This window comes from Syzygium oleosum, unplaced genomic scaffold (genome assembly GCF_021117445.2).
Source record: "Syzygium oleosum isolate NSW1041296 unplaced genomic scaffold, Sole_v2.1 Sole_v2.08, whole genome shotgun sequence".
NCBI lineage: Eukaryota > Viridiplantae > Streptophyta > Magnoliopsida > Myrtales > Myrtaceae > Syzygium > Syzygium oleosum.
The window spans coordinates 5463101-5738266 of record NW_026607492.1 but is presented as its reverse complement, the minus strand read 5'-3'; the positions used below and the strand labels follow the sequence as shown (position 1 = coordinate 5738266).

The window sequence follows — 275166 nt, the reverse complement described above, 5'->3', positions numbered from 1 at the left end:
GCTAATTATTTGGAGACACATAGATCTATGCTATTGGGCATGGCCTCAAGATAATGCGTAAACATAGTGATTCGACCCCAACTTTTGAACAAGAAGCGTGAAGACTTACCTCTTGAACAATATATTGTAATTAAGTACATCGACACTAATTAATTACACTAATTCGCGCATCCTAAAACTTGGATTCTACTTGAAAAAGGAAACTTCATTCAGGCGATTGAACTTTCCAGTTTCGGTGAAATTACTGCGCATATACCTACGTTTGAATGCAATATAAACCATTTCAAAGTTAACAAAATGATCATTGCAAGAAGGTTTGCGTAGAGATTTCTTGTGAAGACACCAGCCCGCTTCATCAATGATAATTCCACGTATTACCCTCACTATGCACGCGAGGGAGGAGTCCTGTGAGGTGAAAATCTCTCCTCGTAGAATTTCACTCCCACATAGTTGTAGAATAATACTTATAAGTTCCATTTATTTCGCAGAAAATAAACGATTTGAAAAATATTTTTCTTAAAAAAATCGCTTATATTACTTATAAAATTAAATAGAAGAAAACATTTTTATCGTCCACGGAAATATCTAGACCTAAATTGTTGTCAATAATGAAAAACATTTTCTATCGACTAATTATTTCGAGTATACAAACGATCATTTTTAGGAAAGTATTTTTCAAATCATCCATTTTCCGCGAAATGAACAGTGCATTTACATAACAAAACCTTTTGTCTGAGTAGTCTACTAAATCAGGTTACCAAGTACAAACTCAAGACACAAATAAACCATAGTACCAACACATTACGGAAGATCAGCTCGCTCTATATCTTCGAGATTCGAGGGAACAAGCTTCGAAGACATCTTAACTTAAGATTCAAACTGATCAACCTATCTCATGTGCTTATATAGCTCCTTACCTCTGACTCTACTACTTTCGAAACCCCGTTCCAAGGTTTGAAAGAAAGGGTTACATAATAACGGCCCTAAACATTTTGTCCATTCATCTACGAGTCCTCAAATGTTTCCAATTCCAATCAATCGAGTCCTAAACCGGCCTCTGCCCATCAGATTTCAAGGGCCACGTGACAATAGGACTCGACCGACGAAAATCCACGATACGTAGGACTTCATTCACTAAAAATAACAATATTAAGAACTCGACTGTCGACAATCATCCCTGATAGAGAACTAAGAAACTGCTCACGTAAAAACGGGCCAGAGGAAAGTTAGGTCATTTGACGGCCCAAGCCCGGAACATGTGGACCAGTAGTACGACGAGCCCATTGTACGAACTACGAAGCATGCAAGCACGTACAGTTCAGGATCAGCCTTTTCCTTGGTCCCCAAATTAAGGTCATTAATTCGACCAAAAAAAAAATTAAGGTCATTAATGAAACACTGTCGTGCTCGCCTTCTCATTCAATATTTTGTTTGCTCATCGTGGGCCAAAAACTATAGTACCAGTCCCATGAGGGAGATTTCACGAAGTATAATTATAAATCACGGGACCATCTACCGATGGTGGTCGGTCAGATCAATCGGTACGCCCCGACGGGAACGTCGAAGAGGCCAACCTCAACTCGATTAGGACGTCCCCGTTAACACGGGTATCACGTTGGATGTACCAACGGATGGTGATCGGTATTTCGTTTTCTTACCCCAAGGTCAGGCTTTGGTACTTTGGATAACTTGCTCGAGTTGGCTTGTGATAATTTGCTCGAGTTGGCTTGTGAGAAAATCGTGCTTCTCTTGCTCGATACAGGGGATGTCGATTGACAGTCCACTTTCAGTCACCACGCCACGGTTTACGCTATGCAGGAACGTCTCATTCAGGAGATTTTCGCATGCGGAGAACAGGAATAGGGCAGATAGGTCGGTCGGTCTAGTCGTGCTCGAGCACGAGGAAGAAACAATGCCTTTGCCGAGAGCAACTTGGGTTTAGACTTGCGTGTGCTCAGCTCGTATCGAGTTAGATAGACCAATATAAACACGTCTCTAGAAAATAATGGATCTTTCGTACAAGTAGTCTCTGCATAACTGAACGGACCTACTAAAAATGAAGAATATACATATACAGACATCACAAGAATGATTTATCAATTTATCTGATCACAATAAAAAAAAGAAACCATGAAGCAGCAGATGAATAGGGAGAGCGACTCAGGTGGGTTGGGTCTAAATAAACAGTGAACCCATATGACACTCATCCTTTATTTGGTTTTGTCATTCTAAACTTACTTATAACTAATTCACTGAATACAACCAATTTATATAATGACACTGCCCATAAGTATGTAACGAAAGTGATGAAAAGACCCTTTTTTTGATAAGCTATCTCTCTTGCCCAGTTGCAGCAGAGGGTGCGCAGCTGCTGTCTGAGTGATATGTCGTGGTGTGTGCGTCCTCCCTACGAAAGCAAACATAAAACCCTTGAATGGAATTTTCCTGAAACATTTCCCTTTTCCGTTTTCTCTTTTTCATTGGTGTGGCAATAGTAGTCTGAGGTAATGCGTCCAAGACAGGCTTGTCCTGTTTTAGGGTTTCCCCTGAAGATGCCTCGTTTGACGTTTCTAGGAAGAAGAATCGGCGTTTAGCTGAGAGGACAAGGAAGTGACGACAATGGTAAGTTCTGAATTTGCGCACAGAGAGAGAGAGAGAGAGAGAGAGAGAGAGAGAGAGAGAGAGAGAGAGAGAGAGAGAGAGAGAGAGAGAGAGAGAAGTTTTGCATTGTTTCAGACTACTGACGTTCCGGAGTGTTTTCCGCCTTCTGAAAACAGAGGTGCTATTCTCCCGAATCATTGTGTCACGCCCTAGCATCGGGCCAGAAGAGATAACGTCACTGCGAGTAACTTGACAGACAGAGAATGAACTTTCGTTGGTCCAGAGCGTCGCGAGAGAAGGAACGCTTAAGCGAGATTAGGACAAACGAGAAGTTAAATCTTTGCTGCGTTTTCGCGCTCAGTAACCTTCGTCTCCTACCTTTCATGAAAAAGCTTACGCAGTACAGTTTGCGTCCATGAAACTTTGCTGTGTTATTTCATGGAAGATCCAGAAGGATGTCGACGGTTAGTTCAAATGGCGAGCTGTTTTACACGTGGTCGAACCCCGCTTCGATCATTACGTAAAGTTTGTTCAACCCCTTCTGAGAATATTTAATGAATTTTTCGCCTTCTTATCATTGTTGGGAAATTTCCCTGGTACCTTTCGCAACACGCCAATGCACGAACTATACACATATGTACTTAATGGATCATATAGTCAGTTTGACATGATCAATCGAAACAATTATCTTCGTGTCCCACCCCCCCCCATAGGAACATTACCCACATGCGAAAGTGAATTCCTAATTGTTTGCAGGCAGAAATCATGTGATGATTAACGATTTGTCGCCATCGTATCGCCCTATTTTAGATAGGATGTATTCTTCTCCACCACTTGTCGAAAAAAACTCCATCAGATTAGCCATCTGATTGATCCGGAACATATGTATGCACATCATTGGACATTTGTTGTTAATCAACTTTAGATGTGGGTGCTTCCATATCTATAACCCGCCAATCAAGATTGGTTGGACGAAACTTCTTTCAACCAAGGATGGACGGAAACACGGTGATTCCATATTTGCAAAAATTGTCAAAAAATTCCTAAACCCATTGTACAATGGCCAGTTCAGTCCTATACCTTTTAACGGTTTACTAATTTAGTTCTAAACCTTTCAATTATGCCAATTTAGTCCTAAATTTTTTAATGATTTGCCAATTCAGTCCTAACCTTTTGATAGTTTGCCAATGTTGTCTTGAAAGCATTCTGGAATGTTAATCTTAAGGGCACGAATTTTGTTGACAAGCGCTTGCTATTCATGGACTTGCTCCAACAAGGGTTTTGTATCAACAAAATCTAAGATCATAATATTTTGCAATAAAATATTTATGGGTACCTTACTCCTCTTCCTTGTACTTGAATTCAAGTGCATTCCCGATGTCTCTGGGAAATTTCATCTCAGTGAATAAATTATATAAATGATCAGACAGTGTGTTCATGATATGCCCACGACAAAGCAATTCATCATCTTCACATTTTTTCTTCTTCTTGTTGACCTTTTCAATGGCTTGTCCACTTGGTTGCCCTCCTTCAATGGTTAGCTTTGGATCCTCTATAGGCATCAAATTGGGATCCTGAATGTAAGAAATCTTTAAGGCACTTAGAAGAAACTTCATCTTGTCTCTCCAACGAGCAAAATTGTTGCCATCAAAACAGTCCAGTTTCACCATGTCTTGATTCATGACTTCGATTGACTCTGACTCCATTGTTGTAGATATAATTCCTTAAAATTGTTGGGAAAAAATCAATCGAGAAAAATGGAATAGGATTTTGAGGTGTGAATACACTATCTTTAAGAAATCGTTTGCCCTCACAAAGTTACTAATAGTTACTGGCAAAGATCCTTTAAAATATAACAAAGTCTCAAAATGAGAATACCAAATAGCAATTGTAAATGTTTCTCCAAGAATTCTCAAAAGGAAACAATTGGAAAATAAAGGTTGTATTTTTTTATTTTAAGAAACGTTGAATATATAATAGCGAAACCCTTTTGTGAACAAACATACTTTTTCAAAAGACAACTATTCATGCTTTTTTTAACTGTAAATTTCACGACAAAAAAAACTGTAAATTCGAAATTAAAAATAAAAAAATAACCACAAAATAACCTCCACTCATATCTTTTTGAAGTGGGACAAGTCACTTCTTAGATTATTTTACAAACAAACTATCAGCGGTATGGTGTATATCCAACCATGAGAGAGCTAATGCTTGGCCATCCCCATCACCATAACTTTCCTTGGGTCCGGCATTTCATGATACGTGCGCGGAAGTCGTTTCGTGTCGGCTGTATATTGACAAAACCATGAGTTATCTAGCTAGCATGGTGAATAGTGAATTATGATGTGCATACGACAATCTATTAATGTAGTAAAAGACGAACGTCCAATTGCATGCATGTTTCACAACACGGGATTTGCTCCGACAGGGGAGGATGAAAATGATGTTAACATGGTTTAAAATAGCAGATTGCATTACACATGTATTTCCTCTATCCAATGTCCATGAGTTGTTGAGTTGGATTTTTCATTTGTTTAGACAATATGGATTGTTGGAACTCTTGATTTGACAAACGAATCCTCGCCCATGCACGCAAGCTGCCCTGTCCATGATGCGCCGGGTAAGACACCATGCCTAGGGTGTCCGGTGACATGACCCCTTAAGTTACTCTTAGTAAGATGCGTCGTGATTCGTACATATTGTTGTCTAAACAACACATCTAGAGAATTTCTCGGGTTGGATGCGTTTTTTCAACACTTGCCTTTAGGGCTTCACCGATGGATGAATATGTGATTTAGTTTGATAGGAGTTTAATAAGTTTCAGAACATGGGAGACTTATCGTCAAGTGGGAGGCTCTATTTGTAACCCTCAAATGGCTACATGCACAGCGTATTTAAACAGTAAGGAATTATTGACTGGTGTAACCTTCGCTTAAAAGACAGGTTTAATTTATGAATGGAGGAATATTTGCACATCTCTCTCTCCCCCACATCGCTCCTTCTGTTCTGAGACACACGTCCAGAAGCTCGAAAGAAGAAAAGTGGCTACACAGCATTATTCATTCATGGAAAAGTTTAGACAGATGGTGCTTGTTCTTCACCTACACGGGTCTTTTGGCCCCATAAGTTTCTTGTGAATAATGATATAGGTTAGTTCATACAAGACGATGAGTACAAACTTCTGCGATTGAAGTGATGCTAACTAAAGCATCTTTTCTTTTGAAGTCGCTAGTGCGAATCGGCCGGACATTTGCATTGTACTCCTCTCTGTCTGCTCTTGGCTTTCTCATGTTGAGTGAAAAGGAGGAAAGGAAAAAGTATGATATAGCTACGAATGACGACATGCTCTAGGTTTTTACTTGTAACATCCAGAAAGAGAACTCAAGAACGAAGAAAACAAGATGTGCAGAGAGAGAGAGAGAGAGAGAGAGAGAGAGAGAGAGAGAGAGAGAGAGAGAGAGAGAGAGAGATGATTGAAGAATAACGAGCACCATTAACTTCAGATAAGGCCATTTAGCTTAAAGGTGAATTCATTATTGGTGTCATGGACTTAGGAACAGGAGAGAGTGACTGAAACATCCTGATCCTCCTCTCTTTTTTGTTGCCTTTGTCTTCTGGGAGCTAAGTGATTTCATATCAGCCTTTTGGGAAAATCTAAGTGGGGCCAAATATATCCCGAACGGACTTTGGTACGTTCTTTATTGTTCTGGATACGTCAGGCTTTGGTTTACTTGTCTATATGAGGCTTGGAAGCATGCATGAAACTTCAGAAGAACACACTGAATCTCTCTCTAACGTCCATGGCGAGCAGACAAAAGTGAGCTGATAATTTTACATCACTTTCCTGCAAGATTCAATATGTAGTGCATATTTATATACCGATGAGACCGTTGCTTTCAAACGTTTCCTCCTCGTGAAAAGAATCTCGAAACAGAGGTTCGGCCATGGAGCTTCTGTAGAGACAAAGTCGCCGAACATCACAAACACGCCCCACCATATCTTCACGTGGGCTGGTTTGTGCATGTCTTTTTGAGTGTTATGCCGCAACGCACGGGGACAAAAATCAGGAGCAAAGAGCTTGAAAAGGGTTGTGTAAATTAGATGGAGTTTGGACATCAAGAGTCTTCTTCTGTCCTCTTCTCCTTAAATGGCATTGATTAGGGTTTAATGTTTCGAAATGGCATTGAGAAAGGTTTAAGTTCCCCTTCCAATCATTGGGTTCTTCTTTTATATATTTACTGGGTTCACAACATAGTAGGAGAAGTATTTTGGACCAGCACTATCAATCTTACATGTGTCATGAGTGTGTATTTCATTGCACTACATTATATTAACAAGCGTTACAGATTAAGGGCAATTTCTCTATCGAAGTGTGCAAATTGAGCTACATATCAAAATCGAGGACCATCATCATTTCTCTTTTGGTCGGCCTCGGCAATAGGGCATAGAAACTTAAATTAGAAAGTCTAGAGTTAGGGGTTAATAATAAGAGAATGCTCGCCCATAAAAACGCGAAATGAAGTTGAACATGATGTCAACCAAGATTTTTCTATACATAGCTTCTCCTTAATTCACGCTAATAATTATAGCTCACCAATATATTTAGGATCATTACTCGATTAGGGTCAGTGTGAACTTGCGTTCTGGTCAAGAAAGGAGATAAGGCACTAAAACCAAATTTGACCTATTGCCAGTGCAAAACGCCACTGCACATCAATTGAAGCAAACTCATCATCAAATCTCAATCAGCTTTTCCCCAAGAATCACTCGCGAATCGTGGCCATCAAAGGCACTTTTCTCTGCCCACGAGTTCCAACTTTGCCGTACTTGTTCCCTACACAATTTGATTACACGTTCATCAAGGGTTTGCGTGAGAATATCAGCTGAATTTGCGCCCCCGCTTTTTCATGTCACCCTCGAATGATGGAGCCAAAAGGCAACCAGACAATCCCCTGATTCAATTGGTATCTTCCGATTGTCGCTCTGGCTTATTTATTCGGGACTCAGAGAGAACATCTCGTGAAGTTAAGGAATCTTGGGTACTTAGGGTATGCACTTATGCGTTCTTATACTTACTCTAGTTGAGCGGGACATGGCAAAATATGATAAGTGAGATAATAATTTATAACATCTCAAAAACACACGTGAAGCGTATATTGGATGAACAATCAAGAAGCACGCCATTTTGTCTTGTGAAATTCAATATCGGTTTTTTTTATTCAATGTTATATCATCGTCGCATAGTCGAAAAATAAAGTAAACTGATGCGATTGAAAATGGAATTGCTCGGAGCACATGAAATCATCTATTTCGCTTATATCATTTTCACTTGAAAGAATTAGGTTAATGATTGATTGAATTTTCCTTATCAACTGCTTCTTTAGAGATTCTTCGAGACCCGATAGTTGGAGAACTACCGTTAGTCAAATCATCAAAAGTAAGCATGAATGTTTAATTATTCTGTGATAGATAGATACACTAATTATGAGCTTAGATGAGGATTTAGCTTACTTAGACCAACCAAACTGCTCGTAGAAAGGGAGTTCTACATTGATTAGAAAGAACCGTTTTCCGTGTTATAATCACATATAACTGTGCATATCTCCTCCTCGATTAAGCTAAATCGATTTCAAGATGCGATTTACACGCTTATCCCGATAAGACTTGAGGGTATCCCCACAATAATCATTTCTAAAACTCTTGTGTGAAAAACAAGTCATGTCCCACCATTTGATTGTTTAGGTACGACGACATTCAAGGCCCTGCATAAATCCTTCATTAGAATAATATAATCTTCATGACCACGTTGGCCACTTATGTAGAAAGGTGGACCCATGTTTCACGATGAGGATTCTGAGAATTCATTAATGCTTCATCTTTTCTGGTCGACCCAAGAAGAATAGAAGCCCGGCACCAGAACTGCTTCTTCCCCCACCACTGCGGATCAGGTTTGATTTTCCGTGGATAATGAAATGAATCTTGAAGGAGGAAAACACTTTGTATAAGGAAAAGAAAGTGAGGGTCGAGCTGCCTAATTAGGGCAATATTCGAGCTAATTCGGTGTAAACCAACTTGCCTAGTCGAATTTGACGAGACATAAAGGCAAAAGAGATCCTTGGATTATTATAAACTTGTTCGATTGAATTGTTTGATTTTTTTTATGTGCAACTGGGTACGTAAATTATGTACTTTTTGGTTCATGTCCGTCTCTCTGTCGGATAAATAAAATGAAGAGTTGACGTGGAATATCACATCCGCGCCACATCGACGCTGATTAGACTGGCCAGGGTTTTCGGGTCAATTTTTCTTTTGCCATGATACTGGACATGGATTGAAGAGGAAGAGAATTCAAAAAATTGAAAATAAAACAAAAAATCCTAAGTGAGAGAGGGAGAGACATCTGGACATCTTCCCATCGACGGGAGAAGAGGGCCGGGGTGGGCAGCCGCCACCGCGTCGCTGGCATCGTGCAAGTACGGCGAGGTTCCAACATCCCTCACTGGGCCTGGCAAAGGCGGCATGACCGCAGCCGCCGCCGCTAATCCCAGTGTCGAAGTTTCCAATCGCAGGATTAATGACGAGCTTAATGCAAAAAAGCAAAAGGATGGGAAAGGAAACAACAGCCGACGATGCCCCTAGAGAAAAGAATAGCGCGTTCTTGGATTCCAACAAAACAAATTGAACCCATCATCGAGTAGCTCCATATCTATTGACATGCATTTGAAGACGCTAAAAGGCATGCTGATATGCAAACAGTGAGATACAGAGAGACGATTTGGCCTGGGGCGACCTGACACTAGATGCATCGATGGTGGCAATCGTCGCGCAGCCGTATCCCACGTGCCCCCGGCAGTCAATCCAATGCCAAACTTTTTGTAGATCACAGGGACGACATCAGCCTAAGTGCAGTCCATCCAATTCCCAAATGTCCAACCCCGGGTGCCCAACCACACACTCCAGTAAAACAGACAATGGCGAAGATGCAACTATACATGGAAGGTTGAACTAAAATGTGTACTAAAGATCGATCTTATTGAGAAATTTCTTGGCAACCAGCGAAATGGGGTTGCACGAATGTTCACGGATGAACCCAAACTCTTTTATTAAGGGTCTCTTTTTTTGTTTTTTCTCTTCATTTTACTTTTAGGTTAAAAGTTACACCTCATATATCGGCTATTGAGAGGCGGCAGCTGTGATTGGTTGAGAAGAAAATAGAGAGAAACGAAAAAGAGAGGCCGTCAAGGCCAAAGGAAGAAAAAAACATGTGTGGGTAGTGATTGTTTATTCGTGAGTATTCTCAATTTTGTTGTACCCTAATCTTGAGAGAATATTATCATTATATTTCTACTTTCTTCGAAATCTAATGGGTTCGCAAAAGGTGCCTTTGCGCGAAGACATAGCCCAAGTTTGAGTGAATTTCGATAACAAATTTTCTAGTGTGTTCTTTCGATTATGTAATTTTATTATTACATTCTACCCGAGTGGATTGTTTGCTTGTGTTATTTTTTTGGAATCGGTGTGCAATTCCTATCAATTGGTATCAGAGCCTAGGTTGGCTAATCGAGAACATCGAGGGTTTTGCAGTGACATTCGATTGAAAGAAAACGACATGGCAGAAGATAAAATTAGGATTGATAAGTTCGATGGGCAGGACTTCGGATAGTGAAAACTCCAAATCTCTATGCACCACTTGAAGGTTGGAAACCCGAAATTACGGAAGTGGATCTGACAACAAAATCGAAATGGAAAATTCTTGATCGAAAAGCATGAAGTGCGATTCTTCTAGGGCTAACGGAAAAGATAGGGTATCACATCCCAAAAAGCAAGGACCGCAAAAAAGCCATGGATATTGTAACGACTATATATATATATAAAAGAAGCCATCCACATCAAATCAGATATTTTTGCTGAAGAAGCTTGTTAATATGAAGTTATTTGACAGAGGTTTGTGATAGAGCATATTAAAAATTTTACGCAAATCGCAGGTTAGTTGGAATCCACGGGCATAAATCTAGGTATGATGCTCTAAGCTTTACTATTTTTATGTTCCCTTCCGGAAAGCTACAACACTGCAGTGCAGAGAATTTCGAGCACAATGAAGGATGATTTGACTCTTGATGATGATGTGAGCAACATCATGGATGAAGAGATGCGAAGAAAAGTCTCAAGTGGAGATAATTTTTGGCATCTATGTCCTTGACGCCACTAGCATTGGAGAACCATTGGAGAAGTAAATGTAGAGGAAAATTCAGCGGGCATGGCAAGTGACAATCGAAGGGAAAGAGAGAGGCTACAAAGATAAGTGCTAGTTTTGTCACTAGACCGGACACCATAGGTTTCAATGTGAAGCCTACAAAAAGAAGCATCAGGATGAAAATTAATGAGCTAATGTAATTAGCAATGAACTTTTGCTAGAGAATTTGTGTTTGTCTGCAGAGTTTAACTTGACGACAGACAAGTGGTTTATTGACTTCGGTATTTCTTTCGATTACATCTCGCAAAGAGATATATTTGCTAATTGTGAACATCTTAGGTGGAGAATATCTAGTTTTGCGTGAAATCAGGCATGTTCCAGAGTTGAAAAAAATTGATCTCAACTAGTAAACTTGACCAAGAAGGTACGGTAACAACCTTTGAATGCAAAGAATGGAAGATAACCTCAGGGATAAGAATAGTAGAAAAGGGAAGCTAATGGGTATGCTTTACCTTTTCTAGGGAGACAATATCAATGATACGGTTTCAACTACAATGGCTGCAGATGGTTCATCTACTCTTTGGCATTATCATTTGGGACATCTCTTTGAAAAGGGTGTAGAGTAATTACACTCAAGAAAGTTGGTTTCAAGTTAGTAGAAAGTTGAGTTGGATTTCTGAGAAAATTGCATTTATGGAAAACAAAAAGGCGGTTAGTTTTCAATTGAATGAGCAACAGAATAAATGTCAAAAATTAGAGTTGGTTCGTATTGATGTGTTGGGACCGGCTTAAAAACTCTCTTATGGTGGTAAGACATATTTTATCACTTTCATTGATGATGCAATAAGGAAGACTTGACTCTATGCTCTCAGAGAAAATTCAAAAGTATTTGGAATGTTCAAGATGTGGAAGATCATGGTAAAAAAAGAGATAGGTTATCAAATTAAAACTCTGAAGTCTGATAATGGTGGTGAACACACGAGTAAAGATTTTGCAAAATACTTGAGCTGGGAAGGCATAAAGGAGTTGAAAACTATTCCTAGAACTTCTAAAGAGAACGGTGAAGCTAAGAGGATGAACATGATCATTTTGGAGCACGCGAGATGTATGAGGCTACATGCGGATCTCCCACTACACTTATGGGCTGCTACAGTTGATGTAACTATTTATCTAATCAGCATGAGTCTATTTAGTGCACTGGATGGAGGAATACTGCAAGGGCAGTGATTAGGTAAAAAGGTTAATTATTCATTTTTAAAAGTTTTTAGTTGTATTGCATATGTTTTGATTGACAGAAAGGATAGGAAGAAGATTGATGCTAAGTCTCAAAAGTGCATCTTTATCAAATATGGTGGCGATGAGTATAGCTATAGGTTTTGGGATTGTGAGATAACAAAGTCATTCGCAGTCGGAATGTGGTGTTTTATGAAGAAAAGATGTACAAGGATCGTCCAATAGGAAATCAGAAAGCAGTAGAACTAAAATATGTTGAGCTGAACACAATATCCATGAAGATGGTTCCAACAAATTAGAGTGGACCTAAAGGGGAGGTTTGAGATTAACCCATTATTAATGAGTAGGCAGTTCAAGAGGAACGTAGTGATCCGGAACAAACTAACGACCCTGAAGTACCTATCTTGAGGAAGTATACACGTGTGAGAAAGCCAAAGGTAATTTTGATCCATCAGCAAATACTATTCTAAGCCATGTCTTATGTATAGATTTGGGAGAGCTAGAGACTTATGATGAGGCAAAGAAAGACACATCTCACATGCAGTGGGATCATGCTATGAAAGACAAGATGGGCTCGTTATTTCAAAACAAAACTTGAGAGTTGACCGAGTTGCCCACTGGTAAAAAGGCTTTGTTAAACAAGTGAATGCACAAGATAAAAAATGAAGTAGATAGTAGTATTGGATACAAGGCAAGACTTGTGGTCAAGAATTTTTTTTTTCAAAAAGAAGGAATCGACTACTACGAGATTTTTTTTACCAGTAGTGAAAATGACATCAATCAGAGTTCTGTTAAGTATAGTTGCAGTGGAGGATCTTCATCTCGAGCTATTGGATGAAAAAAAGGTATTTTTGCATGGTGAACTATATGAAGATTTATACATGGCGCAACCTAAATGTTTTGAGATGAAAGGAAAGGAGCATATGGTATGTCGCTTAAAAAAAAGCTCGTATGACTTGAAGCAAGCTCCGCGACAATGGTACTTAAAGTTTGATGGTTTTATGGAAGAAATAAAAAAGGATTTGCACACTATAAGGCTGATCATTGTTTTTTTTATTTTTGCAAGTATGATGATGGTGATGTCATGTATCTCTCTTTATATGTGAATGACAAACTATTGGCTAGCCCTAATATGAAGAGAATCGCAGAAATGAAGAAGATGTTAGCATCACAATTTACTATGAAAGACTTGGGAGAGGCTAAGAAGATCTTAGGCATGAAAATCATTAGGGACAAGAAAAATAAGAATTACGACTATCACAAGAAAATTGTGTGAATAAGGTGTTAAAGAGATTCAACATGGATAAGGCAAAACCAGTGACTTTTCTAGCAAGTCACTTCAAGTACTCAAGCTTTAAAAGATGAGATGGCGGCAGTCCCATATGCATCAGCAGTGGGAAGTTTGATGCATGCCATGGTAAGCACAAGATCAAACATTGCACAAGCAGTGGGAGTTGTGGGTCGATATTTGCAGAATTCAAGCGAAGAGCATTGGAATGCAGTAAAATGGATATCGAGATATCTAGCAGATACATCAAATTACTCTCTTTCTTATGGAGGTACATTTTTAGAGTTGTAGGGTTATGTCGATGTAGATCACTTGGGTGATTAAGAAACTGGTAAAATTACCATTGGACATGTCTTTACAGTAGCAGATACAGTAGTGAGTTGGCATCTCAACTATAAAAAGTAGTGGCTCTATCAACGACAGAAGCGGAAGCCAAGAAAATCATGTGGTTATAAGATTACATAGAGAAGCTACATCGAAAGCAACCAGTGAGTACGCTATGGAGTGATAGTCAAAGTGCAGTGCACTTAGCAAAGATTACAGCTTGTCACTTAAGAACTAGACATAACAACAGGCATTATTATTTCATCAGGTTAACATTGAAAGATATTGAGTTAAAGCTAAAGAAGATTAATGGCTCGAAGAATCCAACTGGCATGTTTCCCAAGGTAGTAAACAGAGAGAAGCATATTTTTTGTACTACTACCATTGGTATTACTCTGTGTTAATTAATGAGGAGTATTACAGAATCACAAATTCTAATTATTAGCCTTTGAACTAGATGAATGCAAAGTTGATTGGTGTATCGGATGTATTTGTCGTGAAACGGGACATTGTTGTCGGGTGAAGCCAAACTTTTTTATTGAAGGCTTTTTTGTTTTTTCTCTTCATTTTGCTGTTAGGTTAAAAACTACACTTTATATATTAGTTATTGAGAGACCGCAGCTGTGAACCACTAAGAAGAAAATAGAGAGAAAAGAAAAAGAGAGACCGTGACGGCCAAAAAGAAGGAAACGACGAGTTTCTTTCACCAATGGGTACCAACAGAAATCTACAATTCCCTGCGATTTGGGTTAAACCGGGTGGCTCCAAATCTAGGAGAGATCCGAGAAGAAGAAGAAGAAGACGAACCAGGTCATTACCTGGAAAAACAAGAATCCGAAACCCGTCCTTTTCACCCGATTCCTTCATTCTCTTGAATATATTTTCTTTTAATAATGGCAATTTATTCTTGGGGAATAAATAAATCATATAAAAAAACTAGCAACGCAATTCTATGATTTCAGCCAATATATATATATATATGTGTGTGTGTGTGTGTGTGTTATTGATTTTTTTCAACCCATCATTATATCTTCATTTAAAATAACACAATCCCAATTTGACTTTCACCCTATTTACCCACTGAAATAAATAAAAAATGAAAACCTTATTACGTACGATAATCATCATTTGATTAGGTTCGTTAAACCTCATTCACTCTATAATCACCACTTGACTAGTGACCTAATTTACTATCACATCATATAGTTAAAAAAAAAGAGATATAATTAACACATCTCTCGCGATCTCTCACGCCACCTGTCTTCGTAAACAATAACTCGTTGCGGAGCTAGCAAGCTAGGGATTCGCTCGTGACGGTCCTACTCGAGGTGATGTGCGATGATCTCGAAGATCGAAACCGATACTATTATTTAACATGCCGGAAAAGTCCACCCATGTACTCGCCCTAGAGCCTTCGGACCCTTCGGCCGGGGCCGTCACGCCACGTGTTTTTGTAATCGGCCTTGGAAAATTAAAAAATAAAAAAACGAAAGTCTAACACCTGGAGTTATCTTGAAATATAATTAATCTTTTGTGGAAAATTAACATTTGATCCTCTCACAAAAAATATACGTGGGGACAAGTAAGCTCATCGGTTAAAATTTTAAAAATAATCATAAAAAAATTGAGTTTCGAGTCGATTGACCTCATCAAACTCGGGAATTCATCGTGGGTGGCGACGAGGATTCGCCAGCTCCTTCACATATTATTTAATATAAATTTTCTGAAATTCATTAAAAAATATTAATATTGTGAATAATGTAATGAGGAGTAGCTGCCCATGTTGCAAGTTTAGATGGAGACCGTGTAGATTGGATGCGTGCGACCAAGCCCATTTTTTAATATATATATATATATATATATGAAATATATATTTATATTTTAATGTTCCGTACTGTCTCTTTTTTATATTTTAAAATTTTTTTGTGCTAATGTTGCCAGCTTGCGTTTTTAATCCCCATCAACTCCAAAAGCAAGATGCATTTACACTTACTTATACACACATAAAGAGATTAGCAATTTTTTTTTGGTTACAGCTAGCCATTATACATTGTATGGGGACTTCGTCGTCACGTCGCGAACAACGGCGGTGTTTCAAAAGAAGAGCCAAGTCGAGATGCCCAGTGTGGGAATGTGTTGATTTAGTTTGATATTTCGAGCCCAATTTTATAATCTCTTTCAATAGCTAGTTTGCGGAGAGATTAATCAAAAGTGACCACGAATGAGTTGGAAACAAGATACTAATAGTAATAGATCAGCTGCTTGGTCAAAAATATTTCCATTCATTACCAAAATGCATGAAAGTATTCATAGGAAACCTTAAAATGATACATCGTGTGTACAATATCATTTAATAGTTGGAACTATACTCCATGTATGTCATATATGGATCTTAGAAATGCTTAGATCAACACCTATAATCATGTTTCACCAAAAAATGTTGACGATGAAATACCTTTTTGAATATGGATGGATTGATACTATATCGACAAAGGCTGTGTAGGGTTCTTTATTGATTTTGGACAACAAAGTAAGTTGAGAGAATTAAAGAGTGCAATAATAGGAAAAATCGTTAATAATTATGCAAAATGCAGGAAAGTAAAGATAAAAGATAAATTTGTAGAAGAATGTTGAATTATGTGATTGATCGGGGATCTTTTACAAAGAATACAATGTGAATCCACTATCGACGATTATGAGCAACAGTTTTTGAATTTAAATAAATAACTTCCTAACAGCGGCTACAAGGAGTTACTTCACGACAAGAAGTTATTCAATAACATTTATCTACGAGAAGTTATAAAAATCTTAAATTAACAGCAATGGACATAACTACCTAGCAGTTTATTTTTATGTTGATTTCTCTATATCGATAATTTTGTCGATCAACTTCTCAAGTCTTGATGAAGGCTCTTGTCGATAAATTTCACGATGTATGTTGTTGATGACTTCACTAACGAGTTGCCAATTCTTCAAGTTATTGATTGTTCGGACCAAATTATCTTTATCGACTGAACTTTTCACTTGTCGATAATAACAAAAAAATTTGTCATTTTTGGACGTCAAAAAGCCAGCATAAAATTTTGTGAGATTCACACATCAGGAGTTTAGTTTGGTTCGGAGCACTTACAAGACTGTGAATGGTGGAGTTTAATTTGGGGGAAAAATTTCTATCCCATTTGGTCAAACGATTTTTCCTTGGGTTGAAAAAATGGATTTTTTTATTAAAAAAACCTAAAAAGTCGACGAGTGTTGAAAAATTATTGGTTTTGAAAATTATTAGACTTGCTCAAAAGAGGATTGTTAGTCCAATACTATGTGCTAATTTAACCGGAGAAAAGTTAGTGAGTCAAGCTAATTTAGGATTGTAATCTCTTTAAAGAGTTAAGTAAATACAAGGAGTCATTAATCAAGACAAATAAAAATTCACAACTTAAAGAAAAGTTGGTCGACTTGAAAAAAGAAATGTATTGATAACCATTATTAAGTAACTCAAACTGAGAGTTGGTAATTAAAATCTAGTTAATAATTCGATTTGATAGAAATTGGTAAGCCGCTCTAATTTAACTTAGTAATCTCACATAAGAATCAGCAATTTGAAGGTCAGTTACCGTGCAGATAACATTAGGTAATTTTAGATAAAAATTGATAATCTGCAAGCTATATAAAAAAATATGACTTCAAAAAAATGTTGGTGATTTACCCATAAATTTTCCGAAAAATAATCATTGATCATGTTTTTTTTTTACCAACGGGATTTTTATACTTACTGATTGTTTCGTGCGAATTGGATTCGGCAATTAAATATTTTTCACTGAAAGTCGTTTGTCAGTTTTTATTAGAGGAGATAGGTTTTGTAAAGACTCTGAACAAGAATATCACAGGAAGAGAATAAAATAAGCAACTTTACTTCAAACAGAAGTGTCTGTACACAAACTATACCGGAATTTAATTGTTGACAAAGCTTGGGAATACAGCACAATGATGGCCAAGGGTCACGGCCCTCACTCACAGTTAGGCAAGGGCTAGCCGTGTGTGAGGGAAACAAGCCCTCACCCAGCTATGAACGAGGGCCGCAACCATCGCCCTGTTCACCCACCATTGGGCAAGGGCTACAATCCTTGCTCAATTTTGAATGAGGGTCACAACCCTTGCCCGGCACTGGGCAAGGGTTGCGACCCTCGCTAGCCGTATGCCAAGGCAGCGAGCCCTCGCTCAATGGCTGGTGAAGGTTGTCGAGCCTCGGCCACTGGCCGACAGCCCTTGCAAGCATTTAACAATAAAAAGAAAATTTAAAAAATTTTAAAAAATTTTAAAAAATTTTAAAAATTGTCTACCGGCTATGCCACGTAGGACGAATGGCATTCACATCAGCAATGTCCAAGTGACCGGATGAACTCAATTAACAAAACTTGAAAAGGTTTAGGACTCAATTGGCACAATTAAAATTTTATGACTAAATTGGCAAAAGCGTAGCAAATTTATGATTTTTTGGACAATTTCTCCAAATATTAGTATTTATAGTGTTGACAACATAACTGCCTATAAACAATTCTTCATCAATTTTAGCCATGCCTTCACATCTCTGGAGCTTTTAGTTCCATATCTTCACGTCACCACAACTTCTCATATTCAGATGAATTACTTCCTCATCGTATTTGCAATTACAAGAAGTTACGATAACACTTATCCGCAAGAAGCTCAAACATTCGAAATTTCGATCCTGAACAGTTACACGTCCATGTTGATGTCGATGACTTCGACCTAGATAACTGACGTTTGCTGTCGATAACTTCCTTGATTGTCCATACTCTTCACGTTGTCGACATTTATTTAAAAGAACTTAAATATCCGAAAATATTGCTACTAATCAAATTGTCCAATGTTGTATTTTATGGATGACTTCTATTTTTTACCAAACTCCGCTCTCATCGATCAAGTCCATTACTTGTCCATAATGACCAAAATTGGTCATTTTTGGGGGCAAACACCATACTAATTGAAACTTACCGGCACAAAAAAAAAATCCAATTTATAGGCACGGGCCATTGGAGTTCCGCCATTTGTTCTCTGCCTTAAAATCAAAATGTATAAAAGCCCGTTCTTGCGAATCGCGTGTAACCCTCGCCTTCTCCGTTCAAAAGAAAGGCTCGAACCCGATCGATGAATGACCGAGGAACCGGTTTGACTTCGCCGATTTGTTTGGCGGATCGCGAGCCCCCCCGTTCACACCACGAACGCGCGTGCGGCGATCGGCTGTCATTCCATCGAATTGCGTGTGGAAAGAGGAGGTAAAAGAACCGGGACGGTTACGCAGACGTGCTTTGTCCGTCGCTTCGTTTTATTCATCGGATTTTGTAATAACCGCGTCACGCGGTGCAGGTTCGAGGACATCTGAGTGGCTAATTGCATAGCGTTCGCACAACATGCGATGTCATAATCACATGATACATACATATATATATATATACATACATATATATATATATATACATACATATATATCTTCTTCTTTTTTTTCAGTGCAAGGACGTAGCGCAGAGGTTGAGCAGATGTGCCACTGCTAAAACGACCCAAGAATTGTTAGACCAAAAAAAAAAACGACCAAAGAATTGAATTTTTTAAGGCCTAATTCTAAAAAAAAAAAAGCACAAACTTTATCTTGATTAATAACTTTGACTTGAACTTTTTCTATCTCATTAAAAATCACCAACTTTCATTTAAATCTCAAATCCGGTCCAAACAATTTAAAAATTTTATATAACGGGGGTCAGATTTGGGATTCGAGTAAAATGTAGGCGCTTTTTATTGAGACAAAAAATATTCGAATCAGAATTGTTACTCAAGGTAAAGTTGATGTTTTTATTTTGGAGTTAGCCCATTTTTTTAAAGACCCAAGTGAGGAAATTCTTATGAAATATTTAGTGACTCTTTCTTCTCGGTGCATGTTGAACCAAACCCCATTTCACCAGTAGGCCCTTCTTCTCATTACTCTTGTGTGGCTACAAATGCTTTTCTCCCTAAAGAAAAAGCAAATTAGGGTTTGTGTGACGAAAAAAGATGGGCGATGTAAATGCATCTTGATCATTCATATTGCGTGTTTCGGGACTTGACATTAGCTTAAGAAGAGGAGACGTTTGTGTCGGCTAAAGCCGTTAAGTCTTTTTCTAATAGAGATACTAAAATTGAGTCGACTTTGAAGAGTTTAGGCACTTGATTGAAAGAAAAAAAAGTTTAGATTATTGAAAAATGGGCGAAATCCACATCCTCATTTTCTTCTTTTTTTATTGGGTTAATACCACGAAAAAACCCAAATTGATATACCCATGACAGATTTACCCCACACTAATTTTTCGACCACGGAAAATCCCAAAATTGGTACACCTGTGACAATTTTACCCTCTGTTAGTTTCTGTTAAATTTTACCGTCAATTTTTTTGAGTTAAATGACACATAACAGCTAACGGGTATACTGGTTTGGGGTTTTACCCTCCGCCTGTCACTGGTGTACCATTTTGTGATTTTTCGTGATATTAATTTGATTTAACGGGAGATAAATTTGTCACGAATGTACCAGTTTGTGATTTTTTGTGGTAAAAAAATTAGTTTAGGGTAAATCTGTCACAGGTGTACCAGTTTTGGGTTTTTAATAGTCAAAAAATTAGTTTTCGGTAAATTTGTCACAAGTATACCGTTTGGAATTTTTCGTGGTATTAACCATATATTTATTTGGCCTCTACTTCCTCACCAATGATTGTTTTCTTTTGAAAAAGAAAAAGAAGAAAAAAAGGTTTAAAAAATATATATTCAATTTTCTCGGAGTATATATATTATATACACGTATATGTATATATTTATGAACTAGTGGTACAAATAGGTCATATCGCATTGTCATAATTATTTTGAAATCGATTGATAGACTATGATATGCGATTTTTTTATGAAACGAAAGGCGAAAAGGTATCAAGAAGAAGCAGAATGCGACCCGTGCGGAAAAAATATCTATTTCCAATAATCGGCCCGAAATAAAAATAGATATTTTCAATCTAGAGAGAGATCGGCCGAGAAGATGAACCGGGTTATTACCGGGAAAATAAGGATCCGAAAACCCGGTCCTTTTCACTCGTTTCCATCTTCTCTAGAATGTTCTTTCTTTTAATAATTGGCAATTTATTCTCAAGAAGCAAAATAAATCATAAAAAATTAAGTAGCAACGCAATCCTATGATTTCAGCCCGAAGCAAAAGTATACTCATCTATTTTTATTTTCATTTTTTAATAATTTAAAGTGACACCATTCCTATTTGACTTTCATTTCCACCAACTCAGCAAAATAAATAAAATAAAGTCCTATAACGTTAGACAGCCGTACAATGCTCCGTCCATATACTCTTCGATTTCGAATCTAAGCATGCCTCGCCATACGAGGCCGTCAGCATCGCCTGGCCGAAATTAATTAAGCTTAAGAAATTATCAAATTGATAAAGCCAGAGAAAAAAATATGCTAAGGAAGGTCAACTTATCTGCAAAAACAATGCGCGCCGATCACTAGACGTAATGTTAGGATATTCGAAGGCGATGGCCATATCATAGGCTATGCACTTGTAATTCCGTGTATTCAAACGAAACAATTACGATGTCTCTTGTGTGCGCAAGTAAGTTTGGAATTCGCTAGAATTGGTCTTGTTTCTTGTGACGTGTCATGATTTCGAAGACTAAATGGGTACTACCTAGTCGATGCCTCCCCGACGTTTTGATCGTGGACATCACGCCACGTGTCTTCATGATCGGTCCGTCGAGAATTAAAACGAGAGTCGACACCCGGAACATATATTAAGGTGTGATTAAATTAATGTCTGTGAAATTAAACATTTGTGATCCGTATACTAAATGTTTGTGATGACAGATAAGACCATTGGTTAGCTGATTTTTTTAAAAAAAAGAAAAGAAATTTGAAAAGAAGAAGAAGAGAGTTTTGAGTCGAATTGACCCCATCAAAACTCGGATATGCATCGTGGATGGCGACGAGGGTTTGCCAGCTGCTTCACATATTATTATTTATTTTAAATTTTGTGAATTTCATAAAAAAAAATTAATTTTATGAATAATGTAACAAGGAGTAACCACCTTTAGGGATGAGCATGGTTCCAAGTTCTACCTAGAACTTAAGAACTTGACTGGTGAGAACCTGTAGATTCTAGGTTCCAAGGTATGCGGGATAGGTTCTAAGTTTCAAAAATTGGGGAACATGTTTCGACGGGTAGGTTCCAGGTTCCACCTACACGGAACCTGGAACCTAAACAAGTTTTTTTTATGCGTTTTCTTGGTATATGTTTTTACGTGATCTTGCAATGTTTCATGGCTTTAGATGATGAATGTATAACCACTAGTCTAAGCTTTTATTTTATAATTTGTTAATGTTTCATATTCTTCGTGTGTCTAAATATAAATTGTGGTCAGTGGATCATAGCAGCAAGTTGTGGTAATTAAAGGTGATGATTCACTGCAATTTTTCAATTAATGATACAGATGGAATCTGGGTAAACCCTAAAATCGACTTGGAACTTGTGATAGGATAAATTTCATATTCCAAAAAATAAAGAACCTATTCTTATGAGTAAGTTCCAGGTGAAACATGTATGGAATATGGAACCGCTCGCCCCTAGCCATTATGTTGCAACTTTAGAAGGAGACCGTATGTATTGTATGTATGCGAGAAGCCCTTTTTTTTTATACATAAATAAATAGGTAAATATATTTTTTATATTTTTATGGCTAAAATTGCCAGCTTTCGTTTGTAATAATCCCCATAAACTCCAAAAACAACACGGCATTTACAATTATTTGTTCACTAATTAAGAAATCAGCATTTTATTTTTTTGGTCAGAGCTGTCCATTACACATTGTATGGGGTCTTCGTCGCCACGCGGCAAAGGACGGCGTTTCTCCAAACGGAAAACGGAGCCGAGATGCACCGTGGGGGAATTGCATTAATTTAGGATCCGAATGTTTTGCAAAAAACATTTTTCGGAAAAAAATTTTCCACATTTTTTGACATTTGGGCCGCTTAGGAAATTGATTCAACAGAAAATATTTTCCTACCGAATCTTAAATTCAGAAAAATGATTTTATTTTTCAAAATATGGCTAGGTGTTGGCACAGGAATCCCAACACTCGTTCTCGAGCCCAGGTCCATCTAGGTTGCGCTTGTGTCCCAGAAACGGAAATCTGGGCTTGAGACCAGGTGCCCATGCAGGGTTTCCTGGGTACCCATGTGCAAACCACTAATGCCCTAATAGTGTATGTCAATTTAGAAAAATAAAATGAAATTTTCCTTCAAATGATGGAAGAAGTTTTCTTGTTCATTTTGAAGTCTTAGCCAAACACCGCAAAATATTGTTATTTTCTTGGAAAATAACTTTTTAGAAAATGTTTTCCAGAAATGTCACATTATGCGAAACAAACGGAGCCTTGGTTTCACAAAAAATGAATGATTCGAAAATCATTTTACTAAAAATAATTGCTTGTATTACTTGAAATTATTAGTCAATATAAAATGTCTTCATTATCGATAATAATTTATATTTGAACTATTTTGTAGATGATGAAAATATTTATCATTTTTTCATTTTTACAAACGATACAAGCGATTATTTTAAAGAAAATATTTTCCAAATTATTTTTTTTCCGCGAAACAAGAAAAGCCTTACTTTGATACGATGAACCCAATTTCACGCTCTCTTTCGAAATCCAGTTAATTAAGAGATTTAATAAAAAGCATAAGCAAATCAGTTACAGTTCTCTTTTTAATTCTTATCAACACCGATTGAAATTTACAAGCAAGGAATAAAATCCGCCTTGTTCGAGCACATATAGGGGTCATCAGTTCCTTGGCGGTTCGGTTCCCGCCCTGGAACTAGAGGTGTCAAAATGGGTCTTAAATCCATATATGACCCATTTAAAAATAAATGGGTCATATATGGGTCACTTTAATTTTAAAGAGTCAACCTTAAATGGGTTTTAAATTTTAAAGCTTAAAGATAAATGGGTCTAAATGGGTTGAGTTTGGAACCCATGTCTAACCCATCTACTAGATCCATCCACACACTTTCTCCCTCTTTACAAAAATGTTTAAAAAAAATTGAAATTTAATTATTTTTTTCTCTTTTTCTTTTATTTTTAATTTTTTCTTTTCTCTTCTTTCTTTTTCTTTTTTTTTTTTATTTCGGCCGGTGGTTGGCCACGACGATTGGCCACCGGGGCGGGACGACCTCGCCGGAGGCCGGCGAAGCTCGAGCTCGCCGGCCTCGGGCGAGGCTCGAGCCTCGCCGATCTGGCGAGCCTCGAGCTCGCCCGATTCCGGTGACCTCGAGGCTCGCCCGATCCCGGCAAGGCTCCAGCCTCGCCGATCTGGCGCCCGAGGCTGGCGAGCTCGAGCTTCGCCGGCCTCGGGCGAGGCTCCACCTCGCCAGATCTGGCAAGGTCGAGCTCGCCTGAGGCCGGCGAGCTCGAGTCTCGCCAGATCGGCGAGGCTGGAGCCTCGCCTGAGGCCGGCGAGGCCTCGGCCTCGCCAGATCGGCGAGAACGAGCTTCGCCGGCCTCCGGCGAGCTCGTCCTCGCCTGTGGTCGGTCGCCGGCCACGGCGGCCGGCGATCGGCCAAAAATAAAGGAAAAATAAAAAAATAAAAATAAAAAGAAAAAATAATTAAAAATTCGATTTGAAAAATAAAAAAATATTAATTTTTTTATTTTCTTGGATAATGACTTTATGGAAAATATTTTTTAGAAATGTCGCATTTTTCGTAAAACAAACAGAACCTCAATTTTAAAAAAAATTATAAAATTTTTTCACTAGCTTTGTATTGCATAAAATGTTTTCGCAGTATAATTTTTAAAAAAAAATCATAAGAAACAAGTATTCCTAGATTAGGTTAAATATAAAAATGTTTTAGCAATATGGGTCGGGTATGGGTTGGGTATGGGTCGGGTCGGGTATGGGTCGAGATATTTACACTATGAATAAATGGGTCATAAACGGGTTAATGAGTTAATTTGGGTCGGACAATTTATGACCCGACCCAAACCCGACCCGACCCACCCGTTTAACAGGTCTACCTGGAACTGAGAATCGGACTAGAGGAATCGATTCTTTGTTTTGGAATCGGGAACCGGACCAGTGCCCCTTGGAACCGGATCGACTGGGTGGGCAATTCTACGCTTGGAATCGGACCGAAATTCAATGGTTTCAATTTTATGGAATCGAAAATTGGACCGGTGCTAGCCGCCCAGAACCGGCTGGTGCGATTCGGTCCGAATAGTTCCTTTTGCTCACTCCTAAGCACTAATCGATAGAGTTTGGCCACGTGAAATAGAAAGCGCATGTCCCGATGCGTGTGTCGCGATCAAATACACGTCATAGAAAGATTTTGCTTCGCCACATAATCTTTTTAGATCGATTGTTGGTATCTCAAAAAACTCGAACCAAACCAAGGTCGACCTGTTTTCCTTCTTGCAAATCGCACGTATAGCTCGTGCGTCTTCTTTGTTCATTTCTCATGGATTTTGCTCAATTTGGTACGTTCCCACGAAAGACGAATTGGAAACGAGAAGTCGGGCTCGAACTCGATCGAGAAGAATGACTGGGATAAACCAGTTGACTCTACCAAATTTCCGTTGAAAGCGCAAACACACGCGTGGGAATTGGCTGTCATCGAATCGAATTGGATGCGAAAAGAGGGGAAAAAGACAAGAACGGCGACAGTTACATAGAAATGTTTTTGTTCATCACTACTTTCTCGTACATAAGAAATTTTGTGATGGTTGCTGTCATGCGGTTCAATTCAGGACCATTTGATTGGTGCTTCGTCGGAAAGGGCACGACGAAATACCTTTCGAAATATGAACGGATCAATATGAATCGATAAGAGTTGCGAATGGTCCTTCATGGAAATGAATGACAAGAAATCTAAAGGTTCGGAAAATGACCATGTAAATTGCAAAAAAGGTAAAGATAAAAGATATATTTGCAAAAAAAATTGTTGAATTCTGTGATTGATTAGATAGTTTACAAAGATTACACTTGAGGTATTTATAATCCTCTACCAATGGATACATATGATGATGACAAACAACGGTCATTGAATTTGAAAAAAAGAGAGAGTAGCTTCCAAATTTAATCGGTGATTACAAGAAATTACGCGATCTCTTATTATCCAACAACATTTATTCACGAGAAATTATAAAAAAAATCATAAATTAGTGGCAATAGACATAACCACCCAGCAGCAATATTTTAATGTTGATTACTCGCTGTCGATGACTTTGCCGATCAACCTCAAATCTTGATTAAGGTTTTCGTCGATAATTTTCACGATGTTGTCGATGACTTACTTTGGCGAGTTATCGATTCCCTTCATGTAGTCTATTGTTCTATTCATTGTAAACTAAACTCTGCTTTCATTGACTAAGTCTAATGCTTATCGATGATAAGAATAAATTGATCATTTTTGGATGTCAACATAGCCATTTGTAAACAAATTGAATGATTCATTGATCATTTGATTATTTTAAATAAGATAATCATGAGCCATTATATGCTCCCTTGTTGTAAACAAATTTAATTTTTCCCTATCGAATTGCTTCCTTAATTGTTTTCTTAAAAATAATACAAAATTGTGCTATGGCTCATGAATGGAGTCACTTGCGATATTCTTATTTACTAAATCTTCTTTACTTGGAATTACATGGCCTTCGGTTAATTTATTAAGTCATTTTTTAAGAGTAAATCGAAGATTTTGTCCAACTAACGACCAAGTAAAGTCGAGTATCTTTAACACTAGCCATTGTTTTCTTTTATTTTGGTGTCAATAATGGGTCAATTGTAACGCGTTCATGTGCACCATATGATATCATAACGAAACAATATACTCTTTTTTTTTTTTGGGATAAGGACACAAATGGTTCCTGAACTTTGACTTAATATGCAATATGATTCATAAACTTTTAATTTATTCAACGTGGCCCTTGAACTTTACCCCAATGTGCAATGTGGTCTCTGAACTTTTAATTTATTCAATACGGTTCCTGGACTTTTAGTAAATGTTCCATTTAGTCCCCGAATTATATGAAAATATTCAATATTATCTTTCCATTAATTCAAGTTAAGAGAAAACATTGAATATTTTCATGTGGTCTACAAACTAAATTGAACATGTACCAAAAGTTTAGGGACCACATTGAATAAATTAAAAGTTCAAGGACCATATTACATATTGGGATAAAATTCAGAGATCACATTATACATTTGGCCAAAGTTCAGAGACCATTTATGTCACTTTTTCCGTTTTGTTCCTGCGAAGACGTAGCCCAAAGATTAAGCAGAAATGTCAATGTTCAACGACCAAAATATGAATTCTAAGAGACCCAAGTGAAGAAATTCTCATGTGAAGGATTTACCAACTTTATTCTGGGTGCTTGTTGGGTACGACGCATAGGGAACATGACCACGATTTCACTGGTGGACCCCTCTCATTACTCTAGTGGGGGGGCAACAAACGCTCCTCTTCCTCGCTTAAAAAGGCAAATTAGGGTTTGCGTGACGAAGAAGATGGCCGATACAGATGCATCCTGACCGTTCGTTCATTCACGTGTTTCGGGACTTGTCATTTGCTTAAGAAGATACGAAAAGTACAGAACGTTCACAATTACCGCAAGCTAACGGTAGACTAAAATTGAGTCGAAGTTGAAGAGCTTAGGTACTTGATTAAGCAAAAAATAATAGACACCTGAAGAACAGGCGAAACTCCCGTTACTTGCAGTGTTGGCACCCAATATATTATAAGTGGCTAAGACACGTTTTAGAAGTTAACCTATTGGATGCGGGTGACAATGATTATTTTGGCACTATCTTCACATAATGAAATCAAGAAAATGACATATTAATGCAATTTGTTTGTCATGCTTGTGGTTCGAATTTTACGGGACATCCTAAAGGTTATAAATTACACGATAATGTCTTTTATTTGAGAAGAAAGGATTCTGTTAACGAGTGTCGTATGGAAACTTGTTAAGCAATTGAATATAATATGTTTCGCAGTTTTTCCGGTGTGGTGCTTTACTCATCCTACGTGTAACTATATCTTCAAAAATCAAAGCGTTCGTCATTATTCCTAACCAATGGTGAACGTGTGCCGAGATTATAGCTTTTATTCGTCTGTCTGGTAGAATGTCTTGTTAGGGTTCACCGATAAGTAATTGCCAAGACAATGATTTTGCTAGTCTCGACTATGAATTGAAGATTTTGTATCGACTTTTGCGTGAATTGAGTAAGCTTTCTTTCCTGTCGAGTTGATGTCACGACATTCTTTCTCTATTAAGAATATGCTTTTACCACCATCATTGAGGGAAAAAAAAATCCTAATAATGCTATAATTTCCTTACAGTGCTCGCTTTGATGTCATAACTTTTCAATCGATCATTCAAGTGTCATAATTTATATAAAAAAAAATCTTCGGTATAGCAACATCTCCTATGACGAATCCTTAGTGGATTTAGTTTTTACAATATCATATCCAACCTGGCTTTCTTTAAAAAGAATCGAGTCCAAAGTGGAAGAACGACCAAACGACGTTACAAACCAGCCTAAAAGGCGACACATCGAAGATGAATTAATTGAGGTTCGGTAGGTAAATTACTCTCTTTCTCTCTCTCTCTACAAACAAAGATTGACGACAAGAAACAGACCACAACTTGGAGGGAAAAAATTAAGGCTCGGAGGACGAGCGAGGAATCTTGCAACTTTTAAGTGAGCGGCTCCTTCTGTTTCTACTCACCATTACAAATTTAGTCCGAAGCCATCGATTTGGGGCAAGGAAGGGTTCAATACCCCTTTGAATGACGTCACTTCCCCGGCAAGACACATCGAACTAATTTTTTATCAAATTGGGCGCCACAAAGAAGTTTCCGGTAAGGAAAAATCGCCGACATAGCTCGAGTGGAGTTCATCAAAAGTCACGGCACTCAGAAAAGTCATGGCCCTAAATTGAGCGCCGTATGAAAAACACGTCGTCAGCGACTCGCTTTCGCAAACGGCTCCAAGCCCCACTCGTTGCGGCGCTTCTGTCCTCCGGAGCTCCCGTCGCGAATTCAAGGTCCGACCCGCCTCCGAAGTTAAAAAAAAAAAAAGAAGAAGCAAAAACAAAAACGAAGTAAGATGGTCCCCGGTTACAACTTACAACTTACAAGGGACTCAACGAGCAATGTGATAGGATGACTTTAGGGGGGGTGGGCCCGGGGTGGGGTCAAAGACGTGGCGCTTGTCCCATCTGTGTTTCATCCGAATCACCACGAAAACAATCGTTTCAAGAACCACCAGAAACGGAGGAGGAGGGAGGAGGGAGGAGGGAGGAGGGAGGGACGGAGAGACTATAAGGAAAGAAAGCAATAGGGTCGAGAGAGAAGCGCGTTTTTTGACCTTGTAATTTCCGTCCGGTCCCGGTCCCAGTCCACCCACGAACGGCGCCTCTTCTTCTTCTTCTTCCTCCTCCTCCTCCTCCTCCTTCATCTTCTTCCGCCATTACCGTTCTCTGCGATCTGTGAAAAACGAGGGAGAGAAAGATTAAAGAAAACAACCCCCCCCCCCCCCCCCCCACCCCCAGTTCATCTCTGCGCACGCTTCCCCACATGCATCGCTCTCTCATTTAACTCTGTCACATCCAGCTCATCCCCCCCTTGCTTCCCCTGTCTCTCTCTCCTCCCGTCGTTCAAGCCCTGACTGCCTCTGCCTCTGCCTCTCTCTCTCTCTCTCTCTCTCTCTCTCTCTAGCTTTCTCTCTCTACTGCAATCTCGGTTCTTGATTCCGTTTCGCGGTTCGGTTCGGTCGAGAGCGAGGACCCTTTTGCCGGGGCAGCCGGATTTTCGGCACCCGATACAGAGGGGTGAGTAGTCCGCCAGCCGATCGGGGATGGCGGACTTGGTGAAGCAGATCCTGGCGAAGCCGATCCAGCTGGCGGACCAGGTGGCGAAGGCGGCGGACGAGGCCAGCTCCTGCAAGCAGGACTGCGCGGAGCTCAAGTCCAAGACGGAGCGCCTCGCCGCCCTCCTCCGCCAGGCCGCGCGGTCCGGGTCCGACCTGTACGAGCGTCCCACCCGGCGCATCGTGGAGGACACCGAGCAGGCCCTCGGCAAGGCCCTCGCCCTCGTCCTCAAGTGCCGCGGCAACGGCCTCGTGAAGCGCGTGTTCACCCTCATCCCCGCCGCCGCCTTCCGCAAGGCCTCCTCCCTCCTCGAGAACTCCATCGGCGACGTGTCCTGGCTCCTCCGCGTCTCCGCCCCCGCCGACGACCGCGCCGATGACGCCTACCTCGGTCTGCCCCCCATCGCCGCCAACGAGCCCATCCTCTGCCTCATCTGGGAGCAGATCGCCATCCTCCACAACGGCGGCTCCCCCGACGACCGCTCCGACGCCGCCGCCTCCCTCGTCTCCCTCGCCCGGGACAACGACCGCTACGGCAAGCTCATCATCGAAGAGGGCGGCGTCGGCCCCCTCCTGCGGCTCCTCAAGGAGGGCAAGCCCGAGGGCCAGGAGAACGCCGCCCGCGCCATCGGCCTCCTCGGCCGCGACCCCGAGAGCGTCGAGCAGATGATCCTCGCCGGCGTCTGTCAGGTGTTCGCCAAAATCCTCAAGGAGGGGCCCATGAAGGTCCAGGCTGTCACCGCCTGGGCCGTCTCCGAGCTCGCCGCCCACTACCCCAAGTGCCAGGACCTCTTCGCCCAGCACAACATCATTCGCCTCCTCGTCAGCCACCTCGCCTTCGAGACCGTCCAGGAGCACAGCAAGTACGCCATCGCCACACTCAAGGCCAATTCCCTCCATGCCGTCGTCCTCGCCAGCAGCAACACCAACCCAGCGGCGGCGGTGGCGGCTGTGGGCCCGAACAGGGCGGCCGCATCGGCCATGGGCTTGGATGAGGACAACGAGGGCGCTAGCCTGATCGCCCATCCGCTTGGCAACAACCGAGCGAACAAGTTGCTCAATGTGGTCGCTCACACGATGGCCATGGATGCCGCCTCAAAGCAGGCAGAGAAGCCGGCCGAGGCCAATCACATCGCCAATGGCAAGCAGAGTTACCAGGCGCTCCCGCCACTGCAGCACCGGCACCACCAGCACAGCCACTCGGTGTCCGGGGCCAACTTGAAGGGCAGGGAATCCGAGGACCCGGCCACCAAGACCCAGATGAAGGCCATGTCCGCACGGGCCCTCTGGCAGCTCGCCAGGGGGAACTCCCCGATCTGCCGCAGCATCACCGAGTCGAGGGCGCTCCTCTGCTTCGCGGTGCTCCTCGAGAAAGGTCCCGAGGACGTCCAGTTCAACTCCGCTATGGCCCTGATGGAGATCGCTGCCATGGCCGAGCGGGACACGGACTTGCGGCGATCGGCGTTCAAGCCTAATTCGCCCGCCTGCAAGGCCGTGGTTGACCAGCTCCTCAAGGTCATCGAGAAAGCCGACTCAGAGCTCCTTATCCCCTGCATCAAGGCTATCGGGAACCTGGCCCGGACCTTCCGGGCCACGGAGACCCGGATGATCGCCCCACTGGTGCGCCTGCTCGATGAGCGGGAGGCCGAGGTGTCCCAAGAGGCCTGCATCGCCCTCGCCAAGTTCGCGGGCACGGAGAACTACCTCCACCTCGACCACTCCAAGGCCATCATAGGCTCGGGCGGGGCGAAGCACTTGATCCAGCTGGTCTACTTCGGCGAGCAGGCGGTGCAGCTCGATGCACTCGTCCTCCTCTGCTACACCGCGAAGCACGTCCCGGACAGCGAGGAGCTGGCGCAGGCCGAGGTGCTCACCGTGCTCGAGTGGGCGTCCAAGCAGTCCCACATGAATCAGGATGAGAAAATTGAGGCATTGTTGCAGGATGCCAAGAGCAGGTTGGAGCTTTACCAGTCTAGAGGGTCAAGGTTAGTATACCATTGAATTGACCCAATAAATGTGTAGATGTTTGATCATTGTCCAATAGAACCCAGAAAATAAAAATAAAAAAGTTTTGTGAACCTTATTTTCTTTTTCCTTATATCTGTTCTTTTCGGTTGTACATAAAGAGTGATTTTTCTGTAATTGATTAGAAGAATCTCTTAAGCCATTCGCAGCATTTGCCTGCAACTGGTAATTAGGCAGGAGTCCTCTCTTGTGCTCTTATTCTTTAGTTGACATTCTTCTCTGTTGCCAACGTTGTCGAGTCACTTGCGGAGAAACATAGATTTTGGTCGGTTCTCTTTAATGGGTGCATGCTCATAATCAAGCCCAGGAACTATTTTCTCTTCGGACCATGCTCTTTTCTTCACGGTCTCTGTTGCTATTACCTGAAAAAAGCTGAAGAAAGTCCAGTCTGTCTCCTTTGAGTTTGACCGCATTCAAAAGGGTCACCACAAAAAAAAAAAAAAAAAAAACAAGAGAGAAAAGGGAAAACGGCGAGCTTGTATGGTTCGATTTCACAGCATGGTCTTTAGCAATTTCTAAAGCAAGTACACTTGGGGAAAGCAATGATCATCAGACGTTTTGGTGGAACAATCTTTGCTAAGCGATGATTTCAGTGGGGATACAGGCCGGGTCGAGCTCCCGTGGCCGTATCATAGTTAGAGAGATCTCGGAGATGCGGGATTGGAGCTTGACCCGAGATCGACTACCGTGTTTCAACCACGTATCCCGCGCGATTCGATTCGAGATAGTTAAAATATAGCTATGTGGAAATCAAACTCCCAGACAAGTAAAAAACAAAAACACGCCGACCACTTTTGTGGCATTCCAGCTAATCTCCTGATTGATGGGTTGCTCAGCCATCTTTCCATTAGACAGCTGGTCATACAATAATGCGGACCATGTGCTGTCGGAGAAAGCACACATGTTCAGATCAGAACAATGCCGATAAAGAAGTCCCATTCACTGCGGATCCTTTTGACTCTGTTTCGTCTCGGAAAATGAGGCGAGGAGTCTCTTTGATTAATCCTTTGATCCGAACTTTCCGAAAGGTCGACCGAGAGAGATGATGGGATTTGAATCTTCGGTCTTGTCGTCGGACGGGAGTTCAACGATTTCGAAAGGATCTTTCAAGCGGTCCATCCGACCACGATTCCCATTTGTTGTTTCGCGCTCCTAGGCTTGGAATTTTGGACTTCAACGATGTGTACTGTTATCGGTCGACTACGCAAAAGATCACGCATCTCGTCAAAAAACGTGCTAAAAAACTATGGTACGAAGGAAGTCGGCATTTGGGTTTGTCCCATTTCGGAGATAATCGAACTCGAAAAGCTCAAACTCTTGCAAGAAGTAGTTCAAACTCTGATGATGCTCGCGGACCGCCGACCGGGGATGTCTTGCACGAAATAATAAAAAAATCAACTCTTCAGAAGCACCGCGTTACCTACTACTTGGCTTATGTTTCTTGATCAATCATATTGATCGTTAAGAAATCGGAGTACCCAATTGAGCAAACTTACTTTTAGTTCTGGTTTCACGTTCTCTAAATTCCGCACGTTATATGATCACGTTCAAATAAATTAAAGTAGATAAGCCATCAGTCAGTCGCTTGTCTAAATACATGCTAAAAAACTATGGTACGAAGAAAATCAGAATTTAGGTTTGTCCCATTTCGGAAAAAATCGAACTCAAAATGCTCGAACTCTTGCATGAAGTAGTTTAAACTCCGACGATGCTCGTGGGTCATTGACGCGGGGATGTCTTGCACGAAATGATTGAAAATTAACTCTTCAGAAGCATCGCGCTACCTACTACTTGGCTTATGTTTCTTGATCAATCATATTGATTTTTACAAAATTCGAGTACCCAATCGAGCAAACTTACTTTTTAGTTTTGGTTTCGAGTTCTCTAAATTCCGCACGCTAATATAATCACGTCAAAATCAATTGAAGTAGATAAAACCTTTCGATGCGACTTCACCAATTTATGCCGTCTTTTACTAGGTCAAAATAGGCGTTCGACGGACTATGCACCATTGACTTCGTCTAGGTCCTATTGGCTCGTTGTAATGTTTGATGCAAGCAAGTGAATTGACGGCGAGAATGCAATTCGACATGCGATTCCATCGTCATATTCGCACGTGGGAGAGGACCCATTCCACGATATAGGAGCTTTTAAAGAACGACCTACTTACAAAGTCAAAATTTAAAAAAAAATAAATACCAACCGATATAAAATAAAATAAAAAAAAACATATGTACAAAGACAAGTAGTTCGGCCGATGATTCCATTTCACACCGCGAAATAATATTTATTGCGAATTGTTGACATCAAAAGGACACTTGCAATAGCACATGCACAATCAAAGTTGTCTCCCCAGTTATGCTCTTCTTTTCTCTCCTTTTTTTATATCCAAGGGCCTAGAAATGTGATTATTTTCGCATGCGGGCTTGCGATTGGAGTTATTTGCAGTCATGCCCTCGAACCGGGAAGGAAGAAGTTTCATCTTTGGAAGCCGATCGAGTAGGCTGGACTTGAGGTGATGGGGTTGGGTGGGCTATGGAAGGGCTCATCAAGTGGACGACGGGCGAACCCATAAGCCCATTCTTTTCCCCGTAAAAGAAAGCGAAGGGAGCAAGTGCGGGGAACGGCACGGCCGTTTCTTCCTACTCGAATGACACGATTTCGTGCATAACAGAAGTGAAAAATGTTCTTGAGACATATCCAAAAATCTTAATAAGACGTTAAGCTAATCGCAATGGACCAGAGTTGTGAAGTCTGTTAAAAAGTATAAACACGTCTCATTAGCTAAATTAGAAAGCTCAAAGATCAAACTGTACATCTCCCGTGGTCTATGAACTTTGGCCTAGTGTGCAATGTGGTCCATGAACTTTGTCAAAATATACAATGTGATCCTTGAAATTTTAATTTGTGATCGAGGACAATATTGAACATTTTTGTATAGTTCGGGGACTGCATTAAACATGTACCAAAAGTTCATGGACCACATTGAATAAATTAAAAGTTTAGGGACTGCATTGCACATTGAGCCAAGATTCATGGACCAATTGTGTCATTTTCCCGCAAACATATGTGCAACTATCTCAAAACTATACGAAAAATCAACTCTCGAAATGTGTCCCATCAATACTGCTCTCGTCCTACTCATAAATTGAATGGTACGGTATGAGCAAAACCACTACTCAGTGAGTTGTACAAATCTATTCTAAGTAGAAGATCATCCAAATGCACACTCATAAATAGTACCGGAAACATATTCATCTAAATACAATATATAATATATGTACAAGATCAAAGATGAGTTACATCACTTCAAGATAACTTTATACATATTGAAGATACTGATTCAAGCAACAATATCAAAACAAACATGAATGATTCATCCATCGATCAATCTAGTACTCAATGCCATATCATGGCTACGCTTAGTACACCGGGATAAGGCCTACCGAGTTTTTTCTCTAAGTGTAAGTCTACACTTATATTAGCCGTTGGCCCGATCAAAACATGGCATCTCGAGAATGGCAGGCATACTCAAAACTCCTTAATGAATTTAGATCTCAGCAGCCAGGGCACAAATACAACAATACCTCCGTCCACAGCAACAACCTTTTCAGAAACCATATTCACGTCTAAAACATATATATAATCTTCCTTAGAGATCCTTCCTCCAATAAAAAAGTAACCCATAAAACGTTTCACAAACAGCTAAAGCAATACAGAATTCTTTTAAAAAACAAGAACATAACTCATTTCACAAGAAGCCGCAAAATGTCATTTTAAGTAACTAAAATGGTAGTAGGTGCCTTGTCCAACTTCAACAAATAATATACTTGAAAACATCACTTTCGCTTTTCAATAAACATCACGTGGCTTCTTTCATGACTTGAAACATATCCTAAATCATATGATTTTCGAGACACGACTTTCCAAATCATAAAAAAGATAAGCACCGAGCTACACCAAAACAGATTAATGACAGTTATCTCGAACGATGAATTTTGGATCAGATTAGTTAAGTAAGAAATGAATATCAAAATCAGGTAGATAAATACCTTAACTAAGACCCAACTAAACTAAGTTATTCTATAGCATAACAATGCTCATGAGCCTGCGAAAACTCACTAGAATAGAGGAATGCTTGTTGTCCACCGAATAGTGACAACTTGTATGCCAATTTTTTTTTTTTTACTCTGATGCTTGCCAAATTTAAAACGGTTTATTTAAACTGTATCGATGTCGTTTCAAGTGGGTCCACAGCTATTGGAAAGCTATTTCAATACACTTAAAAGACGAAATTGCTTCTAACCCAAAAGATGGTCAAAGATAGGTGAAAGCCAGCGCTAGAAACTAGAAACAGAGGGTCGATTATGGTCCAATAGTGCGCAACAAACTTCCTAATTCGCCATCAATCAAACCGTAACCAAAACGTCCATAACATACCTCGATTCCATGACATCCCAATGTTTCCTATTCAATTGATTTTGAGACTCTTCCCTCTCTTCTTTTTCTTTTCCTCTTCTTTATATTTAGCAACAGCTGCAAAAACATTGATAAATGGGATAAGGCTGCAGTTTCCTCGGCTTAAGTGAAATATTGAGCATTTTTTTTTTTAAAAAAGGGGCCCATTTATTACATATAGAACACCGGTGACATATAACACGAGAAAGAGAATGGATCTTTTTTTTTTTTTTTGTCATAAAAAGATAATGAATTGAATATAACAAATTTTCTTTATTTGAGTAATAACAAGATCCAGATATAAAAAGGCTAAGAGCGCGCACGACAACTATTTTATTTCTGTCAAGAACTAGTTTTCTGTTCCCAGGAACAGGTTTGGAATAGAAATTCGTTTGGTAACGCAATTCCATTTTTCTATTTCTAAAATAAATTTTTATTCCAGAACTAGTTTTAGACCAAAAATCAGAACAAAAAAAAATAGGTTTTTTGTTTTTGGACGAGAAATGAAAATCATTTCTAATCTAAAATAACCTGTCTTCTCTCTTCAAAACACATTTCTTCCTAAATTTGGCCCCGGTCTGACTTGATCAGACAGGTTCGAACCAGTTCGGTCCAGTTCATTCCCGGTGGGAAAATAAAAAAAATTCTAAAAAAAATTAAAAAAAGCATAAAAAATTAAAAAAATCAGAAAATTCATAAAAAAAATAGAAAATCTGGAAAATTCCTAAAAATATCAAAAAAATTTCAGAAAATCCATAAAAATTGAAAAATTCCAGAAAAATTCATGAATTTTCCAGAAAATAAAAAAAGTCAGATTTCCGGAAAATAGGAAATTTGGTGAATTTTTTCAAAAAAAATCAAAAAATCAAAAATTGCAAAACTTCACAGAATGGCTTAGAATACCTGTGGCTACCCACTTTGAGTGAAATTTAAATTTTTTGAGGTGCCCAAATGATATTTTTGAAGACTCCTTAGTTTAGGGATTTAAAAGGGGTTTTAACCCCTAAAAAACCCTAAAAGAGGTTCAACCCCCAAAAGGGGTCTTTACCCCTAAAAAATCCTAAAACCCTAAAAAATAACACAATCCTTTGAATGAATAAGTCTTTAAGGCTTTACTAGGGTTTGAGTGTTTTGTTTGATTTTCATTTTAGAGACCATTTCTAAAAAAATGGATTTCTGTTTCAAGAAATAGAAATTTGTGTTGTTATCAAATGGGTTTATGTTCCAGGAAATAAAAATTTTATGCTGTTATCAAATAGGTTTCTATTCCAGAAATAAAAATTTTTGGTTATTATCAAGCGGGTTTCTTTTCTCAGAAACTCATCTTGGGAATAGAAATCAGGAATTATTTTTGGAACAGAATGGTTATCCTTCGTGCTCTACATTTACCCATTCTCCAACATAATCTTGCCAAAATAAGTGGATATACTCAACGAAGCGTTTGCTCATGATATTTCATGTAATGTACTCTAAGGTGAGTTTTCTTTCTTCATGATACGTGATATTGAAAACTTTGGATCGGCTTATGCCTGTCTTGTCCATAGCATAGTTTTCTCGACCACTTTCTCCTTTTCTTTTTCTTCTTCTCCTTATGTACACAATACCATGGGCTTCACGCCGATTTCATTAGAGAGAGAGAAAAAAAAAAGAGAGTCTGTTAACTAGGAACTAATTGTGGTGATTCCACAAATAATTGCAAACTTGCAAAGAAAAACTTCACTTAAGTCGTCTTTAACCTGGAGGAGAAGTGGACCGTAGGACTGGACTAAGGTTAAAGCTTCCTATTTTACAGCAAACATACAAAGAGACAAATGAATAAATAAACAAACAAATAAAAGACTAAAGCCTTTGCTATGCACATGAAAAGTGAATAGAAGTTGGTAAACACTTGTTTGAGGTTTCGTTCTATAAAGCAACTAAAAAAAAATTAAACAGAGAAGGGATGAGCTCAGGGACAAATCCGGAGACTAGCAACCTCAGTCGAGGTCGTGAGGCGACATTGAGGTCGCATGATTTCAGGCAAGGCTCAATTGAAGTCGCACGACCTTGGGCTGCCCAAGCAAGGCAACACCGAGACTGCATGATCTCGGGCGATGGCCACTAGTGTCAAAATTCGATGCAATGCCGGTTAGAACTGAGCTTGCGCCACTATCGTGCGACGTCAACTAGATTTGCACTGTATAGAGGGTGAGGGTAAAATTGAAATTCAGATAGCTTAGTGCAGGCAAAGTTGGAAGGAAAAAAATGTCATTAAGGCCTTAATAGTATTTAAAAAATGTTGTAATGCAAATGCTGGGTGGGAGTTTCATTGGGCTAAACAACTTTGAAAATTCTCTTTGGCCTAAGGGTCTTACTAAATGCTAAATCAAATATCTCAATTTTGACACAATAACTCTTAGAAGCTAAAAACCCTTTGAGAATACTGAACCAAACGCACTATTTAACCTCCCAACCCGGCAAAATTACCCCAAACTTCTTGCCCTCTTTTTTATTTTTCTTTTCTAGGGGTAATCCTAAAAAGCGTTGCGGGACGTTCACTCTCTTCATGAATCAAAAAATCAAAGCATGAGTGGGGATGGAGGAAAAAGTAGCAGTGGCCACCAAAGATGTCAAGTACAGTAGAGGGGGAGAGCCATACACTCAATTCAACACCACCATAGACTTATCCACACCTCCGCCACAGCATTGGCCTCAAATTCTCGTTCACCCAATCCATAATCCACTCTGCCCCTAAAAACTTTTCCTTTTGGGATCCTATTCTCTCACATTCTTCACCTCTCACTCCCTGACCAGCATCCCCATAAATTAATCTCTCATATCTGGGTAGATTTTTCTCCCCACCTCTGTATCTTCTTCTTGCTGTTGTTCTTGATCAGCTCTGCAACAATGGCTGCTGCAGTAACTGCTTCAGTCTCTCTCCCTTCCTCCTCCAAGTCCACTTCTCTCCCTGCCAGCAGAACCTCCATCATCTCCACTGAAAGGATCAACTTCAAGAAGGTGATCTCTACGTGAATTCTCTCATCTTGACAAGATCGACTACGTTTTTTCTTTTAACAAAGAATTGAAATCTCCACCTTTTTTTTGCTTCTTTGTAGGTCCCTGTGCATTACAGAGATGTGTGTGGTGGTGGAAGGATGGTCTCTGCCATTAGAGCACAGGTCACTACAGAGGCTCCAGCTAAGGTTGTGAAGGAGTCCAAGAAGATGGAGGAGGGTGTGATCGTGAACAAATTCAAGCCCAAGAACCCTTACACTGGAAGGTGCCTCCTCAACACCAAGATCACTGGTGATGATGCTCCTGGAGAGACCTGGCACATGGTCTTCAGCACTGAGGGTATGTATGTGCATTGACATGAGATAATCAGATCACGCATAAGTGGATTTGTCTCTTTTATTGGGCACATAGACACGCACCATGTTGAGTGATTTAACGAAGACCCATTTGGTGCTTCTGGGTTGAGAGTGCTACTTTGATGGATTTTTTTTGGTGAGTTAGTTTAATTTTCTGAGATTGGTGAAATGGGTGTCACTTAGGTGAGGTGCCATACAGAGAAGGGCAATCAATTGGGGTCATTGCTGATGGTATTGACAAGAATGGGAAGCCGCACAAGCTGAGACTCTACTCAATTGCCAGCAGTGCCCTCGGTGACTTTGGAGACTCCAAGACTGTATGTTTCTACCAGTGAATTATCATCTAGTAGTAGTTTGGATCATTTTTAGCGTGTCATATTCGTAGTTATTGGTCATTAATCTAACTACTCCATCTGGAAACCGATATAAGGTTCGATAACTAAGAAGAAGTGGTTTTTGCTAATAGGTTTCTCTCTGCGTGAAACGGCTTGTTTACACCAACGAAAATGGAGAACTCGTGAAAGGAGTCTGCTCAAATTTCTTGTGTAAGGACTGCACATATTAATGGTCCAAACTCATTCATTTTTCTTGCATTGACTGGATTCAAAGCCCTCGAATTGTTCCTGATTCAGGCGACTTGAAACCCGGGGCAGAAGTGAAGATTACAGGACCAGTTGGAAAAGAAATGCTCTTGCCAAAGGATCCTAATGCCACCGTCATTATGGTTTATTCCTCTCCTTATACTGATCTTGTATGTTCATGTGACATAGTGACTTCATTAACTTGTTTGCCTGATTTCTTTGCCGCAGCTTGCCACCGGTACTGGAATCGCTCCATTTAGGGCTTTCTTGTGGAAAATGTTCTTCGAGAAGCACGACGACTACAAGGTTACATACAAACTAGAATGCTCTGTACATTCCCATCCAATCTGATTTGGACATTATTTTAGCTTTAGTACAATATTTGGCAAAGCTTTAAATGTTAAAAGATTAACATGGGGCCCTTTTGGTTAGCAGAGTAAATCTTTGCTCGTGAATTTTACTGATTTCACCTTTTGGCGCTATACATGAGAGCTAAACAGAATACGTCTGGTAGATAAAATTTTTGCACGTTGTACTCCTCCAATCGGTGCAATGTCTAAAACATGATGCTTCTTTTACATTTCTATATAGATTATCCCGTGAACTGCCTTGTCCTTCAGTATCTTTGTTTAGATTTTGTGGTTGCTGAAATGGCCTATAAGCATCTGGTTTCTATTTGTTTTACAACCATGAAGAGAACCTCAAGAAGATATTCAGCCTGTGTCCAATCCTTTGCCTCGATAATTGTTTGACAAACGGTTTGAACTTGATATTTAGTTCAACGGCTTGGCCTGGCTATTCTTGGGTGTACCCACAAGCAGCTCGCTGCTCTACAAGGAGGTGAGACCTGCTCATTCCAAGCACCATAGCTGTTCTAATTTCTATAGGAACCCGTTTCAGACTCGCTAAATTGCAACTTTTGTAACTGTGTTTTACGGCTCAGGAATTCGAGAAAATGAAGGAGAAGCGACCAGACAACTTCAGGGTCGATTTCGCCGTGAGCCGAGAGCAGACAAATGAGAAGGGCGAGAAAATGTACATCCAGACCCGGATGGCGCAATACGCCGAAGAACTGTGGGAGATGCTCAAGAAGGACAACACATTCGTCTACATGTGCGGTCTCAAGGGAATGGAGAAGGGGATCGACGACATCATGGTCTCATTGGCCGCTAAAGATGGTGAACATACGCAACTCGTTTTAAGAACTCATGGATGTTGACAGTTTGACAAAATCCCTAAACTTTTTCCACTCTTCATCGTTCTAACTGTCTTTTCCTCGTGTTTTCCAGGCATTGACTGGCTGGAGTACAAGAGGCAGTTGAAGAAGTCTGAGCAATGGAACGTGGAAGTCTATTAGATCCTTGTGGTCGAATATCGATCTCTCTCCTTTTTTTCTCACTTCGAAAGTCCTTGTGTAGATAGGCAAAGTTTACTGTAATATTCTATTTTTTTCGCATATTTCTACTTCAATACAAGCAGAATATGTTTGCCTTGGCCTCTACAAAGGATTATACTTTTGAGATCCCATGCATCATAACTTCATTTATAATGATACCAATTTCGACAACCTTGCATGGCTTCTCTCTCTCTCGCAGATGGAAAAACACGCATTGAATGATGGAGTTCTCATCAATGAAATGCAAGCTCACTACTGAGTCTAGGCCCATCATTAGATTCTTCCAACATGCAACGAATCAAGCGCCGTCATCGGAGAATCCGGTCTGCCGACGTGCCAAGAAAGGTATCAACGAAGAATGGATAATGAGCCAGGGCCATCCGAACTTCAGATCGTTGAAGAGCCAGCTGGATTGCTCCTCGGTTCCATGCTCGAGCACAAAGCGATCGACTGGGGCTTTGATGGAGTGGAAACGCGACACCAAACCAAGTGCGAGGAAATATAAATCGACTTGTGATTGAGATTACACGGAACCAAAGTACATTGGGACGAAAATTCATGGCAGGAACTGAAAATTTACACGGTGCAACTTCTTCCTGATCGTGTAACTTGTCCTGCTTGTTGCCATGATGCGCTTGCTTCATGTCCCATGTGTTAGTGGTCTGCCCTAGGAATCAATCAAGGTTGATACTCTAATATTAGTTGTGGATTTGGTTGTGTCGGAAAATCGACCTTCACTATACTTAGGTAGTCATAATGTCTTGCTAAAGACCGTTTATGACTTGTGGGCCAAAAAGGGTTTTGAGCACATTGCTAATGTTTAGTGAACCTACAGGGTCGCACACAAAAGCGAACTAAGTTAATATTTTCTGTGCGACGGGATCTACTTAAAATAAAAAGTAGATTTTAATTTATTCTCCTATTCAACTTATCTACGCGGTCGTGCGCGTTATGAGATAACGATTAAATGTACGATTGAAGATGGACGGTTTGGCGGGCCCAAATCGCCTGACCCACTTCTTTTAATTCCGCTGGATAATGAGGCTGTATAAATAGATAGAGAATCGTTCTCTGTCTAAGGTTTTTCGATAGAGTATCGAAAATCAAAAGGCGTTGAAGAAAAGGAACTTCAAGATCTTTAGCTAGCACTTGGATCGTTAGAGACTTCTGATCGCGTGTGTGGATACCGGTAGAGGCGCAACACTTGGAGCGCTAATCCAGACACAATCAATTGTCAATTTACGTTCGATTTGCAAAAGGTACGTATCGAACTTCTGTCTCGATTTCAATATACACATGGATCCTGTCTAGGGTTCTAGGGTTTCGATTTACAAATATATTCCGCTGCGTTTTAAGAACTGTGGAACCCTATGTCGAACCCTACACCATGATCTCTCCATTTTCACTGGAGTGTGCATGCTTGACGTCAACCTCAACTTCTTTGCACTCGAAATTGAATGGCCTTCGATAACAAATTGAAATCACATGCTTTGGCTCTTCAACATCCTCTTTCTTCTTCAGATTGCATGCAACATTATTTTACTTTTGAGTAACATTTGCTCATAAACCTATGTACATTTAAGTCAAAATTGAGTTTTATCTCACTTTTAGGACCCTTCCATATTTACCCTTAACTACAATTTTTCTCTTACTCACACAATAAGTGGCAAAAAAAAGCAAATTTCCCGCTATTGTAGTGCACATATTCTCTAACCTACTCGCCCTACACCTTCGACCATTACTTATAACCCTCTTCTTCAAACCCTCACGTCAACTTCACTTTTTCTCTCACCCTCTTATTATTTTTGAACAATAGAATTGAATAGATTATCAGAATTATCCAATTGCAAGTGAAACTTATGTTAAGCACACAACAAAATAGACACCAAAAGTTTACATGAAACTCTGAAGGAAAATATGAGGGCAAAAGTGAATATGAAAATTGCCTGTTGGAAATCTTCAATGTGGGTTTAAATTGAAGAGAAACGTAGAACAGTAGTTTTCTAAGTATTTTTCTTTGAGAAATTGAGTAGGTGAACTTTTCTCAAATTACATGTTAGTGAGCGCAAAACGTAAGATATGTTAATATTTTAGGAAAACTTTAGTGGGTTCAAACATGGATATATCTCTGCACACGTCACTCATCCGGTACTGTTTATGCAAAATCGTCTCTTTCACCGAGAGGGATTGATTTGTGAGAAAAATATATGAATGAAGGAACCTAGAGGGGCAAAAGGCAAGCATCGTATACGTATGCATTTGGACTTGGTCGGCAGAATTATTGCACTCCAAAGGTCTAAAAGGGTGCTTATAAAAATTAATGTGCAATTGACTATCTTAGGGAACCAAACTCTTAGCTAGGTTGAAGTCTGATTTCATCGGAACAAAATCACCTGATAAATTAAGAAGTCACACGAGAAATCAATTGATTTAACCCGTGAATGAAGGGCGTGACAGTTTCTACTCGCCGCAAGAATTCCTAATAAACATTTGTGCATATGTAGCTCCTGACATCGCACCAAAGTATTTGTCATTCGTACCTCATGTTTGAATGATGAGGGCCACAAAAGAACAAATCATTCTCTAATTAAATGAGACACTCATTACTTGTACACGTCTCTAAGCAACCAAGCAAAAATATTAGTTTAAATATAAAAATGTGGGTCATCAAGAAGAATGGCTTTTGATTATGTCTGAAAATCAAAGATGGCCAAAACTAAAATGTCTCTTCAGCTGATCAAAGATTGGCTTCCCCACCAGAGCATGCAATTTTCATTTTTGGCTCCTTAATATTTTTTATATTATGTTTTGCCAATCAGTAGTTACCCAAGTTGCTTTCTTGTGTGAGTGGAAAATACCTATGCAAAACAACTCAGCTGGTGAACAAACTAAAAAGTCCGCAAGTTCAATGCATTTGATGATTGAAGAGAATAAGTTAACATCGAAAAGACATCAGGGCCGCCGGAGAGTTACTTCCCTTTTTTTTCTTGATTATTTTACTTAGGAAGAGGGTAAATTTGCGAGCCGTCGTTGACTTTCTGACCGTCCTTGCACACCTACCGTTAGGATGAGACGCATGATCTAACCGGACACCAGCAGGCTCAAGGTTCGGAGACATTTTCTTGCTTACGTGGATTTGGAGTAAACTAATTCCGTAAGAAATGACAAATAAGAGCGTCAAGTGAGACCGGATGGATTCCGATCCAATTTTTTCTATGTTTTGTGAAGAATCTTGAGGAGATAAGCGACCGCGGAACGATCGGAACCGCTTTTCCCACCTAAAATTTGATTAGAAGCGTTCGGTAGTGTTAGATGCTGTTAGAGAAATGCTTTCGGTTGACGGGATGTACGAAAGGGGGGGACAAGGAAAGAATTGGCGGATAGACAGCATCCATCTGAGCCAATAATGATTTGGGATTGTTGAGGTCGGCTTAACATTCCTACCTATTATTGCTTGTCATGTTCTGCGACGCCTGGCTCTGAAGTTGAGAATTTGTCGTGCGGAAGTGCAAAAGTCAACAGTGATGATGCCCTAAAGAATTGGCCTGCTAAGAGGGCCCGAACTTTATTGTCTGGGGCAATAATTATTCGCATTTTCAAACGAGCCATGCGTCCTCTGTCCTCCTCATCTCTTTGTCTCCTCTTAAACGAGAGAATACCCTCTGTTCGCTTTATATTCAGAAGATTCCAAAGTCCGAATGAGATCTTGAATGAAAACTTTTAACGTCGTGCTTAGGACGATGGTCAAGAAAATGTAAGAGCTCTTAGGTTTTGAGATAAATTTGATATATGTCCTTCTAACACCATTAAGAAACGAGAATATCCGTTAGAACAAGACTGGGGCGCCATAAGAGGGCTTTTGTCAATATTATAATATTTAAATATTAAATCACATTTTCACCTAACAACTTAACTTTAAAATAATTGATAGTGGTCCTACAAAATCTCACTATCGAACGAATGAAACCTACCTCTGGCAATTTATCAAGTTGCTTCCTTAACTCGCTAAACTTGGAGGGGCTATCGAATAAGGCGTTCAAGTTGGTGGTCTCGCTCTTGGGACAAGCTCCATCTCATGATCCACCGATTGACGAGGTGGGAATTCCTCAAAAGTTTTTCTTGCATCGCAGATTCATACTCGAGTAACACATTCCTAATATCTTTTGGAATTGTCTTAGCCATATCCTCATTCACAGGGGGAAAATTATCCAAAAAGTCCTAAACCTATTCTACGGCGGTCAATTCAATTCTAAACTTTTCAATTCTATCAATTTAGTCATAAACCTTTTAATCATTTGCCAATTTAGTCATAAACTTTTCAATTGTGCCAATTTAGTCCTAAACATTTTGAGGATTGCCAATTTAGTCCTAAATTTTTCTATGATTTACCAATTTAGTCATTTCGTTCAATTTTGACCGGAAATCGCTGATGATTTAATCAACTTTGACCGTTTTACATGACATGACTAGCGTTGACGTGAATAATATTTTACATTTTTTTATTAATTTTTTGAATTTTTTCTTTTCTTTTTTTCATTCTTTTCTTCTTTCCTACTTCCTCCGGCTAGCGAGGTCAACCCTCGCCTAACAATAGCGAGGTCTAGCCTCGCCTGAGGTTGAGCCTCATCGGGGACGAGCAAGGCTAGCCCTCATCCGGCTGGCAAGGTCGACCTCTCCAATGGTCAGCGAGGCTTGACCCTGGCTAGATTCATCGAGGGTGAGCCTCACTGGCCATCCCCAAGGCCCATCAACTAGCTAGAGGAAGAAGAAAAGAAAAAAAAAGAAAGAAAATAAAAATAAAAAATCGTAAGAAAATTTCCATATTAGCATCGGCCGTTCTATGGTCGTGCCATGTAGGACGATTAGCACCACGTCAGCGATTTCTATTCAAAATTGGTCAGAACAACTAAATTGGTAAATTATCAAAAAGTTTTGGGCTAGATTAACAAATTATCAAAAAGTTTATGACTAAATTGGCATAGTTGAAAGGTTTAGGACTAAATTGACAAATCGTCAAAATGTTCAAGATTAGACTGGCACAATCGAAAATTTTAGGACTAAATTCACCGTCTTACAATAAACTTAAGATTCTTTGGACAATTTTTCCGATTGGGAAAACAAGGTGCATGGATTCTTGGCGCTTCATCCAAGCTCGAGTTGAAGTCCCGACATCATCGCGGGGTTGCTATTCTTGCTGGGGTCACCTGTCATCTCTTGGCCCCCGGCCCTTGGGTGAGCAAAATGCATGGTCGATCCCCCCATGAAAGCAAAGAGTCCACCAATAGTATCGCCAACACACGGCGCTTGTCTCGGGAACTGGACTCCATGAATGATCGAGAAGTCATGCAAAGGCATAGGCGTGAAAGTGGGCATCCCCTATCCACCGTCTTGGCATATACTATTTTGTTGCTTGGCTTCAAGTACACCCATAAAGTTATATATTGCACTTGAATCAACGACAGTCTGTGTGAACGCCATCGTCCAATATGGCATGGCTGACGCTAATGTAAATAATTTTTTACGGATTGTTTTTAATTTAACCGATATTTTTGGAACGGCTAAGGTCGTACCAAACCCGTCCCATTAACTTTCTATTACTTCCCAAACCCTTCCAAATTCGTTACATGTTTCGATATAATATTCCAAAGCAACCGAGTTCCCATCAAGTACAGCAAGTATTGAATCAAAGCTCATGCATTGTGAATCTCCGATTAGAAGACTAAAAGGTCCAAAGTACAAGATGGAAAGAGTTTAAGATCAATCAAAATGTTAGAAGTATACGAGGCAAACCCTCTGTTCTGACGCACTTGCATGGCTTAACTCCATTCCCTTTCTTCTTCCATCTTCCATCTGATCACAGAAGACAACAACAGTAACCCCAGAAGCTGAACGACGAAACAATTGACAAAATCAAGCAACAAAATCTCATGAACTCATCCCACAATGACTTGGCCATTCTTGATTGTTGCTCTGCCCACTTGAAGCTGTCAACATCCCCAGTTATCACGACCAACTTTCTGGTATTCCTCAAGTAAAACCCACCCATCGATGAAAAGGAAACTAGCGATTCAGCGGAAACTTTTGACCTTTTGGAAACATTGCCTAATTCTCTCGATTCTCCATCATTTCATTTGCCATTCGGGGAGCAACCACAGATGTGATGAGATTTTTTTTTCTTGTAAATTAGTTTACTGCATGAGTGAGTAGACGATCTACTCATACCACCAGTTGCTGCTACCCTAGTTTTGCCCTCGGCGGCAATTTTTCTACGTGAAAACAAAAGAGCTGACTGGACTACTGTGGCTGAGCCCTGCGCGTGCGGTTGCCAACAAAAGGTTGCTTGGGCCCAATTGTGGCCCACTTTGAGCCAGCATCGTACGTATCGCTCGACTGACTGCAACTCCACCTCCAACTCCATGCACGCAAACACGAAACTCCCCCCTCTATAAGTTCACCTGCTCTCCGATGAAGCCGCTTCTAAATCTCTCCTAATCCCAACAGATTTCACCTTTCACGGGAGAGAGAGAGAGAGAGAGAGAGAAGGAGACATTATCCTCGTACAAAAGAAATTTTGTGATTGGTCACTCTCTCCTTTGCTCTTAGGTTAAGCCAATGTCAATGTCTGAAATTGGAGGTGTTGCTTCCCTCCTCTTGCTCTTCTTCCATGTCGTCGTGTTTTCAGGTGAGGCGTTATCTAACTTAAGATTGTTCTGTTCAATGTTCACCTTCCTTCACAGTGCTAACCGTGCTCCATTCTAAGGTTTCTTTTGATTGAATTTCTCCGAAATTTGCAGGTGTGGAGTCAGCAACATTCACGATCCTCAACAAATGCACCTACACCGTCTGGCCCGGCATCCTCTCCGGCGCTGGTACCCCGCAGCTCTCCACCACCGGATTCACCCTCCAGCCCGGCCAATCCAACGCCATCTCCGTGCCCGCGTCCTGGTCCGGCCGCCTGTGGGGCCGCACCCTCTGCGCCCAGAACGCCACTGAAGGCCGATTCGTCTGTGTCACGGGGGACTGCGGCTCCCCAACAGTCGAGTGCTCGGGGTCGGGCGCGGTGCCCCCCGCCACGCTGGCCGAGTTCACCCTCAACGGAGCGGGTGGGCTCGACTTCTACGACGTCAGCCTAGTCGACGGCTACAACCTCCCCATGTCAGTGGTGCCGCAGGGTGGGAAGGGCGGGAACTGCACGTCCACGGGCTGCGCCGCCGACCTGAACACCGGGTGCCCCAAGGAGCTCCAGGTGGACTCTGACGGCGGCGGGAGCGTGGCTTGTAAGAGCGCGTGCAACGCGTTTGGGGACCCGAAGTACTGCTGCAGCGGGGCCTACTCGACACCGGCCACATGTAAGCCGAGCGCGTACTCGGAGTTCTTCAAGACGGCGTGCCCGAGAGCCTATAGCTATGCGTACGACGACGGGACGAGCACATTCACTTGTGCATCCGCCGATTACGCCATCACTTTCTGTCCTTCGCCATCGACTAGGTGAATTCTTCTTCACCATCCATTATACTGCCAATTCACATACTTGCCATTTGAATTCATCGTACGATTAAAAATTTCTGTCTTTACGTAACTGTCATGAATTTCAGTGGAACCTTTTTGAAAAAGTGTAATTTCTATGCTGACTATCACTCATGGAACGATTGTTGGTGGTTGGCCCCAGCAGTGTGAAGACGGCAGGCGATCAGTACGCAGAGGCGGCGCCGGCATCCGACTCGTTGGCCCCCGCGGTGTGGAGCGCATTGCAGGCCTCTGCATCCGCCCGCACGGGATCGACGCCCCCACCCTTCGTCGCCCTGGTCGCTGTGGCGGCAGTTTGGCAGTTGTTGCAACTACTGTCTCCCTGATCACTGCTCGCGACGGCGACGTTCGGCCGGACGTTTACTCCCAAACCTTTTCTATTTCCCGGTGGGCCCTTGCGCTCGGAAGGCCCACAACAATTTTGGTAGACAACAATTTCAGAAGACAACATCCGCAACGTCGTCGAAAATGTCATTTTTCTTCTTGATTTTCAATCTTATTTGATTCCGGCAACGTAAATGGCCGGTGATATTTGGTTTTATGTGATTTCTTTTTATTAGGAGTTGGTAAAATATTTGTAATTTTCTTAGTGGGGGGGTGTGGATTTTGTATGGGGTTCTGTTTTTTGGGTGGAAGATGTGATGGGAATGGCTTCATATGCACGTAAATTGTACGTCATTGGTCACGCTTTCTCTTCATAAGAAAGAAGACGCCATGACTCATGCTGTGATCCATTCTAATTCTTGGCCTTTAATTTATTAGTGTTGGTTTAGAAGAGTAGACCTAGCAACAACAATCATTAGGTCAAATTGTAATATATATTGGTTGCTTATTTTCTGATGTTATCAGAATTGAGTAGCGTTCTCATTACTATTATTATATATTTGCATTACTCCAATGTGAGTATTAGGGTTAGGCACATGGACACAACGAAATAGAGAGGTAAAGCCGAGAAAGAGAAATCGAGACCAAGGTTTTATCCTGGTTCACAAGGGCTACATCCGGTAGAGGATTCCATTATAATCAGCACCTTTCACCTCTATGTTACAAGAGGAAGATATAATGTGTGTCTGTGTACATATATATATAGGCGGTACAGTAGTTATTTATCCACCCAAGCTCAAACTACCGATAAAATACGGACCTAAACTATAAAAGCCCTCCAGCGGTTAGGGGGAATTCAAAGTTCCCTCGGTGGTGGCGGCACTAACAGTGGGTAGAATTGCTGTCGCCGGTTGTGTTTAGTGGAAAGAGAAGGGAGGAGAAGAACAAGAGATGAAAAATAGAAAAGAAAAGGGTAAAATAAATAAAAAGAAAAAATAAATAGATCTCAGCATTTCAAGAGCACTAACATAAATGTTGACAATCATGGGGAGCAAGTAAAATTATGATCCCCCAAATTATTGACTCTAATTTCAAATGAGGAAGTCAAATGTAAAAGCTTGAGTCATTAGGTGAAGAGAGCTTAATGTAAGATAGGGCTATTATGAATCTCGTATGGCATTGGACTCTCAATTCATGTGGACTTTTTCTACAAAAATAACTTTTATATGTATCATATAACTTGAGCTATCCTATCATTATAATGTCATTATCGGGGTCCTTTTCTGTTGAAACTCATTTTCAGCTTGGTGGTTCATGCGAAGCTTCACCTCCTCCTTCCTTGTGATCTGAAAAATGGATAAAAGGGGGTGGCGTGTGGATAACTGGACACGATATTGTCTTAACCGCAATTTATACGTTAGAATCTGTCCTCAAATAAATAATTTAACTGAAAGAGGATCAAGACATCCGATTAGTTTTTACTATCACGTTGAATTTGAACGACTCACCCTAAGTCGAAAAGTGGAGACTTGATTTCAAAGAGGAAATTACCAAAAAAAAAAAGTCCTAAACTCCTATTGCACTTATACCAATTCAATCCTAAACTTTTCTATTTGGTCAATTTATTCCTAAACATTTTGACAATTTGTCAATTGAGTCATTCCGATCAATTTTGATCGGAAATCGTTAACTTGGATGCCAGTCATTCTACGTGGCATGGCCGGCACTGACGTTGACAATTTTTATAACTTTTTTTAAAATTTTTTTTTGAAAGTTCGTGGCCGGAAAGGTCGCGATGGCCCTCGCCAGATCTAGGCAAGCGCCACCTCGCCCGAGGCTGGCGAGGCTGCAATGGCCTCGCCCGAGGCTTTCATAGTCTCACCGGTGGTAGGTAAGGCCTTTGTGGCCTGGCACAATGAAAAAAAAAAAGGAAGTAAAAACAAAAAATTGTAACAGCTTGAGTCCGGCCACGTCAGCGATTTTTGGCCAATATTGATCGGAATTACTTAATTAACAAATTGTCAAAAAGTTTATAATTAAATTGGTCAAATTGAAAGGTTTAGGACTAAATTGGCATAAGTGCAATAAATTTAGGACATTTTTTTGTAATTTTTTCTATTTCAAATTACTTAGACCGCCACTAATCATATAACGAAGAGACTTCTTCTTTCAACACTCTTCACGATAAGAACCCGTTGACGCTGTTTGATACCTCAGACGTTGTCATCATGACGATGTCTCTCATTATTTGTCCCGTGGAGAAGAAAGACTCCATCTTCCAGTCGCAATCCATGATGCTCCAAGTGGTTTCTTAGCTTCTTTCAAATTATACAGCTTTATGTCTCTGGGTCTTGGCCAAGAAACATCCTCATTCCTTCCTTTTCGTGTCGAAATGGGGATATACCCAGATTTCGAAAGGGCATATAATGGTTAAAAATGCGATCGTGATGTGCAAGGATCCCTGCTTATGGGAAACCAATTGCCAGGAAAGTACATAAGTCTTTTCTGGAGGGATCCACAGTATATTATATGTTAAGGTATTAAAAATAGTAACTGTTGAAATCAGCACTGCATCATAGATTGCATAAATGACAAAGAAGAAAGAGATGTGTACACTTCAAGCTGGAGTGGGACATGGGAGCCTCATCCTGAGATAGCACGCATAGCCAAAGCGAGATAGCGAAAAGAAAGCTCAATGCAAACCCCATTAGTATCTAGTTACGTGGTTCATATCTTGTGTCCTATTTTATATTGCCTTACCATTTTCTATCGTGACTTGGAATATCACAAGCTCATCAAGTTATTATTCAAGCTTAATTGGTTCTCGAACTTGCCTCCAACCATGTCCATTTCGCACAGTGTGCGATGGGTAGTGGGTGATTTACAAGTTGGTTCTCTGGCAAGGAAGCATTCCTCACTAGGTGGTATGCATATCGAGAACGATATAAGTTCTTCAAGTAACGCCGAGAGCAATCTAGCACATAATTACAAACATGTTGATGTTCATATGGAAGTCCCGAGAAAAAGTGAGAGCGCATGAAGATGCCACACAAATTCATGTTTTGAGCAACTCTTTAAAATTAAGTATTCAAGATAATTCGATTAGAGATACCTTTACTTTCTTTGTCAAATCCATTTCCATCAATGATGATGTTCGAGATACGAAAATCGATTTATGAAGCGATTTCGCATATTCATATGGGATGTTTTGATATTTGCCTACATGCTACATAATCAACATTTGTAAATTAGTCTATATATTCCGACATTGGTCCATGGAAGACGTTACATTGCATGACATTATAAGGGAAATGGGATAATGTGAAGCAGAAAAGAATCGTTGTTCTTCACGTTGGCAGAAATTCAACGATGGTCGAACCCGGATTGAGAAAAATTTGAGATGGGCCGCTACGATATAAGCCCATTGGGCCATTTTGGGGGAGAGGGTGTTTTAGCAGTTGACCAAACCTATTACCATGTTTGATAACCTCAATTAAGTGCTGATATTTAAAAAAATTTAGCGCTGACTGAGATAGGTTCGCTTGATAACTCTTAGCATCGACTTAAAAGGATTCAAATAAGTAAAAAAGTGATTTAATATGGCAAGTTAGGAAATGTTAGGAAAAAGAAGTGCCATAACTTTTTGACGGCGCTCATTTTAATACCAAAAGTTTTCATGCTATCACTTGAGCGTCACATTGACGTAAAAACAATCGCTTAAGTGACTCCGGCGACAAATTCTTGCAATTCGTACCACGTGGCCTTTTTACTAGAATTTTTATTAATACGTGGCTTTTCTTATAATAAAGAAGTCCAAAGTGAAAAATTCTTCGTCTAACTTGGCAACGCGAGCAAATCTCTCTCTCTCTCTCTAAATTCTCTTTCATAGAGCAATTTCTAGGGTTCTTCATGGTAGTTATCATCTTCAATACACAAACAAGCTTGCTGTGTATACAATCAACCGGAATTTCTCAGCTCAACCATGCCATCCATTGAAGTAAAACCGAAGCTCCACATCCCAAGCTAATCGAATCACAATCCTCCGCTTTAAATGTCTTCCGACACCCGCGAGTGGCTCGATTCCGATCTTGCGCTCTCCGTTTCAACGGTTCCGCCATTGTGCTGGTCGTAATTCTTAGCTGGTTTTCCTCTTCCGTCGCTTTCGCGGAGACGGATCCCTATAACCGACGTTGACGAGTTTCTCTTCCACCAGGACTACTCACCGGAAGCACCACCTCCTTCGCCACCGCGTCCGCCGTTCATTTCATGCACCAATTCTTTAATTCAGGGCAAAAAGATCTGTAAACAACATTAGTTAGAGATTTAATTGCTAACTTCATCTTGCTGGCGAGCCACGTCGGATTTTCCAGGAACCCAAATCACCAATGGTACTGAGGTGGTCGTTTCTTTCAAAAGTGTCACTCAACTAACCACTTGAAAAGTTTTGACACTAAAATGAGCTCTATACAAAAGTTTTGAAACTTTTAATATCATTTTCCCAAAATGTTACAATTTGTTACGTATTGACCCATCCTCAAGGTCCATTTTTAATCAATCATTTACATGACGTTGTGAATGACACAATTGGGATTTGTTCTATGCCTTAACATTCGCACCGTGAATGACTCGAAGGAAATCCACAAATGGGAGAGAGGGATATTAAAAATCAAACTCACCATCTCTTCCAAGGCCATCTCTTCTAAAAGCTTAACTTACGAGAAGATGGGGCAGGATTCATTTTGTATCTATAGAGTGCATGAACTAAAGAATATACTCGGGTTCTTCTAATATTTTTTTGCATTGAAATCGCAATAACTGTAATGGAGCTAACTAGACATCACGAAATTACAGGACTAGCTAGTCTTTCAATAATCAAGAAAATTGCGTTTACAAAGGTGAACAAATCACCAGACAGAGGCACTTCAGAGAAACGATCTTCGATTGGACTTTGCCAAAGAGGCATTTTGTACTTTTGTTCATTTCCACATCATCAAGACGTTTTGGGCCATCAACTTTTGCAATTTCTTCCCCGTGTTGCCCAACATGCTTTGTCATCCTCCAACCTCACAAGTCACATTTTGTCTGGTCTAATATGTCAGACGCTTAATTCAATTTTCAATGTGGATAACCATAGTTATCCAAGCTCTCTGCCTAAAATTCGGTTGAGGAAGCAAGAACTGCTTGTGCAAACAAAAGGGGATTAGGCAAAATGCTTTCTCATAACTATCAACATCAACCAATAGTGGTTGACGTTAGTGCTTTATTGGATGAAGAGAGAATGCTGGGGATTTATAATAAGAAAAGGAAACAAGAAAAAAAGGTTTGATTCTCATTGAAAAGGAAAAAAGCAAGGGCAAAAAAGGAAAAAATTATCCATTGATACTTTACACCTCATAAATAGAATCGATGGAGGGCCCCATGATAGGGAAAATTCCAAATCAGTACCCAAAGTGGGGCCATTTTCTCAAAAAATGGTTCAAAGTGGACATAGTGTTAAATAAGGGCCTGAAATGCTTAATCAGTCTCAAATAAGAACCCGAAGTACTCAATTAATCTCAAGTAATGGCCTTGGTTCGCCGGCCGGTCAAATACTCACCGGCCAACGAGCACGTCACTGTTCCAATCACCAGAATAAGGGCAATTTTGTCTTTTACTTTTTAAATTTTTTTGTTTCTTTTTTCCTTTTAATGTTTTTTTATTTCCCTTTTCCTTTTTTTTTTCCTCTTTTCCCTCCGCCGGCAATAGCCGGGGCTGGCGGAGGTTGCCAGCTCAGGCGGAGGCCGCCCTCGCTGGGAGTGGGCGAGGGCCGCCCTCGCTTGGGCTAAGCGGGCGAGGGCGGCCCTCGCCCGCCCCTAGCAAGGGCGGCCCTTGCCGGCCGCTGACGCCGGCGAGGGCGGCCTTGGGTTTCCCTCGCCGACGTCCGAGCGAGGGTCGCCCTCGCCCGGGCCGGGTGGGTGAGGGAAACCCGGGCCGCCCTCGCCCGACGCCGGCAGGGCGGCCTCCGCCGGCCCCGGCTATGGCCGGCAGAGGGAAAAGAGGAAAAAAAAAAAGAAAAGGGAAAGAAAAAAACAATAAAACGAAAAAAGAAACAAAAAAAAATTAAAAAGTAAAAGACGAAATTGCCCTTATTCCGGCGATCGGAACAGTGACGTGCTCGCCGGCTGGTAGGCATTTGATCGGCCAGCGAACCCATGCCCTTATTTGAGACTGATTGGGCACTTCAGGCCCTTATTTGACACTACGTCCACTTTAGACCCTTTTTTGAGAAAATGACCCCACTTTGGGTACTGATTTGGAATTTTCCCCCCATGATATGCCCATGATGGAAAGGAAGTGTTATTTTTCTTCAAATTCTGAAATTAAGGAGAAATTTGATTGGGAATAATGAAATCTTATCTCTCTCTATATGGTATTCTTATCTTCTCTACATCTAGGTATTATTTTAATTTTGGCTTATTAGCAATAGTGGATTTTTTCGAGAAAATGTAAACACATATCACCACGTAATAAATCTAGTGCATTATGAGCATCACTAGCAAAATTCAAGTAGAAAATTAAGATATTTTTACCTGCAGTTAATATTTGTAAGGAAAATCTCTCATGTGATGATTGTTGAAAGATCCTCTATGTTGTTTTAACGATGACAAAATCAATCAATTGTTACTAATATGTGTATTGGTTGAGTAGTGCCAAGCCGAAATGCACATATTGTCATAAACAGCACTAGAAGATTCTGATATGATGAATGCTCTACCACTGTCAAGAGTGCTCTACCAATATCGAAGGATCGTTGCCGATATCTAAGGTGAACAAGATATTATGCGTTGAAAATGTCTATAAGCTGGAATGATCTTCAAATAAGATGAACATTCGGAAGGACCTTGATCGAGGATGAACAAGCCGAGAAGAATGGGGATGATTGTGATGGCTTGGAGATACAAAGATCGGAGTGAACAATTAGATGGACTTGGTGATGGTGAACAAGCCTAGAATGAGGATGTCCAATAAAGCTTGGAAAGACCATATAGATGAACAGCTTGATAGGATCAAAATTGCCAATATGCTTGGAAGGTTCAAAAGAAAGATTAGCATCGTTATAGGGAGTAACATATTGTTGACACGGAAGAAGCTGCCAATATCAGAGAGGTGGAAAACTATGACAATACCGGTAGTCCTTGTGAGTTCAGTGAAGATGAGGAACCAACATGTGTGTTCAGAGTCAACATGGTGTCATTGGAGATCTTTGGAAGCTGACTCAGTCAAATCAATGAATATGAGAAATCAGCATGGATGCTAATGTCCTTGGAAATCTTTGGAAATTGATATGGTTAATCGGCGAAGATGAGAAATCAACGTGGGTGCTAATGCCCTTGGAAGTCTTTGTATGATGAAGAAACTAAAAGGATCATTGGATGATTAATCACAAGTCATTCCACATGGTTTGTCAGTGGACAGTGTCAACAGACTAGTAATAATCTGCACATCATGATTATGGGTAATAAATCGTGTTGATATTTAGTCATGGACGGTGTTAGTCACTTGACCAACTGATTAGAACATTGACAAAAAAAAATAACAGTTACAAAGACTTGGAATACACAAAAAGATCACCAGAGTTGATCAAGAGCAGTTTTGGCAATAATGAGCAGGGATAGACTCTGACACTAATACTATTTTGGAAAACTGCTATTGTCAGAGAGACGTTACCGATGTCAGAGAGCCATTCCAACGATTTCTAGCAATGACCTGCTGCTGGCAATGGTAGAACTGACGGCTACTTGAGGATTTCAATGGGAAATAGTCATATGAGAATGGATGGCTATATATTGAGTCTAAGAGAAGAAATTCGGTTTGGTGGAAATGAACAAAATGAGTTGTGTGCTTTACATCTTCTTCTTGGCTCTGTTTTTGTTTATATTTGCTATGTATTCCTCATGTCTGTGGGTGGTGCTAATATTTGTAAACAACGATGAGAGCAAGTGTACAAGAGCTATAGTAGTACGTGAGTCTGATAGTGTGATCTATTTGAAAGTCAATACTAGCTAATTGTAACTTGTCTTGAAAATTGCTAATGAATTTCGACCTTGTTGTGATTGTTAGTGTTGAGAGTGAATGTAGGCTTGGGGATAAAGACAAACCACTATATATTTTCTTGCAATATCTTCTACCTCTTTACTATTGGCTTCATCTATAACAGCAGTACGCACATATGATTTCTACAATTTGTTTCCGTTGATATTTAGGATTGAACATGTTATATTCCGCAAATATTTTTCATAGTTCTCAAATAATCTATTTACCCCTCCCCCCTCCACAACAATGTAATGAAACCCTAACTCCAAATGGAAAAAAAATGAATAATATGGTCAATTTATGGTTATTGAAAAGCGAGAGAAAAGTATGTTGACATATATTTATGTGTAAAGGTGATGATGCATCATTATTCGGTCGGTTAGTTGAGGATTGGACCTATGCTTAAAAATGTTATCATGGCTATGATTCCTTGGCCATTTAGAATGTTCTTGATGACAAAGCATCATAGCACTATTATGTTAACTTTAAGCCCTACCAAACCAATTTTTGGCACCTAGCACACATTATCCTCTTTCATTACGAACTTTTTTTTTGCATAAGTCTCTCAATAGAAGCTTAGAAAGCCATTATTCATTAGTTCTCATGTTGTCATTACCATTTTCCAAATATGCGTGAAGCTTCTTTGGACAAACAAGCACGTAAATTTTGAAACTTTATTCTGTCTACCACGGGTCGAAAGTACCACTCATACCACTAGCATTTCGATGAATATTTGTGTAGTTAAGATGAGCGCATGCCTATTGACATCTCAAAATGATCGTGTTCTTTTCTCAATGATTGATAAAATGAAAACTTGTGAAGTCGACACAACATGTGAGATAGGTTATTAATGAAGATGTGGTATTACTAAACCTAACTTTGTTAACATGATATCATCCAATCAATGAAGTGTCCTTTTTTTTTAATATGTGCACATTTATTACAATTCAATGTGTAATGTTTCGACCAAAAAAAATTGTGCAATGAAAAATGAAAGTGATTGGAGAGAGTAATGTCTAATCTGCAATGAGAGAGAGAGAGAGAGAGATGCCCCCACTGCGAAGCAAGATAATGAGAAAAATAGGAGTAGAGAGTCAAAAAGGCTACCAATGAACAACCTTGAATGGCAGTTTTGTGGACTTCATGTGACAAATCCTTTGCCTGAAAGCTTTTGCTTTTTCAACACGTATAGAGACATTTCCCTGTTGTCCTAGTGCAATTTAGACATCACCCATGTGGGAATCTTGGAACCTTTCCATAATTTTCCACAGAAAAGAAAAAGAAAAGTTTAACATAGGTTTTCGTATATCCTATATTTCTTTTTTCCCGTAAAAGGAAAAATAACACAAACAGTCCCCGAACTTTGACTCAATGTGCAATTTGATCCTTGAACTTTTAATTTATTCAATGTAATCCTTGAACTTTAATCCAATGTTCAATGTGATCCCTAAACTTTCAATTTATTCAATGTGGTCCTTAAACTTTTGATACATGTTCAATTTAGCCCCTGAACTTTATAAAAATGTTCAATATAGTCCTTCTATTAATTCAAGTTCAAGGACTATATTGTACATTTTCATATAGTTCAGGGATTAAATTGAACATGTACCAAAAGTTTAGGGATCACATTGAACAAATTAAAAGTTCAGGGACTACATTAAACATTAAGCTAAAGTTTAGGGACTACATTGAATAAATTAAAAGTTCAGGGATCAAATTACACATTGAGCCAAAATTCGGGGAATGTTTGTGTAATTATCCCAAGAAAAAAAGGTACACGTAGTTTTGACAGGCTTGGGTCACGCACCATAAACCAAAAAGATGTGCTGAACTAGATAATCGAGTTGCTTCGCAAGAAGTCTGGCTATCTTTATTCTTCTTCTTTTTTTCACTATCTTTATTCATTGCTATAGTTTATTGGCATTTTTAACTTAGGACAGCAAAGAGAAAATCACTTTGTTTTGTATACAACGTGATTCTTGCATCTCAAAATCCATGGAGAATGTACAAAAAGATCTTATCATTCATGTATCTTCGAGGTAACGAATTGTACTGGAAAATCGAACCCAATGAAAGTTACCGGTACGTAATAGATTTGAAGGTGTTTTATTTTTATTTTTTTCTATTTTGGGCCAAGAAAATTAGTTGAAGGTACTTGCAAGAGGGGCATTGACAACTTCTTTCTCTATAATTGCATACCATCATTACATATAACAAAAATACCTTCTTTTGGAAGCCTATGTAGATTACATGTCGGGTCATAATTTTTCACCTATGTGTTTTATTTTTCAAAAAAAAAGAAGAAGGAAAAGACTATAGGGAACATTGCTTCATACTTTATATGATTAATGTTGACCTCGGTCAACCATGGTCCCTAATGAAACTTTTCAAAGAAGCACAACCGTCCCTGTTCTAAAGATAGCAAACCATCTTGTGCCGCGTCACCGGCACACCTGGACTTCCTCGCCGTCCAAAAAGCATGGAAAGTTGTGTTCTGCAAGGTCACCCTACTATACCACCAAAATGACATTGCCATGAGCAACTCGAACCTGCACCTATAGGATCAAAAGAAAGACCCATGCGAACTTCCGTCTATTTAATCACGACTGTTAGAAAGGCCTCGCATAAGGGCTGAGAGAAGACGGGAAGGAAGATCACTAATACTGATCAGCACTGTGGATAGATCCCCAGCCCTAAAAGAGAGGCTTGCCGATTACAATAGCATGTAAGCAGTATGGCCGGCTAACTTAAGACCCAAGCTGAGTAGGAAAGAAAGCTCTTAAACTATTGCTCTCAAGATAAGATAGAAGGTACGGTTGATATATATATTTGACGATACCATTCGTTTACTTTTTCCACAAATACAAATCGCATAGAATGGTGTTCAAGTGCTCACTGATGGCATTACATTCCCTTTGTTCTGCTTTCCTCGTTAAATAGGGGGAAATTGCGTAACTAAAGATAGAGAAAGAGAAAGTGGCAGACAGTTTGTTGGTACCAAATTATATTTTATCTTTATATGTTCACACTCAAATACTAACATGTAAGCTTACAATTATTGACCATATTTTTCATACATATGAATAGAGCGTATAGAATGAATAGTGGGGTTCACGTGGATTTCTTTTTTAACAATTTCTTTTTGAGTAACAACAAGCTAGCACTGGGTGTGGGGTAGCTGATCAATTGAGAATCTTGGCATTGATTGGTATATTTTCACCCTTTATTAACTTTGTGAACTTTTGTTTCCCTATAAAGAGGGTCGAAATGCGGACGGTTTGGATTCCCTCCGCAACTTCCTCACTTAGCCCACCTTCCAAATTTGCATGCACTCTTCTTCTCCCTCCTCCTCCCAACACTTTGCCTCTCGTTCAACCTGGCCAGCCTCTCCTGCAATAAAATCCCTCTAAGTTGCTCCCATTATATAGAGAAATTGCTGATTTTTCTCATCATCATCATCGACATCTACACTTTGGTCCATTCTAGGAATATTCGAATTTGCAGTGGAACTGTATTTTTCAGTAATTGTTTCTACATATTGAACACTCTCATTGCTTTAAGTATGGCTGTCGTCCCTTCCTGCTGCTTCCACTTGCTTGCTCTGTTCTTGGGCCTCTCTCTTGTCTCCACTTTTAGAGGTAAATACATGCATCCCATATTTTCGTGGTATGGAAAATGTATAAGTTAGGCATGTTTATTACTTGCACAAATTCGTTGTGAAAAACATGAGATTCTAGAATATTTTGAAGAACCATCTCCAATGTGTACATTCTCATGTAAATGTGATCTAATTGATCTTCTGGCAATGCCGCTATGTTTCTCAGGTGCATCATGTGCTACCTTCACCTTTGTGAACAAATGCAACTTCCCGGTGTGGCCCGGGATCCTATCTGGCGCGGGCAGCCCCCCGCTGGAAACCACGGGCTTCGAGCTCGCCAAGGGCGGGTCCCGCTCCCTACAGGCGCCGAGCGGATGGTCGGGGCGGTTCTGGGGCAGGAGCGGGTGCTCCTTCGACAGCTCGGGCCGGGGCTCGTGCGCCACGGCCGACTGTGGCTCGGGCGAAGTCGAGTGCAATGGAGGCAATGCGGCCCCTCCAGCCACCCTGGCGGAGTTCACTCTAGGAGGGTCAGGGTCTCAAGATTTCTATGACGTTAGTCTTGTGGATGGTTACAATTTGCCCATGGTCATTGATGGCACTGGTGGTTCTGGTAATGCAAAAAATCAAATGCCCCTAAATCTCTATTTTTCTTAGAGTTAAGGGCGCACTATTCTTATCTCGCTATACACAGCTAAGTTTTTATGTCCACTTTACAGATTACAAGTTCTAATTCAGCCAAGTTTATTATTTTTGCCAGGTAAATGTGCGTCCACAGGGTGCATGACGGACCTCAACCGCCAGTGCCCAGCAGAGCTCAGGGCCGCCGCCGGCGCGGCATGCAAGAGCGCCTGTGAGGCCTTCGGGAGCCCTGAGTACTGTTGCAGCGGCACGTACGGCTCGCCTTCAGCTTGCAAGCCAACTCTCTACTCCCAAATCTTCAAGACGGCTTGTCCCAAATCATATAGCTATGCCTATGACGATGCCACCAGTACTTTCACCTGTTCTGGCGCGGACTATACCATCACATTTTGCCCTAATTCACCAAGGTATATCATTGTCTCTCATCAATTCTTTGGCTCTTTAGATGACTTTATTGTTTGATCAATATAGTTATTCACCAAGTGTAATCTTCTCAGTTCTGATTATAATACAGGGGCATGATATAGATACTTTCAAAACAAAAATTACAGATTTGGATAGGCGGTTGTATCTTTTCTGACATCATGACTGAACTTTAGATGTTCTTTTTCAGTGTCATATGACATGTACAAAACAAAAGACAGCAAATTCGCTTTGTCACCAGCTCAGCAATTGGAGAACGATTTGCTTCCATAATAATCAATATCTTTGAAAAAAATGTACACCTTGGCACCAACACGGAATTGATAATTACTTAACGGAATATTTCGTGGGCTCGAGATTATTCCCACGAGATGGCATCAGTGGTCATGAATAAACTTGTGAGGTCATCATGTATTCTGAATTGGAAATATGTGATTGTAACACACTCCAAGGTTCTCTTGATATCAACTGAAAAGTTACTGTAGGCTTGTGAATGCTATATTCTGGAGAAGTCATTGCAATGGACAGTTGATTCAAAAACTGTGTTTCTTCTGCAGCATCAAATCTGCAACAGACTCCTCTCCCAAAAGCGTACAAGCTGCAGATAACTCAGCAACAGCCGGGTCCGGATCAGGGTCGGATTCAACCCAAGACACAGCATTTGCCAATTCATGGCTAGCCAATTTGGCCACAGGCGATTCGCCACGTGGTCCTCCTTCCTCAATTATTGGGTTCACACTGACCGTAGCAGCCATCTCTCTCTCCCTCTTGCAATTTTTGTAGTCAGACAGGAGTACATAGAAGAGACCAAAATGAGCTGGCTAATCACCTTTTGATGAAGAGAAAGTAGCTGAATCCAGATTGTAAACTACCCACTTCCTAATTATGCACAACCGATGATTATAGCTTTACATTTCATCATGTCTTAAACTATGTAAAGCATTTTGTTTGGATGTAAGAACGAAAAGGAGTATGCTCTTAAAAGAATTTTATATACAGTTTGTTGTACCATCTGCCGAACAATTAATTTTCACTGACTAGTGATCCATGTGTGAATATATTCTCGTGAAGGCTACAGTTCAAATCGAAATCTACTCTTCAAATTAAAGGTGTATACTTGTCATGCATCTGTAAAGCCGATGAGAATCGATCTCTTTCCCGAACCGTGTATCACATTAAAGTCTATTCGATGAGTTACACAGTAAGGGCCAAAGCCAAGCCGATAGGCAACTCAAAGATGCATTTGATTTCATAAATTTCTCATTCCCACCACAGAGTTTACCAGACATGCTTTCTAGTTTCTATTAACATTAAACACTTAACGGTACGTCTAATAGAGGAGCAAGTAGTATATTCCCACCACAACGACAGAATCACATTCTCTCATCCATTTCCTGAAAGTGATCTACATTGACATCTTTTCGGTAAAAGAACGTCGTTAGGCTAGAAAAGGAGAAGCTTATTACAATGCTCATAATAATAATAAAAGATCTTTCTTCCAATCTCATGAAGCTTTGGGATACTTAGGAAATACTATGTAAAAGATAACTAGCGATGCTATGATTTAATCAGCCAAGCACATTTAAGGAGCTGCAGAGAAGCGGTAACAACTAAACAATAGATTATTCACAAGACCAATACTCAGGAATCTCTCGACAGATCACTCAATGAACAGTAGTTTCTCTGACTTGGTAAAGGCAGGAGGATGAGAGGACTAGGAAAAGGGCTCCAGAGGTTCATGGCATAATTCTGACAAGTAATGGATAGCAATGATCTTTCTCATAGCCAGGCCAGGAGTCATCACCATTGACAAAGCCTTGATGACGTTTCCAAATTTCTGAGTCGTAGTTCTCTGTAACGCTGAAGAGTAGGCCTTCTTTAGCTATCACATCCAGAAACTTGTCCAGCGAGTCTCCTCTTTTTGGACTGAGAAGTATAGACTCTGATGGCCCAGGTCGCTTCAACAGGGATTTGATCATCCGAGCAAGGTCAGAGTGGAATTCCTTGAAAAAGGTGCTGAATCAATGTGATGCGCCACGTCAACGATTTTAAAAGGAGATAACCTTGGCAGAAACTGAAAAGAGCAAGCTTCTATGCATTATGCACAAGAAACAATATGTGTAGTTCATTTAGGAATTTGCTCACAAATCCAGACATTGCCAGGTCATCAAGCATTGAACAATATTGAAAACGTAAGCAAGTATATCAACTCTGATATAGGAGAAGGTTGCACAAAATGTCAGGATGTGGAGTAACTCAACCAGGATTCAGACAAACAACGATATCTATCCCCAATATGAAGAAATACAATCACATTTATACAAAGAACTATACTTTTTGTGACATTGGAGTAATGGAAGCATTTAACAAATACAAAGTTAGTATTTTGGGCCATTCATCAGAATTAGAAACTATTGATATATTCATAACCAACCAAATATATCATGAAAGACGATAGGAGGTACCAGTCGCTAGCAACAATGATGTCATAACTGTTGGTGATTTCAGAAACTTCCGTCTGATTCCAGTGCAACATCATAGGCATTACTTTTGTTCCACCGAACATTTTCAAGTTGGCATCAATGTTGCATTTGATATCTGGATGATAAGGGCCAACACCAACAGTGAAAAAACAGAATGTAGAGATAATAAAAGTCACTAATTGAACTCAGGGAACAAAAAAGATGACAATGATGAATCATAGTAGAGGAGTGAGACTTTCGGTCTTGTTTGAATCAACCATTTTAGTGGCAACCACACTTTCAACCAATCAAGTAATTGTCATTAGTACAACTTCTCTCATGCAATATAGAGCATCATAATATTAAATACATGTCCTTCTTCCTTCTACCCTCAGTTAGAAGTTCATCAGCCCTTGCTATTACTGGTACTGATAAAATGAACAAACTTAGGTTAATGCATCATTTCTGTACTACTTCCATTCTAAATTGACTTTCATTAATTGATAGAACACGTTAGTATTGTAAGCACTACTGAGATAAAAATGAAGCAAGCAGGTATAGGTGCCCGTCAAGTGCCCCCAATTAGTTCTTGTACAGTGAAGTACCAGATTCATTGTTCTGTTCTCAATAGACTGAAAAAATTCAGAATACTAATTACATTACTGTTACATCTTAGAGAATCATCAGCCAAGAAGGATACAATCAACTACTTGAGGGTTTCCATCAGATATTACCACTTCTGATGCTTCAGTGGCTGCTGCAATGACTAACCCAGCAAAGCCATAGCCTGAACCGAGCTCAATAACTTTTTTACACCTAGAGAATTTCATAGGAAGACACTTCAAAATCAGTTTTCAGATAAATTCACAAGAAGAAAGCAGTTTCAGTAAAGTGGTTTGCTAGCACGGAGGATTACCAACCGGAACATGTCTGCATGTGACAGACAAAAATATGCGAGTACTTCTTCTGATGGCCAAGGACCTAACATCAATGAGGACATGGAAAATATCATCAGTATAGCTATAAAATTAGACTCAAAATGCTCAAAAATCAAGATTTTGAGGGGGTCTATCACTCCCCAACGCAACTCCAGAGTGGCAGTGCATAAGTTTATGTCAGAGGAACGGAGGAAGTATTCAATAAAAAAATAGAAAAAAAACAACGGGTTTGTGAAGTTTTGAAAATCCATTACTCTTCTCAATTTTATTTAGTTGCTTCGTTGAAACTAACACTCTTACAACTTCGAGCAAAAATGAAGGCGAAAATGGTAGCATAAATGAAATCTGACTTGTAAAGCCTTCTATGGAAGACTCATCATCTTCTTGTTCCTCCTCATTAACAACAAGAAACCTTACTTTGGTGCGCAAACCTCAGGCATAATAAATATCCCATTGACCTCACGGAACATGAACTCAAGCTTAGGTGGGTAGCTTATTGCACTTGACGTTATGGGGAATTGTATCTATGCCACGCACCTAAAACATATAAACAAGTCCATTCCTTAAACCACTAAAGCAAATCCTATGGGCTGGAAATTACAATATCAAGCGACTGACATTATGTCTAATAAATTCATACTTTGTATTGAGCCAGATATATGCACCATGTCCCTCAGACTATGGACCAAGATCTAGGTGCTTCCTAGGCCACATACCTTAAATGGACCGATCACTCAAATTGCCGCACAAAGCTTTTGATGCAGTCAACACAACATTAATACAGTATAGTCCAAAACATTTTCCCTCAGGGAAGCATTCAAATATAACGGATCGCAAACCATTGATTTTTTACCCAGTCTATGATAAGTCATCAATGCATCAAAATTATTGGGAACAAAACTAAGCAGTAGAAAAAAGAGCTGCTCAAGAACTTTAATAAACATTCTAAAGCTAATGGAGTAGAAAGAACTCACAAACAAGTCCAGTGTTGTCAACATTATACATATTGCAGATCTCAAAATCATGAAGATCAGCTTGATTCTCCAGTCTCTGACTGCATGAAAAACAGAATCCAGAAACATCAGTTTGCAAAATACTCCTGATCCTAACCGACAAAGAGATAGCTCCACGGAACTCAATCTTGAGAAGGTTTCACTCCCTAACTAAACCCCACAAGCACCTTATTTCAATTAATGAGTCGAAGTCGTCACTTCCCAAACACCGCATCTGGAGAAGAACCCAAATAGGCACACATAGTTCGATGAAAAGGTCTTTCTGAAATTTTAGTACTGGGCATGGTCGTTTACATTCATCTGCTAAGTACTAATATTAATGCCGCTACTATGAGATCGTTTCAAAATCAAGAGAACTATTCAGAATAGATTAGTTAAGTGCACTGAAGTTGCTAGGCAAATTTCATCAGACAGACAAGTGGCCTTGTGTTGTAATTGGCGCCTTATTGAAGTGTAATTCTTGAAGTCTGTGGGAGGATTGCTCCTATGCTTTTGCGCCGTTAAAATATCTTTACTTGATCGGAAAAAAAGAATCTTCAAGAAACCCAGATGAATACGAAGAGCTCTCAGCTCTCAATCAGGGGTGAAACAAACTGAAATCGAGAAGGGAAGAATCCAATTCTCAACGTCAACCACATGGAGACAGCCTCAAGCAACCAGACTTTTGAACACCTCATCAATCATAAAGAAAGAACGGATCTTCGGGGGCTAAAAAACAAAAAACAAAAGACGAGGAATTCAGAGAACTCACGTGAGCAACAGTCTGGGACAATTATCGACGGGCAATGTGTAGCGAACAACGGCACGCCTCGCTTCCGCTGTCGAGGGAGAAGAAGCCGAATCGCCTTGCTGGGTCGCCGCTTCAAAGGGTATCAAGTTGAAGCCGCGACTGTTCTTCCTCCTCGAAACGTGATCTACGTCGGCTCGAGACTGCTCATCTGAAAGAAAGCAAGAAAGGAAACAAGAGAAAAGAAACAGCAAAAGGGAATCGGTCAGTCGTTGAGCGCGGATCGTTCGCGAAATTCGGGGCGGTGAACGGACGATACCATCTTGGGAGAGACGGTGGGGGAGGAGAGCTCGTCGCAGGATGCTCCATCTCAGAGAAGAAGGAGAAGCTTTTGTAGTTTTCTCCATGGGGGACAGCAGAACCGAACCAGCCCTCCTCCTTCACCTTGTCTCTTGCTTCTTGCCCGGCTTATCTGATGGAATTATTTTTTTTTTTCCCCGTATAAAATGGGATTTATGGAATTATTATCATCAAAATTAAACGTTTGCACCCGCTAAGGCCGGAAATGAAAATCATTCTGTTTCTCTATTTCTAAAACAGAAGTAGGTTTGCAACATAAATCCGTTTGGTAATGCAATTTCATTTTCTATTTCTGGAACAAAAATTTATTCCAAAAAGAGGTTTGGAATAGAAATGAAAAGTTAAAATTTTCTACTACTTTCTATTGCTTGATAAAAAATGAGAAGTTAAAATTCTTCTTATCGCTCGCCCTCACTACTAGCCAGTTGCCCACTCGCCGCCTATCGCCGCCCACTTGTCGATTACCGCCTCCCGCCATTCGCCGTCTTCCGTCGCCCTTCTCCCGCTGCCGCCCACCTCCCACCAACGGCTACCATCTCCTGCCTTCCGCCACTGCCTGCCTCCCACCAATGGCTACCGTCTCCCGCCTCTCGCCGCCGCCCTCCTCCCATCGCCGTCCACCTCTGGCTGCCGCCCGCCTCTCACCGCCGTCCACCGGCCATCATCTCCCGCTGCTGGTCGCCCTCCTCCCACAGCCACTTGCTTCCCACCATTGCTCGTCGTCCAACGGCCACCGTCTCCCGCCTCCGGCCGCCGCCTACCTCCCATTGCCGGCCACCGTGGGCCATCGCCTGCCGTCCACCGGCCACCATCCTGCCTCCAACCGCCCTCCTCTCGCCACTACCCGCCTCCCCCCATCGGCAGCCCTCCTCCCATCGCCGGCCGCCTCCGGCCACCGTCCTCCGCACTGGCTACGTTGTTGTCCGCCGCCGCCACCTCCCCCCACCGTCCGCCTCCCACCATCCACTCACCCGCCATCCGAGAGGGACAAATTTTGTGCCGTTATCAAATAAATTTTTGTTTCGGAAACATAAATTTTGTGTCGTTATCAAACGTGTTTTTTTGTTTAGAAATTCGTTCAGGAATAGAAATTGATTTCTGAAACAGAATAATTGTCATTCGCTGCCTAAGAAATTGCTTTTGCTCTCTTTGACAATACAGATTTTCATCTTTATGTCCTAAGATTCTAAATTCTACAAGACGTCATATCCGATTGATTTGATAATTTCCGATGGAAATTTGAGAAATTTCAATGAAAACGAGAGAAGGAATATTTAAATTTAAAATTTTCTTCACTGATTTCCATTCCTCCCCATTTCGTTCGTTTACCCAAAGTGATCAGATCAGCTCCAAAACATGAATACACAATGTTGATTCGAAGGTCCAAGATTGACACGTCCATCACTAAAGTCCCACTAAGGTGCTGACACTCGAGAACTCTCTCCTCGTGAAGTATGTCGCAGTGAGGCAATGCAATACAAGTGCGCCTATTACCGAAGTCTCGCCAAGATGCTAGCAACCAGAAAGTCCCTCCATTCAAGATATAGCGCAGCCAAATAACGCAGTATAAACTGTTCAGTTATCGAAGTCTCACCAAGATGCTAGCAACCAGGAAGTCTCTCCACACGAGATACACAGCACTTAGACAAAAAAGTACAAGACGTTCAAAGATTTACTCACGTCATGAATCAAATTCGTGACCTCATATAAAAAAAACATGATCCCTTTATCGCCAAGCCAACCATCTTAATAATATCTCAGATATTAACCGAGCTTAAGTATATTCCTAAATCGGATTCTGAATAATCGAATGCCTCAAGCCAATCACCTCATGTTGGCCTTACCCCAACTTCAGCTCTTCCACCCCAGAAAAGCACATAGTCAATCTCACCTGGCGAAGTTAAAATGAAACCACCCTATGGGAAGTCATGCAACTGACTATTTAAGTTCAAACTTCTAAGATTGTTTTATCAAGCATCAAGCGTAGAAAAAATAACACCAATTTGCATCATCCCTTTACAAGAAAGACAAAATTTCTGTGTTCTCAGCTCATGGAAACTTCAAATTACTAAGTATAATAATCTGCTAATCTATCACCACTGCAGTGTTGAGCACGAGTCTGATTCCCTCTCTAGTCACAAGCCAATTTTTGTAAACTTCGCCACGAAAAGTCCACTAGTTTGAGAAGTTGAAGGATTGAAGCGCAAAGTCTTGGGTATCCTCCCACTCTTGCAGGGCCAACTTGCTGCAGCATCAATCTCCTGCAGCACTGCCAATGGAAGAAGAGATGAACCGCTGAAAGAATAAAGGTTTTCCTACCACTATAATGTCATTACTTGAAAGTACTTATCACAAAAAGAGCACATGTCATCAATAGCCATCGATTTTTCCCCCATATACTTTTGACTTTGTTGCAGAAGGGACTTACCAGCAGACGTGTTTTCCTCGAGGAATTGGTCTACCACATCTTCATTTTGAGCAACTGTCAAACTGAGAGCAATAACAAAAACAATTAAGCGATGGACCAAGGCTTTGTTTTCACCATAGGTAAAAGAATTGCATATGTGAAAAACCTGCAAGTGCTGTAGACGAGTGTCCCACCAACTTTCAGCAACCTGAAGCCATTGATTAAGAGCTTTAACTGCAAAAGAAGGATTGTGTGCCGATGACAGATCACAACACTTTATAATTGCTTGCAAAATACCAACAAAGCCCAGCTGGCCCAGAATTCCGCAATTGGAACTTACAAATGTCCATAAAGACGAACAAAACAACAGCAAGCAACAAAGCACCAGCTAGATTTTTCAAGAAGTTACTCCTTCACTCTATCGTATCCTCAGACATACCATCAGAAGAAAATTCCAAAGATATTAGTGCTGTTTTGTATCCCATAACCAATATATGTAATCCTTCTAATCTTTCCAAAGAGAAAAACAATTTAAAGGAGTGAAAAGAGAGAAAAGAAGGAGACACCCAGCCTTGTACCAAACCTAGCAAGAGAGCTTTATCAAATTACCTGGAGCAATGTCAGGTTATCTGTTCTCTCTGCATCTAGTACACGCTGTTGAAGAGTTTCCCATCCCCACTGCTCAAACTTCTGAATATGCCTTACTGAACCATCATGAGTGCATTCTGCATCAACAAGAACCTAAAACCAAGTTGAACCAATTGGTTGCATTAACTAACATTTCACAATAGAGCTCCCGCAAAGATAAGGAAAGGAAGATGGAATTAGCTGGTTCGAAGAGGAAAAAAAAGATGTAGATATGCATTTAACCTTGTCATAGCCGCAGTGCAGAAGCTCATTGTCGGACACAGTCCGATACAAGTCATCTTTGGTGAGGCCAACAACTCCAGAATGCTTCCCGTAGAATATAATCTCAGGATATTGATATCCTAGGCGAGACTTGGAAGTAGCACTTTGTCGGGCTCTTGCTGCTCTCTTCCTCTCTTTCCATGGCCTCCTAGAAGTCCATTCTTGGAATGTTTGGGCCTTTTCATTTGTTGTGGATTCACCTGCATAACACTAGACAGGATAGAACATCAAATACTTATTATGACACAGTATGTACTACATGTTCAGGATGTCTTTCTGTTGGATTACATGAGTTGTAGGAATGAACCCTAGCAGGAATCACAGAAAACGCCGTTCCGTCGGCAACAAACAATCGGCATCGATTGCCTATCGCATACTTCTGCACCATCGTTCTGCAAGCTGCCAAACGGTGTTCAGAAACATCAACACCAGTGACGGACCCCGAATCACCAAGAGCATCCAGCATCATGCAAAGTTTAGCACCTGAAAATACAAGCCGAGTCGTCGATCAAAATCAAATGAGATGATGCCGCCCAACTCAAATCAGCTTATTCGACGGAACCATAGTCGAAACCCAAAGCACGAGGACGAGCCAGGGGAAGTTTCATGAGCAAGCAAGCTGCTCATACGCGGCCACTCAAAATTAATAATTTTAAAACCACAAGAAGGCATTTTCACTAGCTTCTCGTTCGAATAAGTCGAGCGACCATATTCATCGAGCATACAAATCGATCGAGAAGAACGGAAGAGAGAAATGCTCACCGGGAGCAGCGCAAAGATCGAGCACGTGATCTCCCTCGGCGATGCCCATAGCCGAAACAGCAGCTCCGGAGGCAGCATCAATCCCATAAAGCTACATTACCAGATTACACCCAAACCCATCAATCTCTAGAACCCAATCCTCCCATAAGATTATCACCAAGACCATAGATTGAACCTGCCAGTTTCTTACCTTGCCTTCACGGTACGCTTTCGTACCAGCGATCTGAACCCGCGGCGGCAGCGAATAAAAACCGGGCAACCAATCGACCCCCTCCGCCTCGCACGCGAGCTCGCCTTCGAGCTCCCGCAGGCACGATTCGCCGCCGGGTTTCACCCTAAACTCCCGAAAATTCGAACAACGCTCATAGCAACGCGAATCGCCCCCAAAATGGGAACAGCTGCTTCGAAGCAACAACAACAAGCGACGGATTCACTCACCTTACGTAACGAGGGACGGAGTCGCCGACGGCGTAGATCGACGGGTCGAGGCCGTTCTCGCCGAGGAAGTCGAGGAACTCCGGCGGCAAGGGCGGAGCTTCGTCCATCGGAATCGCGGAGGCGGCTGGAACCAGCTGCTGCGAGCGGTACGACGCCGCCATCGAAGAGCGATTGGAAAGCTTTGTATCGTGAATGGATCGGGTCGGTCCGGATCTAGCCCGGCCCGCAGGCTGGGATGGGCTAGGATGCATCATACTAAGTATTAACGGCCTAATTCCCTAAAAAAACCCCAATTTTACGTCTAATTTCAATTTACCCCGAATTTTTCTTTTATCTAAAAAAACCCCAAAATTTAGTCTACTCCCAAATTTGCTCTGAACTTTTTTTTCCTCAGAAAAACCCTCAAACTTTAAGTCTAGTCTCAAATCTGGCTCGAATTTTGTTTTGTCTAAAACAATTCACCAAGTTTCAATTCATTCTCAAATCTTCTATCATGGTCCAGTCCCAACTTGACATGATATTTCCACATCGATAACAAATCAACATCAGCAAGATAACATGTAAAATTATCTTCAAAATGAAATGGTTTTAGGATATGAAAATTAGGGAGAACTAACTGCAATTTTTTGGGCATGGGGCTAATGAGGGTGTATTTTGGACAAAACTAAAATTTGGTGATTTTTCTCTTAAACAAAAAAAAGTTCGAAAAAGATTTAGGACTGAACCTAAAGTTTGGGCTTTTTTTTAAATAAGGAAAAGTTCGGGGCAAATTTGAATTGAATCTAAAGTTTGTGGTTTAAAAAGTTCGAGGCAGAATTAGCCGTAAAGTTGGGGGTTAGGCCTTGTACTAACACAGCTTGTCAACAAACTCTCCTATTCTCTTGCGCTCTAAGTTTTATCTCATCAACCTTAACACTGACCCGTTCCCTGCATTCCATACCTACAGAAACACCCCATGAATGCAAGACTTGTTTGATCATCTCATGTTTGAGATCTCATTCTGTAATATTCAAACATAACCCACCAAAGTAATGCCACCATTCTTGATCTGCCATGCTGCAATGATGATCTGTCTTCGCACAAAGATTCAGTTTCGACTTGTTACTATCGGTCCATGTTCTTGAACTTCTAGTCTTTCCTGAGGCGAATCTGTGTATTTGGATAGAGCTTGAATATCATTATGGAGATAGAGGGAGGTGCACCGCTCGCCGAAACACCGACCTATGCGCTCGCAATTGTGATAATCATCTTGGTCGCGCTGGGCGCCTTCTTCCAAAGTACCTTGGAATGGTCTGCAAAGGTTAGCAATCATCACCATCTGCTTCTTCTGTCTTCTTTGCTTTTTTTCTTACTTCTGATCATTTTTCTTGTACATCCAAGGAAAGAAGTGTCTGTGTCCTGATTTTTCCCTTAATTTGATGTCAATATCTATTTGCTTGTACTCAGTGGTTGGAAAAGAACAAGAGGAAAGGTCTTGTTGCTGCTGTGGGGAAGATCAAGGATGGTAGAGCCCACCAAAACACTCACAAATTCCCTCATTTCTTTGCTTTTCCTTTTCATTTTTGGTGGAATGTGTGTTCCTAAAGTGGTTCTTGCGATTCCCCGTCCCCACCCCCCCCCCTCCTGGGGAAGACAGAGCTTATGCTTTTCGGGCTTCTCTCTCTGCTGATGGGTCATTGGATCGCATACTTCGCAAAGATTTGCATCAAATCTTCAACCTCGAGCAGCCGATTCTATCCTTGTATGAGAGAAGATGTAATCAAGGTGGTGGAGAATGTCGTCTTCCCAAGTTCAAAGAAGTTAAATGAATCAGGTTATAGCATCGAAGTGATCATAGGGAGGCAGAAGCATTGTCCTAAGGTCACTCACGTTGCTACATCCATTGGGTTATATTATTTATAATCTGTGCATAACTATGCTGTTTTGTTCAACATGTTTTTTGCTCTCTGTATTTCCGATTCTGGAAAGCCATGGTACAGCTGCCGATGCACTGCTCAAATCGAAATTGCATTTTGAATGTCAGTCCTAAATACCATCTTATTTTGCGTTCTCGAGCCTTTGCGAGCTGCAGGCATCTTGAGTCTAAATATCATAGAAGTCTTTATAACTTTAGAGGTGGTGATAGAGTTTCCCTTGTGTGATGACTTATTATCTACCTGCTCTTCCTGTCTATGTCTGGGAGACCTTCTCAGAAAAAAATATAAATTCTTCTTCAGGGGCACGAGCCTTTCGTTTCATATGAAAGTCTCGAGCAGCTTCACCGCCTACTGTTTGCCCTTGTCATTATTCATGTATCTTACAGCTTCGCAGCCATTTCCCTGGCCATTACTAAGGTAATCAATGTTGTCAAGAGGATAGCTTCTTGTCGAATCCCGTAGTTTTTCTTTGTTCTTTATCTAAGAGTTCTTCATTTCTATCTCTTTTTTCCTTTTTGGCCAAATCAATCTTCGCTGAAAAGATATATAGTTGGCGAACATGGGAAAACCACGCTAAGAGAATGACCATAAAGGAAGGTAATGGTGCTCCAATTTTCCCTCAGAAGCAATTAATCTTGTGATATAATGTTTCAGGAAATGGTTACATGCTGAGGCGTTTTCTTCATGTATCGTCCAGGTTTTCCAAGCATATTCCACCACACCTTGCATCCATTGAGCAAGGACAGAGTTCTCGTTTGGCTGGTATCGAGACAAATAGCCAATCTTTCACACATACAGCAGCACATATGGCATGTGAATGTGCATAGCATAAGTTTTATTTTTCTTTTGGGTTTGAAATTTCTCACTTTAGTTATTAAAGGCATGTCTTGTTCTTATGCTAGTGTAACAAAACTCCAAACAACTTTCATCTGCGATGACTTTGCTCCAAATAGTTTACTTTGACTTGTTGACATTTACCTCTAGATATTTCAATTGGCAGTCATACTTTGTTCGCAGCTTTGCTTCGGCCGCCAATTCTGGAGTTCTATTAACCAAGTGGACTACATGGCTATGCGGTTGGGCTTCATTACCGTAAGTGCATTTATCAGTGGAGGTGAAGTTCTACTAATTTGACTAAACAGAGTGGTTGAGTACTATCTTGTAGCTCTTGTATGGATTGACTCTTAACCAAAGTTCATCTCTTGCTCTTCCTGGTCTCAGTTATTTATGATGGTTTGTCTGAATTTGTTTTGCACAAGTTTGGCTATCGTTTGGGTAAAGCAAAAGAATGCATTTTACCGTAGATCATGATAACCTTGAGGCTATGCAATTGGACATCTGCTGTTTTTTTTTTTTTTTTTTTTTTGAAGAAGAAGAAGAAGAAACTTTCTTTTAATTGGAGTTGTTGCGTGAAATACGTTCTCATTACTGAAAATATGAAAGCTAAAGGAATTGTATAGAATTCATTTGCCATACTGAAGACTTAAGAGAGGCTTTAAAGTGTCAATTAGATACTTGCATTTTGACACTTACTTTTCTTGAATTGTAGACTCATAAGCTTCCTCTATCTTACGATTTCCATAACTATATGGTCCGGACCATGGACGAGGAATTCAGCGATATTGTTGGCATTAGGTAACCTATTTCTCTCGGCTTGAGGTTTGTACTGACTTACTGCTATAACTTCAGTCAGTGTGAAACTCTTACTTGATTTATCAATTTGACCATAGGGATACACTGCTAGATTCTTTAGTCTGCGGAAGGCTACAAAACACACTCTTCATATGCCCACAATGCTCAATTTTGTTCTCTGATCATCAAGCTTAAGCTTAAGGATGTGGTGTGTGAACGAAAATTAGTTTCTATTTGCCTTGATTGCATTGAACTTTAAACTATTTGGACAAGTAAATTGCAGTTCTTCAGATGCTATTCGAACATCAGACCAAGAGATACCCAGGGTAAAATATTCAAGTCATCAAATTTTGCTCAGCAAAGTTGTTACCTACATCAGATCTCTATAGCTGCAGCACTTTGCTATACTCGAAAATAACTCTAGACAAAATCTACATGTCTCAAATGAAACTAGATAGAAGTCAATCAATTGTATATAAGGAGTTTAACCAAATAGCAGAAAACACTGTGGAACTGGAGAGGGAAAAAAAACACGGTAAATTGGAACTAGTTCTCAGACATGTAATAATACACTTCTAGAGAAGCTCATGCGAAAGAGTGCAACGAAACACAGATACATGGCATGGAGGGTACTTGTGCTTAACTCTTTGAAGATGAATGTCATGGCCTAGTTTATTTAGGGGTCAATGCACTCCACACTCGTTTCTCTCTTCAATGCAGCTTTACATTTTGCAGATTTCTTCTTCTCTCAGGAGTCACTGCAGCGAGTCTAATTGCCTGAACTAATTGGAGCCATCTTTTGGATTTTTAATGCAGCGTGCCCTTTTGGATATACGCGATATGCTGCATACTCTTAAATTTTCATGGTAATTCTCTCCTGATCAGCTCACATATCTTTAAAGGCTTTAAAACGTTCGGAGCAATACAACAAATTCAGTCTGACTTTTCAGACTTCAACTTTGCTTTTTCTTTTATTCACTAAAAGCTTTCTGTACCAACAAGTATGAAGTATCTATACAAGGAAGACATTTGTTTCTCCGTAAATAAGTTTTTGCTGAAGAGAATTTGGCAGCCTTTTCAATTTTTGCCTTTTTCGATGTTTCGCAGGAATAACCTAATTTTATGCAGTCCATTACTCTTGATAAAAGGATATCTATGATCTATAGCAGACCCAATTAATGAGATAAGGCACAGTTCAGTGTTGTTCTTGCTTGTTGAGCTTGAATCAGACGTGTCATTTTTCTCTTGATGTACTTTTTCAGGAACCAACGTCTACTTCTGGTTTTCCTTCCTTCCAGCAGTTGTAATGTCCCAAACCTATCGCGATCTCTGCTTTAAATATACTGATCAACTGCATGGAACTTGTTCATTTCGCTAACTCTTTTTCTTTCGTTTCTGGGACACGACAGCTGATCCTTCTAGTTGGCACCAAGCTACACCGTGTGGTGGCGAAGTTGGCGGTCGAGATCAGGGACTATTGCCCAGCCACAGGACATCATTACCTTAATCTGAGGGACGAGTTCTTTTGGTTCGGCAAACCAAAGCTTCTCTTGTGGTTGGTGCAGTTCATAACCTTTCAGGTGAATATTATCCAGAGAACTTGTCTGTTACCCCGAAACTAAAGACTACTCCTAAATGGAAGCTCAAATCCCACTTTTCTCTTTAACTGACAGAATGCGTTTGAGATGGCAACTTTCATTTGGTCCCTGGTAAGAACTCGGCAAACTTTCAAGACTCCTATTTGTGAAAGAATCGCTGCTTGTACTATTATCGATCAGACTGGGCACATCTTTTCCACATCTCTAGAAGTCAGTTTCTTGCTTATCAGCGGTACAGAAATATACTCGGTTCTGTACTAGCTTTTGGACTGAGCTGTCTCGCCCTCAATTTCAAGTTGGGATCAGAGCAGTATAGAGTTTGATTCCTCACTACAGTCAGAGCACTGCGTCATGTGAAGACGTGCCGCCGCCTTGGTAGATGCACACCCAGATACAGCTCTTGCAAAATTAGTAGTTAGTGAAAAGCACATACGAGAAGCTATAATCACTATGGGGATCCCAGTAGTCCATCTTTCAAACTAGCAAAAAAACCAAGAGCAATTCATCTTTCTAGAGAACATATTGGCTTTATATGTTCCTTTACTATGTTTCAGTGGGAAATTCAGGGTGCTTCTTGTTTCATGGACAACCACAGATTCCTGGTGATCCGGTTAATATTCGGGTATTATTCATCACTTATACTTCAATTTTTCTCGCTGCTCATCTTCAGAAATCACACATGATAGCATGATCTCATCACATACTTTCGTTCTTTGAAACTTATTACAGGGTTGTTTCCCAATTCTGGTGCAGCTCCATTACTTTCCCTCTTTACGTTTTGGTCACACAGGTTTGCTCTCTCTCTCTCTCTCTCTCTTTCAATAGCCAATGTCATCATTGGTATCAAGGAAAACACAAGAAACTACTTCCACGACGATTGCATAGACTAAGCCAGACATGGTTCCCACGAAAATCACCAGATGAACAAAGGCAGACAGACAAACCTCGCATGATCACTGCATAATCATCAGATTGACCCACGTCATGACCCCATTAAGATCACTGCAATTCCAAAATGAAATTAGCAGTTTTCGCAACATGCTTTACCACTTGCCAAATCTAGACTATCCGGCTTGAATTGAAGGCAGAACTGAGCTCCATTTTAGGAAGTGCAACGCAAAAAGCTTAAGCTACTAGGTGGAGGAAGATGGTGCCTATATAAAAGCATATAAACCCATTGTCAAGTAACAGTGGGATATTCCACCACCTAAGAATTCTGCAATTCTATGTTGCTGCAGATGGGCTCGAGTTACAAGCAGGCCCTGATCTCCGAGAACACGAGGAGATCGCTCAGCATGTGGAAGCAGCGGGCCAGCTCCAGGACGAGCTGCACATCGTCCAGCCAGTCGCTCCTCGGCGAGACCTCGGCCACGTCGACGGACTGCTTGCTGGGCGAGCGGGCCAGGACCTCCAGCTTCTCGAGGAGAAGGACGGAAGGAGGCCGCTCTCCGGGGACCAACCTCCCGCGCCATGAGGCCGCTCTATCCGCCCGGGGCAGTCACAAGACCCTGGAAGAGCTCATCGTTTCGGAAGATCCGTACCATTGCATTCCAAGTTCGGACGACTGCAGCGGCGACGAGCGGGACGGCGAACGACGACCCTGAAAGCTTCATTCCGGTTGTAGTCGATCTCAGAAGTTCTTGCTCCTCTATCCCTGTCGCCATTAGAGAGAATCAAACGAGTTTTACGGCCCTTTAATGATTGATGAGTGCCAGCGGGTCAAGTCCAAACCTTTTGTAACCATGCAAAGTCATAGATACTCATCATAAATTACTCTTCACACATTGACTGCAGTTTTGTCTGGATGAAAGTAAAATCCTTAACAAATCCCGAAAGTCAACCAATTTTTGTCTGGATGACTGCGGTCGGGAGTCTCAAAAACTGTCGCGAAATTGAAAAGTCGCCACTCGGTCAATCCAAAAAAAAATTAAAAAAAAAAAAAAGATGTGCCCCACCCACGCACACACAGACAAAGGGAAAAAAGAAAAGCAAAGGGTCTATTGAGAAAACACTGGCTGTTGCGCCACGTGGGCCGTACCGTATCCACTAATCTCCCGCCACGTCTCCAGTTGGGGGGGGCCCACTCGCGCAGATTCTCGAAAATCACCCTCTCTTTCCTATTAATTAATTAATTAACCACATTGATTAGTCATCAAAGATTCACCGGTAAAAGCGCGGGAAGCTCCCGAGACCGGACGGTCGATTTTTAGCCGCCGCCGCCCCCACCCCCCGTCTCCCTCTCTCTCTCTCTCTCTCTCTCTCTCTCTCCTCGTACGCGGTCTGTCCACGTTCTTCGACGCTGTCTCGCCACCTCCATCTCCATCTTCATCTTCATCTTCATCTTCTTCACCGTCTCTCTCTCTCTCTCTCGTCCCGTTTCCGTCCAACCCGTCACGCCGCCGCCGCCGCCGCCGCCGAGCAAGCCAGCCGCCAAGCGCCGCCATGTCCTCGCACCCCTCCTCGCTCTACCCAGAAGTCCCCCGATCCAACCCCGAGTCCTCTTCCCCCTTCCTCTCCAACCCTAACCCCGACCCCCATCATCATCCACCCTCCTCCTCCTCCAACCTCTACCCTTCCCTCGACATGAAGGACCTCGTCGAGAACCTTTTCCCCGACCCCTACGCCCACGACCCCTCCTCCCGCCGCCCCCCCGGAGGCGACGCCGCCGCCGCCGCCGGGGACGGCGGCCCGCGGTCCGCGCCCGCGCCTCCCGACTCCGCCGAGGAGGTCCTCATCCGGGTCCCCGGCGCGATCCTCCACCTCATCGACAGGGAGTACAGCGTGGAGCTCGGGTGCGGGGACTTCTCCGTGATCGCCCTCCGCCAGGGCGAGAACGCCGTCGCGGTGCTCGCCCGCGTCGCCGACGAGCCGCAGTGGCCCCTGACCAAGGACGAGGCCACTGTGAAGGTCGACGACTCGCATTATTTCTTCTCGCTCGGCGTGGTGGACAAGGCGAAATCCGGGTCCGACTCGAGCGATGAGGAGGGTAAGAAGGGAAGCGGGGCGTCGGATGATCCGTTGAATTACGGCTTGACCTTCGCGTCGAAGGGGCAGGAGGGGCTGTTGAGGGAGTTGGACGCGATTCTGGAGAAGTACAGTGCGTTCTCCATACAGAAAGTATCTCAAAAGTCGCAAAAAGGAGAGGCTTTGGATGTTACTGTGGCGAAGGAGACCTCGCCGGCCGAATTGGAATCGGGCGGGAAGAAGAAGGATATCATGGAGGAGAGGTGTAGGGCATATTGGACGACATTGGCACCGAATGTTGAGGATTACAGTGGGACCGCGGCAAAGTTAATTGCAGCAGGGTCAGGACAGCTAATCAAGGGTATCTTGTGGTGCGGAGATGTGACCGTGGATAGATTGCATTGGGGGAATGAGGTTATGAAGAAGAGGATGACTCCTGGAGAGAAGGCCAAGATCGATAAGAAAACACTGAAGAGATTAAAAAGGTATGAAATTGCATTAGCGTTTGAGCATTCATACTTGTGTTTTTGGCTGCATTCTAGATTTGTACATCAAAAACTCATAGTCTATTGCTTTTCTTGGTAGATTGTAAGTTGGGACCGCTTCAATACATACACGTTAGTTACTAATGCAGCCATTTTGATTTTCATATGAAACAAGTGCATGGAATAGTACTTGCCTTGATGAATACCAAATGATTATTTGTAGTAACGTGGCCTCATTTTGCTATCAGGGCAAAGAAGATGACAAGGATGACCGAGAAAGTAGCAACAGGTGTTCTATCTGGGGTTGTTAGAGTCTCCGGATTCTTCACAAGTTCAGTTGCAAATTCTACGGTGGGCAAGAAATTTTTTGGTCTACTGCCAGGGGAAATGGTCCTGGCTTCACTTGACGGATTTAGTAAGTGAATGTGTTCATACTGCTAATTTATTTAAGCAGATGCTCTGCTAGCATCTATTCCTGTCTGTTTGTTCTTTCAGTTTTCATTACTTTTTTTAGCCCTTCTTTTCTATCTTTCACTATTAACTCTGACTACTAATCGCCTAATCAGTCTCATTGAGGATCCTCCTATAAGGGTTGAATCCATTTGCTCACGCTACAAAATGCTTCAAGCCTTCAACAGCATTATATTCTTACATAAATACTGCCGACTTTCTTTGTTATTAATCTTGAATATTAACATTTTCGATTTTGCTTCGATGCAGACAAGGTGTGTGATGCGGTTGAAGTGGCTGGAAGGAATGTCATGGCTACATCCTCTACTGTGACAACTGGACTTGTATCCCATAGGTAAACTGTAGTTAAATAATTTCTTTTGAAGAATGGTTAGTTTGAATATCAAGGGATAGGATCCATAAGCACACAGGTCAGCTATTGTAAGCCACTAGTCAAGAGACGGGTCGTGGAATGCAATGTAGGTTGTGATGACTTTGCAGTTTACTATTGTTTTTTAACCTCTTTATGGACGGTATACGTCATGGTCCATATATCGGAAATTTGGAACCCACTATTTTCAACCTCCATTTACCCATCATCAAAATTTCAATGATGTAAAATCCCGTGACGGTGGCATATATTGTAAAGTAGGGGGGATAAGCAGTTTCTTGTTACCATGTTTCTTTCGCGGGGTGAAAATAATGTCTGGTACCATGTTTTTTTGGGGGTAAGTGCATCTTATCAATATAAACAACAACACTAGGAAGATTAACCTTGCTACAAGCCCAATCATTCTGTAATCACGTTGCTTTGTTTTAGTAAACTTTGTATGTTAATTTTGCAAGTTGTCTACATTGCAGGTATGGAGAAGAAGCTGGCAAGGCAACACATGAAGGGCTTCATGCGGCAGGGCATGCCATGGGGACAGCATGGGCTGTTTTTAAGATCAGAAAGGCATTTAACCCTAAGAGTGTTCTTAAACCTTCTACTATTGCCAAGTCTGCTGCTAAAGCTGCTGCTGCTGAGGCAAAAGCTAAAAGCAAGAAATCTAAGTAAATCCTTTGTGGGGAGTTTGAATTGTTGATAGCTTAGATGCACCTTCGTAGGGTTTCCGTCGCCTTCTTCTTCGCTGAAAACAAAATTAAGATTGAAGCAAATTGTCATGTACCCTGTTTTTGTTAGTAGGTGACGCGCGATTGGTTTTGTGGCTACCTTTTTTTTTTCCCCTTACCAATTCTCTTGGTTGTAAGTTGATATAAGAACCGTAGAGAAATTCCTAGATGTGATGGATTTTGGGGATAATATCAGAAATTTCTTGATGTTGGTTGAATTCTGTTGTATTTGGGATCTTGGCATTAATTTATCTTCATGAAATAACTTTCAGGCATTTGATGGTTTTGACGTGTCTTGAACACGGACACGGTCTAGAGAATGGATTTAGATAAAGTGCTTTCGTAGTGCCCTATGGTCTAACTATAATGTTCAAAAAGAAATAGAGCGCTATAAGTTAAAGCATATTCCTCCAGCTGAGTTTTAAGCAAGGAAACTTGTTTTGAACTCTTTGATGGGTGAAAAGCTTCTGAAGCTTTATGACTTTGCAGGGTTTTGAATCTGTATACCTGTAGGTTGGTCGAGGAAGAGGCTTTTGCAATTTTTGTGCTCGATTTTATTTTCTCAGTCCATGTGCCCCAGTTCACAGGCATCTTAACTTTCACGGTCTGAAGATGAGCAAACATCTGCTGGGAATTGTCTCTATTTTATAGATGCCGCATCTGTTTTTATCATGAACAACACATTAGCTGGAGAGATACACCGCATATATCAGGGAATCAAGGTCGCTTGTGCAAAAGCACGTTGCTAATGTTGTCATCTCTGTACATTATTTATCAATGCATGGGACGATGTGGACTCTGGACAATTGACTGGTTGATTTTGCTTGTGTTGTATTGGAGATGCTTTAGAAACAGGTGACTGATTAGAGCGCCGTTATCAATGTGAGCAAAGATTGCAGAGCTGGTTTTATCTAAAACCAGATAAGAGAGTCGAGAGTTTCATTCTTGATTAGTTCCATAGTAATTTGCGGAGCCCCGTGGTTTTGTTGCAGTATGTAGAAGTCTTTGGTTTGCTCTGCCGTGACTGAACTGACACGGGGAGAAACAAAAATGACAGTGGGGAACATGATCCACCCACATTGCATGGAACATTATCATCGTTTTCTGCTAGTGTTCCTAGCTATAGGCATAAAGGAGGAAGATTCAAGAACTGATGTTTCCATTGTGCATCCCATCACTGGTCAATAGACATCACTCTCTCAGCCACCAATCTTCACTTCTAGGAATGGTTTTGCCCCTTCTTGAGCTTGACTTCCATCGCCATCGAGGCCACCCACTTGGTTGACAATGGCTAATGTGTCTTCTACTCATAGAGTTCCTTTTAACAGTGGATTTAATTTCTGGCTCCACTTGACTCTCGCGCCATGAATGGAGCTTCCACTCTCACTCACAAACACAAGCCATCTGCCCCACCAATGGGAAGCCGTGTCCAATCGCGGGAAGGATTTGCATATGGAAGGGGGACTTAAGTGGGAGTGGAGCGTCATGTAAATGCCTCTATTCTGAGAAATGGCCAACGCGTTGCTCCACTTTTGAGGTGGTGGTGTGGGTCTGTGTGCACAAAGTCAAGGCGTGCGATGTGGAATCTAGTGGCTCACCTTATTTCTCTCTAAAAAATGTAAGAAATATAGGATTCGACTCTATCGAGTACGTTTCAATTCTCTGAGCATTGCATGAATCGAACCGAACCGAAAGGAGAGCCAACTCGAATGGATAATGATATGAGCTTGAATCGATTCCAGGCATTTTTGGAAAATTTAAGAACATGGCGATAGTTACATTGTCCCCGGAGAGTCGCAGTCTATTATTCGACATGCCCGTAAATTGATCTCCAACAACCAACATCGTACTGTACGGAGAATTCTGTGATGTGGGTCTGTCTTGTTCCTTTAATTTGCTCCACTAGCTCTCGTTCTCCATGGCCCAAAATTTCTTTCTTGCTTTTGTTTTTGGGAGTCTTTGCCATAGCGAATCAAATCTTGCTTTTGAGTTGATTTTGTTCAACACAGCATCTCCAGTCGATTTGATTTGTTCTGATCCCGACAAGGAAGAGCTGATCTTGGAAGATATGTTGGAGGGAGTCTTGATCTTGAATTTGGTAGATTTGACTCGGAGCGAACTGTTTGGAGGTTCTTGTGATCTTTATCATATCAAGACAAAGTCTAGTTGCGAGCATGAAACGGAAAGCACCATGTGGAGGAATATCTCTCTTTTACATAATCTCGGGATAAGTCATTACAAAGAGATCCAGAAGCTCTGATTCTGAGTCCAATGTACATTGAATGTATGTACCCCTTGATAAGATAGCTGCTGTTCTTGTACCCTTCAAAATTCCCCAAGCTTTTGCCTTCAGATTAACACAAGAGTTGTGCCAGCCGCTCTACACGATGCACATGGAGATTCATCGACTCAAAAAATCGAATACCTAGCTTTACAATATCAAATTTCCTATCGCTAGCAACATGTTCTTTTTCTCATTACGTACTAGGTTGAAATGCTTATCGTTATGGAGACATATGCAATCTCTCCATCTTGCTTACGATCATTAGTAGCCACTGTCTTAAGAAGTGTTAAGACTCATGTTTCATGTAGTCTCTCGGTATTCATCCATAAGGAAGTTATTCTTCGGGAAAATCTTATTTACCCACCCACCGGCTGGATACTAATTACAGTTCGCCACATCACTTTTTGTAAACAAATCATACGGCAAATTCCTCTTTATATACCAAACCAGAAGTATACATTACACGTAAATGGATGCTCTTCCTTAATGGTTTTCCTCCTTTCACATGAGCCAATGAAAGAGAGCACTATGGTCGCTGCAGCTCATGTAGCTTCAAAGGCAAACTGGGACAAACTAAAGTCCCAAGTGTCTTTCTGACAGTATAGTGATGATTGTTGATTCAATCCATGAGCTAGATCACAAATTAGGTCTTGGTTCTGTGGTTTGTGATGTGGAGTCACAAAACTTGCATCCTAGAGGGTAAAATGTGCCAAGTCGAGGCATATTAAAGAATACACAAGGCCATAGTCTTTCTGTGAGACCTTTAATCAATATTATCAAGCCGCCCTGTGCATTAGTCTTCAGACATTTGGATTGCCATGAGCCTAACCACCCACTCATCCAATCTTTATAAGCCTTCTTTTCATTACTTTTACTATCATTTCTGGGTTTTTGTCCTGAACTTAGATGCTTCTTTGCAGTGATTAAATGTAATTTATTCAAAAGATTTTTCTTGATATTAACTTTCAATCGTTTTCGCCTTTTACTTTCTAGTACAACGACCAACCCAAGTTGCATCATGCGCACATGATAAATTAATCCTTTATGAATTCACCATCTTTCTGCGTGCAATTGATCTTAAAGTTGGTGTTTTTCTCAATTAATACGAGTGATTAGCAAGTTGGCAAGATTTCATGTGGCTGAGGACAATTGAAGCTGTTTATTAACACTCCATGTGGGCCATATCTATGGATAAAAGTAACAGTTGTGTCCTTGTAGTAAAGTCTTTCCAGTGACATTGAATTGTGGCAAAATTAAAAAAGAAGCATTGATTTTTTTGACTTGTCAATTCCCATCTATTGCCAAAGTATGATACCTGAGACACGTAATAATCAAGCATGCACTTGGAACTCTTCATCTGATGGAGAATGCCTTTGACTGCTTCTTTTGGACTGCAATGAGTCTTGAGTTTGCAGTGGAAAAAGGTTTTCATAAATGTGGAAAAACTGGTTGAACTTCTGCAAAAGAATGGTCCAGTTAGATCTCTATCATTGCTCGATGGGATTACGTTGACATCCCACATTCCATGCACAAGGTCCGGCTTACACATAATGAGGCATGATGATACGTATTTTCGATATCTACTGTACGCACGTCTTTTGCTAGTTTAAACTTTTTTGGGGAAACAGCCGTTCAACGGTCAAGTCAACAACGTAAAAATGCAGATTTGGTTTCTTTAACAGAAAAAGAAAAGGTTGCTCAAAATTGGATTTGAATGTGACTTCTACTAGTTCAGGTTGCTTGAAGGGGCCTGCAAGTGCAAGTTCAAGTCAAACCAGATACAATTGGGTCCATTGGTTCTCATTTAGATTCTAAATCATGATAAGTTCCAACTTTCCATTAGTTTTTTTTTTTATTGTTCAGTCTTTGATTTTCTTTATTTATCATTTCTTTCCCTCTTTAACCACAGGAAGATATAAATTTCAGACCAAGATTCTCCCTCAGTCTTGTCCATTGATTTTCAAAAGGAGAAGGACTTTTGACTTTTGACTCCATGAATTGATTCCAGTTCTCAGGAAACAAAAATTCTGATTAACACCCTCTGTTTTTGGGTGTAATTTTGATACTCTCTGATAACTGGACAAAGTGAAAACTGTTGGGGCAAAGCAAGATGGTTCTGCCCAAGACATGGTAGATAACAAACATTCTTTGCTATACATTTGTTTTTGAAGTTCATTGACATTTTTTATTAATTTCGGCAGCTTTTAAGAAGCAGCATAGCGATAAATTCGACATGCCCAGAAAGCGTTCTCATCCGAACATTCTGATGCCAAATTTCAAACCCAGAATGAAGAGAAATCTAGACACAACCACTTTCTCTCAGTTGAGTTTGAGTATTCCCATGAACATGGTAAAATCTTTTTAAGCTGTTGGAGCTAAAAGAAACTTGGTACAAGAAGCTTGGCACTATTGTGGTCACCAAGAGGAAGCTCGTTACCGTGCCTTTTTTGTGTCATGGTCATAAACAATGTTACTGATGAAACTTCTGCTACACTGAACCTCCAATTCAACTCCAGCGGTCGAATTTGCAGTATGAGAAAAGACGCGCACCGAAAGAAATTTGCACTAAAGGGGGTTTGTGGGTGGAAGAGGAATATAATATCACACCCCTCCTTCCACGTTTAGAAAAATTGCACCATCTAGATGTTCCCTGCCTTCAAAAAGTGGGAAATGACACAAGAAGCAGTATTCTCACAACACTATACAACTCTCTCTCTCTCTCTCTCTCTCTCTCTCTCTCTCTCTCTCTCTCACACACACACACACACACACACACACACACACACACACCCACACTCACGCACGCATGCACGCGTACACAGAGAGCAAAAGGCTTTCTCTTTCTCTGGATATGCATACTTAATAAGACTCAGGAGTGAGTGAGTCGTCATGGCAGAGAGTTTTGGTCTTGCAACAACAACGACAATATGCTCTGATAGCTCAACCCCACCTGTCACGCCGATGGGGACGCCTTTAAGGAAGGTGTTCGAGAGGATTTCAGGCCTCGCCTATCCTTGGAAGAGGGGGATGGCACTGCAGGGCCGCCGTCGGGTTTTTCATAGAGATGTTCAGCAAGATGAGTTTCAGTATGCGAACGCTCGTTGCTTGTCATCGTACTACAGCGTCTTCGTGGCTCGCTTGGCCATCATGGTCAGTCAAATTTTTAACTACATGGTCTGTTCAATGGTGTGATGAATTAGTGATCATGTGCTTTGGACAACAAAGTGATGGATGTTCGGTGAAATGAGCGACTGTGTAGTATGATATTAGTCATTGTCCGAGTGATATGTGTTGCCATCATAGTGAGTCATAGTAAGTAAAAGTAGAATTTATAATGAGCATGGTCATTCGGTTGGTAAAATCAACGAGGACTGCAATTTGCTGATGTCAAATTGCATGCTCCTTGTATTGTATCAACTAGTTGATCATGCGAATTAATTTCGGCCATATACATTGGAAAATGATGACTGCATTAAGATCTTTGACCATTTGATGTGAATGAACAGCAAATACAATCGACGTAGTTTTATTATTTACTGAGATCTCCAAGTGCTACACTTTTCGCGAGCTTGATGTTAAGGATTCAAAGGTGAAATTTTAGTTGACAATAGTAATTCCTCTGTTCTCAGTACATTTCCTAGATTCTAGAGGTGCTACTGATAGGTATTGTTTCTTTTGTCTTGATCAGCAGCGACTTTTAGTCCTATCAGACAGTCTCGCGTTTCGCTTTAAATGCGAACAGAAAGAAAATACATGTGCTCAGCTATCAATTATAGTGGATTGTCACGTTTTCGCAGGTTATGCTGGCCATTTTAATTGGGTTGCTCACAATACTAACATGGCACATCACCAGAACCTATACGACAAAGTCTCTGAACAGCTTAGCATATGGACTCCGTCATGAGCTCTTGCAGCGTCCCCTGTTACGGATGTGGAACATCCTTAATTCCACCGTTGAAATAACAACCGCTCAGGTTAAGCTCTCGGAATATGTGATCCGGCGGTACAATAAACCTGCCACTCAGGCCGAACAAATCCAGGTTTGTCTTCGACGACCTTTGGTTGTTATTAGCAACCGTCCAACAAACTTGAGGTTTTCTTAGTGGTATGATACCTTTGTCAATAACTAGTCCATTCTTTGGCAGCTGTATGAGGCAATGAGAGATGTCACGTGGGCACTGTTTGTGAGTCGTAGAGCACTCAACGCGATAACAATCAATTACCGAAACGGCTTTGTCCAGGCTTTCCATAGAGATCACAGGAGCAACAACACATTCTACATATACTCCGACCTGATGAACTATTCAATCAGCACCAGTGGGTCTTCCAGTCTCAATACGCTTTCGTCACTACAGGGATGGAACGACCAAACGATCCACGGCAACATGTCGGCGACTTGGTACCGTGTACCTCTCGACCCCGTCACAGGCGACAAGATAGGCAAAGCAAGGACAATACTGCCCGATGATCTCATCAACATTGCTGGGCTTTCTCAAGTCCCTGATGGGGTAGCATCTTGGCACGTGGCTGTGAGCAAATACTCGGACTCCCCACTACTTTCGGCGGCATTGCCCGTGTGGGATCCTTCCCATGAGAGCATAGTGGCGGTCGTGGGCGTGACCACAGCGCTTTATAGCGTTGGCCAGCTAATGAAGGAGCTTGTTGAGTTTCATAGTGGGCACATTTATTTGACATCTCAAGAAGGTTGGTTGCTTGCAACTTCTAGCAACACTCCTGTCTTGATCAATTCGACGAAAGGGCCGAAGCTTATGATGGCCATCCATTCTCAAGATCAAGTCATACAGTTGGGAGCCGAGTGGCTGCAGAGGACCTACGGAAACAATTTTCCTGCAGGTCATGAAGTTCATGTAGAGAATGCCAAACTCGATCGCCAGCACTATTACATTGATTCCTTCTTTCTGAATTTGGAAAGACTCCCTATGGTAAGCTTAAACATAAATGTACGTGCACAATACACTGTACACTTGACACGTATAAGATCAGTGGAGACCAAATTGCAGGGAATTTCTGAAAATTGTGCTTTCCTTTCCACACAAAATTTTTCCAAATGCACACCCATCAGTTTGAACATTTCACTAGAGAATGAACTGAGCAACAATTCTTGCAGGTGGGAGTGATCATCATACCAAGAAAATATATACTGGGGAAGGTGGATGAGAGAGCCTTCAAAACATTGGTCATACTCATATCTGCTTCACTATGTACCTTGGTGATCGGATGCCTCTGCATTTTTATACTGACAAATGGAGTATCAAAGGAAATGAAACTGAGAGCAGAACTGATAAGCCACCTTGATGCAAGGAGGCGAGCCGAGGCATCAAGCAACTACAAAAGTCAATTTCTGGCAAATATGAGGTGAACCTCCATCTTAATCTTCAGAAAGTTGTTATCATCGTCAATTTGGGCATCAATGGTGATGGGAAAAGGGAGAACATACAAAACTTAAGTCGACACATGCTAGGCTGTTCTATTATTTGGATAAAAGCGGGTGCTGTGGAAATGGATTTCTTAAGTTCTATCGACTTCTAGCAATAATAGGATTAATATATAGGACTACTAAGGTCATGATGACATACTTAAACTACCTTCTGATACATATATCTTGTGTTACAGTCATGAATTGCGGACGCCTATGGCTGCAGTAATCGGATTGCTGGACATTCTTGTTTGTGATGATTGCCTAACGAATGAACAATACTCAACGGTCACCCAAATTCGAAAATGCTCAACCGCTCTGCTTAGGCTGCTGAACAATATTTTGGATCTTAGCAAGGTCAGATATGATAGAAGAGCTAAATCTTGCCTTTAGTATCTGCAGCAGTACAGAAAAATTGTGCACTTATGAAGAAATATAGCAAATGTTTGTGCAGGAACGAGCGACCGCGCACATATGTAGATAATAGTATAAGTTGCAGGCGATGCACATACATTGCACTTTTTTACTCTAGTTGTCTTCTCTATGTTATCAGGTGGAGTCCGGAAAACTAGTGATGGAGGAGGCGGAGTTCAATTTAGCACGAGAACTTGAAGGACTTGTTGATATGTTTTCAGTGCAGTGCATTAATCACAACGTGGAGACTATCTTAGATCTTGCTGGTATGACCTTTAAGCATGAACTCCACTATCAGCAACTAATATGCTGAAAAAGCCTCATTTAGCAGGCCTCATCAATTTTCTTTTCCTCGCAGATGATATGCCAAAGTTAGTTCGAGGGGACTCTGCTAGGGTTGTTCAAATATTTGCGAATCTTATCAGCAATTCAATCAAATTTACTACATGTGAGTAATACTAATCTCACAAGGCCTGATTGCATGCTGGTGTTTACGATGACATAAAGCAAACAGCGAGTGGTAATCTGTGATCAGGATTTCAGGGGACAAGAATTTGAGAATAGTTCGGAACAATATACATGAGTTTGCAAAACAACATAAAGAACACCTAAACTTTCTGTATCAAGAGTAACTTACCATCTGCGGTGATTGCCAGCCGGTCATATTGTCATACGAGGATGGTGCGGAAACTCAAGGACCTTGAGTGACTATGTAAAGCTTCCTCTTGAGCATAAAATATCCATTTCTTCACTTAAGACAAAGTTGAAGCAACATGGTAGTCACGCAAGAAGGGCATCCAAGAAAGACAACAAAGTGACTCTCTGGTTCGAAGTTGACGACACTGGCTGTGGTGAGGTCTTTAAGTTTCTTCATACCATACTGCCCAGGATTAGTTTCTTTCTTTTTTTTTTTGGCTTGGGAAATCCACTGAGCATTTTCTCTTGTTGTAGGAATCGATCCAGGCAAATGGGAATCTGTTTTTGAAAGCTTTGAGCAGGCCGATCCATCAACAACTCGACTGTGAGCACTTCAAATGTCAAAAATAGTAAATTTGATGAGAGTTCTCATGATAAATGCTCGAGTTATCTGTTCAAAAAAAAAAAATCTCAAGTTAGTTTATGTAGGGCAGATTAGTCAAAGAAAATGCTCATGCAGGAGAGATATCATCTAAAATATAGATCTTTTGCAAAATCTTACTCTTCTTCTTTGCATCCGTTCAGACATGGCGGCACTGGTCTCGGCCTATGCATCGTGCGAACCTTGGTGAGTTGATTTCTCATCAAATCTCTATCATGTGCAGCAAAAAGATGGCGAGGCGTAAAAGAGAATGCTTAAATTTACAAGAAAGACCACAAGAAGAAAAACCAAAGTCAAAAATCAGAATAAAGGACACTTAATCAGCAAACTACACCATAACAGATTTGGCTTTTTAAGTGAGCTTTTTTAAGAATCTCACCTTACAAGCATGTGATTATAGGTCAATAAGATGGGTGGAGAAATCAAAGTCATCAAGAAGAATGGCCCAGGAACTCTCATGAGACTGTACTTACTTCTCAATGCGCCTATTGGTGGCACTGAGCACAACTGTCCGGTAGATTATGCCAAGCATAGCATAACAGTACGTACTGTTCTTTCCAAGATTCTGTACTAGAGCAATAGCGCTTGATTTTTCAGTTCTTCCACGTACAATATAACTAATACTAAGGCTCAGGTGCTTCAAACTAATAATTAAGACGTCAATGACCAATAGTATCACTACTTCAGTCTTTCTATTTTAAGGTTTGATTTTGACTTAGATCGAAGGCAAGAAAACAAATCCACAGCAGACAATTTTCATAAATGGCATTGGTCCATAATTTGGATGCAGGTGCTACTTGCACTACATGGATGCACAGGTAGATTGATCATGTCCAGGTGGTTGCGCAGAAACGGAGTTTTCACTCTGGAAGCATCGGGATGGAATGAATTGACTCAGATTCTTCAGGAATTTTTCCAAGGCAGAAATTCAGGCGGCCCATATAGGACCATCGATATGGAACACGCACATGAACTGCCGAGATCAGAAGTGACAAACCTCGAAGATATTCGCAGTGAAGTCCTCATCATAGTCGTGGACATAGGGCTACTTGACCTGAACACAGATATATGGAAGGAACAGCTCAATTTCCTAGATAAGTACTACGGGAAGGTGAAGTTCGCATGGATGCTAAACCATGACACCGCCAACGCCATTAAAGTGGAGCTCCGAAGGAAAGGACACATTCTGATGGTCAACAAGCCACTATACAAGGCCAAGATGGTTCAAATTCTGGATGCTGCCATAAAGGAGAGGAACTCTGAACTCCTGAAGAGGAGCTCCAATTCTTCGAAAAGCGTTAATAGAGAAGGGGACTTGCACGAGTGTCTAGAAATCGACTCTGAGCACTATGAGGGGGCGAGCTCTGATGAATTGGACACAGTTGAAACATCACGTTCTAGTTGTACCACTACATTCCCTAGTGAACAAAAGCAACAGGAAGGGACTGAAACCCCTCCTCCTCTACAACACAGGACATCAAACTGTCACTCATTCGATCCTACTCGGCTGTCTTCCAGCTATAACAATTTGGGGAATGAAGAAGAAGCATGTCAAACTGGTCCCCCTTTGGACCGACCAAACAATGCCGAAGGCAGATTCAAGTGCACGAGGAGCATGTTTTCTTCAAAAGAAAAGGAACACGGAAATTCCGAAGTACAGGAACAACTGCTGATCACCAAGCGTCCTCAAGCTGAAGGTGATTCGTGTTCCGTTAAAGAATCAGACCAGAAAAGGTCCCTGGAAGGCCTGCGCATACTACTTGCCGAAGACACGCCAGTGCTCCAGAGAGTCGCTACAATCATGCTGGAAAAGTTGGGTGCAAAAGTGATTGCTGTCGGAGATGGCTTGCAGGCGGTGAATGCCCTGAACTGCAGAATAGAGATAGACAAAGAAGACTTCAGGACGGCGTCACATTTGCAAGACGAAAACAGAATAGCTCAAGCAGGAACACGGAGTTGGCAACCTTACGACCTGATCCTCATGGACTGTCAAGTAAGAGATGAATGCTCTCTGACTCTTTTCTTTTGGTCATGAACCATACTGCTTAGTATGTTATCTCAAAACTTGCAAGCTTTCACTGAAGGATCCAACTCAAGCATCACAAAAATGATTAATGATCTGTCTCCAAAACGATAGCAAACTAGGTCTCCAGAGATTATTCCTAGAGAAGGGTACTTTTGTTTGTTTATTGTGTCGTCCCGAGACAATACTCTTGAAACTGTCTCATCTCCTTTGCTTGTACATTCTCTCTTTCTTGCCATGCACTGCTTGTTGACCGTCTCTTGATCCTAGCTCTGTTTCCTGCAAAAAAAACAGATGCCAAAGATGGACGGGTACGAAGCGACGAAAGCAATCAGAAGATCCGAGGCCGGAAGTGGCCTGCACATTCCGATCGTCGCGCTGACCGCGCACGCCATGTCATCGGATGAAGCCAAGTGCTTGGAGGTGGGAATGGATGCTTACTTGACGAAGCCGATCGACTATAAGCTTATGGTGTCCACAATTCTGTCACTCACCAAGGGAGTGAACTAAAAGAGCTTGATAAAACAACTCAGAGAGAACCCGAAAAGAAAACCAGATGTTAGAGCTTACACGGTTTTTGCTTGTGTAATGTGAAAAAATCAGCATGATTAACAAACTGGGCAAGTATACCAGTGACCCCATCTACAGTCTGTAAAGATATCTGAGTTTCTCTAGCTTATTCCTGAGCATCTTTGGGACATAAATCTCCGGGAACAGTGATCATCTGATTCTGTCAAACTTAAAAATATCACAGCTACAGAGCAAAGCACTAGAAACACAGCATCACGATCCACAAGACTGCCAAACTGTCCTGCAAACTTTCCTGAAGTAGAAGTCGAGTAGCTATCGGCGAAGCAATTAAAAGACTGAATCTTCATCGCGGGCTTCGCTCTAAGGAGCTGTCGATCGAGTTTTGACATTCAGCATTCACGAGGACATCCATAAAAACTTTCGAGATCTTGCAGAAACGATAGACATTTGATGCAGCTTACCAAACTACATCAAATGCGTGAAGGGAATCGCCAAACACTTCCAGAAGCACATGGACAGCTGCGATACATTGAAAATTTAACTGCTTTACGAATCATACACACGAGTGCCACAACGATGCAACACATACACGATACAGCACAGGAACTGGAACATCATAAGTTGTGTTACAGTTATAAGAAGAGAAATAGGAATTTATACTTACCGGCGAAAATAAGGGAAATTGCAATTTTGGTCCTTGTAGCTCGAGGGAATTTCACTTTTGGTTTCCATACTTTGTTTGTTTAGAATTATAGTCCTCCTACTATTTTCCGGCAACAACTTGTCGAATTTTCCGCTCAAAATATTTAAAAAAACATTGTTGAGTCAGCGCCGAAAACCGACACGTGTATAATCCTATGAAATGAATTACAATGTTGATCGTTGTATTTTTTTTAAGTGTTCAAATTTAGTCACTATACTTTGTTTTTGCAACAATAACCAGTCCTCGTACCATTGATTAACAAGATTTTAAGTGAGATTTTTCATATTTCCATTCCAAATAAGACTTAAACGACGCGATTTGCATGTTACGTGTCTTATATAATTTAACGTTGATTGTTTTGTTAGTAATGATTGAAAGAAACTTCTTTTGAAACCGTTAATATTCGAGAATTGAGATTGAATCATTAATTCCGATAAACTCGGTAAATTATTTCACCTATTAGATATTGAGTTAAAGCTGTGGCTAGAATATTTAAAAGTTATTTACGCTTTTCTTAAAATAGTTTCAAATACGTCTATATGGATCTGAATTGAATACAGTGGAACTGATCTTAATAGGACTTTGACCAAATTGGCCACTTTTGTTAACGTAGGAATCGCCAATTAATAGCTGGTCTTGATTTGACTTCCAAAAGAAATTTTGATGGAACTACGATAAGAGTAATTAAATCGTTCGTTAAAAAGTAATATATTGACCAGTTACTAAAATAAATCATAGCGAATAAAATTGATTGTTCTCAAAAGTACAGGGATCAAAAGCGCGATTATTTCAGAAGCGTGTGCTTGTGGAGGACGCCACGTGTCGATAGCCGATGCCGACCCGACAATTTCGATCGAATTACGAACCGAAAATCTTGAGGGAAAAAATCATTACGAGGGTTAGAACTGTAATCCAAATAAAGAACGAGGACTAAATGTGGAATTTCCAAAACCTTAGGGACCAAAAAGTGAAGCTTTTCAAAACTCCGGGGACCGAAAATGTAACCAAACGGAAAAGAGGCCTGTTGCATATTTCTTGATGCCTAAGCCTAGTCTCGCTCGCTCTGTACAAGAAGGAGAGAGTCCGACGCAGAAGCAAGTCGCGGACATCACCGTCGAGAGAGAGAGAGAGAGATCGAAGCTAGCGAACGCTCGGAAGCGAAGAAGCGAAGGCTATGGCGAGATACGACAGGGCCATCACCGTGTTCTCGCCGGACGGCCACCTCTTCCAGGTGGAGTACGCGCTGGAGGCCGTCCGCAAGGGCAACGCCGCCGTCGGGGTCCGCGGCACCGACACCATCGTCCTTGGCGTCGAGAAGAAGTCCACCGCCAAGCTCCAGGATTCGAGGTACTCCCTCCCTCCCTCCTTCGCCGTGCGGTCACGCGTGCCTGCGGCGTGCGATTGGCTATTTTGATTGCGGATTGATCTGGTTTTTTGGAGAGTGCTGTTAGCTAGGGTTCGTTTGTTCTGTATCGATCCCCAAATGTGGGTCGATGTGAACCGAGGATTGGTTAAGTTGGTGAGTCGATTGGGGGCTTTTAGGTCTGGGGATGCGGGAATTGTCGGGTTCATTTTTTAGCTGGGATCGGATCATTTGGAAATTAGGCCCTGTGGATTCTTCGGTTACGAGGTGATTGTCGTGCATTTGAGCACGGTACGAGGTGGGTTCGGTCGGATAGCATAAGATATTATCTCTGAGAGAGAAAGAGTCGCTTCTCTTTGGTTTCAGAGTGGGAAGGTTTAGCAGAAGAGTAAGGGAGTAAAGAAGAAAATGGTATATTCAGGTTTCAACAAGAAAGTTTTCAATTTTGCTGTCGAGATTTTGGAGTTGGAGCTTTACTTGGACTGGTGGAACTCTCTGTTGTGTCTAAGATATCTTGGGGCTGAAGTGAAGCCTGAAGTCAAACTAAACTACGGAAGCTCAAAGTTGCGGTTATATTTTCTTATGCATGGGCTATTTTACTAAACCTATTGTATAGGTTGTAGGATTACTTTGTTTACGGGGTATAGTGAGTTTAGCAATGATTTCATGTATCTTTTAAGATCATTACCTGAAAGACGATCCAATGGTTGGCACTCTCTTTTAGTTGCCTGCAACTTTGTAACTGATTTTTTTTGTTTGAACACATGTCAAGACCTTAAGGTTAAAATGTCCTGTTGAAATTGAGAGGATTCACATGCTTCTTCGCTTGGATATTCAGGCACCTATCCAAGCGAAAGCTATGTCAAGACCTTAGTAATTGTTGCTTGAATATCAGAGGATGTTTATTGATCAAGCCTATAGGTATGGTTGTTAGTTAGGTGACACATCATCATCATTGGCAAACCCTTTCAAATGTTGACACACTAGTATGATTCGATTTACTAAGGAAGCTTATGCTGGGTTGATTTATGTTGTTCACTTTGACTTGTTGGTATCTCATTGACCTAATGATAGTATGTAACCATATGGACTGGGGGTGCACGTTTAGATAAGGCGACTGGAGCCTTTTGCCCACAAGTGGTGAAAATTGTATTAAGACGAACAATTTTATGTCAGTAAATGGATGTTTCCACCGAAATATAAGCAGTATTATGAATCTTGAATCTTGGTGACACATAAGCATATAAATCTTCTTTACAACTGAAAATTGTTATCAACACTTTCATATTGCTCTTGCTCTTTCTTGTTTTGGTCGAACTATACTCTTTGACTTGTGTGCTTCCTCTGTATGCAGATCGGTGAGGAAAATTGTTAACTTGGATCAGCACATTGCATTGGCCTGTGCTGGCCTTAAAGCAGATGCTCGTGTTTTAATAAACAGGGCAAGAATTGAATGCCAGAGTCACAGGCTTACAGTTGAAGATCCAGTGACTGTCGAGTATATTACGCGTTACATTGCTGGTCTTCAGCAAAAGTATACACAAAGCGGAGGTGTGAGACCATTTGGTCTTTCAACTTTGATTATCGGTTTTGATCCCTACACTGGTGCACCATCACTGTATCAGACAGATCCATCTGGAACATTTTCAGCGTGGAAAGCTAATGCCACTGGCAGAAATTCGAATTCCATAAGGGAATTCCTGGAGAAAAACTACAAAGAAACTTCAGGGCAGGAAACTGTGAAACTTGCTATTCGTGCATTACTTGAGGTAAGTTTCTTTGCCCTTATTTCAGAGATGTGTTTACCTATAGACTGTCTTGCAGATTCATTTGTACACTTGGTTGAACTCTAGAGCAGTTTATATAATATATTAGTATTTGGCTGGTGACAGTTGCTTTTTCTCTTTTCAGCTTTTTGGCTCTTGGGTATTAGTTTTACGTCCCCTAACTTGAACCCACCTGTTTTCCAACTCACATACATCTGAACAGACTTTCCCCTCATCTATGTCACCCTTTATCTCTCTCACAGCCTCAGGCACCTATCCTTGGAGAGTGCTTGCTCAGCTTGTACTTCTGTAGCAGTTTTTCCATTTGCCTTCTGCTTTTCAGCTAGTTTGTATCCTGGCAATAGTTTTGAAGATGTTATCCTTAGCAATCCAGCTGACTGTTCAGCACTGTGGCTGATCAAGTTTTGGATGATAATGCCTTATATAATGTTTGTTTTTTCTCACAATGCTTCTTAGAGTTATCCAAGTCAATATATGAGCGCATGGCCCTGACTTGTAATTGGCCAAGAAAATTCTAATGATTCTTGGCTCTGTGGGCATTGTTTTAAGCTGTTATTGGGTTTGCCCCCCCCTCCAACATTGTGCTTTACGTTTTCTACAGTTGCATGATCAAATAGTTACTCAGCAGAAGTCCCAAATTATTTTTCAGGTTGTTGAGAGTGGGGGGAAGAACATAGAGATTGCTGTGATGACAAGAGAGCATGGTCTGAGACAGCTCGAAGAAGCTGAAATTGATGCCATTGTTGCTGAAATCGAGGCTGAGAAAGCAGATGCGGAGGCTGCAAAGAAGGCCCCTCCTAAGGAAACTTGATTGCCTGCCATTTCTTCCCGGCCCAGGACATTCCAATAGCCTTTTTTTCCTCTCTTTTACTCATCTTCTGTCGCTAGATGCAAACTGAGGATATGCTTTCGTAGCTTTCAATGTCCCGAACATGCCCTGCTTCTGATTTATAATTGTGTTAAGGACTTGTGTTCATGTGTGGGGGGGAAGCCGGTTTTCACTGATCCCTGAAAATGTTAGTTGTTATCCGCATGATGCCATGAAATTCTATTGGAGAAACAGCGTTACCTTCCGGGTGAAGGTTTGATTGGGCTATAAGGGTGCGCATGGAATGCGTTCCGGAATAAAAATTCTGTTCCGGAATGCATTCCGGAACAGAATGGCGTTTGTTAAAAAATTTCCGGAATGCATTCTGGAGCGATTTTTGCATTCTGGAATAAAAATGCGTTTGTTAAAAATACATGATTCCAGAATGCATTCTTGATTCCAGAATGCATTTTTGATTTCGGAATGAGTTTTTGGCAAGAAAAAGAGAGTTGCTTTTTGTAGCTTCTTGATTCCGGAATGCATTCTCCCTATTTTCTCACAAATTTTTTTTTCAGAAAATGCATAAAAATTGAAAATTTCTAGAAAAATTCATAAAAATTTTCAGAAAATAAAAAAAAGTCATATTTCGGGAAAATATGAAATTTGTTGAATTTTTTTTAAAAAAATCAAAAAAAAAATCAAAAATTTCAAAACTTCACAAAATAGCTTAAAACACACGTGACCACCTGTTTTGAGTGAAATTTAAATTTTTTGAGGTGCTCAAAAAAAATCAAAAATTTCAAAACTTCACAAAATGGCTTAAAATACCTGTGGCCACTTACTTTGAGTGAAATTTAAATCTTTTGAGGTGCCCAAAAAAAATAAAAATTTTCAAAACTTCACAAAATGGCTTAAAATACCTGTGACCACCTACTTTGAGTGAAATTTAAATTTTTTGAGGTGCCCAAAAAAATAAAAAAAAAATAAAAAATTTCAAAACTTCACAGAATGGCTTAGAATATCTGTAGCCGCCCACTTTGAGTAAAATTTAAATTTTTTGAGATGCCCAAAAAAATAAAAAAATTCAAAACTTCACAAAATGGCTTAGAATACCTGTGTGGCCACCCACTTTGAGTGAAATTTAAATTTTTTTAGGTGCCCAAAAAAATTAAAAAAAATCAAAAATTTCAAAACTTTACAGAATGGCTTATAATACATGTGGGCACCCACTTTGAGTAAAATTTAAATTTTTTTAAGTGCAAAAAAAATCAACAAATCAAAACAGATTTCTGTTCTAGAAATCAATTTCAGAATTAGTCATGTTTTACCAAACAGATTTCTCCTCCAGAAATCAATTTCTGGCAAGAATTCCATAAATCAAGAACAGAATGGTTACCATTCGCACCGTAAGCCTCGTCGATTTTGGCTTCTTTTAGGAACGCTTTGCAACGAGGATGCCCCCAAGTTCACCGGGAGTTCTGCAACAGGAAAAGCTAATATTCTCCAGAAGAAAAACCATTGTTGAATTAAATTATAATTGAAATCAGTTGCGAAAGCAATGAACACGTAATATCTCTAGAACCTGAGAATTGTGGTGTGTCTTCTAAAATGCTCATGGCGACACATTATTGGTAGATTTTGCCCCCTCATGATTCATGCGCATAGGTGTCGTGCCACGCAGTTACATATTTTCATGCACACTTCACTATGATATTCATTAGATAAATAATAAAGGCCCATGAAAGAGGGAGGGGAATATGTAATGTGGACCAAAAGAAGAGAGTCGCGTGGAGGTAAAACTGTAAAACACATTAAAAAGGGAAGGGACAGTGGAAGATTCAAAAAGAAAAGGTTTTGGCCCATGCAGGTCTCGAACCTGCGACCTTCGCGTTATTAGCACGACGCTCTAACCAACTGAGCTAATAGGCCTCGTTGATGCTTCAAGCTAGTAACTTATATAATATTCATTAACTCACTTGGGTGTTGCCCAGCTCACTTTTACTTCTTTTCCAGTTATGCAAGGTATGCAATTTTCTCGGTGGAAGGTGAATTCGCACGATGAATTGTTCTTTTTGTTTTTTTATGGATTGATGCTTAGTACGTGCCTGCCTACGACTATAGCGGTATGAAGCTCAAAAAGGAGTGGCAGACAACATATGCTGATTGCAGGCTTTGTCGCAGAAGGCTGCAGAGTGAATTTTTGCAAGGCATTGCCAATGCATGCACACGAAAGCATGTAGAGAGAGGGGAGGGGCCAGGGGGACGTTTCTTATCGTCGCTTCTTTCACCGATCGATGGTGAATTGGCAATCATTCGTCTCGGCTCGAGACACGGTGAATGAGACAGCTCCAAGATCCATTCATTCACAGCTAATCCTGTCCTTCCCACGCGTTGATTTTCCACATGAAGTATCGACACAATTAGCTTGAACAGAAACATGGGCAACGCCCCAGCACCTTCTGTACCGAACGGGGAATAGGAGATAGTAAATCTATTTATCAGTTGCAAACAGAATGATGCGCATTTCACATCTTGCTAAGGTAACTGCAGTGAGCAGATTTCGCCAGCATCATGCAGCTGTATTACGTTTAACAGATGGCTCAAGAAAGGATTTTTAGTTCATTCACTCATAACTGGTCAAGATCGAAAAAGACCCTACGATTTGATTTTCCCTTTTCGTTTTGCTCCACATACAATTTAATTTTCCATCAAGAAGTAAAGGACGAAATACACAGAAAAACTCCAAAATTTTAACTCAACCTAATGCTATACAAGGAACTCTGTAAATTGCTCCACTTGCCAAGGCAAATATAGCTCAGTTGGTAAAGCTCCACTTCCAATCGGGTTGTTGTGATTACGAGTTGGATGTCTAATGCAAGCACTAACACACATACAGACCCATAATGAGGACACTGTACATATTGGCGAAGCAAACCACGGAGCTCTTGCATATTATAGCGACCTAACCAGGCTCCAACTCACCACTCCTCAATCTCATCATCAGATGTCTCCACCTCTCGGTCATCTAAACTCATCCCATCTTCAATCTCAGTGCTCAGCATCGTCACTTCATGAGCTTGGAGTCCCCTAGGAACCCTATGCTGAAGCCATTTACACACAGGCACGTACTCAGTAGCTATTACTGACGTATCACTTGAGCTAACTCCGTTATAAACCATGAATCTCTGTCTTAACATCTCATCCTGCAGCCAAACCGTGACAAGATTTCCAAGCATAAATTTTGCATGGCCAGAAAAATAATGGATAAAATTCATCCAACATGCTTTCTATGCCAACCAGGGAAGGAGGGGTATCAGTGGATATTGTAGAGCGAGATAAGTGTCTCCGATCCTTATGAGTATAGTAGTTATGGCTGATTTAGAAAACAACAAATAAAGCATTGCCTGCTTTCAAGGTCCAGGGTTTGTTTATAAAACAGCAATAGGAAATTCAGTTATTAAACCATGCGAAAAGTGGGGAATTACTTGCAACTTACTCAAGGAAGTTCGAACGACAAAAGCAGAAGATCATGTTTGCAAAGTCTAACAACTAGAGGAAAAATTCTGCTGTTGCAGATGGATGCAGGCAGCATGAGTAGACCCAGCAAACTTGGGATTGTTTTCTTGATGATACATAAACTGAATGCTACAGTTCAATAAGCTTTAGAAGGGGCGCAAGACAAGCCGCGAGCATGCCAAATTAGCGTGCCAAAGGAGTTATAATCTGTGAAGATAATGAGCTTAGTGAATGAGCATTCACTTGAAGGACACACGTTTGCTTGAAGGTCATGCTTCTACTGACTTTGAGATTTTCAATTTCAGATATCCTCAAAAAAAAAAGTAGATTAACAACTATTGTAATGACTAGAGAGTTCCATGATAAAACAAACAGAAGATGCAAAGGACTAACGCCAATCATACCTTATTGTGCAAAGACAATTTCTCACTCTGCCAGAGTTTTGGCTTACGAATGGCATGCCACCTGCACCTCATAATGAATCGGCAGGTAGCTTGTGTAAACATTTGAAATTACTCAAATAGAAAACAGAAAGAAAAAAAAAGCCAAACATAAATAGCATGCTTAGTATGTATAAAGGGATACCTGGGGGGCAATGGATGAGAGTTTCCAAAAAGCACCCCTCGAACAGCAATTGAAGCAGCAGCTGACTGTACAACACCCTCTGCCTCATAATTTCTAGCTACTGCTCCACGAAAACTGTGCAAGAGCACATCAGCATCACCCAAATAAGAAAGTACAGCTGAGGCATCATCCACAGCCTCCTCATTAAGAAAGTCTAAAACTGCAATAGGAGTTATAGAAAGAGTCCATCAGCGGTAGTATGGTGGTTGCTAGCAACCTTGCGTCTTTGCTTTTCAAGAGAGTACAGCTATGTTGGAAAGGGAGTACCATTTTCATGCAGAAAATCAGCAATTGGTCTTGCTTGCCCATGTGCCTGAGAAAGGACCTTCTCTGGAGCATCCATCTTTAAGGGTAATCTCATAAATTTCTCTTGTATGGGATGTGCATCTTTCCCTGCAAAACGAAAAAAAGCTGGCACTCAGGTAATCACACAGAAACATGCCATGCAGTAACATTCAACTTACCTACAATCTACTAAGTCACATGCAGACAGCACAAGCACACGCAAACATGTCTCCCCTCAATATATCATGATAAGAAGATTGTGAGTGCAGTGACTGGAGAAGACAGTGCCATCATGGGGCTAAAGCTAGATATATCCAAAAAAAATCACAATAATTCTTAAGCCTTAATCAAAACGTACACGATGGAGAAGCACTCTCTCTTTTGTTATGCAGAAACTTTCCCAAGGCATGGAAGAGAGAGATTGTCTCATCTCTGCCAAAATGAAGATCATGTACCGTCGTTGGACTTGACAAAGATAAGGATGGCCAGTCCGCCTTAAGACAGAAAAATTGTAAGGATGTGATTGCATGTCGGACGTCACCTCCACTTGCCCTCGCTATTAAATCAATCTGTTCAGAAGTCACATTGCACTGCTCCTGGCTGCATATTTTGGAAAGTATCCTCTTAATGGCATTACTGGTGATAGGATTAAATGCAATCTGAGAATTTCAAGGAGATAGGCTGCACGTCAGGCACGCATGAGCAAAAAAAGTATATTATTCAAGGATAATTGTAGAACTAGTTCAAGAAGCTGACTTTACGAGCTCCAGCACTTTCAAGGGACAATTGGAGTTCCTCTAAGAATCGTGCCTCCCTGTCAGCTGAATCCACTTGACCATAATCAGTTATTAGAATAGCTGTTGGTATATGAGTAGATTGCACAAGAAGATGTAGACAGTTCTGCAGTCTTCTACGTGCAACATTCCCATGCGTCACCGGTAGATCATCAATGAGGAGTATTGCTGATGATTTTGACTCTCCGGCAGATGATTGAGAAATCACTCCATACTTTCTTGTTCTCTCAACAAAAGCCTCAAACTCATCTAACTTAGATGTATACTGCCCTGACAGTAGATCAAAATAACTCATCAATAAAGAAGGCAATTTTACAAATCTTAATTGTCAGTTTGACAGCAGTGTCCACATACTTTTACCCTCATGCAGGAGCAAAATTGCAGCCTGTTCAGATATGTTTCTGAGCAGGAGAGAGTCCAGGCAAAAAAGAGGGAGTGACATGTGTTCACAGACAGAACCTAACCATAAGAGATTCAGTAAACCAACTAATGTTGATATACCTTTGTTACTGTTATGGACATATTCCTTCCAGACTGTTGGAGTAGGTGTGTTCCACTCACACAATGTGGCTCCGAGGTGAGACGCAACAACATAAATAGTAGCCTGCACAACAGATCTCTAATTTCAACATTGCAATGCTTGAACTTATAGGTGCCAACACTAAGTGCAGAAGTCATGAGACAATAGTCCACTCAGGTGACAAATAAAAGAGTATATTTTCCTTTATCAGATACCAGAAGGTTAGGAGAATCAAACGAGAAATAAAATGCAGGCAGGGGCAGACAAAAAGCATCATTATCCACTATGCCAAATGATTGGTTGCATGCCCCAAAATACACTTTTCCTCGGATTCAGGGGACTATAGGAAATTCCAAGAACGTGTATTTATTCAGCAGACAGCAGCAGACCAGTTTAAAAACTCAAAAATTAATATGCTGCACTATGAACAACAAACCTGGATTTAGAAAAAGTTAGTGACAAGTCCATGTCAATCATATAGAAAACTAGCAATTGTAATTTTCTACACCTTTTGTCCACACTACCAGGTAGAGATCCAATCATAGGGAGATAATAAGGGCTTGTTCGTTTAGAATTAAGTTCAAGTGGAGAGTATATTTTGGCTTTCTCGCCAAATTTAAAAAAAAATTCCAAGTTTTAAAAGATTGTGAAAAAAATACACGTGCATCTATGTGTCGATATTTGTAAATCATGGAAGCCTCAAGGGCTTAGTGCTATAAAAAAAAGTCAAAGTGCATCCGCTGCCAGATCTAGATTAAGAAAAAGTAAGGGCGCGAATGGTAACCATTCTGCTCCAGAAATCAAATTCTTGCCAGAAATTGATTTCCGGAATTCTTGCCAGAAATTGATTTTTGGAGGAGAAATCTGTTTAATAAAACATGACTAATTCTGCTCCAAAAATTGATTTCTAGAACAGAAATCTATTTTTTATTTTTTTATTATTTTTTGATTTTTTTGGGCACCTCAAAAAAATTAAATTTCACTCAAAGTGGGTGCCCAAAGGTATTCTAAGCTATTTTGTGAAGTTTTGAAATTTTTGATTTTTGATTTTTTTTTGGGCATATCAAAAAAATTAAATTTCACTCAAAGTGGGTGCCCAAAGGTATTCTAAGCCATTCCGTGAAGTTTTGAAATTTTTGATTTTTTTATATTTTTTGAAAAAAATTCACCAAATTTTCTATTTTCTCGAAATCTAACTTTTTTTTATTTTCTGGAAATTTTTATGAATTTTTCTGGAATTTTTCAATTTTTATGCATTTTCTGAAAAAAAAAATTTAGTGAGAAAAAGAGAGAAAATAGGGAGAATGCATTCTGGAAGAGAGAAGCTACAAAAAGTAGCTTCTTTTTTTCTTGCCCAAAACTCATTCTGGAATTAAAAATGCATTCTGGAATCAAGAATGCATTCTGGAATCAAGTATTTTTAACAAACGCATTTTTATTCCAGAATGCAAAAATTGCTCCAGAATGCATTCCGGAAATTTTTTAACAAACGCATTTATGTTCCGGAATGCATTCTAGAGCAGAATTTCTACTCCAGAATGGATTCCATGTGCGCCCTAAAAGTCTATCCAAACAGACCTTAAAGCTAGGCATGATAAAATAGTAGAAGCGGTTTCTGCATAATCTGCCTGAGAGATTATAGAGAGAGTAATTTTCATGGGCACATCCAGTTACGGCCAGCAAAATATTTCCAAGGCTTGGACCAACTTCACATTGGATTAGAAATAAACCACAAAGAAACCAGTCAAATCCAACAATGTTTGTGGTCTGAAACTAGTGTCTCCAAGTCCAACTTCGTAACTATACCACTTCAGACACAAGAATGCTGAACTGAAAATGCATCAATATATTCACCCGATATAATTTCAATAAGTATGCTTGAACTGGAGATATGACTAAAGGTCACATCTTCATTAAGATACTCATTTAAAATAAGAGAAAGGAAGACATACAGATTTTCCTACACCAGCTGGCCCAGTAATAATAAGAACATGATCACCAAGGTTATCCTGCAAATTAAGAATGCAGAGCATTAATTTCCACAAGGAAGGGAAAGGAGAAATAATTTTCCACGGGTTGTCCTTGTAGTGATTATTCTATTTTGCAAAAGGGAACAAAACTTTGTTGCTAAAACATCCCTATTTCTAGGAGATCTAGATCTGTCTTTGGAATGGCTACCGTTATGTAACATTTCATGGAAGACACCAGAGCCACATGGAACATAACAATTATTACAATCACCACCACCGTCGTCATCATCATTTAAGGAAGCTTCAGTTTATGTGCACATGAAATTTGTACCCGCATTGAGAGTCAAACATTTGCTTAGAATAAGCAAAAGGTGAAAATTCGAAACAGCTTACATTGTATTATACACACTCTTATGACCATCCATCACTTAGTTCAACAGCCGCAGAATCACCCATCAATCTCAAACACACCCACATGCAAAGATAGCACCAGATCACAACAGTTCATAAACCTTTGTCAAAAGTATTGCTAAGAAGGTTTGTCCTGAACAAGTTTACAACTAAGTGAGTCCTTTTAGAGGGTGGACATTTCATATTGGTAGCTCTCATGAATAACAGAAGTACCTTTGAAGTAATCAATCTTTCCTCAAACCATGATTTGACTTCTTCAACCTACAATCAAAGAATAATCAATATCATGACCTTCAGTCTCATACACAAAAATTGAGAAAGCTGGATCAACCTTTTTCTTGTGTACTGCAAGCTCTTCTAAAGTACATGGTTTATACTTATCAACCCATGACTCCTTGGCAATGGTCCTACCAAAACCTGCTCCACATACCATTTCGAAACAACTAAGGGCTACCGGATAAAGGAAACAATAGAAAACGCACCACAACAAACAAAAGAGATTTGTGAAACAAAATATAGTCTGAAGCTCGAACTAAAAGAATAAAAGGTACCAATATCATTTAAACACCTGAATGATAACATAAAGCACAATCAAAGACTGTAAAGCTTTTGTTTAGTGAATACCCCTCGATGACAGTACTAAATCATCTCTATTTGCTAGGTCATAATCCTTTCTCAGTGTTTTAAAAAACTTCCTTCTAAGATTGCACTTTCGCCCCTCAAGGCTCACCCTGTATCAAGTCTTGTTCAAAAGACCAGCTAAGGATGTAACAACTGGCATGCAAAATTGCGTCTCTTTATGTCACATTTCACAGGGCAGTTAACAATCCATTTCAGTTGGTGAACACTGAGAGCCTTCCACAATTACTAGATGTCACCCAAATAAAATATGCAAGCAGCAATTAATGCTTCCTAAGCAACAACACGGTGCATACTAAAACTAGGGAACGATAAATATTACAAAAAAATAAAAATAAAAACAAGGGCATACCCGTTGTTACCTTGGCACCAGTGAATACTTCATTGAAGTCTTCCTTTAAAAACTGAAACTGCAATAGGTTAAACCCAAAATTTCAGAAAGTCCAGTAGCAGGATCAATTTCAATTTTTTTCTTTTATTTCACCTCATGAACTACTTCTATTGCGGCCATTCCTTATTCAGACTAAACGCGACATTATCACTCCATTTTGTCGGCAAAGCAAGTGCGTTGAAGAAGCGGTGCTAAAACCAGGCAATTCCTCAAGCAGCTTAAGTCTCACTATCCACCACCACTGACCAGCGACCACAAATCTCCAGAACCAGAAACCAAGAGACAGACGCACGCTAAGACGAAGCACTCGCACTAACTTCCAATGCAATAACAACAAAAAACAAAGGAGGTAGAGCCCTTCTCCTAGCCGGAAGAAACGGACGATCACGAAGAAACAGAATGACGTCGGCGCAACCATACCTCGTCCACGACAGATGACCGTCTACACGACGATCGGGATCGAGAGCCCGAAACCCGAGGCTTCTTCTTCGCTCTTCTCGGCTCCGACGGAGTAACGAGCGACTTCACCGTCGGCCTCGAGCAGCTCCGACTCGAGCTCAACACACCTTCACCTTCATCGCCCCCGTCGTCCGACGACAGGACAACAACCGCGTCTCTCTTGCCCATCACCGAACGCCGAGATCCGGCGATCGCCGAACGCCCCGGCTCACCGCATCGCCGGCGCTCGGCGAGGGGCGGCGAAGCGCCCGCTCCCGTCGGGCCGCTTCGCCGGAGAAGCGAAAAATCCCCAAATCGAATCGCACGGCGGAACGAGGGGGGGAAGAGGGAAGGAGGAGGAGGAGGCGCAGAGGAGGATGGAAAGCGGCTGGGATCGATGCCGTCCCGTGCAGCGAGCGAGAAGCGAACGGCGACTGCAGAGGAATGAAAATGGCGGGATTGGAGAGAGAGGAGGAGAGAGGCGCGGGTTTTCGAGAGGCGTACGTGACAAGCCGATGCGGGAGGGTTATGTTCGGGTGTGCCGCGAGAGTACCGTTGAACACATGGACTCGAACTAAAAAAAAAATATCACAAAAAATCTGAAAATATGATGCAATCTGACATCGTTCGGGAAAAAAATATATTACCGTGGCTCCGTTTTTTTACGAAAAATATATTTTCGTATTTTGCTCATTTTTCCAGGAAGAAAAGTCAACGGAAAACTTATATTTAAATTCAAGAAAATGATTTTTTTTGAAAAATTAGAAAAAAATTTCCAAAAATATGATTAGGTAACGGCGCTTTAACTTGAAACTCTCTGCTTGGAAACGCGTTCCCGAGTCCTTGATGTTTAGGATCCGCGCACGGGTTTTGTAAGAACAAACGCTTCATCAACCAATAACCCCAGTCCGAGCGGCAAGGATCTATGCACAGAAAGGATCCGAACCCAAGTGCTGGGATCAAAGCTCGAGCGTTGGGGACCTCAGCACTTCCTTTATGGACCCAGGCTTGGGTGTTAGGCATTGGGCAAGGGCACCAAGGCTTGGGCCCGGCCTTGATGGACACAAGCGAGGGCATAGGGGGCCCAAACCGAGCCTCCGGAGACCCTGGTCTTGAACGCCAGGACCTAGAAACCAACTTTGGGATTCTCGTGTCCAAAAACCAGTATCTAGTCATATTCTTTATAAAAATTTTCTGATTTTTTAATAAAGTAATCGTTGTCCTAAATTTAAGTAAAAGTATTCTGTTGACTAGGAAAATATTTTTTTTGAAAATGCTTTTCATCAACTCAACCTGTCGACATAAGCCCTCCTCATCGCAAGACTTTGAGCTCGGAAATCTCCGGAAGCCTCCAAAATCGTCTCTCTCATGACAAAGTTTGCGCCTTCAGGGCTCCTTCTCTTCGAAGGAGCATCGCTCGCATGTCCGAATTTCATAAGTTAGTTCTACCCCAATTCCTCGATTTGGCAATTAGGGTTTAAAGAACATAGTTATTTTTGCCACGCTTCGTTAATTTGGGGCAAATATGTGAAAAACAGTATCATTTTACACACACTTGCCGACCTTGTTTTGTTAGTGAGCCACGTCGGACATTGTATAATACATTGATGCCACGTCGGATTTTCCAGCCACGCAGATCATCAATGGTACTGAAGTGATCGATTTTTTCATTAAAGCAGCACTCAAGTGATTAAAAAAAAGTTGTGACGGTAAAGAGAGCGCCGGAGGAATGTTATGGTACTTGTGGTATTCCGATATTATTGATATATAATTCACACTAATTAAAAGATATTATATTTTACCGTTAACACGAACCGACGAAATAATAAATACGATTATGGCAAGCCAATAAAGATCGCTTCTCTCAATTTGATTTTAGATTCAATCAGAAGTTGAGAGGGATGACATATTCTTAATTGAGAAAGGATGTATTATTTTCATCACTATATAAATATGCAGCAATTTGATCTACTGTGGACCTCATATGATCTCCAGCACGCAAGCATACACATTAGAGGTGATCGGTTCCTCGCCTAGAAACAATAACCGACGCCATGACTCCTGATTTGGAACCAAGAACCAAGCCCATCGGTATAAAAACTGTCGATTCCAGAACCGGCCCACTGTTGATTTTGTGTAAAAAGTTATATTTTTAAGATAAAACATAAAAGTTACATCATTTAACAATAAGAAACTTTCTTTGACAGACACTTGTTAAGTAACTGCATAAAGAAAGCTTTACGCACCATTTTTTTTTTATAGTTTATGTATAGTTAGCGCGTTGCAAATCACATTGTAAGATTTGAGACGTCTGATCCATTAATGGGTGGAAGCTGCTCTGTTTTCTACCAAGAAAACAAACAATCTGAACATTTCAAGGCATACTTTAGTCCAAGTAGATCCTACAAAATTTTCCTTCCCCCAATATCTCTACGTGCGGGAAGTGGGAGCTGAAATTCAGACACGGTCCTGGGACAGTTTCGTGAGCCCCGTGTTCACTGTATTGCTCCAAACTTTCCCAAAGTCCATAAACTACAATGAACTCGTTCCTGGAGGTCCCGTGTCCTGTCCTGTTCTTACGAATCTCTACCTTCTCCGGCTTTGCTCGGCGAGCTCTTTCCGTCGCCGCAGCGCACCTGAACAGCCAGCGTCTTCGACACGTCGGGGCACAGATTGCCTGCCTCGTCGAAATTCTTTTGCTCCACCGTCACGGAACACTTGCTTCTTCCCAGGCAGCGCTGCTCGGACACACAATGTGTGGACAAGAGCTTAGTGCACAAGCTGCTGGTCAGCTCTAAAAAAAGACGTTTTCTGCTGAGCGTGTTTGTGCAGCATTTTATTCACTGTGACATAACTGTGCAAGATAAACGTCGTAGCGCCCGCGTGCGTATGTGAGAGAGAATGAGAGAGACCTGCTCAACGACTTTCTGGCTCTTAGCTGCCGAACAATTCCCAACGCTGTAACTTCCACAAGAGCCAAACGGATTGCCATAGCTCGCGAACTCAACCTCGATGATCTTCTTGTCCTCCGCACACAGCAAATGAGCCCTCGGCTTCACGTCATCTGCAACGGTTCGAATCAGACCACCATTCGTTTTCCACGATTTCACGGTGGCAGGATTGCTCTCACTGATGAAGCTACAGATGACATCTCGGTTCGCTGTCAAGATCTGAACACCTTCAGGATTTCCTCCGATTTCCTCCAACAGAACGAGAAGGTTATCTGTCGGCTTCAGGAACGCTCTCGGAACATGGTATCTGCAAAAGAAGTCATCTATTTTCTGTTTTTTCTTTTTTTCTGCAAATTATGATTGAATCAGAGAAATACTTACACATCCTGGGAAGGCTTTCCTAGAGGAGACAGGTAAGACGACCAGTATCTGCCAATGCTCTTGCCATTGACCCAAGCCATGCCTTTCGACATCGTTCCAAGTTGCATCGCAACAGGATCATTTCCTTCAGGAGCATCGAAATAAGCCTAGGAATCGGCTAAAATCTATCAGAACATTTTCACATGAATCTTCTTCTTCTTCTTCATTTAGCAATAAAATGGGAAATTTTGTCTCTGATGTACCTTGTACCAGGTCAGAGATTGTCCGAGTCCTTTAGCTTTCGCCCACTGTACCCTGTGAGAGCCCCCTTGTATGTAGACACGGAGTTTTTCACCGTCCAAGCCTACCTGCAGCATCAGAACTGAGCTTGGCATCGTGTTCGTGTCCAGAGATTTTCGTGTGAAAAAGTAGCAATGATTTGATTACCTTATGTGCCCATCCATTGAGCGACAAATCGAGGGTCCCAGTGTTGAGGCCTTTGAGTGTCACTTGGTGGACTCCGGCAAACCGGTCCTCCAAGTAGGCTCCGCTATCCTGAAGCATAATGAAGATTGGGAAGGACAACACATCTGTCACGTCATGTATGCGATTTAAAGGAGAAAAGAGCTCCAAGATAGTAGAAGGATTCGACTGCATTATTACCGGAAAACCAACTGTCGCACCCAGCAGAGATATGTTATTGAGTCCAGGCTTTAGTTCGATTGGTTTCTGTAAGACGAAGCTCTTCTCTATGTTGCTTCCATGACCGGACCCTATGAAGCAGTTGAAATGCACTCGTGAGAAGTTGAAAGATTACTGAGTATTTCTCACAGCCTCCTTCTCGAGTACCGTACCAGATGTCCAGAGAATGTCTGGACAAGTATCCCTTTTGCCGAAAACCCGTCGAAACAACAAGACTATGTATAAAATTCAGTACCTATATACTCTCCGTTGACAAAGGCATGCATCAAGTGGCCGAGATTCGCCACCTGAAGGACTGGAATGATGTCCTTTCTAAAGGGTAAGTCGGTGTGATACAATTCAATGCTGTCAAACGACAAGCAAGGACATATTGAAGTTCTACTAATTAGTATGGTAACTTAGGATGCATTTTAGCTTCACAATTTTTACTTCTTGGAGTAATGCTTATTTGCTTACCTGGTGGCATACCACAGATAATCTGTCGTGTCTTTTGTCGTGCTCATCAATTCTAGAGGACTCTTTGACTTAATAGGAGCATCGCCAGTCGTTGGAATATTGTCCCGCCACATTTCCCACTGTAAATTCTTGTTAGCCATCTCTGATTGATGATAGTTTCTCGAATTGTGCTGCGAGACAACCTGATAATGCATAGACATATTACAACTTACATAGATCTCACTAAAATTCGCTCGAGCGGAAGAAACAAGATCACGTCTCCAGTGTTACCATTCCCGTATTATAGACCACGGTTTTGCAATCGGGAAGGATGCTAATAGATCGCTGGGGCAGGTAATACTCGATGCCCTTGAACATCATCAGTCTGGGAAGCCGAGTATTATTGTTGCATAGAAAGGCAGAGCAGATGCTAGTTCCTGGTTTTTCGTAGACTTGGGCCTGCAATGTAAAATTCGCTCAGTTTTGTCGCAACTCCGTGGGAGAGTAAGCTGAATTTACTGAATATATCTGGTTTCAGGTTTGGCTCGCGCTTTTGTTTCCTATTTCTATACCTCGAGTCCTTCTCCCAAATTTTGGATCGAGGGAGTCCCCCAAAGCAGGGCTTTCTTGCACAATCTCAAAGCCGAATGCAAGTCTCTTAAGTGACCCCATTTCGGTTCCCTCAACAGACCTACACATAGTAAATCGCTGGTTTAGTAGAAGCTTATTCAATGATTCAACCTAGTCATATACTAAAGAAAATAATCGCCTTAGCTGGTAAGCTTTGTGAATTTTCTCGATGACTATCCATTGGAAAGAAAAAATTTTCTGAGGCAGAACCGTTAGGTCCAGAGAATAGGAATGGCATAATGGTATGTCCTTTTTTTATGGACAAACAGAGATTCAATCGAACAAAGAATCAGGAAGACTAACCATATTCATCCATAGGAGCTTCATCATAATATCGAGTTGTTACGAAAGAGGAAGCCGTTCTGCCGAAATTTGTTCCACCATAGTACTGCCAGACACAACGATACACGAAGTCCATTGTACCAAAAGGATCATAAACCATATTGACTTACTACAGTTCATGTTAATTCTGTGGACACGGGCTTAACATACCATGTAATAGTTCGCCAGAGTGCCTTTTTTGGAGAAGAAACGAGCGACAGAGTATGCGAGATCTTCAGCGGACCTTTGAGATGGGGGGTCACCGAACACTCTGTATCTGTTATTTGGCCATTGCCTCGGTTAATGCATATCTTGAGCAACTGTAAACAGATCTTACTTAGACAGTACGGAACTTATGCGTAGTTAAAGAGTGGCATCTATGTTACAACGATTTTTATCTGCTAAGGCGGTGGAACATATACGGAGGAGAAAAATCTGATGTTTTGGAAATACTCACTGAGCAGTCCAGTTCTCGGTCCACAACGTAGGTTTATCAGGACTGTTCGGGCCAGTGAAGGTGTCCCCACAGTTTCTGCCGTTGCACGTGTTGATCTGCACTTTATGTTTGTTTCTTGGCATGTTACAAAATGCTTAGGCATTCGCCGTCAATAGATGACACATCAGGAACGAACAAAAATATCGTACCACGGGATCGGGAGCGTCCTTCTGCATGCACATAACCCACGGAACTCCCGTTTTGAGCCCCACAGCCATCGTTCCCGCCCACTGGATGTATCGAGTTCCTAGAGTTTTGTAAGCCAGCTGAATGTTGGTGTACTCGTTCTCGATCTGCACTCGTCAATGACGAAAATTGAATTTTCTTGCTCTAGCATAAGATCTTCTGGATTTCTTTTAAGTGCAACACTCCGACTTTCTTGTGGGGTTCGATTAAAAGTAAAGCTCAACCTGAGATAAGATAATGGGGCCGCCTTGAGAAGCAAACAACTTCTCATCCTTCATCTTCTTTATAATTACTTTGGTGAACTTTTTCATGTGGTACTGCAAATCAGAAGAAACTCTGAACCTCGTTAGGCATGCTCACTCCCTCTGAAAGAACTGTCAAGAGCATAATTTACCTTGAATGGTGAATTGTCGGTCCGAAACGTGATGTTCGGTACCTCTCTCAACCAATACGGGAAGCCTCTGCATAGAACACCATTGTAATACACGATAGCTAAAAGACTCAAGAGGAAAATGCGTAGCGAAATGAGATCATACCCGAAATTCCATTCAGCTTCTACGAACGGACCGACCCTTAGCGTTGCATACATTCCTAGCTCGCCGATCATTTTGATGAATTTGACCAAATTATAGTTCCCATTGAAATTGTACTGCAGGATCAGCTCAAACCGCGTAACCTCTTAAATCCTAAAAACAGCTCATGAAATAAGGAAAACCAGCGAATGCTGAAGTGTTACCTGACCCTGCACCGGTTCATGAATGTTCCAAAAGACGTAAGTCTGAATCACATTGAGACCGCCCTTTTTCGCCTTCTGTAGGATGTCTCCCCACATCTGGTAGGAGAAACGGAACGGCATCTGTCAGTTTCCAAACCCGAGCAGGAAACGACCTCGAGTAAACAAAAAACAAACACGCGAACTTTTTACTTCGGGGATACTACGCGGGTAATGGATGGAACCCGAGAAGAGAAGCTCTCTGCTTCCATTGATGATCAAAGACCTCCCATCATAAGTTACTCCTTGAGCTTCGCCGGCCACCGCAGGGAGCGCCGAGACGGAAGCCAGGAACGCCACAAGAAACGCTTGGCCTAGTTTCCACATCTTCTGTTCTTGCATCCTGGGAATAAAAAGCTACTAATCTTTGCTCAAAACAGTCTGCTGCTGATGGGGAATGATCGAGACTTTCTTGCGGAATCAGATGAAGATGCGCCAGCATGAATCGACCCGGAAAACTGCCGCGCGAAAGATCATTTCCTGAAGCTGTGGGGATGCTGAAAACTGTGAAAAGGTGGCAATGCAGGTGATGCAGAAGAAGAAGAGAGTAGTTCAAAGAGGTGTGTGTGAGGCCATTAGTCACTTCAGAGCGTAAGATGTGGGGGGGGGGAGGAGGCGTTGATCTTGTCCTGTTTTGAAGTGAATGGTGTTGTGAATTCCGTTAATGTCGTTACCTTCTTTGATCCTCTTCCCTCTTCCCTCTTCCAAGCAACTAAATTTGGGAGATGACCAGGTCGAGAAGCGATCCGAATTTGCGGAGGCTTATGAGCTCCTGTGAATTAGTAGCGGAGGGAAATACCATAAGTTGGAGAACACGCCTATTAAATTGAAAAAAAAAATTTATATTATTTCCGCGTCCAAAAATACGGATTTTTTTTATTTATTGTGCCGATAAATTGCATTAATTGTTGGTAAGCGTCGCAAAATTATTAAATAGAAAATGACAGGCGTTTCTTTTTTTAGGTTATTTGTTGGCAATTTACCGACTCTTTTATTATATTGCCCATTGTTTTCTTTTATAGTTCACAAATTAGACATTTTTGTGCTAACTTGCCAACTTTTATTTTCATAACTTAATAATCTCTTCAAATTTACTTACTCTTATATGAAATAGCAACCTAAATAAGACAATTTCTTTTGATCCGTTTTTTTTTTATATTTAAACCTAATGAAAGATAAAGCAATGCCATGCACCTGCTTGCAAAGGATTATATTAACGAGTTAATAAACATGCTCGACATGAAATCATTCGATTTTCGGTGCGTTCTTAGAAATTCTACGCGAACTCCAACTCGCACATTCCCTTTTGTTAAGACAGAAAGAAAAAAAGACGTTCATGCTCGTGCGCGAATCTCCGTTGAGAATTTTAACACTCCTACCTGTTATTCTAGCGAAGATAATGCCCAGAAAGTGTATCAAGTTGTCAATATAAAATGGTTCGAAATCTCCAAATTATTTAAGTGGTTATTTAATAAGTGATAATCTACGGCCAGTTATAAAATATTTTTTTATATGAGAACCATGATGCTCCAAAAAGTCAAACGGTAAAAAATATGAGGGTTAATATCACGAAAAATCTCAAAACGATACGCCCTGTCACAAATTTACCCCAAACGAATTTTTTTACCACCAAAAACCCTAAACCGGTACACCCGTGATAAATATACGTCAAATTAATTTTTTTACCACCAAAATCCCCAAACTGGTACATTTGTGTCAAATTTACCCTCCGTTAAATTGGATTAATACAACGAAAAATCACAAACTGCTACACCCATAAAACCTCAAACTGGTACATTTGTGTCAAATTTACCCTCCGTTAAATTGGATTAATACCATGAAAAATCACAAACTGGTACACCCATGATAAATAAAGGGGTGAAACCCTTAAACTAGTATATCCGTCAATTGTCACGTGTCATCCGATTCAGAAATTCGATAATAAAATTTTATGAAAACTAGCAAACTGTAAAATTACCGGTTTGGCATTTTTTTTTTGTTTTCGCGGCGTTTTTAGAGGAGAACCAATGATGCTCCAAAAAGTCAAATGGTCAAGAATATGAAAACAAAAAAAAAACCAAAGAGGATTTTCAGAAGAAAAAGAAAAAAAAGGAAGGAAAATAGATTGAGAGAGAGAGAGAGAGGGAGAGAGGAAAGAAACAGAAAAGGACAGAGGGGAAAGACAGATGAGAAGGAGGGGATTGGGGGGGGGGGGGGGGGGGGAGGAGGTGGATTTGTTGGCGTCGATCGGTTCGCTCAACGAACGCTTCAACTGCATCTTTTCCCGCACAACAACAACGAACTCCTCTTCCTCTTCCTCTCTCTCTCTCTCTCTCTCTCTCTTCACTTCCCAGAAATCCTCTGCAACTCCCTCCCTCCCTCCCTCCCTCTCTCTCTCTTCCTGCGCTTCATCGCAAATTCGATCTCGCCGCCCTCGATCGCATCCCGCATTTCGGAGCTTTAGGGTTTATCCCCCCCTTCCCTTCCCCGTTGCTTGTGGATGTGGAGGAGGAGGAGAGGCGGCGGCGGCGGCGGAGGAGGAGGAGGAGGCGGCGTTGTTCTTCTTCTTCTTTGTTGAGAGGGAGCCGGGGGGGGGGGGGGGGGCTCTCCTTGTCGCGCGATTTGATTGTCGTCCCCGGGGAAGGACGGAGGAGGAGATCCGAGGGAGCTGCTTGTTCGGTCTCTCTCTCTCTCTCTCCGGCAGGGTTGGGAAGGATGAGCGCGTCGAGGTTCATAAAGTGCGTGACGGTCGGCGACGGGGCGGTGGGCAAGACTTGCTTGCTCATCTCTTACACCAGCAACACCTTCCCCACGGTGAGCCCGGCCTCTCGATCGAATCTTGCAAATGTTCCTCCTTTTGTTGAATTATCGGTGCTTCTTCTTTTTAGGATTCTTGGGAATGCAGGTGAGATTCGTTGTTATTTTGGTAGCTATGTCGGTAATAACGAAAGACGGAACATTTCTTTCTTTCTTTCTGTATGCTTTCTTTGTTCTTTTTTTCTCTTTTCTTTTCTTTTTTTGTTTGAAAGATTTTGGCTTTTGTTTTATGCCCTTTTATCTTTTCTGTCTTCCTTTGTGAATCTGAGCTGCGGGTTAGATTTTGTTTGGATGTTGTCGATTGAAGTCTGAAAGTTATATTTGAATTCGGCGCATATGGTTTACGGCAGATTTTTTTTCCTAGCTGCTTCTTTTGTCTTGGTTGATGGCAGCATTATCTGAATAGCACTATTTTGGTGGGCTGCATCTTGGCCTGATTTGAATGCATCTGTTTCCTGTGACAGTTATAGAAAAGAGTAGTGGTTGAAGGTAAAGAGATATGGTGAATTTTGGAACTGGGTTCTAGGTTCATTGGTTGGTTCCGCGTCATTGTTATATTCTTGTGGGTGAACTTTGGATACACCCGCAGCTGCGCATGCCTTCTCTGTGTGTGTGCGTGCGCGCGCGCGCGCCAACTGATCAAGTCGTGGACTCGTGGTTCTATATGGCTTAATTTGTATCGTGTCGTTGGATGAGTTTGCCGTGGAACACAATCTTTTTTTTTCTTTCAACATGTGAGCTTTGGAATCTTCTCACTGGACTCTTTTGTTGAAAATAGGATTATGTGCCCACCGTCTTCGACAACTTTAGTGCTAATGTGGTTGTCAATGGAAGCACTGTCAACCTGGGACTGTGGGATACTGCAGGTCATTTTCTTTGATTGACTCCGTGTCTTCTTTGTTAGCTTAGATATTTTGCTTTTGCCTCCTGGATTAATTCTTCTTTTGTGTGGAACAGGACAGGAGGATTACAACAGACTAAGACCTTTGAGCTATCGCGGGGCAGATGTTTTCATTCTAGCATTCTCTCTCATTAGCAAGGCCAGCTATGAAAATGTCTCTAAGAAGGTCAGACAAATGAAGTTCTCTCTCTCTCTCTCTCTCTCTCTCTCTCCATTGCTGATAAATCTGTCTGCATCTTTGTTTTCATTACCAGTGGATTCCGGAGTTGAAGCATTACGCACCTGGTGTCCCAATTGTTCTTGTTGGGACAAAGCTTGGTAAGACCACTTCTCATTACCATACAGGGGCAACTCTTCTACTCTTATGCTACTTATTTCATGTCTCCATCTGTATCTATATATTGCGGTAATGCTATGTTGCACTTACTTTACCTCTCTTTCATTTTCTTTCCTGAAGTGTTTCTGGGGTTAATTGATGTAATAGCAATGAAGTTGCCACAAGCCCACAAGCTTTATTCTGGATTGTTGGTTTGAACTGTATGATGAGATGTTTGGGTTTCCAATTCTGCATCGTTGACCCTTCCTTTGTCATATTATCACTGGTTTAAGTTCATGCATTTTATTCATCTTTCACATTTTCTAGAATTTAGGTTGTGAACTTAGGATCTCCAACTCATTGTGTTGACATTTGCTCAAGAATCGACAGCGCATCAATAGGCTTTATTCGGTCAGAACATGGCCAAGAGCATTTCTTCCGTGGCATCATTTTGATTTTTTTTCATACTTTGAAGCAGTTAATAGGTTATGGTGTTACTGATATTCCAATTGTGTCATATTTAGAGGCCATAAATTTGATTTTATGGTTTCGAATATGATTTGTCCTCATAAGACTGTCTACAAGTGTAGAAGACACCTTATGCCTCAGGCACCAGCAAAATTTTTAGTAACTCTCAGCTAAACATTTGGACTGATGGTTCCTGGATCCTGGTGGTATCTGTCATGAAGTCACTGCTCTTCATCTATGCACATAACTTGGTAGAAAGCGTCAGAAGTTGCATAAATTACTTTCCTAATTGTCATAATGACAAAGGCAAGATAGTTTGAGGACTTTCAGAGTCTTGAATAAGCTGGTGGCATGACATGCTGATGAAGATGAATTACTTGTCTATCATGCTACCTTATGTTTTTCCATAGTGATGGCTTTGCTCTTGCACGTTTTGTCTCCTGAATACTGCAACTAGTTTTTGGTAAATGTGTACCTCTCTACCTGTTTTATTTATGGCAAATGTGTACCTCTCTACCTGTGATAGCATTTTTCACTTTGGTGATTGAAGATAAACTTTGAGCTTAGATTCAGTCTACAAATTACAGCAATTGTTGAAACTCTAATCTGCCTTTTATGGTGGCTCTGTTAATTGTAAATAACTTGGTTGTTTTGGGTGTTGAATGAAATCTTACCAGATCTTCGAGATGATAAGCAGTTTTTCATAGATCATCCTGGTGCAGTGCCAATTACTACAGCTCAGGTACTTGTTAATACTGGGATTTTTTCTCACAAGTGACTTCTCTTTCCAACTTTTGTGCCCTATCTGAGTTCTGATAATTGATTTATCCTTTCTTCTAGGGAGAGGAGTTGAGAAAGCTGATAGGCTCACCTGCATATATCGAGTGCAGCTCAAAGACACAGCAGGTACTTGTGCATGTGAAGTAAAACTTAATGTCTTTTTTTTGCAATACCTCCATCGGTCTTGTTTTGACATGGTCACGCTTTGTGACTGCAGAATGTGAAGGCAGTGTTTGATCAAGCCATAAGAGTTGTGCTTCAACCACCCAAACAAAAGAAAAAGAAGAGCAAAGCCCAAAAAGCCTGCTCCATATTGTGATTGATAATAGCTCGAAGACAGAACAGCCGGTTGCTCTGCCTGTATCTCCTCCGTTCTTGCTTTGCTTTTAGAAGAAGATGCCGTTACTGATTTGCTGTGCCAAGTGACAAGACTTTCTTTGCGAAGCATCAGACCGTCCAGTACCGCCCGATTGGCGTCATGGTGATCTAGTTCTTGTGTTTGTCCACGTGTCGTCTGCAATTCTTGACTTTGATAATTCTATGTATTAATGAACCGCATTTAATGAGAGAAAAAACCTTTCTTGCATGGATCGCATCTATGCTTTTCTATCAGTCCAGCTCATGATCACTTTATGATGACAAATTGGTGGATCTTTATAGCAGCATCCGTTGACCTTCCCCATTTCTTTTAGATCAGAAAGTGATTCTCTCTCTCTCTCTCTCTCTCTCTCTCTCTCTCTCTCTCTCTCTCTGGGTCTGCTTTTATTCCATGAGATATGAAATGGTTGAAATGTAGGCGTTAGGATAAATATACGGGGGTCATCATACTTCCAAGGTATCTGAAAGGAGCAAAGTTGAGGAGATCAGATGCCCAAAACGAACGTCGCTTTCAAAATCGTTCCCGTCCCACTCTTTTTTTCTTCTTTTGGAGTTTTAAATGGAGGTGCTCTTGTATCAATTATTCGATTCTTTTTCCTGTCACAATCTCGCTCCGATTTCTATGTTCAGTTGCGAAACTTGTGTTTTGTTTGTGCAGTACTCGCTGTGTGAATTTCTGGGATGTCGAATGACTTCTATCCGCAGATTTTTTGTTGGTTGATGAGTTTACGGTAATAATCATCGCAAGTCATCCATAGTTTCTTCACTTGTTGGTATTCTCACGGCTCAGTGCGATTCGCCTTCTTTTTGGCCTGATTGGTAAATGAACTGGAATCGTTGATGGTGATGGAATGAGAGAAAACAAATGGAATCTGCATGTTGATGGGAGGCCTCTGTGCAAGGATGCTCCACTTTAATGTCGACTTCGCATGTGAAAGGCTCATTGAATCCCATTTGCGGGTTAGGAATTCTTGATAAAAATCCAAAAGGAATATTTAAAGCGATTTGCCTTTGGCCATTTGCACCATGTCCTGAGCCGAAGCTTCTGACAAGTAATGGAGTTTTGCTGTGGTAAAAGACAGTAGAGTTAGAAAACCTTTATACCAAGTTCTAACATGAGTGCCGATTTCTACCTTTCTTTCGCCAATTCTGACCCTAGAGAGTTTAATAATCGACGAACATGAACCGTATGAGGCCACAAGCTAATGATTCTTCGACCCGATGAACGTTACGATAACTAAGTGCAGTACCAATCAAACACCTCTTTTAGGAACCAATCTTTCTCAACCGATGGTCTTCCTGATGAAAATCCTATTAATCAATGTCGACCGATCAAGATATATACAACGCAAAGGCAAAAAGTGGTCATTGAGAACGGTCGAGAATTTGCTAAAATTTTCTATTTTTTTCTTAAAGAGATATGACCATGGAAAGAGAGAAGGAAAAAGCGTCTTTGAATCCTGTGCTGCTGCTCCCTTTGGAATTTATACCCTCTCTAGAAATGCCTGTAATTTCTGGGCTCCTTCATTCTTTATAATACCACTGGACCACACAACCACTCACTCTTCATCTACAAAGCTGTAAATCCAGGTTCATTGTGAGCCGCAGGTCTGTCTCCAAGGCAAAAAAAATTTGCCGTCCATCCCATTGAATTAGAGAATTGCGTTCCCGGCGTCCAACGAAAAAGTTCCTTTCGCAATGGCGTCGAAGAGAATCCTGAAAGAGCTCCGGGACTTGCAAAGGGATCCTCCAACTTCATGCAGCGCAGGTGCTCCTAGTTCCTGTCAACATTACCAGATACTCCTCCACAATGTTTTTTTTTTTTAAATTTCCTCATCCTTTAACATGTACAATCTCTTCATCCTACTTGCATGTGATCCTAATACTCAATGATACTGATGCGTGACCGCGCAAGAGCCACTTGTCATTCGTTTTTTCCATGGAAGGCTTAGCTTGATGAATTAGTGGAGTGAAAGGAATAATGGCAAAATGTAATATCAAGATGTATACTGTATAGTACCTAAGTTTTATGGAAGGTTTGTTTCTATTTTCCGGGACTCACTTTGATGGTGTTGGACTTAGGCCCCGTGGCTGAGGACATGTTCCATTGGCAAGCGACCATCATCAGCCCGAACGACAGTCCGTATTCGGGCGGAGTTTTTCTGGTGACGATTCATTTTCCGCCGGACTACCCTTTCAAGCCTCCAAAGGTGAATACTTTTTTCTTTTGGGCTAACCCGAGTTGTGAAATTCAAATGAGTCATTTTCCGAAACAATATGAATGTAGAGTTTGAATGTTTTCCTTTTTGGAAAGCAGGTAGCTTTCAGGACCAAAGTATTCCATCCAAACATCAACAGCAACGGAAACATATGCTTGGACATCCTCAAGGAGCAATGGAGTCCTGCCCTCACTATATCCAAGGTGATTCCTTCTTCATAAAGATCCGATATAGATTACTTAATGATTGTAATGCTCCGGGAAAAAGTTCAGAGAACAGACTACTTCTGATCCTGTTTCACTAAATTAGACTAATAACATCGGAAATGTCGCGAGTGTCCTAGATTCAGTAGAAAAAAACCCGTGGATTCGATGACAACGACGAGCTGTGGCGGTATTTCCTTAGAGCCAGAGTTAACGATTTTATGATCATGATATAAAGGAGAAGTTTTAAATTCGCTTAATACTATCAACCCAACCATGTACAGCGGGGAGTTCGATCGGTCGTGGTCTACATGAGTCCGACACAGATGTCCGTTGCCCTTAATCTCTAGTCTGTGCGCGCGTACCTCTAAGTTCTTATATTGCTTCGAAGATAAAAACACAGATGTTTATTGAGCTGCACATCCCTTGCTAAATGTGAAACTGGATCCCATTTTAACATGCAGGTATTGCTTTCCATATGCTCTCTGCTCACGGATCCGAACCCAGACGACCCGCTCGTGCCGGAGATTGCTCACATGTACAAGAGCGACAGACCCAAATACGAAGCCATGGCCCGGAGCTGGACTCAGAAGTATGCCATGGGCTGAAGGTTCATGATCAAGAAAGATTAAAGAGGGTCGTATAGAGAAGAAGTCGCTTTACTAGAATAAGTTTTACTTTGGAATTATAAGGCCTCTTCAGATTCGATTCCTAAGCGTCGTTTCTGGGGTGTTGATTCTGACTTTTGAGCTCCCAATAAGATGATGAAATTTCATTCTCTCTCGCTCTTTTCCGCTTGAATCACTGGGAGGATACTTTAGGGTGCATATGGCAACGATTCTGTGCCCGAAAACTGATTCTGCTCAGAAATGATTCTTTTTTATTCTGTGCCCGGGAATAATTTCCAAACATTTGAAGGCGTTTGGTAACTGCCCAAAATTTCTATTCTTAGAATAGAAAAAAAAACAAAAATGCGTTTGGTAACTATAAAAAATTTAACCACTGGGGGTTTACCCCAGCGGCCACCCTTCTCACTTGAGAAGGGGAGGGTAGGGAGTTCGAATCCCCACCTTCGCAGGGGGTAGGGGTGGGGCCGCGTAGTTTAAGATGTAAGTTTCGACGCCCACGCCCTGCAAGAGGTGGGGCGCAAGTCTGAGTGTGTATCGTGAGTGAGAGATAGAGTAGGACCGACAAAAAAAAAACTATACAAAATTTCTTTTTATTAATAATATTTTAATGATTTTTTGAATTTTTTAATATTTCTTTTTTCTTTTTTTTCCTTCATTTCCTTGGCCATGGCTGGTCGCCGGCGTTGGTGACCGGCCACAGGCTAGGGCCGGCGAGGGCGTCGCGGCCCTTGCCAATCGCGACGGCGAGGGCCGCCTTCGCCGGCCCTAGCCAGTCGCCGGTGGCCTATCGGAGACGGCCAGCCAGTGGCAGACCGGGAAGAAGACGAAGAACAAACCAAAATGGAAGAAGAAAATCAAGAAAAATCAGAAATGGAAAAATTGTTCCAAAATCAAGAAGCTACTTTTTTTTGCTTCTTGATTCTGTTCTATAACTGATTCTGGGAACAATTTTTTGCAAATTTGTGCCCGGGCACAAAAAATTTAATAAACGGATTTATGTTCCCAAACTGATTCTGGGAACAAAAGAACAAAAATTTTTATTATTTGGCAACTTGCCAAACGCCCCTTAAAGTTTGCTCCTTCGTTTTTCTTTCGGTGAAGAAAATAAAGATAAACACATTCACCCGGCAAGATCAGGGCTTCAAAATCAACACTCCCTGATATCAAAACCTTGGCAAAGTCATAACCAGAAATATAGAAAGCACAAAAGAAAGACGAGCAGGAACACAGCAGCAAGATTTGCTACTGCAACAACCGTCATCTCTCTCGAGTCGAAAGCTCGTTCGCCTTCTTTGATCGCAGCATTTGCACATTCTATTCGAGTACCATACCCTGCGAGGAATTATAGTCAATTGTGAACGAACACCCGACGACCCTTTCATAGGAAAAAGAACAAGAATGTCTTTTCCAGGCTTGTTAATTCCATGGTTTGCAGCCATAAACGAACGTGCAAGATGGAACCTGAAAGACTGGGTTCATAGTATGTTTCTACACAAAGCGTAGCGCCTTGTTATTGATGAAAAAAAGTAACGAACCTGGGAAAAGATATTCGGATGCTAAACAACCGTCGCGTGAAATGTACACAAGGCTTCAGCAATCAAAAAAGAGCTAAGAATGTGGAATTCTCTCAGAATTTCAACTATCAATTAAAAGAAAACTAACATGACAACAACAAACAGTATTCACAGTGGCGCAAAATACTTGCGACGACCCCTCTTATCTGCTTCGTAGAAATGGGTGACTCTGGCTCACAAACAAAGGTAGGATTACTCTCTTTTAAGTCCCTGGCTGCACTAAAGGGTCAGGCATTGGATTTTCCTATCACAAAATCTATTTACGCGTGGTTAACCGGCGACCCATGCTGTAGCAGACAAACTCAAGCAGTGTGTCTCTGGAGCAAAATGTTGACTGTAGCCCGTTGGCGAGCGGATCGACTTATCAAGAATCTGACACCTTGATGGTCCCATACTTCTCGCTAATGGCACCTCCTTTCTGTTTCTGGAACTGTATATAACGCAACGTACTGGCAAAGAAAGCATCGGCAGCTGGATCTTGGGTGGTAGTGTCGCTTTGCATCTCAGTGGTAATCAATTCCATCAGGCTTTGAATTGAAGCAACGGTTATCTGCGGATTCCCCTTCTCAAAGAAATATATATACCTGCCAAGAATGACATATGGCCCAACTCATAAAATTAATATAGATATAAACAAGAAAAGAAAGTATGATGAAATGTGCAATGACCGTAAATTATTACTTGTTTAGAATCTCAACAAAGAGCATCACTGAACCAGTGCTCCCTCTTGTTGCATTGGACATCTGTTGGGCAGCATTCGCAATTCTCAATGCACGTTTCAGGCAAAGCATGACCCTGAAAGAAACAAAGCGAATGAAGATAGAACAGGAAACATAAAGCCTATAATGATATAAATGAGGCCCCTGCATCCCATCTTCTTCCATGATTTTTACAAACCGAAGAGTTGGTCAACTAGGTCTTCTATTTCAGTATTAATCAAAAGAAAACAAATACATTCAAAAACAAAAAGCATGATGACTAGAACAATCTGTGTTATCCTCTTCCTTGTCTTCATCCTTCCCCTTTTGGTAAAAGAGTTCGTTGGAAATGCAGAACTTTTAATTTGTGCTGTAATGCAACATTATACAACATAGCAGATAACACTCCATGTGTGCATATTTCGTCCTTTGGAAAAAGGTCCAACAACTTTGAATGGGCCTCTTTTGTTCTCCCTTTGCAACGGGAGAGGAGCTTTTGGTCAAATTGATAGGACACTCAAGAACGCTTTTATAACACACAGATTAGCATCATAACAATAAAGAAGAGAAAAGGGCAAACTTGGCAAGAGAGAACCTACAAACAGGTGACTCTTCAACATCAGGATAAGCACATGGCTCCACTTCTTAGTACAAGTTTCCAGGAAAAAGCACAATAAAAATCAGAGAGCAAACAATGGCAAACCTTTCTCCATCTTTCAAGTTGTCTTGATCATCCACCCAAAACAGATGAGAGCACGCATATACGGCTCTGCATTGATCAGGCTTCTTCAATAGCTTAGCAGAGTACTGCCCACAAAAAAGGATTATGTTATGATACACCAGACATAAGGTAGAGAGCTTTATAACTTTTAAAAAAAAAATTTGCTAACTACCCCTGTAGTTTTGTGCGTCAAAGTATCTCTGTTCTCAACACCGAAAACATGCATCCTCTGAAGAGTTCCTATTATTAGATGCATTGCAGTCACCTGAGCTCTGGAATCCTATCAACAAAGCAGAAGTAAAAGAAGTCATGCGTCTTCTCGAGTCACAAGCTTAGTTAGAAAATCATATCTCCCCAAGGGAAAGGAGATCATAATCATTCCAAGGGTTGCTGTAAACTTACAGAAATTTCCTCCTCATATATAATATATGCCTGAGTAAAAAATTCATACGCAACCGGCTCCAAGTCACAATCATTTGCAGCCTGAGAGGATGCCAATATAGTGAGAGACAGATCTCGACAAAACCCTCATTATTAGTACACTATGATTGGATACCTCAGCACATTGCAAGTATAACCGCAATGCCAGATCAGGTGCCGGAATGCTGGACAATGCCTCAACAATCTGAGCGAAATTAAAGGAAGCTTGGTGAGTATATAAAGCTACAAGATGCACGACATCAAAAGCCTTCACCATACCATCTGTCAAGACTGAGCATGATGAAAAATAGTAACGTGGGCTAAGAAGGACCCCTGAGGAGGACTGCTTATCCCAACAAGCGTACATACTGGATTCTTGAATAGTGTGAAACGTCTTTCCAATTCTCATGCATGAACAAGTTGGTAGGGATTTTAAGAAAAACACAAACATCGTAATTATAACTGAACCTTACCTGATTCAAGAGCTGGAAAATTTTTTTGGTTGAAGTTGACTCCTCATCTCCAAAAGGGTTTTCATCTTGGCCTTGCAATTGTCTGACCAACTGGACACCTCAGACAATGTAGCATCAATAAGGGTCCTTGTTTGTAACAGCTCTTGTAGTTTTCTTCTTTTTTCATATTCTAAACAATGCTAATAATGCTTTGAGAAGATGATAATTGCCCAGAAAGATACACCCCCGTACATAGACACATAAATGGCCCGACAACACACGTGGGACTGGGAGTGAATGGTAGATATACCAACAATGCAACGATGCATATCCAACCATAAGGAAAACAGTTTAAAATTTTCATCGCTTTTAATAGAAAGGTATCAGCAGAACACAACTTAGACACGGAAGAAACAAACCTTAAGAGAGGAAAAAACAAGCGGAGGAACAGTGAAGGATAGGCGTTTTGGCCCTCCAGTCAAGATATGCTTCTTCACAACACATATAATCTGCAATGTAGAGAAGAATATGAATTTGAAAGGAGCATAGTTTTGTCACTGATGAATTATAGTACTTGTAGAAAGTGAAAAGTACTAGCAGTACTGCAACGATCTCATGTGTACAGATTAACATACCAAGATTAAGTACATTAAATGATAGTACTGTATTGGATGTGGTAAGCAAAATAATCCACTTTGAGATCCTCCAAGTCATTCAAAGATATGCCGAATATTATGCTGTTAGACAATCTTACAAAAGTTTTAAGTGTGACCAACAGATACAGTTTTCTATCTTTTGGTGAAAGTGGAAGTGAGCTATGAATTTGTAACATTTTGTCAGCTGTTGCCAAAGAACCATTGCAGAAAGTACACTTTAAGGCTGTGTTCGTTTGCGGAAAAATATTTTTCCGGAAAATATTTTCCGCGTTTTCCGGTGTTCGGGGGCGGAAAATGGAAAACATTTTCCTTCCCCACCCCCAAATCCTTCATTGTTTTGAGGAAAATGATTTCCTCTTTTCACAAAGAGGAAATCATTTTCCCCCAAATTGAAGGCAAAATTGTCCATGGGAGGGAAAATATTTTCCGTGGGAGAGGAAGTTGATCGCCGGTCACCACCGTTGGTCGCCGGTCGCTGGCCGCCCGCCCGCCCGCCGCCGCCGCCGGCAGCCCGCTGGCCGCCGCCGCCACGCCGGGTCGCTGGTCGCCGGCCGGCGGCCGCCGCCAAATATTTTCCGAAACTTTTTCATATTGGTCGCCGAACACCGGAAAATTATGTTCCAGGAAAACATTTTCCAGGAAAATGACTTCCGGGAAAATATTTTCCAAAAGGAGAATATTTTCCGCCAAACGAACGGAGCCTAAGTTGTAGAAATTTGAACAAGATTATCGTCTGAATGAGTAGCCGACTGATTTACACAAAATTTAATTTTTCTTTGTATTCGCATGGATGTGCAGTGTCAATTCCTCTTCATTAATCTCTTTATATATCTTTAGATTTGGTTAATTATGTAAGTGTTTTTGTAATGCTGATCAATATTACTTAGTTAAGCACAGAATTTTTTTTTTCCCAAATAACGAGTTTTAGATCTCTATCCAATAAATTTACATAGGCAGTGTTTCTCACATTATGCAAAGTCTTCCTTAATTTCTTTTTTGGGGGAACTAATCATACCTATCCAAAAATGGATGAAATTGGATCACTGAATTGTTTCAGTACAAAGCAACTATTAGGAACTGACCAGACAGCAATAAAAATACCATCGAAGAAACTACTCACACGCTTCAAATAAAAGATTAGAGACAGGTCCTCAAATTGCCTTTTTCTCTCGATAAACAACCAGAAATAGTCTCATTTACCTCAATGACTTCTTAAAAGTAGCTTGTCAAATTATCATTGACAGACAGAAGGCAAAAAGAGCAGCCGAGAGGCCACAGGTACGTACATTTACATAGCAGAGAAAAATTTCAGGTTGAAGACCGCTAGAGCTATTAAAGATTAAAACTTCCATATTTAGAGTAGCTTCAAATTGGCAATGACAAGGGCGAGAAAGGCAAACAGTGCTTAAATGACTTAAGAGGGTACACTAAGCACATAAAAATTCGACGGTCGAAAAGAAAAGAAAAGAGTACCTTAAACATCTCTTCTGGATCTTCATTATACAGCATCTGAATAAGACGTGCAACGGAATTTTGTTCCTCCTTGAAATCATCTTCATCGACCTAAGAGGTAATATTGCTTTAGCAAGGGTGCATACTGCCTTACTTTCAGTAGTTTTATAAGTCAAAGCAAGTATATGATAAGAGAACAGTACCAAACTACAACAAATATGCAGACAGTGAAAATTTACACTATGAGCTCAAAAGAAGAATGGGTGCATAACATTCAATCACCTCATCATGAAGAGTTTCATCCAAATCGTTGATAAGTCCCTTTATTAGTTCAAACAATGCCTCAACCTACACAACAAGCAATCCACATTACATCCCATAAAGTCCACGTAGCCAACTATACCAAGTACAAAGACATACCTTGTCAGCAGTCAAAATACGCGTATTGTTCTTCATAATGCTTTGAATTATAACAGTTGCCATCACTTTATTTGTTTCATTGTCAAGGTACTCCATAACGCGGGGATAGTTCGAAAGCTTCAAGGCAGTAACCACATTATTATACTTCTCAAGCGGAGCACTTAAAAGAGCAACAATCTGTTTTGTTGCTTTACTGTCTTCAATCTTCCCCTTTCCAGAGAGCTGCTTGACACATGATCCCTAAAGGAGAAAGTGGGAATGAACCATATCGTTAGTCCCAAATTAGGCCTCTAGCAACTACTAGAAAACTGACTGCACAATCCGATACAACTTGAAGCCAGTCCAATGTCGAAGTTATACATCTGCTTTAATAAAGGTAAAGTGTTGAAATATTGCCAATCCCGAAAACATTAATACATACAATGCAAGCTCATGCTCGAGTTTAAGAAGATCAACACCAGAAAGAACGAGAAAGAAGAAACAAGTAATTATGGAATCATCCTATTGGGGTGCAAGTACAAAATAAGAGCCTCTGTACTACAACATAGTTTAACCAAATAAATATACTTATTCAGTGGAAAGAGATCTTGGATGAAAGTATTTTGCTAGCTTCAGCTGATTGTATGCTGAAATCTACCCAAACCTGCCCCATCTTCCTACTATTATTTACACAAGGGGGGGTGCTTGTCCTGCCCCCAACACTTGTGCTTCTTCCTCAAACAACATTAGATAGCATTTCAGTAAAAGAAACGTAAACGGTAGAATAGGGACAAGAAGGATGCACACAAGCTTACTTAATGAGCAAAAAACACAAAGGGAGGGAGGATAAAGCAAACTGATGCATAAAGTTTATTTCACGGTAGATCATACCAAGACTTGATCTGCATAATCCAGTCGATCGGGATGAACATGGAGAGAAAACTTAAGAAGAGATGAATATAAGGTTACAGCTCCAACAACCGGCATATCAGGCTGTGCTTCTATCACCTGAAAAAAAAAACAGAAGCACACTTTGAGTTGCTTGAAAAATATAGGCGACTGACCAAAATAATCGACAAATGAGATATAAGCAGGTGCAAAACTAATTCTAGTATATAAAAAGCGAATTGTTCAGATAAATAAACCTGATCTACAAAACAGAACACAGACAACCGGCTAAATATATCAGGAGAAATGCAACATGTGCGAAACAGCTTTTGCTACAGCTGCAGTTGGTTCCCTTAACTAAGCCACTCCTACGAGTTGCCAGCTCATTCTTCAATAGGCACCCGGTCAGAGCCCCAACAATCTCCTCCTACTGCTTGGGAGCTGCTAAGTAATACATTGAGTTTCTTATGGTGATTTAAAAAGATCTGACTAGTTTGCCTTGAGCCCCATGTTTTAGAGCTCTAATCAAACTTCAAAACTTCGATCCCATACTAATCCATATCTTTATTGATGTATAACCAAATGACATCTTAGAGGAACTTTTTATTTTTCCACCAAAAACTGTGTGGAGGGGGTGATCCAATTTGACAACTCTCCCTCGCCATGACTATGCAACGCCCTTCCAAGACTACTAAAAATCAAATAGGCTTTAAACACTTCATTTGCGGTTTGCACTGCCAAAGCTTCATGGAAAGATACATGAACCTGATTAAGCCATAGCAAAGCACAATCTAAGTGCCTAAAAGTATCCAGCCTCATGGTGAGACAAATAGGAGTTTGCCCTGCTATTAATTAAATTTCATTGCCCCTACCCTTTTAGCTCCCCTTCAAACTATCATATCAGGCCCACAGCCATTAGAAGGTACATCACTTCAAAACTCACAAAACCCTAATTTATTTTTAACCAGTGACTAATAAAACCTTAGATTAATCACAATAAGTGTCCAACTTGATCCTCCATGGGATAAGTGAAGTCTTACTCTAACAATAGCATCCAAGTTCATAATCCTTATTGGATGAGCTAAAATCCTAAAACAACATGGAGGCGATTATATCCATAATATCATCAACTATATTTTATCTATCCATGTTATCGCTATAGGGACAAGCTCACTAATAAGTGGCAACATCTGCTGAAATCTGAGCACAGGAAGACAATCCTTCCTAATTTCTGAAACGTTCTGTCATCTTATGCTACAAAAAATTAGATAGCTTCGATCCTACAAGCCCAATAGACGAGATTTACCTTCCCAATCGCACTATTCAACTTTGAGAAAGCTTCAACCTGTAAGAATTCAGGTAACACTTCAGAACTTAAAGCAGCATAACTCGCGAGCCTTTCCATTAACTGGGATAACACCGTCTTGATGTCAACGGATGCCTGAAAAAGAAAACCAAATAAAAGAGAAAATGTGAGATAGAAAGTTCAGAAGAGAGCTCGGAAGGGTATATATGGATGTGACTACTTTAGTGCAATTACCAAAATTGTTTGTAGTAACCACAATGCAAAAAAAAAAAAAATAGACATCTAAAAAAAAGCAAATGAAGACAAGAAGAGAGAAAGGCGGGGAGAGAGAGAAGGACCGGGGTTGGGAGAGAAGGTCCTACCAAAGATTTGTTACCTGAAGCTGGGGAAATGCACCCAACAAGACCTCAAGTGTTTGCAAGTGATACTCATCAGGAAATACTTGAATAATGCAATCCATCAAGTAATACTGAGCAATCTCGTCTTTACAGTTGACAACCTGTATTTGGCATAAAAAATAGCACATTGTTAAACAAGTACGATTCACATGTTAGGCATCATAAGAGACGTGAATTTTATAATCAGAGATATACCTGCTCCAGCACTCTAGGAAGCACAGTATCTTTGTACATGTCAAGGTCAATACCCTCTATCTGACTAAGGACGTGCAGGTTTTTCCCAACCTGAAAAGAGCAGGAGCCAGAAAAGCATGTTCAATGAGCACATACTCAATTTCAGCTGTCAAAATCACCAATCACAGGTCACTGATTTTACAAGATCACGCAGCTCGCTTCTTTCCTTCTCCCGTTTCTCCTTTTCCCGAGCAGGTCCCTGCAGACGAGAAAGCCCGACACCAAGCCTCAACTCAGGATCACCAAGAGTATGAATCATACATAAGCACTACAACACCTGCATGACCAGAAATCATGCCCTCGTGATACCATATTACCTTCCTGTCATGCAAACACATTGACTCTAAGCATGTCCAAACATGTAACAATCAGCAAGTAGCTCTACCAACCTGATGCTGCATCCGCACCCAAAGTTTGTTCATCTCGGTAAAGTTTTGGAGTACAAATTCCACTGCGTCCGTAATTGTATCAGCATCTCTGCAGGATTCCAGAAAGCCAGTACAGAAAGGCTTAAGTCTTTTAGCATATATTGGCAGATACATCAGAAAGCCAGAAACAGAATAGCATCAAGATGAAATGAAATTGGAAGGTTATAAAATTGGATGCCTAGTTGTGTCTGTGTTCTACATATACATGTACATACAGATATATAGATAAATGTACAGGATATTTTGACCAAATGGATACATGGCTCTAAGCAATACGCAAAATTCGTTTTTTGTGAGAATTTTTAGCGCAATTTATATCCAATGGAAGAAGCTGCATAATTATCCGATTACAAAGTCAGATTGGCATTGCAACTGGATTTTGCAGAATAAGGACAGGAAAAGGTGGATTATCTCTAGACAACCCAGGAACATGCCGGTGAATTCAATGAACTTAGTAAATCAACTTCAAATCTAACAGTACTCCCGTTTGATTCCCTTACCCTTCATACTCAGATCCAATATCAGGTAGTTTATCCCTACTAAGTTGAGAGAGGTAACTCCTCAAGAAGAGTCCACGTAAAGGATGCTGGATACCTCGGCACATTTCCACAAGATCTTTTAGAATGTCCTTGGCAGGAGCCTCTTTAGATTTAATGTAAACGGATCCTACAGTGCAGAGAAGATACCTGACAAGGCCAGAAATGGGAGATTCATAGCTAAACCAGAAAACAATTACAGGTGAGAGTTAAATAAAGATTTACATTGATCAATGCTTCTTAACAAACTCAAATGGAAACCAAACATTCTCACATGGAAATCACGAGGACATATCAGACTAGGGATATGCCAACATGTGCTATCTTCTGTATATTATCGGTGAGTACAAATGCATAGCCACCTCTCTTATCTTGTCACACTGTTCAAGACAAAAACTCGAAACCTAACTTGACATATCACTAAATCTGCCATCAACTTACAGGAAATAAGCCTCCTACACCTAACATCCTAAAATGACAAAACATGCCTTTTGACAAGACGAACTAAGAAATATTTATAATCGCGAAAAAAGCACCAGGATAAAATATCACCATGATAAAATTATAAACCAGGAAAACACAAGGATTTCTGCTTAGTGCATATATTTAGAGTTTTGGATAGCATTTAGTAAGCCATCTAACGTTCCTCTTCAGGAAATCGTTCAAATCTTTGATTGCTTGACTTTCTGATCTTTATTCAGCTAAATCTCATTTTTCTGTGCAATAAGCATTCAATTGAAGCGTTTATATTATTTTGCTTCTTTTCCTCCTCACTTTTTTCTTAAGCTCCCAAGGACTTCTGAGTACCTTTCAACATGCGAAGTCCACATCCAGTATTAACAATGAGAAGATCAATTTGAATATCCAAGCAATCCATCTCCATCGACTCGTACAATCCACTAAAAATGTATCAAAAATTTCCAGCAGTCGATACCGAATGCAATTTAATTAATCCGCTAACTTTCACGTCCAGGCTTACTATCCCCACCATCTCTACATTCTACCCTTTTACCACGAAAATGCCCTCCCTATTAAGTTGGAGTTCCAAATCTTCCTGTATCTATGTTTATATATCAAACTTAGAGTCACTCGCTCCCTCAAGCAAGGGAAAGAGGCGATCCTCCCATTTGTTCAGCATCAACTTAAATTCTTCCTTCCCCAGGGCCTGCCTGTGGCTGCTACACACTCCTTACACCATCATTTCTCTAACAGCGCACATTTGCCGAAGTCATTAACATCACACGGCGTAAGCAACCTAAATCCTTAACATGCTTCCCGATTAAACTTTCAAACTACAAAAAGATATCCATGTGCACAGACCAAAATGCACACAGCAATTTATAAAACCCCAATTAGCTACAGTCAAGAAAACAAATCCACCACATTATGTAGCGAAACTCTCACTTACAATCTGGGCAAAATATTGCCCGCGTGCTGCACGAGCTCGTAGAGATCCACAATGGAGCAACCCCGCCTCGTCTCCTCCTTGAAGAACATCTCCAGCTTCCTCATCTCGTCGAATGCCCTCATATCTGGCGCGATCGATCAATCAATCAATCAAAAACAAAAAAATAGAAAAACAACAACCAGCAACACAAAAATCCCATCAACAACGTGCATTCCGCCCTCGACGATCAAGAAACTCGCGAGATCAGGAGCGATCGCCCGAACCGACGGGACCCGCAGTCATCAGATCGGGAGGAACCGGGGGGCTTACAGAGCTCGTAGTACTTGTGCGGGGACAGCTTGGAGGTGCGGAGCTCGGAGAGCATCTGCGCCGAGTACTTGAGGGCGTCCCTGAGGTTGTTCGTGTCCTGATGGCAACATAGCGAATCGAGAGGGGTTAGGGTTAAGTCACGTCTCTCGACCGCCGAATTGAAGAGGAATTGGCGGGCCGGGGGCGGGGCGGGGCGGGGCGGGCGGGCGAGGGGAGCGGAGCTCCGGCGTCGTGCTTACCATGGCGCGGTGCATGTAGAAGGCGTTCTGCTGGAGGCCGGCGATGCCCGCCGCGAGCCATTTGTCCTCGTCGTCGGCCACTCCGGTCATCATCGTCGCTCCTCCGTTTCTCTCTCTCTTCACCGTGTGAAGAGATGTCGAAGGTCGCGTTTTGACTTGCTTCTTTCTTTCTGGTTATTTTTGGTTTTGGTGCTTTTTTTCTTTTTCTTTTTTTCCGGTTCGGGCCTGTTTCGCCTTCAACGATGCGTCGCTGCGGAGGGGCTGGGATCGAGCGCCACGGGGCGCACGGTCCTTATGATGGGCCAGCGGTGCGCTCGCCGGGTCGATTTGACCCTCGTCGGGTGGTTCATTGGATGGTCCGCCTCCTCGTTTGTATTCATTTGAAAATTTCCGCATTCGATCCGGAGCTAAAATTTTTCTTTCCCAATGCTCGACCGAAAAAAAATATTATTTTCTCCAATGTAAATATCAAACTCGTCGATCATTGAATTAAGTTTTTAAATTTCTGGCAGATATTTTAACAAGTTCCTGACTTTAATTATAGTTAATTGAATTCGAATCCAGCTGTTAGTCAAAAGTTAAAATCAACTAGAAATTTGATGCGGAGAAAATCGATCCATCGAAGAACAAACTTTCCATGTAAAAAGATGGTTTAAGGAGCATGGATTTTTTGGATTAAGCATTTATGAATCAATCGGCCAATGTGTTAAGGAAAATTTCTAGAAAGTGTAGAAATGAGTTGATCGACATAGTATTTTTTGGACGAATTCGTGTGATTCTTTGCAAGACAAGAAGCGAAGTACGCACCATCACAGTAAATAATTTTTAAGAAATAATCGAGTTCCTATTACTTGCTTATTAAACAGTCATATTTTCTTTTGCTTCTCATTATTATGTTGGACGGTTCGATTTAATTTAAAAGCATATTACATTCTGTGCACATCGGTTTTAGAAGAATAATCATAAAAATAAGCCATCTAGATAAAATCTATTTACAATTTAGGTCGCAAATGATGACATGATTTTGAATGTAAACCTAGAAAAGATATTGAAGTCTATGCAAAGTCGTCCCGACCCATTGAAACCGCAATTCAAAAAATAAAATCAAACATCTATAATCAGAAAAAAAATAAAAAGAGTGGATGATTTGAAGCTCTTTAAACTACTTATACACTAGCTATACACTAGTTCGGTGATTGTAGGATCACGCAGCGCATAGAGTAATTGCAGACTTGCAGTGCATGAAACATGTTCGATTACACGTCTATAAGTGAGGTAACGAGACCGATCAAGCACCTTTTGCAGATGCAGAACATATACAGATACACAGCATTTTAGCTATAAGGAACATCTGAAAGGCATATTCTTATCTTTATCCCCCCTCCTTAAGCGAGTCCATATCTTCCTCTTCCTGTATTGACCGGAGAGCTTACCCATTTGCCCATTTGCCTGTACATGGGCGTTGGCTCGCCCTTCCCCCAAGATATGGAAAGAAGTGGAAGGAGCAGCACCCATTGCAATTAGCAATGAAAGAAAAAGGAGGATGATATGCTCAACAACACTGTGAAAAGAGTGGGAGAAATAGCTAAAGATCAAACTCCGAATGACCGATAACCTAAAAGCTATGAGTAATTTTTTTTATTATGGTTAATATGGGGGGAAAAACAGTTCCGTGTGTCATTACGATTAGGAAAACTCCGCCCTCCACTCGCAGCCTTTTTCACGCTTTCCTATCATAAGAAACCCTCGCACAAAATCTACGCCCTCTGAATACCATTAGGACTGCCTTAGAGATCAAACAGGTACGATCGCAAGAAACGGTTAACATCCGAAGAGAACTCCATTCCTATAAGCTAGTTGAACCCCTGTTGCTCATCTTGCATCCGAGGGAATTTCAGTAGGGCACCGTGTACGGCAGAGCATACATATCAACCTCTGGTAAGTAATGCATGCGTGGCCACGGGCTTGGGCTCCCATATGTCAAGCCATCGTAATCAGCTTTACATTTTCCAGCATCACAATTGAGCTGTTTTCTCTCGAAAAGCCATTCCTGATCATCAAGATCAGCACATCCACTGTGGAACGAGGGTGGCACCCAATTTTCTACCAGATTTCTGTATTTTATTTCTGATGGAGAGAGGCCACGCTCGTCTAAGCTCGGTGAGGACGAAGTCCCATTCTTTCGGGAAGATGTTTCAGCTACTCCAGAAGAGAGACGCTGCTCCGTCGGGCCAAGCTTAGAGGCAGAACCTTCGCCTGCACTCAAAGAAATCGAGCAGGGATGCTCTCTCTGGTCTGTGCTAGATCTAGGAGCATGTTCATGCTTCTCATGACCAAAGACATCCAACCTTACTGGGGCAGAGCAAGGCTGTTCCCCGCTGGGTAGCATTTCTGGATCTTTGTGCCTTTGTAGAGGCAACCGAATCCGAATAATGCTTGCTTCACATTAATAAGAAGAATTTGAATTACAAGTATCAATGACCATGTGAAGTGTAGAAACCCAACAAGTGCACAGCCTGCCCCAGTTAAGGAATAAAATTGAACACACTCACCAGGGTTATGCCCACCATCCGGAGGCAAGATTTGCTTTTGCTTTTTGCTTCTGTTCATTGTGCTGTCCGTAGAATTCAGAGAATTGACAGGTTTCCCGTGTTCTTCAGTAAGGTTGCTCTTCTCAAAGTGTTCAGTGTCATGTTTTCTTTTCTTGCGATGGTCTCCTGCCTTTTGGTCTTCTTGGGTCCTCTTGCCCTCATTCCTTCTCTTATGACTATGCTTTTTGTCTTTACTACCTCCATTTTCCAGGGCCACCTTCTTTTCTTTCTTTTCCCGTTTTTTCTCTTTTCTCCTTTCTTTCTTCGCCTTCTCTACTTCTCTCTAAACACACATAGAAGCAGGATAGCCATCAGTTTAAGCACAAGCTGAACATTAAGAACAGACGGGCCAAGCAAGAACATAGATATAAAGAAACACAAGCAAGTAGTCTACCACTGTGACTATCTCAACACAAGACTAGCCTAACCAAGACTAAAGGTATCTTAATGGAGCAACAGTACACTGACAGATGCAAATAGAAGAAAAACAAGACAAGCACCATGATGACAAGCCAAATGTCAAAAAGAGAATTTGGGAGTATGGTGCGAGAACTACAACTCATAATCCTATTTGGAGTCAACCCTTTTCAAGGAGAGTGCTGACTAGATTATTGGATCTCTGAATTCATAGAAGACCATTGATTATTGTATCCCTATAGTTACAATAGAGTAAGCTCTATCCAAACAAGATACTTCAAAAAAAAACGAGTTGCTCATAACCCTTTTTTCTCACACCACAACATAACATTGCTCTATGCATTGATCTCCTAGGCATAACAAAACTGTAAAGGCAAGATAGCAGACAATGGCATTCTATTAGCAAAAAGACGATAATGCACCATTTTTTCACAAACTCCTAGAGAATCGACTTCCTCGCATTAACTTGAAAGTACAGCACTCTGATTCTTGTGATGCTTGACCTATTAAAAGAATATTTATGATGCAAAACCGCATGCAATTGTGACAAAAACAGATTGAAGTAAAAAAAATCTCTTTCATCTTGTCAATGACCAAGCCTCACCGATGATAAACAACGTGAAACTCAAAACTAGACCGTCACCATGCCTGTCCTCTGCCCAAAATTTCTTATGGTTACCAAGAGTATAAATACCATGTGGATTGAGTTCTCAGATTTTAGTAAGAAAGTACTTCATCAGGATGTCACAAAGGGACAGGCAAGCTCGAATTCATGAATTCCACTTCCACCAAAATCACTCCACGGCAAAAACCAAATCACTCAACACTCTATCAGTCATGAATTCCACTTCCACCAAATCACTCAACACTGCATCAGTCATGTCAAATGCTTCTGTTTAAATAATAGCTGAATTCAGTCCAATCTATTGCTTTCAGAATGTATGCATCAGAAAAAGTCCTGTACTTTCATTCACTGCATGAACTAGGAAATCCATCCATCCTATCGAGCATTTAAAAAGGTATTCATTAATTTCGACACAGAATTCTCTCCCCCAAGGATTTTACTTCGTGTTCCATACATCATCCCACACCATTTTAGCATGTTCAATCACTTCCACAGAAATGACATTGCCTGAATATTTGCAACTGAAGGTACTAGCACAACTAAGTGATGCATATCTGGTAACTAGACCGCTCCGGGCAACCACATCACCACGAAGAGCTAGGAACAACTAAGCATCAATTGCGCATGTCTAGTGATCTTAGTATCCTCAGAACATGAACTGAACAGACGCAATAACTCAACCAAGCAAATGCAACTCCAGTGTCACATTTGCAACTGCTACTTGATCCATTCAAGAACTCTTACTTGATTGACTCAGCATATTAAAAAATTCATGCACGCCTTAGTGTCACAATTTTTTCGAAGGCAGGCCCTTGTTAACATTCCTATCTAAAACCATCAGCCAACTGTTCACAAAAACCCGAAAGACGCATCATTCCCTCTGAACCTTGTGGCTGTTACTTGCAGCAAAAAACACACACATTGTCCACTTTCAACATGAACCCTCCTATTCCGCACGTCAGTTCTTCACACAAAACCCGCACTCGTAGCCACACATATTTTGTCCATAGAACATTTCCGCGACACATGTTGTCGCGTCTCATTAATTTCCCAGTTAGTTCTATCCCTTCTTCGTTAAACCCCCAAAAGGTCAAACAACCAGTTCAAACACATTCTCGTCGGGCGTTCACCAATAAAAAAGATACAGCCGCATGCCAACGCAACGGATCGCAAAGCCACAAAACAGGCCGAGTCCCGGCCGGAAGCGGAACACGGTCAGCAGCCAGCCACCACAAAAGCACAAGCCGAATGCCGAACGAACCTTGATCGATTCGATCAGCGCCTCGTCGCGGACCCCATTCCTCGCGTACCCGGGAGGAGGGTACGGGAAGCACCGGGACATCCTAGAAAGCACACGCACACGCACGGACGGAAGCGATTATCAAAGAAACCTCTCGACGGGGAGAGAGAGAGAGAGATCGCAACAACGATCGCACGCAAACCCTAGCTCGCACCCCCCCGAGGAAGAGACCAGGGGCGATCGAGTAGGGACTGGAATTGCGCTCCGACACAGGGGGGGAAGCGCGGATCCGTCCCGCGCGATTCCGATTCGAACGAAGCACGGAGGTCGCGCGGAGGGAGAGAGAGAGAAAGAGAGAGAGAAGGGGGGAGATTTCAGAGCTCGAGAGGAAGAGAGACCTGAGATCCGAAACGAAACGTCGATGGAAAGCTCGAGGGGGGCTTTTATAGTGCGAGATCTGGCCTTTGTGCGAAGGAAGTGGCGTGTTTGGGGACGAGGATAGTTGGATCGAGGGGTTCCTATTGGCCGTGTGGGGCCTTTTGGGATCTTGGGAGTGTTTGGGTAGATGAATCGAGGTGTGCCCGTGAAAGGACAAGGTCAGGTGAGTTAAGGATGTGCAACGGGACCACCCAAACCGAAAATCGCCTAGACCGATTTAGGCGGTTTCTAGGAACACTGGCCCAATTTTCGGTTCCATAAAACTAGAATCAATGACTAACGGGCGGCCCAGTTCTCGATTCTAAAATGGGAATTTGACCGATCATGCTTAGCATAGCTTATCTTCACTATCGTACAGCCCTCCTTAACAAAGATATCTAAGAACCATTGATTCATCATCCCCAGTCCTAACCCTATTGCACACGAAGCTAGCCCCGCCCACAAATGCTTACCATGCTCTTGGGCTAAACACGGGGTGTGTGGACAAAATGTCGAACTTGACAGGCAAATATTTCAACAAAAGGTCGCAAGGGAACTCCTTTACCGAAAGGACACCGACAAAAATGGTGCTCCTTTTGCGCCTCTAGAATGGGATCAAGTGAAGGACACGCTTGATGGACAAGATGGAGGTGGAGAGACAGACAACCTCGAGGTGCTGCTCTCATAGGTCGTGCGGGTCAACATAGAAGGCGACACCGAGCTTGGAGGCAATAGAGGAGTAGTCGAAGCAGGAGTGGGCAAGGATGGTGTGGCCCCCCAGGAGACGAAGGTCTTGGTGAGGAACTAGCCAAAGCTGCCAAAGCTGCCAAAGCTAAGGATGGCGATCTTCAGGGAGGAGGAGGACTTATGGAAGTGGGATCGAAGTTGGGCCTCGTAGTCATAACTAGACTTATCAAAATGGGTCATAAATTCATTTCTTAACCCATATATTAATAAATGGGCCATAAATTGATTAGTTATATTTAGTAAATGTGTCATAAATGGGTATAGGTATAATATGGGTGTTAAATAGGTCATAAATGGATTTACAACTTATTTAAACTCAACTTATTTCTCTCGCCCTCATTCAATCTCGCGCTCGCTCGCTCACTCTGCATTCTCATATCATTTTATGTATGATTTTCCTAGATTTAGTTAAATATGGAAGTGTTTTAGCAATACGAATATGGATCGAGTCAGGTATGGTCAAGAAAATTGCATTGCACATAAAATGGGTCATAAACAGGTTAATAGATCAATTTGGGTCGGACCATTTGTGACTTGACCCCAATTCGATCCAACTCACCCATTTAACAGGTCTAGTCATAACCTAGTGCAGTTTGCTGTGCCTCCAACACAAAATGATCAATTTGGCTCAGACCGGACCGTGTGGCCCGAGGAAGAAATTTCAACGAAGCTTCCACAAGGTCAAAGGAGGAAAATGACAAAAAGCCTTTTTTTAGTTTTAGGTAAAGAGCTGCGATGGGAGGATGATGATGGGCCGAGGGCAACGTGATTTGCATCTTGGGCCGAAGGCCCACGTCACGAAGGAGAACGCCCAATACCGTCCTCCGCCACGGCCCAACAAGGCAAGACATTTCGTCGAGAACATCTTTCTTCGACATCGAAACGTTTCTAATTTAGCTATAAAACGGCAAGGCAACATGCATAGGAAGAAGTTCCAAACGTTTGACTCGTCGGTCAATTGAGTGCCAACAGTATAATATTGGTTAACATGGCTTACACTAATGTCGACAAATGTCGACGACGAGGGTTGACCCATCGAGGTTCGATCGGCAAAGATCTGGTATGGTGTAACTCTCCGCTGGTTGACCAGCACGAGATATAGTCGCCAATGGCTAATCAGCCAAGTGTCGGCCAGTAGAGATCTACTATGACGAGGATTGCCCGTCAATGCTCTCTGGCCGATGGTCACCTCTAGTAGCCGCCGAACCTCATCCATATCCCTACACTCTTCGTCGATGCTTGCCCAATTGCCTGCTTTTTCTTTTTTCTTTTTTTCTTTATACTTGAAAGTTAGTCTTATGAAATACCCCAATAGTCAATTATCCAAATACTATATGCTTTCAGCACATGCACCTTCAATCTCAAAACTCTCCCAAACTCATTTTCGTTACATTTACATGCCCAATGACATCATCTCTTCAAAACGGAAGGAACCCTTTAATTATCCCTGTAATTCGCATTTCCCTAACAACTGAAATTGCGAGGAGTTCTCTAAGATCTTATCAAACTACACTACGAAAATGTAACGAAAATGAATGTGTAATGATAAATTCAGGTAAGTTTTCCGTATTTTTTTGCCTCTTTCACTAGAGTTTAGATTTGATAATATGAATTAAGATCTTATTTTATTCTTGCACACCCTCTTTGAATCTCCATGCACGCCGACGTTTGTATAGTCCGAAAGACGAGAAAAAATTCACACAAAAAACAATAATGAAAGAGAGAGGGGAACTGGTGCACCTCCCTGTTACCCCAACTTGGCCGATGGCCCGATCACTCCGTCGTGGGAGAGATTGGAAGCCGACCCAAAGTCGAAGCTGAAGCCGAAGCCGAAGCCCCGAACTCAAGCCGGCCGATGTCGGGGTAGTATGGATAGTCGTTCGACACGTTATTGCCAAGTAAATGTAACTGGTGCTTTCAGAAAATTAGCCCATTTCAGGGAGCTACCCTTTCCCATCTGAAAGATTTTGAACGTTTCAGGATAAATCAGATCAGCCCTTCTTTTGAGCTTAACTTCTACTTGTAATCCTAAATCATAGAACAGTTTCTAGCAAAGTCTAACTTCTAAAGCTCCCGGGCGGATCAAGCCAGATTATGCTTGCGAAAGAGCCATGAACACAACAGGTTCTTTAACTCTTGCAAGCTTCTTGAACCTGAGGATCGTATCACAGAACAGCAGACTTCACGCCTTGTTCTGATCACGTCCCAGCAAAAGTCGAACCCAAGATCCAGCCCCCTTCGTCGCGGGGCCGAGCTCTGCGAGACAGTCCTTTTCCAGAATATGAAACTCGTCAAACAATGATTGGCACAGTCAAACAGAAGACGCAAATTCTCCTTACCAATCTAGAATAGTCATTACAATTTCTTCTTTTCTTTTCTCTAGCTGACAAAGCTTCAGACCCCACAAACTTCAGACCCCAGACTCTTCCAAGTTCATAACACAGTCCAACACTCCTCCACTTCCAAATAATCACACAAACCCTGCACAAACATACCAGCAAAATACATACACACGAATCTCCACTCCTGTTATCTACATGACTACACACGCATTAGGGTTGTCGTCGCTGAAGGCGGTGGTGTACGTGACCTCGGTGGAGCTGGCGCGGGCGAGGGCTGAGGCCTGCGGGTCCTGGAGCACATTCCGGACGTACCCCGGTGGGGCCTTCTTGTCGTAGGCGCCGGGCGCATAGGGGTGGTCCACCACGTCGTAGGGCACGTAGGGCCAGAAGTCGCAGACCTTGCCGGTGCGGTGCCGGACCCGTCGGAGCACCTTCCCCGGGTCGACGTAGCCGACTACGGTCAGCTTGCTCTGCTTGGGCTCGACCTCCACCTGGGTCGCCCCCTTCATGCCCTCCACCGACTTCCGCACCCTCCTCACGCACCCCTCGCAGTCCATCTTTATCTTTATCTCCACCGTCTGCACAAACGACCAAGAAAAAGACCATCAACATCTCACAAAACCAGCAATACAAACAAAAGAGGCAAAAGCTAAAACACAGATCGAAACGTTAGAGTTACCTGGAGCTGCTTGCGCTTCCTGAGCTTCCTGCTGTCGTTGCGAGGCACGTAGCAAACATCGGCGACGTAATCCAAGAACCCCATCACACTCCCAAACGATTATCGATCCTTTCCGTAAGCCTGCAAAAGATAAAATCAACCGGCACGCACTCTTCTTGATCAGTGAAGCAGGAACCAGCTCGAGTTCTGAGTAGGGAAGCTCCGAGCTACATCCCGGTATAAATAAGGCCAGCCCACCAACTGCTGCTCCACGCCACGTGTGCCGCTCCGTGCCCGGACACGTGTCGGCTCGACACGTGGACCAGTCATGGATGGATGCCCATGTCACGGGAACGAGGGAGAGGATGTGGGGTCCTTTTGCCAGCAGACTTTTATCTGCATGGGGAAGGAACTAAGAAGAGTAGTGGGAGTAACTGCAGAGAAGGGGCCAATGTCGGTTCGAGCTGGCTGACCAGGTCGTGGCGAGACCGGCCGGCGAAACCGACCACGGTTTCCCTCTTGTCTCTTCGAGTCACGGGCCCGCTTCGCACTTCGCCGTCCGAGAATTGGCGAGTTCCTAGTCCCCGGGGGATCCATCAATGACCGACTCCGTCTTTTCGGATGCGCGTTAACAACTTGCTTGCTAGCATTTGGGATTCACATATGGAACTTCATAAAATCTCGGATTTTCGTCGCTTCTCATTTCACGAGCACGGGTCACGTAAGACCAACGTTAGTTTTTATATGTGTCGAATGCTTGTTTGAATATGAGATAGTAAAGCCATCTATAATGTCTAAGCTAGTGATTTCTAGGTCTGAACATGTTTTGTCCGATTGAAAAATTTTCGTTGATAACTAGTCATAAGCTTGCGCATTGCTTTGTAATATATTGTATTTTCGTAAGGTCACTTAAATACGGTAGACCGGTACGATACTTACTTATAGGGTGAAAATCTGTGGTAACTTCAAATTTATTATGAATATACATCAACATACATAAGCAGTTGCCCCCTTGACCCCCTTACAATTGTAGCACGTGGATATTGTATGTCTTGAGATCTTTGCTATTATCAATAAAAGTTATTTCAAGATTACGAAATAATCCAACGGACTGAAAATTAACTATTTTCCATAAAAATGGTATTCATAAAAGATATTTTTCTTTATCGAGAATTTTTGGGTGAATTAAATTCATTATGTTATCGAATTGGACACGTAAGAGTTGTTAGTGTTAATCCTTAATTGGGTCCGGTAATTTCAAGGGTACTCATGATGATGAAGTTTGAATCTGTACGGGGTTCGATGATTCGGATCGGGGAAAGCACGAATGATCTTCGGACAAGCGATTTACGGGTCCCTTCGCTCCACCTTCGTTTGCATTTTGCCAAAATGATAGATGGAAGCTTGAGATTTGCCTAGTGGCGGCCAGCGCGTGTTCTAGAAGGCTGCTAATCCCCGAAGACTGGTAGGTTTTAGGAGATTTGTGTTTTGTGGGCGTCTCTAGTAGCGTTCGCATTGGCCATGTCACGTACGAACGTCGGCACGCTCGATCGCAACGGTGACTATTACATTGCCATAATGTTAACGAGTTTGACTCGTTACATATACTCGGACCGTAATGGCTATTTTCCCAAGGAAAATTGTCTATAAAGTCCTAAACTTATTGTACGGCTGCCAATTCAATACTGAACCTAAGGCGGAAATATTGTCCACATATGCGCCGGCCATGCCAAGTTGGACAGTCGGTGCTGATTAGACCACCACGTTAGCGATTCGCGGTCAAAATTGGCCGGAAGGACTAAATTGACAAATCATCCAAAGGTTTAAGACTGAATTAGTACAATTGAAATATTTATGATCGAATTGGCTATTGTAAAATAAATTTATGACTTTTTAGACAATTTTCCCACCATTCCTAATATACCCGCGTCTTTTTTTATTTTCCAAGTGTGATTTCTATGTTATGTATGGCCGAATGAAATGAAAATCCGATTCATGTAACAGTAGAAAGGTTTTCTTTTCACTTTGTCAACGATTGGAGATTACAACTAAAATCCATATGTATTGTAACTAAATTTACTTATTTGCAGCAAATATAATGATAACACCATCAAAAAAAAAAAAAGACTGGCTAAGCACTTACAAACTTCTATGTTAGATGGGGCATTCCACACTTTGTTCTCAACGGAAGACCCGGTCCATTGAGCTTGATGGGCCGTTGTCGCAAATGGTCTAATTGGACACCGCCCATTGAAGTACGTTTCGATGGGATTTTCTCTTTTTAGAACCATCCATCCAACTATACTTAATCCTTTCTTTATTGGGCCAGACATTATACTTAATCCCTTGATTAATGTTCAAACGTACTTTAAGCCCACAATACCAATCTTTTGATTAGTCACTTTGACTTTACTAGATTACTTACCAGTGATTTTCATAATAGATTATTCCGTGAGCGAATTTATCATGAACGTCACTATAAATAAAATGGGATAAGTACACTGAAAATCCTAAAACTTGCCATGAAAGTGCAATTGAGTCCTAAAACTTTCAAAAAATGCATTCAAGTCCTGAAATTAGTCGTGGAAGTGCAATTGAGCCCCAAAACTTTCAAATAATGCAATCAAGTCCTAAAACTTATCACGAAAGTGCAATCGAGTCCCAAAATTTTTAGAAGTGCAATCGATTTCGTGACAAATTTTATGACTTAATTGCGCTTTTGAAGTTTTAGACTTAATTCATTTCTATGAAAATTTTTAGGATTTTCAATACACTTACCCTTAACAAAAGAAGACAAGATCTACAAATTACGGAAAATAAGAAGATATGTCTTTTCGCTACGTACGGAAGTGATGGGTGCAAAACTCAACATTGACGGGTCAGTCGTAGAAGGAGAGAGGGAGGGTGCCGTTGCTAGGATCTGCCATGATTCTACTGGGAGAATAGTGGGTGGTTTTGCTAAAAGGGTGGTCGCCTCCTCGGTGCTGGAAATCGAAGCCCTAGCTTTGCATTCAGCTCTATTGTACTTAGAAGACGAAATTGATCTGTGGAGAATGGAAAATGATTTGTCGAGAATTGTTGATTTGCGCGTGGTGGTAAGCTCTGATAGCTTATCTTTGGTGAACATTATAATGGGGCAGACTCCAAGCCTGTGGGAGCTTCAAGCCATCCTCGAAGAATGCAAACAAAAACCTTTCCCGGTCAAAAACCATAGAGTTGGTTACAGCCCAGCAAATCAAATCAAGTGGCGGCCTAAATTGCCAAGACTCATCACAAGAAAGACCTACTGCAAGATTGGCTCGTAAAATCGCCATTACCTTTATGGGATCTTTTATGTTTAGATACTCGACTTATGTTATCCTTTCGTTACTTAATGAATGAAATATCTCGCTTTTTGACAAAAAGAAGAAGAAGAAGTGATGGGTTCATTCGAAAGAGTTACGGCTCTTGCATCTGCATAATCACTCAAAAACAAAAAGTTTGACTTTTAGGTTAATAAACTATAGCTGTATTCGTAGGGTTAAGTCTCAGCTTGAATTTTCTGAGTCGATGAAATAACTTCTTCAAAACTTCAATGTGATCTTCACCATGTTTTGATTTGGCAATCATATCATCAACGTACACTTCAATCTTTTTATACATTATGTCGTGAAATAGGGTAACCATTGCCCTTTGATATGTTGCCCCGGCATTTTTCAAACCAAAAGGCATCATTTTGTAGTAGAAAGTTCCCCATGGAGTAATGAAGGAAGTTTTACTCTTATCTTCTTCTTTCATTCGGATTTGATTATACCCGGAAAAACCATCCATAAAAGAAAACAATTCAAATCCGGCGGCACTATCGACTAGGACATCAATGTGTGGTAATGGAAAATCATCCTTCGGGCTTGCTTTATTCAGATTCCGATAATCAATACAAACTCTGACCTATCCATCTTTCTTCATTATAGGGACAATATTGGCAATCCAGTCAGAATAATGTGATACTTTAATGAAGTCTACTTTCAATAATTTCATGACCTCCTCCTCAATTTTCTTTGAGAGTTCTGGCTTTGTCCTTCGAAGTTTTGCTTTTTTGGTGGCATATTCAGATCAGTTGGTAAAGCATGTTCCATAATTTCTGGATCTAATCTAGGCATATCCGCATAAGACCATGCGAATATATCTTGATATTCTCTCAAAAGATTAATCATTCGTTTTGCCTTCACTTTGGAAAGACTCGCCCCGATTTTTATTTCTTCAACATTTTTTATGTCACCCAGATTCACTGTCACTATTTGTTCAGCAGTTAGAGATTTGGACTCTTCATGGAGGATCCAATCTCGTTCGATATTTTTCTGACCATCATCATCATCATTGTCATTGTCATCGGATTCAGAAGAATTCTCATCATGCAATTTTGACTTACAAATGGGCAAAAGTACACTAGAAGTGCCATAACTTTTTTTCGGATCACTTTGGTGCCAAGTCGGAGGAAAATCGATCATTTTAGTGACTCCGGCCAAAATTCCAGCCAAAAAGCTGACCTGGCATTTATATTAAAAAAAATGGTCTTACTTGTACACGGTGAAAACTACGTGGCTTTTTTTCAAATTTTTTAATTTTTTTTTTTTAAAAAAAAGTTGCAGCAGCAGCGAGGGAGCCCTTGCCGCTGCTGCCGCCAACCCACCACCGCCGGGAAGGGCCGGCGGTGGTGGGCGGAGTGGTCGGCGAGGGTCGCCGGCCCCTGGCCGGGCCCGGCGACCCTCGCCGAGCCCGGCGGGGCCGGATCTAGCGACCCTCGCCGAGCCCAGCCGAGGCGGATCCGGCGACGGTGAGGTCGGCCTCGCCTTCGTCCGAGCGAGGCGAGACCTCGCCGTCGCGACCCGGGCGACGGCGAGGTCTCGCCTCGCCCGGCGGCAGCGAGGTCTCGCCTCGCCCAGCAAAGGCGAGGCCAGACCTCGCTGTCGCCTGGGTCGCGACGGCGAGGTCTCGCCTCATCGGATCCGGCCCTCGCCGACCACTGCGCCCACCACCGCCGGCCCTTCCCGGCGGTGGTGGGTTGGCGGCAGCAGTGGCGAGGGCTCCCTCGCCGCTGCTGCAGGTTTTTTTTTATTTTATAAATATAATTTAATTTTTTTTAAAAAAAAGTACACGTCAGCGGGCTAAACGGCGTTGTTTTTGGTTTTTAATGCTAACTGGACCTCTCCGGCGAGCCGTGTCAGTGCCACATCGGATTTCTGGTGAGCCGCGTCAGCATTGACATTAAAGAGATCGATTTTCAAAAAAGTTGGCACCAAAGTGATCCGAAAAAAAATTATGGCATCAAAGTGATCGCCGTACACAAGTTATGGCACTTTTAGTGTACTTTTGCCCTTACAAATGTATATATCATGGTTATGTTGAATGCTATGCCTGAGATGTAATGTAAAAGGTTAGTAACTTCACGAACAAATGTAATGCATGATTTATTTTTAAATAAAACATTTGGAATGATGGTTTTAGAAAAATGAATTCGAAACTCGTCCTCATATCCTCAGACATCCTTGTTCCAAAGTTTTTTTTTTTTTTGAAAACTAGGATATATGTGGAAGTCTAGGCCTCAAAATATCATCAGAGGACTGGTTCTGATACTTCCACACGTCCTTAATAAAACGTGCGTATGCTTTTATTGAAATGATAAGGCCGTTTTACAAGAATTACAATCTTAGACCAACGGCTCAAAGTCTAAGATTTTGCTTACAATTGAAAGAACGAATTGAAATTGCAAACACGTCCCATGCAAGGGTATGCCTAAACGAAACGAAATGAAACAAACAAAATGAAACAAGATACGAAGCATCCCTACTCAAAAGGCTTGGTAGGACTTGTTGAAGACTCAGCCTCTTCACCACTTGCGATGGTACATATGAGATCTCCTTCAAACAATTCGGTTATGCCTATAATAGCTCCTTCCTCTTTCTGCAACAGCTTTGATGGTCCCGGAAAAATTTTACTCTGTTCAGGAAGGAGTAAACCTTGAAGGCCCTCTCCACTTCCAAATTGGCCTCCTCGACCCTTACAGTCTCCTTGGTTACCTCGGCCCTCATGGCTTTCATGATAACCTAAGCCTCTTCTTTTAATTCATTTGAAAGCTTTGATAGGTTTTGTGATCTCTTGAGCACGAATTCCCAAACCTTTCCCAGGAGTATGACCATATTCAAGTAGCATCCTACTCGACATAATCGAGAATTTAGCCATTTCTGGCCCACGTATGACAGCTCCGACAGGTATATGTATCATTAATACTAACTCGAATGTTTGATAAATTGACTCTTCTTTGATCACGGGCTCTACATATGGGATTGCAGTATCATGGAAAATTTTAAAGTCAATCTCCCCATGAATAGTCACGAGTTTGTTATCCACAATGAACTTGACTTTTTGGTGTAAACTAGACGGCACGGCACCGACGATGTGTATCCACGGTTGTCCCAACAAGAAGTTAAAGGCATTGGGAATATCTAACACTTGAAAACCCACTAGAAAAAGTACATGGCCTATTAGCAACTCAAGTTCGATTTCCCCAATAACCTCTTTCTTCATTATGTCAAATGCACGGACGGTTGATTTTGAAGTTCGAATTCTTTCCTCGTCAATTTCCAGACGATGAAGTGTGGCTAAAGGGTAAATGTTTAAAGCAGACCCATTATCGATTAACACTCGTGCCACCATTTTGTCACAACACTTCACTGAAATAAGCAAAGCCTTTGTGTGATTGCGACCCTCTATAGGAAAATCCTCATCAACAAAGGATATTTGATCTTTTAAGAGCACAGACCCAATGAAGTCTTCCAATTGCCTATCATCGATAGTTTTTGGCAAATGCATCTCATTTAGAACTTTCAATAACGCGTTTTTGTGCTTTTCTGAGGTCTTGAATAAATCTAAGAGTGAAATTTGAGCCGGCAATTTTCTTAATTGATTTACTACATCAAATTCACTGGTCTTAACCACTGCCAAGAATTGTTTTGCCTCCTCCTCAGTAACTGCTTTCTTTTCAACTACTTCAACAGGTGCATAACATCGGCCCGATCGGGTGACAGCATCAATCTCATTTGTCTCATAATTCCAGGGGACTGCTTTTGTGTCAAAATTCGATGAAGCCTTTAACACAATCTCTTCTTCATCACAAGGTGACAGTTCAATCACTATTGATTTTATTTTATCCTTGTCCACTTCTAAAGTTGCTAACTCGTCATTCATCAAATCAATGACTACTTGCTCAACATTACCCTCGTTGGATTCCCACAAGTTCTCATCAACGGATAAATCAATGATAATCGGTGTAATCATAGTAATCATTTCTCCTTCGGACTCAGACGGGTCATCCATACCCCCTAACCATCAGGAACGATGTCCTTAGGATCCATGAAAAAGTTTGGAGGGGGTGAGTAGTTAACATAATAGTCATACTTTCCACTTGGTTGACCTAATGTGTCTACCACTTCTCCATTGTCTCGTGATGCATTTATGAATTCACAATCCCCTCAAGCTCTTCTAAATTTAATCTCAGACTCAGTGTCTGAAATCTCTTCTATATTTTCATTCATAGCCAAAGACTCGACTATTCCAGACTCTATGTCATCATCTGATACTTCCATGGTATTTATCTCTTCCACCAGGGCTTCAACCTCCATATTGAGTTCACAAGAAAAGTTTTTGGAAGATAAATCAATCACTACCGACATCATATTATCTGATAGTTCTTTTCCCACACTCCATATCACGCCCATATCTATCATTCTGGAGATACACCTCAGCTTTTCTTCAGTTGAAATATCCTTGCCATTCTTCTCATAATGCCCGGCTAGCGCTAGGATTTCATAGAGCTTAGGGACATCAACCCTAAAAGCTTGTTTGCTCACGTTCTCTTCTCCATTGATCATATTTACATTCTTAGTATGATTTGGCAGTGGATTTTGCTGCACATTGGGCCGTGTGTCTTTGAATAACAAGATCCTTTATCTAGCAAGTCTTGAATCTTATTTTTGAGCGCTAAACAATTATCTACATCATGACCCCTTTCTCCCATATGATATTCACAGGACTTTGACAAATCAAATCTCGCGAACTTAGGTGGATTGTCTTAGGGAATCACTTTAGCCACCATTCTTCTTTCCAATAACATGGGCAAGAGTTTTGATAAGGGTCTAGGCAAAGAGGTAAATTGCCTTGGTATCCTCTTTTTGGCTTCGTAATTCTGATACATTCCTCCTCGTGAAGCAGATGGGTTTTGAGGACTATTCAATGATTTTGACTCCATCGGAGACTGTACATAGGCCACTTCTACCTCCTTCTCTTTCTTACCGGTAAACCTCCGGCTTGTTCCTTCATTCAATCGGCCATCATGTATGGCTCCTTCAATTCTTTCTCCGATAGTTACCAAACGGGAAAAACTCTCACATCCCGAACCAATCATCTTATTGTAAAAATCGGAGGGTAGAACTTTAAGGAACAATTCCACCATCTCTTTGTCGTCAAGGGGAGGTCGTACTTGTGCAGCTAGTGTACGCCATCTTTGGGCAAAACATCTGAAAGATTCGCTCCTTTTCTTCTCTGTACGAGCAAGTATGTCACGTGTCGGAGCAATTTCAGTATTATACTTATATTAGAGCACAAATGCTTTGGCGACCTCCTCCCATTTCTCTAGTTTCTCAAGCTCAAGTAAAATGTATTATTGTAAAGCTGGCCCAGATAAGCTCTCTTGGAAGATTTGGATTAGTAAGGCAGTATTTTGTGCATATCGCCCCATTCTATTCATATAAAATTTCAGGTGGATCTTGGGATCTCCAGTCCTATCATATTTGGTGAATTCCGGAACCTTGAACTTATCAGCGAAGTTCATCTTGGCATACCGAGACAAGTCTTCAATCACGTTTGCCTCATGCCCCTACATGACTCTAAGCTTTTCTTCTAGCTTGGCAAACCTCTTGTTGTTTTCTTCCTCCATTCGAGCTGAAATAGCTTCCGAGATAGGATCCAGTTCAACCACAATAGGTGTTGGGTTTGGCACCTCCTCAGCAACATTTCTTCTAGAGTTTCCATTAATGGGCTCAGGTGTAGCTCTTGGGATATCCCGATTGGAATTTGAAACTACCAAGCTTGCTCTTATTTCATTAGCGAACTGAGCAAATTGAGCAACTAGCTCGGTAATTCTATTATCGATGGCAGCAAAGCGGGCATTCTGTTCTTCACTGCTCATTTGTGCTGATTTAGATCAAGTCCGAATAGGTGATCGTCTTGAAGCCATAATGTCAGTACCTGGTTACAAAAGATCAACATGAATATTCATAAAGAAAATAAATGTAATCCTTTTGATGACATCTTCCCTCACAATAAAATAAAGACAAGAGGATCTTTCTAAAGCCTAGTCTAATAGAATTAAACCCTTGTCTTGATTTTTTTTTTTTGGTAAGAGAATACATCTTCAAAAAGGAATAATCCACGGTAATCAATTCATCATTTGATCCATTGAAAAATTAACAAATATTTTCCATCGATTCAAAATACGATGGTTCCATAATATTCCATTACAAGTGAGAATAGTACGAAAAACATAAAGCATCCACTAATACATGGTCTAAATCTAATGAAAGTACGGCTATTCAAGGCGAAGCCGCTTGTTCTCTAGGGTTGAACTAGCGAGAACAAGCGGCTTCAATATCATCCCGCTCTCTCGTCCGCTGCTCTACTTCTCCTTGGGGACCCTGGTGATCTAGCTCTTCAGGTACATAAGGGATGCTGACTTCACAAACTGGATCCACGGGTCGGTATATGTAATCCAAAGACGCGTGATGGACTTCCATCTCTCCTTCTAGGTCAGTGGGCCAAACAATTGCTTGCTTTGGGCAATTCTTCCAGGCATATGTGATATGATTGATCTTTTCTTGCAAATGAGTGATTAGATCTTCTCCAAGATCTTTGTGCGGGAGATCAAATTTGAACAAATCAAACCTGAAGGGTGGCGGGATTTTTTATAAAGCACCAAATTGTCGAGCCACCCTTAACGGATAATATGCCGTACCTCTAGTAAGTCCCAGTAAAGGTATGAGACAAACATAATCATAAGCAAGTCGCGTTTCATGAAACTTAGCCCAACCTAATCGCCACCGGATTTGTGTAGGGGTAAGATTTTTGAGAAGACGTGTCCATTGGTAGAAATTTTTTTTGGGAATACAGTCTTGCAAATGAAGAAATCTTTCAAAAGAGTGAGTATGTCGGGTTATTTCGAGCATGATCATATGAAAACCTAAATCCTTAAGATGGGAAATGAACCATATATACAATAACCCTGCAGGTGCTTGAAGGACTCCTTTTCTATTGATTTTAAAGTGGCTGAGCGATATGAAGGTTTCGGCTAGAATCATGTTGGTGAAATTCCATCTAATACAAACTTGCCTAACCACATGTGCGATTAATGGGTTCATAGCCGTCCTAGAGATAGGAAAGACAACGAAACCAAAGAATGCTAGAATAAATGCCCTAGCAGAACGAAAGCATGATTTTATAGGAAGGTTTGAGAATTTTTCGACCAGGTACGACAACGGACAACGATTGGCATTGCTTTTTAGGATTTTCTCAATCTCAATTTTTTTAACTTCCAAAAACTCAGCCAGAACACCTGTAGGTTTTAGGCCTACGGTGGTTCTATCAATCTAGCAAAAGACTGAAATCCAATGGCGACTTCATATTTCTCAATTGTTCGAACTAAGTCTTGTTTGGCGAAGCTAAATGTAGAAGTGCTCGAATTCCAAAAATGTGCCATAGCTTGTATGAGGCTAACTTGGTACTTGACTTTGAGGAGGTCTACAAGATTACCCATCCTTTCCTCAACGTAATTCCAATTTCCTTGGTTCATCCTATTCCACCATGCCTAGAGCGCGTCCTCGGGAACGAGAATGATTTGAATATCCAATCTTCCCATTAAATCTAGACCATAAAGGGATGCTTTAATTAATTACCATGGATTACAAAAGTGAATTGCGAAAAAAGAGAAAAATATATATAATAAAAAGAAGTGCATAGATTTAAAAAAAAAAGAGTTAAGGAATATACTCACAGTGATTTGGCGAGACGAATTTTCAATCACATAGACATACAGATGTACTAGTGAGGTTTTGACACATAAAGGTAGGGTTACTATAGGCTCAAGGCTCCCATCTCAACGAAATAGTAAGCCTTTTCCCAATATCACAAACTACAAGTGGGTTGGACTTATTCTTTCGAGGAAATGAGCAGGATCGAGAATAATTGTCCCATTGGCGCAAACTGCGTATGGTCCAATCAATCCTCGACACCTCCTAAGGGTTTCCTAAGGATGCGGTCGGGGTTTAACCACGGATTGTGTGTGTAAAGAGTGTAGTGCTAAAACAAGTATAAAGGCATGCACATCATTTTATATTAAGATAGCACTTCTATTTCATTAATATACACATGCATTCTTTACTCCAACCTGCAAAACAAATAAATTAACAAAGACGTCACCCCTTATAACTCCCCACCTGCGACAACATTTAACACAAAAGTTAGTGCACTTACCTCAATCTTCACGATGCGCTGCCATAAAAACACGTTAGTTAACAAACAATCAAGTTTATTAGGCCTAAGTCCTCACGATCCCCAGCGGAGTCGCCAAGCTGTCACGACCTAAATCCCTCGTCAGCCGCTTCGGGGAAGTAGGTTTAGAGGTACTTTATTGAATTCTCCCTAAGTTCATACCTCACGTGTCATTAGTTGTTTAAATTTATTTGATCGATAGGAGTCGCCACTAGCCACGATTAAGGGTCGGCTAGAAACCCTAATCAATATACAGGAGTGTTATCTCGAAAACATATGCAACCAGAGATTCTTAGGGATCGGGAACTTGATTACACTAGTTTTTCAACTAATGTCATTTTGGTACCTAAACTCGACTATTTGCTAACCAAAATGTCACAACAATCTTTTACTAATCAAGAATTTTGAATTTTCATCCTAACCATTCTAAAAAGAGAAAACAACAATTAATGAATTTAAAGCGCGCAATCAAATGAAATCCAAATGAAAGTGATAAACAGCGACCTGACATCGTCTCTAAAAAAAAAAACAACAACAAAAATCCCTAAGGTAAAGCCCTAAAGGCTTATTCAATTATGGGTTCAATTTTTTATTCAAGCCAAAAGTATTTATTAAAAGCCCCGAACTAAGAGAATTCTACATCTTTTTAGCTTTTTTCACATTTTTTATTTTTCTGAATTTTCTGAATTTTTTTTAAAATTCTTTAATTTTTTAATTTTTTTTTTGGAAAATGGATTTCGGACCGGGTCAGGGGAAACCGGTCTGATTTCCTAGTCTGACCCGGACCCAGAAGGCCCAAAGTTGGGTCTAAATTCGGACTGTCCCAATCCGGATAAAACCGAATTATCAAATTTCATCTGGCCTAATACTATCTCGGCCCACATCTTTCTCTATCTGGCCCAGCTTATTCCCTTGGCCCACAACATCTTTGGTTCAGCCTGATTTGCAACCTGATACGAATCTTTTATTTCCTTTTTTTTATTATTTTTTCTATTTTCTATTTCTTTTTCTTTTCTCTTTTATTCTGGTCTTCTTCTTCTCGAGACCTGTATTGCGAGAGCTTCTTCACCAAAACATCACTAACACCGTCGTAAATCCATTACCATCGATTCTCTAACCCTCGCTGTCGGCCATCTATTCCGACCATCGCCGAACTTCCGTTGACTACAACTTACAGCGACCATCGTCCCTCATCACACACCGGCCACAAAAATAAACTCCGACAACCAAATTCCATTTTACGGCCAGCAAACTTCCGATCACAACAACAAATCCTAAATCTAAACAAACAAGCAATCACACGTATGAAACAGAGATAGAAAACTAACGGTGGCGGCCTCAAACCGTGGGCATACCTCCGGCGAGGGGAATGAATCCAGCAGAAATTTCAACCATAGTCGACTCGGACGAATGATGAATATGCCACAAAAGTTTACGGAAATCACCAAAAAAAACACAAAGAAATTCGAAGTCAGATAAAGTCTGACGATTATGAGAGCAAAACATGAATTGATTCTAAGTTTAATCACAGATTTAGATTCAATCGTCTCTTTGGCATTTCATCAAACATATGATATGCGAATTAAAATATATGTTCTAAAGTGAGATCCAACACAATTTTCGGTCTGATTGTAATGTATGAAGATCTAAACCAGCGTATTTCACATCAACTCAGTCTCAGTTTATCATAACTCACTTAGAATTTTCACAATCAAATTCGGTATTCTAAAATCATAACATCTCATTCAACCATTTCAACGAACAGTTGATGTACGACTTAAAACATAAATTCAAGACTCAGTTTCAGAGCAATTCTCGGCTTGACAATGATATATCACAATCCAAATCATCACTATGTTCCATGGCACAGCTTCAATATCACACTATTGATCCAAAGTCTCATTGATTCAGTCCAAGGCTTTCAAGCTCCATAGATGAGTAAAAAACAGAGCAAAGCAAGGCATATCTAAGTAACTCACCTGGACAGAAATGGAGCTTCAATCAGCGACGGCAAGGGACGTCCGGCTATGCTTCCTCTTTCTCGACGAATGAACTACGATTTTGACGTGATTTTAGATGAAAAAATGATGAAATCGGTTTCGGAAACTTGTACTTCGGCAAGCGATCCGAATCTCTGGTAGCCTCCAGAGATGATGAATGGAAGAGGAAAGGGAGAAGTTTTCTCATGGATCTAATTACCTCACCTTCCGTTCGTCACCGCGCGTTCTTCTCGGTGACAGACGCGATGGTCACAGCTTCTTCTTCACTGTCCTCTCACATGTTCTTCTTGATAGAGAGAAGGAAAAAGGCTGAAAAATGAGGACTTGGGCCGAGTTTTTTGTGTTCTTTTGGGCTTAAGTGAATTTCAATTTTGCAAGCCCAAAAACATGCGTGAATGAGCTATTATTAGGCTTGAACTGAGTGTCATGGATTTAGAGAGGCCAACTTATTTTCTTCTCTCTCTTTTTTTTTTTCCGAACATTTCTATTTTATAATTTTGCAAAAAAAAAAGGGATGCTTGGATGATTGATGAAAATTCGGGTGTCAACAATGTCGAGTCCGCGGATTTCTTTTCCAAAAATGTAAAGCGCAAAATTGTGTTTTGATTTGAACGAGGAAATTGAAAGCACCCTCGATTCTCTCTTTCATTACGCTTCTAGTCATCTGATTTGAAAACAAATGTAAACTTTTGCATCCTCTATTTCGCATAGTCTTCTCGGATTTTAGCTCGAGAGTTTACGTGAAAAATTTATACTTTGAAAGTGGGAGGTGCAAAATGTGTACTTCGACTGATCTTGCTCGTGCCGAGTTTCAGCAATTATGCATTTCGTTCAACTTATAGACTTTGACACGTTTAGTTCTATTTTTTTTTAGATAATTTGGTGCATAATCTATAATTTTAATTACCCTTCGATGATTTTTTTAATTTTTTTTGTAGCTGAGAAATTGGGAGTTAAGGAGCTCTTGCCAGCTTATATGGATCCAAATCTGGAGCTCCAAGACCTCCTCACCGGCGTGAGCTTCGCCTCCGGAGCTAACGGATACGATCCGCTCTCTGCCGAAGTAGCCGTAATCTCTCTCTCTCTCGATACACAACTGAAGTTATGAATCGGATAAGATACGAGTCAAAACCTAGACGATTGACCAAATATCGGTATTACGTACATTCGACTGCCTAGAGAATCGAGATATGCGCAATGCTTTAAATCTAACACGGGAATTCAATCCTCGATCGTTAAATAGTACATTGGGTTATTAAAACTTAATCTAGTCCGCGTTTAATTTTGTCGACAGTTGGTCAATTGAGCGCCAACCGTATAATATTGGTTAACATGGCTTACGCTAATGTCGACAAATGTCGACGATGAATGTGATGAGGATTTGATTGCATATTTTCAAAAGTTAGACTCGGTTGACCAAATTTAGCTGCATTGCCTAATGGAGAAAGCTTTTTAGGATTTTCCCCGTAATCATGGGGCATCTGGTAAAAAAAACTTGGACCTCTTCGAATGAAGACTAGCGTTGACAAAGCCCAAAGTCTAAGGCAAGTCCTTCCTTGCTTAGGCTTTGTAGTCATTTTTGGAAAGTCAGCAATCGCAACCAATGGCCTCAGCAACGTCGTTGTGACCGCCCAAGTGGCCATCGGCTTGGCCCAAATTGGCCAAGGCGAAATAATTCGTACAAAAAACAACAAGGAAAGAGAGAGGGGAACAGATGCACCTCCTTATTACCCCAACTTGGCTGATGGCCTGATCAGTGATCACTCCACCGTTGGCGAGTTCAGAACCCGACCCAAAGTCGAAGTTGGAGCTGAAGCCCCGAACTCGAGCCGCCCGATGTTGGCCTAGTACAAAGAGTCGTTCGACACGTTATTGCCAAGTACAAATAGTCAGTTTGAGATAGATTTAAATGTAACTGGTGCTTTGAAAAAATTAGCCCGTTTTAGGGTTTCTTCAGGATAAATCAGATCAACCCTTCTTTTGAGCTTAACTTCTACTTGTAATCCTAAATCATAGAACAGTTTCCAGCAGAGTCTAACGTCTAAAGCACCCGGGCGGATCAAGCCAGATTATGCTTGCGAAAGAGCCATGAACACAACAGGTTCTTTGACTCTTGCAAGCTTCTTGAACCCGAGGATCGTATCACAGAACAGCAGACTCCACGCCTTGTTCTGATCACGTCCCAGCAAAAGTCGAAACCAAGATCCAGCCCCCTTCGTCGTGGGACCGAGCTCTGCGAGACAGTCCTTTCCAGAATATGAAACTCGTCAAACAATGATTGGCACAGTCGAACAGAAGACGCAAATTCTCCTTACCAATCTAGAATAATCATTACAATTTCTTCTTTTCTTTTCTCTAGCTGACAAAGCTTCAGACCCCAGACTCTTCCAAGTTCATAACACAGTCCAACACTCCTCCACTTCCAAATAATCACACAAACCCTGCACATACATACCAGCAAAATACATACACACGAATCTCCACTCCTGTTATCTACATGACTACACACGCATTAGGGTTGTCGTCGCTGAAGGCGGTGGTGTACGTGACCTCGGTGGAGCTGGCGCGGGCGAGGGCTGAGGCCTGCGGGTCCTGGAGCACATTCCGGACGTACCCCGGCGGGGCCTTCTTGTCGTAGGCGCCAGGGGCATAGGGGTGGTCCACCACGTCGTAGGGCACGTAGGGCCAGAAGTCGCAGACCTTGCCGGTGCGGTGCCGGACCCGTCGGAGCACCTTCCCCGGGTCGACGTAGCCAACCACGGTCAGCTTGCTCTGCTTGGGCTCGACCTCCACCTGGGTCACCCCCTTCATGCCCTCCACCGACTTCCGCACCCTCCTCACGCACCCCTCGCAGTCCATCTTTATCTTTATCTCCACCGTCTGCACAAACGACCAAGACAAAGACCATCAACATCTCAAAAAACCAGCAACACAGACAAAAGAGGCAAAAGCTAAAACACAGATCGAAACGTTAGAGTTACCTGGAGCTGCTTGCGCTTCCTGAGCTTCCTGCTGTCGTTGCGAGGCACGTAGCAAACATCGGCGACGTAATCCAAGAACCCCATCACACTCCCAAACGATTATCGATCCTTTCCGTAAGCCTGCAAAAGATAAAATCAACCGGCACGCACTCTTCTTGATCAGTGAAGCAGGAACCAGCTCGAGTTCTGAGTAGGGAAGCTCCGATCTACATCCCGGTATAAATAAGGCCAGCCCACCAACTGCTGCTCCACGCCACGTGTGCCGCTCCGTGCCCGGACACGTGTCGGCTCGACACGTGGACCAGTCATGGATGGATGCCCATGTCACGGGAACGAGGGAAAGGATGTGGGGTCCTTTTGCCAGCAGACTTTTATCTGCATGGGGAAGGAACTAAGAAGAGTAGTGGGAGTAACTGCAGAGAAGGGGCAAATGTCGGTTCGAGCTGGCTGACCAGGTCGTGGCTAGACCGGCCGGCGAAACCGACCACGGTTTCCCTCTTGTCTCTTCGAGTCACGGGCCCGCTTCCCACTTCGCCGTCCGAGAATTGGCGAGTTCCTAGTCCCCGGGGGGATCCATCCATATAATGACCGATTTCAGTCTTTTTCGGATACCCATCAACGACTCGCTACCGTTTGGGATTCACAGATTGTAACTTTGTAATCCCTCGGGATTTCGTTGTTTCTCGTTTCGCGAGCACGGATTACATAAGATGTAGGATGTATGTTCGTCTTTTGGTGGGTCGGACGCTCGTTGAGATTGTAAAATCCGTCCATAATGTCAAAGCCTGCTTCACGACCGATCGTGCACGCAAAGCTAAATGATCTCTAGGTCTGGGCATGTTCTGCCCATTGGAAAATATTATTTCCATTGTTTTGCAATAGACTTACATGGTCAAAGTCTGTTCTTCGATAGATAGATGTCCTGCATGCAAAGAACATATTATTTATACACGGAAGTTCAAATTTATTATGAATATGCATCAACATACATAAGCAGTTGCACCCTTGAGTTGAAACCCCCCCCCCCCCTCCCCCCTCAATTGTAGTATGTGGATATTGTATGTCTTGAGATCTTTGCTATTCTAAATAAAAGTTATTTCAAGGAAAACTAACTATTTTCGTCGAAAATTATATTCACAAAAAATATTTGGGTTAATACCACGAAAAATCCCGAACTGGTACAGTCGTGACAAATTTACTCCAAGCTAATTTTTCGACGACAAAAAACTCCAAACTAATACACTCGTGACAAATTTACCATTAATTATTTTCGTTAAATTTTACGTTTAAATAGCCGAGCTGAATAATACGTGGCAATTGATAGGTACATCAATTTGGAGTTTTTCGTTGTTTTAACTCAAAATATTATTCTTTATTGAGAAGTTTTCGGTGAAGTAAGTGCGTTCAGATATCGAATTGGACACGTAAGAGTTGTTAATGTTAATCCTTAATTAGGTAATTTCAACGGTGCTCATGATGAGAAAGTTTGAATATGTCCGGGGCTCGATGATCAGGATCGGGGAAAGAAAGCGCGAATGGTCTTCGGACACAGCGATTTACGTGTCCCTTCGCTCCACCTTCGTTTGCATTTTGCCAAAAATGATAGATGGAAGCTTTGAGATTTGCTTAGTGGCAGCCAGCACATGTTCTAGAAAGGCTACTATTCCCCGGAAGAATGGTAGGTTTTAGGAGATTTGTGTTTCTGTAGGGCGTCTCTAGTAGTGTTCGCATTGGCCACGTACGAACGTCGACACGCTCAATCGCAACGGTGACTATTACATTGCCAGAATATTACGGGATTGACTCGTTATATATACCTGGACTGTAAAGGCTGTTTCTAGGGAAAATTATCCATAAAGCCCTAAACTTATTGTACGACCGCTAATTCAATCCCGAACCCATGTCACGTTGGACGGTCGGTGCTGATGGACGGCCAGCGCTGATTACACCGGCACATCAGCGATTTCCGGCCAATTTTAGCCGGTAGTACTAAATTGGCACAATCGAAAGATTTATAACTAAATTGGCCGGCGTAAAATAGGTTTAGGACTTTTTAGACATTTTTCCACTATTCCTAACATACCCACATCCTTTTTTTTTCCAAGTGTAGTTTCTATGTTACGTATGGCCGGATGAAATGAAAATCGGATTCGTGTAACAGTAGAAAGGTTTTCTGTTCACTTCGTCGAATGTTAGATTAGCGATTACAACTCAAATTCATATGGATTGTAATATAAATTTACTATATGCAGAAAATATAAAGATAACACCATCCAAAAAAAGAAAAGATTGGTTAAGCACTTCTAAATTTCTAATCTTCTATGTTAGATCGGGCATTCCACTTTGTTCCTAATAGAAGACCCGGTCCATTGAGCTTGATGGGCCGTTGTCGTAGATGTTCTAATTGGACACCGCCCATTGAAGTTTGTTTCAATGGGATTTTCTATTTTTAGACCCATCCATCCCATTATACTTAATCCTTTCTTTTTTGACCAGAAATTATATTTAGGGTGTGCATGGCAACGATTTTGTGCCCGAAAATTGATTTTGCTCAGAAATAATTCTTTTTTATTCCATATCCGGGAACAATTTCTAAGCATTTGAAGGCATTTGGTAACTGCCCAAAATTTCTATTCTTAGAATAGAAAAAGAACATAAATGCGTTTGGTAACTGCACAGAATTTCTTTTTATTAATAATATTTTAACAATATTTTGAACATTTTAATATTTCTTTCTTTTATTTTCCTTTTATTTTCCTCCTTTTTTTTCTTTCTTTCCCTTCCCTTCCTTGGCCATGGCTGGTCGTCGGCATCGGTGAGGGCATCGCCGCCCTCGCCGGTCGCGACAGTGACGTCGGCCTCGCCATGGCTGGGCAAGGCCTCGCTGTCGTGGCCGCAAGCCGCCCTCACTGGCCCTAGGCTGTGGCTGATCGCTGATGGCCGATCGCCAGTGGCCGACGGCAGGCAAAAAACAACAAACCAAGAGGAAGAAGAAAACCAAGAAGAATAAAAAGCTGAAAAATTATTTCCAGAATCAAGAAGCTATTTTTTTTTTTGCTTCTTGATTCTGTTCCAAAACTGATTCTGAAAACAATTTTTCACAAATTTGTGCTCGGGCACAAAAATTTTAACAAATGGATTTCTGTTCCCAAACTGATTCTAGGAACAAAAGAACAGAAATTTTTAACTATTTGGCAACTTACTAAACGGGCCCTTAATCCATTGATTAGTGTTCAAACGTGTTTTAAGCCAACGTTAATAATCTTTTGATTAGTCACTTTTACTTTACTAGATTACTCACTAGTGATTTTTATAATAGATTATTCCATGAACGAATTTACCATGAACGTCGTTGTTAATAAAATGGGGTAAATACGCAGGAAATTTTAAACATTATCACGAAAGTGCAATCGAATTCTAAAATTTATCGTGAAAGTTCAATCGAGTTCTGAAATTTTCAAATAGTGCAATCAAGTCGTAAAAAATTGTCGCGAAAGGGCAATCGAGTGCTAACATTTTTAAAAAGTACGATGAAAAGACTAAATTGCATTTTAGTGATAAGTTTTGTGATTTAATTGCCCTTTTTTTTAAATGTTAGGACTCAATTGGATTTATGTGAAAAGTTTAAAGATTTCGAATGCATTTATCCTTAATAAAAGAGGGCGAGATATGCAACTTCTGGAAAATAAGAAGATGCAACTTCTGAAAACGTGCTGTGATCTTCAGAGTTACGGCTCTGACATCCCGCGTGATCACTCAAAAAGTGCGACTTTTTAGGTTGAGAAACTGCAATCGCTCCTGGGAATAGACCAACACGACTTTTCGTCCACGAAAGAGAATGGACTTTCGACGCTCAAGATCACGACTCACGAAAGAGAATGGGACTTTTTAGGGGCTGGAACGGTAAGATGCGGCGAAGAATCGCGTCGTTTTGAAAAGCCGCGGGACACGAACCCTTTTCCCCTCTTTCCACGTTAGAAATCCACGCATGAACAGAGTAAAGCTTTTTAGGCTTACGCTAAGTCATCGATTCACGAAGGTGACTCCCGATGCTAATGTGGTGGGCGGCGTAACGCGGTTTCATCCTCGATCAACATCACCAGCTTATCGGGAAAATTATCCAAGAAAAATCATAGCCGATTCGATCTTAAACCTTTCAATTTGGCAAATTTGGTTTTAAACCTTTCGACGATTTATCAATATAGTCATTCCGGTTAATTTTCACTAGAAATAGCTAACATGGATGCCGATCGTCTTACGCGGCATGGCCGGCCACGAGCGAGAGTCGAGACCGCCCTTGCTAGCCCTCGCCAGATTTGGGCAAGGGGTCGCGAGCCCTCGTTGTGGCCCGTGAGGGCGTCATTGCCCTTGCCTAGTGCCGGCGAGGGTCGCGCGATCACAAAAAGAGAAGAAGAAGATACTATTAAAAAATTATAATAATCGTTCACGCCAGCGATTGTGGGGCCCATGTGGGGCCCAACTAGCCCGATCCCACTCACATGATTGATCTGTATACGCGTGCATGTACACATGCATACATATATATATATATATATATATATATATATATATATAATATTACATATTTATTTATTTATTTATGTAAGTAAGTGCATGAAAGAACACTGCACACCCACACATCCACACACATGACCCGCGGCCAGGCCACGACCGCCCCCCACCCTTAAATTCTCATCGCATTCCCAAACGATACCCAAAAAAAAACGACAACGTAAAAACCTCTTCCTCCCTCAGCTTCACTCCCTCTCTTCCTCCTCCTCCTCCTCCTCCTCTTCTTCTTCCTCAATGAGCTCGTTCTCTCGCGAATTCGGCCCTCGGCGACCGCCGCTCGACCCGAAGCTCCTGCTCGCCGCCCTTTGGGCCGCCGCCGTGGTGCTCGCCTCCCCGCGCCATGGAGCCGCCCATGGGGCCGCCAACACGACGGTGCCGGCGGCCTTCGCGTTCGGGGACTCCATCGTGGACCCGGGGAACAACAACGGCCTGGCGACCGTGGCCAAGTGCAACTTCCCGCCCTACGGCCGGGATCTCGACCCGGGGGTGCCGATCGGCCGGTTCAGCAACGGCCGTGTCCCTTCCGACATGTTGGGTACGCGCGCATCTCTACTCTCTCTGTCTCTCTCGCTCCGTTTCTTCTTCTGCGTACGACGGTGGGAATGTGGAAGACCAGACCAGACCAGACCAGACCAGATTAGCTGTTAACCGACCCCCACTCGCACGAGCACAGTATTCACGAGTCCCAATGTCCAATCATTTGCCATTTCTCCGCGTGTCTTCATCTCATCTCTACACCATCTTCTTTCTCTATGCATCAAGACACGCGATAGAGATCGTTCATCACACGAAATTAAATGCACCCACTAGAAGAAGTCGTTCGTTCTCTAAAATACCGTATGATTGATCTTGTACATCATGTCTAAGATATCTATTCTGTTTGCGGTAAAACAGCAATAAAATGTCGATGTCGAGTTCGCGGATTTCTTTTCCAAAAATGTAAAGTGCAAGATTGCGTTTTGATTTAAACGATGAAATTGAAAGCACCCTCGATTCTCTCTTTCGTTACGCTTCGAGTCATCTGTTTTGAAAACAAATGTAGACTTTTGCATCCTCTATTTAGTACAGTCTTCTCGGATTTTAGCTCGAGAGTTTACTTGACTTTCGAAATCATAAGCCGCGAAAAATTTGTACTTTGAAAGTGGGAGGTGCAAAATGTGTACTTTGACTGATCTTGCTCGTCCCGAGTTTCAGGAATTATACATTTCGTTCAACTTATAGACTTTGATACATTTAGTTCTATTTTTCTTTTCGATAATTTGGCACGTAATCGATAATTTTAGTTACCCTTCAATGGAATTTTTTAAATTTTTTTGTAGCCGAGAAATTGGGAGTTAAGAAGCTCTTGCCAGCTTATATGGATCCAAATCTGGAGCTCCAAGACCTCCTCACCGGCGTGAGCTTCGCCTCCGGAGCTAACGGATACGATCCGCTCTCTGCCGAAGCAGCGGTAATCTCTTTCTCTCGATACACAACTGAAGTTATGAATCGAATAAGACACGAGTCAAAACCCAGATGGTTGACCGAATATCGGTATTACATACATTCGATTGCCTAGAAAATCGAGATATGCGCAATGCTTTAAATCTAACACGGGAATTCAGTCCCTGATCGCTAAATAATACAATGGGTTATTGAAACTTAATCTAGTCCGTGTTTAATTTTGTCGACAGTTGGTACTGTCCTTGTCGGATCAGTTGGATCTCTACTCCGAGTACATGGAAACTGTGCGTTCGGAGGTCGGGGAGGAGCGAGCGTCAGCCATCGCGTCCGAGAGCTTCTACATAGTGTGCACCGGCGCCAACGACATAACCAACACTTACTTCACGATGCCGTTGAGAAGATCCGAGTACGACGTCTCGTCCTACACCGATCTCATGGTCGGCTCGGCTTCGAGTTTCCTTCAGGTAACATCGCGCGTGAACGATTTCAAAGTAACTGTCTGAAGTTGTCAAATTATTAGGTCTATAATTGTCATCCAATTTCGTAACATTTCTATGTTCACGACTTGTATGGTGGGCAGGAGCTGTACGGACTAGGAGCAAGGAGAATTGGGGTGGCCAGCCTGCCGCCGGTAGGGTGCCTCCCGTCGCAGAGGACGCTGCACGGAGGCTTCGAGAGGCACTGCTTCGATGCGGCCAACGAAGCGGCCGTCCAATTCAACTCCAAGCTCTGCTCCGAGATCGCCTCCCTCAACGAGGACCTCCCCGGCGCTAGGCTCGTGTACATCGACATTTACTACCCTTTGCTCGCCATGATCCAAGACCCTGCTCGATTCGGTAATTAGTTCTCTGCCGTCCTCATTGATCAGTCCACTGTCTCCGGCAAGAGAAAACCCGTTTCCGTTTCCGTTTCCGTTGACGGTGTCGGGATGTCGGCTTGTGTGCACATTCGCTATACATTTGCTGGTGTTGTCTGAGCTGCATGAGGGTACTAATCTGGCAGTGTTACTTCCCTCAACTTGTGCTGTATCTAGGGTTCGAAGTCTCGACGGAAGGGTGCTGCGGCACGGGGAACATAGAGGTGAGCTACCTCTGCAACCGTCTCGATCACCCCGCCATGTGCGCCGACGACACCAAGTACGTGTTCTGGGACAGCTTCCATCCCACCGAGGCAGCCTACCGGGCTCTCGCCGATCAGATTTTCAGCAAGTACGTTCACGAGTTGCTCTGAGATCATGATCAATGCCGGTCGTGTGGGGTTCGCCCAAGAGGGAAGGAGTGACAGACATTGGCCTCTTTTTTTGCCTCAACAATGCATTCCAATCTTTTCCCCCAACACGATTTGGAATCGCTCTCTTTCCTATTGCCGTAATCGCATGGTTTTGCAACTCAATTTTCAATCCCGGGGTTCTTTCAATTTCGTGACCCGAGGAAGATTAACATGATATAAAGGGCGCGTTCGTTTCGCGGAAAATAATGGATTTGGAAAACATTTTTCCGAAAGAATGAATAAAAGATGTCTTCATCGTCCACCGGAATATTTAGACAAATTATTATCGATAATGAAAACACCGTGTAATTATTTCAGGAGATATAAGCGATTATTTTCTAAATCATTAATTTTCTGCGAAACAATCGGGAGTCTAAATGGATTCGTGCCGACCGTACGACAAGATTAATGTCACGGGCCTTGAGACGGTACACTTAACTAATACTCGATCACGATGGGTCAAACCATTATGGCCCAAAGCAAGGACCACTGTCCCTTTTCCATCTCCTGCCCAATGCTTAAGCACATTTGATTTGGGTCATCGACATTAGAAATTCGCTGCTTATGAAACTTTCCTTTACCCATTGTTCTAGTTCATCTACCAATCGTCTACCAAATTCCGAAGCGCAAAGAGAAAATTACACCACAAGAAGTTCCTCCCTCCTTTCCCTCTCTATTCGCGTGATGGCGGGCCTAGAAGTCAAACGTCGCCAACAAATCGTTGACCCACCCAATGAGTAACGTTGATAAAAATGGGAGAAATTTACGGTGTGTTAACGAGTGAATTTCGAATCATTCCGTAGCGAACTGTAGACCTATCAGACGGATGAGTCGGATTGGATTTGGATCGGGCCGAAAACGTTTCGATCCAAATGGTTCAATTTAACCCGTTTTGACCCATTTTCATGAAACACAAATCTCGTTACACATACCTGATCCGACTCATACCCAACCTGATTCGTATTATTAAAACACACTTCCATATTTGATCTAATTTAGGAAAACCCATATCCAAAATGAGGTAAGAGTGAGGAGTAAATGAGCGTGAGACCGAGTGAGGGCGGAGAGAGAACGTGGAGAGAATCGTAAAAATGAGTTGGGTCTAAGTAAGTAGTAAACTCATTTAACACTCATATTAGGCTTAAACTCATCTATCGAATATAACTAAACAATATAAGTTATAACAACTCAATCCATTATATTTGATAGATCTAGCGGGTACGTAATTATTGTAATTACATTTAAAGTGAAATGGAGTGGAGCGTGGAATATATTTCATAAAATATATAATATGATATAAAATAATAATAATTGAAGGGTAAAAAAAAAAACGCAAAAAGGTGGGTCAGTGGTCGCGGAAGGTGGGGGTAATGTGACAGTTGGTGAGGGGCCATGATGGCTCAACGAAAGCCACTTTTGGGGGTCGTGTCGTGCCGGTGGGACTAATAGAGAATATGATTGAATCGTGTCTTCCTCCCAAATGTGCACAACACGACGGACCAAAGGACGTGGACCTCCTCTCCTTAAAGGCTCGAACGATGGAATTCTTGTTGCTCATGGTAGTGTCCATCTGTGGAGCGATTAGGGCAGAAGACAATGCAGATGTTTGATTTGGATTTAGCATTTCACACATGGGAAAGTGCTTTCGGCGGTTGCTTGCGATCTTAATCCTCCGGCTAAAATGTTCAGTCGATACTTCGGGAGCGCCATATTTCGTCTTAATTGCAAGAGATTTGAATGAAGTTGGTAAAGCTAAGGTGTTTCGCGACGGTGGCACGGCCTCGGATTCAATTTCGACTTCGGTTTAATCTCTAGGACCCCATATCTAGGGGAAGCCGTGCATCTCGGATCGCGTCTAATTTCAACGAGAGAAAAAGAAGACCTCGCTTTTAATTCGGCATGCTCGACCCGCGATCGCCCGCAATAAGCTAGTACCCAGTCTCGAATCGATTTTAAAATTGGGTCACCAAGGTAGACAATCGGAACATTGTTAAAAACAAGATTATCACGACTAATTGGAACTTTTTCGATTAAAAAAAAAACGGAACTTTTGGTACACAAAATTTCATGCGGATCTTCGAGGGGTCTAAAATAGCACGATGGCAAGGTGCTCTTTTTGTTCCTTAGCGAGCACTAAACCCCTCCACTTAATCTTCACATTAGGTGGGGTCCAAAAATTGACAAATTGGGTTGGGATTCCAAAGTGATTCCATCCACTTTCTAGTGGGACTTCCCCCTCGTTTTTCAGTTCATATCTCTTTTTGCACATTAGCAGAATTTAGCTGTTGTTGTCGTGGTCGTTGTGGGCACTTGTCACCCTCACCCACATGGGTCACATTAACTACAGAACGAGATGTATGTATATCCTAGATCTATGGGATTTGATTATTGCATATGGCACATCCTCTATTCCCTTTAATTGGGGTCCGTTCGCACACCTAACAATCTTTTTTTTTTCCGGAACCCCGCTAGGATCTATGGGCGCTAGCAAGAGTCCCACGATGATCACGCCTTGCTTCGCTCGACCAAATCTTATGTTAGAGCATCCCGTGTTTGAAATATTATATCGCATCGTTTTACGACGGGTCCTCTATGTTATTTTTATTCATGGGGTCTCCCTCGTCAAGTCGAATTCCGCGTGCCGCTCCTAATCGGCACCGACTTTATCTCTAATCCCAAACCTGTCTAATTAGCTTTCCATCCAAAAATCATCGTTAGTCGTTTCTAATTTCCCTAATTTTCATATCAAATAAGTGTTCCATTTTATAAATAATTTTCAATATCATTTTGCTAATGTGGATTTGTTATCCACGTGGCAGTCGTCATGTCAGACCGTTCAAGGCGATTTTTGGACGGAGGATTAACGATGGCAGATTTGAGATTGGATTGAATGTCGGTAATTTTTTATAGACAGAAAAAAAAAATCCAAGGTGAATTTGAGATTAGATCTAAAGTTAGGAATTTCTTTTTTTTTTTTTAAAGTTCGAAGTAAAATTGGGACCGGACCTAAAATTGGGTATTTTTTTTAGAGAGTTAGGCCCAAAATTATAAGTCCAAATTTTTGTTCTTGGATCCTCACCCACAGTACTTCAAGTTAATAAAAAGGAGATACGAACAGTTTTTTTTTGTTCTTATATTATATATATGATTAATATTGCATGTGTACGTGAAGATGCGGAATCGAGTCACAGGTCCCCTCCGGGGACCCCCCCGTGACGCTAATCATTGACCCTTTTTCCCTTCCTTTTTTTTTTTCTTTTCAATTCAGAGCTCCACGAGACTCTGATTACGATACTTAATCTCCAAATTAATTATAATTAATCAAGTGATTAAAAAAATGACCCTTCGAGACAAGACAACAAATGAAGGACGAGGACACGGACTGAGGAACATCTATCTGGTGGGAGGTCGGTTCCGGCAGCCATTGCGCCTCGAGACAAAAGGTGACGACGGCGACGGCGACGACGACGACGACGGGCGATCATAATATTAGAAATTAAAAAATAAAGATAAAGATATATATAATTTTTTTGTGGATGAGAAAGGTAATGATATTTAATCAAGAACAGAATGTTTTCTTGAGTTGTAGTTGAAAGGGACTGAAAATTCAGACGTGGAAAGCCATGTGGAAACAACTGACTGATAGCAACTCCCGTTGGTTAATAAAACACTAATGATCTCTGGGAAAAAAAATAGAGCAAAAGGAAAAATATTACAAGTAATTAGTAGCATTTAAAATGACATAAATAGTCCCGGAAATCGGATCTTGGAGATTCGGGTGGTTTCTTGGGGAATTTTTTAAGGTATAGCAATGCATCGTATAATTATTATCGTTCAACGGCTTGGACTTATCAATTAGCTGATATTTTTGTAGACTCGTGTCATCCCGACTACTAAGTTCGATGGTGTACGGCCCAATGTTAAATTATAGAAGTGCCCGATTTTCTCGGTGTGTTGGATCGAACCCGACACGGTGCGAAAAACAAAAGCAATGTAAAATTGAAATAGAGGATCACGAGTAACATAGTATACACATATATTGTTGGCGATTTCCAAATTAGTTTATTTTTATAAGTATTTTGGCTATGAATTTATCACGAGGAGAGTAGAATGAAAAGATGTTTTTCTTTTTCTTTTTTTTTGCTAAAAGAAAAGATGTCTTTCAGATTACTCAAAAGATGTGACTTTAAGTTTTTTTTGTTGGTCGAAATGTGACTTCTAGTTGAAAAGTTACAACTCCTAGAACTGGATCAATATAACAAAAATAATAAAAAAAATGAAACTGAAAATCATGAGTAATATGGTATGAGAAATTATTGGGGATTTTCAAAGCAGTTTATATTATAAATATTGTATTATTACGATGACTTTTAGTATATACATGTATGTATGTTTATGGAAAATGAAAAGATATGACTTTTCATTGTGAAAGGAAGTAAGTATTAAATTTGAACGCTTGTGACTTTCAAATCAATGCAATCACTGAAAATGTGTGACTTTTTTAGATTGAAAAAATTACAACTCCAAAAATTTGACGAATGTAACTTTTCGTCTATGGGAGAAAATGACCTATTGACATTAAAAGGTCATGACTCTTGATTTTGAAATCAATCTTAGTTGTTATACATTGACAAAGATTATGATCTAATAGGGATACCAAATGAGCTTGTTGGCCAAAATTTTTCACTTCCTATCACGTGCTCAAGTCCGCTAAAGTAACTTAGTAATGGCTTGACCCATAAGGGCGTCAATCCCAAGAGAGATTGCAACCTCCAAAATGCTTAGCCCACGAAACCCGACCACGGGACTAGACATGCTCGCACCCTGCCTTGAAGGCCTAAAGAGAGAGGCTAGACCGTCGCTCGATACATGTGGGTTGGCTCAATCCGCCCATTGAGGACACTTTTCAACCCTCAGAGGGCACCCAACAAGGGTATCAAGCAATTTCCTTTCCCCCCAAATCCCTCTCTTCCGCTCACCTCTCCATCCCTCTCGTTCACCAACCCGAGCATCAGAGGGTCTTCCCGAGGCAAAATCCGAGAGACTTCTTTTACTTTATGGTTTACAGCTAAGCCCGGTCCTTCGGAAGTTCGAGCAAATCAGACAAGACCCAAGAAGATCGCGCATCAACAGGACTCCGCGATAAAGAATCATGGTAAATCCGTCTCGTGAGAGAGGCGGACTAAAGATGACAATGTGAAAGGTCACCGCTTACGTTCTTCCTCCCCTTACCACAATCACTTATCTAATCTAATCTAAACAAAAGACAAAGTGGGTCTTTGTCACATTGAAGACTCACATGGCACAAGACCAAGAGATCAAAAAAAATTTTACTAATCTAATGGAAGTGAAAAAACAAGAGTAAATTACAAAGTTGGTGGAGAAACAAACAGCCCTCTTGTCAGAAAAGGACGTGCGCGGTTAAAATGGTAAATTAAGGTCGATTAGGAAATCAGGAATCGCATCGAGAACTCCCAAACATAGTATAAAACCGACAGTTTGTGTGATCTCCAACCTACGTTAACTGACGATTTTGTACTTTTTTAGCGGTGGCTGTAATTGGGATTTGGTCCCTCTTTGTTCTTTTCCTACCCCCAAAAATTTTAGTAATTGGGCGATTCTGGAAATTTTATCAGCGATTGGTGTGAAAAGAAAAATTTGGACGGGAGGAAGATAAGTGGGAGGTGATATCTGGGGCAGGCTTGGAAGAGGAAGGATCATTCTTATTCCCTTTTTCCAAAGTCGAGGAAAATAATTATTCTATTATCTATTTATATATTTATTTTTACTGCAAGAATTCACCTTTACTTATTGTATTTTAAGAGGGGCGCGTCTCGAATTGGTAATTGTCGTTGGTCGGCTCTGCCGTATCGATGGCGGGAGCGGTGGCTCATCAGCATTTTTCCGGTCAAATCATTAGATCGGGTCACGTCCCTTCATTTTTTTTTTCTTCTCGAGAAAATTGATCGTCGGCTAAAAACTGATTTAACAGGTAACTTGATTGTGGACACCTTTTCATAAGAAGATCGGTTGTCCATTCTACGTTTGAATTCTCGTATGTTGTCGCGATTATGCTATCAATGCATCGTGTTGCCTATTATGTATTCGAGACGGTCCCTATTTTTAACGGTTGGAATGGTTTACGGTTGTCGTTTGCTCCGGCAAAAGGGGTTTCTTTTGCAATGAGATTAGGCAAAAGCATCTCTCTTGGTGTGTTTGATTATTAGAATCTGTTATGATTTTTATGTATTGTTAAATAATATTTTACAGTTAATGCTGTTTTCAAATGAAATAGATGAATCTCGCGTGGATGTTGAAATAAATAATTTGGTATTAATATAATAATGCATTGTAGAATCAGACGTATTTTTAAAACTCAAATGTAACTATCGTATAACAAAATTATAATTTTAATTGAATGCCAGTTATTTAACGAATTAGAAATTTTAATCCGTAGAAGTTTCGTCCATTTCCGTTCCGTTCCGTTCCATTCCATTCCGGCCCATTTTTTAAGAAAACCAAATAAAGAAATTAGAATACCTTTTCTATTTCGTCCCGTTTCATTCATATCCTATTCCACAACAGTTCTCTCTATCGTACCAAGCACGGCGTCAAGTCACATGTTTCACTTTATCATTTTCTCTCCCCTTCAACAATTTATCTCTCTTTCTTTTGCCTATATAATAAACGTTATCCCCATGGACCGACACCTAAAATACTTACACAATAGGATCGATGCTTCATATCTATCAAAGTAAGAATAGTCAGTAAACACATTTACATAATAACTATGCATAAAAATTCCATTGGCTCATTTTTCCTATTTAATTTTTTTTTGCCATTCCCTTCCTTTCATATATTTAAAATCCTCCACGGTATTGCTTGCTCTCATTTAACTCTTCAAAAGGAAATTTTTTTTTTATGAATATTTGATTAATTTATTCAGCCGGGCATTTTCCACAAATTCTGAACTTTTTGCTAGTGCAATGGAATCTAGTCGGGCCGCCCCTAAGGTTGTTGGATTATCAATTTTTCAATTTGGCTTACATCGTAAGGGACAGATTGATCGAGAGGGACTAAGACGGGCACGATGGCTAAGGGGAAAAAAACAAATAATTGTTGGACACGTGGCGTTGTGATTAGTGCGCTATCCCCACTCGTACCATCCCTGTCCATCGATTGACATATATGCCCCCGCTTTTAAATCTACTTGTTACATTGTATGGGCTAATTTTATCTCTGAACTGACGGTAAAAATAACGATTTATTCTTATTTTGTTTAATTTTGGGTAGAGTTGTTTTCGCCGACCCTGCTGAATAAAGATCAATAAGGTGGTAAAAAATGGGCTAATTCCAAAAAAGTCCCAAATATGGCCCTTTGAGACAAAATATAGTTCGAATCATAATTGTCACTCAAAGTGAAATTTGATTTTTTTTTTTGGGAATTAGGCCGATAAAAAAGAGTGAAATTTCGTGTCTTTTTTACGGTTCTTACTCAATTTAATCTTCCACGGTTACGTCACAAGAAGAATAGTTCCATGCGTATCTCTCAATTCAATGTATCATAATAGCTAATTTAGGCAGTAATTGACAGAAGAATAGGTAAATGATGGCATGTAAATGCAATCGAATTGAATTTGTTCTGCTGAAGCTTTTATCTCCAGCACGATGAACGAGGGTGTTAATCAGCTAAGGACTTATTGGTGCACATGCTAGTTGATGATGGGGTCTGACCTTTTCACACGTCCATGATTTCGAAGATGCTTTTCTATTTTGTTTTTCTCTCCTTCAATCGGAGGACTAGGGCATTGCAAATGTTCACCTAGGCAAAGGAACCATTTCCCGATTCACGTTGAATTCGTGGGAGTAATCATGCTTCTCAACGACAGTTGTTAAAGGCATCTTGACGTAAGTCTCCCTCTTTTAATCTAGAGGCACGAAAGCCGAGACTCGTTACCTAAAAGGCTTGTGGCAAAACCTTTATTAGCCTCATGTCTCTATTAATCCAGACCTTTGGCATCTACGTGCTTCAATAATTCGAACTTTATCAAGATGTCCTTTCAATCACAGAGTGTAAGAAAGGATCGAGCAGAATGCGAACCATTCCCGCTTCTCATGTTCGGCTTGATTTAGGCCCAGTCGGGAGCCAACGGGCTAGAGAAGATTGAGAAAATCGACTTTTATAATTCATACTGTGTCGATCTCAATCGGTAGTGACGGGCAAATATTCTTGAAACTTCGATCGATCCATCTCGACGAATCTGGCTACTTGTACATTGTCATGATCCGAGGGCGAAATCCTAATTTTCCTCTTTCTTCTTTTTTTTTTTTGAGAGGGAAATCATAATCCAAATCACTGACTAGATCAGTGTGGAGTGCAGACGACAACAGATCATGATTTTTTTCCAAAGCTTGGCAGGCGGATTTCGCTTTAATACCGAGGGGTTGGGGGAGGGGGGATCACGTGACCAGCGACCCACCACACGCCCTCGACAAGCAAAGGCGGGCACGTGCCTCGCCGCCTTCCCAGTACACTCGCCAGCTGTCTGCCCCCTCCTCTCAATTTTAATTAAAACCCGTTTTTATTATTTATTTTTATTTACCGCTCTCGCGAATTAAATCAAATCCAGCTTTTATTTTTTACGGTCAACGCCCGTATTCGTTGCGTCCTGCTCCTCCTCCTCCCCCTTACCGGTGGCATTCACCGCAATAACGGATGCCTACCAGGGGCACAACGGTAAATCTCGCGGGACCACCCAGCCAGGAGCGAGCAAACTGGAGAAACAGCAGTGCGTCTTTCTTTCTTCGTCTTCGCTTTGTCTCGAGCGGGTGGTGCATGACAGCATGTGGAGCGTGCGGCACTTGCACTTGCACTTGCGCTTGCGCTTGCACTTGCAGCCAGAGATATAGAGAGAGAGAGAGAGAGAGAGAGAGAGAGAGGGAGACGACACCGATGCTATGCGCCATTAAAGATCGGACAACGTGTTTTCTCAAGGTCTCTCTCTCTTCTGTGTGTGCTCGCTCGTATGCTCCCAAAAATGCACGTCGTCGTTGGCAGGTGAACGAGAAGAAGAATCGCCAGCAGACCCGGCAGGTCTCCTTTGCGCAAAGCAATGTCTGTCGCTCCCGCACTCCGATGCACTGGTCTCCTCTGCTCTGCTCTCTCTTTTTCCCCTTCTCTTTTCTCTTGCATGGGAGTGTCCGCTTTACCCTGAAAGAAAAAAACCCACCTGAAAAGCTCTAAGAAAAAGCTCATTTTCGATATGGAAAAAAGCACGAAATTTTACCGGGACCCGCGAAGCTTTTTCTGTACGGGAGAGCGAGAGGGAGGGGGGAAGAGAGAGAGAGAGAGAGAGAGAGAGAGGGGGGGGGAGAGGTAGTTTTCCATGTGCATTTCGCCGGAGCTGCGCTTCGCTTAGCTCGGAGTTATTGGATTGAGCGACGACTTCGTGTGCATTTCGCCGGAGCCAGCGAGCGCCGGTTTCGATCTCGCGAGTGGTTTTCACGAGCGCAATTCTCTGTGCAGGTCCTGGAGCTCTGGGCTGAAGGGCGAGGTCGGGGCTATGGCGAGTGAGGAGGTGCTGTTCGTGATAATTCACGGGTCCGTTTCTCTGTAACAATGTCGCTTCGCCTCGGAGAGACCGAGCGAAGCAAATTCATTGCTTTCTGAATTGAAACGCTTCTCTTCTTCTTCCTTTTCGCCGCTGAAAAGCGGGTCAACGGGCGTAACGCAGAGTCATATTCTGTTGGGTGAAGCTTTTCTCAGTTTCGCTCAATCTCGCTGCTGCAGGTGAACTTCCGGAGCACTCGCGGGTTCATCTGAAGATCTCGCAGGGTAGCTCTTGATCCGGCTCCGTAATGTTTTAGCTTAACGGAACGACGTGATTTTCGAAGAGCTTCGAAAATTCGATAGTGGTGACGGGACAGAAAGAAGCTTCAATTCGGCTTTTGCATGTGGTGAATTGGGACCGGAATTGCTGTCTCCACGCAACTATTAGCACCTTCTTGACATCTTTTAGTGGAGAGTTTAGTGAGTAACATTTGAATCAGAGATCCTGTGGTGGGCTTGTAGACATCTTGGTTTGTGTCCAGCTGAGTCAATTCCTTGTGCTGAGTGGTCAATATGGCTACTTGGGAAGCTTTCGGAGAGATTGCGAATGTGGCCCAACTCACGGGCCTCGATGCCGTCCGGCTGATTGGGATGATCGTGAAGGCCGCCAACACGGCGCGGATGCACAAGAAGAATTGCAGGCAGTTCGCTCAGCACCTGAAGCTGATCGGCAACTTGCTGGAGCAGCTCAAGATCTCCGAGCTCAAGAGGTACCCGGAGACGAGGGAGCCTATCGAGCAGCTCGAGGACGCGCTGCGGAGGTCTTACATCTTGGTCAACAGTTGCCAGGACCGGAGTTACCTCTATCTGTTGGCCATGGGGTGGAACATCGTGTATCAGTTCAGGAGGGCTCAGAACGAGATCGACCGGTACTTGAAGCTCGTCCCCCTCATTACTCTCGTGGACAATGCTCGAGTTCGGGTAAAGATTTTTTCTTTTTGCTCTCGGCGACGTTGTTGTGGATGATTATTGTGATCGTAAGACCGTGTCGTGGAGTTGATACTGACGGTATATCTGAGACGAGGATTGCGTGTGTTGGTAAAAGAATTCCCTAACCTTTAATCAAAGGGTCATGTCCATAGGTGCCGATGATATGTGTTACCAACAAGGTTACAGAATTTTCTCGATAGCATTCTGAGTGATGACTTGATTGCAATGAAGTTTAAATAGGGTCAGCTGATGATGGATCTCAGACAAAATTTTGTTTAACTTTGGTTAGCTTGCCAGGTATAAGTCCAGGGAAAAGTGGTGATTGGAAGGAAAACCCGGGTAGTTCATCCGAAAATTTATATGTCGAGTCTTGTCTGTAAATCCTCCAAGGATCTTGCTTTATCTCTGAGTCCTCATTGGGAAAGATCATTTTTGCTTGACATGGTGGATCTTTTTGTCATTAATTTACAGGAAAGGTTGGAAGTTATTGAGAGGGATCAACGAGAATACACGTTGGACGATGAGGATCAGAAGGTGCAAAGTGTAATCTTAACGCATGAGCCTTCGAGAAATGAAACCATGATGCTGAAGAAGACTCTGTCCTGTTCCTATCCAAACCTCTGTTTCAATGAGGCTCTGAAGAAGGAGAACGAGAAGCTTCAACTGGAACTTCAACGGTCACAGGCAAATTTGGATATGAGTCAGTGTGAAGTAATTCAGCGCTTACTTGAAGTCACAGAAACTGTTGCCTCAAATTCACTCCTTGATGATGGTTCACCACTCAAAGAATCCAAGAGAAAGGAGAAAAATACCTCTGACGCTGATAGTGACAGAGAACATTCCGCTGGTGAAACATATCCTAAAAAAAGTTCTGCTAGCAAAACTTCAAGGTCAGTCTTCTTTGAAGTTAGACTCCTGTATGTATCACCATCACCACTGTTGCCTTCAGTAATCGGCTCCTTCCCAATCTTTCATGGACTCCTGTCTGGCTAATGTACTCAAGTCTGTTAAGTTTAAGAGTGATCACTTGCAAACAACAATAGGACATTGGTTGGGATAATTTTGCTTCTTCCTCGGATCACTTCATTGACTTAAACTGACAAATGACCCAGTTTCGTTCCTGTTTAACCGCTTTCATCCTCGAAGTGTCTTAGTGCTTGAGGTGTTCCTATGAATATGCTTCATGTATTTCATTGCCTTGTGTCCAGCTTGAGGAGTTGGAAATGTCTTTGAGAATTTGTTTCTTCTTTTGATGGACAGAAGTACATCATCAGTCTCCTTGGACCATGATCTGCGCCCATCTAAAGGTTCATATGGGCATTATGACTGGCACACTGACTTACTGGACTGTTGCTCAGAACCACTTCTATGTAAGTTCCCTCCTGCAACTTCTTGTGAGACAACCATAAAGTTCGACATCTCATACTTTTACCTGTGAGAAATTTGTAAACCTCGGCGAGTTCAACCCAATGATTCGACATCTCCCTGTCATTGGACTCGCCAAAGCCATTTATCTTTATTCCTTTCCGCCCCGGTGCCCCTTTATTCCACAAATCCTATTAATTCTGTGTTTATGACAGTACCTCCATTATCACCACCTTTCACACTTTAATGATGGCATATGAGGCTCACTACCTCTATCCACAGAAGCAGTCCCTTTTTCCCTTAGTGAAGTGTTAAGCAGGGGTTTTCAGAGGAACTATCTAGTTCCCTTCCCTTGGAGTGGTCTATTGTTCCTCACACAGTGGTCCTTCGCTGTGTATGAACCCAGACATGCAGACAACGTTTTTCTTTTTAAGGGGCAATGGTTAGCTATATGTATGAATACCGATTTGTGTTACTGTCGAGCACGTGTTCTTGATTCATGTGCAATATGCCCTGCATTCTGACAACTTATCTTGATATGCAGGCTTTAAAACATTCTTCTGCCCTTGTGATACATTTTCGAAGATTTCTACTGTGGCAACTAAGAGGCCTATGAGTAAGCAAATCTCATGCCATACACTTATTTAGCTTCCATTATAAGATAACCTTAATTATATGGCTGATCGTTTGTTTGATGTCTGGATTGTCTATGAATTATCATGCATTCATTTAGCATTAGATTGCATAGACTCCGAACCCCCACTCCCCACTAGCGGGAACAGCAAAGAAGAGTAGGAAAAAGAGAGATTGAGAGGCGGAGAAAGTAGTCGGGTTAGTGGCCCATGTGTCAACTCCCTGATGAGATAATATGTGGTCTGTCTACCACAGGATTGTCTATTATATGATGCAAAGGTACATGACTTATGCTCATGCCCAAGATAATTTGTGGAAGAAAATATTTCATTTAGTTGTTACCATATTTGTACAGGAAAAGGCATAAAAATTGAAGCGTAGAATTCTGTGGAGATTTCATTTATACATTTAGTATTTTGCTTCTGCTTGAAAAGGCAAAAAACATACAAGATCTAAGCCTTTGGAGACTGCGCTAAAGGAAGGAATTTTAAGAGGCACTCTTGCTCTTGGCTTAGTTTTTTTGCTCATAGTCATATATGTTGACTATCAACTGAGTTAGCTCTCCTATTGCCATCCATTAGTCCTTGTATGGCTTATGTGGATACCTTGTCGGTGAGTGCTTCCAAGGAAGTTAAGTTTGTTCCTCTATTGAAACTGTCAACCTGAAATGCAGAATTACTTGTGCACGTGCTAAGTAAAACATCTTTTAGTTCAAGATCTTCCAGTTACTATTCCCTTTCCACTTTAGAAGGAGCTTGAATGTTCTCTTACATCAAACAGACACACCAAATGCTTACTAGTATCAATGTTTGCCAGTAATCTGCACGGAACTTCCAGTATCCTGATACTTGGTCCAATTCACATGAGCTTGAATCACCAAGTCTGTGATGGACCAAAGATATTTTCTCATTTCACAATTATAGTCTCTTCTAACCACTTCATTTCAGTAAACACCCTCCATTGAATGTTTTAGTAATGTAGAACACATCTGTATCATGAGAGCATAGGAAAAATCTCACTATAGTCCTATGCTCATGCTTCCAAAGTTTGAGCATCCTTCCTTGCTTCCATCATTTGTTGTCGATTTTAGCTCGATTGGTCTACGCATATTTTTTTAAGTTGGTTATTCTGCTGCAGTTGTAAGTTAACTACAACATCACAGCTTTACATCTTGTCTGGTTTTCATGTATTGTTAGGCAATTTTTCGTGATTCTCTGAAGATGAACTTGTCTATGAACGTGTAGCATTGGTGCATGTAAAAAAATGCCTTTACGATGTTGAAACTTTGAATTTGAAGTACATCTTTTTATGCGTTTGCGGAGGTCACAAAGTGTATGCACTCGTGGATCCACGCATAGTAATACATGAGTGTACACTCTGTGCCGGTTATTTGTCTGAATATGAAAATGGGGAATCACTTGATTGTAATTAAGCATGTAGATATATGACACTGCCTTCCTCCTCAAATGTAATTTTGACAACTTTGCATAATCGTAAGGACTCTGTGCTTCCTTCTATTTCATGAATGCTACTGAAGAAATTTTCACATATTCACCAGGTGCAGGCGAAGCATGCAATGACTTGTTGGCCTATTCGTTAATACTGTCCTGCTGTTGCTACACGTGCTGTGTCCGAAGGAAACTCCGCAAGATGCTGAACATAACGGTAATTTTCTTATCAAACGTCAAAACCTGTCATATTTACTGAACCGAGCGATGACAAAGCTGAATGAATTATCTTTCCACTTGATCCTCTTCCTCTCCATGAAGATGATCTTGAAATCTTTTGGGAATTTCCAAACGGTCCTGCTGATAGTGGGTGTGGCTCCAAATAACCTCCACCCTGATTCTATAGGATTTCGGGTTTATTAAGTTGGAAGTTCCACATTTTCTTTTTGTGGAATTGGTGCGCTAATTTTCACGGAGCATAGGCTTACAGAGTTATTTGCTTTGGATGGTGGAATGGATTCCAAGAAAGAATAGGAGAAGAGAACTACTCACCCTATTTGTATTCTTCACTTTTCGTCGTCTAATTTTGGCAGGGAGGTTGGTTTGATGATTTCCTCTCCCATTTTATGTGCTGCTGCTGTGCCCTTGTCCAAGAATGGAGAGAAGTGGAGATCCGAGGGCTCTGCGGTAAGTCCTTCGACTTCCCTTGTCAGCATAAGAATCTCATATCTTGTGCGAGCAGCAACAGTGTTCAAAGATGATACTGAAGTATATCTTTGAAACGATCTCCATGTGGCAATGGCCTTTCCTTTTTACTCTATTCTCGTTGCATCCACACACATGCACGCCCGCAAATGCAGTCTCGAGTTCCTCGATTGCTATGAGGCTCGGCCGATTTTTCTGACTCGAGGCATAATTTTTCTTTGTTTCGAATCTTCGCGGATTCTTGAAACTGAAAAGGAGACGTATCTAATGTACCAACCTGCAGGTCCTGAGAAGACGAAAACAAGCCCTCCTCCCTCACAATACATGGAATCTTAAGCAGAACTCGCGAGCGGAGCACATCGGATGCCTCGGGAACATAACATAGAGGCGATATCTAGTCGCCTCCAGGAACTTCTCCAGCATAACATACACACACTGTAAAGCAGTTCCTTTAAAATCTCTCAAACTCGATAGTCTGGTGTATCATAGAAGGATCCTCGGTGTCGGCCTGCCATTGTCTTAAATTTGGTTTTCGCGTCTGTTCATACCAAAAATTTGCGACCACACAGGGTGAATGAGATCCTTCAATTATGTTGTTGTGCTCTTCTAGGTCAAAACGACCATTCTTGCCATTAACTTGAGCAGCTACGTGATGACAGCTCCGGAGGATGGAGCGGAGAGTTCCGCTTTCAAGTGTATATTTTAATTCTTGATGCGATCGTACTTAAAGTAATAGCAAATAGCTGCATTTCTTATCAGTCGACCTGAGCATGGGCTTGGGCAGTGGAGATAAGATCGCATACGTAAATCCATCAAATGGGTGGGTCGGATGGAAAATTGTCCGACCCAAATTGACGCATTTTACCCATTTTGACTCATTTCTATGCAATACGGATCTAATGACCCATTCCTGACCTGACTCATATCCGATCTGACCCATATTGTTAGAATATTTCTATATTTAATCAAATTTAAGAAAATTCATATTCAAATCGAGGTGAGAGAGTGTGGAATGAGTGGAGAGAGAGAAAAAAGAAAGTCATAGAGATAGGCTAAGTCTAAATAAGTTGTGAACTTATTTACCACGTACATTAGTTTGGGCTTTATCACTCTAAATCCATTTATGATACATTCACTGCATGTAATAAATCCGTATAACGACTCAACCCCTTAAATATGAGCAAATATGAGCTAAGTTGACTAGTCTAATGTATACGTACGACCTCCGCATACTCTACATAAAAGGAAAAATCTATCACAACTTGTAATGGGAAACCAGATAAAATATAAAGACGGTAGCAGATAAATCCTTCGACCCAAAGTTCATGCCCCGGCGGCAGATTTAGATATAGATATAGATATAGATATAGATATAGATTTAGATTTAGGTTTTCTTTTCAAAATTCGGAAATAGGATTATACTAAATTTCAAAAAAGAAAATCACACGAGAGGGTATCGAATTATTAAAACGCGTCTAGAAATCTGAATTAGGCGAAGTGCATCGTTATTTACGGCAACAAAATAAAAAAAACAAAAACGGAAACTGAATTTTTTTGGCCGAAAAGTCTCGTCGGATCGATGGAGAGAGAGAGAAGACAACTTCCTCCTCTTTTGGCGAAACTCCCAAAAAAAAAACCGAATCGAATCGTATAATTCCGGGATGGATACGCCTTTCCACGTAGCCGACGATTGGATCGAGAAAAAGGCAAGACCCACACGTGTCGGCGCCTCACTGGCCGGGGCGGTACCGCTACCCTACCGCGCGCAGCACCCGATCGAGCTCTCCCTGTATATATATACACACGCGCGCGGCACTGGCCACACCTGATCGATTTCGCGATTTGATTCTCGGGAAAAGCGGACGAGGCAAGCGAGCGAAAGAGTCCGTTGCTGATTTCTTCGCGCGGGGGGGAAAGAGAGGGAGGGAGGGAGACGACGATCGTTCGCCGCCGGCGGATCTTCGCGGAGGGGGGGAGCGGATGGCGTCGCCGAGGAAGATAACGCTGCGGAGCTCCGACGGGGAGTCGTTCGAGGTGGAGGAGCCGGTGGCGGTGGAGTCGCAGACGATCAAGCACATGATCGAGGACGACTGCGCCGACAACGCGATCCCGCTGCCCAACGTGACCAGCAAGATCCTGGCCAAGGTCATCGAGTACTGCAAGAAGCACGTCGAGTCGGCCAAGGCCGAGGATCGCGTCAACGACGACGATCTCAAGGCCTGGGACGCCGAGTTCGTCAAGGTCGACCAGGGCACCCTGTTTGACCTCATCCTGGTCGGTGATTCTTCTCCTCTTTCCCTTCTTGTTTTGGTTTTTTTTTTTTTTAATTTTTGGGCAGGAGGTTGGCGTGTTGGTCTTGAATTAGGTTTTGGTAGGCTATTTTGATGGGGATTTGGTTGGGGCTAGGTTTTGGAAATCGGGGGATTAGGGTTTCGCTTGTTCGGTTCGATCGATTTTTTGTGCTGAAAAAAACTGGATTTTTTTCTTATAAGATTGGGAAGTTAGTGGCTGGTCTTGATGAGGGATTTAGGGGATTTCCGTTGAATTTGTCGAATGTAGGTGGCTGAAGAGGACTGGGGATGGCGGCCTGTGTTTGTGTGAAGTTTGATCTATTGATAGAGATGCGTTTCATGTGTTTCCACTTGTTCTCTTTTGTTTTTCCTTTTTTTTCTTCTCATGTGTCTGGCAAATAAGATCAGTTTGCTACGGAACGTCACGCTAAAGGGGTTGAACGGTAAACAAGGACTGGAATTGGATACTTTCTTTTCAATTGATATGCATCACGATATGTGCATCCTGGTAGAGCCTCTGTAAATTAAATTACACAGACCGGCCTATAAACAATAGGAAACCCTTTGAGTTTTGGGGAGATTAGTTGAATTGTCTAGAAAGTTAGATTCGTTGGGAAGATTTTGTTTGTATATCGAATTTGGCATATTATATTATTATGAGGGCATGAAGAACTAATGTTGAGTAATGGTTTTAAATAGCGGGGGCAATTCCCTGTTGTTCCTATATATCTCATTGTATAAATCAGTGCGTGGGTATTAATGGCTCATCTGGCATGCAATATAGACTCGATTATATCCATGTTTCTCTAAATGGTTACTTTGTTAATCTGTCTTATGGCTCATGTAATATATAAAGGAAGTTTGTCTAATTGCTTTCTTCAAGTGGGTTGGAAACTCACTGTGAGAATTACTTCCATAGATCCTGTTTTTTTCCTTCCTTTATGGAAACACTTCTACCTTCTAACCGACAATATAGTTTGCTCTTCAATGAATAAGCTACTAGGTCTACATCCACTATTTAGTGCTTTTCACAGTGCATGTTCAGATTGTATGAGCCATGTGTATGCTCCTTTAAACGACATGTTGAAGACTTCAAGTAGCATCTTTGATATGAAGTGCCTTTCTAGGTGTACATTTGTTAATTTTTTCTCACATTGAATTTAGGGACTGTGTAATTATCCATAAATTTAGCTTCAGATGTTGGTGTTGTATTTGACGTGCCTTACCTGCTCCTTGTGCTAAGTATTGCTAAATTTTCAGTTGTTGTCTTAGCCTTTGAGGCCGGAGTATGAAATTTTTTGTGTGATTAAACATCACATTGTTTGATGTTTCTGCATCCTGCTCTAGACCTATGTTATCGAGTCATAAATCTTTAAAAAATATTGGGGAAGGGAAACCGTGTTCAATCTTTTTTTCAGTGAGGAATGAATTGGTAATTTTCACATTTAGCATAGAATTAGGAAACTAGTGCTTGTTCTGCACCCACGCAACTGCACGATTTGTGCGGGAGGGTCCAACACAGTGGTGGTTTCCACCTTGAAGCTGATTGTACAATTCCAGCCTGGATGGGGTCTCAGACTTTGGAGAAATCTAAATGTTCATTAAATATGCCAAGGTCTTGATTTTAAAGGGTTATGTGTCTCAACAAATGACGGACTTGATGCGACATGGCCAACTTTTTTGCTCAAACTGATCCAATTAGTTATTAGTTTGACGCTTGTGTGAATGTGTGTTTAATCAGGCTGCAAACTACCTGAACATCAAGAGCTTGTTGGACCTGACATGCCAGACGGTGGCCGACATGATCAAAGGCAAGACCCCTGAGGAGATTCGCAAGACCTTCAGCATCAAGAACGACTTCACACCAGAGGAGGAGGAAGAGGTGCGGCGGGAGAACCAGTGGGCGTTTGAATGATATGTCTTTTAAGTCTCCACTTGAACAACCTATGGAGATGATTTGTGTTTATTTTGCTGCGTCAGTTTTTTAGTTGTCGAAACATCCGGTATGACTTTTGCTTTGATCCTGAATGTAGATAGTGGTTCGTTATGGTCGCATTATTGGTTGGCAGGAGCCTGGTTTAGGACTCCAGTTCCCTTTCAATGTTACTAAAATTCTCCAGACTGGTGGCCTTATTGATTTTATTATTGCAATGTGTATGCATTTGAACCTTGATTCGGTTGATTGGGGTTGTCCGTGTTCCCCGTGGTTGAATGAGCTGCTGGCCGGATGGAATATATATTCTAACGAATCGGGCCATGGATCCTATTAGACCTGTTAAACGGGTGGGTCGGGTCGGGTCATAAATGGTCCGACCCAAATTGACCTATTAACCCGTTTATGACCCATTTATTCATAGTGTAAATATCTTGACCCATACCCGATCCGATCCATACCCAACCCATACCCGATCCGATCCGACCCATATTGCTAAAACACTTTTATATTTAATCTAATCTATGAATACTTGTTTTTTATGATTTTTTTTTAAAATTATACTGCTAAAACATTTTATGCAATACAGAGTTAGTGAAAAAAATTTATAATTTTTTTTAAAATTGAGGTTCTGTTTGTTTTACGAAAAATGCGACATTTCTAAAAAATATTTTCCATAAAGTCATTATCCAAGAAAATATTTTTTTTTATTTTTTAAATTGAATTTTAGTTATTTTTTTATTTTTTTCTTTATTTTTGGCCGATCGCCGGCCGCTGTGGCCGGCGACCGACCACAGGCGAGGACGAGCTCGCCGGAGGCCGGCAGCTCGTTCTCGCCGGCCTCGAGGCTCCGACCTCGCCGATGAGCGAGACTCGAGCTCGCTCGCTCGCGGCTCGACGTGGTGGAGCCTCGCCTCGCCGTGGCTTCGGGCTCGCTAGCCTCGGCGAACTCGCCTCGCCCGAGGCCGGCAAGCTCGAGTCTCGCTAGCCTCGGGCGAACTCCACCTCGCCAAGGCCGGTGAGGTCGAGTCTCGCGAGCCTCAGCGAGGCTCGAGTCTCGCCAAATCCGGTGAGGCCGGAGCCTCGCCGAGGCCGGCGAGCCTCGAGTCTCGCCGAGTCGGGCGAGGCTCGGAGGCTCGCCGGATCGGCGAGGCTCGAGCCTCGCCGACCGGGCGAGCTCGAGGCTCGCCCGATCGGCGAGGCTCAAGCCTCGCCCGAGGCCGGCGAGCTCGAGCTTCGCCGGCCTCCGGCGAGGTCGTCCCGCCCCGGTGGCCGGTTTCCGTGGCTGACCACCGGCCGGAATAAAAAAAAAGAAAAAGATAGAAGAGAAAAGAAAAAAGAAAAAATAAAAGAAAAAGAGAAAAAAATAATTAAATTTCGATTTTTTTTAAACATTTTTGTAAAGAGGGAGAGAGTGTGTGGATGGATCTAGTAGGTGGGTTGGACATAGACCTGTTAAACGGGTAGGTCGGGTCGGGTCATAAATGGTCTGACCCAAATTGACCCATTAACCCGTTTATGACCTATTTATTCATAGTGTAAATATCTCGATCCATACCCAACTCATACCCGACCCGACCCATATTGCTAAAACACTTTTATATTTAACCTAATCTAGGAATACTTGTTTCTTATGATTTTTTTTTAAAAATTATACTGCTAAAATATTTTATGCAATACAAAGCTAGTGAAAATTTTTTATAATTTTTTTTAAAATTGAGGTTCTGTTTGTTTTACGAAAAATGCGACATTTCTAGAAAATATTTTTAGAAATGCGTGTTGTTTTTTAAGAAAAGGTCGTCCCGCCCCGGTGGCCGGTCGCCGTGGCCGACCACCGGCCGGAATAAAAAAAAAAGAAAAAGAAAGAAGAGAAAAGAAAAAATAAAAAATAAAAGAAAAAGAGAAAAAATAACAATAATTAAATTTCGATTTTTTTAAACATTTTTATAAAGAGGAAGAGAGTGTGTGGATGGGTCTAGTGGGTGGGTTGGACATGGGTTCCAAACTCAACCCATTTAGACCCATTTATCTTTAAGTTTTAAAATTTAAAATCCATTTAAGGTTGACTCTTTAAAATTAAGTGACCCATATATGACCCATTTATTTTTAAATGGGTCATATATGGGTTTAAGACCCATTTTGACACCTCTACTTGGACATGGATTCCAAACTCAACCCATTTAGACCATTTATCTTTAAGCTTTAAAATTTAAAACCCATTTAAGATTGACTCTTTAAAATTAAAGTGACCCATATATGACCCATTTAAATAAATGGGTCATATATGGATTTAAGACCCATTTTGACACCTCTAGATCCTATACACCATTTATATGAGTGTTCAGGGATTGGCATCAAACTTGCAGCGTCATGTCCTTGTGCCAGGGGTAGGAACATCGACTGCTGTTAGTCGATTGTCGTCATGCGTATCATTTTCACATCGATTTCATGCACGAGTTACTGAGTATTACAGATTTAAGCGGTTGATTGAGTTGTTGAAAATATTGATTAAAATGAGAAATAGGACCCTGATGCGTATGCTCCATGGGATGATGGGAGAGAGAGAGAGCGCTCAGACGGGAAATTTTCTTCTTTGTTCTGATGAAAGTTGGCGCAAAAAACAAAAAAGTTTCCGTTGCCGGGAATCGAACCCGGGTCTCCTGGGTGAAAGCCAGATATCCTAACCGCTGGACGACAACGGATTTATGAAGTGGTGGTGTGAAATATTATATATCATTGCTACAGACTATAATTTTCTTCAACAAAAAATAAAAAAAACCATAGAGATACGACATTATGTAAATTTGTCGCTTCTTCCGTACTGTGCCAATCAGCCACAATTTGATTGTCCACGATCTTTTTGCTTATAGAACGATCATATAACGATAATTTCTAATTTGAGCTTTGCTTTAGCTCAAATTGCTTGGAGGGTGGAGAGATGTTGTTATAATGCCGCACGAGCAATTCGTCCAACTAATATCAAGTAATCCCTGTACTTTCGTATGGAACTCAATTCAAGATTTTTTATGAATTTTCATTTTTCCAAAATAAGACAATGAACTTTTTAAATAGATGTATTAAGATATGCTTCTCCTTTCTTTTTTTTTTTTACCTTTCTCCCCTTTTGAATTGCGATCATCCCTGATTTCTCTCAAGTTTTGATTTTGAAAGATTAATCTTGATAGTTGCCTGCCTATCTTATTCAGTTTTAGTATGAAGCTTTTCAAGATATACATCTTCTTTCTGCGTTTGTCGAATTGGGCACGTTCAATGTCATTTCTCTAAATTATTTCCAAGTATTTCTTTTTTTTCTTTTAATGTCTCCTTTCATCAATTCTTCATATTTCGTGAAAAAGCTTTCTCCTCTAGACATAGGAAAGAATCAAGCATCTTGATTCAGATTAATTTAACTTAAACCCAGAGAAAAAGCTTTCTCCTCTTAGACTGATCTAATTTGAGTCCAGGAGAGGCGTCTGACATATAACTTAAGTTCAAAAACTACTGAAGAGAAAGAGAATAGTTAGCTATAAAATGCTCAAAAACTAGCCTACCATGGGGTCCGCTCAATATGTATCTAGCATGAGACGTGGTTTTATTATTCGAATAAGTTCTCAGATAAGATATTGAAAGAGTTAAGCTGGCGAAGAGAAAAAAGAAAGAGAAATTCGAAGGAAAAGGATAGAAATCTGAGGTTTTGCTTCAATGGTGAAAGTACACCGACGCAAAAAGCTTTCCCGGCCCTAACGCATCCCGTACTCGAAGAAGCGTTATCGACCAAACAAGACAAAACCATCCACGAATGAATGACACGGCATGTCGCACGAAGTCCTAAACGGAACAACACCCGAACAGAGAGGTTCACAAATCCGACGCAAGATTCACCACCAAACTCCGACAAAGGTTTGCACAAACCAGAGAGCCAACTGATTTGCGATCCAATTCGTCTACGATTTTTTTCACACGTTTAGTTCGACAATGAAGTGGTTGAACCCTACACACAAGAATGTGATTTAAGAATCAGCAACTCTCTGAACTTGACACCATAGGCTATATAACTCAGGTAACTTTCCAATGGATTGGCAAATTCGCGGTCTCACCACCCCCGCCTACCTACCAACAATTGGCATTTCGAAAACGGAGTTACTCGAAGCACGGACAAGAAAGAGTTTCCCAATTATAAATCTCCACCCTGTAGCTTCGTACGTAAATAAATGTGCAAATACTAAGGAAAGAAAACGTCCATGTCTCTTTTCTTTAATGAAAAGAAAGGTCCCTGTCAGTTGCCTCCACAATGTAAAGAGTACGAATATAACATTCCCAACCCGTCACAGGAAAAAAAGAAGAGTTTCTAGAGTTTCCGATCTCCGATTCACATACCACCGAAAGCATCGGATCAGATCAGATCAGTAACTCTCAGGAATATCATCCACACAATGGTCCAGGAGTAGTACATGCAAAAAAAACTCTTCGAGGTCCCGAAGAAAGTGCGATTAAAAAAACAATAATTTTTCGTATTTGACAAATGAGATGAGCGCTAACAACTTTGAAAGTCGCGCACGAGTGTAAGTACCAAGACTTTCGGCGCACCTTCCGCAACTGGTACGCCAACCCCTCCATTGTCGCCGCATGCAATATGTTGTCCACTATCGGTAACTTCCCGCCATCAGAATCGTCCTTCACACGGAAAGAAAATGTAATCTGACCCCAAAGATTGAAAAAATGAACTAAGGGGCAGTAAAGGGACACGCAACAAAAATCCCCTCATGATGTCATCAGCATATAGACCATAAATATCTATAGAAAATTTCCACAAAACCACATGAATAAACCAGTATACTCATGCAATCAGCACGACTCAAGGACTTCAATTGCACGCTCTTCCGCCCTTTCACGATATTGTATCTTCTGCTCCTTTTCTTTCTTTTTCTCTGGATTTGTAAGCCACGGTAAGACTACAAAGCAAGCATAACATTAGTCGTAACAAATCCTCCATGATCCCCTCTTGGTAAAACATGCAACAGCATGTGCTTCATGTGCTTGTTCCTGCAGTGCTAGTCTGGCCTGTTTCGCCAATACGATTGAACTCCTCTAACGTCCTTGATATAGCCGCATGAGCATCGGCATGACCGACCATATAGTCAAATCTTGTATCCCTGACATTGAGAGAGACCGATTCAATTCCAGATGCAACAGTATCGTGACTCAGAGAGTCGGGGAACCGAGGGCTTGTGATGCCTGAAGAATGAGCAGATGTAGACAAGACCCATCTCATCCAATCAGCGCGCCTCCTGACTTTCTCGGCCTGTGGGTCATAATATAAGGCACAAGAATGATCATAAGTCAGAGAAGAAGAGAACCGAATCTGGTTGTGCAAATTATACAGAACATTCGGTAGCACCACACTAACATACAAGTGGAGTGAATCCTACTGAACTGCTTGAAAAAGATACCTGCACTTCCACAATAGCTGAATTTCGCACAGCATCCAATATGAGCTGTACATCAGTGGTCAACTCCATGACCTGGATCAAAACAACATTTGCAGTGAACACAAAGGTTTATAAAAAATAAATAACAAGAATGACTAGCATCCAATATAAGCTGCAATAATTTTGCCTTGCATGGTACATGTAAACCTGGCAAAAAGCCTGTGTCTGTGTGGAAGACCTGAACTAACAAAGGAGGACCAGGATAAATAGTATAATTTCCTAATTAACTAGTTTTTCTCATATCAAAGAGATAGTGCAATATGCATGATCAAAGCTTGGGGTGTCACTAAATACCAAAAGATGGCAACAAAAGTAAATCATTATACGTGAAGTCATCAGGAACCAGTACAGAAAATCCCATAAAAATTCCACAAAGAAGATGCATGCAAAGCTATCAAAACGAAAGAAAAGCAACAAATGAAGGAGGAAAATCTTTCGATTAACCTTGTTCAGTCAACCAGCCAACACACAGTAAAAGGCAGAGTCTGCATCTTCCCTCAGAAAAGGTTTTTGGGGCAAGGGGAATGGCCTTTTGGCCAAAATTTACATAATAGCAGAAAACTATGTGAACCAGCCAATGTTGTAGAAATTGTCCGATTCATGGTCCAAATCATATGATTCATTTTAATTCATCTTTTAAAAGATTCGACCAGCAGTCGACGCCTCCAACTCCAGCCATCAGACCTCCAAGGACTGTTGAATTCAAGATGCATGCCCTCTGAGAAGGCTCAGCTTCTCAACACCTCTGACTTGGGCTCTACAGTCCTCTTGACCCTCCTCTATTCTGTACCTCTGACCTACCTCTTTAGCTTGTTTCAACCGCAAGCATAGACAAGTCACAGCTTGTGTGTGTAAGAATAGTCTCATCTCATTTGAATGCTTCAGTAGAAAGCAATACAAATGTAGTTAAAATAGAGATTTGGCTTGTAGAATAGTAACGAGCCAAATCATGGAAATTGAGTTAACTAGCTGCAAAATCTTGTGCCTAGTGAAGTCGAAGTAAAATCATGAGTTGACTAGGCAAAATTGCCAAAACTGCAAGTCAACTAGTTGAGAATCGTTGAGCTGACTTTATTGGCCCAAGCCCCCTTCCTTGGGAATTGCAGGCTTCTTTTTGGCCCAACAGCAAATAAAACAATGCAGGCCATATTGAAGTTTTGTGAAATGGTTCGTCACATCAGCATAAATCGAAAAAGAAAAGAAAATAACAAAATAAAATAAAGAAAAATAATCCCCTCATGCCCAATTCACAACAGTGTAGTGGGCTCACTCTTTACTCAACGAAGCAGCCATAAAAATCCCCTTTACCACCAAGCAACCACCAATAACCTTCAACACCACCCCATCACCTTCAACCATTCAGCAGCAACAAATAATAAAGCTTCGAAGTTTTTTGTGGCATGCACATGTTTTCCTAAATAATCCTAAATTGTATCAATATTTCTATATACCATGCGGGCAGTATAATGTATTTGATCAACATGCTTCTACCACTTATTTAATGGTATGGAACTTTTTGTTATGGTATGTATCAAACTTTACAAGCTTTGTAAAACCTTACCATTTAATGATTCGATCTTACGATTAAATTTTGTGGAGCCCTTTCCAATATCCTAGTTAAAAAAAGCAATTTTAACTACCTCAGCAAATAATTTCCATTGTTTTTGTGTATTTAAGGTTCTTGTTGAAGTGTCATGAATTTTCTTTTATATGTTCTAGGCCATTTTTTTTCTTTTGGTCTTTTTACAATATTAGAAGTTACAAGTTGAGTTGGCTATGGAACAAACAGAGTAGTATCAGTTATGAATCTCTGACTTCCTGTTTGCATAGAGTTTCCCACAGAAATGCAAATTAAAGTTTATACCATGTCAATGAGGTCCCAAAATGAAAGTGCGAAATTTTCTCAACAATTTACCATATCATGCTTTTTTATGCGCTTTTGCAACTAATAGCTATGTTCTAGTAAGAAATGCCATTCCTTTTTACCAAAACTTTTCAAAATATGAGATTTACATAAAGGATTGGGACCTCAATTCAACTACACTGCAATCACCTACAATCCATTGTGAATATTTCTAAGTGTCCAACTAGTAAGTCATAAGTTGACACCAGAGTCAGATCTAGTTACCTGGAGCAAGTTTTCCATTTGAAACTAAACAGATCAAGGCACAGCAACATGGCCACCAAGAAAAAGGAAAAAACCAAGATAATTCAAATCATTGCTGATTGGTGTTAATCATCTATCATGACATCAAAACAAGATATGTTGATTGACGTATTGAAATTAAGGGAGTGAATAATGGCAAAGCAATTTGAAACTATAAGGACTACCAGAGCACTTCAATCAGATTTAAACTTAAGATGGTAAATTTCACTGGTGGTCACTTAATTGGTGCACTTCGCAATCAGATTAGTAGACTTTCATGTGATCACCAAATACATGAAACCTCTGTATCTTTGCAATTAAAGCACTTTGACCAAAATCCGAACAATTTTAAGCTTGGTGCTAACGTGCCCCTGCCACTTGCAATTATAACATGGAGGTCAGTTGCACACTTATGTCAGCGAGAAGTGAAAATAGTTTAAAAATCAGACAATAAAAAAGCAGTGAAGCGACTAACCCCCTACCCCTCCGGGGAGGGATGTCGACCAAGAATCGTCGGAAAGTACATTGCAGCACTCTGCCACGATCAAAGAGGGTCATTTCCCTCCATCATTGCTCGCAGAAGGCCTGCAACACTCACAGGGGATGCAGGAGGGTCACAGGCCCTCAAGCCTTTTTTCCCTTTTGTCGTTTTGTTCTCTTCTTAAATTTTTGAATATTTTAAAAAAATTTACTCAAAGATGACACTGTCCAACCAACTCCATGGAGCCATACCACTATGTTAGTACTTCGCCAAAAACTCGTTCAAATTCTGATCAAAGTACGACAATTACAATGTGTTAGAAATGGTATCAAAGCCAATGCTATCCCTTTCGCGAATGAGCGTGATAAAAAATTCCATGTGAATGTGCATATTCAAAATTCCATGCGCCGCTCTTAATCCGACTTGCACGTGAGAGGAGGTGTTGAAGTATTATCCCACATCGCTTGACAATGGGACCCAAATATTCTTTATATTCATATGGTCTCCCTCCACCTATTAGCTTAAGCTTTTGGGTTGGACTTTCTAACACAATGAAATGAATGTTTGACCAATTTGGTGATTTAAATCATAGCTCGTTAATCTATCGCATAAAGCACCCAAATTTAGAGATACCGATGAAATTTACCCACTTAAAGTGATATGCAAAAAGCAAGATTTGGGTAAAAACGATATTACTTGCAAAGTCTGACCATCTTCAAACTACATGTACGGAAGTTAAAACATTGGAGGAGCCAATCTTTGCCATAACAGAAAAACCGTCCAGAAATGAAAGAGGACTTCCATCTCCAGTGCATTTGAAACCACATTCATTTAGGCCGAAAACATATAACTCATCAAAAGCAATGTTGGATGGTTGACTTCCAAACCTCGAAGTGCATGGTCTTACAAGTGGTATATTGTAATATCACACACACACACACACACACACACACACACACACACACACACACATATAAATGGAGTAATCTGTTACTGCATTTTTAACAAATACACCAACTTCATTCAAAATAATACCATCTGAGTGCATAGCAAAAGTCACAGGAGACCCCCGATAGTTAAAGACAACTGTCTATAATTAGCTCAAGACAAAAAGGATTATCAATCTCAAAGCCAAAAAACTACTAAATCAATCACGAAACTTGAAGCAATTAGCTAGACATAAATGCTACAATGGGACTCACCAAAAAGACAACAAGAAAGCAACTAGCTAAATTATAACCACAGGACCAGGAAACCAACACTTTTGAGGCCAACATACCATCAATAGTCAGCTGATAAGGGTTCAGGCGTTCAATTTAAGAAGTAATACAACAAAAGAAGAAAAGAATGAATAGAGTTCAATTGTCTGCAAAGTAGAGGATAAATTAACACCCCAGATATCTTCCTCTGGAAGCATGGTACAATAGAATTGACGTCGTTTTGAATCTGGGTGAAACTATATCTTTAATCAATCAGCCAACAAAGCATGACTTGATGATAGATGAAACTAGAAGGTAAAACCCAAAATATACCGCAACTTGTGACTTTCCTGTATTGCACAAGATAATACTAAATTAAGTTCAAGAGTGCAAACTTCTGATATATTCAAGGAAAACTTACTTTTTTAAACCCTGCAATAACAGCTATAGAAACCCAGCCCTGTTTATCCATTTGCCGCCGCAAATATATATCCTTCACAAGATTCTCATTACTGCACCAGCCAAATATGGAGGATGATTCCAGTCAACTTATGAAAACTTGCAACATGTTTGAGAAACAAAGAGTGACTTATTTAAAGGGGGGAAAACAGCAGAAGTACCTGAAATAATACTCTATCTGTCTAACTATTTGAGCATGCAAGAGGTGATTAGGAGGTGGCAAATAAACCATATGAGGCTGTATGGGCTGATAATAAGGAACATTCCGTAAATCCATGGGTGGAATTTGGACATAATACACTGGAGCCTCTGAAAAAAATAAAGAACATCAAAGCAAATCTTTCAGATGATAAGTTTCGACAGTTAACATAGTCTGCCTTACCAGGAAAAACTACAGGGCCACCAAAAGGCCGAACTGAAGCAGGTCCAATATATGCACTAGCAGGCGGGATAGGCGGCGGTGCTGAGGGCCTGCCATACCTTGATATGGCAGCTCTTTGCTGCGGCATGTGAGAATCTCTGTTATTGTTAAAATTTCTGTGACCACTTAGTTCTTGATTTCCACGTTCCTGATCACGCCTAACCCCATAGTTGTGCTGGTAAGGACCATCCCCACGTGAATAATTACCCCCACTTCGATGCCTGAGGGAGCTGCGCTGCTGTTGAGGGTGCTCATTGCCATTTTGGGAATGCGAAACGGGTCCACTCCTGTGGTTATGGTCCCTGGCAGAAGGATTATTTGATCTTGGGTCAACTGAAGGGCTTACTATTGCTGATGTCTGAGCGACTCCGCCACTAGAAGATGTAGATCCACTTTGCTTCTTTGATCTCGGACGTGCAGGCACAGAGGAGCTTGTTGCTATATTTGCATCCTTATTATCAGTGAGTTGCTTCTGTGAAACAGACGAGGCATTTCCGTTTCCCTTCAACATGAACAATTTCTCAAGGGTCAGAGCATTATGTATGCAATGGAAGAATGAAATGACGCAGCAAGATGCAAAGTCCTTAAGTTACGGAATGATAAAAGACTTTCATTTGCAACAACCAGCAAAACATATTTGCCAAACTGAAAAACCAAACGATGGGGCAGAAAGACGAATCCCAATTCTTTCTGGTCGTTGTTCTGCTGTTCCTTTGAGAACAAGCATGGAAGCAAACAGAAGAGTAAAGTATGCAAAGAAGAAAAAAAGCTGTATATGCGAGAATACAGAGTTAGTCGTCTATTTTCTGTACATCATAAACACCCAAATCAATTAAATCTGTGTCTTTGGGTTGCATGGGCCATTTAGTAATTTCAAAGTCTCCAATTATCAACTAATAGAAGCACCAATGACTGCACCATACCATGTCTCAAGCAGAAGCAACTTAAAAGCGCCAACGCTTCTACTCAAAACAAATCCACTCATCTTGTTTCTATGAAAGAAAGGAACTTTCCAGTTCTACTTGCACCTGAGTAAAATGTGTGAAGTGCTCGTAACTGCTATACATGTAGTTTTTTTTCCGTTTTAAGTCCATTTCAATCTCAAAAAGGAAATCCCCCTTGAGGGATCAATATATGATCTTGACATATCGTAAGGGCAACGTTCATTCCACTGGCTATAATTTCCATAGGCAGCTAGCTGGTAAGAGAACAAAAAATACACAAAGTAATAAACTAGAAGGCTTAATTCTCATGCTCTGTTAGCTCAACTGAGGCCAGATCCTAAGAAGCACTGAATTATGCCCCTTGGAAAAGCCATAAAGGCAGACGGGGCCCTTGCTTTTGTATATATTCTCAGCTAACGAACCTGGGAAACATGAAAATGTCATTTATAAGGTTATTTTCCAGGTCAGTGGGGGTAAAAAACTCTTAATCGACCTGGCTATTGCAACATATTTTGAACATGTTTTTTTGAAGTTGTAGTAGATCATTTAGATGATATTTCTCTGAGCTAAAGCCTTCTAGTTACTCATCGAAATTCCAAAAAAGGTTGAAATCCCCTCTAAAAGCTAAGTAAGCTAATTCAGATGTGCTCCAGCACTCCAATTCTAAAAACCCTCTAGTAAATGTAACTTTCTTGTGCATTTCAAAATCTTTAGAAATCCCTTCACACAGAACAAGTAACAGCCTTAAAGCATAACTACTAATCTTCGGTTTCCAAAATCTCTTCTCGCATAACCAAATAAGCAAAAACCAAATAGCCCAAACTGTTTTTTCGCCGCGCTCTACACTTAATCCACAATCAAACCAAGCCAAACCACGAGAAAAATATATAATCGCGCATTCTTACAGAAACAACATCCAAAAAGCAAAAACCATACCTCTGTCACCGGCACGGATGATGATCCATCAGATAAACCTTTCACAGGAACCGAAGTCGATTTCGTTGATGACCTAGTTGACTCGGACAAAGCAGGCCACGAATCAGCCCCCATGACTGGGACGAACTCGGCAGCAGCGGGCCCGGGGCTATCCGAGGGCAGCTTCCATGCAGTCTTCTTGCCCACATTGCCGTTGTCGGAGCTCCCCTCCTCTGCAATCGAAGACAGAGACGAAGAAGATGAAGACGGGACAACCTCCGGTGCCACTGCAATGCTCAGCTTGCTCAGCAAATCAACAGACTCTGTCATATCCGTTTCTCCACGGACGATCTCGTTCCACTGCGGCGAGACCGCCGTCCTCGTCGGTCTGCCTAATCGAGGACTATTGGCAGCACCAGCGGAATTGCGAGGAGAGTGATTGTTAGCTTCTATGGAGTTAGCGTTTGTCGTATCCGTAGCGATAGCCATGAGAGAGAGGTAGAGAGATAGAGAGAGAGAGAGAGACTTTGGTTATCTTCTCAGGTAAAACCGCGTTCGCCGGTGAGGGGATGGGACGAGGAAAAAGGAAGAGGAATCAGACAAAAGACGACGAAAAACAGATGAAACGGAGTGCCGATCGATTGACAAACGAACTAGGGTTTGATTTCGGACACTTCCTAGAATCAGCTCATCGACGAGGAATCGAAGCGGAAAGAAAAGGACAAACGGAGGAAGATGAGGAAAATTGCGGAAACAGAGAGCGCTCGATCAATAGATTAGGGTTCCCGAACCTGCCTCCAGAGCGCTGGCGCTCCTCCGGGGAGAAAAAAAAACTCGCCGATCAGCCGATCGACAGAGGAAAAATCAAACGGATAGCGATAATCGCGCGAACGCCGGAGAGCGATCGACCGACGCGCTGGTCAGGGCTCGATCCTTACTTCCCTCTCTCGGCGGCGGCGGCGCCTCTCCCGGGGGGTGGAAAATTTCGCCGGGCGGGATTACCGACAAGGGAGCGAGGGGGACGGGGCGGGGCGGCGGCGGCTGATCGGGGGAACCGAGATGATCGGAGATTCGGGAGGCCCCGATCGTCCGCGGCGGCGAGAATCCGAGCAGCGGTGCGCCGCCGAATCGGGAGCTTCGCTCGGTCGCCGACGGCAACTCGCTGAGCCTGAGAGGGTCTGGTGGTGAGTCTGGTGGTGGTGTTTTTGCGCCCCCTCTTCCTCGTCTGTCCGCTCTGGCTGTGTGGGGAGCTCTTCCGCTTTTTAGCTAATAGGAAATTCTTCGGCGAGAAGGTTTTCGTCTGACGGGGACGGGGCGGGGGTATTTACGGAAATGCCCTCCAGCGCTAGAGCCGTCGCGGGTGTAAGCAATTACGTCTGGATAAAAATGTGTATATATATATATTTATCCGGACGTAATTATCTCTCTATTTTCTCTTTTTTCGTTGAGTAAAACTCATTTTAATTTTTTTCCGAACAGAAGAAAAAGGGATAATGCCCCATGGTTACGTTTAGTCGTCCGGATAAAAGTCAGGATATGATATGTTTTATTTTCTCCTATGTTCAGTAGCTATTCATGATAGAATATAAGGGGATATAGTCCGGATAAAATAATCCTAGGAGAGAAGTGGGATAGAACTGGATAGAATTTCTCAATAGAGCAACACACGAGGAAATTAGTTTTTCCCATAATTATCGCCTCTCCTCCACGCCTAGCCACCTCTCCGCCGTGCCCAACCACCCCTCTGGCCGCGGGTTGCCTCTCCATTGTGCCCAACCGCCTCTCCAGTGGCCGGCCACCTCTCCGGCGCCGGCGACCAGCCCGTGGGAAGATGAGCAAAACTAGGAGTAGATTTGATGAATCGGGAAGATTTATTACATGTTTTCTTCTTGATTCTGAGATGTTATGTCATTCAGAACAAGAAAGTTGATGTTAATTTAGTGTTTGATTCACAAAAAATGTTCGGTCATTTTGAGATTTATTTTCACCTTTCTATGCTTCTACTCGAGTGAGGTGTTAATTTAGTGTTTGAGTCACACGCTTATTCCTCACTAAGCAACTGGATTGGGGCACATTCCCTGATATTTTTGCGTAAACAAAGCTGCAAGCAAGAATTTGTAGTGAGTGAAATATGCGATGAAGTTCTCCTTCACGTTGTGCCATCACTAAGCAACTGAATTGGAGCACACGTCCTTCACGTTGGAAGGCTTTAGCATTATTTCTATTGGCCAATTAGATTTTGAAAAGAAACATGAGATGAATTTCTTCTTTTACTGCTCTCATAAACATATCGACAAAAAGAAGTGCAATTTTTGTCATATTTTGCCACAAAGAATAGTTTTTTTTTTTGGTCGGGCACAAAGAATAGATTATGATAATAACAGCCATATTATTTCATGGGCACTACGAAGTGGCATATATATCTTTATATTGATATCCAGTTTCTATCAAACAATGAACATGATAGGATATAAAAAGATCCGATTTTAAATCCGTAGTTCAACAAACGGTAGATATGATATGACAAAATCCCGGGATTTCTTATCCTATCCTATTCAGTTATATCCTTACTAGAAATCTGGATGACCAAACGCAGCCTATTATGAGATGAATAATGGTAATATATTGCCAAGGGGTTGGTCAAATGGTAATTTTAGAAATGATTCGTACATTTTTTTTTTATCTCGTCCAGTAATAATCTAAAATCTCTATGATAGAGAAAGCAAAACTAATAACCGATTTTAATCATGAATTTCAGTCCAAAGCTTTGATGAAATGCTTGTGCTTTTTTTTTTTTCGAAATGTATTATGACAGTCGTAGGACAAAAGCACGGGCATTTAAATGTGAAGATACTATAAAAAGCAAGAGACATGTTGATTATTGCCAAAAATCTAACTTTAAAACAACGGTTATATAGAAGTCGGATGTTATTTTGATACGGTACGGATTTTCCGTTGGAATGTTCTTGCCACTTTTTAATGTTGAAGTAGCAATAGGCAAGATAATCGTTAATTAGTCTAATAACGATATTACTTTCCAAAATTGAAAGCAAATCTCGACATCATTCAATCATTCGAATTTCTTTCACGTAACTCAAGTGTAATAGAAAAGGGTCGACATAATTATGAACTAATTTTATAAGTACCTTTCCTTTCCTTTCAGAAATTGAAGCAAATCTCTCTTGTACTAAAATTATTTAAGTTTCTTTCCTAAATAAAAATGAATTTTCCAAGGCAATTTAAACAAATGTCCTAAAATATCGCAAACCACACATTTCCTTCCCATTTTGAATTTATTTCCTCACATTCTTTGCACACGTATATGTACACGTGACCCATTTAATGTTGGTACTTACTGTGAAGGGGCACGTAAATTTGGTATCAAACCCCAAAGGAAAAAAAATAGTAATTTTGCCAATTAACTAGAAGAAAATAAAAGGAAACAAAATGCTCCTCCTTTGTTAGTACTAAACTATACAGGGGACACCTTAAGTTTGGCATACCTACAAAATAAAAGCACTTAAACTTGGTGTCGTACTCCAAAGAAACAATACCGACACCTATCGAATTGTGAGAAGAAATTCAAGAAACACTCCATATCGTTCATGGGGACCGATCTAAACTCGGAATCTCTCACTCCAATACCATGCAACATTTTATAGAACCGTTGCCTAGTTTTCTCGATTCTCAAGCGGTCGGACAAAGGTGCGGTTTAATATCAAAATATTCTAACGTCCGGTTCTCAAATTCAAATGTCTACATTCATCTGTATGTCGATATTTTAAGGTTCTGTATTCACCCTCGAATATACATACATAATATAATTAGATTTTTTTCCTCGCATACCGCATGTATGGTCCCGCCTTTGTGATTAATAATATCTATGCACATTACACACGTACCTTCTTCTGAAAGCATGGTATAATCGACATAGTCAATATTCATCCCCCAATTAACTTGTCCAAAATCTCGATTCGATATGTTCGACTTCATGGTTCGATCGTTAGCCGACACGGAGCTCACGAGGTCGTTTAGCAAGACATTCGCGCGAATCGCATGTTATAAAACCGAATTCTGTAGTTTATATCTCTATTGGGGAAAGGTCACGACAGAGCTAGAAACTAAAAAGTGGTATCTCGCCGTGGCCTTTTTTTCTCATAACTACGTCGCCCGCTGATCCATGTGTTAATTTTGACTGGCATAGGTGACTTCAATTGACAAATTCCTAACCATGAAGTTAGTCGTCGACGTAGAATCCACGTCCCCAAGAACAAAGTCTATGTTCTGCTGGCGAAGGAACAAAATACAAGTCTTGGAATCTTTAGCCCAAAAGCGGGGGTGTCCAGCATAGAAATGGAGGGCCCGCTTCCCACGTTATTTCTAAACTTCAGTCGAATGCTTTGCCTGGAAAAACTCAACCTGGTCAAAATGAATTTATGGGCGCAGTAGGTCTGTAATAGAAAGGGAAGTGTCAGTGGCACGACAGAGCTGGTTTTCACGTGTCATCGACATGGAAAATTGGAAACTGTGCGGGGACAGCGAGGATGTGCGACTTCGGAAACACGAGAAACCGTCTTGTGTACTTCAGGCTTCTTTGTTTTACCCTTTTAGCAGGTCCCCCTGTTTCTGCTCGTGGATGTGATTTAAGGAAGTGGGTGAGTGGGAACTCCCCCCGTTGCATATTTCCATTGCCATCGTTTAGGAGTGCAACAACGCCCATCCCTATATCATGGACCACCTCGCGCTTCATAGATAGAGCCAGGAAAAGGTCCATTCTATTCAACTTCACAGAAGTCTTTCAATCTTAACGAGGTTTGCATTGGGACAGTGACGCTACCATACTGTTCCGTGCTTTAGAGAGCCTGGCGAGCGACCCGGGACTCCGCAGTCGGTCCCCAAGTCCTGCAATTTACTTGACAGATAAACAATCACTCTCTGGCTTTAACAACACCATCGTTCACATACATGGAGCTCCACGGAAGTAAAAGCAATCGAAAACATCTACGTTAGCCCCGACCAGCATCACAAGGCTTGACAATCTAAAGGAACTAGTACCTAGTTGTAACCCGAAATTCCAAATTCAAACAAAAATGTAGTACTGACCTTGGAACAATTAGCTATATTCCTAGGAAAACTCACAGCGAAAAGGGCTCCAGAGGAGAAAAGATAATAAACCTGTAACAATATAAAGAGTAGAAGCAAAATAATTGGAGACACTTCTTGTCCGATCAAAAGTGTCATTCGAGAATGAAATTACACTATCTCGCTGTTCTTTGCAAAGTGACATTTACAATGGTAAAAGAATGACGGGACATGGAATAAACTCAGCTAACAAGTTCGCATCCACGTGCTTCGAATGGATGGCTTCCATGCTGAGAATGACCAAATCCAAGTTGAGATCATCGGCCACCTCGCCAATAATAGCTGTCGGTTTGTTCCCTTCTCCAAGACGCTCTAGCAACTTATATTCTTGGAACCCACCTGTAAAAGCTCGTGGATGATGAGGAACAGTCATCAACAAATTGAAAATAAGACATTTTTAATTGGTGGATATGGAATTTTACAAAGGTCGCCACTGCAAGAATTCCAAAGATATTAAGCTTTCTTCAGCTGGGATTGAAATCAAAATGTCCATGAACTTCTAGCCCCTCACTTGGTCTTCTTAACAAATGATAGACGAAAACACTCAATTCGTCTTTCCAAGCTCGACCATTCGTTATCTTAAATTCTCCTCTCAATCTTCTTAAGCTTTGCTCCCTTTCATGGTACCAAGTTGACAAACAGTTTCTTAAATCTACTAGTTTTATATCCACGTAATGTAATGATCTAAGCAGACAAACAAGCACAAATTTTTCATCGCAAAATCCTCAAACAAACCTTATTGCATCTTCAATTCCTTCTACGTTCATTCGAAACCTAAAGAAGGTCTAACATGCTACAAGTCCCATTTTTGTATTTCTTTCCGAGATGTTAGTATATCAATGCCGAATTACTAATATCCAGGAAATAGAATGATGCATGGATATACAACTGAAACCGTAAAAAATAAAGTTGAGAAAAGTAGGCAGACGTAGACCTTCCGACAGATGCCAACGGATGCTGGATAGTTGAGTCTCATGCTCTGGCAACGTTTCCTTCTGCTTTTCGTCGATAACTGCACAATAAGGTCTAAATTTCTTCAACCTTGCATTAGAAGCTCACATTGTAAGAACCAAAACCCATTGGTACGGTGCTAAAAGAAGAATAAACAGCAAGTCCCCGTACCCACAACAGTGATATCAGCTCCATACTTCTTTGCTAAAGCTGCAGTAGTTGCTACAGCCTGTCAATTGAGAGCAAGAGTGAATATTCCCATGAATTGGAATGTGGTGCACAGTAACTGCGAGTCATAAGGACAGTTAAAAAGGAGTCAACACAATGCCATTGGAGATCCTTCCCTTCGTAAAAATTCAAAATCTTGGGCCACCCACATGGATGTAGCTTCACGCATCATAGAAATTTCAGAAAAACATGAAACAAGACACGAGCAGGTCCAGGATGCATTAACTTTGATTTCCGTGGAGAAATTTCATCATGCAGGATCAATCATGTATTCAGGTTGCATGAAAACTAAATCCATAAATAACATGGCTTCAACAGGAGATACTTATCTTGATTTATGCTCAACAGGCAAACATTCGTATAAAAAAGTTAGAGTGCAGTTGCACTAAGTAGGGGCGTCGAATTACAGTCACCTGTCTTGTTCCTTCAGAAAGGTAAGGATTGCGATCTGTGATTGGCAGAAGTAGGTGCTTGAAATTGTTGAAGGCTTCTGCAGCTGTATTAACTTCAGATTCTTGAGGCACGGCCTTAACTGATATTAATGCAAAATGCAAATCAGGTCATACTCGTAAGTCAATTTATTGAAGCAACCTAAACAACGCCGGAAATGCAAAAGCGAATGAGAACTTGTTTGCAACGAGATATATCATAGCTAACCAGATTCATATCAAGGCATGTTATGGCTCGTACAAATTGAACCCGAATGCAATACTCCTCTAGTCAACTAAGTGGTTTATGAATTGTAGATTTATCTGGTTCCACAATTTCAGATGCAATACTATTCCAAGCATTTATGTGGATCATTAACCATGTACAGCTATCATATGCCTTAATACTACTTTCCGTTTTGCTAATCATGAATTATTTGTTATTTATCTAGAGGAGAAATAATGGCCTCAAAACATCATGTTACAATATCCATAGACAGTCGTATCAAGTGACAGTTCAATCCATTCATCTCAATCGCGAGAAAAGAGTCGCTGCCGTGGAGAAAAACCGCATGAATTCGACAAACTTCATTGCCACCACAGATATCCCAAGTGATGCACCATCAAATCCTACAAGCGAATTAAAGAAAAGTCTCCGACGCTGACTCTGTGTTGCCGGTGCATTATTTCGCATCTACGGATGCCCAAAAACAAACAACTCAGGCACGTAGTTCACAAAACACCCCCAACCCATCATCCTACGTCTCTCAGGATGCAATGTCACTGCATTATCGACTCGCAAAAGCGAAGGACTCGAGACAAACTATTGCCGAGGCGACGGAAGATCTTATCATAACGTGCCCAACCCATCAATCCACAAGGCAAAAACAATAACAATAGCAACAACGAACGGATGGAAGGCAGAATTATTCAAGGAGAACCCTGTGAGTTACCCATGTGCTTGACTCCGCGAAGTCTAGAGCTGCTTCTGCACAGAGGGATCCTCCGATTCATCGGCGACGAGCGAATCGACGGAACGCGAGCGGGCGGCAGAGGATCCGCATCGGAGCAGGAAGGAGACCGAGAGGGCGCCGTAGCCCTGGGGTAGAACGGGGTCTCGGCGGGAGCTGCGAGGAAGTGATTGGCGAGGGCCATGAGATTGAGCTTTGAGCTTCGAGAGAGTGGGAGCTTCAATGGAGGAGGCGCTTGTCTCGAGAGAGTTCAGGAGGATCGCCGAGAGAGAGAGAGAGAGAGTGAGAAATGAGCAACGAGCCGGTGAACCGGTGGGCCCCTGAAAAAGGTGAGGTGATTGCATGGGGCTCGGCCTAGGCATGGGCCCACTGGGTTTCGCGCCGTGGACCGTTGATCGCTCTGTCTGATGAGAGGTGGTCATCTCTTGCTCGTACACGTGCCCAGATGATGAAGACCAGCCGGGCGTAGGATTTGTATTGGTCCCTTATCCGGTAGCGAAAGTGGCGCAAGCGGCAAAAGTAAAAAAATTGGCAATGATGGATTCAGAATTTTTAAGTTTTTAGATCCTTTTTTGCATTTTAGTGGAAAAAATATTGTCAACACGTGTCCCGAAAAAACATTTATTAAACATATTTTATAAAAACATATTTTCAACTTTTGAAAATCTATTGTATGTATTACGAGACAAACGTTAAAAATTGTATTTTTTTTGGGAAAACCACCAAAAACCCCAAACTTTGCCATCCGTGACACATTTACCCCGAACTTTTTTTGGACACCAAAACCCCGAACTTTCTTTTTGTACACATTTACCCCAATGTATTTAGTCCATGGGCATTTTCGTCTTTTTTGCTTTTTCTTTTTTTTTTTTTCTTTTTTTTTCCTTTCCTTCCGTGAGGGCCCCCTCGCCGGCCGAGCGAGGGCGGCCCTCGCCGATCCGGCGAGGGCGGCCCTCGCCGCTGCCGGGCGAGGTTCGCCTCGCCCGGGCGAGCGAGGGCGCCTCTCGCCCGACTCGAGCGAGGTCGACCCGCGGCTGCCGGGCAAGGGTCGACCTCGCCTCGGCGAGGGCGACCCGCCCGACGCCGGCGAGGGTCGACCTCGCCAGACGGCGAGGGCCGCCTGCTCGCCCAGCGAGGGACTGACGCTGACCGGGGCGAGGTCGACCCTCGCCCGAGCCGGCTGCCGGCGAACCTCTCGACGCCGGCGAGGGCCGCCCTCGCTCGACGCGGCGAGGGCCGCCTCGCTGGACACGGCGAGGGCCCCCTCACGGATCCGGCGATGGGCGCCTCACGGAAGGAAAAAAAAAAAAAAAAAAAGAAAATTAAAAAGACGAAAATGCCCATGGACTAAATACATTGGGTAAATGTGTCACAAAAAGAAAGTTCGAGGGTTTTGGTGTCACAAAAAAAGTTCGTAAATGTGTCACGATGGCAAAGTTTGGGGTTTTTGTGGTTTTTTCCCTTTTTCTAATTTAGTTGCTTAAACTTTAACAAAATCCTTAACCAAAGCACTTCGATTTATAGCACATTGAGTCATTTAATTTTCCTATGAAATCATTTAAAAAATTAGGACTTAAAGAAAAAGTGGTTTCTTTCGAGGGAAAATTCCAATTAATGACCCCAAGTGGGGTCTTTTTCTCAAAAGAGGACCCAAAGTGGATATAATGTCAAATAAGGGCCTGAAATACCCAATCAGTTTCAGATAGGGGCCTGAAGTGCCCAATTAGTCTCAAGTAAGAGCCTAGGTTTGCTGGCCAGTCAAATGCTTCACGGCCGCGAAGCACGGCATCGTTCCAATGACCTGGAAAAGGGCGTTTCATCTTTTTCTTTTTTTTTGTTTTTTTTTCCTTTTCCATTTCTTTTTCTGTTTTTTTTTTCTTCTCTTCCCCTGTGGCCGGCGAAGGTCACCAGCCTCAAGCGGAGGCCGCCCTCACCTGGGCTGGGCGGGCGAGGGCAACCCTCGACCTTGCCCGCCCAGCCCAGTCGGGGGCCGGCGAGGGCAGCCCTCGACTAAGCTGGGCAGGCGAGGGCCGCCCTTGCCCGACGCTGGCGACCTTCGCCGGCCATAGGGGAAGAGAAGAAAAAAAAACAGAAAAGGAAAAGGATAAAAAAAAAGAGAAAAGGATAAGGATAAAAAAAACAGAAAAGGAAAAAAAAAAAGAAAAAGACAAAACTGCCCTTTCCGGTCGCCGAAACAGTAACCGTGTTCGCCGGTCGGCGAGCATTTGACCGACCGGTGAACCCAGGCCCTTACTTGAGACTAATTGGGCACTTCGGGCCTTTATTTGAGATTAATTGGGCACTTCAGGTCCTTATTTGACATTATGTCCACTTTGAGTCCTTTTTTGAGAAATAGACCCCCCACTTGGAGTCCTTAATTAGAATTTCCCTTTTCTTTCGACTTTAGAACAAATGAATTCCTATAACGTTCTAAAACTTTTACGAATTTTTTTGCTTTATTTTCATTCGCTTGTAACGAAGGGGATTTACTTATGTTTTTCCCTTTCATGTATTGGTCTCTTTATTGGTCGGATCCGGGTGGGGAAACCGGTGGAAATCAAAGCCCGATCTTCCCGACAGGCAACAGGCAACAGGCAAATGCTTCGCGCTTCATCGGGTTCACTCGCAAACGCTTCTGCTCGTGCTTTGCTGGTTGAGAGAGAATCTTCAGACTCGCCGAATCGATATGGCGGAGAGCGACGGCGAGCCGGTGGGCGAAACCGCGTCCATGACGACCGTGTCCCGGCATTTCTTCGGCGACGGACCTGACGAACCGGCCTTCTCCATCTCGATCATCGAGGTTCCTCCACTCTCTTCGCCTGTTCAACGGAGAACTGTATGGGGAAATAAGCACACTCGGTCCTGTCACTCATCTTCTTCTTCTTCTTCTTCTTTGCTGATTGTATCAGAACATGAAAGAAGAGTACGGACTATTCGTATGGCCGTGCAGCGTCGTTCTCGCCGAGTACGTCTGGCAACAGAGATCGCGATTCGTTGGTGGAGCCAACGTTGTCGAGGTACGCCTCCGCAGTCATTCGTCTTTTGTTCAGCTGTTTTTCTTCCCCCGGCGAAGTATTTGCCTGTGTTTGAGCGGAAGAAGCACGATTAATCTGGATGGGGTAACGTGGGACGCGGATTGAGTGTTTTGTGTTTGTTCTCTTGTCTCTGTGATTCCTGTTGTTTTAGCTTGGTGCTGGAACTTCTCTGCCTGGCTTGGTTGCTGCGAGATTGGGTTGCGACGTTACGCTTTCGGATGATGCCGGCAGATCGGAGGTAACGTGCATGAGTGGCTACTGTTTTTGTTGTTCCATGGGTTCACTTTGTGGTTGAATTTTTACTTCTCCGTGGTAAAACACAATGGCTGTGTTATGTGATACTAGACCAAAGCAATCACGTGTCTAGAAAAGGTGAAATTGTGACTTTATCCACTCCACAGATGTTTGGAATGAAGAAGAATTTCCTCCTCCGAGAGTAAACAGAATTCTTCAAAATATTGGGAAGACGATAACGTAACTAAACTGGTCCGAGCTACTCTTCTCTTTGGGTTGATAGAAGCAACTACTTGTTAATGAGTGAAACAGGGGTGAGATTTCAAACAAGGTAAAACCGCGACTCAGTTTGGAGATTGAGGTAGAGCTGTTCGAAGATCGAGTGAGACTGTCAACCTGAAAAGTTAGTTTACATACACTGAGTGCTGCCTGATAATGGATGGACCTGCAAGTTTCTAGTAGTGTGATTGATTGTGCGCATCACGTTCTTTTCGGATTTGTCTACAAAAGATTGTTTCAACTCCCCCTTCGCTCTCACCAAATCACACACCTACACAGGCTCGCGTGCACGTGCCTATGTGCACACAGGCAGCATTCTTCTAGAAGATGATGGTCCTTACAAGGAGTACTCTCAACCAAAGTTTGGTAATATGTAGAAGCAAACAAAATTGGAAAATGTTAATTTGGTAGCTTCATCTTCTAACAGAGTTGGTGCCTTCGAAATGCTGATATATAACAGGAATGTTAGAATTTGAAAACTTTGTAGCCTAACACAGGGGAAGATGTTCATGAAATGTTATTTTGTGAGGTTGAGTTGGAATTAGGATGCCTCACGAGTCACGGGCTTGTCCCAATTGAAATGGAGTTTCATCTTATTTTCCTTTAAACACTCGAGATGGTTGATTGGCTGCACACAGATAACTTTCTGCTGGTCTAAATAAGATTTTGGTGGCTTATCATCTGTTGTCCTCTTCTTTAAAACTTTCAGGTGATGGACAACATGAAACGAGTATCTCAGTTGAATAACTTAAGTTGTAAAGTAAGTTCCTGCTATTCTATTCTGCTGTTGAAGAAGAAACTAGGACTTGGTTTGGTGCATCCTTGTCAGTATAAAGTTTGAGTCCTGCAGCAATTTTCCTCTTATTTCTGTCTCAATTATCTTTTGGTAACTTCATATCTTCTGCAGGTGGTGGGGCTCAGTTGGGGAGTTTGGGATGAAATTATCTTCAGTTTATTCCCTCAGTTTATACTTGGAGCAGATGTTTTGTATGAGGCAAGTGGTAGGTACCGGTGCATAGATCATCTTATTTCATCTGGTTTCCTTTTTGAAAGGAATAGACAAGTTAAACTTACAATTTTGACACTTTTTTCATCTACTTTTCTGTTTTTTGTCCATGCGTATTATGCTTGCCCAAGCTTTTGATGATCTCTTTGCGACGGTGTCGTTCCTTCTCCAAAATTCTCCAGGATCAGTCTTCATTACTACTTATCATAACCGAAGGTACCAAACCAGTTAATCATGCTCTGTGATCCGATTCCATTGACTTCTAATTTAAATAATTAAGGGAAAAGGAAGAAAAGTAATGTTTGTGTTTCCATGATCTTCAGTGGGCATCATCTCATTGAGTTCTTGATGGTAAAATGGGGGTTGAAGTGCAGAAAACTTCTTGACGGCTTTTCAATAATGCCATCCAGCAAGGCATCTAAAATAAGTGGCAACATCCAGTTGGCAGAGATAGTATTGAATGCTGATAAGGCTTAGGCAACCAGTGTTATCAACTCGGCATGATTCTTGGAAGAGACTGGAGAATGAGCAGATTGAGTTTCCTGACGGCATCTCATATGTTTCTGGATGTATTACATACAACTGCTCTGGCTTTCATCCTCTCTTCCAACATGACCATGGTAGGGGCTACTTTGGTCTCTAGAAATGGTTTACTTTCCAACAAGAAATCGCTTCTCATTATTCTCCCCAGAAAATTCCTGTTAAGCTGTTTGATTGTAGCAAAGAACTTTAGTAGGCTTATGATTGGTGTGTGTTCATATTGGAACAGAAGCCATGTGAAATCTTTTTCTTGATGTCATCTTTCTCTCTAATGGATGAAAAGCATAAGTGAGAAGATATGGAGCTTGATGTGGTATCTAGGAGGAGATTATGCAACTTTTGAGAAAATCCATCCAGGAGTAAAAGAGGATTGAGAAACTCCCTAATGGTTGTTCTAGGATTACTGGGTTTCTTCTTATCTTACTTGAGTTACTATGAAAATACATCCTGTGCATCTTTGTTTGGATAGACTTCAACTCGGTTTGATTTAAGAGATAAGAGGTTTATGTGCATGTATTAATGCATTCGTTCGGCTTTTATGTTGTCTATATTGTTTCCGCTGAGCTAAAGATGAGACCAGTATCCGGTGCAATAAAATGGTCGAACTGGAGAGTCAATACCCTGTGGGCCGTGGCTGATGTTATTTCTCCAGTTGCTGCTGATAATTTTTAGGGAAAATTGCACCAACGGCTCAATGTGCAACCAAGTCTTAAACGTTTGAAAAATTACAATGTAGTCCTAAATGTTTTAAAACCGATGCAAGTTAGTCTTTCTGGCGACAGCTAAGGCTCAGCCAATTTTGCTACTGTGGCATGCCAGAAAAACTTGATTGCACCGATTCTAAATCATTTAGCACTTAGATTGCACTATACTCAAGATTTGACTGCACATTGGTCCAAACGTTTAGTAGGACGCCTTGTGCAATTTTCCGACATCTTTATAAACCTTTTCCTGAAGTTAGGTCCCTCAAGCATTATTTCCTCTTGTATTGTCTATACATATTTTTTCCTCTGCTATATGGTTTGAGGCTCATTTGGAGAGAGTTTCTATTCTCACAATGTAAGCCAACCCCAGTTTGTGCTCGGCTCTTGGTTTATTTAATGGTCTAGACATGGCATTATATTATATCTACTCTAGACTGATTTCTTTTTGTTCAGGCTCGTTTAAGGCTTATACGTAAAACCATTTGACAGTTTAATTTTCATTTTGCTTCAGACAACCATTCGATACTCTAAACGCAGAGAGCCTCCATCGACATCAGATGCTGCAGAAAGTGCTGGCGTAAGTTTCAAGATATTGGTCCTTAAATGCGAGAGAAGTTCCATTAAATGCTGCAGAAAATGGTGATTCGATCGACTATTGATACCTTACTTGTGTGAAGCTTCCGACAGGCCCAAAAAGCGGCACCAGGCGGCTTCTTCAGCGTGTGATCTCCTGGAATGATTGATGTGAATTTGCCTTTCATCTGCAAGGAAATATGTAGCGATGGCGCAACAGGTCGAAGGCCGAAACATCAAATTAACCTTCTAGTTACTCTGCTAGGCGGATTTATTTGCACTTAAAGTCTGCAGAGCTGCTGTGCTTCTTTAGCTCTTCTAATGCTTGGTCCAGAGACAACGATTCCGGGATTTTCTCATCCTACATGCTTCTCATACAGCATATGATGCCTTGCTTTCATTTGAATTGTTACAGCATTAGACAGTTTGATAGTTCACTCTTCGAAGTGGGGAGGAAACGACCCGTCTGACGGGCCAAGATTAAAGTGACGAAATCCGACGAATTTTTTTTTTATGAAGTTTAAAAGTTCAATATCAGCAGATGCTATCGCAGGATTATTTTTTGGTTGGCGAATGTTGAAAGCTGTTACGTTTTTTCCAAATAGCAATTGACGATTGTGGTTGCGAAACTAGCTACGGTAGTAGACTAGAATTATACTTTGTAATCATTTATATTTGTATAATTTTAATGTACCAAGTCAACAATAAAGTTGTCTTCCCACATATGACAAGCAATTTTGTAACTAAACCCCGTCTTTCGTTGTTTAAGTTGTGTTTAAGTTATTGTTTCACGAAACCCCTCATGTAGATAGTGTTCAAAGTGCAAAATGACTCGTGATTAACCCGAATTATTACGTTGTGATATACAAAGCGAAATTACATATGTGAATGGAGTAATTTTTAGCATAAAAAACATGCTAAATGATCCTAAATATTGAACAAATCAATCATTAAGTTCTTAATGAAGCATCGTAAACAGTTGACTGTAGATGAGGTGAAATATCGAAACATTATAAAATGAGTCTAATATAAGTGAAAAGACTAACATGCTCCATTAAAGGCAAACGATGTAGTCATATATCAAAACTAGACTTATCATGTGACCGACTTCCCATTGTTCCCATTACATCAATTATTTTAATCATTTATTTATTAGTCAGGTTTTATTATTTAGCTAGAAAATCAGCAAAACAACAAAGAATATCAAGGATTGCATATTTATGGATATTATACTAAAGGTTCGAGTGTTTTGCGTAAAATAAGAAAAAAAAACGAGGGCTTTAATACTTATAAAGGTTAAAAAAAAAAGAAAAAGAAAATAATTTCCAAGAAGGGCCCTTTCGCGGGCGGAATACAGATCATTCTTCGGCCAAACGACGACGTCTCGGTCGTCTCTTTCGCAAATCCTCGCCCTCCGCTCATAAACCCTAATTCGGTCTCCAGGATCGCCTTCCACTCCATCTTCTGATAAGCATCATCCTTCTCCAAAATGAAGAAAGAGGGAATGGGTTCCAAAAGCAAGAACAAGCACAGCAAGCGAAAGGCCGAACCTTCCAATCTCGAGTCGAAGGGCGGCGGCCATGAATCCGCCGGCGTCGGCGGCTCCGGCGGCGGCGGCGGCAGAATCATCACCGACTCGAGGTTCGCCTCCGTGCACTCGGACCCGAGGTTCCAGAGAGTCCCGAAGCACAAGGCCAAGGTCGCCATCGACTCGCGGTTCAACCGCATGTTCTCCGACAAGAGCTTCTCCTCGTCCGCCGCCCCGTTGGATAAGAGGGGCAGGCCTAAGAAGCAGAGCTCCCAGAGCTCGCTTCGCCATTACTACCGGATCGAGGAAGACGGGGACAGAGAAGAGGAGACCGATGCAGAGGAGGAGGTGTTGGAGGAGCAGAGAGAGAGCGTGGCGAAGAGAGCTGAGTCGAGCGAAGAGTCGGAGGAGTCGGATTCGGAGGATGAATTGGAATCGGGGTCGGAGGCTGAGCTGGAGAGGAGTGGTGGTGAGTCGGAGTCCACTACTGACACTGATGAAGAAGGAGATGAGGAGGTTTATGAGGAAGAAGGCGTTGAAGTGCAGGTAACGTTGTGTTCTTCCTTGCTAGCTGAATTTTGAATAGCTTCGTTCTTGTATACGTGTTCTGGTATTCTCCCTCTACCCGAAAAAGTAGCACTTTGATGTCACTGGGATCACGATGTTGATAGTGTCCACTGGCAAGGAAATGCAGCTCACGATGAAATCTACGACTCCAAGATTGCGACTTCCAGAGTTCCAGTTTCTTGAATAAACAGTTAACTGATGCGGCTAGTCTATGGTGCTGGTTGTCCAGATTAGGACAATTGATGTTTTATACACTAAGAATGAGATTGATATGGATAGATGTTTTTATAGTAAAATCTACTCAAACAGACAATAGAAGGAAAGGGAAAACGGGCTTTGGAAAATCTGACACTACTCACATATCACATATGAGCACAAAAGAAACGCTTTTTTTTTTTGGTAAAGGAAATAAAATTTTTGGTAAAGACAAGAGAAACGCTTTTTGTTGTCACTTCTATGGAAAATAGTCGATTTACTGCCAAGGGAGAGGAATGAAGAATTAGGATGCGTTTGGCTCAAACAGTAACTATTTCTATTGTTTTGTTTCCGGAATTAGTTTTGGAACAGAAATCTGTTTGGTAAATTTTTTGTTCTCAGGCACAAATTTGCAAAAATTTGTTCCCAGAATCAGTTTTGGAATAGAATCAAGAAGTAAAAAAAAGTTGCATCTTGATTCTGAGAACAAGAATCAGAAATGGAAAAAAAAAAAATTTCTTCTTCTTCGGCCACAGGCCAGGGTCGGTGAGGGCGAGGGCTAGACCCTCACCGATTTGGCGAGGGCCGCTAGTCGCCGTCGCCAGATCCGGTGGCTCACGGCTTGGGCGAGTGCCCCCTTTGCCGGATTTGGCGAGGGCAGCCCTAGCCTATGGCTGATTGCCGTTTGCCGGTTGCCGGCGCCGGCGACCTAGCCATGGCAAAGGAAGGGGAAGAAGAAGAAAAAAAAAGAAAGAAATATTAAAAAATTCAAAATATTATTAATAAAAAGAAATTTTGTGCAGTTACCAAACGCATTTCTGTTTTTTTTTCTATTCCAAGAATAGAAATTTCGAGTAGTTACCAAACACTTTCAAATGCTTGCACGGAATAAAAAAGAATCATTTCTAAACAGAAATTGTTTTCGGGAACAGAATGGTTGCCAAACGCACCCTTAGTCTATTTGGGATTCCCAATAGTATGACCGATAATAGTTTGCAAAACCTAATAGTTTTTTGGCGCTATATCCTCAATTGTTTTATGGTTTCTCTGCGGATTACCTTTTCACATCTAAGTGTGGTCCTTCTGCGTGTGGTCCTTCTGCGGAGCAGGAGGAAAACATACCGACTATTGACAAGGAAACTCGGAGGCTTGCTGTTCTTAATATGGACTGGAGACATGTCAAGGTATTGTATTTGAGTTTGGTATTCTCCATTCAGTGGCACCTGATCGTACTTTTCTATTTAAAATGGCAAATGACCGTCTTAGACTTTTTTTACTCTTTTGAAGCATTTGATTCACAAAGGAGAACTATTTTTGTAAATAAAGGGAGTAGTCTGTAATGAAATGATTGTTTTGGTCATTTTTTTACCCTTTTGAAGTATTTGATTCACATATGAGAACTATCTTCGTGAAAAGAAAAGAGAAGGTTACCTCTGCAATGGAATGATTGTTTCACACATTTTTTACCCTTTTGAAGCGCTTGACTCAAGAATGAGAACTATCCTTGTTAAAAAAGGAAGCAGGTTACATCTTTAATGATTGAATGTTGTGGCTTATACGAGTTAAATTTCCTACATATGGAAATAAATAAAGCCTTTGGATTGGTTTGATAGCGAGAGCAATGGCCTGACAATCGAAGGTTTGGTCATTGTTGTCCTTAAATAGTTGGATTACTTTGGCTAGTTTTAGTAACGGTCATTTACATGTCTTTGCAATGCCTTGGTTTGCCTTTACATTGTGTGATTTTTCTCCACTGCAGTCTGCCGACTTGTTTGTCCTTCTAAGCTCTTTCCTTCCCAAAGGTGGTCAAATTTTGTCCGTGGCTGTCTACCCATCTGAGTTTGGGATCCAGCGCATGAAAGAGGAAGAAATTCATGGCCCTGTTGGGCTCTTTGATGATGAGGACGATAGGAATGAAGATGACGATGATGGTGAGATTGATATCGAGAAACTGCGTGCATATGAGAAAAGTAGACTGAGGTGATAATTTTATTGCACTTTGCGTTTCTTTCCTATCAATTCATGCTATGTGTCTTGTTCTTTGGTTGCCCACAACTTAGGTACCATGTGTTGCCATGGACAATCGTCCTTATTCATAGGAGATAATATTGCATAGTTAATCGCGTTTCTCTAAAAAAAGAAGGAAAAAGAGTTTTTTTGGATGCAGAACGTCTTCCACTTGTCGCTTGATAAATTAGTGCAACGGCCTTTCCTTTTAGACTCGAGTATGCTGATTGTGAGGATTTTCTGTTTGTCGGTAAAAGCTGATTGTGAGGATTTGACAGTCAACATGGTAAGTTGTACATAAAAGAAAGAGATCGGCATGGTTGATAATGGAATATCCTGTGGTGTACCCCCGTGTATCAGGGCCAACAAGTCTGTGCTGATGCCATTGGAAGAGATTTATTCAACGGTTTTTTGTTTCTTCCTGGCTTTATCATCCTGGAAATGTAATACACTTATTTTCACTGTAATTGGTACTTGAAGTGAAAGAGGAATAAGAGACGTGCCTCAAATTGACTGGGTGATTAGTTTATCTTTCAAGTCGAAGGACTTTACTGCTCATTGGGATACATATTTTTTCTTAATCATGTATTGCTTTAGTACCTTTTCTTACTCGATGATTCAGACTTCGCTGTTGGTTTCTGTATTCTTCTCCAATGAGCTTATTTTGCTATAAAGTCAAATGCACAAATAAGATTGTCCATGTGGGAATCTATCTAAGGCTATCTCAAGAGATGAAGAATCTCTCTTGGTAGCTTGTATATCTAGATTTTAGTATATAGGACGTCTTTCTGATCATTTCAATCCCAGGGGCTTGCTTGCATGACCCCTTTCTTTTTAGCAGCGATTGGATGTTCAAGTGACTTTACTTTCAGAGTTTCCTGCAGTCTCTTTTTGTGATTTTGAGACCAGGAACCCCGGCATGTATATTGTGCCCGAGGCTGCTCCCATGTTAATATGTTTTCTGAATATTCCTACTTATACGGATGTCAAATAAGCTGAGCTCTGTCTTTTGAGCTTGTTGGAGGGAAATTATAGCTTACTTGTGGAGGAACTTCCGCAGGTTACCTATTGTTGTTAAGTACTAAAGTTTCTAGTGTCTATTGCAGGATGTTATGTTTTACTCTTTTTCCTTTCCCCTTATTGGATAATGAGTACTTATTGTCTATTCAGGTACTATTATGGTGTAGTGGAATGTGATTCGAGTGCTACAGCTGATTACCTTTACAATGCTTGCGATGGCCTTGAAGTTGAAAGATCATCGAATGTGCTTGATTTGAGATTCATTCCTGACTCAATGGAGTTTAAGCATGAACCTCGTGATTTTGCAACAGAGGTATGTTCCTCAGTCATGTAGTGGTGGCTGAAGACTATGACAATTAAATGGGAATCAGATTAAGTCGTTGGTCTTTGTCAACCAAGCTATAGAATTAGGAAGAGATTGATTGATATTATTATGTGACCAATAGTCATTCTTTTTCAACAATCAGAGGTACTAGTCAGGTGATAGCTTCTGATATGCCATGTCTTAAATTTTAAAATAGCGTGGTTCACTGCAGGCACCTGTAAACTATGAGGCTGTAGATTTCCAAACTCGAGCTCTGCAGCAAAGTAAAATCCATCTAACATGGGATGAAGATGAGCCTGATCGTGTGAAGACCCTGAAACGAAAGTTCAATGCTGATCAGGTATATATTCCTTGTTATGTATCTTGTTGTGTATGCAATATGTCATTTCCCTTTCAATATTATTTTGGCCTTTAATGATTGAAGAAGCTTTTCTGTGACTGGGCATGTTCTCTTTTCGTAGTTGGTGGTGAAGGGACAAATGTGTAGGCAGGATCCGCTGCCTTCTACTATTTTCTTCTTACTTAGGTTATACATTGTGGAAGAACTTTCCTTTTTCTTTTTTTTTTATACTTAGGATCTAGTATGTCTGTTTTCAACAGAAGATGCTTTCTTGTCTCATCATGCATCAAATCAGTACAGACTGTGTGGGGAGATCATCGTCGCGAGATGTTTTTTCTTCTTATTCATGAATCTGATTGTGCATCCAACAGATATGCTTATAATATATTCAACATGGGCATAGATTTAATCACAAATAGATTGTGTCAGTTGGTTTGAGCATATGCATGCATCTTGGGAATGTTTAATTTTGAAGTGGCATTGCAAATTCGCATAACAGTGATCGTATGTGTACAGAGAGGCAACAGTGGTTCTTTCCTTTCGAGGAAAATCTACCTGTCTGTGCACTTACGCGGTTGTGCTTTTAGTTTAATTGGTACTCCATATCCATTGTTCCTGCCTGTGCAGTTTATGCATTCTCATTATTTTTTTCTTCTTGTATCCTTCTAATTGATAATCGTTGATTGTGAATATAATCCTTGCATTGCCAATTTTTCTGTTTCATACAGCTAGCTGATCTTGAACTGAAAGAGTTTTTGGCTTCCGATGAGAGTGAATCTGATGACGATCGGGATGAGGGTGTTTTGGATGATCAACCTGATAAGAAGGGGAGGAAACGTGATAGGTACCGTGCTTTACTCGAGGGAGGTGATGGCTCTGATGGAGATGGGGAGGACGAGAACAAGGATATGGAAATAACTTTTAATACTGGCTTAGAAGATTTAAGCAAACGCATTTTAGAGAAGAAAGATAAGAAATCTGAAACAGTTTGGGAGGAGAATCTCAGAAAAGGACGCGAGAAGAGGAATGCTAGGAGGAACAAGGCCAAGAATTCATCAGATGATGAGAGCAGCGACACTGATGAGGACGGAATTGAACAAGAGGATGACTTTTTTGTTGAAGAGCCGTCAGTTAAGAGAAGTAAAAAGGGAACTCGTGGGAAGAATAATAAAGCAGAGAATGAACGCCAAGATGTAGATGGGGAAGGAGAAGCGAGCAGAGCTGAGCTTGAGTTGTTGCTTGCAGATGAGAATGGGGCTGATACCGGACCCAAGGGGTATAAAATAAAAACTAAAAAGGTCAAAGGGAAGAAGGGAGATCAAATGCCAGATGAAGACAAAATACCAACCATTGATTATAGCGATTCCCGATTTTCTGCTCTTTTCACTTCACCACTCTTTGCTTTGGACCCCACCAATCCACAATTCAAGAGGTATCTCCCTCATAAGCCAAAGATTACATAGAACAGGATTAAGTCATAAGGCAAGGATAGCTTATTTTGGAGTCGGATCTTGCTTAAATAGGCAGTTGGTTTTGTTGTCCTACCTCAGGGATAGTGAATTCATGCAGGCAGGATTATTCATGATCGACGAAGTTACCTCTTAACGATAGTGTAGGTCTATCTTACATGTAGTTTTAGCTAGTGATAGTTGTAGAAAACAGATCTTCAACTGGTACGAGTGGCTTGATTCATTAATAGCTTCTGTAGGTGTTCATAGTTTCTGTTTTGCTTGTTGCAGGAGCGCGGCTTATGCTCGGCAGGTAGCACAGAGACAGCAGAAGGGCGATCATCCAGAGGCTGTGATAAAAGATGCTAAGAAAAATGCGGCAAACATCGACTTACGACCTGATGACCTGCACAGTGAGAAAGGTGAGCTTCCAAAGCCGGACGTGTTGCCCGCAAGGAAAGAGAAGCACGAGTTGTCTTCACTGGTGAGATCACTCAAGATGAAATCCAAGCAAGTGCCGTTGCCTTCCAACGGCAAGTCCTCAAAGAAAGTAGGCAAAGTTCAGTCCAGAAGACAGTGAAAAGAACAGGGGAACAGCAAGTATCAAGATTAGTACAGTCAACATGGAAAAATGAGTTTCGGATGAGTTTTTAAAACGACAGTCTTCGGCAACCTCTGCTGCATAGAAACATGGTTTCTATGCGGTGCTTTTCGAGCTCCGGAGGAATTTCCGATAATCTTATGCGGTAAATGTGCAGATGGTTAAAAAGGCTTAGTGTTTTATTTCTGGTTTCCATGTCGTCTCTGGCCACACATTCTTGTATCATTCTCAACATCATCAGTAGTATACTCCTCAAGTCAAGCCTACAGGGTCACTTCATTTTTTGTTCTTTCTCTTTTCGCCAGACTGAGAGGGTCATCGTCGAAATGAAGTCGTATTCCATTGTTTTTGTGTTACCAAATTGTTTATTCTTCTGTTTTCTTTTTCTTGACAATCCCCTATTAATTATTAAGAGAATCAGCATCTGCAGGTTTGATTGATTGTAGGACATTCTCTGTAACTTTACTTTTAGGCCGCGTTGGTTTCGTGAAAAATGAATGATTTATAAAATATTTTTCTAGTAACATGTTCCGCTTGAAATAGTTAGTCGATAAAAGATGTTTTTACAGTTGATCACTTTTTATGTCTAAATATTTTCATGGATGATAAGAATATTTTTTTTCGTACGTTTATTTTTGTAAACGATATAAATGATCGTTTTTATAAAAATATTTTCCAAAACATTCGCTTTTCGCAAAACAAATGTACCCTTAAGATCTATTTGCTTGAATGAGAATTATTTTTGGAAAATAATTTTTCGATTTTCCGGTGTTTTGATGACATAAAGTTAACCGACAAAAGGGAAACGTTTTCCATGTATTGAAATCAATAAGCTTAATTTTCGTTTGCTAACTTGCCCATTTCGTTTTAATGAAGATTTATAAACTAATTAAAATGTACTTACTTTTCATAATAAAAACATATGAAAGTTTTGCCAAACTGTTTTGCCGGATCTTTGATTTTTCTAGGAAAGGGAAATTTTCGAAAAAATTTCTTCACATTTTACACCCGTATCAATTTGCATCCCCACATTTCATAAAGTACGATTTGCTTCGCCTTACAAATTGGTTGCTCAAGGGAAAACGCTTTTAAAGTTTCTCGACAGATGATTCTTTTCCCGGTATAAATGAATGTCACGACCTATATTATGCAATGTTTTTACTTGATTTTACATTCCTTTTTGGTGGAGAAAATAGTCCAGGATCGGATATATTTTGCCAAATAACCAAATTTACGAGGCGAAGATTGACCAATAAATGTAGCTAAAATAAAAGAAAAAAACATGATCGAAGTGTATTGAAGTGGTAGGCAACATTTCCAGGGAATTATTCTGATTTGATGGGGGCGTGCCTGGAGAAAATATGACATAGGGGCGTTGTTGGAATAAAAATGTCATTTCAGCAAATTTCACAACCATGACAACCGCAGTCAGCCAAGTTCAACTAACAGCGCATGCATTTTGAAGTTTAGCTACAAAAACTTGAGATGCAAATTGTAGGTTTCGAAAAATTGAGAATGTAAATTGATATGAGGACGGACCTTGAGAATGATTTGTGAAACATTCCCTTTTAGAAGAACAAAAGAGAAGAGAAAGGGTGGATATACTGTGTATTTTGTCTGCAAATTGTTTCAACTCTTTGATTAAGTGGTCGGACCAGCTAAACCGGTAACCGGAAGCCAAGCCGGTTCATTGCTCGATCCGAGTTTAAAAACATTACCCCTGGCAAGACTTGAACCAAAAACCACAATGAGACGAGCAATGAGTTAAGTATCGACTACAGCCAGTAAGCTGGGCTGCGGATCCGTGCGGTTTTAAGCCACAACAGTATAGGATGACCCAAGAAAACTATATCTCAGTAGCATCTCTGAGCATCATATCATTCGGATCACAAGACACCTCATCCGAAACCCGAATCAACAACACCAATCCTCAATCACGAAACGCTGTGACAATCTCATCTTGCTCATAACTAATATATATGTACATACAACAACTCTGCTATCGGATCCTAGAAGTGGAAGTTAATATAGTTATACTCAAATTGCTGTTTCTATCTAATGCCCCCGTATAAGTAATCCTCTGGGAATCGAGGAAGGCCTCAGCATGGAAAAGAATCAAAAAATGGCCAAAAATGGATAAACAAGAGTGATTAATAGGCAGGTAAAAGGACGCAGATGCCACGAATAACTCAACATAGGCGGTGACACCGCTGAATCGCGATTATTGTCGCCGCTACTTTTAGTGGCTTCTGGATTGAAGGCAACAGAAGGAGGAATTGCGCTGGTGTTTTTCGGGTTGACAGGCAACATGGACGTGTCATTCACATCGTAGCCTGGAAACAAAAATGTTAACGCCAAATTGTCAACAAGATGCGCGATTGGATGTTTTCGTAAGGTCAAGCAGAGTTACTCACAGTTGGAGGGCTTCCAACCAAGTACCATCCTTTCGCGATCAAAAACTACGCGATAGCCGGTCATGAAGTTTTCTGAAAAGTAAACAGAATTGTCAGCGCCAGAATAGCTCAATGTGGAAACGACAATCTCGTGATTCAGCTATTAAAAAGCATTGGAACTGCAAGTATAAAGTTAACATCATAAACAGATCAGAGTTCAAGCACAAGTGTCGTGGTTTAGCCCGTCACTCCATAACCTTACGGTTCTTACTGAAGAGGAAGATGCACGAAATGTTGTCTATGTGCATGCACATGGGCTGCTTAGGGCCTGATTGATAACCATTCTGTTCCCGAAAACAATTTCTGCTCAGAAATGATTTTTTTTTAATTCTGTTCCCAGAAACAATTTCTAAGCATTTGAAGGCGTTTGGTAACGGCCCAAAATTTCCATTCCTGGAATAGAAAAAGAACAGAAATGCATTTGGTAACTGCACAAAATTTCTTTTTATTAATAATATTTTTAAATATTTTAATATTTCTTTCTTTCTTTTTTCTTTTTTTTTTCTTCTCCTTCTTGGCCATGGTCAGCGACTGGCCATAGGCGAGGGCTGGACCCTCGCGGCCTGGGCGACCTCGCCGACCCTCGCCTAGGCCGCGAGGGTCCAGCCCTCACCCTCGCCGGTGAGGGCCGCGACGCCCTCGCCGGCCCTGGCCTGTGACCGGATCGGCCAAGAAAGAACGAAAGAAGAAGAACAGGAAAGAAGAAAAAGAAAAAAAAAATCTCTTCTATTTCTGATTCTTGTTCCCAGAATCAAGAAGCAGCCTTTTTTTTACTTCTTAATTCTGTTCCAAATCTATTCCCTGACCACTTTTTTATTCTGGGGAACAAAAAAATTGACTGATGTTACCAAACGGATTTCTGTTCTTTTTTTGTTCCGGGGAACAAAAGAACAGCGAATCAGAGAATCTGGAGCGTTACCAAACAGGCCCTTATTTACTTGTTCATCCAGGAAATATCTTCCATTAATCGTGTCATCCACATATGAACATGGTCCATTGTGTAGCCGACGCTCCCAGAAAATATTTTACTATCATGCCCCGCTTTCACGCAATCTTACAATGCATTGGGATTAAATTCTAACATGGTCCAACTAAATGGGAAAGATAAAAGACTAAGGTTCATGGTAATACAGTATGCAACAAACAGATGGAGCCAAAAATTGCCTTGAACTTCACTCTATATCCATCAAGTCCTAAGTCTCAAAAGCAAGAATAGATTCCTGAGAGAGTGATTAATCAGCATTTGGTATAATGTCATCTTCATGTATGTTTCAAGATGACCGTGATATTGCCTATGTCAATTACCAGAAGAGTGGCCCACTTAGTCAACAAAAGTCAGAAGTACCAATTTTTTTATCATACAAGCCGAAATTCCTTATATGGCATTGAATTTCCAGAACTCTAGGCTTACTGGTGAATAATATAGCCGAAAGAAAATGCTAATAAAATGTCAGTAAATGCAGCTTCCATAAATAGCAGCATCAGTATTATTTATGTCATGAATACTCACGTCCAATTATATTTAGATTGCCGCTTTTCACCACAGCCAGGCAATAGACATGTCCACCCTGTAAAAAAGGACAGAATTAGCATCATGCTGCTGGTAAACGGGCAATGACAAAAAGTCTTACCAGCACCGAAATCAACTCTACTGGTTCAGTAACATAAAAGCTATCTCCACCTTTCATGGTCAGGTTCAACACAGGAGTATGAGAGAGGCTTTGATTTGTTCTGTATACATATATATATATATATATCAAGAATCAGCACATCTAAGAGATGTAATTGGAGAAAACCATAATCTAATGGAGCATGTAGAGGTCTCCTGCTTTGATGTTTCTGCAACAAAAGTTTGTGGTTTATCTAAAAAGAACTGGAAAACTTCAACTTCAAGCTCCTGGAGAGGATCACCTTGGGTCGTAACAATATTCAAAAGGAATAGTGGGATCTGAAGAATGCCTTTTCTCTTGGACACTGGAGTCAAACTGCAGATAAACTCAAGCATTAAGGCAAAGAAATTAGATGTTCGAATTAAACATCAGATATATCTCCGTTAACTTACAGCCTTGGAAATGAGGGTGTAAGCTGGGTCATTCAAGTAAGTAAATGAGGTTCCAGAGTCAAAAATAGCACTAAATTCAAGATCATGAATTTCTTCTCCCACGATGACTTGTGTGACAGTAATATTGTAAGCTGGACTGGCAAAACATGAAAGCAAAATATTTAGAGTCACAGTCAAGAAAACAGAATATATAAACTCCCCCTACTAAATGTAGCAATTGTGCCTCTAGCTTTATACAGTGAAAAGCATGATTCTTACTGTGACTGACTAACAATAAATGGTGTTTCCCCTTGGTTTGAGCTGCCTTTGTCTCCAAAACTAATTCTCCCAATGCCGTCATGCCCAAAGCACATAGAAAATGAATTTGCTGCAAGCCCATCTTTAGCTAAAATGCTAGGAACTGATATGTTGTTCATGCCGAGACCAAATAGACCATTGGGTGCACCACCTTCCAAAAAGGAACCAGTTTGAATAAGACCACATCTGCAAGGAACAGCCTTACTTGATCAGCGACATTATATAGAATATAACCAGCCAAAGAACTTCGGACACACGCATGCACAACAAGTCCAAAGAAAGAGATAGAAGGCCATTTGACAAGAAAATATAAATAAATTCAAGTTAGTACTGCATTCAGAAACCGTATTAACACTTAGAAACCAGCATATACTCGTCTTCCCATCTATTATTTTCGTTAAAAGTTCAAGCCACCTTGTTTATTTGAAAAGTTTGAGTAGCAATAAAAGTTGGTAACTGAGACTTCACTCTTAACCTTCAAATGTGGATATTGCTTAATTAAGTTCTAACAGACCGCCATATTATACCAAAGAGCTAGCAAATACCTACCCAAATGTTATCTGAGCAGTAACTACTTTTGATCGATTGTCGTCTGAGGTCATATGCAATACATCTTCAACCAAAATCCCGGTGGATGAAGTACCGTTAGAGACATAAACAACTTGATAAGGACATTGGTTGTGAGTGGCAGAGCATCTGAATTGTTGCCTGCAAAGGCCGCCACTACAGGGAACTAATGTACTTGATGATGATGCATCAGGGCTGTAGATATTGAAATCTATTTCCTGCTTGGCAAAAATTATTCTGTAAATAATTCTTGCTCAAATCAATGTATTAGTACCTTCAGAAAGTTTTACTTCATATAGCATTTGAATACCTCCTTTCGAAAGATTTTTGGCATGATTTTCAGCCAGGTAAGATTAGTCACACATAATTGCTTGAAATCAAGAATGACAATCTTTTGAAGAACTATGTATAGAACAAATTGATGCAAACAGAAAAATGATATGCAAACTTAAAAAATAAATTAAAGTAACATTAGAAGCCAAAAAGATCATCCTAGAAGACAGCAAGAACCGCTTCTTCAGAAAAAGAAAAGGAAAAGAAACTTCCCACAGAAATTTGAAGCGATAAAATGAACGGGACATAACAGCATATACCTGCCCATTCGATAACTTCAATCCATGCACACAATTAATACTACAATCACAGGGTATCCAGAACAGATCGCTCCCAGTGTCTAGTGCCACCAAAAATGATAAACTTGGGGTCCCAACAGAGACATCTGCATAGTGCAAACTGAAAATGCAGAAAGCACCGTAAGTAACAATTCTCAGCTAATATCCAAGACTCAAAGACTTTAAACATCAGCGTCCCCTACATAGGCTGGTAGCTATAAGAACAGAACAAGGAAAACCTTCTCGCAGAGAAATCGGGAAAATTCCACTCTAGAAGGCAAGCGGAAATCTCAACAGCAAAAAAGAAATCCTCGCATTTTACAGAAATAAAACGAAAGGACATCTGTTTAACAGAAAAAGCATACGGGATTCTGCCCCGCCCTGCCCCGCATCTAAAAGGCAATCTATTTGAGAGAGAAAAATTTAAGCTAATTATCAAGTGCATGATCCAATTTCCCACAGTTAAACTCGACCACAAAACACCCAGAGAAAGAGAAGATCATCTCCACCCCTTCCTTCTTCCCTTCAGATTACTCATCCTCAGCAACCAATCTAAGCATAATATTCCAGACCATGGTTATCATCCACGAATCCCCCCAGAAGAGCTCGCTTTGATATATAAAAAAAAAAGATATTTCTCGTCGGTGCCATCCGGTCGCCGCTAAGCCGCGCACTCAATCGATAACTTGATATCGAAGACGGGTACTGGTGTATGATTCCCACGAAATTCACCACCACAACGACAAGCTTGAAAGGTAAAACAAGAGCAAAAAAACTAAAAATCCCACCATACTTTTTCTCTAGCGGTTGTAAGTTAAAAAGGGCATCGGTTGCGCACTCAGTTCATCGGCTAGAACCTCATCGCTCCACTCACATACTACAGAGCTACAAGTAACGCAGAGCCAAACAACAGCAACAGCAACAACAAAAATAAATAAATAAGTAAATAAAGAACGAAGGCGCATACTAGCCGAGCCATTTGATCCGGTAGGTGTCGTTCCCGCCGTCGAAAGTGATGGGCACCCGATCCACCTCCGCCGCCGACGCGGCGAGGCGACGGCCGTGGGCCAACCGGTCGCGGTGTGCCATGGCGGCGTAGTACCCCAGGCTCCCCGCCTCGGGCAGCCCGTCCTCGCCGGCGGCGGCCAGCATCGCCTTGACCGTACCGGAGGAGCGGTGGTGGACGTCGAACCCGAAGGTCCCGGCGCCGTCGCAGCCGCCCGCGCACAGGCAGGCCGCGATCGCGCAGCAGAGCACCAAGTCGGCCAAGTAGGAGGAGGAGGAGCAGCAGCAGCAGGAGGAGGAGGGGGAGGTGAAGCTGAAGCGGTCGCCGGCGGCGCGCGCCATGACGGGATTCGGCGCGACACGGAGCGAGATTCCGGTGGGGGGGGAGGGGGAGGAGAGTTTGGTCAGCCGGAGGAGAGGAGAAGGAGGAGGAGAGAGCGGAAGTGGCGAAGTGAAGGCTCCTCGAGTGATGGCGAAACGACGCGTCGCCTCTCCGTTTCTAGGGAGAGAGAGAAAGAAGAGACAAGAGGTCGAGAAGAGAGAGATTATGGCGTAGACGACGAAGCGTTTTCGGACACGGACGACACGGTTTCTGGTACGAGAGAGACCGAGGGGTCGACGTCGATTCGCGCAGTAAGCCAGGGGGGGGGGTTCGCGTTGCTGTCTGTCGGTTTCGGATTCGCGAGAGAAACGACAGCGGATTGGGGGGGGCGACGGGCGACGGGCGAGCGCATAAAACGACGACGTGCCGAGCGACGGATCGGGGGGCCCCCACGTCATAAACGACGCGGAAGGTGACGTGATGATGGTGCGTGACGGTGCTTGTTGTTGCCGGACTCCCGTTTCGTCTTTTTTCCCCTTGCTAATTAGATTATTCGTGACCGTGCAAAAATTAAATAATCCATAACCACCCACCTAATCTCACTTATTTTGCCAATAGGCATGCGACCCTGTTAAGTGGATGAGGACGTCAGAATTATAGGTGCGGAGTTCGATTCCCGCGCTCTGCAAGAGACTGAACAAAAGCCAGAGAATGAGAAAAGTTAGAGATAGAACAAGCCGAAAAAAAAAAAATCTCGCTGATTAACGCTAATCCTCATCCCAATTGCCATCCATCGGGTAAATAAAGAGCTCACAAAAAGCCTCAAACTGGTGTACCCGTGACAAATATATCTCAAACTAATTTTTTGACCATCGAAAATCCCGAAGCTATCAATTGGGGTAAATAAAGAGTTCACGAAAAATTTCAAACTGGTACACCCATGACAAATTTATCCCAAAATAATTTTTTAACCACCAAAAACCCCGAATCGGTGCACCTGTTTAACCTCTGCTAGTTTCCATTAACTTGTACTGTCAAATTTATGGGTTTGATGATACGTGGCAATTGAAGGATGTACCTGTTTGAGGTTTTACGGAGGACAAATGTATCATTTTGTGATTTTTCGTGATATCAATCCAATTTGGTGGAGAGTAAATTTATCACGGATGTACCAGTTTTGAGTTTTTGGTGGTCAAAATATTAATTTGAGGTAAATCTGTCACGGGAATACAAATTTTGAGGTATTTAGTGGTCAAAATATTAATTTGAGATAAATTTACCACGAGTGTACTTATTTGGATTTTTCGTGGTGTTAAATTTAAAGAGAAACACGGACTTATTTCGAATATTCTGAAAAACTGATTCTTTGTATATATTGTAAGTATTGTATTACGTTTAACATGAGCCGTCCGCGTCAAAATCATGATCCAAAAAATTTAACGAAAACTAACAGAGGGTAAATTTATCACGGATATACTATTTTAAGATTTTTGATGATTAAAAAATTAATTTAAAATAAATTTATTATATTAATTTAGAGTTTTTCGTGGTATTAATCATAGCGTTTTTTCCCCATCCGAAAGGAAGCGATGATTGACCATTTGCTATAGCGCAATTTACGGAAGAAACATGGAAAAGGCCTCGCCTTTTTTTCTTTAAACTCGATCGATTTAAAGTCAAAAAGGAAAAGCAAAGTAGAAAAGCAGCTAGGCGGATTCACTTTCTCACCATAAAAAAGGCACGCTTTATGGGAAAAAAAAAAAAACACCCGCCTAGAAATAATAAACATATATTACGAAAACGATCGCGATTTGCACGAATGTCGGAGCATTACGCACCGGAACTTTACTGTGAAAACATAGCTAGATGTTACGCTGTTTAGTGAGATTTTCTGTAGCATTACTCGTAGAGTGAGAAATATCATCGAAAATGTCATAAATTTATTACATTTTTTATCAATTCAATGATAAACCTTTAGTTTACCAATTGAGTTCTAAAAATTGCCAATTTAGCAATTGAGTTTATCCGCTTTGATTAAAAATGCTAACGTGAATGCCGGCCATCTTATGTATTAACACGCACCGAATGGACATTTTTTAATGACATTTTCATAATTTTTTTTTCTCTTTTTTTATGATTTTTTCTCTCTTTTTTTATTTATTTACGATTTTTTTGGTTTTTTTTTTTTTTAGTGATGGCGACGCCTTCACCCAGGTTAGTGTTAGCCATGATGATCGCATGATCATTAGGCGAGGCTCACGGCCCTCCTCGGATCTAGCCGAGGGCTACAATGATCGCCGTGGTCATTGAGGGCATCGCCGGGAGGACTATTTTGAAAGTATAGTAAAAATCTCGAGTAAATAAATCTAAAATTCGCGAAATACTCTATCCAGCTGCGTACTAATAATACCCTTTGGTCTATACATATAATTGGTATTCGACAGTGCCCAGAACTTATAACCTGCTCCCATGCGTCTGATTCACACGTGCAAGTCCGTTACAAAATCACGATGGATTACTGCACCGAGCATATATTCATTTCCACACGAGGAACTTATTAAACGATTGAGTATGTAACACGGCATCTGTCCAGGGATGACAAGTGGCAGACATCAATTATGGTTTTCGAGTGTTTTTTCGTGATGGTATTGTCAAACCCACTTTGGATTTCTGCGGAAAGTCGTAATGAAAAAAAAAAGAGAAGACTCCGCAAATCACTAACCCCAAAGGAACAGCGTAAGTACTAAGGAAGTTTCTTAGAGCGAGACTTGGTATTGATGAACCAAAATGAAACGAGTACATTGCACGACTTGGAAATCAAAGAGGCGAAATGCGCAGCAACGGTCAAAAGGGGCTTTCGGTTTCTCCTTGGTCATTCTTTAATCAAATCAAATCATGCTGACTTAGTGAGTAAGACTATTATAACATAATTAAACTTCTATACGCATAGTGTTTGAATAACACGACGAGATCCCACATGCTAAAATTGATGGAAAATTAGATTATATTATTAGGGCGTGATTCATATTCCCTATTTATAGGAAGGCACGTAGTTCCGCTCTATATGAGTGAATTGAGATAAAAAAATCTTATGTCTCGATTTTTTTTTCTCGATTTTACTTTTTATTTCTTTGTGATTGTACGCCAAATCCTAATATTGTCATTTTAGGCATATGCTTTTGTCAGAGTATGATACTAATAGGATCATTTTGGTACATAGGGTGCGTTTGGGACTCTCTTTCCTAAGGGGCTTTGGTCCTTTAAAGCCCCTTTAGAAACAATTGGGGTGCTTGGCAAATTCTTTTGTGACTACCTTGGGGACCTATCTTCTGATTTTGCCTTAATATGAACTGTTCATCTTCTCCGAGTTGCAAATGTGGGTTGCCGGTGAAGCTTCGCCGGATGGAATGCAAGATGGGCACCGGTGAAGCTCTAATGTTGCCAAATCACCCCCAAATTGGAAACCCTAGAATTCCTATAGATGGTCTACGAGATCATGGCGGCCTCGCCGCGAGTTGATTGAGGTCGTGCGAGGTTTGAATTCTTTTTTTAAAAGAAAATAGCAAACGTCCTTTACAAGCGCGACTTTTCCAAACATCACTTAAACCAAATTTGTTTCCCTATTACACTTTACCAATCATTTACATTTCAAGAAACCCTTTTAACCTAAAATCTTTTTGTATTTCCCGCAAAGGCTTTTTTCCAAAAGCCCAATCAAACGCGGTCAATTCTGATATTTCTCTATAGTGTATTTTGACCACTTATATACATGTCTATGTGTCATTGTTTTACGAGAATAAACCAAGTCGATTTATTGTCTGGATTGGTAGGAGATTAATCGTGTGAGTATGTATTACGTGTGTTTTTATCAAGTTGTGGTCGCCAAAACTCAATTGTTTCAATGATTGATGTCCAATCGAAGACGACCGATGACCGATTCAAAGTATGGAGCTTGACTTCGAATACGAGCAAATGGATGCTAATATGACTTCAGGCCTCAAGGACTTTGTAAAGTTCGGATTACTTAAATAATGCGCAGATGGTAAATCAAAAACGAAAAAAAAAAAGGGGAACTTGCAAGGAACTTTATTGAATCAGGACGGATGACCTACATTTTTGGATGCCATGCTTGCTCGATAACTGGAATTGGACATAAAACTTCTCAATGGAAATCAATGAAGCGTGTAGGGAAAGCGAAAAAAAGCTCGCAAGAGACGATTGGGAATTCTTTAGTATAATCAAAGACGAGTACCGAAGTTAGAAAAACCTACACTAATGTCTCTTGAAATTTTTTTCTCGTTAGTGTATCGTCGACGATGAATGTGCCGAGAGACGTGTTTTTCTTACTTCGATTCCCTCCTGTTTCTTTAACGAGTCATTCCATTATACATCACGACCTTTCTCCGCGAGAATCTCGGACTGCCTCTCGACTTTCGCGTTGCTCTAGGGATGATTTGCAATAGCTCCGGTTCGCTACGGTTAGCCCTCGGTCGATGGCCCCTCCTTGACTCGGCCTTCAACTTCTTTTTCGTGTTTTCGAACTGATCGTGGCCACGTCTCATGTACTCCACTTAGGCCCCCCGTCTAATGGAAGCTCAAGATCAAGGAGCCCGTAAGGTATCCCATCGACGGTGTTTGTGGAATGTGTTGTTACGGCCTCTTATTTAGGGCCCAAATTGAGATTATTTGCTCTATCACATTTGATGGGCTTGAAGTATTAAAGTTTTGTTTTTCTGGGCAAAACCAAACTTTTCCTTTATTTTTTTATTTTTATTTATTTATTTTTGGGTCTTTATTCCCAGATAGTTGTTATTGAACTCCATAAGCAGACCCATTTTTTTCTTTTTATTTTTTTATAAATTTTTTTATCTTTTTTTTTTCCCTAGCTCAATAATCCAAAGCAGCTTCACAAGTCCACGAGCTCACAATTTCCGGTTTCATATATATGTCCAATAAAAATTGCCCAGCTTACGTGTATCTTCATATATTTACAAAAGAAAAATAAGCCGAAAACCAAAAAATCTCACGAATTGTCCAAAACAATTGTAATAAATAATAATAATAATAAAGAAAAATGGGGCTGGAGCTATGGTAGATACGTTGGAGTCTCAAACCGGAGAGGCGGAGGGAAAATTGAATTTGTTGGCGAGGTTGGCGGGTGAGAATGGCGAGAGATGCTCCATCTGGTGGACGAAGCGGACGTCGTGAACCAGCGGATTATCGGTCCTCGTGGGCGGTGACCCCACGCCGCACGGCAGCGGCGAACACCCGATACCCGGGCTTTCGTCCTCGTCGCCTGCCTGGATAATGAGGCCGACCTTGTCTACCAACGGGTTCCCTATTGCGCTTCTTCCATCACCATTCTGCTGGCTGCAAGGCGAAAACAAAGAATCGAAAAAAGGAAAAATTTTGGAAGTGAGCGGTTGCATCATCCCGAATGGTGAAATCAAACCCCTTCATGAGCCTTTTCACATCCTAGAGGTAAAAAAAGTGCAAGGGAAAGCCGAACCAGTGTTTGCTGCATCTGAGGGACCTGAGGAGGTCCGGCGTCGCCGACCGGAGCCGTCGGGGCTTCGGACAGATGGGTCGCTTCGCGTTCTCACGCTCGCGGGCTTTTGTCTCGGCGGTGGGGGGATCGACCAGGCCGACCTCCAATGCTAAATGGTGCATTGTCTTCTCGAAAAATCAAATCCGGAACCAAATTTGTGTTGGGACTTGTGGGTGTGTGTGTGTGTATGGAGATTAGAACTTGGCTCCTATTTATCGACATCAATCACATGTTACAAACACGAGAGAGAGATTATGGTGAAGCCACATTGGAGGTTAGACCCAGTTCAAGTGAAGAAGGAGAGCCAGTCTGCTTGGCTAAGAGCTAACATAGGGATTTGGTCTTTTTTTTCACACTTTTGACCCAGTTGAATATGAGATCCTACAAAGTCTCTCCGCCTCGTGTTTTTTTGCCTACTTTCAATTGGGTCCTAGCAATTCTTGTGCTCAGAAGGTGACATGACACGAGAGTAAGTTTGAAGGAAGCTCGGGTGAACAGAAACGTGCCCCGTCTTTTCTGCTTTTGAAAGATGCAAAAAAAGTTCAAAACTTTCGCACGGAAAACATGATTTAAAGGAGACTATTTTGAAAGCAGAAAAATCTTTAACTTTCGTAATTTGAGAAAGCGTTTATGGTCATCTTTTATTGATGGGAAGAAACTCTAGAGCCAGACTCTTCTATTTAAGAAGATTCATCTCCACCTTGGCCGCAAATTGCGGTTACGTGCCCGGGTATTTCATTACCATCCATAATGATACTCACTTATATCATGAGATAAGAGCCGTTGGGTACCGTCGAAAATTTCGTAAAGAACGAAATTTGCACATTGTATAGCAGCTGCATCTCGTTACCATTCATAGCAATACCATCTGATATTTCCATCAAAGAAGGAAAGTAAAAACATCAAATGCTTGTGCCCTTACATGAAGACAATGATCAATTCCTGACAAACTAGTCTTGATCAAACATCGAGAGATGGTTTACCTTGAGAACTAGAAGTCACAAATAATGTATCACCATGCAGTTATTAGGTATGCTATTCCTACCCATTACTTACCATAAAAGACTACTCCAAATGATAAAAAGAACCAGACAGATAGATCACTCCACACCATATGCACCCTTATACTGGTGTGGAACAAACCTAGATGAGATCAACAGGATATGTATTGACATGTGAAATCTGGGACCAAGCAATGCAGCAAGAAAAGCAAGTTAGCAATTGAGAAAAGAGAGCACGCATACAAGTTAATGAGCTAATAAACAGCATTGGAGAATGGCATTATCTATAATAAGTATCCCAATCGAATTTGGGACATGAGAACACCTCATAATCGATAGGCCCATCTATGACACTGTCAATAGATTGTATGCCTTCCAACAGGGCTGGCTGAAAATTATCGCCATCGGACGGCAACAACTTATACATCACTAACAGTCCAAGCGTAAATATGGCCTGCAGCTTTGTCGAGTCGCCTTGGACTGAAAAGTACAAGAGCATTGAAAGGAGAAAGAGATCGACACAAAAACGCATGATGCTCAACACAGAGTCCATTAACCTCCCGTCGTTGCCAGCAGGAAACCCCCGAACTCTATAAACAAATAGAAAGTTGTACTTGTCAACCACATATCTGTACCCAAAATAGACTGCACCGACGGGGACCACAAGAGGAGCAAATGAGGAATATATCATGGTCAGGGCAAATATCGTCAGATTAAATGCATAATACTGAGCAAAGTCGAACGTCTGCTTTGGCACAGGTGAGGCTCTGTTGGTCGGATATTCAGTAAGATCCTGGCCGGGTAGGTCAACAGCACTGAATCTAGGGGTGTCGTAAACAGTTTCAGAGATCAGGGGTCTCCGAAGACTATTTGTTTCCTGCTGTTCGAGGGGGCGATCTTCGCTTTGCTCGGGAACCAGCTGAAGCATGTCATTCTTCCGAAGCTTCTGAATCTTCTTTTTGATCCAAGGGATAGGAGCCAATAAATCATAAGATATTCCCAAGAATGTGCTGGCGATGAGAAATGCTAGAGAGGATAGGCACGATCTTGACAAAAAAGATGCGCTAAGGTACTGCTCTATCCTCTTACAATCTTCTCCATCCAAATAGCACCTGCCCATTCGAAGGAGAGCACTTTCTAGTGACGACTCCACCAGACCCCTCAAGAGGATGAGATTAACGAGGAAGAAACACACCATCTTTAGAAGGGCTGCTTTCTGCTCTCCAGACATGGTGAGATGCCTCTCAAACTTGGAGAGATGAGAAAGTACAGATGGTATAATTATGTACATACTCACAAAGATGATGACATTCGGCAAGAACTGAAAAACAACCGAAGCAAGCCAGCTCGAGCTCTGCACCCAGGCCAACCATGACTGAGCATTATCCATGGCTTCCGCATTGATGATTCGCCCAGCACTGTTTATGGCACTGATGACAGCTAGAGGAGAACTGAAGAACACTAACATCAAGAGCAAGCACGTATTTACAAGTACCCTCCGCAGTCTCATAGAGAACTTTGTCAACCCCAAGTGATTCCAATATATGTCTGTAGCCAACGGTGCTCGCTCAACTTTCCACTGGTTCCTCTGAAGGCGCAACTCCATGACTGAAAAGAACTTCCCAATTCTCCTCTTCTTCTCGCTTCTGAAATCCTGAACAGCCTTATTTGCTGTGTACACATCCTTAAACATCACAAATGCAACGCCAGCACCGGGTGCACGCCCTTCTTTATAGGCTGTAAGTTCGGTCTCCAGTTCAGCTCTCAATTCCTGCAACCTTCTCAACTTATCCTCGTCCGTGTAACCTAATCTATCTGCCACCTGATCCCAAACATGCTTTACTTGCTTCCACATACGAACAGCCCAAACCCTCATTCCCTCCAAGAAGTCACCCCCGTGTTCCAAATCCTCACCATCTCCGGGTAAAAGCCTCGAGTCCATCCTCGCGACCAACCAAGAAATCTCATCCCTAACTCTAACCAGTTCCAAGGCCAAATCATCCAATGCACACAAATCCATAGGCAAAATTACCTTATAAAGCTTCCCTGGATACTTGTGCTGGAAATATTCCTGCAATTCTTGGCTATCGACCCCCAGGGTCTTCGGCAAACCTTGCACCATAACAGTAAATATCGCAGTCGAACTCGCGTCCGGATAACTCGGGTTCCCATTTCCATCCCTAAATCTAGTAACCCTCAATCTTCCCTCAATTGCATTAATACCGAAATGCATCAAAACAACAACAATGACCACGAATAAGAAATGCACCCAAAGCAATCCAGAACCTTTCGTGATGTGGCTGATGGTCGTCTTCGAGAACTGATCATTCAACACCGCGTCTCCGCAGTAGAGATTAATCGGCAAAAGCACAAAGACCGACAGGACCGCGATCAGCAGCAGCAGGCTGCAGCTCCCGCCCTCGATGATCAGGAACTGCGCCGCGTCGGCCCCGCAGTGCCGCGCGATCTCCCGGCCCGTGGCGTGCCACACCGCGAGCAGCTTCGTGGCGAGCGCGGCCGGGCCGGGCATGCGGCGGTGGTCGCTGCGGAGCTTGAGGAAGAGGAAGATGAACACGCAGCAGGAGGCGCCGATGGCGGAGATGTTGAGCAGGTACTGGATGCTGCCGTACCAAGCGTCCCCAGCCGCCTCCCCCCGCCGCCGTCGCCGGGGGCGGAGGGGGAGGGGGGTACGGCGGGGGGCCAGCGCGTCGGCCGCGGGCGGCATCGCCGGCGGGAGGAGGGGCGGGCCCGTCGTGCCTCGGGGGGCGAGTTAGGGCTCGGGGAGGTGGAGGGCGGCGCAGAGTCCCGGCGAGTCTCTAGGGCCTTCTCGGTGGGGGCGGGGATGGCGAGGTCTGCGAACCATGCGACGGGTCGGGAGAGGTGGACATGGATGGATTTCTTAGGGTTTGGGATTGGGGAATCGCAGGAGGAGGAGGAGGAGGAGATGGGAGATTCTGACCAGTGAATTGGAGAGCTGCGTGTCGTTGTGTCGGCGTGCGCGACGGAGAAGACGACCGAGAGGAGAAGGAACACGTTGGGAAGATTCGGGATGATTACGCATTCGGCACGGAGTTTAAAGAAAGTTTTCATTTACACCCCTGGCCTCGGCGCATTGTTGTCCTCGTCATCGTCGTCTCGTGCGCACAATGTAATTGAACGCCCCTTTCCATGCTGCTTCTTCTTCTTCTTACTTCCTTGGGCTATAACACAAGTTAAAAAGCCCGAATGAATTCGGTGGGGGGTGTTCCAATTTTATCGTATGTCAAAGGCCCTAGTTGCGGGATAGTATACTTATCTCGGGCGTTTCGACCATCACGTTGGACCCTTTCCGGCTAATGGAACATCAAGGGATCATTTAGTAAGGGACAAATTTTAAGAATCCTCCTCGGTTTTGTGCACACGCATCGAACACCAGCTCCGATTTTTCGGAACCTGTTGAAACCATCGTCATTTTGAATTGCTCGCCACAAAACCCACCTTAACTCGACCCGAGCTCGGCCTATCGTCAATGGCGTAGTCCACGACGGTGGCTACGTCCTTCCCACCCCCACTGCCCACCCGTGTCACCACCCCGTTGCGATAGCCATCCCCGGCCACGCTTTTCTCTCCCTCCCATACCTTGTTACCTTGTTCTCTCTCTCCCTCCTTATTACTCTTTGTGAGAAATATACCAACAAGGCAACAAAAATCCATGTTTTTTTTTTAACAAAACAATGGAATTGTCCACTCTAAGAGATTGAAAGTGAAAGACAACTAGGAGTTTGCCCCTCTAAAAGAATTGGTGTCGATGTCATTTCGACTCGACTGGTATTGGCAGTGTTATAGTCCTGTCACAAGAAAGCAATTTCGTTTGAATCATCTAGTCTCAACATGCATGATCTACCTTAGGCAGACCCAAGAGACAGACTTAGCTTGGTATTGGAAAACTATCGTAAAACACCACTTGTACCAAATAATTTTCAATCTTCCACTCACAGCTCGAGCCCCACTAAAGCGGTTCGGAAGTGGCTCAGCCCGCGAGGGTGTCGGCCCCAAGAGAGCCGGCGGCCTCCAAAAGGCTCGGCCGACGGGACCTGACCATGGGGCCTAAACACGCACAACCCGACCTCAAAGGTATGGGAGGCTAGACCCCGTTCGTGCTGGACGGCTCAGTTCGCCCACCATGCGCACTTTTAGCCTTCAAAAAACCAAAGAGAAAAGGTAAGAAAAACTCTCCCCACGATACATTTTTCAGGAAGGATTCTTTGTCCCCATGTCAATCAATCTCTCGCTCATCTCTCCATCCCTTCGTTCATCGACCTAAGCATCATAGGGTCCCTTTTCGTCCTCCCGAGGCCTAGCTCAAGATGCTTCCTTTGCTTTGTGGGGGCTTCATTGCTATTGTTATTTCGAGCAAGAAACTAACCAAATCTTTTGAACATCTCTGCTGAGGTTACCCACTGATTGTTGAGTCTGCTGACCTCCCCCAACGTGGTGCAGACCACGAAAGTGACGCATGAACTTTGTGGTTAAGCAAAAGTTGAGACACAAAACACAATCTCCTTCAGCTCCAAAATTTTTTTTTTTTCCCAATTGTTCTTTAATGAACAAAGCCACTGACCCATCATCGCCCATCGCTTTCGTGCATACATCTCTATTCTTCTGCACTTTCCTTTTTGGTGCGATCCCCATGGTCTTGCAGATACACGAACTCACGCTGTCTTTTGCTTGCAGACTAAGCAAGCACCAATGCCCAAGAAACTTTAGCAGAGATGAGATGATTAAATATGGAACGAATTGACAGATTACCAAGTGCCCGCTTTGAGCCTAAGAAACTAGAAAGGTTGTGCCTAGGAAACTAGAAAGGTGCCCACTTGGGGCTTCTCCTTTTTCCTTTCTCCCCAGCCTCAACTGCAATGTCTACATAAATCGACGGAGCCCGAGCGGCCAGTCGTGGCGGCCTTTCTCGAGCGCGTATCATAATTCGCGACAGCCACATACCCGCTGCGGCTGTAGAACGTCCGGTTCGATTCATATCTGCTAATTGTGGAATCCCTCGGAGTCGAGACTTCATGAAAGGCGAGCCCGTTGTCGGCATCCTCGATCCGCGTCCCGACGCGAACGACGCTTTTTATGTGTAAAATTTGACCCATCAATTGAAAGAAAAAGAAAAAAAAATAGCATTGCATATATTAAGTGCTTAAAATTTTGGGTTAATACCACAAAAAATCTCAAATTGATACACCCATGACAAATTTACCAAAAATTAATTTTTTTATCAACAAAATCCCCAAACTGGTACACTTGTGTCAATTTTACCATCCGTTAAATTGGATTAATATTACGAAAAATCACAAATTGGTAAACATGTCCGACATATGTTCAAAGAGGCCACTTTGTGAAGAATTGTCTGAAGACCCAGAGAAGAAATTCTCATTTAATCCAGAAGTTTGAAAAGGAAAAACCCTACATTAGTACACCCGTCAACTGTCACGTGTCATTCAGGTAAATTTTAACGGAAACTAACGGAAAGTAAATTTATCACAGTTGTACCAATTTAGGATTTTTATGGGTCAAAAAATTAATTTTAAATAAATTTATCCATGTATACCAGTTTTGGATTTTTCGTGGTATTAAGGCTAAAATAAAATTTTATGTGTGCATAAATTTCTAGAGGAGTCAACGCGTTTTGACTTTCTAGTTCTACCTTATATAAATTTATATATGTGTGTGTGTAATTTCAGTATGCTGTTGACCAGTAAAAAAAGGAAGAGATCAAGTCACGGATCGACCACAAAGCTCCAACCCCCCATCTTGTCCTTAAGAGTCAATTTCACTTGGCTCTGCCGAATTTTTTGGAAAAAATAATTTTCATAATTAAAGAAAATATGCATATGACTCGGACATTCGACCCCCCTGCCGAATTTGGCGGAGGAAAAAGTGTTTTCTAATAAACCCAAAAAAAAATTGAAAAAAAAATTTCAGACAACGTCTTGTCGCTATAACAAGACATGGACATGAAACGTGGGGGCTTCGATAATTCAACACGCAAGCGACAAAAAAGAAAATCCAAAATGCTTTTTTTTATAAAAATAAAAAAAAATTATGGACACATGTAAATTCTTTTTTTTTTTTTTTGGGACGAAGACACATGCAAATTTGACCTTCCCACAAAGGGCTAGCGATGTGTGCACAATGCTCCACGTTATATTAATACATATTAAGAAAAATGAAATAAAAAGGGAAAGAAAATATTAGGGGGAAGGTTTTTTAAAAAAAAATGGGCCTTGGAACGAGTTTCGCACGTAAGCCAAATCGAGTCAATACAAGATTGACACGACAAGATGTGGTGGTGGTAGCGGCAGCGAAGGTGCGGGGGATCTTTCCTCCGCTGGTCGGCCGAGGAATTTAAAAACGAAGACCGACCGGCCACCCTCTTTGGTCTTGATGCATATCCCAAAGTGACCGGAATTTACGGCTTAAAACCCCAGCCTCAACGCAATAAATTAATTATGTTAGCTATTTTTTTAATAGGGTTAATACCACAAAAAAATCTCAAACGGTATGCATGCGACAAATTTACTCCTAACTAATTTTTTTACCATAAAAAATCATAAACTTGTACATTCGTGACAAATTTACCCTCCATTAGTTTTTGTTAAATTTTACCGTCGAATTGCTGTATTAGATGATACGTGGTAGTTGATGGGTGTGCTATTTTAATGTTTTACCCCTCTGTTTGTCATGGATTTACCAGTTTGTGATTTTTTGCGGTATTAATCAAATATAACGGAGGGTAAATTTGTCATAGGTGTACCAATTTCTGGTTTTTGTGGTCAAAAAATTAGTTTTTGGTAAATTTATCACGTGTGTACCAGTTTGAAATTTTTTGTGGTATTAACCCTTAAAAATCAAAGGATTTTTTTTTCTTTAATTTGAGAGCATGACTTTTGCCTCTCTTTTTACCCATAAAAATTTTAAATGATAAGTGTACTGAAAATCCTAAAACTTATCACGAAAGTGCAATCGAGTCCTAAAATCTTTAAAAAGTGCAGTCACGAAGTGAGATTGAATATTAAAACTTTCAAAAAAAAAATACAATCAAGCCTTAACACTTCTCAAGTTGATTCAATCAAATCGTAAAATTTGTTAGCATTTTTAGCTTGTCGAGTTGAACGAAGTTAATGAAATGACTTGATTGCACAAACTTGATAAATTTTAGAACTTAATTGCACTTTTTGAAAATTTTAAAATTCGATTATATTTTCGTGATAAGTTTTACGATTCTCGGTACGCTTATCCCAAAAATTAATGGGTATTGCTTTTAAGGTCCTTTTTAGTCATCTTATTCATTCGTGCATCATGGCTGCCAAGTTGAGACTTATACTTTCCACATTTTTTGGTTTGCTCTATAAGATCTTGACTCACTAGAAAGCAAAAAGAGATTCGTACGCCTCTTTGAAGTTAGCATGCTATTTATTAACATGAAAGGCGTGAGCCCTCACAAATCGACACGTTGAAGAAACAAAGTCAAATTTCATAGCGAACTTGATGTTCGATTTCCGAAAAAGAGATACAACAACGATCATTTGGACCATATTAAATCAAATCAAACTCATGATATCGTTTTCATCTAGTTGGATTACGACTAATGTGACCGAGATGACTCGTCTAGATGGATGGCAATTGTCGCGAGCGTGTTAGACGTGTTTTAATTTTACTTTTCATTCCTTAGGCAACGTCATAATCTATCAAAAGACGTAGATGAAAGGAGCATGCAAGAAACACATTGATTTTAATGAGATCGCGAATTTAGAGCATAGTGCATAGTCGAGATTAAAGACTCTAGCTAGATGGAACAAAAGAATGTCTAATGTTATTTTACTCTCTTTTTTTCGACTATACGGACGAGTTTCTAGAAAGCAAACATTGGATGAACATTTTGCTAGTCTTTAAATAAAGAATTAATATCACGAAAAACTTCAAATCAGTACACCCGTGATAAATTTATCCAAATTTAATCTTTTAACCACAAAAAATCATAAATTGGCATACATGTGTAATTTTAGCTTCAAATTACCGAGTAGGATGACACGTGGCAATTAACGGAAGTACCAATTACCCTGCATTTTGTCACAAGTGTACTTGTTTGTAATTTTTCGTGATATTAATCTAATTTAACGAAAACTAACGAATATTTAATTTGTCACAAGTATACCCGTTTAGAGTTTTTGATAGTCAGAAAATTAGTTTGTGGTAAATTTATCATAGATATATCAATTTTGGATTTTTCGTGATATTAACCCTTAAATAAATACGAACACACATTTTTTTGAAAAGGATGAAGTCGAGGGTTTAACGAAAAACATAAGAGCGAGACAAAATCCATTTTCTTTATGAAAAAATCGAAAATAGAGGGACCAACCTTTTCTCTCTCTCTCTCTCTCCACCCCTTTTCTTTTTTCTATTTTCGTGACATCGTGCGAAATAATTCTTTTCCTTCATTAATTATTATCTTGTTATTTCCTAGGGGGAAGGTGCGAGCGAGGATGACCGTGCTATCAATTGCCGTCACACGTGGGTCGGGGTCACGAAATTTCTTCGCAGCAAATCGATATCGGACACACGCGCCAGATCCACAGCCTCGTCGCCACTTGCGTAGCGGCATGCGCCGACACGTGTCCATCGGGGCTCCGGGAATTGACCCCCCTCCCCCCTCCCTACGACGTGTCGCATTCATTGATTTCTCGCCAGCCCCCCACCTTCCCCCTCCCAGTCAAATGAGGTGGTGCCCCAAAAAAGACGAACAAGGGGGAGTTTAATACCGGAATTAGCACGCAATCCCTACGGCCTGACGTATTGGAAAAGGATTGGTTAGGACTGAACTGGGGCTGACGTGAGGCTTCCAATGGAATCGGGAATTGCAATCGCTTAAAAATCGCAGGATCGGAATTGGGTAATGCCGTAGATAGGTAAACAATTTGAAGCTTGGCTGAACGGAGAATGCTGGCCATGGACGGCCCGTCGCGGCGTTGGTTACCTCTCTTGTGGCGGGGGGTCGTCTCTCTATCGCTTGAAAATGAAGACCGACGGACCACGGACGGCATTCGGGATTTCGCTACGGTAGAGTGGGTAAAACTCGAAGGAGAAAGAGAAATTACTCTGGGCTCTGTTGATTTACGACGCGGTGATCTTATTGAAAAGGATCGAAGCCGCGGTATTTATTTCGCTTTGTCGGGTGTTTTGCCCGCAGCTAATTTGTGACAAATTTGTCACGGGTGTACCGATTTGAGGTTTTTTATGTCAAAAATTTAATTTTGAGTAAATTTATCGTATATGTACCGATTTGAGATTATTCGTGGTAGTAACCCTTTTTGTTTTTGCCCTGGTTACCCCTTTTACATCCTCGTGCATTTTATTCTATAAAATACGTTTTTCCCAAAACAAAAAAGAAGACATAAACACGAATGCGTTTCATTCGAATTTAGACCAATTTCAAATGGTTGGAAGAATCAATTTACTTCACGCGTGCTATTTATGTTTCAAGTTGGGTCACAGATACAAATTATCTTGGGCATACTAAAATATTTCAAATTAATTAAAAAAAATCTAATTAAACCCCTCTTTTTCTATAAAATTATGGTCACATCACCCTTTTTTCTTTTCTTTAAATTCACTTTGAAGTTCTATTCCCAACCGAACTAGAACAATGCGAGAGCATCCAATCGAATGAGAATGACACCCCATGATCAAAAGAACTCTCATTAAGATATGCGCAAGATCAGCTGCGCACGCAACGCATAGGGACATTGACCTAGGCAGTGGCACCATCTATTTTGCCTTTAGCTAGAAACGGCCAAACAAAATAAGAACATATAATAAAAGTGCAACGCGACCTAAGCTTGGTTACACTAAATTGAATTGCTCGTACGTGTAAGAAAGATGTGCTTTTCTTTCCATTTTATATACGGGAGAAAAGTGAGGGAAATGCTACATTTATCGAGGTTGATTTATATAACCGGTTTATTTAAATGATGCGTCATATTGTTATTGATAATTGAATGTGACCTGCTTACTTATGAGGCAGTCCGACACCTTGCTAAGCAAGCCAACCATATAAACCAATCTTAGAGGTCTATAACATCGCACGGAAAGTGAATCTCATTTAGCGGATGAGGATATACTTGAGGAGCCAATAATTCTTTGGGGGCAAATATGAACAAGGACGAAAAAGGCGGCTTGGAACACTTTAAAGTTTCTTGTAGCGAAAGTAAATGTGGAATACTAAGATGAATTTAGATAAAAAGAACCTATTATATGGATATTACAAGACGCTTGTCCACGCATTTCGCTCGGACTGTCATACAAAAGTATGACTAAACTAGCGCACGAAACATTACAACATAAATACAACATTATTTAAACTTATGATTAGACGTAAAAGGTACTCATAAAACTAAATTGTCAAAACTATAAAAACAAGTAATCATTATAAATATAGGAATCCCTAAACATAATAAGAAATATTGTGCATATTTTTGTGTAGTAATTAATATATGAAGAACTCTAAATTATATTATTATGCCAAAATGATAATTATTTCTTATATATAAATTTGTTATAATTAAATAGTAAAAAATTGGTTCATTTCTCTTTCTGAGACTATTTTTGGAAAGATCCTCCATGATTTATGGGATTCTCCATGCACTGTAGTGGAGGGTCATCCCATCCTAGTGTGAAGCGCTGTTTGCTTTTGTACCTAATGAATGCACTTTTGGGAAAAACAAATCAGCGCATGAAACAGACATGAAAGAAATGATTGATTAGGTTGATCCCGCTTAAGAGTGACCCGATTCCGAAGTAAAATCTGAAACCTGAGAACTGGATCAGTAGAAACTTGTTAGTTCCAAGTTTGAAAGTATGCATGGTAAGTTTTGGGTTCGAACATGTTTCTACGAATAGATTTCAAGTTTCAAATGGAACTTGTAAAGAACCTGGAGGGAACCTGGAACCGTTCACCCATAATTCTGCCTCAATTTTATAAAGATATAAACACATGGAAAAGTATGATGAATGTTGCAAAAAGCATTCTTCATTATATACTCTATGATTATATTATCTCTTGAGATGATTATTAAGTTGAGATAGGATATTGGTTCTTCGGCCGTAACTGAGATACCACCAATGTTGATCGTAGTCAGAAAAAACTCGATCTATCTTGTTGCTCTTTCCACCCGCTTTTTTACTCGTTAAATTTCAACGACGATGAGTTGTCGAGTCACACCAATATATGATCGAGAAACCACGGCTACTTTGGACAAAACATGTTCTCTTGAAATTAATATATCGACGTTCAGTAATATGCACATATGGTCACGTATAGGGCTATGCAACTGTATTGGATTGCCTGGAAAACCGGTCCAGTTTTAGGGTCCCGTTGGAACTGGTCTGATTCTCGATCTCGAGTGAAGAACCACTCGGGGGCCAGACCGACAAAATCAAATTTGAAACCGGTTTCATAAAGGCTAAAACCGTAATTTTTATCTTGACATTTTTTTCTCTCTATTTCTCTTTTTTTCTCTGTTCTCTCTAACCTCACTCAAATACTTTATGACTCTCTCTCTCTCTCTTGCTCGCGACTCACTCTCCTCCTCGCTTGCTTGCGGCTCGCCCTCGCTCGTTCGAGCCTCACAACCCTCTCTCGTTCCTGACTCGCCTTTGCTCGCTTGCCATCATTCATCTTTTACTTTGGATCGTCTTGTTGCTCATATTATTTTACTATAAAAATGAAATTAAAAAAAACGAACAAAAGAGACACGGGTTCTCAAGTAGACTCTGGAATCGAATTGAAAAAATAAGATAGGTTCAAGGGTAAACAGGAATGGTCCCACATTCTAGAAACTGGGGGCCGGTTCTAACATGGTAGATTTCAATTTCTAAATTCGGAATCTACCCACCCTGAAGTCGATCACCACTGACTCTTCGTCTTCTTTTTCAAGCTCATCCTATTAGGGGTGTGCTTGCGGCTCACCCTCGTTCGTTATCGAACTGGTTCCCGTTTGAACCGGTCCGATAACTGGTTCCATTTTTTGGGAATCAGTTATAACCGGTCCGATTTCCGGTTCCATGTGAAAACCCACCCGAATAGGAACCGATTTTATATGGAGGTCAACTTGCAATTTTATATAGCCAGAATTTAAAGCATTATATCAAGAAGGATGATGGAAGTGATCATTATTTATGGATAGTCTAACTCAAGAGCTTGTAAGCATTATATGGAGCAATTTCCTTTTTTTTTAAATTTTTGTTCTGTAACGAAGAAACTATATATCCAACTGAAACTTATGTTGTTTTATCACGTCCATTAAATTATTGAGATTAAGATAACATACCCTTGTATAAATACTTAAGATTGTTTGCACTATCAAACTTATAACCTTTGATTTGAGTTATAACTTTTCTCATTTGCTAATTGGAAAAAAATGAAACCAAAAAAAGGAACAAAAAAAAAAGGCTCTTGGGTAGACCCTAGAACCGGACAAAAAAAATAGGGTAGATTCAAAAACAGGGTCAAGGGCAAATAGGGTGGGTTCTAGGTTTCAAAAACTATGAACCGGTTATAACAGGGTTGGTTTCAGGTTTTAGATTTGGAACTGACCCACCCTGAAATCGATTACCCCTACATCTTATAATGATTACAGCATTCCGTTAGGAAACATTCACGTATCGTGTTGAAATATCCGGTATCGCTCGCCCGGTCTCCATCCATTCATGCCCCCGTAATTCTTTTTACTATAAAGAAAAAAGGAAGAGGAAGTCGCAAATGGCGTGGAAAAAACAAAAAAAGGCAAACTCGGGTCCCAAAATTACAGTCGTAAAACATCATCATTATTACCTTTTTTTTTTTCATCCGCCAACATCCATCGAGGCACTTCCCCCGTCTCTTTTATTTTATTTTCCTTCCATTTTTTTTTTCTTTTTTTAATCTTTTGTTTTTTTTCCGGAGGTGGGGTTTCCACGAGCTGGCTTTCGGCCATCATCGCGTCGGTTCGTTCTTTCTTTTATAGCGGAAGAAGGAGAAGGCCCCTCTTCCTTTGTCTGCTCCAGACAGCACAACCTTCGACCTCGACCTACGCCTCTAGAGAGAGAAACTAGAGAGAGAGAGAGAGAGAGCTTCTTCGTCAGCTGGTTCAATCGCCACTGATCGAGAGACCCCCGCCGCCCCGGAAAAGCAAAAGGGGTCCTCTTCGTTCTCTTCCTCCCGCCGTCAGCAGCCGCCGCCGCCGCCGCCGTCCCCGGCCTCCTCATCGCTGTCCGGCGTGAAGAGGACGAACGGCGGAAAGGAGGAGGAGGAGGAGTTAAGTTTTCGGAAGAAAAGGGGGTCTCGATCGTATTCGCTCGCGAAGGGTAACCGCGCGCTTTGATTTGGTGGATCTACGGATCTAGCGCTCTCGGGCGGCCGCCCACATGCCCTGTCTCTGTTCCTCTCTTTAGATCTCCGTCGTTTTCCCGTCCGGTGCGATTCGGCCGCAGAGCCTGAGCTGTGCTGTGAGTTGCTCCTTCCTTTCTAGTCTTCCCCCTCTTCGTTTTTCGGTTGGGTCTTGCGTCGTCGCGGTTTGAGCGATCGGGTGTTCTGGGTGCGGTCTTTTTCTGGTCTTTGTCCTAGCTGCTGGTTTTTTTCTGGGTGGTCTAGTTACTGAATTTTTCTGGTGGGCCGCCGAATTGCTGTGCTCGAGGATTGGAATGTGGACGGTTGGATTTGACCGATCCAGTTGCAGACGTGCTTCGGTTGTGTGTTTCGTTGTGTCTTATGATGTCAGTCTCTGTTTCATGGGGCTCTTGGTGGGTTCTCTCTGTTTGAGCTGCGGTAGTCATTGGCTTTGGGGGGTAGACCTAAAGCTGTCCTATATCTGTAGAAATGTTGATGGATAGTTGTGGATAGAGTAGACATACTTTGACACTAGACTACTATCAACAAAACTGCAGGATGAGTAATTCAGTGTTCTTGGTGTTTGATTTTGAGTCTGTGAAGCAATGGATGTGACTTGTACGTAATTATGCAGTTTGCAGGTAAGTGGAGGTTGTCAGTTTCTGGGTTGGAATTGGTGGTGCATCCGAATTGGATGTGGAGCCAGACTTGGAGGCTCACTTAGGTGAGATGAGGGATGTTATCGAGGTTGATAAATTTTCTGAGGGCTTGCTGGCGGCCGTCCTCGGACCGTTATGTGCACACGGGTTCGGATTTAGGGGGCCGGCAAGATGGACTTCTTTGGTACAAAGACACCGGGCAGCACTTGAATGGGGACTTCTCAATGGCGGTTGTTCAGGCCAATAATTTGCTCGAAGACCAGAGCCAGATTGAGTCTGGCTCCTTGAGTTTTCTTGACTCAGGTCCTTATGGCACCTTCATTGGAGTGTATGATGGCCACGGTGGACCTGAGACATCGCGTTTCATTAATGATCACCTTTTCCAGAATCTGAAGGGTAAGATAATAACCAATTTTTTTCTATTCAGTCTTAGAAGCGTCTTCCAACAAGGCTTAGTCTGTTCTGAATTATCTTGATTGTTATTTTCTTTCTCGAAGATCATTATGTCCTTTAGTGCTCAATTCAGACAACGTTCTTTGTCCATCATTAATCAGTTGCATTGTCTATGATTTGCAGCGTTTGCAACTGAGCAACAATCTATGTCGATGGATGTTATTAGAAAGGCTTACCAAGCAACTGAAGAGGGATTCTTCTCTCTTGTTACTAAACAATGGCCCATGAAACCCCAGATCGCTGCTGTTGGATCTTGCTGCCTGGTTGGTGTTATTTCTGGTGGGATGCTCTACATTGCCAACTTGGGCGATTCTCGGGCTGTTCTGGGTAGGGCTGTGAAGGCGACCGGCGAGGTCCTCGCCATCCAGCTTTCGTCGGAGCATAATGTGTGTATAGAGTCTGTTCGGCAGGAGATGCATTCTTTGCATCCAGACGACTCTCAAATTGTGGTATTAAAGCATAATGTATGGCGTGTAAAGGGCCTCATACAGGTAAGTCTATTGACTGCAAAGCGGTGAAAAATATTTTTCTTCATTTTTGCCTTTCCCATTTCTGGATTTTTTTATTTCCGGATAAGGTGCTGTATGGGGGTGCAAAGTCATTAGGTTAGTGCAGTTGGGATCCAGGGATGGTCAACAGGAAAGATGAGTTAGGGGTGAAAAGTCATCTAAGCTCTGTGGGATGAGAGCAATGGCTTCCGTTTTAAATGTTACATCTATAATGTCCAATTGGTGAGCTGCTTGACGTGACTGAAATTGAGTAAATAGTTAAAGTGGATAGTTGCCGATTCATGATGATGCATCTGAATATATTCACCTTCAATGACTGTAACTTTTTATTTCTTTGCCATACTTCAATAACTGTAATTAGCTTTCTCACTTATTGTGAAGATTGGCGTGAATTGAAATTTTCGTTTGTGTCACGCTCCTCGCTTTGGAGGGGACATAAAATCACAAAGCCACAAATGGAGCTGTTAAAGAGAGAGACTCTAAAATATCTGTCAAAGCGTTCACATCCCAAGTACTACCTTTAAAATGGAAACCGGGAAAATGCTGTATTGGTGGCATCAGGAGCATGAAACATGAATGATAATTGTTTTATCTGTAGTCTGTTGTAAACTCTAGAGTTGTTCGTGGAGGTTCGTCATTTTGGTTTTTTCCCTAATCTCCTAGTTAACGCCAAGTGAAAGAAAAGATGTGGACAAGCTCTTGATTTAAGATTGCACTTGGTCGTAGTTTTAGGAAGATATCTTACCAGAAGGAATTCATGTGATGGGTAACCTAGGTGGTATAGTAACGGGACATTCTAAGCAAGATCTTTGCCTTGAATCTCTTTCAATTCTGTCATCTTTCTACTTGAATCGTGAAATAAAAATTGATTTGTTTTTCTTTCAAGATGATTTGCTTAAGCAGTAAGTGTTCCACTGCACCAAAGTTCACTGTCAAAAATTAATTTGTTCCGGTCACTTTTTTCTTTTTTCTTGAAAGATGTAGTCTTGCTTTTAGGTTGACAAACCGTTTTCTGCAGGTTTCTAGATCCATTGGTGATGTGTATCTGAAGAAGGCCGAGTTCAACAGGGAGCCTTTATATTCCAAGTTTCGCCTCCGTGAACCTTTTAGAAGGCCAATTTTAAGTTCTGATCCATCTATATCAGTGCATGATCTCCAACCTCATGATCAGTTTGTGATATTTGCTTCTGATGGACTGTGGGAGCACCTTAGCAACCAAGAAGCAGTTGATATAGTTCAAAATCATCCCCGTAATGTAAGATTTTCTTGCAGAGACTTTTCTCTTTTTAAGTGAGATCCCCAGTCCTGATCATTCCCTATATTTCTCTTTCATTTTCAGTAACTAGTAAGAGTTTCATACCCTTTGCTCGAGACGATGTCATAAGATTTCCCTTTTGTTGCTATTTGACAAAATCGTTTGTCTGTTTCTTTTTTAGACGTTTTTTTAGTATGTATGAATTTTCACATCAATATTCTTGAATTTTGCTGATTTCTAGTCTTATGCATCAATATATCATGTGAGCGCTCTGCCTGTGAGCTTTTTATGTTTCTTTTTCTATTTCTGTGGGAATTGTTGAAGCTTCAGTTTTCATAGTACATGCTATCTTTGGTGTTGATAATTTCCATGCCCATGCTTCTCGATGTTTTGACTTTGAGACTGATAGGTCTGGTGTGATCGTGGGTGGAGAAAACCTATTTGATGTCTTGGAGAATATCCACTATTTTGGAGACCTGAATGTTGCATGATTTAATCCGTAGGACTTGCTTTAGCATTTAAATGCTATAGATCTGATGTGACAGTTATCCACTTGCTTCCATCCAGGGAATTGCTCGGAGGCTTGTGAAAGTTGCCCTGCAGGAAGCAGCGAAGAAAAGAGAAATGAGGTACTCCGACTTGAAGCAAATTGACCGTGGGGTCCGCCGACATTTCCACGATGACATCACAGTCATTATCGTATTTCTTGACTCGAATTTGGTCAGCAGAGCAAGCTCAACCAAAGGGCCCACCGTGTCCTTGAGAGGGGGAGGTATTAACCTACCTGCAAAAACTCTGGCCCCCTGTGCAACACCAGTGGAAGTTTAGTGCTGCCTAATGAAGCTGCTAAACCGGTGCTACTAGGATTTACTGTAACAATCAGCTTGTTAAATCTGAGAGATTGAGAAGGTGCGGCTCATTATTAATTCTTTAATGTAGAATGTAACATTTTACCCGGGACTTGTATTTTATGTTAGCTCACTTGATCACGACGATGGGAAGAATCAGGGGGGGAAAGCTTCAAAAGTGACAGTAAAGATTCTTGTGGGAAACTCTTTTTACTTGTATCTGTTTTCCCCTTTAGTGATCTAATTTTTGCATTCTGTATATCACATTAAGGTTGCCCTTAATCCAAGTTCTTTTGGAGTAGTTTACAGTAAAGAGCGGCATAAAGATCGGTATAGAACTTTGATCGTGAAATGAAGTTATGCTTGTCAGGGTGCAAAAGAAAAGGCATCTCTAACTATTACTTTTGTTGTGAATCTTCTGTTGAGTAGTTGGTGAACTCTACAGTGCAGATGCTAAGAGTTCTGTTGGGATGTAAAGCATGAGTTCTGCTGATGCTTCAATGCTTTCCTGGGAAATTTTTGTTGTGTGAACAAGGTATATGTATTTATACTAAAATAGTCATCGAATGGCATTACTCCCGCGAGCGGGATTGATCACAGTCAGATCGTTATGTTCATCCGGTCACGGTGGATTGTTTCAACGCACGAAAATCTCACTTACATGACCTCTGATGCAACTGCTTGCCTTTTTGGCATACCTAATTTCCAGCTTACTCATTGTCCTGGTCCTAGCACTTTCGAAGTTGGTGATATATAAGGGTGGATATGAGGAGTCCAGTTCGGCCACATTACCTTGAAGCTGATGGCTACGTAGACCCGTGAACAACGATTACCTTGGTGAGGCAATTACCGTTCTGCTTGTCTAATTAATGTTGTTTGAGTGACGGTGGAAAGTCTGAAAGGGGTGTTGAATAATGAACGAATTTCCAATGCCACATCTATTTCACACTTTGGTGCCACCTACATTAGATCTGTTACTCAAGAAAAAATCTGGCAACTTCGAATTTGGGAGGCTATAGGTCCTCAAGATTGCACAACCATTAACTACTTTTCCTCTTCTATTCCTCTTAAGCTGCTTTTGTCGAAGTCGATGCTGAGGTTGTCGACATCCAAACACCTCAAGCTCGTGGACTGGAACGAGACACTGTCCATTTCGACATGGAATCTCTGATACCCGACTCCATCGATGCTGAAGCTCTGAGAAGTCTCGCGGTCCATTGATCTGCGAGGTCCACCGCTGGCTGTCGATTTAAGAGAGTTGCCATCGGCCAAGTGAAGTGCTTCTTCTAGTTCTTGCCACACTTGAGTCATCGTAGGGCGCTGTTTCGGCGATTTCACCACGCACTTCAGAGCAAGCTGACCCATCTTCAGCATCACCTTCATGTTGCATGGTTGTGAGAGGAGATTGGCATCCAATATTCCTGTCACGTCTTCTCTTTCTAAGCTTGGTCTAGCCTGCACTCAAATGACGACATGGTATTAATTCCCCTTAATTTTCCTTCTGCATTAGGCAAAGTGCAAAATATGCCTGTACATTCCAGAATTGCTGGTTTTGAGATCTTAGTAACATGTCGATTACGATGTGGACAACGGCTAAAATCTTCAATCACCTACTCTCATACAACCTAAGTGACAATGTATTCAGTTAGCTAGCCTGAATCGCACCTAATGAATCTCCAAGAATCGCTTCAATCCATGTCGAAGATGTCCTACCGATCGGTCAGCATATTCAGGAGCGAGACTTGCACACATCCAATAGACTAATTGAATCACGATGGAAGCACGATATCTGAATGGCCGATCTAGCTACACAGATGTGCATAGAGACTTTCTGGCTTGGGATGCTGAGCAACTTACTTAGTTGACTCGTGACTCTCTTGTTTACCTTGGTTATTTAAGGTCCGAAATGTCGATTCTTATGTGCAAAAACTGTAAATCTTGCTCGACTTGTAGGTGACCAACACACACTCTATGCGAGCAACCTCATTCGTGCGTACCGAATGTTAGGCTCGCTGAATAGGAGACCTTAATGTCATACATATTGTGACAATAGAATATGAAGAGACTAATTTTCTTACCCATTCTATAATATGATACTTAGAGTTGTTCCTTCCGGTATCAACGGCAGGCCGGGCAGCGACCAGTTGCAGAAGTATCACACCGAAACTGTAGACGTCGCTAAACGGAGTCAAATGAAAGCTGGAACAATATGCAGGGTCAAGGTATCCCGGCGTCCCCTTGATCTGACTGCTGACATGCGACTGATCCTCGACCGGCCCTGACTTGACAAGCCCGAAATCCGAAACCTTGGCTTGAAACCCTTCTCCTATGAGAATGTTGCTCGGTTTCAGATCGCGGTGGATGATGCTCGGCTTGACCTCTTCATGCAAATGAGCAATGCCTGAGAAATTGGAGCATATCAGTAATAGAACCTTTATTTCATCACATGCCTTAGTTTATCCAAGTGAAAAATGAGTGAGCAGAAGCTACCTTTAGCTGCTCCAATGGCTAGGTTAACCCTCTGCCTCCATGTCAAGACCCTCCCTCTTCTCCCTATATATGGCCAAAGGAGGAAGGAGAAGATTCTCAGTTTTCTCGTTTTCATTTATTATACATTCGAAGTTATAGAGGAAGAAAAGAATGTTAGAACATCAGTTCAAACTTACCCATGATGTACTCAAGCAATGAACCGTTGGGCACATACTCATAAACCAGTATCTTAGCACCTGTTGCTCCTGTACAATCACGTATTCAATTAGATTTTCCTCTTCTGAGGCTTATGCCTGTTGAAACATCAAAATTCAAATTCGATAATCTTTTTCATGTACCAATTCTCTTTCGTCTTTACTTTTGTTGAAAGTCCAACCCAAAAAGTTTGACCACATGTATATAAAAAGCATATATAAATTCATTGTTAAGCGATATGGGCTACTTCAATTTTTTTTAAATTCGAAAATATCAAATTTTGATGTATTACACCAATAAAAATATAGTGCAGTTCTCTAGATAAGGAGTCAAAAAAGAGGAAGATTTGACGCTATGTTCTTACCTGGTTCTTCACAAAAGCCCACCAAGCTGACAAGGTTCCTGTGCTTCACTTTAGAAAGTAGTCTCACTTCTGTTCAAGAAAACACTGCAGAATAATCAGCCACCTGAAGATATCATCCTCAAAATGGACCTCATGAACAAAACAAATATAACTCTTCTATATATACGTGGCACAATACGTCTAGAGCCTAAATTACCATTACCATTCCTAAATTCTTCGACACTCTGGTGGGAGTCGGCATGAGGTTTCTTGATGGCTAGTGTTCCTTCGTCATGGAACGTCCCCCTATAGACATTGCCGAAAGCTCCGGATCCGACCAAGCACTCCTCGCTGAAGTTGTTGGTCGCCCTCACGAGCTCCTCAGGCTGGAACCTTCTCAGCAATATTTTATCGTCTTCCAAATTACTTCCAGCTGCAATATATTGTCATTCAAAGCTCAAACCTCTTTATTTACAGGAGGATATTAGGAACAAGAATGAAGTACCCTGAAGCGCCATGATTTCTCGTATTGATGAACTTTCGGGAGTTTCAGCTTTACGAACCACGAATCGGCTCTCGTCATTTGATTTGTAAAGATCGATGTCCCATTAACTAAGTAATGGGAGAAGTTGTGGATGAATGACAATATGATATAGTTCATGCTGAGGTTTCAATGCTACGGACTAATCTTCTTGCTTTAGGATTCATGTTGTCTCCTCTCAGTGTCACAACACAATGAGCACTTCAAAATGTTTTCCTGTTTACCTTTTCTAGCTCGAAATATGAATGTGGTGGGAATAGACTTACAAATGAACATTGTAAGATAAATATGCATGCATGTTTTGACTTGACTTGTGTTGGAGCAAAACAGTACACGACACAGACACGACACGCTTTAAGCCTTCAAGTATCATGCTTAGAAGTGTCACTGAATCAGAGTTCCAATTCATTTTTCACTGCCCTTCATTATCATTGTTCATTAGTTCTGTTACTCTGTCGTCACTGTTTTCCTTCTTGGGAATGTTTCCGACTCGCGACACGGGAATCACTGACCTTTGCTCGTTATCCGGCGATGGCGGTGCCGCTTGATGGCGGGGAGCAGCTTCCTCCTGAAGAAGAAATAAAAGGTGACGCCTGTCAACAGAACGGACATGGCTATGACCGTCGCTCCCAACACACTCGTCCGACTGCTCGTCCCGGACTTGTCCTGAGCCCGCATCGGGGCCGATGCAGGACCTGGCGATCCGCCCATCGGTTCCCAGCCACACAACCGGTTTCGCTCTTCCTTCGGATTCTAATTATACTTCTCGAAACCGAAACCAGGAGCTCGTAATTTGGTTCGAGGGCAGGATTTTAAATGGATTGCCGGCAGAGCGAGACAACAACATAGTCAAATCGAGAGAGTCTGTGTGTGTGGAATCGTTGTCAACAGTCTTTGCTGTCTCGTTATTCCATCTTGTCATGCAAGACCTGGTCTGTGTCTTCGGACGGCAAACAGGCCAAGCAACCCATCCTAATCAGGAACCACTTTGCACGTCCGGGCGAGACGTTGTCCCACGTCTCGATAAGGATCCGCAATGCTCAAACGTACGTAGACTTCAACAGCAATCTATAATATCATACGTTGACCAGGTATGCATGTCCGGACAATTATTCTTATGATTTTTCAAATGAATATACAATTTCGTGTGTCGTTTGCTTCATCAACAAGCTCCTGGGACGTCTCCATTGATAAAAAAGAAAAGGGTAGAGAAAAGAATCGATTTGGGGAGTAGCCATCTGCAACTTCATTTCTAGGATCTGGTTGGGTTCACACACGTTCTGTCGTGTTCTTGCATGTTTCAATGTGGATTGTCTTTGCTCGGAAGATTCTCCGAAATATAAGGGGGATAAGATATGTAGGAATTAGTTTTGTATCATGAAATTTTGCAGCCGAAGGAACAAAAGAGACGGTTATAATAAGACGGCTTGGTCCCAACAAAAGCTAACCAATAATTTCAAATAAAATAAAATTTGGTTGTGTCAAATGATATAGAATTTGATTTCAATGTTGTTTGGATGATACATAATGCTAATTAAGACACTAATGAGGAAACAAGGGAAATCGATTCCGTTTAATTCGCTGAGTTATGATAAAGTACTTTCGGGTGACTAACCAAATCACGAAATCGTTCCCGGCTATTGGAAAGCAGTGTCCGAACCAAAATAAGGGATTCATGAGGAATGATCTTCTGAAACTAAGGGATATTTGAATACAAAACGGCCTTCGTAGCACGGTATCAAAGCCGGGTTTCTGCCCCGATTTAATTCACATGTGGGCACCGCTCGTGAAACTTACCGTTCTCAATCCGGCTCGCATGTGAGAGAGGTATCAAAGTATTTCCCATCACTTCTCTACACGGCTCTTTATATGTGTGTGGTATCATCCACCTATTAAGTTAAGCTTTTAAAATAGTCGGCGGTGGCTTTACACATAATTTCACATAGTACGAGAGCAGGCCGTCCCGAGTTCAGTATATATTTCGACACTTAATTTTAAGCCAAAGCCCGACCTACGAGTGAGGATGAGTGTTAGATTAATTAAATAAACTTTCAGAACCGGGTACTTCTTGGAAGTTTCCATAATTATTCTTTTTTCCCAAGGGAAATACGGGCCGGATTGAATTTTCGAAAAGGAAAAAGATAATTGCCACAGGCAGAAAGTGAGAAGGGGGCCATGAGAAAATTTGATGATAGTGAGAGAAATCACATGGCTCATGCTTCTTCCTCCTTTTGCGGGATGAACCCTTTACTCCTTCCATCAAAGACGAACAGGTCTGGGCAAGTTGAGCAACTGGAGATCCATTCAGATGTCAAAATCTCTATGGCTCCCCTGAATCTCTTGGCTTTTGTGATTTTCTCTGGGAATTTCAGATAATTTATAAAAGGGCAAAAAGAAAGGTGAAAGTGATTTTTTTTTCTATTTGGAGTTTTCAATGAACTCCCTAATCTTCCTGGAGTAGCTGGACATGCAATCTTATAGCACAGCAAATTCAATGCAGTTTCTGACATTGGAGAAAATGTGGGTCTTGCATTTAGACATTCTGCCTCTTGCTGCAGCAAAGCCTGACAAGAGGAGGAGTTCTGCCCATACCAAAGTGCAGATTCTGGGGTCCGAGAGTAGTGACGGATGAGAATATTTATTGAGAGAGATAGATTGGCACGCCCGTAGTAATTATCACTGACATGTCGGGGGCAGAGCGAGCCCCCCCATTTTACCCCCGAGTTCTGGCATCAATTGCATTCCATACCCACGCCACAAGTTTAGTCTGGTTCTGTCCCCAGAACCACATTCGAACTTGGGTTGTCACTAACTCCTGAGGTTCATCCACCGCGCATCGGTTTGGTCCAAACCTGTGATGCAGCTTGCGGTTTGGAGAAAATCGGGTATGCATCTACGCCGTTCTTTTGCTGTCTCCCCGTGATTAAGAACTGTTTGTCCGAGTGAACGCTCGGATTTCCTTTCGTCGTATCGGCAAAAGGGAGGACCGACGACGCTTCAAACAGGGTCAGGGCGTTTTCTTTTCCATTTGAAGCTGTGTCCTCTGCTTCTGGCAGTCGTTGATTCAAGATGGCAATGCATCTGGTGCAAATGAAGTGCGTACCGTGGCAATTACACTGGCAAATGCCGGTCCAAAACACTTACACAAGTGATTAAACATATTTTCAAGGGAAGAGATCCCGTAGAGCTTTAGCCGAGAATAGACTGATTTGTGCACCAACTCTGCATCATTGGTCTCTGTTAGCGAACTCTGCGTAAGATGGCAGTTAAGTAATGATCCATTGCCAAACCCCATAACCACCAAACTTCCTACTTCCCACCTATCCAATCTTCTCCTACTCCTTGTCTCTCTTCTTTATGGTTTTAAATTAAGATGTTTTTCCCTTTCTCTTGCCAGACCCTTGGGGTATATCTCCACGCTCTGAATGAATTGCAGAGAGCTTGCACATGCGTATTTACCACAGGTTCCATATAGAAACCGGTTTGGTACCCAACAAAAAATAAGTAGGATCCAGTAAATTCCGCCGGTCAGGGTATGGGGGGTCATGCAATGTGTGAACCCACAAGTGGCCCGAAACACCCATTATTGTACAGCTCATAGTCAAGATTTCAAGACTCCACTGCATGATATCCCAGACCACATTGCATGATCTGCATCAGAGACTCTGAAAGACCCCGGAAAAATGAAAAGAAGAACGGTTCAATCGCCTTGGCTCTTTCAATTTCGTAAGCGATAATTATTGAACGAAAGATTGATGGACCGAGTTTAGTTGAGGAAAGATAAAAGAAGATGCGATGTAGAGAGAGAAATGGCTAACTCTTTCATCACTCAAAACTTTTGTACATACACTGATCCATCTCAGGGAACAGGGGCTTTACTAAGAACTACAGAAAGAAAATGTATCAAAGTCTACAGCAAATCCTGTATAAGAGAAGAGCCTCCCGAAAAGCGACCGCCTCTGTAAATATTAAAAGAAGAAACTTTTTTTTTTCCCCACTGCGATCCGTTTTATAAGAGGATTACAGATCCCTTCTGCACAACGGGCAAGATGCGTGCCGCAAGAGCCACTTATCAATGCACGGGAGATGGAACATGTGATTGCAGTGAGGCAAGCTCCGCACCGTCTCTCCGAGCTGAAAGTCCTGAATGCACAAAACGGAACGTGTTTCGACTTAGTTTCCTACCGATACCAGGGATTGATCACGGATCGATGACTCTCGTGGAAGGCGAGTTAAGGGGACAAAGGAAGCGACAATCATACCTGAAGACACACTGAACAAGAGACTCTTTCTCCAGAAGCATCCATGTCATTGCTGGTGATGGTTATTTTGGGGATCTTTTCGACTGAATCTCCAGGCAAGCCCTTAGTGCTGCTCGTGTCAAAGATGTTGTGAACCTCCTCAAAGCTTGGCTCAACAGCGCCCATCTAATAAAAAGCGTCGACGTCGTAAGCAACCAACTGATCACGAGCAATGCCGATCATAATACATTTAGGGGGGCATCGCGTTGAGTTCTAATCAAAGGGACGGTACCTGACTTTGCACTGCACTCAGCATCGCCGGCCCGATCCGTTCGCGAACAAGCCTCCCGCTTAAGAGGCTGACGATGACATCAATCTGCAATTTTGGGGAGGAAATGGTCAATTGGGAGAACGGTCGATTAGCATTACACTTCTTGGCTAGAGAGATTAGGATCAGATCCACAACGAAACCACGATCTGCAAGCGATCGGATATCTGCGAAATCCCATACATCTGCTCTGCTAGAAACAGATGTGACAAAAACATTCCGGCCCCCATTGATCAATCAAAGGCGGCAGTTGAAAGTTTTGAATCGTGCGCTAACTCACCAAGTAAAGGAGACACCCGATCCCCGATTCATCCGAACGCCAGAGAACGAGGGACGACTCGAAGACTTCGATCGAGAAGACCGCCCCTGAAATCGCTCCGACGGCAGCCCCCCGGACGAACCCGCTCTCGGTCTCTTGGCCTATCAGAGCCCCAGTCATGGCTCCCAACAGAGTACCAACTGCAGAACCAAAAAGACACCCAAAATCAAACACTTTATGCGCACCAAGAACGAAGAACAGAGTATTCTTCTCAACAACAGAGTCCCCAAAATCTCATCTTGCGAAGAGATCACGCCGTTCCGGCATTTGCCCCGAGCAGTTCTTAGAAGTTAGAACATCGAGCGATCGAGATCACGAGCAAAAAATCCGCAGAACCCTAACACGTCGTCCCGTGTCGTTCCCCAAGAAATCCCCATCTCCGCGCACCGACGCGGAATCAGAAGCGGCATTGGGGATCCAGGCGGCATCCCCCCCGCCGGAAAACCCCACCAAGCGCGCGCGAAATCACGGGCAAGAAAAAAGGGGGTAGAAACAGAAAAGAGGGGGGGGGGGGGGGAACGAACCCAGAGCGAAGAAGAAGGTGAAGATGGCGGAGAAGACGTTGCCGACGGCGGCGGACACGGCGGCGCCGCACATTCGCCGGACCCGCTCGAGGGAGTCGCCGATGGCGGACGCGAGAGGGGCGCGGAGCCCGGAAGGACACGCGTAGAAATCCATCGAAAGCCCCCCACCACCACCACCACCACCACCACCACCCCCACCACCCCTCCGCCACCAACTTGTCACTGCTGCTACCGTCCTTTCTCGGAGAGAGAGAGAGAGAGAATCCTGGATTGAAGAAGTACGGGATTATGGGAAGACCCAGAGACGGACCACTTGTGTGTGTATATATATAGAGAGAGAGAAGGCTAGCCTAACATGATGATGCTTAGCTCTCAAGAGAAAACGAAAAGCGACCGCATCGACCTACTCGCATTTAAGGCCCAAACCCCGCCATACCCTTTCCCCTCCTTTTCCCTCCTCCTCCTTCCTTCCCCGTTCGTTTTGCTCAATGCAATTCCTCCCTCTCCCTCTCCCTCTCCCCCTCTCTCTCTCTCTCTCTCTCTCTACATGGTTTCTTGGAAGGGCGGTCTTGTCCTCGTTTTCGTCTTCGTCTTCACCTTCGTTTTCGGGCTGTTCAAATTCGTGTAGCGCTCGCCGTCAAAGGCACGGGGACGGAAGATTGAAGGAGGAGAAGCTTCCGTTTGACGGCATCCGACGTGGCGTTCCGACCAACTCTCTCTCTCTCTCTCTCTCCCCTTTCTCTCTAGGCTAGGCAGTAGGGGTTGCCATGAGAAATATCTTCCTGCGGAGCTGGCTCGGTGAGAGGGGGGCCCCCCCCCCCCCCCCCCCCACTAGCTCGGACCAACGAGAGGCGAAGCATTAGCGATGAGAAATTTCATAAGAAGAACAGATAAAATAAATAACGGGTTGATACTACGAAAAGCCTCAAAGTTATTATATTTACGATAAATTTATCTCAAACTAAAATATTACACTTGCGACGGATTTACCTCATGCCGAACTTTTTAACCACGAAAATCCCACAACGGTATATTTGCGAAAAATTTACCGTCCATTAGTTTTTTTTTAAATTGGATTAATATCGCGAAAAATCACAAATCGGTACACTAGTGACAAATGGAGGGTGAAACCCTAAATTGGTACACCCGTCAACTGTCACATGTCATCTAGCTCGGTAATTTGACGGTAAAATTTAACGGAAGCTGACGGAGGGTAAATTTATAACGGGTGTACCAGTTTTGGGATTTTTTGTGGTAAAAAAAAAATAATTTTGGATGAATTTATTACAGACATGCCAAGTTTGGGTTTTTTCGGTATTGATCCAAATAAATAATAATTAAATACGAAAAAAAAGGAAACGGGAAAAGGGAAAGATTAGAATTTTTGTTTGGGCGGGCTCGGACAGCCGAATTTATGCCTTGTTGCGGTTGGACCAAATGTTTTGTGAAAACTGGCTGCAATAATTCGGTTGATATCGTCGAGCTTTGATGTCCGAACCAATTTATTGCTATTTCCGGCCTCGGGTCAGGTGAGGAGTAGTAGATGAAGATAAAAAGAAAAAAAAAAGGAAAAAGGAAAAAAAAGAAGAAGAAGAAGGAAATTTCGCTCTTGAGATTCCCCAGTACCCAGAAAAATTAATTCTCAGAATTAGGAAAAAAAAAGTACACTGATAAAAAACCGGTCGCATTAATTTGAGCTGATAAGGGGACGAGGTGACGGGGGGATTCGGAACTTTCGACGCGATAGGTGCGGTACGATCGAAAGGCCGAAATTATTGAATTTTCTTTGAACCGTCCCACGAGCTTTGTCACAAACTCGGTAGGAAAATCACCAATCAATCACGATGTCGTGACGGCTCAATTGTCATGTCCAACATATTGTTTGAGAAAAGTCTGTTCGTATACACTAGATTGTGATATATGAAGTACTTTTCGCTTTCCCTTCGAAAAAATGCACGTGGGAATTTTCGTGTGAACATTTACGAGTGTGTTTCAGGTAAGTCAGAGTACATTTAGTGAGCAAGGTAAAAGTCGATCTAGACGCACCCCCGGTATTTTGTTAGATAATACTTTCACTTGTATCTGCGCAAGACAGTAAAGTGAGGGGTTTCTCGAAATTGATCTGAAAATTGGCATGTTAATACCTAGTAATGCAATTTGCATGACCATCTCTTTTCCTCTTGATTGGTACAATATGAAAATTTTATTATACGGTGGCTTTGTTGCCTCGATATTCGATCTATTTATTTGGAAATCCCACATTTTTCATATGTAATTTTCGCGCGCGCATATATATATATATATCGGCTATTGAATCATGTTGGAATATCTGCATTATCTTTTAGTCCGGAATTTTGGAATATAAATGGCCTTAGAAAACAAATAAAAATTAAAATGAGCAGGGGGTCAGTGGGGGCACCGTCAACTAAATGAAAATTAGGAGAAAAAAATTAGGTTGAACACGTATTTGGTAATGTGCATGTTGCGCCCAAGCAAGGCTACAGAAAAGGGCACTTGTCCTTGGTGTATTCATCCTTTCGTCTCGGACTCTCGCTTATTACTTAGCAACAACCCAGAATTGAATTTGAAGTGAATCAGCAGATCTAGTAATGTTGTTGCTCATAAGCTTGCAAAATGGGCTTTTTATCATTTAGGAACTGCATCATCTTTCTTTTTTAATGATCTCCCATCTAGAGTAAAAAACTTAGGTTGCGTTTGGTCGACTAGATAAAAGTCAGGATATGATATGTTTTATCCTATCCTGTGTTTGGTGGTGGTCCAGGATAGGATAAGGTCGGATATAGACCGGATAAAAAAATCGGGGGTGGGATAGACCTGGATAGTGATTTCTAATGCCTATTTTTCCGTAAACCCTACGCTCCACTCGCCGTCATCTTCATCCCCACACCTTGTGCGCTTTCACCAAAAAAAATTTTCGGCTTTTTTTCCTTCACCGACTCATCCGGACCCGTGAATAGCAAAAAAAAAAAAATTATACTATCCAACTTTAAATCCGTAGTCCACCAAACAGTGGATAGGATATGAAGAAATCCCAGGATTTCTTATCCTATCCTGTTTAGAAATCCGGACAACCAAACTTAGTGTTAGCGGAGTCTTCTTTAATTTATCATGTTGATGTAGGCTCTAGTTTTTCTGTGTAAAATTTGAACTTCTCTTATGCAATGGAAGGTATGTTTTAGCAACAAAAAAAAAAAAAAGGCTACGAATTCATAATTCAACAATATTATTTAGTGCCATAATCCATGCAAAAACACATTTATTAATTCATTAATTATAAGTTCACGGTGATTGGAAAGTTCGAGCATCCTATCACTTCATACGAGTCGCACCTTGCCTTTAATGATAATAAACATAATAAGAGAAAATTGATGAAACCCGCCTTTACTTAGTTTTGCATCTTACAAAACCTAAACAAGAAAAAATATGAAATTGCCCTTCTTTTCAAAGGTTCCACGCAAACGTTTGTTAACTCTTTGATCACACAAAAATCCTAAGACCCAAAATAGGTACTGCCGATAATCGTAATAACTCCCTTCATTCTCTCTCCCTCCCTCTCTCTTTCTCTCAACATGCGCGAGCGTCACAGACACACAGTACTTTGCACTTAAAGCTCGACTTTTGGTCTGTTGTGCTCAAGCATGCACAGTGGAAAGCGATCGAGGTCATGGCCTTAGGCATCCTCTGATATGAGGCCGTGCGGAGGATGGAGGGACGGAACTGAGGAATCAAACTATTTCACAGGGCATGAATGTTTTGAAACACAGTGGAAATCCTGTATACAAAGCAAATATAAATTGATGTGAAATTGCGATCTTGGTGTTTTTGATAATGAAACTTAAGACGCAGACTCGCGATTTTAAAAGAAAAAGAGAGAAAGTGGTATCGAAATATAAATGGGGACGGTTTTCTGAATCTCCGTATTGCTAATAATAACAACGGCAACGACGATGACGATGGTTACCTATTGAGGGCCATCAATAAATGTAAGGAGCGAATTTCTTGCAACTTTGGTTTTTTCTCTTTTGAATTGTTCTCTTTTTCCTTTCCCCATTTTTTTGAGAATTAGAAAGATCCCGATTGAGCCATTGTAACAAACCGGTAGATTTAGTGTCGTACATCATTTAAATACGAGATTTCTATGGCTCTAATGTATAGTCTCAATCTGCCTAATATATGATTTCTATTTTTTTTATGGGACTTTAATGTCATATCAGAGTCAACTTTCACATCTTTCGTGATGTTGATTCATTTATATTGTTTCGGTCCAATTTGCACGTAAGAAGAGGTGTTAAGTGTCATTTCACGTTCCGTTCAATACAAGATTTCGACTTGGGTAGTGAATTTTCTTCCACCTAATGGCTATTTTATAAAACCATCGAAATCAGTGTTTTATACTATAATTTTCCTGTCATAAGAGGTAATGTCTTCTATGACCAAATCAAAGAGCAAGGGCTGGCCGAGTATATAACATTAATTGCAACATGGAATACACAGTGTTTCTTGAATATTGAGACAAGATGTGATGATGACCTAAGTATGTCTTCTCTCCAAAGGTCTAGAAGCAATGACAGATCTCTTGCTATATTAATCAAAGGATTTGCTTTGATCTCCAGTCGAATCGTCCCGTTCTTTCTGGCTAGTTCTCGGCCTATCGGAAACTCTAAATTATGAGGAAAATTTATCCAAAAAATTATAAATTTATTACACTTTTGCCAATTTAGTCCAAACTTTTCAATTTTACCAATTGAATCATAAACCTTTTCACATTTTATTGATTGAGTATATCCGGCCAATTTTAACGGGAAATCGCTGATATGATGTACGTAGTGCCGCGTAGGACGGCTGGCCGGCGTTAACAATGATAACTTTTTTATTTTTTCTTTCTTTCTTTTCCTTTTTTTACTATGAAGTCCGGCGAGAGTTGCCGGTCACAGGCACGGCCAAACTTGGAAGAATAAAAATAAAAAGAAAGAAAGAAAAGAATTAAAAAATTTGAAAAATATTAAAATTATTAAAAATTATTCACATCAGCGCCGGCCGTCCCTATCCACATCAACGATTTCCGACTAAAATTGATTGGATCGACTCAATTGACAAAACATAATATTGTTTATGATTCAATTGGCAAAATCGAAAGGTTTGTGCTTGAATTGGTAAAAGTGCAATAAGTTTATGACTTTTTTGGACAATAATTCCCTAAATTATGTGGCATTCACTTGAGTTTTGCTCCCATCATTTGGTGGGTAAGCCAATGTCTATGAACTGAAAGAGTCCTTTGAGATGTGGACAATGTCATTAATTGGTCAGTAAGTCGACCAAATCACATTCATAAGCTTGATAATTATAAGTTCGCGAGTCGCGGTAATTGGCGAGTTCGAACATCTTATCACTTCATGTAAGTCGAACTTTGCCTTTAACGATAATGTAAGATACTGAGGGAAAATTGATGAAATCAGCCCCAATTAGTTTTGCATCTTTTTACCACTTTCCCTCTTCCTAATTTCAAAACTATCACTTTGCATCTTACGAAACATAAGCAAAAAATTTACGTTATCCTTCCTTTCAAAAGTTCCACACAACGTTTATTGGCACTTTTTTTTTTGGTCGAAATATAATTCACACTTAAGAGTGCGACTTTTGTTATGTTGGGCTTGAGCGCGTCGTACAACGATCGTGGTCGGTGACCTCAGGCAACCTTAATTTGGTCTGAGGTCGTGGGGAGGGAGGGAGGGGCGGAATTAAAGAATTGGCTTATTTTATAGGGCATGGATATTTTGGGTTGGAACGGAAATACTGTAAACAAACAGCAAATGTAAATTGATGTGAAAATGTGATTTTGGTGTTTGATAACAAAACTCAAGATGCAATCTTGTGCTTTAAATGCAGAAAGAGAGAACGTGGTACCTTTCTGAATATCTCCCTAATTCTAATAACAACGACGATGTCGATTATTTCTCATCGAGGGCCATCTTTATATCAAAGGATTGAATTCCTGCTTCGATTTTTTTCTCCTCTGTATTCCTCTCCTTTCTTCCCCGCATCCTTCGAGAATTAGGAAAAATCTCAGCTAAGTCATTAAAAAAACCGGCAGACTCCATGTATCGCATCATTTGAATACGGGATTTATATGGATCTAAAAATATATAGTCTCATTCCCCTTAATATTTAGGCTATGTGTTTTTATGGGACTTTCAATATCGTATCAGAGTCAAATTTCACATCCTTAGTGACGTTGCATTAGTTATCTTATAACAACCTCTCTAATAGTCATGTTAGATTTTCTTTGAAGTGCAACCCCTCTCTCTCTCTCTCTACATGTGTGCGGTCGAAAGATAGAATTGTTAGATTTTCTTTGAACCGTCCTGGGAGCTTTGATATGACCTTGGTAGGAAACCATCGGTCACGATGTTGTGATGGCCCAAGAGTCACGTCCGGCATATTGTTCGAGCAAAGCTTGTTTGTATACACTTCACTGTAATATATGAAGTACTTTTCGCTTTCCCCTAGAAATTTAATTTATTTTCTGAAATGTCAGAAATATTTTGAAAAATTTTACATGGAAACTTTCGTGTAAACATCTACGAGCGTGTTTCGGGTGAGTCACAGTACATTTAGTGAGCAAAAAAGCAAAATAGTAAAAATCAATTCAGACGCGCCCTCGTATTTTATTACACAATACTTTCACTCATATCTGCAAGATAATATGCGAAGGGTTTCTCAAAATTAATCTGCAAATTGGCATGTTGATGCCAAGTAATGCAAAATGCATTACCTGTAATTAATATCTGCATTATCTTTGGAATTTAAATAGCCTTAGAAAACAAATTAAAAAATAAACGAGCCGGGGGTTAGTGGGGAACTATCAACTATGTGAAGATCAGGAAAAAAATTAGGTTGAACACGTGCATGTTTCGTCCAAGCAAGGCTACATATTCAAAATTCAACATAATTATTGAGTGCCATAATCCATGCATAAACACAATTATTAATTCATTAATTATAAGTTCACGAGTCACAGTGGTCGGAGAGTTCTAGTATCCTATCACTTCATATAGATCGCACCTTGACTTCAATGATAATAAAAATAATAAGACAAAATTGATGAAACGTGCCTTAATTAGTTTTGCATCTTCCAAAACATAAACCAAAAAGATCAAATTGCCCATCCTTTCAAAGGTTCCACACTATTTTTTTTTTTTAACTCTTTGATTAGATAAACACCCTAAGACCCAAAACAGTATTACCGGTAACTATAATCGTAACTGCTCCGTCTCGCCTCTGTCTCCCTCGCCGACATCTACCCTCTCTGCCCCCCTTCCATTCTCTCTCTCTCTCAACGCACGTGAGCGCTTCGTAGTACTTTGCACTTAAAGCTCGACTTTTGGTTTGTTGTGCTCAAGAGTAATGAAAAGCAATCGAGGTCATGGCCTTAGGCAACCTCCAATATGAGGTCGTGTGGAGGATGGAGGAACGGAATTGAGGAATCAAATTATTTCATAGGGTGTGAATGTTTTGACTTACAATGAAATTCTTGTAAACAAAGCAAATATGAATTGATGAGAAAATGTGATTTTGGCGTTTGATAACGGAACTTAAGATGCAAACTTGTGCTTTCAAAGAAGAAGAAAGAAAGTGGTTGTGACATCCGAAAATTCCTACATCAATTACTAATATGTAGGAAATGAAGACGATAAATGTTACAAGTACAAATCCCAGTTGAATTGTTTCAGCTAAACCTGATATTTGCTATTATATGTGTCATTTGAAGCTCATTTGAGAGAATAGTTGATGATTCTCTGCAGTCCTTTTATGCAACATGGAGTTTTGCTGACAAAGTTTGTTTATGTGTGGATGCAGAGCTGACAAATGTTGGGCAGAAGCAAGATGCTCTGCAAGAACTTCACGATCTTATTACCTTGAAGAGATCCCGAGCATGGCAAAATACCCTTGAGAGGATTATGTTCAAGTACATTGAGCTATGCGTTGGTATGCGGAGGGGGAGATTTGCCAAGGATGGTCTGATTGAGTATCGCATTGTATGTCAACAAGTGAATGTCACCTCTTTGGAGGAGGTGACGAAGCACTCCATGCAATCCTTACAGGAGAAAGCAGAGCAGGCGCAAGATTGAAAGTATCTTTTCATATATATCGGGGATAAGCTTTGCTTTAGCATCTTTTGTGCCATAAGTGCAGTTGGCCCAATATGTTCATGAGGTTGCTTAAGCAGGTGCTTTAAAGTGCTCAAGATTATTTATTCTCTCATTATGTGTACTATAAAGAAAAATATTTATGTCATTCTTGTGGAAAATGTAGATGAATGTATTTCATTTTCATATTATTATAATATTTTGATGTTATTAAGTGTTTAATCAATGTTAAATATAAATTCCAAAAATTAATTTTGCTTTTAATTAGGTTTAAAATCAAAAAATAAAATAAATTAAAAATTTTTTTTTTTTTTTTTTTTTTTTTTTTTTTTTTTTTTTTTTTTAAAAAAATTTTTTTTGTAGTGCTTTCACTTGAACCCTTCTCTTCATTCTAGACCTAGTATTTAACCCACATGCTTTTAATTGTGCCATTGAACTTAGTCATCAAAATGACTTCACTCATGACATTTTCACTTAACCAAGGTTTGTAGCATTCATTGCAAGTGAAGTTAAGAAAAAGAAAATAAAAGAACACCCTCTTCCCCTTTCTTGGTCGAGACATCACTCCCTTCATTTTCCACTTCAAGAATTGCTTCATCTTCCTTTCTTCCATAAACAAATCAACTTTTTCCAGTTCAAGGTTTCAATCAACCTTCAACTATCCAATTAAGTTGTGGTTTTAGCTCAACTTTCAAGAGTCTTACAAAGTAAATTCAAGGCTTTGGTTGTTCAAGATTCCATTCAAGGCAAGTGAAAACTCTAGGGGCTAAGTTAGATTAATCTACTTAGTACTCTTGACTTGGTTGATTGATGATTGTTACTTTAGTTTAAATTTGATCCTAAGTGCAAATAGGTTCCAAGGTTTACAAGTAGAGTTATAGTGAGTTCTTGCCTATATTGAAATATTTAATACATTCCTAGAAGGTGTTTGAAAGAAAACCCAAATAGTTTTGTTGCACCTTAGAGGGGAAAGAACGAGAAAATGGTAAAACTAAGCATAAAATGGATATCTTGATAATTTTCGACAAAGTTATGGGCAAATTTCGAAATTCATAGAAGTGAGAGGGTGCTATTAATAGGGTTATTTTGTGGGTTTCAATATTAATTAGTGGGTTATTAAGTAAGATAAATTAAAGGAAATCCAACCGGTTAAAAAAAATGAGTTTAGAGCTTTAGTGACATATTCGTAGTTTCGCCAAATTGAGGGACGAATTTTTAAAAAAAAACTGAAAGTTCTGGGCACTGTTCACAGCTTGAGGAGCCTTATTATGATAAGTGTTTAAATTATTTTCAGAGTTAAATGTTTAATATGGACAACGTGTCTAATTATGCAAAATTGGACCTAATTGTGTAATGAATTTGGAAGTGGGCTATTTTGGTAATTTTGTAAAATTCAGGGCATGCTGATAGTGCAAATAAAATACTCACGTGTCTTTTAAATTATTTTCAGAGTTAAATGTTTAATATGGACAACGTGTCTAATTATGCAAAATTGGACCTAATTGTGTAATGAATTTGGAAGTGGGCTATTTTGGTAATTTTGTAAAATTCAGGGCATGCTGATAGTGCAAATAAAATACTCACGTGTCTTAAATAACAAATGAATGGGTTTTGGTGTTTCATTAATATGGCTGGATTAAGTGAAAATTGAAAGTTTGAGGAGCAAAGAAAATTGTAAAGTGAGAAACTTTATTGGAGCAATTTTATAACTTTTGAGGATAATAGCATGTTTGAATCAAGAAGTTTATTTTTTCTCATGCTTAGTATGTGATGGATGGATGTCGATAAGATTCGGTAATATAAAAAGTAGTAACGGTGAAACTAAAGCCCAAAGTGATATTTTTTGTAACTAGACTAAGTTACCGATATATTAGCTAAGTGTTGCCGATTATTCACGTGATCGATCATTTGAGTTGTCTATCTTCACGGTGTCGAGTTTTGAGCATTTGTTCCTAAGTTACCGATTACCTATTTATGGTTTCCAATTAAATGACGATGGCTTAGCATGGAAAGAGTGATGATATATGGGTTGAAGTGCATGCAATTAATTGTTTATCATTAATTGCATGAGAAATGACAAATTATTGATATTTACATGGCGATTGTTATGTTGTTATGAAATGTATGTGAATGATGCCACATGATTAAGACCTTTGCCACGGCCTATTCGCCACCAAGCAAATTCTCTTGTATGAGTATGTGGATGAGACTCTAGAGTTAGCCAGATATTTCACCGTGTGAGACAGTTCTCTACAAGGTTGAGATGATGTCAAATCCTATGATGACATGGCTTGTGTAGCCATGGTATGATGTTAATAAATGACCATTATCATGCGGATGTACAATGGCGTATTTATCCTCTCTAATGTAGAGAACACCCGTGATGAATGGGTTGCGGCGTGACAAATGGTATGAATGATTCCGTCCCTCATGAGTTGGTGGTGACGATGCCTCGTTAGTCGATATGCCTCGTGATTCGAGATGGTCCTGTCCAGTGACGAATATGAACTCACCTGTGCATATTAGTGAGCTACTATGTGGAATCTTCGCATCATGAGATAATATGCCATCGACTTGCATTTGAGTGAATGATCTTATGCAATGTTTTTAATTGTTTCCATTGGCATATCATGATAGTAAAGATAGTGCATTTGCTTTTGCATTAGTCGACTATGATTATTTTGCACTCACGTTGTTTGTTGGTACCGGGTTGAGTGGTAAAAGGATCTCCTACCTTAGACTCAGAGATTTCATTTATTGGGTTTCAACCCATTTCTTTATTTTTCAGATATGTAGGATGGATCCTCGCCGTCACTACTTTTTGGAGCTCCTATGTATTTTGATTGGGGAATATCAAGATGAGCTTGTATTAGAATTGTCAGTAGTATATACAAAGTGTAGTTAAATTGTATGGGTCGTCATGGGGCTACTAGAGTGGATTTTTATCGATTTGTTGCTTGGTATTGGAATATCGGCGGTGAGTTAGTTGGATCGTCGAAGGGTTTCGATGGTCCCCCTTTGTTGCGACGGCGATGGCATGTCGATGGACAAGGTTGTCGATCCGTAGTTCAGGAGACTTTGGATTAACGCTTCCGAGGATAACTTGTAAGGGTTGGACCAAAGTGTGCAGAGAAAGTGGAGACGGGTTTCTCTACATAATGTTTTGATGTATATTACCTGAGGTTAAATTATTTATTCGATCGAAGATAAGTTAGTTATTTTATCGGAAGATTAAAGTGAAGTCAAAATATATGCGCATTCGAGGTTTAAATTTTATGGAAATTTGGGTTGTTACAGTGGTGCCGGAATAAAAGACGAAGGTTTTTTGAATCTCTCTACTACTACTAATAATAATGACAACAACGATAACAATTATTACCCATCGAGGGTCATCAATAAATCTAAGGAGCGAATTTCCTGCAACTTTAGTTTTTTCTCTTTTGAATTGTTCTCTTTTTCCTTCCCCCATTTATCAAGAATTAGAAAGATCCCGGTTGAGCCATTAAAACATACCGATTGATTTAGTGCCGTACATCATTTGAATACGAGATTTCTATGGCTCTAATGTATAGTCTTGGTCCATCTAATATTTGATTATTGTTTTTTTTATGGGAAGCTAAACGTTGTATCAGAGTCAACTTCCACACCCCTCATGATATTGCCTTATTTATATTGTTTCAATTCGATTTGCACGGAAGAAGAGACGTTAAAGTGTCATTTCACGTTCCGTCGAATACAGGATTTCTACGCAAGTAAGTAATGTATTTTCTTTCACGTAATGACTATTTTATAAAACCCTCTGAGTCAGTGTTTTATACTTTAATTTTCCCGTCGTAAGAGGTAATGTCTCCTATGACCAAATCTTTTGATTGGTACAGCAAGAGATTTGTCTTTGCTTCTAGCACTTTGGAGAGAAGACAGACTTAGGTCATAAATCTGTCTTCTCTCCAAAGTGCTAGAAGCAAAGACAAATCTCTTGCTGTACCAATCAAAAGATTTGTTTTGATCTCCAGTTCAATCGCCTCCTTTCTGGCTAGTTCTCGAGGGAAACTCTAAATTAGGGCATTGACTTGATTTTTGCTCCCATCATTTGGTGGGTAAGCTAATTATCTATGAACTGAAAGAGACCTTCAAGATGTGGACGATGTCATTGGTCAGTATGTCGACCAAAACCACATTCATTAGCTCGATAATTGTAATGCATTCACCGATGCTTACCTACGAAAGATAGCAAAACAAAGGGTTTCTGTAAGTTGATCTGAAGATTGGCATGTTGATGCCTAGTAGAATCCCACATGCGGATACCCATCAGCTATTAAATCATGCTAGAAAATCTGCACTATCTTTTCGTTTGGAATTGTGGAATTTAAATAGCCTTATAAAACAAATAAAATTAAAATGAGTAGAAATCAGGAAAAAAAATGAAGTTAAACACGAATTTGTTTATGTGCATGTTGCGTCCAAGCAAGGCAACATGTTCATATTAAACATAATTATTTAGTGCCATAATCCATGCAAAAACACATTTATTAACTCATTAATTGTAAGTTCACGAGTCACATTGATTGGAGAGTTTGAGCATCCTATCACTTCGCGCACCTTGCCTTCAATGATAGTGAAGATGGCAAGGGGAAATTGATGAGACCCGCCTTAATTAGTTTTGCATCTTTACCACTTTTCTGCTTCTAATTTTAAAAACTACCAATTTGCATCTAACACAACATAAATGAAAAATATCAAATTGCACTTCCTTTCAAAGTTTCCACACAACGTTTATTAACTCTATGATCACACGAAAACCTTAAGACTCAAAACAGTAACGCTCCGTCTCGCCTCTGTCTCCCTCGCTGACAATTACCCTCTCCACCCCCCTAGCCATTCTCTCTCTCTCTCTCTCTCTCTCTCTCTACGTGTGTGCGCGTCACGCAATACTTTGCACTTAAAGCTCGACAGTTTGTCTATTGTGCTCAAGCGCAATGTACACCGATTGAGACCAAGGCCTTAGGCAACCTCTAATATGAGGTTGGAGGGACAGAATTGAGGAATAAAAAAGTATATAAGAATTGATGTAAAATGTGATTTTGGTGTTTGATAACAAAATTTAAGATGCAAACTTGTGCTACTAAACAATGAAGACAAAATTTAGTCCCGTAATAAAAGTGAGGAGGGTT

At 41.4% G+C, this 275166-nt stretch overlaps 32 protein-coding genes, 1 long non-coding RNA gene and 2 other non-coding genes across 46 annotated transcripts; 17 read left to right on the top strand and 18 right to left on the bottom strand.

Moving 5' to 3' along the window:
* Positions 1-29408: 29408 nt before the first annotated feature.
* Positions 29409-31754, top strand: LOC115687088 (uncharacterized). The gene has a single exon (XM_030612574.2). It carries the CDS (start codon positions 29601-29603, stop codon positions 31611-31613), a length of 2013 nt encoding a protein of 670 aa, XP_030468434.1. The 5' UTR covers positions 29409-29600; the 3' UTR covers positions 31614-31754.
* A 7000-nt stretch (positions 31755-38754) lies between these two features.
* LOC115687019 (ferredoxin--NADP reductase, leaf-type isozyme, chloroplastic) lies at positions 38755-41593 on the top strand. The gene is made up of 9 exons (XM_030612486.2): positions 38755-39092; positions 39191-39428; positions 39629-39762; positions 39912-39990; positions 40078-40169; positions 40255-40332; positions 40804-40866; positions 40970-41204; positions 41316-41593. The coding sequence occupies exons 1-9, from the start codon at positions 38982-38984 to the stop codon at positions 41381-41383; spliced, it is 1098 nt and encodes a 365-aa protein (XP_030468346.1). The 5' UTR covers positions 38755-38981; the 3' UTR covers positions 41384-41593.
* Positions 41594-47891: 6298 nt separating this feature from the next.
* On the top strand, positions 47892-49819 carry LOC115688287 (thaumatin-like protein 1b). 2 transcript variants are annotated; one of them, XM_030614084.2, is made up of 3 exons: positions 47892-48104; positions 48217-48910; positions 49092-49819. In XM_030614084.2, the coding sequence occupies exons 1-3, from the start codon at positions 48035-48037 to the stop codon at positions 49273-49275; spliced, it is 948 nt and encodes a 315-aa protein (XP_030469944.1). In that variant the 5' UTR covers positions 47892-48034; the 3' UTR covers positions 49276-49819. The 2 variants fall into 2 exon arrangements, with proteins under 2 accessions (XP_030469944.1, XP_030469952.1); XM_030614092.2 differs by having other exon boundaries at positions 47894-48104; positions 49095-49819.
* Positions 49820-60635: 10816 nt separating this feature from the next.
* On the top strand, positions 60636-63017 carry LOC115687158 (thaumatin-like protein 1). Its single transcript, XM_030612637.2, has 4 exons — positions 60636-60984; positions 61171-61554; positions 61702-61990; positions 62564-63017. Exons 1-4 carry the CDS (start codon positions 60909-60911, stop codon positions 62787-62789), a joined length of 975 nt encoding a protein of 324 aa, XP_030468497.1. The 5' UTR covers positions 60636-60908; the 3' UTR covers positions 62790-63017.
* A 520-nt stretch (positions 63018-63537) lies between these two features.
* Positions 63538-67608, bottom strand: LOC115687169 (calmodulin-lysine N-methyltransferase). The gene is made up of 7 exons (XM_030612647.2): positions 67466-67608; positions 67171-67357; positions 66381-66460; positions 65389-65449; positions 65169-65284; positions 64472-64604; positions 63538-64022 (listed from the first exon to the last, which is right to left on the bottom strand). The coding sequence occupies exons 1-7, from the start codon at positions 67551-67553 to the stop codon at positions 63743-63745; spliced, it is 945 nt and encodes a 314-aa protein (XP_030468507.1). The 5' UTR covers positions 67554-67608; the 3' UTR covers positions 63538-63742.
* A 467-nt stretch (positions 67609-68075) lies between these two features.
* On the top strand, positions 68076-68519 carry LOC130138790 (leucine-rich repeat extensin-like protein 5). The gene has a single exon (XM_056313916.1). It carries the CDS (start codon positions 68076-68078, stop codon positions 68517-68519), a length of 444 nt encoding a protein of 147 aa, XP_056169891.1.
* Positions 68520-69406: 887 nt separating this feature from the next.
* On the bottom strand, positions 69407-72213 carry LOC115687149 (rRNA (cytosine-C(5))-methyltransferase NOP2C). The gene is made up of 9 exons (XM_030612626.2): positions 72023-72213; positions 71775-71919; positions 71585-71675; positions 71111-71305; positions 70784-71022; positions 70523-70654; positions 70080-70147; positions 69935-69996; positions 69407-69775 (listed from the first exon to the last, which is right to left on the bottom strand). Exons 1-9 carry the CDS (start codon positions 72181-72183, stop codon positions 69642-69644), a joined length of 1227 nt encoding a protein of 408 aa, XP_030468486.1. The 5' UTR covers positions 72184-72213; the 3' UTR covers positions 69407-69641.
* A 691-nt stretch (positions 72214-72904) lies between these two features.
* LOC115687129 (MLO-like protein 4) lies at positions 72905-78984 on the top strand. The gene is made up of 15 exons (XM_030612603.2): positions 72905-73322; positions 73469-73526; positions 73659-73882; positions 74239-74355; positions 74481-74535; positions 74636-74700; positions 74956-75030; positions 75488-75573; positions 76387-76436; positions 76833-76873; positions 76980-77150; positions 77244-77279; positions 77723-77790; positions 77898-77958; positions 78407-78984. The coding sequence occupies exons 1-15, from the start codon at positions 73203-73205 to the stop codon at positions 78770-78772; spliced, it is 1593 nt and encodes a 530-aa protein (XP_030468463.1). The 5' UTR covers positions 72905-73202; the 3' UTR covers positions 78773-78984.
* A 611-nt stretch (positions 78985-79595) lies between these two features.
* On the top strand, positions 79596-82398 carry LOC115687141 (protein EARLY-RESPONSIVE TO DEHYDRATION 7, chloroplastic-like). Its single transcript, XM_056314051.1, has 4 exons — positions 79596-80617; positions 80866-81032; positions 81338-81422; positions 81929-82398. The coding sequence occupies exons 1-4, from the start codon at positions 79611-79613 to the stop codon at positions 82122-82124; spliced, it is 1455 nt and encodes a 484-aa protein (XP_056170026.1). The 5' UTR covers positions 79596-79610; the 3' UTR covers positions 82125-82398.
* Positions 82399-87185: 4787 nt separating this feature from the next.
* Positions 87186-94120, top strand: LOC115687118 (histidine kinase 1). Its single transcript, XM_030612595.2, has 13 exons — positions 87186-87614; positions 88262-88504; positions 88610-89407; positions 89593-89840; positions 90099-90258; positions 90455-90581; positions 90674-90763; positions 90972-91166; positions 91267-91336; positions 91537-91579; positions 91794-91934; positions 92184-93386; positions 93711-94120. The coding sequence occupies exons 1-13, from the start codon at positions 87354-87356 to the stop codon at positions 93924-93926; spliced, it is 3795 nt and encodes a 1264-aa protein (XP_030468455.1). The 5' UTR covers positions 87186-87353; the 3' UTR covers positions 93927-94120.
* A 1599-nt stretch (positions 94121-95719) lies between these two features.
* On the top strand, positions 95720-98873 carry LOC115685117 (proteasome subunit alpha type-7). The gene is made up of 3 exons (XM_030610139.2): positions 95720-95997; positions 97368-97782; positions 98450-98873. The coding sequence occupies exons 1-3, from the start codon at positions 95825-95827 to the stop codon at positions 98609-98611; spliced, it is 750 nt and encodes a 249-aa protein (XP_030465999.1). The 5' UTR covers positions 95720-95824; the 3' UTR covers positions 98612-98873.
* On the bottom strand, positions 96617-97069 carry LOC115685126 (uncharacterized). The gene is made up of 2 exons (XR_004006208.2): positions 96883-97069; positions 96617-96830 (listed from the first exon to the last, which is right to left on the bottom strand). It is a non-coding gene; the product is annotated as an uncharacterized LOC115685126 (long non-coding RNA).
* Positions 98874-100463: 1590 nt separating the features above from the next.
* Positions 100464-100537, bottom strand: TRNAI-AAU (transfer RNA isoleucine (anticodon AAU)). Its single transcript has one exon. It is a non-coding gene; the product is annotated as a tRNA-Ile (tRNA).
* Positions 100538-101204: 667 nt separating this feature from the next.
* On the bottom strand, positions 101205-108726 carry LOC115685094 (cell cycle checkpoint protein RAD17). Of its 4 annotated transcripts, none has more exons than XM_056314121.1 (12): positions 108179-108725; positions 107720-107777; positions 107060-107145; positions 106942-106989; positions 106300-106356; positions 104329-104431; positions 103790-104097; positions 103392-103692; positions 103016-103141; positions 102710-102908; positions 102529-102589; positions 101205-101704 (listed from the first exon to the last, which is right to left on the bottom strand). In XM_056314121.1, the coding sequence occupies exons 1-12, from the start codon at positions 108383-108385 to the stop codon at positions 101696-101698; spliced, it is 1563 nt and encodes a 520-aa protein (XP_056170096.1). In that variant the 5' UTR covers positions 108386-108725; the 3' UTR covers positions 101205-101695. The 4 variants fall into 4 exon arrangements, with proteins under 4 accessions (XP_056170096.1, XP_030465987.1, XP_056170097.1 ...); XM_030610127.2 differs by having other exon boundaries at positions 101205-101811; positions 108179-108724; XM_056314122.1 differs by lacking the exon at positions 101205-101704 and adding an exon at positions 101818-101981.
* Positions 108727-110513: 1787 nt separating this feature from the next.
* On the bottom strand, positions 110514-115423 carry LOC115687521 (beta-galactosidase 13-like). Its single transcript, XM_030613127.2, has 19 exons — positions 115203-115423; positions 115014-115109; positions 114814-114926; positions 114672-114738; positions 114502-114594; positions 114241-114384; positions 114053-114147; positions 113767-113872; positions 113578-113662; positions 113217-113335; positions 112936-113103; positions 112666-112847; positions 112445-112554; positions 112171-112280; positions 111955-112062; positions 111771-111875; positions 111529-111674; positions 111109-111454; positions 110514-110934 (listed from the first exon to the last, which is right to left on the bottom strand). The coding sequence occupies exons 1-19, from the start codon at positions 115389-115391 to the stop codon at positions 110773-110775; spliced, it is 2544 nt and encodes an 847-aa protein (XP_030468987.1). The 5' UTR covers positions 115392-115423; the 3' UTR covers positions 110514-110772.
* A 2161-nt stretch (positions 115424-117584) lies between these two features.
* LOC115687712 (rac-like GTP-binding protein RHO1) lies at positions 117585-120917 on the top strand. Its single transcript, XM_030613355.2, has 7 exons — positions 117585-117863; positions 118645-118732; positions 118824-118933; positions 119022-119085; positions 120229-120293; positions 120392-120457; positions 120549-120917. The coding sequence occupies exons 1-7, from the start codon at positions 117765-117767 to the stop codon at positions 120648-120650; spliced, it is 594 nt and encodes a 197-aa protein (XP_030469215.1). The 5' UTR covers positions 117585-117764; the 3' UTR covers positions 120651-120917.
* Positions 120918-122270: 1353 nt separating this feature from the next.
* LOC115683889 (ubiquitin-conjugating enzyme E2 28-like) lies at positions 122271-123909 on the top strand. 2 transcript variants are annotated; one of them, XM_030608534.2, is made up of 4 exons: positions 122271-122477; positions 122792-122919; positions 123027-123131; positions 123596-123909. In XM_030608534.2, exons 1-4 carry the CDS (start codon positions 122408-122410, stop codon positions 123737-123739), a joined length of 447 nt encoding a protein of 148 aa, XP_030464394.1. In that variant the 5' UTR covers positions 122271-122407; the 3' UTR covers positions 123740-123909. The 2 variants fall into 2 exon arrangements, with proteins under 2 accessions (XP_030464394.1, XP_056169624.1); XM_056313649.1 differs by lacking the exon at positions 122271-122477 and adding an exon at positions 122571-122700.
* Positions 123910-125382: 1473 nt separating this feature from the next.
* On the bottom strand, positions 125383-136018 carry LOC115663223 (vacuolar protein sorting-associated protein 35A). The gene is made up of 21 exons (XM_056313831.1): positions 135879-136018; positions 135640-135736; positions 135331-135454; positions 133887-134072; positions 133348-133435; positions 133101-133157; positions 132920-133009; positions 132703-132825; positions 132327-132461; positions 131024-131140; positions 130154-130393; positions 130016-130081; positions 129755-129844; positions 128045-128134; positions 127647-127736; positions 127310-127378; positions 127156-127236; positions 126926-127033; positions 126736-126839; positions 126016-126129; positions 125383-125918 (listed from the first exon to the last, which is right to left on the bottom strand). The coding sequence occupies exons 1-21, from the start codon at positions 135969-135971 to the stop codon at positions 125699-125701; spliced, it is 2382 nt and encodes a 793-aa protein (XP_056169806.1). The 5' UTR covers positions 135972-136018; the 3' UTR covers positions 125383-125698.
* Positions 136019-137094: 1076 nt separating this feature from the next.
* Positions 137095-141122, bottom strand: LOC115663224 (uncharacterized). Its single transcript, XM_030585242.2, has 3 exons — positions 140773-141122; positions 138431-138752; positions 137095-138317 (listed from the first exon to the last, which is right to left on the bottom strand). Exons 1-3 carry the CDS (start codon positions 140851-140853, stop codon positions 137773-137775), a joined length of 948 nt encoding a protein of 315 aa, XP_030441102.1. The 5' UTR covers positions 140854-141122; the 3' UTR covers positions 137095-137772.
* A 3095-nt stretch (positions 141123-144217) lies between these two features.
* LOC115663225 (heavy metal-associated isoprenylated plant protein 27-like) lies at positions 144218-145140 on the bottom strand. Its single transcript, XM_056313971.1, has 2 exons — positions 144937-145140; positions 144218-144835 (listed from the first exon to the last, which is right to left on the bottom strand). Exons 1-2 carry the CDS (start codon positions 145018-145020, stop codon positions 144449-144451), a joined length of 471 nt encoding a protein of 156 aa, XP_056169946.1. The 5' UTR covers positions 145021-145140; the 3' UTR covers positions 144218-144448.
* Positions 144218-161676, bottom strand: LOC115686840 (heavy metal-associated isoprenylated plant protein 27). Of its 2 annotated transcripts, XR_008817086.1 has the most exons (3): positions 161474-161676; positions 160933-161372; positions 144218-144396 (listed from the first exon to the last, which is right to left on the bottom strand). XR_008817086.1 is itself a non-coding variant. In XM_056313972.1 (2 exons), the coding sequence occupies exons 1-2, from the start codon at positions 161555-161557 to the stop codon at positions 160986-160988; spliced, it is 471 nt and encodes a 156-aa protein (XP_056169947.1). In that variant the 5' UTR covers positions 161558-161676; the 3' UTR covers positions 160885-160985. The 2 variants fall into 2 exon arrangements, 1 of the variants encoding a protein (XP_056169947.1); XM_056313972.1 differs by lacking the exon at positions 144218-144396 and having other exon boundaries at positions 160885-161372.
* Positions 161677-166264: 4588 nt separating this feature from the next.
* On the top strand, positions 166265-168967 carry LOC115684233 (GDSL esterase/lipase EXL3-like). Its single transcript, XM_030608958.2, has 5 exons — positions 166265-166580; positions 167365-167495; positions 167719-167952; positions 168069-168324; positions 168522-168967. Exons 1-5 carry the CDS (start codon positions 166280-166282, stop codon positions 168716-168718), a joined length of 1119 nt encoding a protein of 372 aa, XP_030464818.1. The 5' UTR covers positions 166265-166279; the 3' UTR covers positions 168719-168967.
* Positions 168968-177614: 8647 nt separating this feature from the next.
* LOC115684212 (protein MID1-COMPLEMENTING ACTIVITY 1-like) lies at positions 177615-184051 on the top strand. 3 transcript variants are annotated; one of them, XM_056313852.1, is made up of 9 exons: positions 177615-177752; positions 178284-178335; positions 178548-179288; positions 179769-180187; positions 180558-180667; positions 181207-181278; positions 182854-182960; positions 183337-183430; positions 183732-184051. In XM_056313852.1, exons 3-9 carry the CDS (start codon positions 178881-178883, stop codon positions 183782-183784), a joined length of 1263 nt encoding a protein of 420 aa, XP_056169827.1. In that variant the 5' UTR covers positions 177615-177752; positions 178284-178335; positions 178548-178880; the 3' UTR covers positions 183785-184051. The 3 variants fall into 3 exon arrangements, with proteins under 3 accessions (XP_056169827.1, XP_030464795.2, XP_030464800.2); XM_030608935.2 differs by having other exon boundaries at positions 178284-178358; XM_030608940.2 differs by lacking the exon at positions 177615-177752 and adding an exon at positions 177818-177872 and having other exon boundaries at positions 178284-178358.
* A 1313-nt stretch (positions 184052-185364) lies between these two features.
* Positions 185365-187757, top strand: LOC115684240 (SKP1-like protein 1B). The gene is made up of 2 exons (XM_030608970.2): positions 185365-185722; positions 187481-187757. Exons 1-2 carry the CDS (start codon positions 185429-185431, stop codon positions 187652-187654), a joined length of 468 nt encoding a protein of 155 aa, XP_030464830.1. The 5' UTR covers positions 185365-185428; the 3' UTR covers positions 187655-187757.
* Positions 187758-190302: 2545 nt separating this feature from the next.
* Positions 190303-190374, bottom strand: TRNAE-UUC (transfer RNA glutamic acid (anticodon UUC)). The gene has a single exon. It is a non-coding gene; the product is annotated as a tRNA-Glu (tRNA).
* Positions 190375-191899: 1525 nt separating this feature from the next.
* Positions 191900-200998, bottom strand: LOC115684532 (la-related protein 1C-like). 2 transcript variants are annotated; one of them, XM_056313667.1, is made up of 7 exons: positions 199748-200998; positions 197829-198369; positions 197608-197755; positions 197409-197499; positions 195290-195313; positions 193123-193194; positions 191900-192974 (listed from the first exon to the last, which is right to left on the bottom strand). In XM_056313667.1, exons 1-7 carry the CDS (start codon positions 200213-200215, stop codon positions 192702-192704), a joined length of 1617 nt encoding a protein of 538 aa, XP_056169642.1. In that variant the 5' UTR covers positions 200216-200998; the 3' UTR covers positions 191900-192701. The 2 variants fall into 2 exon arrangements, with proteins under 2 accessions (XP_056169642.1, XP_030465140.1); XM_030609280.2 differs by lacking the exon at positions 195290-195313.
* A 3921-nt stretch (positions 200999-204919) lies between these two features.
* Positions 204920-207748, bottom strand: LOC115684543 (uncharacterized). Of its 2 annotated transcripts, none has more exons than XM_056314187.1 (5): positions 207417-207748; positions 206461-206579; positions 205991-206048; positions 205803-205880; positions 204920-205207 (listed from the first exon to the last, which is right to left on the bottom strand). In XM_056314187.1, the coding sequence occupies exons 1-5, from the start codon at positions 207628-207630 to the stop codon at positions 205014-205016; spliced, it is 663 nt and encodes a 220-aa protein (XP_056170162.1). In that variant the 5' UTR covers positions 207631-207748; the 3' UTR covers positions 204920-205013. The 2 variants fall into 2 exon arrangements, with proteins under 2 accessions (XP_056170162.1, XP_030465170.1); XM_030609310.2 differs by having other exon boundaries at positions 207429-207745.
* Positions 207749-209945: 2197 nt separating this feature from the next.
* Positions 209946-214199, top strand: LOC115683634 (uncharacterized). Its single transcript, XM_030608193.2, has 7 exons — positions 209946-210246; positions 210356-210463; positions 210633-210719; positions 211704-211754; positions 211902-211995; positions 212132-212216; positions 212324-214199. The coding sequence occupies exons 1-7, from the start codon at positions 210133-210135 to the stop codon at positions 212475-212477; spliced, it is 693 nt and encodes a 230-aa protein (XP_030464053.2). The 5' UTR covers positions 209946-210132; the 3' UTR covers positions 212478-214199.
* Positions 214200-215221: 1022 nt separating this feature from the next.
* Positions 215222-222293, top strand: LOC115686659 (uncharacterized). Its single transcript, XM_030612031.2, has 7 exons — positions 215222-215891; positions 217217-217291; positions 217867-218087; positions 219285-219447; positions 219671-219799; positions 220528-221231; positions 221539-222293. Exons 1-7 carry the CDS (start codon positions 215307-215309, stop codon positions 221825-221827), a joined length of 2166 nt encoding a protein of 721 aa, XP_030467891.2. The 5' UTR covers positions 215222-215306; the 3' UTR covers positions 221828-222293.
* Positions 222294-223795: 1502 nt separating this feature from the next.
* On the bottom strand, positions 223796-229200 carry LOC115664494 (aspartyl protease family protein 1-like). The gene is made up of 10 exons (XM_056314074.1): positions 228806-229200; positions 227821-227959; positions 227210-227445; positions 226622-226846; positions 226364-226499; positions 226213-226286; positions 225933-226032; positions 225812-225869; positions 224263-224334; positions 223796-224181 (listed from the first exon to the last, which is right to left on the bottom strand). The coding sequence occupies exons 1-10, from the start codon at positions 229183-229185 to the stop codon at positions 223964-223966; spliced, it is 1638 nt and encodes a 545-aa protein (XP_056170049.1). The 5' UTR covers positions 229186-229200; the 3' UTR covers positions 223796-223963.
* A 4884-nt stretch (positions 229201-234084) lies between these two features.
* Positions 234085-235818, bottom strand: LOC115664495 (uncharacterized). Its single transcript, XM_030586423.2, has 2 exons — positions 234675-235818; positions 234085-234535 (listed from the first exon to the last, which is right to left on the bottom strand). Exons 1-2 carry the CDS (start codon positions 234833-234835, stop codon positions 234274-234276), a joined length of 423 nt encoding a protein of 140 aa, XP_030442283.2. The 5' UTR covers positions 234836-235818; the 3' UTR covers positions 234085-234273.
* A 146-nt stretch (positions 235819-235964) lies between these two features.
* On the bottom strand, positions 235965-238883 carry LOC115664496 (CSC1-like protein At4g35870). Its single transcript, XM_030586424.2, has one exon. The coding sequence runs from the start codon at positions 238437-238439 to the stop codon at positions 235995-235997; it is 2445 nt and encodes an 814-aa protein (XP_030442284.2). The 5' UTR covers positions 238440-238883; the 3' UTR covers positions 235965-235994.
* Positions 238884-248768: 9885 nt separating this feature from the next.
* On the top strand, positions 248769-253159 carry LOC115685323 (probable protein phosphatase 2C 60). 2 transcript variants are annotated; one of them, XM_056313812.1, is made up of 5 exons: positions 248769-249241; positions 249757-250177; positions 250358-250725; positions 251762-252033; positions 252566-252777. In XM_056313812.1, exons 2-5 carry the CDS (start codon positions 249859-249861, stop codon positions 252585-252587), a joined length of 981 nt encoding a protein of 326 aa, XP_056169787.1. In that variant the 5' UTR covers positions 248769-249241; positions 249757-249858; the 3' UTR covers positions 252588-252777. The 2 variants fall into 2 exon arrangements, with proteins under 2 accessions (XP_056169787.1, XP_030466235.1); XM_030610375.2 differs by having other exon boundaries at positions 248772-249241; positions 251762-251998; positions 252566-253159.
* A 731-nt stretch (positions 253160-253890) lies between these two features.
* On the bottom strand, positions 253891-257126 carry LOC115685953 (receptor-like cytoplasmic kinase 176). The gene is made up of 7 exons (XM_030611113.1): positions 256928-257126; positions 256074-256307; positions 255896-255964; positions 255513-255581; positions 255337-255399; positions 254925-255247; positions 253891-254301 (listed from the first exon to the last, which is right to left on the bottom strand). The coding sequence occupies exons 1-7, from the start codon at positions 257124-257126 to the stop codon at positions 253891-253893; spliced, it is 1368 nt and encodes a 455-aa protein (XP_030466973.1).
* A 3087-nt stretch (positions 257127-260213) lies between these two features.
* On the bottom strand, positions 260214-262008 carry LOC115683603 (NEP1-interacting protein-like 1). The gene is made up of 5 exons (XM_030608152.2): positions 261828-262008; positions 261265-261443; positions 260949-261032; positions 260678-260842; positions 260214-260558 (listed from the first exon to the last, which is right to left on the bottom strand). Exons 1-5 carry the CDS (start codon positions 261979-261981, stop codon positions 260436-260438), a joined length of 705 nt encoding a protein of 234 aa, XP_030464012.1. The 5' UTR covers positions 261982-262008; the 3' UTR covers positions 260214-260435.
* Positions 262009-275166: the final 13158 nt, after the last annotated feature.

What these genes read in the sequence shown, in the direction of transcription:
- LOC115687088 (XM_030612574.2), top strand. Translation starts at nt 29,601, where the DNA reads ATGGCGGACTTGGTGAAGCAGATCCTGGCGAAGCCGATCCAGCTGGCG.
- LOC115687019 (XM_030612486.2), top strand. Translation starts at nt 38,982, where the DNA reads ATGGCTGCTGCAGTAACTGCTTCAGTCTCTCTCCCTTCCTCCTCCAAG. An exon ending in AAAGGATCAACTTCAAGAAG is followed by an intron (nt 39,093 to 39,190) that starts GTGATCTCTACG and finishes GCTTCTTTGTAG; the next exon opens with GTCCCTGTGCATTACAGAGA. An exon ending in CTCATTGGCCGCTAAAGATG is followed by an intron (nt 41,205 to 41,315) that starts GTGAACATACGC and finishes CGTGTTTTCCAG; the next exon opens with GCATTGACTGGCTGGAGTAC.
- LOC115688287 (XM_030614084.2), top strand. Translation starts at nt 48,035, where the DNA reads ATGTCAATGTCTGAAATTGGAGGTGTTGCTTCCCTCCTCTTGCTCTTC. An exon ending in CCATGTCGTCGTGTTTTCAG is followed by an intron (nt 48,105 to 48,216) that starts GTGAGGCGTTAT and finishes CGAAATTTGCAG; the next exon opens with GTGTGGAGTCAGCAACATTC. An exon ending in TGTCCTTCGCCATCGACTAG is followed by an intron (nt 48,911 to 49,091) that starts GTGAATTCTTCT and finishes GGTTGGCCCCAG; the next exon opens with CAGTGTGAAGACGGCAGGCG.
- LOC115687158 (XM_030612637.2), top strand. Translation starts at nt 60,909, where the DNA reads ATGGCTGTCGTCCCTTCCTGCTGCTTCCACTTGCTTGCTCTGTTCTTG. An exon ending in TGATGGCACTGGTGGTTCTG is followed by an intron (nt 61,555 to 61,701) that starts GTAATGCAAAAA and finishes TATTTTTGCCAG; the next exon opens with GTAAATGTGCGTCCACAGGG. An exon ending in TTTTGCCCTAATTCACCAAG is followed by an intron (nt 61,991 to 62,563) that starts GTATATCATTGT and finishes TTTCTTCTGCAG; the next exon opens with CATCAAATCTGCAACAGACT.
- LOC115687169 (XM_030612647.2), bottom strand. Translation starts at nt 67,553, where the DNA reads ATGGAGAAAACTACAAAAGCTTCTCCTTCTTCTCTGAGATGGAGCATC. An exon ending in TGTCCCAGACTGTTGCTCAC is followed by an intron (nt 66,461 to 67,170) that starts GTGAGTTCTCTG and finishes TTTTTCATGCAG; the next exon opens with TCAGAGACTGGAGAATCAAG. An exon ending in AAACCCTCAAGTAGTTGATT is followed by an intron (nt 64,605 to 65,168) that starts GTATCCTTCTTG and finishes CTTATCATCCAG; the next exon opens with ATATCAAATGCAACATTGAT.
- LOC130138790 (XM_056313916.1), top strand. Translation starts at nt 68,076, where the DNA reads ATGGCTACCGTCTCCCGCCTCTCGCCGCCGCCCTCCTCCCATCGCCGT.
- LOC115687149 (XM_030612626.2), bottom strand. Translation starts at nt 72,183, where the DNA reads ATGGCGGCGTCGTACCGCTCGCAGCAGCTGGTTCCAGCCGCCTCCGCG. An exon ending in GGTTCATTCCTACAACTCAT is followed by an intron (nt 71,023 to 71,110) that starts GTAATCCAACAG and finishes AGTGTTATGCAG; the next exon opens with GTGAATCCACAACAAATGAA. An exon ending in TGCACTGCGGCTATGACAAG is followed by an intron (nt 70,655 to 70,783) that starts GTTAAATGCATA and finishes ACTTGGTTTTAG; the next exon opens with GTTCTTGTTGATGCAGAATG.
- LOC115687129 (XM_030612603.2), top strand. Translation starts at nt 73,203, where the DNA reads ATGGAGATAGAGGGAGGTGCACCGCTCGCCGAAACACCGACCTATGCG. An exon ending in CCTTGGAATGGTCTGCAAAG is followed by an intron (nt 73,323 to 73,468) that starts GTTAGCAATCAT and finishes GCTTGTACTCAG; the next exon opens with TGGTTGGAAAAGAACAAGAG. An exon ending in ACAGAGTTCTCGTTTGGCTG is followed by an intron (nt 74,701 to 74,955) that starts GTATCGAGACAA and finishes CTTTGTTCGCAG; the next exon opens with CTTTGCTTCGGCCGCCAATT.
- LOC115687141 (XM_056314051.1), top strand. Translation starts at nt 79,611, where the DNA reads ATGTCCTCGCACCCCTCCTCGCTCTACCCAGAAGTCCCCCGATCCAAC. An exon ending in ACACTGAAGAGATTAAAAAG is followed by an intron (nt 80,618 to 80,865) that starts GTATGAAATTGC and finishes TTTTGCTATCAG; the next exon opens with GGCAAAGAAGATGACAAGGA. An exon ending in GGCTTCACTTGACGGATTTA is followed by an intron (nt 81,033 to 81,337) that starts GTAAGTGAATGT and finishes GCTTCGATGCAG; the next exon opens with ACAAGGTGTGTGATGCGGTT.
- LOC115687118 (XM_030612595.2), top strand. Translation starts at nt 87,354, where the DNA reads ATGGCAGAGAGTTTTGGTCTTGCAACAACAACGACAATATGCTCTGAT. An exon ending in GACTATCTTAGATCTTGCTG is followed by an intron (nt 90,582 to 90,673) that starts GTATGACCTTTA and finishes TTTTCCTCGCAG; the next exon opens with ATGATATGCCAAAGTTAGTT. An exon ending in TTCAATCAAATTTACTACAT is followed by an intron (nt 90,764 to 90,971) that starts GTGAGTAATACT and finishes GGTGATTGCCAG; the next exon opens with CCGGTCATATTGTCATACGA.
- LOC115685117 (XM_030610139.2), top strand. Translation starts at nt 95,825, where the DNA reads ATGGCGAGATACGACAGGGCCATCACCGTGTTCTCGCCGGACGGCCAC. An exon ending in GCCAAGCTCCAGGATTCGAG is followed by an intron (nt 95,998 to 97,367) that starts GTACTCCCTCCC and finishes CTCTGTATGCAG; the next exon opens with ATCGGTGAGGAAAATTGTTA. An exon ending in CTATTCGTGCATTACTTGAG is followed by an intron (nt 97,783 to 98,449) that starts GTAAGTTTCTTT and finishes ATTATTTTTCAG; the next exon opens with GTTGTTGAGAGTGGGGGGAA.
- LOC115685094 (XM_030610127.2), bottom strand. Translation starts at nt 108,385, where the DNA reads ATGGGCAAGAGAGACGCGGTTGTTGTCCTGTCGTCGGACGACGGGGGC. An exon ending in AAAGATTGATTACTTCAAAG is followed by an intron (nt 106,357 to 106,941) that starts GTACTTCTGTTA and finishes CTTAATTTGCAG; the next exon opens with GATAACCTTGGTGATCATGT. An exon ending in AATTGTCTTTGCACAATAAG is followed by an intron (nt 101,812 to 102,528) that starts GTATGATTGGCG and finishes GTTTGGCTGCAG; the next exon opens with GATGAGATGTTAAGACAGAG.
- LOC115687521 (XM_030613127.2), bottom strand. Translation starts at nt 115,391, where the DNA reads ATGCAAGAACAGAAGATGTGGAAACTAGGCCAAGCGTTTCTTGTGGCG. An exon ending in ATTTGGGAGAAGGACTCGAG is followed by an intron (nt 113,104 to 113,216) that starts GTATAGAAATAG and finishes TTTACATTGCAG; the next exon opens with GCCCAAGTCTACGAAAAACC. An exon ending in GGAAAGCCTTCCCAGGATGT is followed by an intron (nt 111,455 to 111,528) that starts GTAAGTATTTCT and finishes CTTCTTTTGCAG; the next exon opens with ATACCATGTTCCGAGAGCGT.
- LOC115687712 (XM_030613355.2), top strand. Translation starts at nt 117,765, where the DNA reads ATGAGCGCGTCGAGGTTCATAAAGTGCGTGACGGTCGGCGACGGGGCG. An exon ending in GGGACTGTGGGATACTGCAG is followed by an intron (nt 118,733 to 118,823) that starts GTCATTTTCTTT and finishes TGTGTGGAACAG; the next exon opens with GACAGGAGGATTACAACAGA. An exon ending in ATGAAAATGTCTCTAAGAAG is followed by an intron (nt 118,934 to 119,021) that starts GTCAGACAAATG and finishes TTTCATTACCAG; the next exon opens with TGGATTCCGGAGTTGAAGCA.
- LOC115683889 (XM_030608534.2), top strand. Translation starts at nt 122,408, where the DNA reads ATGGCGTCGAAGAGAATCCTGAAAGAGCTCCGGGACTTGCAAAGGGAT. An exon ending in TCCAACTTCATGCAGCGCAG is followed by an intron (nt 122,478 to 122,791) that starts GTGCTCCTAGTT and finishes TGTTGGACTTAG; the next exon opens with GCCCCGTGGCTGAGGACATG. An exon ending in ACCCTTTCAAGCCTCCAAAG is followed by an intron (nt 122,920 to 123,026) that starts GTGAATACTTTT and finishes TTTGGAAAGCAG; the next exon opens with GTAGCTTTCAGGACCAAAGT.
- LOC115663223 (XM_056313831.1), bottom strand. Translation starts at nt 135,971, where the DNA reads ATGATGACCGGAGTGGCCGACGACGAGGACAAATGGCTCGCGGCGGGC. An exon ending in TTCCTAGAGTGCTGGAGCAG is followed by an intron (nt 132,826 to 132,919) that starts GTATATCTCTGA and finishes TGCCAAATACAG; the next exon opens with GTTGTCAACTGTAAAGACGA. An exon ending in TTGTTTTTTCCTCTCTTAAG is followed by an intron (nt 127,737 to 128,044) that starts GTTTGTTTCTTC and finishes TGAGGTGTCCAG; the next exon opens with TTGGTCAGACAATTGCAAGG.
- LOC115663224 (XM_030585242.2), bottom strand. Translation starts at nt 140,853, where the DNA reads ATGTCCCGGTGCTTCCCGTACCCTCCTCCCGGGTACGCGAGGAATGGG. An exon ending in CGCTGATCGAATCGATCAAG is followed by an intron (nt 138,753 to 140,772) that starts GTTCGTTCGGCA and finishes ATGTGTGTTTAG; the next exon opens with AGAGAAGTAGAGAAGGCGAA. An exon ending in GGATGGTGGGCATAACCCTG is followed by an intron (nt 138,318 to 138,430) that starts GTGAGTGTGTTC and finishes ATTAATGTGAAG; the next exon opens with CAAGCATTATTCGGATTCGG.
- LOC115663225 (XM_056313971.1), bottom strand. Translation starts at nt 145,020, where the DNA reads ATGGGGTTCTTGGATTACGTCGCCGATGTTTGCTACGTGCCTCGCAAC. An exon ending in GGAAGCGCAAGCAGCTCCAG is followed by an intron (nt 144,836 to 144,936) that starts GTAACTCTAACG and finishes TCGTTTGTGCAG; the next exon opens with ACGGTGGAGATAAAGATAAA.
- LOC115686840 (XM_056313972.1), bottom strand. Translation starts at nt 161,557, where the DNA reads ATGGGGTTCTTGGATTACGTCGCCGATGTTTGCTACGTGCCTCGCAAC. An exon ending in GGAAGCGCAAGCAGCTCCAG is followed by an intron (nt 161,373 to 161,473) that starts GTAACTCTAACG and finishes TCGTTTGTGCAG; the next exon opens with ACGGTGGAGATAAAGATAAA.
- LOC115684233 (XM_030608958.2), top strand. Translation starts at nt 166,280, where the DNA reads ATGAGCTCGTTCTCTCGCGAATTCGGCCCTCGGCGACCGCCGCTCGAC. An exon ending in TGTCCCTTCCGACATGTTGG is followed by an intron (nt 166,581 to 167,364) that starts GTACGCGCGCAT and finishes ATTTTTTTGTAG; the next exon opens with CCGAGAAATTGGGAGTTAAG. An exon ending in CCAAGACCCTGCTCGATTCG is followed by an intron (nt 168,325 to 168,521) that starts GTAATTAGTTCT and finishes TGCTGTATCTAG; the next exon opens with GGTTCGAAGTCTCGACGGAA.
- LOC115684212 (XM_056313852.1), top strand. Translation starts at nt 178,881, where the DNA reads ATGGCTACTTGGGAAGCTTTCGGAGAGATTGCGAATGTGGCCCAACTC. An exon ending in GCAAGATGCTGAACATAACG is followed by an intron (nt 182,961 to 183,336) that starts GTAATTTTCTTA and finishes TAATTTTGGCAG; the next exon opens with GGAGGTTGGTTTGATGATTT. An exon ending in GGAGATCCGAGGGCTCTGCG is followed by an intron (nt 183,431 to 183,731) that starts GTAAGTCCTTCG and finishes ACCAACCTGCAG; the next exon opens with GTCCTGAGAAGACGAAAACA.
- LOC115684240 (XM_030608970.2), top strand. Translation starts at nt 185,429, where the DNA reads ATGGCGTCGCCGAGGAAGATAACGCTGCGGAGCTCCGACGGGGAGTCG. An exon ending in CCCTGTTTGACCTCATCCTG is followed by an intron (nt 185,723 to 187,480) that starts GTCGGTGATTCT and finishes GTGTTTAATCAG; the next exon opens with GCTGCAAACTACCTGAACAT.
- LOC115684532 (XM_056313667.1), bottom strand. Translation starts at nt 200,215, where the DNA reads ATGGCTATCGCTACGGATACGACAAACGCTAACTCCATAGAAGCTAAC. An exon ending in TGGCCCTGTAGTTTTTCCTG is followed by an intron (nt 197,756 to 197,828) that starts GTAAGGCAGACT and finishes TATTTTTTTCAG; the next exon opens with AGGCTCCAGTGTATTATGTC. An exon ending in CAGATAGAGTATTATTTCAG is followed by an intron (nt 197,500 to 197,607) that starts GTACTTCTGCTG and finishes TGGCTGGTGCAG; the next exon opens with TAATGAGAATCTTGTGAAGG.
- LOC115684543 (XM_056314187.1), bottom strand. Translation starts at nt 207,630, where the DNA reads ATGGCCCTCGCCAATCACTTCCTCGCAGCTCCCGCCGAGACCCCGTTC. An exon ending in GCACATGGGTAACTCACAGG is followed by an intron (nt 206,580 to 207,416) that starts GTTCTCCTTGAA and finishes CATTAATATCAG; the next exon opens with TTAAGGCCGTGCCTCAAGAA. An exon ending in AGCTGATATCACTGTTGTGG is followed by an intron (nt 205,881 to 205,990) that starts GTACGGGGACTT and finishes CTTATTGTGCAG; the next exon opens with TTATCGACGAAAAGCAGAAG.
- LOC115683634 (XM_030608193.2), top strand. Translation starts at nt 210,133, where the DNA reads ATGGCGGAGAGCGACGGCGAGCCGGTGGGCGAAACCGCGTCCATGACG. An exon ending in TGTTTTGTATGAGGCAAGTG is followed by an intron (nt 211,996 to 212,131) that starts GTAGGTACCGGT and finishes TGCTTGCCCAAG; the next exon opens with CTTTTGATGATCTCTTTGCG. An exon ending in ACTACTTATCATAACCGAAG is followed by an intron (nt 212,217 to 212,323) that starts GTACCAAACCAG and finishes CATGATCTTCAG; the next exon opens with TGGGCATCATCTCATTGAGT.
- LOC115686659 (XM_030612031.2), top strand. Translation starts at nt 215,307, where the DNA reads ATGAAGAAAGAGGGAATGGGTTCCAAAAGCAAGAACAAGCACAGCAAG. An exon ending in TGGACTGGAGACATGTCAAG is followed by an intron (nt 217,292 to 217,866) that starts GTATTGTATTTG and finishes TCTCCACTGCAG; the next exon opens with TCTGCCGACTTGTTTGTCCT. An exon ending in TATGAGAAAAGTAGACTGAG is followed by an intron (nt 218,088 to 219,284) that starts GTGATAATTTTA and finishes TTGTCTATTCAG; the next exon opens with GTACTATTATGGTGTAGTGG.
- LOC115664494 (XM_056314074.1), bottom strand. Translation starts at nt 229,185, where the DNA reads ATGGCGCGCGCCGCCGGCGACCGCTTCAGCTTCACCTCCCCCTCCTCC. An exon ending in CGGATCAAATGGCTCGGCTA is followed by an intron (nt 227,960 to 228,805) that starts GTATGCGCCTTC and finishes CTGCATTTTCAG; the next exon opens with TTTGCACTATGCAGATGTCT. An exon ending in TAGAGTTGATTTCGGTGCTG is followed by an intron (nt 225,870 to 225,932) that starts GTAAGACTTTTT and finishes CCTTTTTTACAG; the next exon opens with GGTGGACATGTCTATTGCCT.
- LOC115664495 (XM_030586423.2), bottom strand. Translation starts at nt 234,835, where the DNA reads ATGCACCATTTAGCATTGGAGGTCGGCCTGGTCGATCCCCCCACCGCC. An exon ending in CTCAGATGCAGCAAACACTG is followed by an intron (nt 234,536 to 234,674) that starts GTTCGGCTTTCC and finishes TTCGCCTTGCAG; the next exon opens with CCAGCAGAATGGTGATGGAA.
- LOC115664496 (XM_030586424.2), bottom strand. Translation starts at nt 238,439, where the DNA reads ATGCCGCCCGCGGCCGACGCGCTGGCCCCCCGCCGTACCCCCCTCCCC.
- LOC115685323 (XM_030610375.2), top strand. Translation starts at nt 249,859, where the DNA reads ATGTTATCGAGGTTGATAAATTTTCTGAGGGCTTGCTGGCGGCCGTCC. An exon ending in CCTTTTCCAGAATCTGAAGG is followed by an intron (nt 250,178 to 250,357) that starts GTAAGATAATAA and finishes TATGATTTGCAG; the next exon opens with CGTTTGCAACTGAGCAACAA. An exon ending in GTGTAAAGGGCCTCATACAG is followed by an intron (nt 250,726 to 251,761) that starts GTAAGTCTATTG and finishes CGTTTTCTGCAG; the next exon opens with GTTTCTAGATCCATTGGTGA.
- LOC115685953 (XM_030611113.1), bottom strand. Translation starts at nt 257,126, where the DNA reads ATGGGCGGATCGCCAGGTCCTGCATCGGCCCCGATGCGGGCTCAGGAC. An exon ending in TGGTAATTTAGGCTCTAGAC is followed by an intron (nt 255,965 to 256,073) that starts GTATTGTGCCAC and finishes TTTCTTGAACAG; the next exon opens with AAGTGAGACTACTTTCTAAA. An exon ending in GGGCTTTTGTGAAGAACCAG is followed by an intron (nt 255,582 to 255,895) that starts GTAAGAACATAG and finishes GTGATTGTACAG; the next exon opens with GAGCAACAGGTGCTAAGATA.
- LOC115683603 (XM_030608152.2), bottom strand. Translation starts at nt 261,981, where the DNA reads ATGGATTTCTACGCGTGTCCTTCCGGGCTCCGCGCCCCTCTCGCGTCC. An exon ending in TGAGTGCAGTGCAAAGTCAG is followed by an intron (nt 260,843 to 260,948) that starts GTACCGTCCCTT and finishes GCTTTTTATTAG; the next exon opens with ATGGGCGCTGTTGAGCCAAG. An exon ending in CTTGTTCAGTGTGTCTTCAG is followed by an intron (nt 260,559 to 260,677) that starts GTATGATTGTCG and finishes TTGTGCATTCAG; the next exon opens with GACTTTCAGCTCGGAGAGAC.